Consider the following 277,868-nt stretch of genomic DNA (forward strand, 5'->3'; position numbering starts at 1 on the left):
CGCTTGAGCAGGAAGCTGGAGCTGTTGCGAACGATCATCCACTGCAGATGGGCCGACATCGCCCTGCGGGGACAGGGGCGTTAGCGGCGCGCGGGGGTCGCGACCTGGGGGGCGCGGGGGGATCCGGGGCGCGGGGCTGCGAGGCCGGGGGGGGGGGCGGGGTCCCGGGGGGGGTTTCGGGGGGTCCCACGTGGGGCCGGGCCCGGAGCTCCGGTCCATACCTGCTCTCGCGGCCGCTGCCGGAAACGGAAAGGGAGGAGCCTGGCGGCCGGGGCAGGAACGTCACATCCGGTGCGCGCGCCCCGCTCGGGAATCTCCAGCACGGCCCCTCGGGCGCGTTCGGCTCCGCTCGGGAATCTCCGGCACGACCCCTCGGGAGCGTTCGGCTCCGCTCGGGAATCTCCGGCACCGCCCCTCGGGGCTTCGGCTCCGCTCGGTAATCTCCGGAACGACCCCTCGGGCGCGTTCGGCTCCGCTCGGGAATCTCCGGCACGGCCCCTCGGGCGCCTTCGACTCCGCTCGGGAATCTCCGGCCCCGCCCCTCGGGGCTTCGGCTCCGCTCGGTAATCTCCGGCACGGCCCCTCGGGCGCGTTCGGCTCCGCTCGGGAATCTCCGGCACGGCCCCTCGGGCGCGTTCGGCTCCGCTCGGGAATCTCCGGCACCGCCTCTCGGGGCGTTCGGCTCCGCTCGGGCTCGTTCGGCTCCGCTCGGCTCTTTCCGTCACTAGCCCCCCTTTCCCCACCCCCCATCAAAGCGGAGTGCGTGTAAATCTTTCCTCGCCCCGGACGCGGGCCGCCCCAGGGCTCCCCATAGCGGCCCCTGCAGCCCAGGGACCATGCACCTGCCCCTCTCCCGGCAACGTCCCCCCAACTGGGGGGTGGTGGTGAGATTTTGACTCCCAATCTATCTCTCTATTAGGTGTATTACGGTAGCCCTGGGAGCTAGGCGCTGTTCATTGTTCATTCAGTGTATTATGGGAGCGCTCAGTCATGGCCCACTAGTGCACGGTGCTGTACATGACGGTAGCACCATGTGACATTTTTCCATTTCCCTGTGACTTTTTTCTTGTGGCTCATTAGCCGTCACTGAGGGGTTGCGGGTCGGGAGTGAGGGGCACCAGCAGGGCTCGGGTGGGGGGGAAGGGTTGGGCTAGCAGGGGCTGCAGGTCAGGAGTGAGGGGCACCGGCAGAGCTGTGGGGGGCCCAGGGCCAGGCTAGCAGGGGGCTGCAGGTCGGGAGTGAGGAGCACCCTTCACTGAGCGGGGTTCTGCGGGCTGGTAATTAACAAGCCCCGGGGGGGCGCATTGATCGGGGCTGGCGCGCAGGCCGGGGATCGATGGGACGCGGGGCTGGCTCCGGTGCTCAGTTGGGACGGGGCCGTGGGCGGGCGGGATGGGGCTGTGGGGGGCCCTGGTGCTGCTGGCCCTGCTGGGGGGCGGGGGGTGCCCCTTCGAGCTGCAGGAGGCCATCCGGGAGCTGCAGAGCGAGAACGCCCAGCTGCAGGGCCGGGTGCAGAACCTGAGCCAGGCCCTGGGCGAGCTGCGTCTGCTCGTCTGGAACCGCTCGCGGGGTGAGCCGGGGATGGGGATGGGGATGGGGCGGGACCCAGGGAGCAACACCACCCCCCCCGCCACCGGGTGCAGAGCCCCTCTCCTGTGACCCTGCCAGAAGCAGAGGCCCCACCCCCCCAGAGTTCAGAGCCCCCCTCCTGGGTTCAAAGCCCCCATCCTGTGACACTCCCCTGAGAGCATAGCACCGCCCTAGGTTCAGAGCTCCCCTGGGTTTAGACCCTCCCTCCTGGGACCCCCTGGCATCAGAGCCCCCCGCCTGGGACCCCCTAATAGCACAGCCAACCCCCCTCCCGGGGTACAGACCGCCCCCAATGCAGATCCCCCACAGGCCCGTCCCCTCCGAGAACAGAGCATCTGCACCATTGAGAGTAGCCCCCTCTGAGACCAGAAACCCCCTTTTCTGAAACAAGACCCCCAAAACCAGTGACCCAACCCCGGAACCCAGAGACCCCCCTTTGAGATCAGTGACCCCCCCCACCCACATCCCCTTCCTCCCAAGATTGGGACCCCCTTAGACCAGAGACACCCCCCTTCACTCCTTCTGTCCCTCTCCACCCCCCACACCCCAGCTCACACTCCGCCCAACTGGACACCAGCTCAGGGGACCCCAAACCTGGAGTGGGGTAGGGGGGCTCCAGCCCTCGACTTCTCTGCTTGGGGGGGGGCCTGTCCATGCCTGAGAGGGACCTGTTTGAGAACTAGTCTGAGGCCCCCAAAACTCATCACACATAAGTAGGCCTTAGGCCATGACTGACCTGGGCTGGGTTGGGAGACCAACTGGACCCTTGGCTCTAGGAGTGTGTGTGGGGGTGTCTAGTGGGTTAGAGTGGGGGTGGAGCTGGGAGCCAGGACACCTGGGTTCTTGCCCCAGCTCTGGGAGGGGAGTAGGGTCTAGTGGTTAGAGCAGGGGGTGGGGGCTGGGAGCCAGGACTCCTGGGTTCCATCCCTGGCTCGGGGGTGGGGGTGGGGGGCATGTTTAGAGCTCCTCTGATTCCCCTCTGTCCTGCCCCCCAGATTCAGGAGCCGCGCCCGAGCACCTACTCCATGACCACCTGCCCTGCCGGCCGGACCTGCCCCACGGCCGCGGCGTCGGCCCCCACCTCCACGCCCCCTGCCTGGGGCTGCTGGCGGCTGGCCTGACCCTGGGGGCGCTGGCCCTGCACGGCCCCCTCCCGCTGCTGGCGGGGGACTGAGACACCGCCCGCCCCCGGCTGCAGAGCCCCCCCGCCGCGTGCGTGAGGGGGACGGACTGACCCCCGCCTTGTTAGAAGGCTGAGGAGCAAAGAACAATGAGGGGAGGGGCTGGAATTGGGGCATATTTGGGGTGGGAAATCCCCCCTCCCCTCCCCTCCCTCAAGCAACCCTACAAAAATAAAGAGCCTGAGGCAACATGGATGAGGCTGGGCTCATGTTTTGTGGTGCCAGGTTCCCCGCTGCCCCCCCCTCCCCCCACATCCTCCTCCCCTGCAGCCTCCTCTCTGCCCTGACTGGAACAATGTCTGCCCCCCCTCCGGGGACACATCCACCCCGCAGCCCCTGTTTTCCTCAGCCCCATACCCAGCCCTAGATCTGTCCCCGCAGGCCCCACAGCTGCCCCCCACCTGCAACTCGCTCCATTCCCCCCCGCCCCCGAGCAGGACCTGGCTGCAGTGCTGGGAGAGAGAAGAAAACAGCTGGTGGGGGGGTGGGGGATAGTGGTTAGAGTGGGGGGGGGGCTGGGAGCCAGGACTCCTGGGTTCTCTCCCTGGCTCTGGGAGGCGAGGGGGGGTCTAGTGGTTAGAGCAGGGGGGCTGGGAGCCAGGACTCCTGGGTTCTATCCTGGCTCTGGGAGGGGAGTGGGGCTGCCCCACCCCCAGACTTTAGTGCCTCAGTCGTAAACCCTTCCCAACCCCAAAGGCCCCAGTTGACCTTCCAGCTCCCCTCGCCCAGTTCCATGGGAGCCCGATCCCCCTGGGGGAGCCGGGTTAGAGACGCGGGGGGTCCCCATGAATGGGGCAGCCTTAGCCTGGCTCAGGCCAACCTGCCCCCTGAGCTGCGTGGGGGTCGGCTGATTCCTGGGGGGTAGGAGGTGGACAGAGTTCGGCTCGGATCTGCCGCATCCGGGGCTGGGGGCAGTTCTGGGGGGGGTCAGGTAGGGGAGAAAGCGGGTGCTGGAGGTTCGCTTTGGACTCAGCAGCTTTTGGGGTGGGGGCAGGTTCAGCTCTCGGCCCCCATGGGCCAGGGGTGGAAGGAAAATAAGTCAGGGGGCAACACCTGGGAGTGAGGGGCACGGGCAGGGCTGGGGGGAGCCCAGGGCTGGGCTAGCAGGGGGCTGTGGGTCGGGAGTGAGGGGCACCGGCAGAGCTGTATTAGGACCCCCACTGGCCGGGGAGGAGGAGTCCAGCCCCTCCTCCCCTCCCCTTCAGTTGATTAGCAGCCGCTGTTAATTGTGTCATTAAGCAGCAGGGGCTGAGGCAGCTGTTGGTGACGTGGGGCTGCAGCTAATGTGGGTCACTCAATGGGCTTTTTCCATCCCGCCCCCCATTGCAGGCCCAGAACCCCCGGGGGCGCCCGGTGCTGAGCAGGGAATGGCAAGGAGCAAATTTGTAACTGCAACACATGGTACCACTGTGGGCCTGATCCTGGGAGCCTCCCAGAGCCGGGGAGAGAACCCAGGAGTCCTGGCTCCCAGCCCCCTCCACCCACTAGCCCCCACTCCCCTCCCAAAGCTGGGGAGAGAACCCAGCTCCCAGGTCCCCCCCTGCTCTAACCACTAGCCCACACTCCCCTCCCAGAGTGGGACTAGAACCCAGGAGTCCGGGCTCCCAGCCCCCCCACTTCCTGTCCCACTGCGTGGCCTCTCTCCTCTAATTACTTCCCTGTGTTTAAATCTCCGCTGGCCCCACGGGCTCTAGGGGAAATGCTCCGGCTCTGTGACATGTTGATCTTAATGAAAGGAACATGCCAGGCAGGGCTTTGCAGCTGGCCCTAATCCCCTGGGATTTCAGGCCTCAGCTCGTCCCGCGCTAACTCTGCCCTCCACGGCCCACCCTGGGTGGGAGCCGGCGCCCCGTCGAGGGGGAAGGCCCCGTGCCCCATTCCCTGCCCCTCCTGAGCCAGCCCATCTGCCTCTTTGTAACCCAGCTGGTTCCCCATATACCCCCGTATTCCTGCACTCCATGTCCCCTCCCCTGTCCTTGGGACACGGCGGTGGGGGGCTGTGTCTGGACCTCTCCCTCCACTGACCTCTGCTCCCCCCTTTGCAAGGGCCTGGATCCTGCTCCCCAGTGCAGAGGAGCCGGTCGGTCCCTCTCCATGCGTCGGGGGAGCCATGGGGCCCGATACGGACCCGAGCCAGGCTGGCAGGCAGCAACCCAGATACACCCCACCCCGCCCCGCCAGCAGGGGGCAGCGGGGAGCGTGCGCACGGATACACACACACAGATCCTGTATCAGGGATCATTTCTGTAATGTGTATCTGTCCATCGCTCCGCGTATCCCTCTTCTCTGTCTGTCTCCTGAGCATCGTCAATCGCTTTCTTCCATCCACTCACCTACCCCCCCGCTGAGACACCCCCTCTATCTATCTATCTATCTCCATTCACCCCCCTATCTATCTATCTATCTATCCCCACACACCCCACTATCTATCTATCCCCACACACCCCACTATCTATTTATCCCCATTCACCCCCCTATCTATCTATCTATCTATCTATCTATCACCACACACCCTATCTATCTATCTATCCCCACACACCCCACTATCTATCTATCCCCACACACCCCACTATCTATTTATCCCCATTCACTCCCCTATCTATCTATCTATCTATCTATCTATCTCCATTCACCCCCCTATCTATCTATCTATCTATCCCCACACACCCCACTATCTATCTATCCCCACACACCCCACTATCTATTTATCCCCATTCACCCCCCTATCTATCTATCTATCTATCTCCATTCACCCCTTCTATCTATCTATCTATCCCCACACACCCCACTATCTATCTATCCCCACACACCCCACTATCTATTTATCCCCATTCACTCCCCTATCTATCTATCTATCTATCTATCTATCTATCTCCATTCACCCCATCTATCTATCTATCTATCTATCTATCCCCACACACCCCACTATCTATCTATCCCCACACACCCCACTATCTATTTATCCCCATTCACTCCCCTATCTATCTATCTATCTATCTATCTATCTATCTATCTATCTATCTATCTCCATTCACCCCATCTATCTATCTATCTATCTATCTATCTATCTATCTATCTATCTATCTCCATTCACCCCATCTATCTATCTATCTATCTATCTATCTATCTATCTATCTATCTATCTATCTCCATTCACCCCATCTATCTATCTATCTATCTATCTATCTATCTATCTATCTATCTATCCCCACACACCCCACTATCTATCTATCCCCATTCACCCCCCATCTATCTATCTATTTATTTATCTATCTCCGCACACCCCCTCTATCTATCTATCTATCCTCATTCACCCCATCTATCTATCTATCCCTCCACCCCTACACTTCTCTCCCTCTCTCTACCCCCCGTTGAGACACCCCTTCTATCTATCTATCTATCTATCTATCTATCTATCTCCACACACCCCGTCTATCTATCTATCCCCATTCACCCCCTCTATCTATCTATCTATCCCTCCACCTCTACACTTCTCTCCCTCTCTCTTACCCCCCCCCCCCCGCTGACCCCTCCAGCTGTGCGGGGCTGAGGGGATCAAGCTGAGTATCAGCCCCCCCCGCCCCCGGCCCCATTGATTAGATGCTAATCCACAGCCCTCAGCACCAGGGTGCCTTTGCGCTAATGAAGAGCTTTTCAATCAGCGCGCAGCTTCCTCCCCAACCCGCCCCGCGGCTCGGGCCCGGGGGAAGCGATTCCCCCAGCCCGGCAGGCACAGGGGCCGTTCGGGGGGCTCACGGGACACAAGGGGCAGGAGACCCCGGATTTCATGAAGCCAGCCAGACTCAAGGCTGTGTCCTGTGAGTCTGGATCCCAGCGGAGGCGGGTCCGGTTTGAGACTGTTCCAATCCACGGAGCAATTCATCGCGGAGCCGCTTTTCCTTTGCATCCCCCAAGCTCAATAGCCAACATCACCTGGTCGAAGAGCCGCATCGGTTTTATTCAGCGACGCAAAATCCACCCCCTGCCGCCTCCCCAGCCCCGATCCCTGGGTCGAACAGCTGAGGTAAGCCGGATCTCAGAAACTGCTGGAGTTTTATTCCTTTGAAGGGAAAGGCCCAGCGCAAAGTGTCTTCAAAACAGCCCCTTTTGAGTCGCACTCCCTGATACACTCCCCAGATTGAGGACTCAGTCTGGGTTTTTTTTCGTTTGTCTGAACGGATTAAAACTTTGGGGACCAAACGAAGAACCGTCGTGAGCCCAAAACTTTGCGTCCCAAAATTCACCCGGTTCAAGACCGCATTAGAGCCAAAGACTCCAACCCGGCGTCTGGCTCCCTGATCTCAGCAACGGACAGTCACTGCATTTCAGACTCTCCTTGCAATTTTCTTCTTTGGGCTCCACCCAAGTAACTCAGCACCCATCTAAAGCTCTCACTGGCCCGGGTCTTCGCCGCTGATCCTGGCCCTGTGGCGGCGAATCGATCCAGTCAATCTCAGATTTTTTGGAGGTGGCCCAAACGCGGCTTCGTTTGCCGCCCTGATCTCTGCAACCGCTTGAGGATTCTGGAGTTTGTTCTTTTGAGCCAGCGCCGGTCTGAAGACGGTGTGACGCCCGGTCGGGGGGCGGGCAGGATCGAACCGGCCACCGCTGGAGCTAAATGCACGAGCCTCGGCTGCAGGAGCTAAAAGCCAACTGCTTGTATAGGAGACGCGTTAATCTCAGTGCCACTGGACGGGACACAGCACCACACCCAGGAGGTGTGCGGGTCACAAGGGCCCCAAGGTGCCTCCAACCCCGAACGGAGCAGCCGAGATCTTTTGCCCAGGAAAGCAGCGGGTTGCGGGGGGGAGGGAAGGGGGGAGCAGGAAGCTACATAATTCTCCGCAGCTTTGCAGGGAAGACAGAGACCCAGCACTGGATTAGCGCGGAGAAAAGATTTTGATTCCTGCCTCCAAGACGGGCTGGAAGCTAAGAGTGGATTAAACGATCAATCCGCAGAGCGTGGAGTGTCGTCCTGGCCCGTCCAATTCGGGGAGGGAGGGAGGGAGGGAAGGGGCCATATGGGAGCCGAAATCGCCGTCTGGAGTCCAAGAAACTTTCTCTCCCGGAGAGACTGAAGCCTTGGCAGCGAGTGGGAGGAAAAGGTGGGGGCGTGGGGGGAGACAGACATTAGGAAGGGAGCTGCCGGCCTGTGGCGACGGAGGCCGGGGCCCGGGACGATGATCAAGCTGAGCCGGAAGACGCGCTCGCTGCTGGCTCTGGCCTTGAACTCGCTGGCCCTCTGCTTGGCCGTGTCGGCCTTCGCCACCAGCTACTGGTGCGAGGGGACGCACAAGGTGGTCAAGCCGCCCTGCCTGTCGGCCATCAGGGAGGGCAACTGTGTGCCCGTCGGGGCCAATGAGACGGAGGCCGGGAACGCCACCCTGGACCCCAACGTGGTGCAGTACATCTGGGAGACGGGCGAGGACAAGTACGCCTTCCGCTACTTCCACACCGGCTTCTGGCTCTCCTGCGAGGAGCACCACGGAGGTAGGGACAGCCCCCGTGTCCCGCCCCAAAGTTGGTCGCATCTCGGTGCCAGGCGAGGGGTTCCCTTATACCCAACCCCTGCACCCCACCCCAGAGGGGCCGCATCAGCACTGGACAAGGGATCCCTGTGTACCCAGCCCCTGGGCCCCACCCCAGAAGTGGTTGCATCTTAGTAATGGGCGAGGGGTCCCTGTATATACAGCCCCTGGGCCCCACCCTAGAGGGGCCGCATCAGCACTGGGCAAGGGATCCCCGTATACCCAGCCCCTGCACCCCACCCCAGAGGTGGCCATGTCTCAGCCCACGGCCAAGGTAAACCCAATAAACATTTTTGGGGGAGGGTTGGACTGTGCCCCCTCCGTCCCGCTGACCTCACGCTCTGTCCTTTTCTCTCTCCCTCATCCTCCCGCCCCTAGACGAGATCTGTCGCAGTTTCATAGAGCTGCCCCCTGAGTCGGAGAAAGGTGAGCAGCCGGACAGATGGACAAAGCTGGGGCGGGACTTTCCCCCAGCTCAGCAGCTCCCCCATGGGCACCCCCAGGATGGGGGCTCCAGCTGGCAGACACCCCCCACCAACACCCCCCCCCCACCGACACGCAGACCCAGCAGCCCCCCCCAACGACACGCACACCCAGCGGTCCCCCGACACACCCACCCAGCAGTCCCCCCCAACACACCCACCCAGCGGTCCCCCCCAACACACCCACCCAGCGGCCCCCCAACACACCCACCCAGCGGTCCCCCCCGACACGCACACCCAGCGGCCCCCCTCCCCGACTGGGCAGAGTGGGGCTGGGAGGCGGGCGGGGGGGCAGGCCGGGGGCGGGATGGGGGGGCCGTGCTGACCATGGGGTGCCCCCCAGGGGTGCTGTGGCTGTCGGTGGCGTCGGAGTTCCTGTACATCGCCCTGCTCAGCGTCGGCTTCGTGCTCATGGGCCTGGACGCCACCTGCTACGCGGACTTCATCGCCGGGCTCAAGATTAACGCCTTCGCCGCGGTGATCACCGTGCTGTCGGGTACCGGCCCCCCTCTGCTCCCCCAGGCCTGTCTGCCCCCCGCCTGCCCCTCGTCCCCCTCTGCCCCCTGCCTGCCCCCCAACGCCTTCGCCGCGGTGATCACCGTGCTGTCGGGTACTGGCCCCCCTCTGCCGCCCCAGGCCTGTCTGCCCCCTGCCTGCCCCGATCCCCCTCTGCCCCCGCCTGCCCCTCGTCCCCCTCTGCCCCCTGCCTGTCCCCCAACGCCTTCGCCGCGGTGATCACCGTGCTGTCGGGTACCGGCCCCCCTCTGCCCCCCCAGGCCTGTCTGCCCCCCGCCTGCCCCTCGTCCCCCTCTGCCCCCTGCCTGCCCCCCAACGCCTTCGCCGCGGTGATCACCGTGCTGTCGGGTGCCGGCCCCCCTCTGCCCCTCCAGGCCTGTCTGCCCCCCGCCTGCCCCTGATCCCCCTCTGCCCCCGCCTGCCCCTGATCCCCCTCTGCCCCCACCTGCCCCCCAACGCCTTCGCTGCGGTGATCACCGTGCTGTCGGGTACTGGCCCCCCTCTGCTGCCCCAGGCCTGTCTGCCCCCCGCCTGCCCCCCAACGCCTTCGCCGCGGTGATCACCGTGCTGTCGGGTGCCGGCCCCCCTCTGCCCCTCCAGGCCTGTCTGCCCCCCGCCTGCCCCCGGTCCCCCTCTGCCCCCGCCTGCCCCCCAACGCCTTCGCCGCGGTGATCACCGTGCTGTCGGGTGCCAGCCCCCCTCTGCCCCTCCAGGCCTGTCTGCCCCCCGCCTGCCCCCGGTCCCCCTCTGCCCCCTGCCTGCCCCCCAACGCCTTTGCTGCGGTGATCACTGTTCACTGTTGGGTACTGGCCCCTAGCCTTCTGGCCCCCCGGCCCCCTGCCTGCCCCCCACCTGCCCTCCCAGCCCCCCAACGCCTTAGCCGTGGTGATCACCATGCTGTCGGGTACCGAGCTCCCCCTTCAGCTCCCGCAGCCTCCCGCCCTCTACGTTCATCACTGTGCTGCCGGGTGCCACCCCACCCAAACCCCCATGGCCCCCCAACATCACCCCCATTAACCCCATCAGTGCCACTGCCCTCCCTGATCCCCCCAACCCCCCGTGCTGCCCCTGCTCACTGGGCTCTCTGTCCCCAGGCCTCCTGGGCATGGTGGCCCATATGATGTACATGACGGTCTTCCAGGTGGCCGTCAACCTGGGGCCCAAGGACTGGAGGCCCCAGACCTGGTTCTACGGCTGGTCCTTCGGGTGAGTGACCCCGGGGACATGGCGCCTTTCCCCTCTAGGGGGCACCGGCTCCCATCCAGCCCCCAAGTGCCCTGCTGCTCCCCCTGTTCTGGGGACGCACAATGGAGTCCTTCCTGGCCCTTTGGAAGAGCCCCGGAGATGCTGGACTGGCGTGTGCATGGCTGGGGAGGGGCGGGCCTGGGGGATGGACGGGCTGAGGGACAGAGGGATGTGGAGCGGCTGGGCATAAGGGTGGGTGGGACATACATGGGTGGATGAGAGGGTGACTAGCTGGCTGGCTGGGGAAGGGAATGGCGGAACAGCTGCTGGGTGGGAAGATCGCTGAGCGGTGGATGGTGGGTGGGTGTGGGTGGGCGAGTAGATAGCTGAGTGGTGGATGGATGGATGGATGGATAGGGGAGTAGATAGCTGGGTGGGTGAGTGGATAGACGGGTGGGTGGGCGGGTGGGTAGGTCAGTGCGTGGACAGATGGATGGGTGGGTAGGTAGCTGGCTGGGTGGACAGATGGGTGGGTGGGTGGATGGATGGATGGGTGGATAGGTAGGTCAGTGGGTGGATGGTTGGGTGGGTAGGTAGGTCAGTGGGTGGATAGATGGATGGGTGGGTAGGTAGCTGGCTGGGTGAACGGATAGGCGTGTGGGTGAATACGTAGGTAGGTCAGTGGGTGGATGGATGGATGGGTGGATAGGTAGGTCAGTGGGTGGATGGTTGGGTGGGTAGGTAGGTCAGTGGGTGGATAGATGGATGGGTGGGTAGGTAGCTGGCTGGGTGAACGGATAGGTGTGTGGGTGGGTGGGTAGGTAGGTCAGTGGGTGGATGGGTGGGTGGGTGGGTAGGTAGGTCGGTGGGTGGGTGGGTGGGTAGGTAGCTGGGTGGGTTGGTGGATGGACGGACAGATGGAAGTTATGTGGAGAGGGCAGCGGGTACCTGGGTGTAGGGAAGAGGCTGGGGGTGGGTGGGAAGAGGTGGGGAGCACAGGGCTGGGTATTTGGGGAGAGTGGGGGGCTGTGGCTGGGGCTTACCGCTCCCTGGCCCGATCCCCCCTTCTTCCCCCGCCCACCCGCAGCATGGCCTGGCTCTCGTTCACGCTCTGCATGTCGGCCTCGGTGCTGACCCTCAACACCTACACCAAGACCCTGCTGGAGTTCCAATACCGACGCCGGACCCGCGAGCAGCAGAGCCAGCGGGGGCCGCGCTCGCCCGGCCTGGCGCCCGACCTCGAGCGCTTCCTGTGGGACAAGTACGTCTTCAGCGTCAGCGGCTCGCTGGGCTTCTCCCCTGGCCGCGCCCGCCCCGCCGCTGGGGGGTGCAAGGGCCGTGGCGGGGGCTACGCCGGCCTGGCCGGGGAGCGCTGCGGGGATGCCGGCGACCCAGACGATGGCGAGCCCTGCTAGGGGGTCGGGGGGGGGGGGGGAATCGACTGTCCCTGGCCCCCCTTATCTCCACAGTCCTACTCTCCCCCCACAATCAAACCTCCCTTCCCAGATCCCTTCCCCCATTCATGCCCCTTTCCCTTCCCCCTCCCCAATCCATGTCCCTTTCCCCTCCCCCCCGCCACAATTCCCTCCCCAATGGGGATGCGGGGCAGTGCAGGCTGGGGCAGCCCCAGGGTCCCTCTGAGGCCAGAGCCCCCTAGTGGGGACGCAGGGCAGTGCAGGCTGGGGCAGCCCCAGGGTCCCTCTGAGGCCAGAGCCCCCTTGTGGGGACGCTGGGCAGTGCAGGCTGGGGCAGCCCCAGGGTCCCTCTGAGGCCAGAGCCCCCTTGTGGGGACGCTGGGCAGTGCAGGCTGGGGCAGCCCCAGGGTCCCTCTGAGGCCAGAGCCCCCTTGTGGGGACACGGGGCAGTGCAGGCTGGGGCAGCCCCAGGGTCCCTCTGAGGCCAGAGCCCCCTAGTGGGGACGCAGGGCAGTGCAGGCTGGGGCAGCCCCAGGGTCCCTCTGAGGCCAGAGCCCCCTTGTGGGGACGCTGGGCAGTGCAGGCTGGGGCAGCCCCAGAGTCCCTCTGAGGCCAGAGCCCCCTAGTGGGGATGCAGGGCAGTGCAGGCTGGGGCAGCCCCAGGGTCCCTCTGAGGCCAGAGCCCCCTTGTGGGGACGCTGGGCAGTGCAGGCTGGGGCAGCCCCAGGGTCCCTCTGAGGCCAGAGCCCCCTTGTGGGGACGCTGGGCAGTGCAGGCTGGGGCAGCCCCAGGGTCCCTCTGAGGCCAGAGCCCCCTAGTGGGGCCGCCGGGCAGTGCAGGCTGGGGCAGCCCCAGGGTCCCTCTGAGGCCAGAGCCCCCTAGTGGGGACGCTGGGCAGTGCAGGCTGGGGCAGCCCCAGGGTCCCTCTGAGGCCAGAGCCCCCTAGTGGGGACGCTGGGCAGTGCAGGCTGGGGCAGCCCCAGGGTCCCTCTGGGCCCAGCAGCCTCAGTCCAGAACCGGGAGCGATCCCGGCCCCAGCCGCGGGCCCCAGAGCAGGAACCGAGCGGGAGCGACTCAGCCCGGTGGCAGCAGCGAGGGGCTCGCACAGGTGGCGGGGATGTAACAGCCAGAAGCTGGAGCTGGGGAGCGAGGCACCTGCAGGCCGCCCAGGGGCCATCACTGTGGGGGGCAGGTGGCTGGGTGTGTGACCGCTCCCAGGGCAGCAAGGGGGAGAAATGTCACCCTGAGTCCCGCTGGAAATTCCTCTGGGGTCCCCGTGACATCGAGTGGCCATGTGGGGAGCAGGGTGCCAATGCCCCTCGCTCCCGACCCGCAGCCCCCTGCTAGCCCAGCCCTGGTGCCTCTCAAGCCCCAAACACCCCCCCCTCCCCAGCTCTCCTGATGCGTGTGGCAGGGGTGTGTAATTGCTGTTTGGTTCTCATACGGCAGCTCCCATCTGGGGAGATCAGAGGTCGTACCACTCCGAGTGATTAAAGAAATTGAGAATTAAGTGGCGCCAGCCTGGTTCTTCTGGCGAGAGCGGAGGGGGGGGAGCGGGCACCGTGCCAGCCTGGCGGCGGGAGCTACGCGGCGGTTCTCAAAGGCGGCCACCAGGGCCTTTTCCAGCAGCCTGGCAGCCTCCTGGGGGCAAAGCATCGGCCCCTCACCCCCTGTAGCTCCTGGATGCATCGTCCTGCACAACCTCTGGAGACAGGTGGGGCCAAACGTTGCAGGAGCAAAGGGAGTTCTCACCCCACCTTGGTGCTGGGGGGCTCGGGCTTCAGTTCTGGGGTGGTTGAGTGGCAGGCTCCAGCCGTGGGGCACTGACCCACAGCTCTGGGCTCCGGCCACAAGCACTAGGCCCCGGGTCCCACCTTGCTCTCTGGCCCCTGGCTGCGTAGCGGTGGGACTCACCCCCCCCATTGCCCCAGGCCTCTGTTGCCTCCCCCAACCCCCATCGTCCCCACTGTCCCCCCTCCAACCACCCCCATCCACAGCTTAATTTGTCCTGGGGCTTGCTGAAAAATTAATATTAACAAAGATACAAATATCACTTTTCACAGCATTATTTTTACTATTGAGTCTGCAAAAAAACCAAAAAAAAAAAACCCCCCCCACCCCACCAAAACAACCCTCCTCCCCCACCCTACATAAACAAAGGACAAGGATTTGGACGGGTACATGTGCATATTTATTTGTTTTCCCTAAAGTTCAGTATTTTAGGGGAAAGGGTCAGTGCGACCCCCAGCAAGAGAACCCAGGAGTCCTGGCTCCCATCCCCCGCTGCTCGAACTACCGGCCCCCACTCCCCTCCCAGAGCCAGAGAGAGAACCCAGGAGTCCTGGCTCCCATCCCCCACTGCTCGACCCACCGGCCCCCACTCCCCTCCCAGAGCCAGCGAGAGAACCCAGGAGTCCTGGCTCCCATCCCCCACTGCTCGAACCACCGGCCCCCACTCCCCTCCCAGAGCCAGCGAGAGAACCCAGGAGTCCTGGCTCCCATCCCCCACTGCTCGAACCACCGGCCCCCACTCCCCTCCCAGAGCCAGCGAGAGAACCCAGGAGTCCTGGCTCCCATCCCCCGCTGCTCGAACCACCGGCCCCCACTCCCCTCCCAGAGCCCGCGAGAGAACCCAGGAGTCCGAGCGCGGGGGCCAGAGGGGGCAGCTCAGGGAGGAGGAGCGAGGGGTGGGGCAAGCGGAAACCGCTTCCTCTTTCAAAAGTCCCGTCGGCCAATGGGAGCGGCCGGGGCTCCCTGCCCCGATTTGGGATGGAACCAGGCGAAATCGGAAGCGCGCGGCTGGTTGGAGGATTCGGAGCTGGGCCCGGGCCAGACGCTGCGGGGATGGACCCCGAGAGGTCGGGCTCTGCGCCCCTGCCCTGCACCCTGCAGCCAGCGAGAGAGCCAGGTACAGGCCGGGTTCTGATCTCAGCCCGCTGGAGTCAATCCGGAGTCACCCCTGATTGCACTGGGGGCAGGGCCGGGTTCTGATCTCAGCCCACCTAGGATCAATCCGGAGTCAATCCGGTGCCTGGGGAGTTACACAGATACAGTTTAGGGTTAGTTGCTCTCTCTGGTCTGTTTTTAATGGCTCCTTACATAAAATAATTGTTTAGACTTTTTGGAGTTTAACTGTGTATCCTGGGGTGGGGGCAGGGCTGGGGATCAGGCCTTCTGCGTACTCTGGGTGGGGGGCAGAGCAGGGGGTGGGGATTGGGCCCCTTGTGTATCCCCCCCACTGCCTGAAGATGGGAAGAATCCTGCTGAAACCTTCAGGTTTGTTTCCTAAAAGACTGTCCCAAGATGTGGGAGGTATTGCTAGACCACACCTCCCCGGCCCCAGCTGGGGATAGAACCCAGGACTCCTGGCTCCCAGCCTCGCTCTAAGCACTAGATCCCACTCTCTTCCCAGAGCTGGGGATAGAACCCAGGAGTCCTGGCTCCTAGCCTCCCCCACTCCTCTCCCAGAGCCGCCTTGGGGCCAGCTCTGCCTGCCAGGGGAGAGCGCTCCCTGCTGAGCCCCCCAACCCTGCTTCCTCTAGCTCCAGGCCCCTTACTGCCATGCTGGACATGGGACATTGGGGTCAGCACTGAGTGCCAGGGGATATCGGAGAAACCCAGGAGTCCTGCGCTCAGCTCGGACAAGCTTTTGCCTTGTTCGGGTGGGGTGGGGTCCTCTCTGGGCTCACAGAGGTTTTTGCTTCTCACATGCAGGCTTCGTGCCCCTTCATTTCTTCCTTCGGCACGACTCCCCAGTGTCCTGGGACCTCTGCGACCCTCTCCCGGCTGCCGAGAGCCCGGGCTCGTGGGAGAGCAGCTTGCTGTGGGATGGAGGGTCTCTGGTCTTCGCCAATTCTTCCCAGGGGCAGCCGGGGACACCAGGGGGAGGTAAGGAGGGATTGAACTCCGGACCTTTGGCACCAAGAGCATAGGCCTCTGCCACTGGAGCTGAAGCAGGCCGTCCGGTGGCTGGTAGCAGTAGGAGGCCGTTATTCTGGCAGCAAAAAAGGCATGTGATACATTTGGTCACAGAAAGCACCGTTCACACCAATGACTAAGCTCAACCAGTTTCGAGCTTTAATTTGACCACGTTACGACGCTATGTTACGACTTTAATTACGCATAAAAGGTAAATAAAGCCGATGGAGGAGGGGGGCGTGACGAGGAAGTATCTAGCCTTTGGGCGCAGGTCACTGGTGCTGTTAGTGTTCGATTGATGCTGGTCCGATCAGATACAAGTCTTGCATTGTTTGAGCCCCCTTTGGTCAAACCCACAGGTTTTATCCCCCGTGTCTTGTGACGCGAGGCAGGTGCAGATCGCTGAAATGGCCATCTCTACCAACGTATTTTAAATATATTTCCATACATGCCAGTGTAAAATTCTTTGAACGGATGCATTTTTTCCCTTACATGACTAAAACGTTGCTTGGTACCTCTTTTATTTACTTCCACGATTACTATTCGTCTTAATGAGTGCTGGGTTTTCATTGCGTTCGTGTGTTTCCCTGCGTCTTACAACGGGTCATGCTGGCTTTTCCTCTTGGCGTTACTCTGTAGCCAGCACGATTCGCGCTCCCTCATCTGTTTTACGAGGGAGATATAGGTCTGGCTAGTGAATCACCCATTTGGCTTTTGCCCTGTTATCTCTGCAGCAAAACAACACAAACCAACTTTCTGATTTTTGTTTTTGTTACAAGCTTTGAAAGCTGCGTCGACAAGACGCACCGAAAGCCGAGAAATACCCTTTGGCGTTTTCTTAGAACGCTATGAACGAGAGAAGTTACATTTTTCACATTATTTAATAGACATTTAAGAGAGTTCACTACACAGATATTTTTAAGTCTCTTTTTTTCCTTCTTTCTCCTTCCCCCCCCCCCTTTGTTTTTTTGGGTCTTCCCTGATTTTTCTCCTCTTCCGCCCGCCCCCTTCTTTCTCTAACCTTCCCTCTTTTCGTTCCCCAACTGGCTCCATCTCCCCCCAGCCCCCTCTGGATCTCTCTGGGTTTCCTTTGGCCCAGCCCTGGGACAACCTTTTGCCGGAGCCCCCGCTGATGCAGCCCTTGATTTCCTTCACCCCCTGGTGATGGCTGTGTGACAGTGTGACACAGCAGGGAGCGGGGAGTGTTGACCTGGGAATGTGCCCTGGGGATGGGAGACCTGAGAGCCTGTAACCAGAGCCAGGAGGGGCAGGGGGCGGGGGAGGTGACACCTCTGCCCAGGAATGTGAACAGAGGCTGCAGGAGGGAGCCTGCTGGGGGGGTTTAGTTTTCATTTTGGGGCTGGGTGGGGAAAGCAGGGAACCCCAGGGCTGGGGTCTAAGCTCTCTGCTCCCCCAGAAGGACTTGACTGAGGGGTCCTGGTTGTACCCACAAGCTCTGTTTTGGACTGTGTTCCTGTTGTCCAATAAACCTTCTGTTTTACTGGCTGGCTGAGAGTCTCAGTGAATCCCAGGAAGAGGGGTGCAGGGCCTGGACTCTCCCACACTCCATGACAACTGGTGGTAGCGGTGGGATGTACTGCACCCCGTGAACGGCGCTTCCTGCAGTAAGTGACTGGGGAGCAGTAAAACGAAGGGGGATTGATGGGGACCAGGTGTGCTGAAGAGTCAGAGAGAGACGGTTTCAGGGGGCGGTTAACCCCTGGGAGTGTGTGACCAGAGAGAAGGACTTTCGCAGTAAAGGGTCCCCCGGGGGATTGCAGCGAGCGGTCCCAGGGGCAGAGGAGTCTGCAGCTCGACCCTGGCAAAGAGTCGGTGACCTCAAGAAGGACTGGCACTCTAGGGGTTTTTCCTGGAAACCGTGGAAAGCCGCCCGGCCTGCGAGTGGCCATCAGGGAGATGTACGCTAAACGCCTTAAGAGCGACCTGGTGGAGCTGTGCAGGCAGAGGGGGCTGCGCACTGGGAGGTCCACCAAGGAACAGCTGATTGCCCAGTTGGAGGAGAGGGATCGCTTGGATGACCCGATCCCTGTCCCAGAGGGAAGCCGCCCGGTGGACGCAGCGTGGGCCCTGGGGCCTGACCGGGCTGGGAAGGGTCAGACTGCTGCTGAGGACATCCCGAGACTCTTCCTACCTATGCCTGGGGGAGGGGTTGGGGGAAGCCCGGCGAATACCGAGGGCACCCTGACCCCGGCAGCCAGCAGGGAATCCTCCCGGCAGAGCTCCCCATCCCTGGAGCGGATGCGGCTGGAGTGGGAGAGGGAGATGAAAATGAGGGAGCTGGAGGATCATGAGAAACAATGTAAGCATGAGCAGGAGGAGAAGGAGAGGGAACGTCAGCATGAACTGGAGCTGGCCAGGCTGAGGAGCAGTGGGGCCCCAGCTGCGGTGAGTGCAGGGGGACCCAAGACTGCAAGGAACTTTGATAAGTGCTTCCTGGCCCAGCGGAAGGAGGGGGAGGACATAGATAGCTTCCTGACGGCCTTTGAGAATGCCTGCGAGATGCACAGGGTTGACCCTGCAGACAGGCTCCAGTTCCTCACCCCCTTACTGGACCCCAAAGCCATGGAGGTGTACAGCTGAATGACAGGGGCGGAGGCAGGGGACTATGAACTGTTCAAACAGGCCCTGCTCCGTGAGTTTGGGCTGACCCCCGAGATGTACCGGAGAAGGTTCCGGAATCAACGTAAAACGCCTGAGGTCACCTACCTACAACTGGTCAACCGGATGCAGGGATATGCCCGCAAGTGGACAGCTGGGGCCCAAGCTAGAGAGGACCTGCTTGGCCTAATCGTACTGGAGCAACTGTATGAACAGTGCCCTTCCGACCTGAGGCTGTGGCTGGTGGACAAAAAGCTCGAGAACCCCCAGCACGCAGGGCAGCTGGCCGACGAGTTTGTGAACAGTCGGTCAGGGGGTAACCGGGAGGAGTCCCAAAAGAACAGGCCCCCCCCGATGCAGAGAGAGAGTCACCATGGGGCCTCCCAGCGGGGAAATAGGGAGAACCCCCTCCCAAGGGGGACGCCTGGCGTCAGGCCCCTCTGACCTGCTTGAGGGGACCAACGTGACCTGAGCTGCTATCACTGTGGCCAGAGAGGCCACGTACAGACCCAGTGCCCCAGGCTCAGGGACAGACTGAGCAGACCCAACCTACCCAGGGCTAACTGGGTAGGGACCCAGCTGGATGAGGGGCAGACGGCTCAGGCAAGGGGGGCTGCCAGCTTACCACCTGCTCGGGAGGGAAGAGTACCCCAGGCCAGCTCCGCCAGAGGGCTGGAGGCTCCAGACTCAGGGTGCTCGGTTTACAGGGTGGGCGCGGGGTTGTCCCTCCGGAGAGAGTGCCTTGTTCCCCTGGAGGTGGATGGGAGGAAGGTCAATGGATACGGGCGCGGAGGTGACGCTGGCCCGGCCCGAGGTGGTGGCCCCAGATCGGGTGGTGCCCAACACCTACCTGACCCTGACAGGGGTGGGCAGAACCCCATTTAAGGTGCCCGTGGCAAGGGTACACCTGAAATGGGGGGCTAAGGAGGGCCCCAAGGATGTGGGGGTATACCACCATTTGCCCACTGAGGTTTTGATGGGGGGAGACCTAGAGGACTGGCCAAGCAAGCCCCAGACCGCCCTGGTTGTGACCCATAGCCAGAGCCGGCGAGGGGCACTGCACCCTGACCTTGGGGAGGGTACCACACCGGAGGCGCAGGACCCTGCCCTTGTGGGGAGGGAGCGCCGAGGGGCACGGCTTAGAGAGGCTCAGGCCTCAGACCCGGCCACTGAGGGGGAACCGGGCCCCATCCCTTCCCCAGCCGCTGAGTTCCAGGCCGAGTTGAGGAAAGATCCCTCCTTGTGGAAGCTCAGGGACCTGACCGACCTCAGTGTGGGACGAACCACGAGGAGAGGTTGCCAGGAGAGGTTCCTGTGGGAGAAGGGGTTCCTGTACCGAGAATGGGCTCCCACAAAGGAAGTAGAGTCCTGTGAGATCATGAGGCAGCTGGTGGTCCCCCAGAAGTATCGCCACAAGCTGCTGTACCTGGCCCATGACATCCCCCTCGCAGGGCACCAGGGAATCCGGCGCACCCGGCAGAGGTTGCTACAGAACTTTTACTGGCCCGGGGTCTTTACCACGGTCCGGCAGTATTGCCGATCCTGTGACCCTTGTCAGAGGGTGGGGAAGGCCCGGGACAAGGGGCAAGCGGCTTTGAGACCTTTGCCCATCGTAGAGGAGCCTTTCCAGAAGGTGGCCATGGACATTGTGGGGCTTCTCAGCAAGACAACCCGGTCGGGGAAGAAATACATTCTGGTGGTGGTAGATTTTGCCACCCGCTACCCCGAGGCAGTGCCCTTAGCTTCCACTGAAGCAGACACCGTGGCAGATGCGCTCCTGACCATTTTCAGCCGAGTGGGGTTCCCCAAGGAAGCCTTGACAGACCAAGGATCCAACTTCATGTCGGCCCTGCTCCTGTGCTTGTGGGAGAAATATGGGATCCGGCACAACTGGGCCTCAGCTTGTCACCCCCAGTCCAATGGGCTGGTGGAGAGGTTCAATGGGACGCTAAAGATGATGCTGAAAACCTTTATGAACCAGCACCCACAGGATTGGGAGAAGTACTTACCTCACCAGCTGTTCGCGTACAGGGAGGTGCCCCAGGAGTCTACCGGATTTTCGCCTTTCAAACTGTTATATGGAAGGAGGGTGAGGGCCCCCTGGACCTGATGAGAGACGAGTGGGAGGGGAAGGCCACTCCCGATGGAGAGTCAGTGGTGGAGTATGTCCTGATCTTCTGAGAGAGACTGGCTGAACTCATGGGCCTGGCCAGGGAGAATCTGGCCAGAGCCCAGAGGAAGCAGAAGGTCTGGTATGACCGCACGGCGCGGGCCCCTGCCTACGCCACCGGGGATCAGGTGATGGTTCTCATCCCTGTGAGAAAGAACAAACTACAGGCCGCCTGGGAGGGCCCTTTCAAGGTCGTCAAGCAGCTCAATGAGGTAAACTATGTGGTGGAGCTGTCGAACCGGGCACACCACCGCCGGGTGTACCATGTGAATATGATGAAGCCATATTATGCCAGGGGGAATGTGGTGTTGGCTGTGTGTGGACAGTGGGAGGAGCAGGCAGATGACCCTTTAGTAGATCTATTCCCTGGGACCAGAGCTGGTTCCCCCCTGGAAACAATTCCCCTCTCGGATCAGATAACCCCTGCCCAGCAAGCTGAGGTCAGGGGGGTGCTGCATCTGTACCGACAGCTGTTTTCCAACCAGCCTGGACGCACTAATCTGACTGTCCACCAGGTGTAGACACGGTCGCACCCACCGATAAGATGCTCCCCCTTCCGAGTGACAGGGAAAACTGCTCAGGACCTGGAAAGAGAGGTCCGGGACATGCTGGATTTGGGGGTGATCCAGCCATCTGCCAGCCCTTGGGCCTCACCCGTGGTGCTGGTCCCCAAAAAGGACGGGTTGGTCCGGTTCTGTGTGGACTATCGGAAGCTCAATGCCATCACTGTATCTGATGCCTACCCCGTGCCCAGGCCTGACGATTTCTTAGACAAGCTGGGAGGAGCTCGGTACCTTACCACCACGGACCTTACAAAGTGCTGCTGGCAAGTGCCGCTGGATGCAGATGCCCGGCTGAAATCGGCCTTTATCACCCCTCTGGGGCTCTATGAGTTCCTGACCCTGCCTTTTGGCCTCAAGGGAGCGCCGGCCACCTTCCAGCGCCTGGTGGACCAGCTCCTGAGGGGGATGGAGAGTTTTGCCGTGGCGTATATTGATGACATCTGTGTCTTTAGCCAGACCTGGGAGGACCACGTGTCCCAGGTTAGACAAGTGCTGGACCGACTCCAGGGGGCTGGGCTGACTGTAAAAGCGGAGAAGTGCAAGGTGGGGATGGCTGAAGTATCTTACCTGGGCCATCGGGTGGGGAGCGTCCGCCTAAAGCCAGAACCAGCCAATGTGGAGGTGATCAGAGACTGGCCCGCTCCCCGCACCAAAAAGCAGGTCCAAGCCTTTATTGGGATGGCAGGATACTACCGAAGATTTGTGCCTCACTTTAGCGCCATGGCCACCCCCATCACTGAGCTATGCAAGAAGGGGAAGCCAGACAAGGTGGTCTGGACCGAGCAGTGCCAGGAGGCTTTCCGGGCGCTGAAGGAGGCTCTGGTCAGTGGCCCAGTTCTGGCAAACCCAGACTTTGACAAGCCCTTTGTGGTGTTCACCGACGCCTCAGACACAGGACTGGGGGCAGTGTTAATGCAGGAGGATGAAAAGGGGGAGAGACACCCCATCGTGTATCTGAGCAAGAAGTTGCTACCCCGGGAGCAACGCTACGCGGCCGTCGAGAAGGAGTGCCTGGCCATGGTGTGGGCCCTCAAGAAACTAGAGCTCTATCTCTTCGGGCGACACTTCACCGTCTACACCGATCACTCTCCCCTGACCTGGGTGCACCAGATGAAAGGAGCCAACGTCAAGCTCCTGAGATGGAGCCTGCTCCTGCAGGATTACGACATGGACGTGGTCCACGTGAAGGGAAGTGCCAACATGATAGCGGACGCGCTGTCCCAGAGACTTCCCCAGGTCACTGGTCAGAGTGACCCCTCTCAGTTCATTCTCGAAGGGGGGAGAGATGTGACGCAGCAGGGAGGGGGGAGTGTTGACCTGGGAATGTGCCCTGGGGACGGGAGACCTGAGAGCCTGTCACCTGAGCCGGGAGGGGGAGGTGACAACTCTGCCCAGGAATGTGGAGACAGGCTGCAGGAGGGAGCCTGCTGCGGGTTTTAGTTTTCAGTTTGGTGCTGGGTGGAGGAACGCAGGGAACTCCAGGGCTGGGGTCTAAGCTCCCTGCTCCCCCAGAAGGACTTGACTGAGGGGTCCTGGTTCTACCCACAAGCCCTGTTTTGGACTGTGTTCCTGTTGTCCAATAAACCTTCTGTTTTACTGGCTGGCTGAGAGTCTCAGTGAATCCCAGGAAGAGGGGTGCAGGGCCTGGACTCCCCCACACTCCGTGACAGGCTGCCCACCTGGATCCCGGGGTGCCATGCTTGATGTCAAGGATAAATCCAGGTGACGTCTGGGGTGGGGGTCACCATGGTTGCCTGCCCTGGGGAATTGTGGGGAGCTGGGATCCTGTGTTTCGCTGTGTCTCGGCCTGGGCCGGATCACCTGAGCTCCCCACCCAGCTCCCCTCTAGGGAGGCAGATGGTGTCCCAGTGCATGCTGGGAAATTCTGGCCAACTGCACATCAGCCTTGTCCGTATCCTACTGCCCAGCCATGTCTGGCCAATGGCCTGTCCGTATTCTACCACCCAGCTGTCTGTGCCCCTGGGCATGCTGGGAAAACCTGGCCAATGGCCTGTCCATACCCTACCGCCCAGCCGTCACTGTCATGGAAGATTTGGACAGAAATGACTGGTTTGGGTCTTCTTCTCTTCGATAAAAGTAACTCGTTCTCATTTTTTACCAAAATGACTTTTTTTTGTTTTCTGAATAGCAGCCGTGTTAGTCTGTATCCGCAAAAAGGACAGGAGGACTTGTGGCACCTTATGCTTATGCTCAAATAAATTTGTTAGTCTCTAAGGTGCCACAAGTCTTCCTGTTTTTTTTTTTCTGCTGTTTTGTTGCCAAAATGACTCTTTTTACCTTCGAGTTTTCTCTTTTTTGTTGTTGTTTCCCTTCTCTTCTATCTTCTTCCTTCCTTCTGTTTCTTTCTTTCTTTATTTCTTTCTTTTTTTTTTTTTTTTTTTAACCACCTTCCCTCCTCTTCTTTTTCCAGCTTTTTCCCCCACTCCACCACCTCTGGATCCTGCTGGTTTTCCATTGCCTGAGCTCTGGACCGGGCCCCATATGGACGCCCCTCCTGCCGCAGCCCCCGATCCCACTCTGCCCCCCGTGGCTGCTGCCTGCCTGAATCCCACAGACGGACCCCCGACATCCAAGACAAATCTAGGTGAGGCTCTGGGAGAAGGTCGGTGCTGCCCACCTTGGAGGATCCTGGGTAGTCAGGATTGTGCATGTCGTGAGTTGCCGGTTCTCGGTCTGGTTGGAACAGGCTGAGCAGAGAGGCTGAGGGCTGGACTGGATCCAGAGGCTGCTCCCTCCATGCCCCTCCCTAAGGAGGCAGGCGCTGCCCCAGTGCATGCTGGGAAAACCTGGCCAGTGGCCTGTCCGTACCCTACCACCCAGCCCTCACTGCCCCGGTGCATGCTGGGAAAAGCTGGTCAATGGCCTGTCTGTATCCTGCTGCCCAGTATCTCTCATGGCATCTCTGTCTTGCCAGACATTGCGAGCCTCCTGCTGCTACTCTGCAGCACCCTGGACTCCTACCCCAATGGCCTGTGGGTCTTCAGCCTGAGGAAGGCCATGTGGCTGAGGCATGGGGTGAACCTGGAGTCATTCAGCCAGCAACAGGGATATCTGGGCACCCTGGACTATCTGACCAAGCTGCGTGGGATCAGGCTGCAAGGGCTGGAGAGAGGGGACAAGTGTCTCGTTAAGCTTCAGACAGATGAGGAGGGAAGGATGGGGTCCATGCGTCAGGGCTGAACTAGTCTTGGTTAAGGATGAGGGCAGGTTATCCCACTGCTCACACCAATGGGCATCCTGCACCTTCCTCTGAGGCTCACTAGAGTGTATGGCCTTGGGCTTTCTCTGACACTTTTCGGGCTTAACTGAGGTGTCCTGGGTGAATTGCTACCACCTGGTGGCAGCAGGAGGGACTCTTGTCTGTGATGTAGTTAGATCGACACGGTGTCAGTGTAGACGCTGGGTTGCTTACGTCATGTTACCGGCTTTCAGGAGCCGTCCCACAGAGCCCCACGCCGACGGTACAATGGACGCAAGCGCTCCTGGTGGGGACACGTACCGCTAACACATAACCTGCAGTAGCTGTGTGCCGACAGAATTTTGTCATAGAGACGTGGCCCTAGAATCAAACCAAATTGAAGTTTATTTAATGGAGCTTGAGACCGATTCAGAGAAGGGTTTGCAAACATAAAGTTGCAGGGAAAAGTAAAACATAACCCGTCATCTTCAGCTTCCAGTTTATTAACAAGTTCCTTCCCTGTCTACTGAGGTATTTCTCACCCAAAGGTCGGTCCGTACAAGGCTTGTCCAGCCTGGAGAGCTGGGATTTCATGAGGCACTCGCGCTGCCAAAATATCTCTTCCGTAACGATACCATCTTGTGCCCATTTGAAACTCTACAGTGCATCAGTGTAGACACTAGGGAGGTGCCTTCACACGTTTGTCTGCCTTCATAATCAAGGTGTTTCATTATCTTCAGCTCGGCCCAGAGGGTCCCCTGTTCAGAGTCTTTCCTTGGGGGGTTCTTTTCTTTGTAAACACCCAGGTGTTTACCTGCTTTAGCCTGTAAACGCAGCAGGGCTGGGTTGAAAGATACCTGATTGTTCTCATTCTCAACTGAGTTAGCCGAGACCTGCCCTGCCTCCGGGGGACATGCTTCATCTCTAGCTGTTTCGGAACATAATCTCCTACATTTTAGGTATTTCTTAAACTCCTTTCCTGTACAAACACCTCCTGCTAGCCACGAGGATCGGCCAGTTCTTAGCTTTCAGCTGCACGCCCCCTTTGGTGACGTCTCAGGAGGGTGGCCGGAGGCAGTTGTAATATACCCGTCTGGGCACGTCTGTGTCACGCTCCCCAGCACGGTCGCATCTCCCACAGTGCAGCCTCCTATCCCCAAGAGCGGGGACCCTGGGGTATTGTGGGAGATGCAGTCCGTCCAATCAGGGAGGCTCAGCCTTAGGGTAGAATCGGGGGCACATAATGCACCCTGGCGACTTTTCTGAATGGAAACATTTTGTTTTTTTCATGAAAACTTGAAATTTTCCATGGAAGATTTGGACAGGATTGACTGTTTTTTATCTTGGATAAAAGTGATTCATTCTCATTTTTTTACAAAAATGACTTTTTTCCTGTTGTTTTGTTGCCAAAATGAGTCTTTTTATCCTCGAGTTTTCTCTTTGTTGTTGTTGTTTCTCTTCTCTTTTATCTTCTTCCTTTCTTCTGTTTCTTTCTTTTCTTTTTTTTTTTTTTTTTTAAAAAAAAAACCTTCCCTCCTCTTCTCTTCCCAGCTGGATTTACCCCCACTCCACCACCTCTGGATCCTGCTGGTTTTCCGTTGCCCGAGCTCTGGACTGGGCCCCACATGGACGCCCCTCCTGCCGCAGCCCCTGATCCCACTCTGCCCCCTGTGGCTGCTGCCTGCCTGGATCCCACAGACGGACCCCCGACATCCAAGACAAAACCAGGTGAGGCCCCGGGGGAAGGTAGGTGCTGCCCACCCTGGGAGGATTCTGGGAAGTCAGGATTGTGCATGTCGTGAGTTGTTGGTTCTCGGTCCAGTTAGAACAGGCTGAACAGAGAGGCCGAGGGCTGGACTGGATCCAGAGGCTGCTCCCTCCATGCCCCTCCCTAAGTAGGCAGGTGCTGCCCCAGTGCATGCTGGGAAAACCGGGCCAATGGCCTATCCATATCCTACTGCCCAGCCGTCACTGCCCTGGTGCATGCTGGGAAAACCTGGCCAATGTCCATACACTGTCTCTCTGGGTGGTGGTCTCCAAGGGCACAGGTTTGGGGTCTCGTGGGCTGGAGGGGCTCCCTTTCCTGTTGTTCAGCCCTGCTGTCTCCCTCCCTCTATGCAGACTTGGGTGAAGTCTTGGCCTACGTCTCTCACACCCTAAGCTGCCACCGCAAGGGTATGAGGGTGAAACCGTTGATGAAGAGGCTGCTGAAGGAGCATGGGGTGGACCTGTTGGCATTCAGCCAGGACGGGGGGTACCAGGGAGTCGTGTCCTTCCTGCAGGAGGTGCCGGGTATCGAACTCTGGAACCCCGAGAAGGGAGAGAAGTGTCGTGTCCTGAGCTGTACCTTTAAGAAGAGTGAGTGAGGAGATGGTTTCTTGTAGGGCTGCCCCAGCCCGGCCCCCTTCTTGAGCGGGGAGAGAGCCCGTGGCCAATGGCACACTGGCCTCGCTGCACCCTGCTGTGTCTGCCCAGTGCATGCTGGGGAAATCCGGCCAATGGCTTCTGTGCAGCCAACTTTGTCTGCCCCAGAGCAGGCTGGGAAAACATGGCCAATGGCCTGTCTGTATCGTGCTGCTCAGTATCTCTCATGGTGTCTCTCTCTTGCCAGACATTGCAGACCCTCTGCCACTACTCTGCAGCACCCTGGGCTCCTACCCCAATGGCCTCCGGGTCTTCAGCCTGCGGAAGGCCATGTGGCAAAGGCACGGGGTGAACTTGGAGGAGTTCAGCCAGCAACAGGGATATCTGAACACCCTGGACTATCTGACCAGACTGTGTGGGATCAGGCTGCAGGGGCTGGAGAGAGGGGAAAAGTGTCTTGTCCAGCTTCAGAAGGGTGAGGAGAGAGGGATGGGGTCCAGGTGTCAGGGCTTAACTGGTCTTGCATAGGATGAGGGCAGGTTATCCTACTGCTGACACCAATGGGCATCCTGCACCTTCCTCTGAGGCCCAACGGACTATATGGCCCTTTGGGCTCCCTCCCCCATGAGATTTCATCTCCCATGATGCACTGTGCTGCTGCCATCATGCACCGCCTTCCCCCACCAAGACTAGAGGCCATGGTGCATTGTGGGAGATGTAGTCCGACCAGGAATCCTGGGTTGTAGAGGAGAATGGGAGCCACGAGGCATCTGAACTACAACTCCCATGAGGCACCGTGGTGACTTTTCTAAATTGAAGTAGCTCACTGAAAACTTGAAATTTTCTAGGGACAATCTGGACCTTTTTGCCTCATGTTTACTTGACAGGAGTGATTCTCTTCCCCCCTCCCCCCCCCCCTTTTTTTTTTTGGGGACAAAAATGACTTTTTTCCTCACTCTTTTTTTTGACGTCTGCCATTTTTTCTCTGATTTTTGACAAAAGCGAGGTTTTTCCTTCCATATTTTTTTGACAAAAATGACATTTTTCCATCTGTTTTCTTGACAAAAGTGACTTTTTTACCTCATGTTGTTTGGCAAAAGCGATTTTTTCCCCCCCCTCGCTCTGCTTTTTTGAGAAAAGCTGCTCCTTTTTTTCTCAGGTTGGCTTGATGAAAATGACTCCCCGCTCCTTCAAGTTTTTTGACACGTGCAACGGTTTTCTCTCAGATTATTAACAAAAGAAATGTTTTCCCGCAGCGTTTTTGGAGAAAAATGGCTCCTTTCTTCCTCCACTTTCTTCGCAAATGGCGACATTTAGTTCCCTCGGGCCTGGTCTACCCGTAAAACGTCGGTGGACGGAGCAATGACCTGCAGGGGTGTGAACAAGCCGCGCTCCGGAGCCCCGCAGCCTCGCCGCCCCGGCCCCGGTGTAGACTCGGCCAGGCGGAGGCTGAATGTGCCCGGGGCCGCCATTCCCATTATTCGGGGAGTGGAGGTCCTCCCGCAAACCCCCGTTCTGGGGCTGTAACTGGTGCGGCAGGGGTACAGCGCCACAGATACGGCCCCACGGCTGGGCTGCTCGGGCGCCCGTAGTGTAGACGTGGCCTCAGGGGTTTTCGGACAAACTCGAGTGGTTTTTTCTTTCACTCTGGTGTTTGATGAAAGCCTCCGTTCCCTGCAGTTTTCTTCACCCAAGGGACTCTGTTCACGCTTCTTGGGGGCACAAAAATGTCTTTTTCTTTTTCCTTTTTTCTGTTTCTTTTGACCAAAAAAGTGACAGGAAAGGAGGACGGCACAGCTGGGCCTGTGCCCAGTATGAGGGATAGCCGTGCCTGGTGGGGGGAGCTGGGGGAGGGGGCCGTGCCTGGTGGGGGGAGCTGGGGGAGGGGGCCGTGCCTGGTGGGGGGAGCTGGGGGAGGGGGATGTGCTTGGTGGGGGGAGCGGGGAGGGGAGGGGACATGCCCGGTGGGGGGGAGCTGGGGGAGGGGAAGGCGTCTTGTCCGGTGGGGATAGCTTTGGGGGGAGGGGGACGTGTGGGGGCCGGCTGTACTTGTCTTTTCACGCCCACTGTGGTGGTCTTGTTTCTTCTCCCCTCCTTTAGGTGCCGCTGTGAAGCCCCCTGCCCCCCAGCCCCCCCCCGCTCCCCCATCGGCCCGGCACAGCAGCAGCCCCCCGCCCGATGCCCCTGCCCCCCACTCGCAGTCTGCCGACCAGGGGCCGACGGGAGCCCCGGGGGAGACGCCCGGTGAGCAGCTTAGCCGGCTTCTCAGCAAGGCCGCTGCGTGTGGGGCGCGAGCCTGGGCGGGGAGACCTCAGCCCAAGCCAGGCCCCCCAACGCCACCCCTGCATCACCCTGCCGCCTGAACTCCCCTCTGCTCCTCCAGGGAAGGGCTCTGTGGGGCTTGGCGCCTGGGCTCTTTCCTTTGCCCATCTCAGGGGGCACGTTGGGGCAGGGCACGTTTGGGGGGAGATTGTGGGGGGGGTGGCTGTGTTGGTGGGGGCTAGGTGTGTGGCATCATTGCCATTTGTGGGAGGCATCTTCGGGGGGCTGTCGGGTTTATGTTGGTGGGGGGTGGGGATGGAGGGAGCAGGTTGGTGGGATGGGGGGTTGTGGGGGAGATGGGGGTGGGGGGATGTGCAGGGGGCTGGGGATGGAGGGAGCAGGTTGGGGGTTGTGGGGGCGATGGGGATGGAGGGAGCAGGTTGGAGGGGTGGGGGATGTGCAGGGGGCTGGGGATGGAGGGAGCAGGTTGGTGCCATGGGGGGGCTTTGGGGGGAAGCTGGGAATGGGGGAGGCTGTGGATGGAGGGAGCCCGTGGCAGGGGTACAGGGATTGGCTGGGGGGACATACTGGCAGCGAACTGTGAGGAACGGGGGGCAGCCTGTGGGGTGCCCTGCTGGGCCCTGCCCCTGCTCTGGGCATGCCCAAGGACTCAGGCCCGTGGGGCTGCCAAACTGCCCCTCACCCCCAGCGCCGGGTCTGCACCCACAGGGTGCCCCATGGCGGGGGGGCTCTCAGCTGGCGCGGGCTCTCACAACCCCCTCTTCCTCCCCCCCCCCCCCCGCCCCCCGGTCTGGTTGCAGACTTGGCCGAGGTCTTGGCCTGTGTGCGGGATGTGCTGGGCCGCTTCCCGCTGGGGCTGAAGGTGGGCAAGCTGAAGGAGGCGCTGCGGAGCGAGCGCGGGCTGGACCTGGAGGAGCTGAGCCGTCAGCGGGGCTGCGGGGACGCCCTGCACCTGCTCCGGGCTCTGCCCCACCTGTGGCTGGGGGACCTGGGCAAGGGCGACGCCTGCCTGGCCCGGCTGAGCACGGGTAGGGGGGCAAGCGGCCGGAGGGGTGGGGGGCAGTTGGGCCGTGGAAGGTGGGGGAGGACGTGTCTAAGGGGGAGCCCTGCTCCGTGGGAGAGGGGGCAGGGCATGGCTGGGCCTGTGCCCAGGGAGTGGGGGTTCCTGGGGTGTGGGGAGGCTGCTCCTGGTGTGGGAGGCATGGGTGGGCCTGCTGCAGGGCAGGGGGCCATGCCCAGTGGGGGGAACTCGCGGGGGGGGATGGAAATGTGGCCGGTGGCAAGAGGAGGGGGAGGGGGATGTGCTTGGTGGGGGGAGCGGGGAGGGGACATGCCCAGTGGGGGGAGCTGGGGGTGGGGATAGCTTTGGGGGGAGGGGGACGTGTGGGGGCCGGCTGTACTTGTCTTTTCACTCCCACTGAGGTGATCTTGTTTCTTCTCCCCTCCTTTAGGTGCCACTGTGAAGCCCCCTGCCCCACAGCCCCCCCCAGACCCTGCTGCCCCATCGGCCCGGCACGGCAGCAGCCCTCCGCCCGATGCCCCTGCACCCCCCTTGCAGCCTGCCGACGGGGAGCCCAGGGGAGCCCCGGGGGAGACGCCCGGTGAGCAGCTTAGCCGGCTTCTCAGCAAGGCCACTGCATGTGGGACATGGGCTTGGGTGGGGAAGCCTCAGCCCAAGCCAGGCCCCCCAACGCCACCCCTGCATCGCCCCAGAGCCTGAGCTCCTGTCTGCCACCCCGGGGAAGGGCTCTGTGGGGCTCAGCGGTTGGTCTCTTTCTCCAGGGTGGTCCAATAAAAGAGATTCCCTTGCCCATCTCGGGGAGGCTATGGGGCAGGGCACATTGGAGGGAGATTGTTTTGTGGGAGGGTTTGGGGCTTTGTTGGTTGGGCCAGATGTGTGGGTGCCATGGGCATTTGTGGGGGGCATCTTGGGGGGGGACTGTCTAGGGGGATCATTTTGGTGGATGGAGGGGCTGTAGAGGGGGCTGGGGATAGAGGGAGCAGGTTGGTGGGGTGGGGAGTTTGGGGGGATGGGAATGGAGGGAGCCCACGGCAGGGGTACAGGGGTTGACTGGGGGGACACAGTGGCAGCGGAGTGTGAGGAGGGGGGCCAGCCTGTGGGGTGCTCTCCTGGGCCCTGCCCCTGCTCTGGGCATGCCCGAGGACTCAGGCCTGTGGGGCTGCTGAACGGCTCCTCGCCCCCAGCGCCGGGTCTGCACCCACAGGCTGCCCCATGGCGGGGGGGCTCTCAGCTGGCGCGGGCTCTCACAACCTCTTCCCCCCCCGCCCCAATCTGGTTGCAGACTTGGCCGAGGTCTTGGCCTGTGTGCGGGATGTGCTGGGCCGCTTCCCGCTGGGGCTGAAGGTGGGCAAGCTGAAGGAGGCGCTGCGGAGCGAGCACGGGCTGGACCTGGAGGAGCTGAGCCGTCAGCGGGGCTGCGGGGACGCCCTGCACCTGCTCCGGGCTCTGCCCCACCTGTGGCTGGGGGACCCGGGCAAGGGTGATGCCTGCCTGGCCCGGCTCAGCGCCGGTAGGGGGGCAAGCAGCCGGGGCGGGGAGGCAGCTAGGCCTATAGCGGGAGATGCAGCTGGGGCCATGCACGGTGTGGAAGGTGGGGGAGGACACAGCTGTGGGGGGCTGTATTCTGTGGGGGGCGGGCAGCGCGTGGCTGGGCATGTGCCCGGAGGGTGGGGGTTGCAGGGCACAATTGAGGTTATGGGCTGTGAGGAGGCCATGCCTGGCAGGGGGAGGCATGGGTGGGCCTGCCCCAGGGTGGGGGGCCCTGTGCCTCACATGGGGGCCTCACGCTCTCACTCCATATAGGGGCTGTGTTATTTCTTTTCCCCTCCTCATCAGATGCTGCTGTTAATGCCCCTGCCCCCTCCCGGCCTGCTGAGGCGGGGGGGCTGGGCGCTGCAGGCCCAGCGAGGCAGAGGCGGGGCCAGCGGTGGGTGGCAAAGCCCGGTGCAATGGAGGCGTTGATCCGGGGCGCCCTGGCCCCCTGCCCCTTTGGTATGCGGGTGAAGAGCCTGAAGAAGCTGCTGGCGGGGAAGTATGGAGCCAAGCTGGAGGCCTTCAGCCAGGCCAGAGGCTACGGGGACGTGGTCTCCTTCCTGGGGGACGTCCCGGGACTCACGCTCCGGGACCCAGAGAGGGGCAACAACTGCATCGTGCAGCTCCAGAGAGGTAGGGAGTGCGGCCCGGAGCCAGGCTCACCAAAATGAATCCCCCGACAGTCCCCCCAAGATGCCCCCCACAAATGCCCATGGCACCCACACAAAATGTGACGCCAACCTGGGACCCTGACTTACTCCACTCTGCCCTGTTGTTACCTGCACGCATTAGGGCACCCCACCTTTTCCCAGGCCGTAAGGCTCCAGGTGAAAAGCATCTACCCGTATCCAATCCGTAGGGCTCCGGGTGTAACTAACCGGGTCAATTTAAGTACCCACACCCTTTCCCAATACGTAGGGCTCCGGGTGTAACTACTTCTGCAGGTGAAAGAGCTTTACCCAGGAATATCCTACGTAACCTCTATTAACAATCGCCAAAACCAGACGGCACACACTACTCATACAGTGCTCACCACGCTCAATACGACAGGGGAACTTTTCTTGATGGCTGGTCCGGATCAGGCCCATCGGGGGGGCTCCAGTTTCTGCCCGGTGTCATTGGCAGAGCGTTGAGGTCTGGCAGCTCGATCTCTGGGGCTGTGTCCTGGAGTTGGTTCCCAAAGAACTTCCTTTTGGACCCCAGTTTATACAGTGAAACTCGAGCCCTGCTTAGCTATATCTTAACCAATCGTTATACTGAAATCTATCTAACCAATCCTAACATAGTGTAACCAAATTCTCTAACCAATCCTACCCCACCACCTTAATTAATTTACACCTAGCAAAATTAATTATGTAGCAGAGAGAAACAATCAGAGAACCAGACAGACCACACAGACAAACAATAGGGAAGCGGGGACCATAATGACAGAACAATAACGAAATGAGGAGTTCACAACCACAGCTATTGAGAAGTGATTTCTTGCCAGACAGGACGCTGTCAAACTCCGTTTTCTTTAACCATCTCAAGATCTGTTTCTTTATCTGGCGACAGTGGGGGCCATTAGGCCGGGGTCTCCTTCTTAGAAGCCTGGTATGATATTGTTCGAATGTCCTGTAGATGGAAACTGAGGATTTGACTTCCTGCTTCTCAGCTAATGGCTGCTGCTCGGCTGCTCTTTTAATCTGGCGGCAGACGAAGGCCTTCTCCTTACACTCTCACCCCTTCACCTGTCCCCAAGACAACCCCTGGCAGGCCAGGGGTGTGGCTGGCATGTTAGGGTTCCGGGGGGCCAGTGAGGGCCCCATTCTGCCCTCTCCAGGGTCCCCGCATCCCCACGCAGCTTCCTGACCCGGGGAAGCAGCTGCCGGCATCCCCCCAGAGCGAGGGGTGGCCGTCAGCTGGGAGGCCGGGGAGCGGGACCCAGAACCTGCTGCCGTGCCGGAGAGAGGTAAGGTGATCAAATGTGGAAAATCAGGAGGTTTTTTTGGGGGGGGAGGGTAAAGCCCCTAATATTGGGATGTCTGGGCACCCTAGAGAGAAGTGAGGGGGCTGTGCTGGGTTGGGGCGGGGAGGAGTAGCCCAAAGGGCTGCGTTGCCTTTGTTATATTCACCTGCAACCTACAGGCCTGTATCCATAGAGAAATGGCCCCACACTTGCCCTTTGGTTTTGGGGACCTCAGACTCTAAACCGCCGTGGCAGGAACAGGGAGGTGGTAACCACAAAACCCGCTGGAGCCGGGGTGCGCTGATGAGTTAAAATGCTATCAGCCCTGTCCCTCCCCTTGCCAGATTTCACAGGCAAGGTCTGATTTCACGGTCCGTGACACGTTCTTCATGGCCATGAATTTGGTAGGGCCCTACCTATTGGATAAGTACACCCGATGAAAAGGGTGAGGAAGTTCGATTTTGGCCCAGAAGGCCGAGTACTCGAATGAATCATAGACCTGGAAGGGATCTCGAGAGGGCATCTTGTCCAGTCCCCTGCACGCATGGCAGGACTAAGGATTATCTAGACCATCCCTGACAGGGGTTTGTCCAACCTGCTCTTAAAAATCCCCAGTAATGAAGATTCCACAACCTCCCTGGGCAACTTATTCCAGTGTTTAGGATTCTGGTTTAACTTGGATTTAAACTTGGAGAGTGGTCAGTTTGGATGAGCTATTACCAGCAGGAGAGTGAGTTTGTGTGTGTATGGGGGTGGGTTTTTGGAGGGGGGTGAGGGAGTGAGAGAACCTGGATTTGTGCAGGAAATGGCCTAACTTGATTATCATGCACATTGTGTAAAGAGTTGTCACTTTGGATGGGCTATCACCAGCAGGAGAGTGAATTTGTGTGGGGGGGTGGAGGGTGAGAAAACCTGGATTTGTGCTGGAAATGGCCTAACCTGATGATTACTTTAGATAAGCTATTACCAGCAGGACAGTGGGGTGGGAGGAGGTATTTTTTCATATTCTCTGCGTATATATAAAGTCTGCTGCAGTTTCCACGGTATGCATCTGATGAAGTGAGCTGTAGCTCACGAAAGCTCATGCTCAAATAAATTGGTTAGTCTCTAAGGTGCCACAAGTACTCCTTTTCTTTTTCCTGTCAGTGGTTAATGTCCAGCCTAACCCCCACTTGCTGCAATTTAAGCCCATTGCTTCTGGTCCTATCCTCAGAGGTTAACAAGAATTTTCTCCCTCCTTCTTGTAACAACCTTTTATGGACTTGAAAACTGTTATCACGTCCCCTCTGACTTCTCTTCTCCAGACTAAACAAACCCGTGTTTTTTCAATCTTCTCTCGTAGCTCATGTTTTCTAGACCTTTCATCAGTTTTGTTGCTCTTCTTTGGACTTTGTCCAGTTCGTCCACATCTTTCCTGAAATGTGGCGCCCAGAACTGGACACCATGCTCCAGTTGAGGCCGAATCAGCGCGGAGCAGAGCGGAAGAATCACTTCTCGTGTCTTGCTTACGACACTCCCGATAATACAGCCCAGAAAGATGTTCGCTTTTTTTGCAACAATGTGACACTGTTGACTTGTATTTAGCTTGTGATCCATTCTGACCCCCAGACCCCTTCCCGCAGTACTCCTTCGTAGGCCGTCATTTCCCATTCTGTATGTGTGCAATTGATTGCTCTTCCTAAGTGGAGCACTTTGCATTTGTCCTTATTGAATTTCATCCTGTTTACTTCAGACCATTTCTCCTGTTTGTCCAGATCATTTTGAATTTTAATCCTGTCCCCCAAAGCACTCACAACCCCTCGAAGGGTTATTCATGATAGTGCTCGGGCCCTGTAATAGGGCCAACCACCGTGTGGAGGGGGCTAGCTAGCCGTCTCTTGGGCCTTCAGCTCTGATGTTATCTGCTGTCCTTCTTGAGCGTTGAGGAACCTGGACCATCAGACCTTTGTCTCTGCTCTCCATGCCCTTGAGGAAGGGTGTGAGCGTGCAGATCTAGGAGTATAATACTCCAGGTATCCCCAATAGTGTATTGTTCCTATCTCGTTATGAGCTTTTCTGGCTTTATTACCGATCTTAATCAAAATCGCCGTGGCTTTGCTTTTCCCCTGGTGCGAGTGTCCTTGCCAGACACTCCGAGGTTCCCGCCAAGGTATCAAACTCCGTGGTATTAGTCTGGTTCTGGGACAAGAACCTTATTCCCGCCGGATCAACTGGCCATCGGTACAAGTATTGTTAACGTTGAATAGGATCGGGCGACGCTCCCCACATGGGTGTGTATGGTGGGCCAAACCGATCACCCCAGATCCCAGCGATCGGGGTTGGAGAGGGGGTGCAGATCCGAATGGGCCAGAATCCAAGGAATAGCTATAGGCCAGTGAGAGGGTGTGTAGGGGCTGCCCCCTAGTGGAGGGTAGGGGAATTGTAGCCTGTGTGCTGGAAGCAGTGGGGTGTAGCTGGTTTCCCCCTCCTACCCTAGGACATGAGAAACTCGGATTCATCCCTTCCCGGTTCCCTGGAGCCAGCCAGTCCCTGCCCTTGCGCTGGATGGGAGCTGGCGCCCCCTAGAGGGGAAAAAGCCCCATTCCCCATCCCTGACCTTGGCGATCTCTCTTCTCTCGTCCTCTCTGCAGGCGTGACTGAGGTCCTGATGCTGCTCAGGTGCCTGCTAGGCCCATACAAGTCTGGCCTGCGGCTGCAGAAGGTGCAGGAGGTGCTGCTGGAGAGACACAGGCTGGATCTGAAGCGGTTTGTCAGCTCCCAGGGCGAGGAGGACGTGCTGGGATTCCTGCAGAGGCACTTGCCCACACTGCAGTACAGGCAGGCGGAGAAGGGGGAGAATTGTATCGTCTGGCTGGGGACAGGTACGACGGGACAATAAATCCCACTCAGAGCTGGGAACAGAACCCAGGAGTCCTGGCTCCCCGCCCCTCCCCTCCCTGCTCAAACCACTAGGCCTCCACTCGCCTCCCGGAGCCAGGGAGAGAACCCAGGAGTCCTGGCTCCCCCTGGACCAGCAGTCAGAACTCCATTCCACAGGCCAGAGCCCCGCCCCTAGCTCTCCATGGGGCCATCGGGGGTAGCTGAGACCTGGATTCCTTATTGTCTGTCTCCCCGGCTGTGGGGCAGGCTGCGGGGCTCCCCACACCCACCCATGGCGTATACCTGCCTTTGCTCCAGTGCATTGTGGGAAAAGTCCAGGCAGGTCCGGAGCGGGATGCAGGCAGAGCGGTAGCTGCCGTGCATGCTGGGGGATGCCATGTGCCTGTTACCCACCCTGACCTGATGGCACTTTTCCACCCCCCCCCCCCCCCAGGGCAGAAGAAAGGCTCTGGATCTTTGCCCCCTGACAGTGTCCGCCCTCTGCCCGGCTCCAAGAGGTGCCTCCTCCCAACGAACGCTGCAGTGCACCCAGCCCCACCCGCCACCGACTGCCTCAACCCTCGGCTGCCCAGTGCTACCACCAACCGGCCTCTGCTTCCCAGCCTGCCCTCAGGCCGGGAGCCCTTCCGCGCCCCAGCTGTCCTGGGCAAGCTGGGAAAATCCCCAAGGGCCAACCCCCGCCTCCCAGCCTGGTTACTGAGCCCACCCCGGCCCACCGGCGCCTGCTCAGGCCTGAGAGCAGAGGAGGGGACCCAGGAGTCTGGGGCCAGGCCTGCCAGCGCCCCCTTGGCCCTGCGAGCAGAGGAGGGGACCCAGGAGTCCGGGGCCAGGCCTGCCAGCGCCCCCTTGGCCCTGCGAGCAGAGGAGGGGACCCAGGAGTCCAAGGCCAGGCCTGCCAGCACCCCCTTGACCCTGCGAGCAGAGGAGGGGACCCAGGAGTCCAGAGCCAGGCCTGCCAGTGCCCCCTTGGCCCTGCGAGCAGAGGAGGGGACCCAGGAGTCCGGGGCCCAGCCCCCTGAGGACCTGAGGGAGCTGAAGCAGAAGGTGGGGGCCATCCTTGCCGGGCACCCCGGGGGCATGTCCCTCTTCCAGTTCCGTGCCGCATACAGCGCTGCCCACCAGCACCCGCTGCCCCTGGGCCGCACGGCCTCCACCAAGCAGCGGCTGGCGCAGATGCCCGACGTGGTGCGGATGCAGGGCTGCGGGGTGCAGATGCTGCTGCTGCCAGTGGACCCCAACGGATCCCCCAGGGGAGAGCCTGGTACGTAACGGGGGGGCAGCTGCCTTGCATGGTGCGGGGGGGATATTGAGGGGCTGGGCTGGGTCCCCCACAAGGGGTGTGTGATTGCCGGGGGGGGTCAGGCTGGGCCACTCTGTCATTTTGTGACTGGCTCAGCCAGTCCTCCTCCTTCTCAGCTCTCCCTGTGGCGGGACATCTCCCACAATGCCCTGCTGGTGCCGCTCACTGTGTGGCCCACCCCTGAGCAGCCCAGACCTTCCCAGAATGCACTGGGGCATAATGCACAGCAGGGCGGGACGTTTCCCAGCATGCATTGCTGGTGCTGCGCTGCATCCCACTGTCTGAGGCACGCTGGGCATTTCCCAGAATGCACTGCGCAGGCAGCGCATCGATGGCGGGGCAGGACTCTGTCCCCCACTGCTGGTTGGTCCGGCTCAGAGGATAAAAGCCTCCAACCGCTGCCGGTTGAGGGAGCTCCCCTGCCAGCCCAAGCACCGTCTAGCGCTGAGCTTGGCAGGCCCAAACCCTGCGGGCAGGGGCAGGGATGTGGTTCAGCCTTGGAGGTGGCACTGGGTCAGACCCGCTGGATTGGCTCTGCCCCACTGTCAGTGGGATTTAACTGGGTTTGTTTTTCAAGGTCTTGCCCTGTGGATCCCGCAAGAAGCTGCTGCCCTGGCTGGGGACCCCGACGACCCATCTGACCCCCGTCCTGCCCCTGCTGTTTCTGATCCAGCTGGGGACTCCCGTGTTCCTGCGAAGCCCTGTTCCACTGTGGCCAAGATCCCCCCAGCTCCCACCCTGACTGGGGACCCTGACACCCCAGCTAAGCCCCTTCCCACCCTGGCCGAGATCCCTCCGGTCCTCACAGGTCCTGACCGAGCTGGGGACCCCAAAGTCCCAGTCAAGCCCCCTCCCACCTTCATGGATCCAAGACCGGGGCCAAGCTCCCAGGCCCTTCAGCGCCCAGAAGCCGCCAGACCTGAAGCCAGCTGGGAGTTACCCAACTTGGTGCCCAGTGCCCCCGTGGTTCTCCCAGCATCGGGGCCGGGCAGCAGCTCGTGGTTCAAGGTTGGGGCAGAGTCTCCCCCCGCCCTGGGTGATCCCGGTGCTGCTGCTCAACCGGTCGTGTACCCTCCTCCCCAGGAGGTCCCCCCGGCCCCTACTGCAGGCCCAGAGCCGCCTTCCCTGTGCCCAGAGGCACTGGGGCCACCCCAGGCCCGGCTCAAGCGGGTCCAACTGGTGCCTCCCTTCCAAGACCACCCCTGGGCTGGGGATGCCCCTCGGGCACAGCCGGTCCTTAAAGCCCTGGGTCAGAACCAGGGCATGTCAGCAGCTGTGGGATCCCCTGTGGGCCCGATCCCTGCAGATCCATCCACAGGCCAGGCCATCTCCCCTGCTAAGCAGCTCCCAGTGGTGGCCCCGGATCCCCTCCCACCTCCAGATGCCAGTGTCTTAGCGACCCCCGAGCAGGGCTGGCCAGAGACCGGGCCAGGTGGAGATGTTGGCTCTCCTGTTGACCCCTTGCGGCGCTGCAGTCCGACACAGCTGGTCCCCTCTGCAGGGAGGACCCGGCTGGGCCCGTGGGGCGAGATCCCCTCCGCCCCACTGGCCCGCTCGCTGCCACGCAACACTGACACCTGCATTATCCTGTAGCCACCACTGGCAACTCAGGCTGGTGACTCTGGGGTGGAGCAGGTCGGCCTGCGGCCAACTCAGCACAGTGCCTGCAGGAGAGGTCGGGAAATGAACCCCTGTGATTTCCCCAGTGGGTGGCACTGGGGCATTTCTCCCCCCAGGACTTGATTGGGGAGTGACGATCTCTTTAGTGGGCTTGAAAACGTGGGCTCACAACTTTAAAGAAGTGGCCACTGACTATTTTGGCGGGGGAGGTGGCTTAACTTCAGGACTCTTAACTCTAGACCCGCCCTGAGACCACCCCCGCCCCCCGCCCCAGCTCCACCGAATCGCGAGTGCTCGGTGGTTCTGGAAACCAGTCGTGGCTTTTCAACCGCACGTTGCCCCAAACCGGTGGCCACTTCCTGAAAGCGGTGGCCAGCCACCGACGTCTCAGGGAAACCGCCCGTGGTCCCGCGTGCAGCATTTACATTTTATCCATTAAATTTTCTAAGAAGCGGCAGCCAAAGCTCCCGTGTGGTTTGGTTTCGCCGGCGTCTCTTGAAGTGGCTGGGGCCTGTAACTCTTCGCTTGCCACGGCTTAGCCCGGCCTCCGCCTTTGTTCCGGTGTCCGAATTACTTCCGCAGTGCCAGCGGGTGAGCGCAGGGGCGTTGTTTTGCCGCTCTGTGCCTTGGTTTCCCCAAGCTGCAGGATGGGATTAATGATCGTGACTGGCTGGGTAAGATGTACAGATTGTTTTGACGTGTGCTGATGAAAAGCCCTTCCCAAGCTGGATGGGTGGGGGTGAGGGGTGTTTCCAAAATCTCCAATGCACAGGGGGGGAGGCCTTGCAAAATCTCCCACAATGCACTGGAGGGACAGTGTGAAGGGGAATCAATTGTCCATCCCCCTCGCTCCCCCCCCCCCCCGCCAGGGGCCCTGCCCAAGACTGAGTATCCAGGCCCCGCCCCGTCCACTGTCCCCAAAGACAATGTCTGGCCCCCTCCAAGACAGTTCACCACTCCCAACACAGAAATATTGGTGTTTACGGCCCCCCATCCCTGGGGCATCTGTCCCATGCCCCCCAGCCCCTTTTCTCCCCCCTCTTTTTCTCCTAGGGCCCCCCATATTTCCATTGCACAACACCCCCCTCCCCCTCTGAGCATCTCAGCATCCTTCCCCCAAATCTACCCCCCCACCCATGGGCTCAGCTTGATTTAGCCACAGGGTACTCCAGGACTCATCTAGCTGCCCACCCCCAAGTTCCACTCTGGCAGAGATTCCCCCCCAGCTCCCCCAAGAGTCAGAGCTTGGGGGGGGGGGGGGGCTTTTCCTACCAACCATCTCTGCTAAGCCAGGGCAGCTCTGGCTGGGGGGAGGAGTCTGAAGATGGGGGGGGGGGGGAAGGGGAGGCAGTGCCCCCCCTCCCCCGTGGTCATGGGACAGGTTCAGGAGCTGGAAGTCTGAGGGGGGCAGCTGGGCTGCGGGGGGAGATAAGGGGGGAAGATGGGGTGGGGCTCTTTCCCATGGATCCATTGCCTCCCACCCCCACCTGTCGGCCATCTTTGCTGTGGGCAGCATGGTCTCAGATTTCCACCGTCCCCCTTTCAGGCAGTGGGTTCTAGAGATTCCCTTCTTGGCTCAGGGCATGGGCCTGTGAGTTGTTTCACTGGGGAACAGAAACAGATGGTCCAAATCTTGCATTTTCTGCCCCCTGGCGCCATCCTGTTTGCTTGCAAGGAGGGCGCGCCGAATCCCGTTTCCCTGGGCACAGCGCCTGTCTCCTTCCTCACCATGTCAAGTCCACCTTCCCCGTGGGTTCTGGGCCCACCACAAGCTCACTTTTTGCTGTCTTGCGCATGCCGCTTGCTAAACCAGCCTGTAGCCCGGGGTTAGTTATTGCTGCCTTGGGCGGTGGCTTCTTTTGTTTACAGTATCGCTGTGTAAAGATGGGATTTAATTGCTCCTTCTCTATAAGTCAAAGCCCAGCTTCATCGTGTCTAAACCCAGACGGGACCATTGGGATCACCTAGCCCGACGTAGGCCATAGGGTTGCCCCTGTGGAAACTAGAGCAGATCTTTTAGGGAAAGGGCCTGTCTTGATTTTAAAATGGCTACTGATGGCACTGGTCAGTCAGTGATTAATTGCCCTCCCTGGGAACAATTCACACCTTCTTCCCAGTCTGGATGGGTCTGGCTTGATTATCCCATTTCCCTTTCCCATGGGGGGGCCTATATATGGGACCAAGTCCCTCTAACTCCTCCATCTCTCTGCACAGCCAGGAGGCTGGACCCAGGCATGTGGAGCAGAGAATCTCTCGGGCAGGGGGGAGGCGAGCCACTGCGCCTTGGGAGCACAATACCCCCCCACCCCCGGCCCAAACACTCCTGCTAATGGCTGCACCCTGGGATTGAACCCCCAACCCTGCGAGTACCAGCTAGAGGAACTGCCCCTGAGCTGGGCGCATCAGGCTCCACGCAGAGCAGCCACTGGAGGGTGCTGGGGTATCGGGGGTGGGGGCTCGAGGGTGAGTTTGTGAGGGCAGGTTCAGGGGAGCAGGTCTGTGGGTGAGTTTAGGAAGAAGGTTTGGAGAAGGGGTCCCGAGGGTGAGTTTGGGGGGGCAGGCTCACAGGAGGGGGCCATGGGTGAGTTTGGGGGGGCAGGTTTGGGGGAAGGGGCCTGTGGGTGAGTTTGGGGGGGCAGGCTCAGGGGAGGAGGGGGCCGGACAGCACAGGAGCAGGCTCGGGGGAGGAGGGGGCCCAAGGGTGAGTTTGTGGGGGCAAGCTCGGGGGTGGCAGGATCCACCCGTGCCAGCCCGACCAGTCTGTCCAGTTCGTGTTACGTGGGTGCCGGGGCCCAGGGATTCCTGGTAATAACCACCTGGCTGCCTGGCCCTGCGCCCGGCCCCCGCCCAGATCCGGGACGCTGACGCTGCCGGCTCGGTGCCTGGGGCTGCCAGGCAGGTGCTGCCCCCCGCCCCAGGGGGTGACAGGGCTTTTAGCCCCAGAGCAAACCTCCAGATCCCGTGCTCCGGCCTGGAACACCCCTTGCCCCATAGATACACATGGGGGTGTGCGGCTGGGGTTAGGCCCTGCATCCCCAGCTCTGGGAGGGGAGTGGGAGCTCATGGGTAGAGTCGCGGGGGCTGGGAGTCAGGACTCCTAGGTTCCCTTTTGACTCTTTTCTGGCCTCCTTTGCACAGCCCTGGAGGGCCCCCCCCGCTGCCAACTCGGGGGTGATTATTCGGTGCCACCCCAAGGCAAAGCATCCCCGGCCCCATTTGTTACCCACCGCCCGGGTGCCATCCCTGCCCCCACCCTGTTCGCTCAGCGGGCAGGGTGAGGGCCCAGCTGCCTTCCCCTTTAACTGGCAGCTCTGCCCTTCCTGGGCCACTTCCCAGGAACTCCTGTGCCCAGCTCCAGGGCCTGCCTGGGGGGCGGGCGGGCCGGGGCGGGCCCTCCGGAGCCCGTGGGGAGGAGTGCAGCCTGCGGAATCATTAACAGGGACGGGACAGAGCACGGGAGGGAGGATATGAACCCGGATCCCTGGGGCAGGTAGGTGTGGGCTGCAATGGTTAGAGCAGGGAGGGTGGGAGCCAGGACTCCTGGGTTCTCTCCCTGGCTCTGGGAGGGAAGTAGGGGCTGGTGGTTAGAGCGGGGGGGTCTGGGAGCCAGGACTCCTGGGTTCTCTCCCCGGCTCTGGGAGGGGAATGGGGGCTAGTGGTTAGAGCAGGGGTGGGGTTGGGAGCCAGGAGTCCTGGGTTCTTTCCCTGGCTCTGATAGGGGAATTGGGGGCCTGGGCTCCATTTTGGCTCTTCCCTGTTTCTCAGTTTTACGAGATTAACCCCTGGCAGGTCCAGTTCTGTTTGTTTGCAGGAAGCGATGCCCTGGTGATTAGCTTGTTCCTTCTTGGGAGCCTGGGGAGGGAAGGGGAGAGTCTATGATAGAACCCAGGCGTCCTGGCTCCCAGCCCCTCAGCTCAAACCACCCATTTCCCTCTCAGAGCTGGGGAGAGAACCCAGGCTTCCTGGTTCCCAGCCCCCTCTTCCCCCCCCCCCCCCCCGTTCCAACCACCGGATCCCATTTCCCTCCCAGAGTTGGGGAGAGAACCCAGGCTTCCTGGTTCCCAGCCCCCTCCACCACCACCACCCCCCGGCTCTAGCCATTGCACCTCACCCCCTGTCCAGTCCTGAGACCTATAACTAATAAAATGGAGGTGGGGAACCGAAAACCCACCCCTTGAACCTAATCTTATTGTGCCTTCTGCTGCGGCACCCTGCCGTGAACAGGGCGGTGGGGTGTGTCTCACTTCCCCAGAGCTGGGATCCTGCGCTGAGGCCTTGTCTCCCTCCCTCTAGGGCCTTCGAGCGGCAGAGCCCCCCAGGGCAGGAACCCAATTGCTGAGGGCTGGGTCTCGGGGGCACTCGCAGCCGCTGATCGGCCCAGGAGAGGTCCGTGCCAGCTGCCAGCCCGACAGAGGCACCCGTCTGTTTTAGATACTCTTCACTGTGGTATCTGGGGAAACTGAGGCACAGAGAGACCAAGGCCATAGTGCAGCAGGACTTTGAACTCAGGTCTCCCCAGTCTGCAGCTGCACCTCTGACCCATAGGCGAGCCTGCCTTCTGCTCCCCAGGCCAGACGGGGTGGGATCCAGCTTTGAGGTGCCCCAGCACAGAGACACCCCCTGGTGTGGGGGTGTTTCCCTACAGATGTTGCTACCTCCTAGGACCGCACCGCCAGAGGTGCAGGGTGCTGAGTGTGGGGGCTTGCAGAGAACCAAATGGGGATTAGGCACCATGCTTTGGACAGGGGACAGGAAGGACAGACAACTGTGAGCTTTGTATCTGGGCAGCGCTCGGCGCAGAGAGAGAGAGAGAAAGGACCGACCGTCTGACCAGGTGGGCAGGGAGGTTGGCAGAGAGCAGAGTGTGTTGGGGAGGTGTCTGTGTCTGTGTGTGTGTGGGGGGTGCCCCCCAGCCCCACTTGTCACGGGGCCCATGGCGGCCTCCCAGCTGGACTGCCTGGAGGACACCCCCACAGGGAACCCAGTGAATGAATCCAGCCCCGAATTCTTCTACTCGGAGGGGCAGCGGTTGGCTGTGGAGGCCCTGCTGGCCGGAGGGCAGTTGGCCTACGCGCAGCGCCTGGCGCAGGACCGGCTGCGCCCCTTCCTGTCCGATGACGAGCTCCGGCACCTGGCCGAGGGGGCCCGGGACATCCCCGAGCCGGCAGGGGAGCAGGACGGGGACGCTGACGAGCTCAGCCTCAGCTACTGGCCCGGCTGCTCGGACGAGCCCATCCCTGAACTGGAGCTGGGCTGGCCCCTGGATGGGAACTGGAAGGGCACAACCTGTGTGGAGGTCTACACCCACCCGCCGGGGGACGGGGCCCCCAAGGTCAAGGAGCTGGTGCGCAGGAAAATTCAGCAGGCTGCCAAGGTAACGGGGAGCCAGGACGCCTGGATTCTTGCCCTGGCTCTGGGAGGGGAGTGGGGTCTAGTGGTCGGAGCCCAGGTGCTGGGGGCTAGGACGCCTGGGTTCTCTCCCCGGCTCTGGGAGGGGAGTGGTGTTAGACCTCTTGTTGGGAGTCCCAGGGGAATGATACCGAGGGCTGGGAGCCTAACGTACCCTGCTCAGTCTCCTGCCCCCGAGCCGGCCAGTCTCTGCCCTGGGGCCGGGTGGGAGTTGGTGCCCCCTGGAGGCGATGTGTGTAGCTCTTTGTGGGGTGTTCCCCAGGTGGTTGCCGTAGTGATGGACGTCTTCACGGACCCCGATATCCTGCTGGATCTGCACGAGGCCGGCATGCAGCGCGGGGTCCCCGTGTACCTGATCCTGGGGGAGCAGCACCTGGCCGCCTTCCTCAGCATGGCCGAGGGGGCCTGCCTCAATGTGTACTATATGGAGGTGAGGCCTGGCTCCTGCAGCCCAGCGCCCCCTAGTGCTGCACTGGGGCAGTGGGAAGAGCCCTGACTGCTAGGGGAGCGCGCTCCCTGCTGCCCCCCTGGAGGGGTAGGGACTGCAAGGGAGAAAAGCGGGGGTGGGGGGGGGGGGAATCTGTGGCTGGGATCCAGAGATCTGGGGGGCGTTTGGCTACGCTCAGGGACCCCAGTCCCCTCTGGCTGGGGTTACCTGCCCTGGGGGTGGGGATCCCACAAATGTTGCTGAGGCCCCAGCTCCTGATTTTGTGCATCCTCCCCGCTCCACTCCCCAGAACCTGCGGGTCCGGGTCATTGCGGGCTGCACCTTCTGGAGCCGAAAGCGCAAACAGGTCACTGGGACCCTGAAGGAGAAATTCCTGCTGATTGACGGGGACACAGTGATAACAGGGAGCTACAGGTGAGGCTGGGGGAGGGGTGGGGGGCATTAGGGATGAATGGGAGGGGAGAGCACCTCCGCCTGGGCCCCCCCGCTCCCTGCAGCACCAGGGGGTTTCCTTTAGCGTCTCCCGTCTTGTCCCAGCCCAGAGGGGCCTTTTCCACTCCAGGTGAGGGGTCCCTGTATAACCAGACCCTGCTCCCCACCCCAGAGGGGCCGCATCTCAGCGCCAGGCCTCTGTGTCTGCAATGGGGTGGGCGGTTGTGTGATGGGGATGGACCCGTTCCGGCTGGGCAGCGAGGCTAAGAATGTATTGAACTCAGTTCACGAGTGGTGAGAAAAGCTCTCGGTTTAAGCAGTGTGGGATGCATGGGGCAGTGTGGGTGCTGGTGGGTGTGTGTGTGAGATATGCCACCCCTTTGTGCTTTGCAGAAGGGAGAGCGCCCCCTGACAAGGGGTCAGCACCCCCATGCTGCAGAAGAAATCCTGCGGCAGAGTGTGGGGAAGGGACCAGACCCCCTAGATCCCGCAATGGGTTGGGGTGAGATGGAGATAGAACCCAGGAGTCCTGGCTCCCAGCCCCCCTCCTCCAACCACTAGACCCCCTCCCCTCCCAGAGCCAGGGAGAGAACCCAGGAGTCCTGGCTCCCAGACCCCTCCACCCTCCACTCTAACCACTAGACTCTCTTTAGCTGATGACTCTATCACTCCTCTCTCTGGGCTCCAGACCTCATGGTGACATCGCTCTTTGTGACATCATTCACTGTGACATCACCAGGCTCTGGCTGGAATGGGCCAATGAGAATCTTGCAGCCTTATTGTGAGGTCATCGCTGCTGGGCTACTCATTCTGGGCAGGGGGTCTCGGGGCAGCACTGAGCTCTCTGCAGTGGCCGCGGCCGGTAGCCCACAGCGACCCGGTTAGGGACAGGCACGTTCGGAGGGACTGGGAATCCGGACCCTCCAGCCAGACCCGCGTTCTGAACTCGCCGAGTCCTCGCGGCTCCCACCAGGTTCTGGAGTGACTGGAGCCGAGCAATTGGGATCCAGCTCGTTCCCTGGTTCTGACGTCCCTGGAGCCAGGGGATCTGGATCCAGACTCCGGTTCTGACGTCCCTGGAGCCAGGAGATCCGGATCCAGACCCTGGTTCTGCCATTCCCAGAGCAGCCCGGATCCAGACTCCGGTTCTGAAGTCGCTGAGTCAGGAGGGCCGGGATCTGGTCGTGACGTCCCCAGCGTGGCCCGGATCCAGACTCCGGTTCTGCCCTCCCCGTCTGTGCGATCACCCCGCTGCTCTCATGCTCCTCCTGCTGGCTCTGTCTCTCCTGTTGGCGCTGCCCGGCGCCAGCCCCAAGGAGTGCTTCTTCTGCGAGGTGACCTCCTCCCGCTACTGCCCCAGCACCCGGATGAGCTGCGCCCCGGACGAGGACTGCTTCGTGGGGCATGGTGCCGCCCTGGGGGTCTCCCTCATCCAGACCAAGGGCTGCACCCGGGCCATCCGCTGCGGCAAGGAGCACCCCGTCACCCACATGGGAGTGACCTACAGCCTGGTCACCCAGTGCTGCAAGGGCAGCCTGTGTAACGGGGCCGTCGCCCCCCCCCGAGGGCCCGGCCTGGGCCTGCAGCTGGTGCTGGGCACGGCCGTCCTGCTGGGGGCGCTGTGAGAGACTGGGGGGGTGGGGGAAGAGGCGTTGGAGGAATAAAGCCCTGGCACGGGGCAACGGCTGGTGTGGTTGTCTCGCGCCGAGCTGGGGCGGCGGGGGTCCAGGGTTGGGGTGGATCAAACAGGGCGGGGGGACAGGACAGCAGGAAGTGAGAACTGGGAATAGGACCCAGGCATCTGGGGGTGCATGCAGAGTCGTGGGGGATGGGAAGGGCAGCGGGGGGAATGGCAAACTGGGACTGGAACCCAGGCGTCCGGGGGTGAATGCAGAGCCATGGGGAGATGGGAAGGGGAGCGGGGGGGAATGGCAAACTGGGAGTAGAACCCAGGCATCCAGGGATATACTTCCCCTCCCCCGTTTGCTGTGACCCCCCACCCCATTGGCTCTTTGGGACAAGGACCGTCTTTGCGTTCGCACTACAGGAATCGGCCCCATGATCGGTGCCCACGAACCCCGGCGTCCGGGCCCAATCCCAGCTGGGCCTGTGGCCGTCCGCGTCCCTCAGTGCCCCCTGCCTCGGGGCCTCGGGGCGTAGGGACGGGGTGAGCGGTTGCTGTGCCCCACCCCCAGAGGGGACGCGTGTCCGCGCTGGGCAGGGGGTCCCGGTGTAACCAGCCCCCGGGCCCGCCCCAGAGGTGGTCGCCCCTCAGCACCGGGAGTCGGGTGCAGCGACGCCGCTGTTCACACTCCCCTGAGCAGACGCTCTCCTGTGGGGAAGGTGCCATTTGCCTCGGGGGGCAGGGTCCCCCCCATTTCCTAGCCTTTTATTTGCCTTGGGGACGTTTCCAATTGTGTTTGTTCAGAATGTTTAATTTTTCTCATTGTCTCCCCGTGTCCCCTGCACCCCACTTGCCCCTTCCCCATCCCCCTGCACCCCACTCACCCGGCCCCCACCCTGCTATCCTCTGGCCCCGCTCCCATCCCTCCTGCACCCTACTATCCCCCACTGGTCCCTCCTCCTGCACCCTGCTCCCCCCATTCACCCCTGCACCCTACTATCCCCCACTGGTCCCTCCTCCTGCACCCTGCTCCCCCCTATTCACCCCTGCACCCCCACTATCCCCCACTTGCCCCTCCCCCCACCCCCATGCACCCCACTCACCCTATCCTCTGGCCCCTCCCCCACCCATCCTGCACCCACTATCCCCTATTTGCCCCTGCACCCCACTATCCCCTCCCTCACCCCTCCTCCACCCCACTCTCCTCCCTTCCCTTGCACACCCTGCTATCTTCCTTCCCCTCCCCCACTCGCTCCTGCACCCCCCCATCCCTACACCACCCCGCAGCTTCACGTGGAGCGACGCCCGGCTGAGCCGCCAGCTGGTGACGCTGCTGACGGGCGAGATCGCCGGGGCCTTCGACCGCGAGTTCCGGACCCTCTACGCCGCCTCCCGCCCGCTGGCACCTGCCCGGGCCCCCCCCGCTCGGCCCCCCGGCCCCGCCCCGGGACGGCCGCCCCAACGGGCAGCCTGCCCCCTACCGCAGCGAGCTGGGCGGGCTGCAGCTCTCCAAGGGCGCCCACCGGGTGGCTGAGCGCCGCTCCGTGGCCCCCCAGCCTGTGGCCAAGAGCCGGGCTGGGGAGTGGGAGCTGGTGCGGGCCACCCGGGCCATGGCCGGTGACGAGCACCCGGCCCTGCCCCGGCGCCTGGGCCCCGAGGGCCACAGCGCCCTGAGCGACGTGGACCAGGGTGGCCAGCCGGGCCGGCTGGCAGGCGCCGTGGGGCAGAGACCCAGCAAGTCCCTCTGGGACCTGAGCCGCCTCTCCCAGCTCTCCGGTTCCAGCGACGGCCTCGAGCCGGGGGACGAGGCGAAGGTGAGCGGGCAGCGCCAGGCCAGGGGGGGGCCTGTGTATCCTGGGGCACAGGACTGGGGATTTGGGGGGGTTCACTATATCCTGGGGGTCAGGGCTGGGGGTCAGGGGGCCCTGTGTATCCTGGGGGGCAGGGCTGGGGATTGGAGCCTCTGTATCCTGGGGTGCAGGATTTGGGACTAGGGGGGTTCACTGTATATCCTGGGGGGCAGGGCTTGGGATTAGGGGTTCCATCTGTATCCCAGGGGGCAGGGCTTAGGTTGTGGGGGTCCCTATGTATCCTGGGGGCAGGCCTGGGGATTAGGGGGGTCCTGTGTATCCCAGGGGAACAGGGTTTGGGGATTAGAGGGGTTTGTGTATCTCAGGGTGGGGACACGGTTGGGGCCCATTTGTGTCTGGGTGGGGGCAGACCTGGGAGCCCAAGGCTGGAGATTGCCCCACCCCCCTTGCGTCCCAGGCAGGGCTGGGGGGTGGCATGATGCCTCCCCCGCATCTCCAGTCCTGGCTGCGCTCTGGGCCCTGCCTTAATGCAACATCTCCTCCGCCCTGGGTCAATATTGACCCAGGCGCCGCTCCCAGCTCTGCCCCATGGGGCCTTTGCCCTCCCTGGGCGAGCTGTGGGGCCGAGGGGGAGCAGCGCCTGTCCCCCAGCCCCTGACACCCCCTTAATTCCCATCTGCATCTCCCCTGCTCCAGTGTCTCCTCCTCTCCCTTTCCTCCTTCCCTCCCTCCCCCCTGGCTTTTCTCCATCCTCTCTTCTCCTTTGCTGCCCCTGCCCAAGGACCTGCCATTGGGGGCTGGGGTGGGGGGGCATACGAGGGGGGAAGGCACTGCGGGATCCTGCCCCCTGCCCCTCCGTGCTGGGGGACCCTGGGGTGGGGTGGAGAAATGCTGGGGGGCAGGGTGTGCCATGGCAGGGACCCACCAGAAAGATCTGGGGGGGGATTCAGGGATGGAGGGTATACAGGGACCCATTGGGTGGGAAGATAAGGGTAAAGGCTTAGAGGGATTTGGGGGGCACTGGGGGGGCAGATGGAGCTGCTGGAAGGGGCTGAGACATGGGCAGGAGTGCCCCAAGGGGGGCATAGCAGGGGGGAGAGGTTTGGGAGTCAGAGGGGCACTGGGGTGTTGCTGGGGCAGAGGGTGCTGGGCCAGGGGGACTGGGGTGCTCCCAGATGGCACTAACTCTCCCTTGGGGGGCTGCCCCCCTATTCCTTCCCCCCCCACAGGGCAAGCACAAGTGGGGCCTGCAGGACACGCCAGCCCGGGCGCTGATGAGGCGGAGGGGCGCCCCCCCGGCCGGTGAGGAGCCCCGCCCTGCCCCCCTCTTTCTGTCGCCCGCCTACATGCCCCCGCCGCAGGGCTTCCGGGCCTTGGGCCGGCTGCAGGGGCAGCTCTACCATGGGGCCTCGGCCCTGCCCCGGGTCTGGGGGGCCCCCCACGGCTACAGCAGGGAGCGTCGCTATTGACCAGGCAGCTACCGGTATCGGCCGGCCGGGGGGGCGCAGCTGAGAGAGACCCCCCCCCCCCCCACATCTCCCCAGGCTGCCCCCAACTGGGGTAGGCCCATCGGTTACCCTGGACCCAGCACGGGAGCAGGAAGGAGTTACACGGGGGGGAGTCGGGGCCGGCCTATGGGCCGGACTGGAACCCCCTGCATGCGCCGGGCCCCGTTTTCAGCCCGGGGCTGAACCGGTGAGGCTGGGAAGTCCCTGGAATCAAGCCGGCACTGGGAGCCACGGTCCTGGAGTCACTGGGAGGAACGGGCGGGCCTGGAGGGGGCCAGGGCTCGCTGTTCTGCAGCCCTGCGGGCGGGCGAGTACGGATTATACGGGGACACGAAAGCGGGAGGTGGAGGATGATTGGGGGCAGCTCAGCACCACACAGGGCATGCACCCCCTGGCACAGCTGGCATGACAGTGTGTATGGCGGGGGGGCGCTGATTAAACTGGCATTACCTGGGAGTGCAGATTTCCTCCCCTGCCTCCGGGTGAACTGGGCTCAGCCCTAGCAGCTACGGGGGTGCTGGAGCGTTAATGGGCTCAGCTGGGACGGGGCTAGGGGAAGCCCCTAGGGCATTTCCAGGCTCCACTGGGGGCTATACTGGGATGAACTGGGCTGTCCAGTGCCACACTGGAAGGCTGGGAAGCAACGCTCTGAAGGAGCCAGAGCCCAAGCAACTGGGTCAAGAACTGGGTTTTAATGGGGTCTAGTGGTTGGGGGCAGGGGAGTCTAGTGGTTAGAGCAGGGGGGACTGGGAAGCTGGGTTCTGTTGCCAGCTGGCACGCTGCTGAGGGATAATAATTATGTACAAACCACCACAACAAGGGGCTTTTCCAGTTGAAAGAGGGAGTTTTTGTTTCCTTGCGGCATTTACCCTGCACCTCCTGGTTTAGGACCCTGAAGCAGGGGCCCATCAGGGCTAAAGCCCCAGCTCCCAGAGTCATGAGACCTTTGTTGGGTCTCTACTGGCAATTAACAAGGCCCCTCTTGGCCTCTGGGGCTTGGGAAGAAAAGTGGCGGGGGAAGAAACATGACCAACCCTTGCCAGGGTCTGAGGGTGCTTTAGCCGACTACTCCCTGCTGGGAGACTTGCTCTAGGGGTGGGGCCTTCACTCCCAGCTCCACTGCTCTGGGCGAGAGAAGGGAAAAAGCCCCTCACATTCCCGCATCAGACAAATCGCAGGGCTGCCAATTGTAGGTGGGAGGAGACTGCCCCCCCTGCAGGGGTATCCCCTCAGCCCCTCCCCCCACACCAAGTGGCTCTGGCCCCACAAGGAGAGAGGCAGGGGTGGGAGCCTGGGGACCCTTGCCTCTGCATCAGACTCGCTGTGCCCGGCCTCTTGGCTCCCTCCAACACTCCCAGCTTGGGGGGCAGCACTCCCCCCAGTGGAAGGTCAGCAGGAGTTGGGGTCCATGGGGCTGCAGAGAAGAAAAACAGGGAGGTGGGCTCAGGGAGAGGCAGTGGGACCCTAAAAATGAGACCACAGGCCCCTCCAACATCCTCCCAGCCTCTCCCCACACCACTTCTGGGCTCTTACCACTTTATAAGCACCAGAGCCAACATCTACTTTCCACAGGGTAACAACCTACTACTGCTGCCAGCAGCAGCAGACACACACAGCCATTTGGGTCACACTCTGGGCTTGTTGAGAGAAGTGTGGGACCATGTTTGCTGAGGCCCTACCCATTTCACTCCCATTATAGGCAATTTGTGGGGGGTCCAAAGCCCTCGTTCCACTGTCCCCACTTTCATCATCCCTGGACACTCCCCCTCCCCCCAAGTTGGGTCACGAGCAGGAACTGACAACTAGAGCCAGAGGAGGTGGGTTTCCCAAATGGCAGGAAATGCCATGGCTTTGAAGTTGCACCTGTTCTGAAACATTTTGCACAATTTCCTCCAAATTTTTTCAAATACACAAACAAAGGGGGTCAAAACTCAGCTCTCCTCTGTTTGGATTTTTATCATAATCAAGGGTTTTGACGGACCAGGCCCTGGTCTTTTTAGAGTTTCCTTTCAGGTCAAAAATAGTTTGGAGGAAAAATTGCAGCCGGTGAGTTCCTCGTTTGACCTCTTTGGGGAAGAAAACAAAAAAACCCCAAAAGATTCTGTTCCCAAAGCACCAAGAAGTTTTTCCTCCCCACTAAACGAAATTTCATCCAAGTCAGATGCACGCGATTTCATTTTGGGGGACGGGGTGGGGGTCCAAAAACCCTTCTGATGAAAACCCAGCCGGCTTCACACCCCACCTCCAGGGCAAGAGGAACCAGATTCCCAGGCCAGATGGGAGCATGGTGATCATCTGGTCTGACCTCCTGCGTAACACAGGCTGCTACGAACTCCTTGAAATCGAGAGACAGGCACAGCTGACGCCTGCCTGAGTTTGCCGGGAGCCTGAGCCGGAGGAGGCGACAGTGTGTGGGTGGATCCAGAGGGCCACAGACTCAGTGTAGAAGGGAGAGGGGCAAAAATCTCTCCCCCCCCGCACCCACCTGCGTGGAGGTGCACGGTGTATGTGTGGCCTCTGGAGGACTTGTGCAGCCAGATCCCGGGCACCTGCCCCAGCAGCTCCAGGACGTCTTTATACCCTGCTTCCCGGCTCAGCGCCGCCAGGTCCAGGTCGTGGTCCCGCCACACGGCCTCCAGCAGCTTGGGCAGCCCCAGGCCCAGGGGGAAGGGGCGCAGGACGTTCCACAAAGAGGGGGCGAGGGTGGCAGCCACACCTGGGGACAGACACACCCAGAGATCAGAAGCAGAGGGGGAATTGGGACCCTGGAGATTGGAGCCAGCTCAAACCTTAAAACCTAGGGGGTCCTGCTCTAACCACTAGTCCCCACTTCCCTCCTGGTGCCAGGGATAGAACCCAGGAGTCCTGGCTCTCAGCCCCCTGCTCTAACCACTAGTCCCCACTCCCCTCCCGGTGCCAGGGATAGAACCCAGGAGTCCTGGCTCCCAGCCCCCCTGCTCTAACCACGAGCCCCCACTCCCCTCCTGGTGCCAGGGATTGAACCCAGGAGTCCTGGCTCCCAGCCCCCCTGCTCTAACCACGAGCCCCCACTCCCCTCCTGGTGCCAGGGATTGAACCCAGGAGTCCTGGCTCCCAACTCTGCACTTTAACCACCTCCGTCTCCCATGGATTTCCATCTCTTCGGCTGCTGGCGCACCAGGTCCCCTCTTCCGGGGCGGCAGGAGGCTGAGGACCCAGGATCCAAGCACGGGGCTGGCTGTGACTGGCTGCTGCCTGGGGCTGGACTGGGGGGGCCCCCCAGGGCTGCTGCAGCATCATCTGCCAATGCTAGAAAGGGGAGAAAAGTAACAATCTACAGCCAAAAATAATCCCTGACACTGACCAGAGATAAAGCAGCCACAGGGCCGTGGGGTGGGTCAGAGATCCCCAGGGGGAGATCAAGGTGGAATACAGCCGGTGTGCACCCACCCACTGCCCCCTCCTGCCTGCCAAACAGCCTCCTCAGGGTGGAGAATCTCAGCGCTCCTCAAAACGAAAAATGAAGCCTCTCGCCGTTCGGGCCGCCACAAACGGCTCAAAACCAGGAACCAGGCACAGCCGACGCCTGCCTGAGTTTGCCGGGAGCCTGAGCCGCGAGGAGGCGACAGTGGGTGGGTGGATCCAGAGGGCCACAGACTCAGTGTAGAAGGGAGAGGGGCAAAAATCTCCCTGCCGCACCCACCTGCGTGGAGGTGCACGGTGTATGTGCGGCCTCTGGAGGACTTGTGTAGCCAGATCCCGGGCACCTGCCCCAGCAGCTCCAGGACATCTTTATACCCTGCTTCCTGGCTCAGCGCCGCCAGGTCCAGGTCATGGTCCCGCCGCACGGCCTCCAGCAGCTTGGGCAGCCCCAGGCCCAGGGGGAAGGGGCGCAGGACATGCCCCAGAAAGGGGGCGAGGGTGGCAGCCACACCTGGGAACAGACACCCAGAGATCAGAAGCAGAGGGGGACTTGGGACCCTGGAGATTGGAGCCAGCTCAAACCTTAGAACCTAGGGGGTCCTGCTCTAACCACTGGACCCCACTCCCCTCCTGGTGCCAGGGATTGAACCCAGGAGTTCTGGCTCCCAACTCTGTGCTTCAACCACCTTTGTCTCCCATGGATTTCCGTCTCTTCGACTGAGCAGGCTTCTTCGGCTGCTGGTGCACCATGTCCCCTCTTCCGGGACGGCAGGAGGCAGAGGACCCAGGATCTGAGTGCAGGGCTGGCTGTGACTGGCTGCTGCATGGGGCTAGACTGGGGGGGTCCCCCGGGGCTGGTGCGTATTCATCTGCCAATGCTAGAAAGGGGAGAAAAGTAACAGAATCTACAGCAAAACTAAATAAATAAAATAAAAATCACTGACACGGACCAGAGATAAAGCAGACACAGGGCTGCGGAGCGGGTCAGAGACCGGGGGGGGGGGGGGGGGGGGAGAGATTAAGGCAGGATACAGCCAGTGTGCACCCACCCACTGCCCCCTCCTGCCTGCCAAACAGCCTCCTCAGGGTGCAGAACCTCAGCGCTCCTCAAAACGAAAAATGAAGCCTGTCGGTTCGGGCCGTGACCAACTGCTCAAAATGATGAAACAGGTACAGCCGATGCCTGCCTGAGTTTGCTGGGAGCCTGAGAGGGAGGAGGAGCCACCGAGTGTAAGCAGCTCAGCATCAGTTAAACTGGGGGCAGCTCCCACTCTCACACAACAACGAGCTCAGGCTCTGGGCAGACTCAGGCAGGCAGTTCGGAGCACGCTGTATAAGACACAGGGGGGAGGGTTGTCATGGAGTCCCTGGGCCATGCTCTGGATCTGCTCCCCATGAAGCCAGGCAGGACTCTGGGGAAGTCTCCTCTCTGGGAGCAGCCTGTCTGCAGGACACACAGCTCTCCCGGCTCCACCTTCCTGGGTCTGACCTCGGAGCATTCAGCCTCCTCTGCCCCTCCGTGCGCTTCCCACAGCGAGTCCGCTCAGGCGGGGTCCTGGGGAAGCCAGAGGGTCCTGCCCCCCAACTCTGCAGTCAGACGTGACTCTCAGCCAGCCTGTAAAACAGAGGTTTATTAGACGGCAGGAACATGGTCTAAAACAGAGTTTGCAGGTGCAGAGAACAGGACCCCTCAGCTGGGTCCATTTTGGGGGGCAGTGAGCCAGACAACCCCGTCTGCACTTCACTCCATGTCCCAGCCAGCCCCAAACTGCCTCCCCCTCCAGCCCCTCCTCCTCTGGGCTTTGTCCCTTTCCCAGGCCAGGAGGTCACCTGATTCCTTTGTTCTCCAACCCTTTAGCTCTCACCTTGCAGGGGGGAAGAGCCCAGGCCATCAGTGGCCAGGAAACAGGGTGTCGGCCATTCTCCATGTCCAGACCCCTGCACACACCTGCCCTCTAGGGCTCTGCAGTGATCATACACCCTTATCCCACTACCTAGATACTTAAGAACTGCCTAGGGGAAACTGAGGCACCCCCACACTATTCAGAGGAAACACTGAGAACAATCCCACTTTGTCACAGAGGGATAGCTCAGTGGTTTGAGCATTGGCCTGCTAAACCCAGGGTTGTGAGTTCAATCCTTGAGGGGGCCATTTAGGGATCTGGGGCAAAAATCGGGGATTGGCCCTGCTTTGAGCAGGGGGTTGGACTAGACACCTCCCGAGGTCCCTTCCAAGCCTGACAGTCTATGACACACACCTGCCCATGCGTAGAGGCAGAGCGCCCTCTGCTGGGCCACGAGAATGCAGCACCGGCTACTAGGCAGGGGAACACACCCCGGCAAGAGGGGTGGTAATATTGGGACTGCTGCCATGTTTTGGGGAGGCAGGGCAGGCCTGACGGGAAGGGGTAATTCACACGCCCACCAGCCCCTACCTCTCTCAAGCTGGATAAGGCACTGGGGGCCCCTCTCAGGGGTGCGTACCCGCAGCCCAGGCACCTGGACCAGCAGCTGCAGGATGTCCGGGGCACTCTCAGCCCGGCACAGAGCCTCCACGTCGACCCCGTGCTGGTTCCTCATGAGCTCCAGCAGCTTTGCCAGCCTCAGGCCCGAGGCGAAGGCCGACAGGATGCCCTGTACCAGCGGAACAATGGCCGCGAGGCCTGGGATGGACGGACAGACAGAGAGAGCACAGAGCTTGGGGTTAGGAGTCACTGCTGGAGATTGTAGTCAGCGGAAACCCTAGAACTGAGAAGTCCTGCTGTAACCACTAGACCCCACTCCCCTCCCAGAGTCAGGGCTGGAACCCAGGAGTCCTGGCTCCCAGCCCCCTGCTCTAACCACGAGCCCCCACCCCCAGGGTAGAACCCAGGAGTCCTGGCTCCCATCTCTCCCCTTGAACCACCTCTGTTTCCCATGGATTTCCAACTCTTCGACCGAGCAGGCTTTTTCGGCTGCTGGCGCGCCAGGTCCCTTGTTCCAGGGCAGGAGGCAGAGGGTCCGGGATCCGAGCGCGCTGCTGGATGTGACTGGCTGCTGCATGGGGCTAGACTGGGGAGACCCCCCGAGGCCGGTGCGGATTTATCTGCCAACTCTACAATGAAGGGGGGAGGGAAGGAAGAGAATAGACTGCAAAATAAAACTCACCGACACGGAGCAGAGATACCCAGCAACAGGGCCGCGGGGTGGGTCAGAGACTCCTGCGGGGAGATCAAGGCTGAGATGCACCCACCCACCGCTCCCCCCAGTCCACCGAGCCTGCCGAATCTCAGCGTTCCTCTGGATGAAAAACAGTCTCTTGCCGCCCCCCGCATCTAACCCATGGGACCTCACTTCCCTCCCAGAACTGGGGAGAGAACCCAGGAGTCCTGGCTCCCTGCTCTAATCACTCGACCCCACTCCCCTCCCAGAGCTGGGGATAGAACCCAGGAGTCCTGCTCCTTCCCCCCCATCCCCAGCCTCCTCACTTCTTGGCCCAGCCGGTTCCTTGGGCCACTCGTGAGCCGGGTCCCAGTGGTCGGTGGTCCAGTGGCTGGGGGAAATGGAGCATCGGGACCGGGAAGTGGAGCACGGCCAGCTGGGGGTACCCCATGTGAGGGGATCCCGACCTGAAGTGGGGAGAGAAGCCAACCCGCAGGAGATGGGAAGAGTCTGGGGGCAGAGAATATAGGGCTGGGGGCCCTAACTGTGCCCCCCATGGACCCCAACCCCATAGAGAAGATACAGAGTACAGGCCCTGGGCACGGGGGTGGGCAGTGAAGCCACCCAGGACAGGCAGAGGGTCCGTGACACCTGGGACAGAAACAGATCAGAACCACGGACGCACCAGGCCTATAGCTCCCCCTGACCCCCAACGCTCCCCCCTGCCTACAAAACCCCTCCACCCCCTCTCTTTGCCCCTAGCCCTCTCCATCCCAAACCCCATCTTTGTCCCCCTAAACTCTCCTCCCCCCATCACCTCCCACCCACACAGTCTTCTCCCACACCCCACCAGCAAGTCAAAGGGGTGCCCCCCCCACCATACCAGCTGGCTCCAGGGGCTCCCACTCCATGGGAGTCTCTGTCCAGGGTGGGGAGCAGCGAGGTCTCTTCCTAGCAGGGGAGCTCCCCTCCCCAGCCAACGTGTCCCTGTCTGAGCCCAGCTCCGGGGAACCAGCAGCCACCACCACCACCTCGAGCCAGGGCTCCATGGTGCCCAGCCGGGACCTCAGCCAGCCCCAGGCACAGCCCACCTGTGAGAGAAGAGCTTGTGAGCCAGAGACAGAACCCAGGAGTCCTGGCTCCCAGCTCCTCCCCTGCTCCAACCCACTAGACCCCATTCCCATCCCAGAGCCAGGAAAGGACCCAGGAGTCCTGGCTTCCAACCCCACCCCTGCTCTAACCCACTAGACTAGACCCCACCCTCCAAGCCAGGAAAGAACCCAGGAGCCCTGGCTCCCTTCAGAGAGATCCAGACAAATGAGCTACTACAACAGATACCAAAAACAGAAAGCAACTACCCATCTTCTAGGGGTCCCCTTTATACCTTAATCCCTTATGGGGCGGGATCCAAGGGAGCCAATCAGGAGACACCCTCTGGTCACTCAAGGTGGGACCTGTAGAGCAGGCCTTGCCATTGGCTGATGCTCAGAGCCAATCCCTTGTGCCTTCTCCGCGTTCCAGGCCCTCCCCATTTTCTAGGCCTTGGATGAGGGAGGGGTGCATTGCTGGTGGTGAGGGAGACACTGGGGGTCAGTTAAGATGTGAGGGGGCATTTTGGGGGGGTCACTGAGGGGGAGGTTTACAGGCCTCCTGTGTGGGGGAGGAGTCCCTCAGTGGGGACACTTTAGACGGGGGTATCAGGTATTTGGAGGTCAGGGAGTATGTGAACAGCTCCCCTGAAAGAGGGTGTGGGGGGGCCAAAGAGAACAGTGTTAGTCTCCTTGGCAGGGATCCTTTGAGGGGGACTGAGAGGGCATATGGGGGTGTCAGGGGCATTGGGGGCCCTGTGCTTCCAGAATAGCAACTATGCAGGGAGATGACAGGCATAGGGGGCTGGGGGTTGCCGCAGCAGGCCACAGTCCTGGCAGTGCCAGGGTAAAGGATGACTGCAGGCTGGGAACTGCAGGCAGAAGCAGAGTTAAGGCTGTAAAGGACGCCTTGCCCCAGGGGGATCCAGGCCAATCATATAATCTGGACTCAGAGACTGGCCTTCACAACTTGGAAAGGGGGAGGCAGTGGGCTGAGTGGGTGGGGCAGGATGTGGGGGGAGTGTCACAGAACAAGCCAAATATGCTGGGGAACAGGGGCAGAGCTGTGCCCCCAGCTGAGGCAATGTGGGTCGTGGGCCTATTTGGGGCACTGCTAGAAGGGAGCAGATCAAGTGGAGGGGGTGGCCTGGACTTTAACTCTCTGTGTCCCAGGCCCCAGAGGCTGCAGTTTAGGGAGCCATATCTGAAAGGCACTCTTGACGCGGTGTGAACCAAGTCTGGGGGTGGGGAGGACTATTCATGAGATGCCGAATGGGACAGAGATGGTCACTATACCCCCCAGCTCTGATCCTGCACTTTTCCATAGCAGATCCCCCAGGCTGCATTTTTCCAGATGGGGAAACTGAGGCACGGGAGAGGGCATGGGGAAGCAACTTGCCCAGGGTCCCGCAGCAGGACAAAGTCAGGAACACACACACACACACACACACACACAGTGCTCTAACCACTAGGCAACACTACTGCCTGTGGAACTACTGCACACTAGGAACAAGCTGGTCCAAAGTCAGAAATGCCATTTTATTTTTTGGGGGTGTGTGTGTGTGTGTGTGGCATTGTCCTGTTTCAAACGAAAAGGAGAAAATCCTAAATTCCTGGTGGCTCCCTGGAGCTGACCCAGCACAGCCCAGATTTCCAGCAGGCGAGTTGGCGAGTTGCCCTGCCCAGCCTCACAGCCCCCCTGAAGTCATTCCTGGTGGAAGCAGAGCCAATCTTTTCGCCAAACCAGCCCATCTTGATTTAAAAATGGCCAGCCACAGAGAATCCACCCCAGCTCCTGCTAAAGTGATCCACCAGTTCATTCCCCTCCCTGCTAAAAATGATCGTGACGGGGGTGGAGAAAGGGACCAGGGGAATGTTATTTACCCCTTCACATCACACACCACCCAGGGGCCAGCCCATGAAATGATCAGGGAAGGGATTCTTCATCCAACTCACAGACAGTCTCAGGGTGCTGGAACAGGGGGGCCCGGGGGGCCATAGTCCTCCCATTTTTTAAGGGTCAGTGACAGGGGGAGGGGTCAGAGAGGAGCGAATGGGGAGGGTGGAGTCTTGGGGGGAAGAGGTGGCACAGGGGCAGGGCCTCAGGAAAAGGGGCAGGGCCTTGGGGAGAAGGGGTGGTGTGGTGTGGTGGTGGGGCCACAGCTCTGGCACCTGAGGCCCCTCCCTCTTTTAGAGCACCCCCCCTGCTCCTAGTTAACCTGTGGAACTCACTGCCAGAGGATGCTGTGAAGGCCAATAGGATAACTGGGTTCAAAACAAGAATCTGAGCAGGTCATGGAGGATTTATCTGGCTTCAGCCCCCACCTTGTTGGGCCTTTGTCTGCCAAATCAAAGAGGCCTCTCTTGCGAAACGGCCAGGCCCTGTGTAGGCACTTACAGCCCTGGCTCAAGTCACCCGGTCGCCTTCTCTTTGTGAAGCCGGGCAGCTGGAGTCTCTCCCCAGTTGGCAGATTTTTAATTTTCCCTCCATTTCACTCCCCCCCCCCCCCCCCCACTCAGTTCACCTTCAGCCGGCCCCTTCCAAAGGAGCCAGAGCCCATCGGGAGTCCGGCAGGCGCTGAAAGCTGGGACAGACGGTTACGCCTTCCTAACGGGCAGATTTCACCCCCTCCTGCTTCCACAGCTACACCCAGCCCAGCTACGATGCTGCCTCAGAGGATCCTGCAGTGCCACTGTGCGTGGGTTTTCCCCCTTGCATTAAAGATGGAGAACAGCATTCAGGCCGTATACACAGACTGTCCAGGCCCCTGGCTGTTAATTAAAGAGCGGCTGGACAGAGTCATCGGTCCGTCCAAAAATCTGAACGGCCCGTGGACTGGACCCTCCCCCTTTCAAACAGATTAATACGAAACCTTCCCCTTCTGAACTTCACTCCAATTTCTGATTAGATCTGGGACAATGACCAGGGGAGAGTTATTTTTCTGATCTACCAGGGAACTAAGCAGAAAATTTTAGTTTAGGCCAAGTCACTTTCCAGGGCAGGGGGTTTTGACCTTTTTTTATTTGCCGCTCCCTAAAAAAAGGTAAAATGGAGAAGCAGACCCCTTGGGAAATCTTAGGCACAGTCTAGGACCTACCAGGGGTCTGCGGATCAGAGGTTGCAAACCACTTGTCTCAATCCCCTAAACCCGGGGCTGCTGCTCTAGAATTTTTAAGAGCAGGGGTTTTCCATCATGTCACGCATTCCCTGCCCCACTCCGTGATGAGAAAAAAAATTGATGCACCAGCAAACAAAAACAAACCCAGGCTGTGAGACTTGCAGCCGCTAGCTCTGTAGACGTCACCTTAGAGCAGTGCTGCGAGTGAGCTTGATGGAGCACGATCCCACTTCTGCCACCATTTCGCGCTCAACTGTCTCTGCACCAGCCGGCGTCTCCCTTGGTTGGGGAAGTTGCTCGAGGGAACTCGGCACCGAGCCAGCCTGGTCATCTCCCTGCAGCACATGCAGTCCCCATGGGTTATGTGAAGGAGCCTGCAGTGATGACTTAGCCTTGCTGGGTTCTAGGTTCTGCAAGCCAAGAGCCACTCTGCTCTAGCACCTTTAAGAGGGATTTCCCCCTCTGTGATGAAAAAAATGCCGCAGAAAGGAGCGGATCATTCAGGAAGCAAATTTTATTAGGAGAACAACTGGAGATTCATCAAATAAAATATGAGAAGATTCCCCCAGAGGGGTGGGAAAATAAATATTTAAATAATTGTTTCCTTTGCTCAGGGCCATGATATGGCTCTGGAGCAGCCACAGACCCTCTCCTGCCAGCCCCCCATAACACTGGCTATGTGGATCCTCCCACCAAAACAGATTGGGGGCTAGATTCCCAGAGAATGGAGGGGGTTCTAGAGTCCTCAACCCACAACAAAATGGAGCATGTTCCAGATTCTCCACCAGAATCAGTGCTACATTCCTCAGGACCCCACATAATCGAGGGGGTTATAGATTCAGCAAACTGGAACAGGTTCTAGATCCCACCATGTCCTGACAAAACAGAGTGCGTTCCAGATGCCCCGCACCAGAATCTAGCTGGTTCTAGATTTCCCTCCCTCCCCCACCAAGTGGAGCATGTTCTAGACCCCCTTTCCCAAACCAAGTGAGTTCTAGATTCAACAGATTTCCCCCGACCGGCGAAGGTTCCACCACACTAGGTTGGGTTCTAGACCTGCCCCAGCCCCTACTAGAAGAGGGTGGGTTCTGGATCCACCCCAGATGGCTGAATCCCAGACAGACCCCAGCTTTAAGGGTGATTCCACCTCCCACTCAGACCTGTGCTACTGGGGGAGGAACGGGCTGCCTCACTGGGACACAGCTGCCTTCCACCTCTAGGGGGCACTGGGGCCAATCCAGCCCCAGGCTGGGGCATTGCGAGAATAGGGGGCCATCCACGTACATTTAAACCAGCCTGCTGCCCATCATGAAGACTCCACCCAACCCCACATCAACCCCTGCCCCCTTCTCCCTTTCCCTGCCCACTCCAGATCCGCTCTCAGCTGGTGATGCAGGAGCCAGGGCAGAACCCAGCTCCCTCTCTCCTAGTAGGAGAGAAGCGTTTCTAACCCATGAGGGCGCTTGTCCTACAATCCCCCTCCTACCCAGCTGACCGAGCCCATTGTGTTGTCCCCCCCATGTCAATTTCGTGCCCCCCCCATTTCCACACAAATGCTGTCAACTTACAACACCCACCTCACAGAAGGACACAGAGGTCAGGTTTGCGCTTGAGTGGCTTCCTCTTACTCCCCATAGATGGGGGGCGGAGCGGGGGCAGATGGGACTCTGGCTTGATGGCTGCCCATGGTGCCCCCCTGTCCTCCCGATGTTTGTAGGGGGATGCCAAGCTGGGCTCACCCAGAGGCAGGGGCCTGAAGGGTGGTCTTTCCCTGGCAGAATCCACGGTGCCAGGGATGTCTTGGATGGGGGACCAGGCTGGCTCAGGGGAGACCACAGCCATCAGAGGATGGCCGCCAGACATGGGTCCTGGCAAAGTTGGGGAACAGGACGGCTCTGGGCTGGGACAGCTTGCAGAGCTGGGGGCAGGGTTAAGGCCGTAGAGGACGGCATCCGTGGCAGCCACATCGTCCAGGCTCAGCGCTGGGGTGGGACCCCAGGGGGAACCTGTGGGGGAGAGGGATACCGAAGATGCCAGATCCAATGGCAGGGGGAGCTCGGCCCCCAGTTCAGATGGCACAGAACCAGCAGCTGGTGTAGCAATGGTGACGCCCTCCATGACATCCTCCTCAGTGATGGGCCCCATGGCTCCATGCTCCCATCCCATCCCCAGTGACCAGGGGGCTGCTGAGGCAGCGGGGGATACAGGGATCTCAACTGAGGCCCCCAGTGCCACTCTGTGCCCTGGGGGAGGGCTGCAAGGAACAGGGGGCTGCTCTGGGCCTGCAGGAGCCAGGGTGGCCTCTGGGGAGCTGGCAGAGATGGAAGGCGATGGACAGACCACAGCTGGGGCAGCTGGCACCACATCGGGGCTGGCAAGAGCGGCGACGGCCTCTGGCAGAGATGGGGCGAGACCTAGACAGACACGAGAGAAGGGAATTCACTCAGTGACTGGGAAGTTTAGAGAGGGAGAGCATGCCCCCTACTGAGCCCCCGACCCACTGCTGAGCCCCCCGCTCCACTCCCTGCAGCACGGCACCCTCCGCTGAACCCTCCACCCCACACCCCGCCACACAGCTGAGGTGCCCTACCCTACTCCCTGCCACACGGCACCCCCTGCTGAGCCCCCCGCCCCACTCCTTTCAGCCTAGCGCCCCCTGCTGAGCCCCGCAGCCCAGGCCCCCTGGCCCTGCTTAGCTCCATCCCGCTCAAGCCCAGCCTGACCCACAGGCGAGGACTCCTCCCCGGACTCATAGCTCAAGCTTCAGAGGCCCTCGCTCCCCAGGTTCGATCCCTGGGATGGTCTTTCTCCCCCCACCCTGCCCAACTCCCAGCACGTACCAGTCTCCTCACTGGGGAGCTCCTGGGGGCGGACCGGGAAGAGCATCGTCTGCACCCCCCAGCCCTCCACCCTGACAACCCCCGGCATGGCCGCCAGCTGCTCCTTCACCGAGGCCGTGCTGTCCAGGGGGAAGGGGTGGCTGTAGGCGGCACCGTAGGCCTGGCGGAAGCGGAAGAGGGAGATGCCCCCGGGGTGGCCCCGCAGGACCCGTGCCACATTCTGCTCCAGCTCAGCCCGCTCGGCCATGGGAGGGTCCAGCTGGGGGCTGGCTGGGCGGGTGGGGCGGGGCAGCCGGCTGGGGGCCTGCGCGGGGCTATTCAGGGCTGCTCCCTGGTACGCTGCCAGACCCCGTGACTGGTTGGTGAAGATTAGCAGGGGCGGCTGCCGGGGGGCGGCCACAGGAAGGCGGGAGCTGGGGAAGTGGCTCAGCGAGACAGCTCGGGGCAGCCAGGTGCTGGCCTGGTGGCCGGGGGCCGATCCGGCCGGCGGATGGTCCGGGGGTGCAGCCAGGTGGTGGCAGGAGTTCCAAGGCCTGGGAGCTGGAGGGAGAGGAGAGAAGAGATGCCCGGTGAGATGCTGCCATCCCCGTTAGGATGCACGAGCCCCTCTAGGGGGCGCCAGTCGCACTGAGCCAGACCCCTTTGCAATGCACCCGCTCCGCATGGGAGCTGTTGTAAGCCAGGGGAGATTTTGCACCAAGCCGAGGCTCCCTCTAGGGGCGCTTGGGCCCCATAGCACAGGCCTGGGTCTTTCAGCTTCATCACTCGAGACTTGCGCAAAGAATCGGGGGCGGGGGTGGGAGAGGGGTCCAAGTTCACTCCCAACTTGGGTGGGGGCAACGTTCAATTTCCCACCAGCCTCGATTCCCCAGGCACAGTGTTGCTCCCTGGGACCTGGCGCCCGCATTCAAGGCAGAGATTCCCAGTGAGGGGGGTTTCCTGCTTCCCCTTTGCAGCCAGCTCTGTACCAGGCCTGTTTAAATGATGCCCCAGGGTACCCCCAGGCGCCCCATCATTGATTTCACCTGCCCCAAAGCAGAGGCAGGATCAGACGGTTTGCCTTGTTACAGCAAGTTGACACGCTCCACCCCAGAGACAGCGGCATTCTCAGGGCTGGACTGTGCCCTCCAGCCAGAGGGCATCAAAGCCAAAGCTGCGGTTAAGCTTTGCAATCTGTAGGCAAAAGTTATTCTGCCATTTTTGAGGGGGAGAGGGAGAGAATTTGCCCAAGGTAGATGGCAGAACTGGGACCAGAGCCTTGTTCTCATCACTAGACCCCCACTCCCCTCCCTGAGCCAGGGAGAGGACCCAGGAGTCCTGACACAGATCTACCCTGAAAATCACTGATGCACCTAGTAGTGTAGACAGCACCTGTAGTGCTACCCCCAACAAAGGGAAGGGCAAGGTGACACACAGCCACCACATGCAGTTCCCATTTCCCCCAGTAGGGGGCAGCCCGCCCACAACCCATGACCACACCTGCTTTAGGAGCCCTTGGGTGCTGCCGTTCGGGTGGCGCCTCCTTGTGGATCCGGGGGTGATGGCGGCGTCTCTTGGGGGGCTTGGCCTCTGGCAGCAGGTCGCAGGCTGCGTGCCGGCACCTGACCCACGGTTCCTTGCCCTCCTCGTCCAGGACCACCAGCTCCTTCAGGTCACCCAGCAGATGGCGCAGCGAGCGGTAGCCGTGCCGGGGCAGATCCAGGCGCCGGCCATGGTGCTGGTGGAAGAGCCTCCCCAAATCCCGCAGGGGGATGCCCCCCGGGTGGCTCAACAGCAGCCCCAGCACAGCCCCTTTGAGGGTCAGCTGCGAGCCAGGATCCAGCCACCCCCCAGCAACAGCTGGAAAGAGAAACAGCTGTTGGGGGGCTCAAAGGGCACCAGATGGGAGGACTTTACCCTTCACTGGCCACCCGGGGGACTCTCTCATAGCAGAGGTGTGGGCCTGGGCACAGCCGGGATACCAGGGGAGATGGGCCCCTGCTGCGAGTGGGAGAGAAATTCCCTGCCCACGGTGCGACTGCAGGTCAGAACTAAAAGAAAAGGAGGACTTGTGGCATCTTAGAGACTAACCAATTTAGTCTCTAAGGTGCCACAAGTCCTCCTTTTCTTTTTGCAAATTTACAGACTAACACGGCTGTTACTCTGACACCAGTCAGGACTAAGGCTCTCGTCAGCAGTGGGCAACTCAGGGAGGGGCAGCCCCCCTCCCCAGAGATACTAGGCCCCACTCCCCTCCCAGAGCAGGGGAACGGGACCCCGGCATCCTGGCTCCCAGGCCCCCTGCTCTAATCACTAGCTCCCACTCCCCTCCCAGAGCCAGGGAGAGAACCCAGGAGTCTTGCTGGCTCCCTGCCCTCCCCTCCCAGAGCCAGGAAGAGAACCCAGGAGTCCCAGCCCCCTCCCCTCCTCTAACCACTAGCCCCCACTCCCCTCCCAGAGCCAGGGAGAGAACCCAGGAGTCCCAGCCCCCTCCCCTCCCAGAGCCGGGGAGAGAACCCAGGTGTCCTGGCTCCCGCCCGGTCTTACCTGCCATAGCCTCCGGCTGGAAGCCCTCCGGGAGGGGAGGGGACAGGGCGCAGCTGAGCTCGCCCGTGGGGACCTTTGTAGCCAAGGTTCCTCGCCCCGCCCCCTCCCGGCTGAGGCTGGGCTCCTGTTAACCCTTTGGACGCTGTCACAAAACTGCGCAGTAGAGGCGGGGAGCCAGGACTCCTGGGCTCTCTCCCTGGCTCTGGGAGGGGAGTGGGGGCTAGTGGTTAGGGCAGACGGGGCTGGGAGTGAGGACGCCTGGATTATATCCCCAGCTCTGGGAGGGGAGTGGGGTCCAGTGGTTTTGGAGGTGGTGGTGGTGGGGCTGGGAGCCAGGACTCCTGGGTTCTATTCTCTGCCAGTGTTTTGGGCAAGTCATGTTACCTCTCTGCTAGCCCGCCTAGATGTAGGGCCCCCCAGTGAGCCTCCCGCCCTAGTCCCTACTGCATGGCGCCTCAACAGTCTTTTGTTCCTTATGGAGCGGGGGGCAGGACCATCCCCTCCAGTTTATTCCCCATCCTCGGGTAACCCAAGGTACCCCCTCGGCACCTAGATTGGTCCATCCATACCACAGTCTTTACTGGGGCAAGGGTAGACAAAGGTAGGAAACGAGCCCAGGTGGCTGGGCATGGCATTGCCCCGGGGCAGCCAGAGCCTCCCTGCTCCTCATCCAGCCTTTTCTTTCCTGTCCAGTTCAGGCACGGTGCGCCCCCCTCATACGCCCTCCCTGCCCCCAATAGATCCCTGTCCAGCCCCCTGCCACCCCCACCCATGCACTCCTTGTGCCCAGATTGCTGGGTCACACCCACCCACGCTGCCCTTCCCTGATCCCAGCCAGGATTGGCAAGTGCCTGGGTCCAAAGGTGCCCTGGGAGGCTGGAAACTAGCTGCTGAGAGGAAAAGGGGGGAGCAATGCCCAGCCTTCAAAATAGAACCCAGGAGTCCTGGGTCCCAGCCTCCCACTTGCTCTAATCACAAGACCCCAGTCCCCTCCCAGAGCCAGGGATAGAACCCAGGAGTCTTGGATCCCAGCCCACCTGTTCTAACCCATTAGGCCCCAATACTCCACTGCTGCACTAGGGGGTGCTATGCTGCAGGGGAAGGGGCTCAGTAGAGGGGCAGTCTCCCCTGGCCGTCACTGTTGGCCCTGATACACCATTGCACTGCTTGGGGGGCGCTGTGCTGCAGGGAGTGGGGGCAGAGGTCACTAGGGGGCTCTCCCCTGGCCGTCAGTGCCGGCCCCAGTGCTAAGTAAAGTCCTACAGAGAGAAATCCTACAAAACCCTGTGCAACAATTACAGCCGTGGCTTCTTCACATCCTCCCCGGTGTTCTCAGCTCCGATGGGCCTCTCAGTAGACAAGCGTCGCTAGCGGGATGGTTCCTGCTGGGGTTTCCCTTGGGTCTTCCCTCTTTGATATTGTAGCTCTGACTACACCTAACACATAAGAACGGCCACACTGGGTCAGACCAAAGGGCCATCTAGCCCAGTATCCTGTCTGCGACAGTGGCCAGTGCCAGGTGCCCCATTGGGAATGAACAGGCTAATAGCCATTCTCAGCACCGTCCAGCTGGGTCTGTCTCAGTCCAGGTGGGTCCAGACCCCTCTTTGTCCCCAGTCCAGAAGCAACTTCCTTCCCGCTGATCCCCCTATATCACCTTCCCCACAGCCCCTCCTCTGCCCTGCGTCTTCCTTCCGCACAAACAGATCACCGGGGCCCTCTCTCTTCCGTCCTTTGTCCTCCAACTGGTCAGAACTGGCCAGCTCCCAACACAGGCTGGGCCTCTGGGTCACCAGTTGCTGAGATCTATCATGTCCAGGCCATTGTCTGGGGTCCAGGCTGCTAGGTGAGATCACACCTGGCCCTCTGCCCCGGCAAACCCTCACTCCCACCACATTGTGACACACACGGCAGCACACAGGGGAAACTGAGGCACGCACAATACTCATGCACAACACTAAGAAAATCCCCCGCTTCGTCACAAGGCGTCAGCCTGCTTTCCCTTAGCTGCACTTCCACACCCCATGATTATTGGTCTGCCCCATTTTTCTTGGTTGTTTGTAGTTCCTTTTTGTCTCACGTGCAGCTATGCATGGCAGGTACCCTGCGGTCAGGACAGACATTTAAAGATGTTACAATCAGGCGGCAGTTGGTTTTGGACAATATTTTGTGTCTATTGCAATCCATTTTCCCATAACCTCACCTGTTGGCACAGCTTATGCAGTAACCTTTGGTCTTAGCGGTTATTGCTAGGTCACGCAATCATCTTAAGCCTCTGGCCTAGTCTGGCGAAGCTAAAATCGTACAGGTCTCAGCCTGTAGGCCTTGCTATTAACCGTGCTTTACTAATACCTAATACACACTCCTCACGCCTACTTATCTATCCTATACTGCGCTAATCCTGAAACTCCAGTCTAAGGAGCATCCGTTGATTGTATAGGAAATAGCACATCCATTGGCCGTACCATCACATAATACACTGAGAAACAGAGGATAAAAAGAAGGCTCCACACATAATTAGGGTGTAGTGAGCAGAGCGGCCTCCCTCTGGACTTGAGAGCGAGGGACCACTATGTTCCCCCCTGGTGGGTGGAGCCAAATGTGTCCCACCCCCTTCCCGGAAGTACCGGGGCGGGGCAGGAAGTATAAAGGGAGGGCCCTGCAGGGGAAGGAGGCAGATGTCTCTAGCCAGCTGCTGAATGCAGAGCTGACTCCGTGCCCCACCCCGCCCCGCTGGGGAAACCAACCCTGGAGACGTGGTGCCAGGACTGTTGTCCGCAGTGTACCCCACGGAGACAAAGGACCCCTGGACTGCGGAATCCCCCCCGGCTGTGGTAGGAAGTAGCCCAGGGACACCAGACTTTTGTCTGGTTTTGTTGCCGGAGCACAGGCTGGTGTGTTTGGGTAGGATCCCCACTGACCCAGTTGTCGCACTTCATATTCTTCATAGAGATATGCTTTTGATATGAATATGGCATTACTAAGTTGTATTTCTTGCAAGATGGGTCATGTAAGATATCATTGGAAAGATTATGATTTACTGATCATGATTATCCTGTTTGTATGCATGGATCATTTCTGTATCAGTCAATATTCCTAACTTTAATGTACCAATTACAAAAATGTTTGCACCTGAGGAACATCCACACACAAAACGCCATGAGTCTGGCTGGTTGGTCAATGAACCATTAGGGGGAACAATAGGATTTTGAAGATGCTAATCTCCCACCTTCCTCAGACGTTTCCTGGGATGCTCCAAACCACTTTTGACTCATGGCTGCTTTGACAAGGCAGGGTCGAGTGATAATATCACCTCGTACTGGACTCCATCTTGGACTGATAGTGGTTTTCCACTTGTAGGAGGTGGGGATCAAACTGGGAAACAAAGGATTCCCGCCTTATGTAAATCCTATTTAAGGCTGGGGAGTGAGATAATCAGGGTTGGTTCTTCACTGAATCCCTGCCCAAGCTGACTGCTGAAAACACCTAAAACTGATCTGGGGAAGAAAGGACTGAACCCAGGCTAGAAGGTGTCTGGCCTGTGAAAGGAATACCTGGAGCTTCAAGTTGCAAGCAAGAGGAGTTTGTCTTCAAGAAACTCTGCAACCTGCTGAAAACAATATTTAGGGTGAGAAATTACTGCTTGTCGCCAGTGTCTATCGTGTATTAAACTATAGTTTGCATGTTTGTTTTATTTGCTCAGTAATCTGCCTTTGATCTGTTTGCTATCCCTTATAATCACTTAAAATCTATCCTTTCTAGTTAATAAATTTGTTTTGTTGTCTCAAAACCCAGTTTGTAGCACTCATTACTGGTGGGTGGGGGGGACAAAGCTGTGCATATCTTCCTCCACATTGAGGGAGGAGGCAAATTTCAATTAGCTTACGCAGTACAGTTCTCTGTGCAGTGCAAGACAATGCAGTTTTGGATTTGCACCCTGAGAGGGTGTGCACCTGAGTGCAGGTCAATTCCTTAGCTGAAAGCTTTCCCATGCAGGGCTGGTTTCAGTGTCTGTGTCTTTCTGCAGCTGGGTGTGTCCCTACCTGTGTGTGTATGTGCTGGAGAAGGCTTGAGGGCCTGGCTCTGCAGGACAGGGTGAGAGAGCCCAGGCTGGTGGAACGGGTGGGCTCTGTGGTACCCCAATACATCAGGTGGCATCCCCAGAGTGGGGGACAACCTGTCACACCAATGTTGGAACCATTCACCGTTATTTACTCCTTGGGGAATTCGGTGCATCTGCGAATGCGCAGAATTAATCTGTCCCGCATAATCTTGATTTTTCCCGCAAAAAATATATTCTGGCCGAGAAGTGCTGCAGTTCTGCCTTTTGCCCCCCGCAGAGGCTGCTGTGGGGCCAGAGCAGCCGGCTGAGGCCGGGCGCTGCCAGCCCCTGGGGGAGTGGCTCTTGCTGGGCAGAGAAGGGGAGTCTGCCTGAGGCCGCTGGTGCGGAAGGAGACTTTGAATGGGGGAACACGCACGCCGTGACCTGGCCGCAGGGCCGAGTAACGAAGAGGCAGCAGAAGCAGCTGGAGCGAGAGAGAGAGAGAGAGGCGGAGGGACGGCAGGCAGCCGCGGGAAGGGGCGTTGAGCCGTTCCCCAGAACGGCCAGCAGGAGGCGCCAGCCGCGTGGCGAGTGGAGCACCCCGTCACCGAACTGTTCCAAAGCCGACAGAGGTGCTGCACGTAGGGAAGAAAAACCAAGCGCAGCAGGGCAGGGTGGGGGCGAACAGGCCTGGCAGCAGCACGGCAGAGACGGATCGGGGACTTGGGGTGGATCACGCCCTCAGCATGAGGCAGCCATGCGATGCCGTTGCAAAACCAAAAGCAAAGGCAGCTTTAGGCTGCATTAAGAGAGGGGCAGAGTGCGAGTCCCAGGCGGTGAGAGTCCTGCTCTGCTCGGCGCTGGGCAGGCCGGGAGTGCTGCGTCCAGCTCCGGTCACCGCTGTGCAGAAAGGATGTGGAGAAACTGGAAAAAGGATCCAGAGGCGAGCGACAACGATGATCAAAGGGCGGGAATGCAGCCACGTGAGCAAAGGCTGGAGGAACCGGGCAGGTTTAGTTTGGAAAAGAGGAGATTAAGTGGGGTTATGATCGTGGTCTTCAAATACTTGAAAGGCTGCCATAAAAAAAGATTGAGAAAAGTTGTTCCCTTGTGGGGGGGCTGTGCCTGCGGGCGAGAGCTGCGTGGAGCTGCTTGTTTGCCTCCGCATAGGAGCCGGACCTGCAGCTGGCCGCTTCCGGGGGGGCTGCGTGGTCTGCGGTGCCAGGAGAGGTAGGAAGCCTGCCTCAGCGCCCCTGCTGCACCGCTGACCGGGAGCCACACAAGGTAAGCCAGACCTGCTTCCTGCACCCTAAACCCCTCATCCCCAGCCCCACCCCAGAGCCTGCACTCCCAGCCCAGAGCCCTGACCCCCTCCCACACACCAACCCCTTGCTCCGGCCCAGAGCCCCCTCCCACACCCTGGACCCCTCATTCCCCGCTCACCCCACAGCCCTTGTCCGCGGGGAAGGGACCCCTTTGTAGCAGAAGCTTCGCCCAAGCATTGCAGCTGCTGCTTCCAGACCCAGGCTCCCTGCTCAAGTACGGCCTGGTCTAACCACTCGGGCTGGGGGGATTTCCAGCCCTGCCCACCAGGTCAGATGCCATTACCCACGCCCAGGGGGCATGGGGAACGCAGGGGGCTCAGCACCCACTGGACCCCATTCTCCTTTCAGGGCCAAGGATAGAACCCAGGAGTCCTGACTTCCACCCCTCCCTGCTCTAACCAGTAGACCCCACTCCCGTCTCAGAGCCAGGGATAGACCCCATGAGTCTTGACTCCCAGCCCCCCTGTTCTGCCCCCTGGACTCCAAGAAAACTCAGCCCTAGAGAGGAGAGGCCCCCTGCCCCATTTCCCGCCCCCCTGAGCCAGCCAGGCCCTGCCCTGGGGCTGGATGGGAGCCTGCGCCCCCTAGAGGGGAAAGGGTTCGTGCCCCATTCCCACCCCCCTGAGCCAGTCAGTCCCTGCTCTGGGGCCAGCAGACCCCCACCATATCACCTTCCCCTACAGCCGCTCCTCCACCCTTTGTCTTCTGACCCAGCTAAACAGGCCACCTGGGCCTCCTCTCTTCTGTCCTTTGTTCCCCACTGGCTGGAATCAGCTGGTCAGGCCCCCGGGGTCCTCCTTCCTTGGCCCTTTGTCCTCCCAGTGGCCAGAACTGGCTACTCCCGGTCACTAGTCACTGGGGTTCCCCATCTCCAGGCCGTTGTCCGGGGTCCAGGCTGCTAGGCGACATCACACCTGGTCCTCTCTCCAGTCCCGAGCCCCCCTGCTTCCCAGCTGGGCATCTGATATCACCAGCCCCAAGCCCCCGATCTGTCCATTGTCTTCTCTCCAGGTAAACAGGGTCGCCTAGGCCCCCTCTCCCCTCTTCTGTCCTCTGGCCCCTCTGGCTGGAACCGGCTGGTCCGGTCACTGGGGTCCTCTCTTCACAGCCCATTGTCCTCTCACTGGCCGGACCGGCTGTGACTCCTGAGCTGGGCCTCCCGGTCACCAGTCGCTGGGGTCTCTGATTGCCAGGCCATTGGCCGGGATCCCAAGTTCCCTCACGGGTCCCCTGTACCAACCAACTCCCTCTCCCATCACCTTGTGAAACCAATAACACCCAGGGAAACTGAGTCCCACCCCCTCTGCATGCAGCCATTGGAAAAAACCAAGAAAACCCCCCACTTTGTCAGATCTCTTCCCCCTTCAAGTCTGAACTGAGCGGGGTCACTTAGCCAGTCACCTGGGGAAGTTCAGGGCCCCCGCCCAGTGATAAAGCATTGGCTTAGATGTGCTGTGTGGAGGGATGCCAGGCCTGAGGCCTGGAGAGTTTCCTGTGCTGGATTCAGATGCTCAATAAACCCTCCTGTTTTACGCTGGCTGAGAGTCGCTCCGGGCTAGAGAACAGGGGGCATTATTCCCTCTGGGAGTGGGGACCCTGGGGGTCCAGAGCAAGGGGACTCCCTGCTGAGGCCCAGGGCAGAGACAGGCGTGCTAAGGCTCAGAGAGGTGTGGTTCCAGGAGGTGGAGGGCCCTAACCCCCGAGAGAGAGTGGACCCCTGAGAAGGGACTGAAGGGGGTTCCCCCCAGGGAGTGTATGGGGCCAAGAGTGGGCACGTCCTGTGAGTCCGTGACACACCCCAATTTTGGTCACGGATTTCTGCTCCCCCACTTCTCCCGTGTCCCAGGCGGGCCCCAGCCCGGCCCGTGGGTTCTGTCTGGCGGCCGCTCAGGTTGGACTAATCCCGTCTTTCTGTCTTGCCAACTTTCCCCCCAACGTTCATTCGTCCAGGTTCTCATGAAGCTGCTTGAACTTCTCACTCACCTTCGTCGGTTGAACCGACCACGAGGGGACATTGGGAGGCTCTGGTATCACAGCCTCCCCTGAGGTGGGGAGATTTGGGGGGCAGGAGAGAGGGAAGCTCTGGGGGTTTGTACAATAGAAATACAGGGCCAGGGAGGTCTAGGGAGAAAGAGGGAGAGAAAAGGGGCTGGGGGACCCCGCTACAGAGAGAGGAAGGGGACAGAGACCTGGGGGCAGGAAGTGCCATTATTCCATCACCAGGACCAGATGCAGCATCCCCACACGGAGGGGGCTAGGGGCTCTGTCTTAGGACGCCGGGTGGCCCGGCTCAGGGCTGAGCGATGAGCCCTGATAGGTACTACTGGGGGGATTTAGGGCCAAACGCACCCTGCCCAGTGCGGCCCTGGATGGGCGGGGAACGACCTAGATCCCCGAGGGGGAGGCTGTAACCGAGGGGTGGCTGGTTTAGAGTTGATGGGGACCCCTGGCAGGAGCTGGCTGCGAAGCGGCAGGTGGCAGATGGGTGGGGTGACCGTGGCTGTGAAATGCTGGGTACTGGCCCTAAGGAAAGGGAGCGGGCAGAGTGGGAAATCCAGCCGGGAAAGGGTTAGTTATCGAGTGCTTGGCCCCACAGTGCCCCGGGCTCCCCACAGACACAGGCGGTGCTCTCCCTGTGATGCTGTATGGAGTTTGGGGGACGTGTGAGGATATTATGAATACCAATATTGTAAAATTGCAATGAGTTATGATATGCCTTGTAAGGTATCTGCAAAAATGTTATAATTTGCCAGGTATGATAATCTCGTTTGTGTTTGTAGCACCTTTGTATTGTAAGCTATATTATAGTATGTCTGTAGTTCCAAACTTGTGTTGTGTATCTGGATGACACCCCCAGATAGCCTGGCATCAGCACTGCCTAGCCTGCTTGACGGCCCATCAAGGGCCATCAGCTATACAACTGACCCACTGAGAAAGAAGGCAAGGGATACACCTTATGACTCAGCAAGACATGCAGCAGGGATTTCCCTACACCCCCCCGTGAATTTCCCCAACACCTCCCCAGTTGTGAACTAGTTATGTGCAGTGTTGCCAATTTAATCACTGGTTGGAAATTTGAATTGAAATTGAAACATTAATACACACTTTGAAAGCCTATCCAGTATATGATAGAATCATAGAATATCAGGGTTGGAAGGGCGTCTGCTCTCACCGTCCTCTTCCTCGGTAAGTATCGGAGACAGCCAGGGCGTGTGTCTATGTGGGGGGTGGATCTGAGACCAGGGCATGTGCTCATGGAGGGGTGGATCTGAGATCAGGGTGTGTGCCCATGGCGGGGTGGGGTGGAAATGAGACCAGGGTGCGGGATCCAGTTGCTCTGGGATCTGGTCACTAACAAGCCATGTCCTCTCCAGGCTGCTGGCTAGCTGCGCACAGGGGACTGTGGAGAGGTGAGTATCAGTCTGGGGGGAGGACAGTAACATCAAGGAAGGAGGAGGGGAACTGAGTCCTGAACCTTACCCAAAACTCAACACAAACTCCCCCTGGGCGCTCAGACCCATCCCAGTTCTTCTCTGCCTCGCCCCACCAGGGACTAACGAGGAGCCGACCTTGGCTCCCGGGGTCTGACAAAGCAGATGGGAATCATCCACTGGTTCAGTGTCCTGCCCCCCAAGGCTGGGAAGATTGTGGGGGGTGGGGGGAATGTGGATTTATTTCAGCTCATACAAACGCTAACAGCGCCCATCCATGGGCTCTAGATCCCCTCGGGGTAACCAAAACGTTCACGGTCAGTGCAGCCCTGGGGGAGAACCCCCCCAGATCAGCCCCTGCCCCAACGCCTCCCTCCCCTGCACTCACAGCCGCCCACCCCGCGATCCCAAGGCCTGGGGAAAGGTGGGTCTCTGCGCTGATGGGACGCTCAGAGCCAGGCTCTGCCCTGAGCCCAGCAGAGGGGACAGAGTCACTGGGGGGTTCCCCAGCCTGGGGGAGAAGCAGCCACTGGACATTCAGGGCTGAGGGAGGGGGGATCCCTGCCCACAGAGAGGCTGCAGAACAGGGGGGCCTTTCCCAGGGGGATGTTCCCCCAGCTGACCCTGCTCTGGGGACACACAGAGGAGTCAGGGCTCAGAGGATGCCCAGCTGGCTCCTGCCCCAGCGCTGAATTCACTCCCCACCAACCTGGATAATTAAACCCATAACAAACGCCTGGTCATGGGGCGAGGGGCCCAGTCGCTGAGTCACCGTTTCAGCCTCTTCCCACCCGGGCCTGGGTGCTGGTTCCGTCCCTCCCCAGCCCCAGCCCACGCTCGATTTCATCCCACACCGAGCTGGGCCCCAGCAGCCGGATCCCCCCCCAACAGAGCCCGAGTGGGAAGGTGAGCCGGAGATATGGAACAATTCATCCCCCAGGGAACAGGGCTCCCCACTCCGACGCCCACAGGGCCAGTTGGGCTGTTTGGAGGGGGATGGTCCCTGCAGACAGAGCTGATGGGTTCATTTCTTCTATATAGAAGGTGATGGACAGATCCATGGGGATGGACAGCCACGGGTTGGTGGGAATATGGGTCCATGGAAAGTAGGGAGGTGGACAGATGGGAGCGTGTTTGGTGAGGGATAGAAAGATGGACTAAAACCTTGTCTACATGAAAACTGGACCTGAAATGACGAATCCCATGTGGTTCCCAACCGCCCCCCAACGGTGATCTCAGAGCAAGTCTGGGCTGTCGGATTAGCCAGCCCCCCCCCCCCCCGGGTTTGATACAGCCCCGTTTGGCAGATGAGCTCCCCTTTAGCTCTATAGACACAGGGACGTTCCTCCTCCCAAATAGGAACAGCCGCACCGAGACCGGCTCCACAGTGACTCCAGGTGTGAATGGCACCTCCTGGCATGCCTCTGCTACAGGCAAACAGGAGGAAGTGAGCGTCCCCCCCAGGGAGGGAACAGGGCGGGGGGGGGTCCCCATTCTCCACCAACTAAAATCCATCCCTCCTCTCCCTGGGACTGACAGTGAAGATCGATGCTGAGTCAGCAGCTGGGGGCAGATCGCTGCGTCGCTGTTTCTTCCCAGCCCCAGTCCCCTGGTGTACGCTGGTTCTATTCCCGCAGAGGGAACCGCCCTGATCCAGCCTGGAGCGGCGCCGGCTCCCACCCGCCCGAGCAGCGCAGGGCCAGGTACTAGGGCCGGGGCGGGAATCACCGTCCAGCCAGCCCTGGAAACAGCCTTGTGGTACCCAGGGGCTGGGGCTGGTTGCAGGGAATGACGGGGGAGTGAAGCTGGGTGGGTGAGGCCCAGACACCACAGGGAGGGGCTCATTGACATGGGGGAAAGGAGAAACAGACCCACTGCCCCTCGTCCACTGCCAGGCCCTCAGCTCCCCGGATGCCTGCTGCCCTGCAGGTCACTGCCTGGGAGCTGTGGGGGATCCCAGGGGAGGGATGGGGCTGTGGGGGCTGGGCCCTGCTGGGTGCACAGGGGCTGGGGCAATGAGCCCCCTCCCTGGGCCCCATGATCTCCCCCTGGCAATAGGGGTGACCATTATCCAGAATTCCCTCTGCTCTTGCTTGCCCTCCCCCACCCCCCACAGATGTTTTGCTGCCTCTGGCTGCTCCCTGGGCACCACAGGGTGGGGGGAGCAGCAGGTTACGTCCCAGCCTCCCCCAGTGCGCACTGCCTGGCTGTGTTTGTCAGCAGCCGAGATACCCCGGGGATGGGCTCACTGCATAGCAGACAGGCCGGGGCAGAGGCACCTGTGGGGGTGAACTGAGGGGGTCCTACGGGGACAGGGAGCTGGGGTGGTTCCCTGTCGTGGGGGGCCTGGGACCCTGCGTCTCTGACTGTCACAGTCCCCTGGCCAGGCCCTGGGGTGCCGGGTGGCTCAGGGGGGCAGTTCACCCACTCTCTTTGGCCCCCAGCTGCTGATCTCCCCATCTGAGCCGCCGAGTGACTCTCCCCTTCCCCCAGCAACAGCCCCCCGGGATGCCCAGATTTCACCCACGCAGACATCGCCCGCCTGGCGCTGAGCGCCATGGTCCTGCTCATCGTGGGGCTGATCCTGGCTGAGGCCCACTACAGCTGCCCGAGGCTGGTGTCCTAGGTGAGGTGACCCCCACTTCTGTGCCCCTTGCTGCCCCCAAGGGCTGGGTCTAGTGCGACACGGGCCCCTCTAACCTGCCATCTCTCTGCACCCCCAGGAGCCTGGATCCAGCCGTTCAGAGAAGAAAATCTCCCCGGAGGATGAGCTGATCCCCCTTGGGGGGCTGAAACGCCGGCACAAAACCTCCTGCTCCCAAACACCCCTGCCTCGGTGAATCCCCCCCTCAACAGCTCCTGACCTGACAGCAACACCCCAGGATTGAACCCCAAACCCCGCGAGCACCAGCCCCCGCAGCACCAGTTAGAGGAACTGCCCCTATGCTGGGCTCATTGGGCTCCCCGCAGAGCAACCCCTGGACAGCGCCTACCGGGCCAGTCTCTGCTCAGGGCTGTCAGTGGACAGCGGGGAGGCTGCATCTTGCGTGGCACTGGAATAATGGCACTTATTGCCCCCCCCCACGCTGTCCATCCCCCTCCTGTCTCTGCAGCGGGGTCCCCCAGCCTCTTTTCTCTCCCCCCTTTCTCCCTAGACCTCCCCTGCCCTGTATTTCTATTGTGCAAACCCTCAGAGTTTCCTGCTCCCCTGCCCCCCAAATCTCCCCACCCTGGGGGGGCTGTGATACTGGAGCCTCCCAATGTCCCCCCGTGGTGGGTTCAGCCGACGAAGGTGAGTGAGAAGTTCAGGCAGCCTCACGAGAACCTGGACGAATTAACTTTGTGGGGAAAGTCGGTGAGACACAAAGACGGGATTTGTCCAACCCAAGCGGCCACCAGACAGACCCCACGGGCTGGGCTGGGCTGGGGCCCGCCTGGGACATGGGAGAAGTTGGGGAGCAGAAATCTGTGACCCAAAATTGGGGTGTCAGAAACGAGGCCTCATTGGTGGATAAAATATTGCGGGGACGGGCTGTGCCACCCACCTCCCTTTGGGGCCTTAAAGAAAGAGACTCGCTTCACCCTCCTGGCTGCCACCCCCCGTTTCCTGGGCCCCCCGGGCCATCCTGACCCTGCTCCGTGGAGACGTCCTGAGCAGAGTGGCTGGAGAGAGGGACCCTGACACCATCGCTCCTCCCCTGGCTGAACCCCCAACCCAGGAGGAAATGGGGTTGGACTTTTCACAGCTCCACCATCTCCTCTGCCCCCAGGACAGTCGCTAGCGTCTCCAGGGCCAGCGGGGAGATGCCCAAACCCGGGGGATTTTCCGGCTAGAGACTCGCTCCAGCGAATGGGGCCGGAGCTGGAACAAACCCCTCATTTCACATGGCACCTGACACGGCTCCCTGGTTCCTGCTCTGCTGGGTCTGTCACAGCTGGTCCCAGGGGTCAATGGGGGGTTTGCTGTGGGGCTGAGCAGGCTGCGGTTTCTGGACCCCGCCCCGGCCCATGATTAACCCTGTTCAATGTGGGGCAGGAGCTGGGGCGTGTTGGCACCTCCAGCCCTTTATTGCATCTCCATGAACACAACAGGGCCCAGAGTGATTTAGCTGCCAGGCCTTCTGGGCCCACCCATGGCAGGTGTTTGGGGGGAGCCAGCTGGGGGGAGCCGGGAATTTGAGGGAAGTAGGTTGGGGATGTCGGGAGGGGGGTTGAGGGAAGAGGGGTCGGGATGGGTGCAGGAGTTTGAGGATAGACAGGCTCCCCGCAAAAGTCAGAGCCGGGGGCCAGGATTGTTTGGGGGTGTGAGGGGGGAGGAGACAGACAGTGCCCCCCAGGAGGGAGCTGCCATTTCCACCCCTCGGCAGCTTCCCCTTCTCACTACCCCCCTCCTACTCCCGCCCCCTCAGTCCTGGGTCCCTCACTTTCTTTCCCCTCAGTCTCCTGCCTCCACAACACCCTACACCCCCTCTGCCCCAGGGAGGGAGGTCGGGATGTATGAGGGGATAGGGGATGGGGATAGGGCAGAACGGGGGAGGGGACGGGGCGTGAGAGGACACAAGGGTGGTGAAGGGACATGGGACAGGGGGCAGAATTGGGGGGATGGGGACCTAATGGGGGGGACAGGGGATGGGACTGTCACGGAGACCCCGGGCGATGCTCTGGAACTGCTCCCTACGATGACAGGCAGGACTCTGGGGAAGTCTCCTCTCTGTGAGCAGCCTGTCTCCAGGGCAAGAAGCTCACACGGCTTCCACCTTCCTGGGCCTGACCTCGGAGCATTCAGCATCCCCTGCCCCTCTGTGCGCTTCCCACAGCGGGTCTGCCCAGGTGGGGTCCTGCCCCCCAACTTTGCAGTCAGACGTGACTCTCAGCCCTGGTCTACACTGGGAGCTGAGGTTGAATTTAGCAGCATTAAATCGATTTAACCCTGCACCTTTTTTTCGACTTAAAGGATTCTTAAAACCGATTTCTTTACTCCACCCCTGACAAGGGGATTAGTGCTGAAATCAGCCTTGCTGGGTTGATATTGGGGTAGTGTGGACGCAATTCGACAGTACTGGCCTCCAGGAGGTATCCCAGAGTGCTCCATTGTGACCGCTCTGGATAGCACTCTCAACTCAGATGCACTGGCCAGGTAGACAGGAAAAGACCCGCAAACTTTTGAGTCTCATTTCCTGTTTGGCCAGGATGGCAAGCTGCAGGTGAGTGCAGAGCTCATCAGCAGAGGTGACCATGATGGAGTCCCAGAATTGCAAAAGAGCTCCAGCATGGACCGAACGGGAGGTATGGGATCTGATCGCTGTATGGGGAGAGGAATCCGTGCTATCAGAACTCCGTTCCAGTTTTCAAAATGCCAAAACATTTGTCAAAATCTCCCAGGGCATGAAGGACAGAGGCCATAACGGGGACCCGAAGCAGTGCCGCATGAAACTTAAGGAGCTGAGGCAAGCCTACCAGAAAACCAGAGAGGCAAACGGCCGCTCCGGGTCAGAGCCCGAAACGTGCTGTTTCTATGACGAGCTTCATGCCATTTTAGGGGGTTCAGCCACCACTACCCCAACCGTGTGCTTTGACTCCGTCGATGGAGAGGGAGGCAACACGGAAGCAGGTTTTGGGGACGAGGAAGATGATGATGATGAGGTTGTAGATAGCTCACAGCAAGAAAGCAGAGAAACCGGTTTTCCCGACAGCCAGGAACTGTTTCTCACCCTGGACCTGGAGCCAGTACCCCCCGAACCCACTCAAGGCTGCCTCCCAGACCCGCCAGGCGGAGAAGGGACCTCTGGTGAGTGTACCTTTTTAAATAGTGTACATGGTTTAAAAGCAAGTGTGTTTAATGATTAATTTGCCCTAGCATTCACGGCCAGTACAGCTACTGGAAAAGTCTATTAACATGTCTGGGGATGGAGCGGAAATCCTCCAGGGACATCTCCATAAAGCGCTCCTGGATGTACTCCCAAGGCCTTTGCAAAAGGTTTCTGGGGAGGGCAGCCTTATTTCCTCCACCATGGTAGGACACTTTACCATGCCAGACCAGTAGCACGTTGTCGGGAATCATTGTAGAACAAAGCATTGCAGTGTATGTTTGCTGGCGTTCAAACAACATCCTTTCTTTATCTCTCTGTGTTATCCTGAGGAGAGTGATATCATTCAGGGTCACCTGGTTGAAATAGGGTGCTTTTCTTCAGGGGACATTCAGAGGTGGCCGTTCCTGCTGGGCTGTTTGCCTGTGGCTGAACAGAAATGTTCCCCGCTGTTAGCCATGCGGTGGGGAGAGGGGTTAGCCACATCGTGGGGAGAGGCAAAATGAGACCTTGTAACGAAAGCACACGTGCTATGTATGTAATGTTAACAGCAACCGTGAAAGAGTGGACCCATTGTTCTATAAAATGTGTCTTTTTAAATACCACTCTCCCTTTTTTTTCTCCACCAGCTGCATGTGTTTCAAGGATCACAGGATCTTCTCCTTCCCAGAGGTTAGTGAAGATTAGAAGGTGAAAAAAACGCACTTGCGATGAAATGTGTTCTCTGACCTCATGCTGTCCTCCCACACTGACAGAGCACAGACGAATGCATAGAGGCAGACAACGTTAGAGTGCAGGAAAGCACAAAATGATGGGGAGGAGAGGTGGCAGACTGAAGAGAGGGCTGAAGCTGAAAGATGGCGGCAGCGTGATTAGAGGAGGCAGGATTCAATGCTGAAGCTGCTGGAGGATCAAACTAATATGGAGCACAGACCACCGCTACAGCCCCTCTGAAACCAACCGCCCTCCTCCCCAAGTTCCATAGCCTCCTCACCCAGACATCCAAGAATGCGGTGGGGGGCCTCCGGCCACCCAGCCACTCCACCCCAGAGGATTGCCCAAGCAACAGAAGGCTGGTATTCAATAAGTTTTAAAGTGCTGTGTGGCCTTGACCTTCCCTCCTCCACCACCCGTCCCGGGTTATCTTGGCAGTTATCCCCCTGTTTGTCTTATGAATTAATAAAGAATGCATGAATGTGAAGGAACAATGACTTTATTGCCTCTGCAAGTGGTGATCGAAGGGGGAAGGGGAGGGTGGTTAGCTTACAGGGAAGTAGAGTGAACCAAAATGGGGGGCGGGTTTCATCAAGGAGAAACAAACAGAACTTTCACACCGTAGCCTGGCCAGTCATGAAACTGGTTTTCAAAGCTTCTCTGTTGTGCACGGCGCCCTCCTGTGCTCTTCTAACAGCCCTGGTGTCTGGCTGTGCGTAAGCAGCGGCCAGGCGATTTGCCTCAACCTCCCACCCCAGCATAAATGTCTCCCCCTTACTCTCAGAGATATTGTGAAGTGCACAGCAAGCAGTAATAACAGTGGGAATATTGGTTTCGCTGAGGTCTAACTGAGTCAGTAAACTGCACCAGTGTGCTTTTAAACGTCCAAATGCACATTCTACCACCATTCTGCACTTGCTCAGCCTGTAGTTGAACAGCTCCTGACTGCTGTCCAGGCTGCCTGTGTATGGCTTCATGAGTCATGGCATTAAGGGGTAGGCTGGGTCCCCAAGGAAAACTATAGGCATTTCAACATCCCCAAGGGTGTTTTTCTGGTCTGGGAAGAAAGTCCCTTCCTGCAGCTTTTGAAACAGACTAGAGTTCCTGAAGATGCGAGAGTCATGTGCCTCTCTTGGCCATCCCACGTTGATCTTGGTGAAACATCCCTTGTGATCCACCAGTGCTTGCAGCACTTTTGAAAAGTACCCCTTGCAGTTTATGTACTCACTGGCTTGGTGCTTCGGTGCCAAGATAGGGATATGGGTTCTGTCTATGGCCCCACCACAGGTAGGGAATCCCATTGCAGCAAAGCCATCCACTATGACCTGCACATTTCCCAGGGTCACTACCCTTGATATCAGCAGATCTTTGATTGCGTTGCCTACTTGCATCACAGCGGCCCCCACAGTAGATTTGCCTACTCCAAATTGATTCCCGACTGACCGGTAGCTGTCTGTGGTTGCAAGCTTCCACAGGGCTATTGCCACTCGCTTCTCAGCTGTGAGGGCTGCTCTCATCTTGGTATTCTTGCGCTTCAGGACAGGGGAAAGCAAGTCACAAAGTTCCATGAAAGTGCCCTTACGCATGTGAAAGTTTCACAGCCACCGGGAATCGTCCCAGACCTGCAACACTATGCGATCCCACCAGTCTGTGCTTGTTTCCCGGGCCCAGAATTGGCGTTCCACAGCATGAACCTGCCCCATTAGCACCATGATGCCCACATTGCCAGGGCCCGTGCTTTGAGAGAAGTCTGTGTCCACGTCCTCATCACTCTCGTCACTGCGCTGACGTCGCCTGCTCACCTGGTTTTGCTTTGGCAGGTTCTGGTGCTGCATATACTGCTGGATAATGCGTGCGGTGTTTAATGTGCTCCTAATTGCCAAAGTGATCTGAGCGGGCTCCATGCTTGCCGTGGTGTGGCATCTGCACGGAAAAAAGACGTTGTTGCCGGCACCCAGTGCCGAGAGGCAAAACAACAGCAGGGGTTCGTTACCCAGTATGCGTCACCCAATAATCACAACGGGGTGGAGAAGCAGAAAAGTTTATTTGCAGCTGCAAACTAGGTACAGGGAGAATAGAATCTCAAATCCTGCACACAGAGCAGGAAGTTACACAGGCTTTTATACATCCTTTCTTCAGCATACTTATCCTATAACAAGCTGCCCTAAGTATCCATATAGCCAGCCAATCCAGTTACCAGCTAGTTCCCTTGTTCTCTGTATCATTTGTTGAACCATACATAAAGCTGCTTTATTCAGCATTGTTCTTCCATATCTGCCCTGTTTGGCCTTGTTTAGTTTCAGGCAGTCAGACTCTGCAACATATTGTTGCAGATCCTCAGCATAACTGCTGTGAGTGCCTCCAGGCGGGGGGGCCAAGGACACTTGGGCCTAGTACGCAGAGCTGCTGCGAGTGCCTCCGGGGGGGGGCGGGGGGCAAGGACACCGGGGCCTAGTGCAAGGGGGCTTCATCGACACTCGTGGTCTTCCATCCCCTTGAGTTACCTAGTGGCCATGCCCCAGTGTCCCCAACAATGTGGAACCATTGTCTGCCGTTGCCCTGACGGAGGGAGGGGCGAGTGACGACATGGCTTACAGGGTTGGCTTACAGGGAATTAAAATCAACAAAGGGGGTGGCTTTACATCAAGGAGAAACAGAAACTACTGTCACACAGAATGGCCCCCTCAAGGATTGAACTCAAAACCCTGGGTTTAGCAGGCCAATGCTCAACCCACTGAGCTATCCCTCTCCCTGCTATTCCAGGCAGGACTGAATCTCCATTAAACTTTTCAAGGTGCCCCTGACAGACCTCACTGAAACTATCGTCGGCCGTTGATTTCATGGAGGGAGAGGGGAGCAAAAGAATACAAATCAAATCTGGTCTATTTCTTGTTTTGATCCACTCCATCTATCATTTACATTTTTGGCTGGCAGAAGACGGTACAATAGGACTGCTAGCCATCCACATCTCCCGGCTGCTCGGCAGAAGACGGTGCAATAGGACTGCTAGCCATCCTCATCTCCTGGCTGGTCGGCAGAAGACGGTGCAATAGGGCTGCCGGCAGGACTGAAGAGAATGACCTGCTCGAGTCACTCCTATTTCAGTCCTTGCAGCCATGTCTACCCAGGAGCTCCTGACCGACCTTACTGAGGCGGCCAAGAGCTCCTAGAACATGAGGACGATGGTTATCAGGCCTATGCACCGTCTGCTGCCACAAGGCAATGAGCTGCAGCTGTGTAGCAATGCAGTCCCGCGTCTGCCAGCACCCAGGAGACGTAGGGTGACAGTGAGCTGAGCAGGCTCCATGCTTGCCGTGGTATGGCGTCTGCACAGGTAACTCAGGAAAAAAGGCGCGAAACGATTGTCTGCCGTTGCTTTCATGGAGGGAGGGAGGGAAGGGGGGGCCTGAGGACATGTGCCCAGAACCACCCGCGACAATGTTTTTTGCCCCATCAGGCACTGGGATCTCAACCCAGAATTCCAGTGGGCGGCGGAGACTGTGGGAACCGTGGGATGGCTACCCACAGTGCAACGCTCCGGAAGTCGACGTGAACCTTGGTACTGTGGAAGCGCTCCGCCCAGTTAATGCACTTAATGCACTTAGAGCATTTTGTATGGGGACACACACAATTGGCTATATAAAAACGATTTCCAAAATCCAACTTCTATAAATTCGACCTAATTTCATAGTGTAGACATACCCTTAGCCGGCCAGTAAAACAGAGGTTTGTTAGATGACAGGAACATGGTCTAACACAGAGCTTGTAGGTGCAGAGAACCAGACCCCTCAGCCGGATCCATTTTGGGGGGCAGTGAGCCAGACAACCACGTCTGCCCTTCACTCCATGTCCCCAGCCAGCCCCAAACTGAAACTCCCTCAAGCCCCTCCTCCTCTGGGCTTTGTCCCTTTCCCGGGCCAGGAGGGCACCTGATTCCTTTGTTCTCCAACCCTTTATCTCTCACCTTGCAGGGGGGAAGGGCCCAGGCCATCACTTGCCAGGAGACAGAGTGTCGGCCATTTATGTACACTGGCCCTTTGCTCTGCAACAATTACACCCCCTTATCCCACCACCTAGAGACTGAAGAAATGCATAGGGGAAACTGAGGCTCCCCTACAGTATTCAGAGGAAACATTAAGAACAGTCCCACTTCGTCAGAGGGACACAGGCCAGGGGGCAGAAAGATGGGGACAGGCACATGAGGGGACACGGGATGGTGGGACATGTACGGGGGAGGAGATACAGGCCAGGGGGCTGAGGATCCCAATGCATGAATGTCGGGGGTGGGGAGTGAAGGGTAAACAAGCTGGGGAGCCAGAGCTTGGGCATCTGCCAGGGGTGGGGGAGGGGAGATTCTCTTGAGCTCTGTCCCTGTTAACTTGCCCCCCCCCCTTTCTGGGGGGCTGGTTGGCTCCCCCCAACCCCCGTGGCCCTTTTGTAGCATCCTGAGGTGAGCTCTGCCCTGGGCCCTGAGATGCGCAGACCCACTGGATCGGGAAGGGACACGGGGCCTTTCACCTCTAGGGAGTGGCTCAAATCTGCGTCCTTTTCTCTTAGCACTAGACCCCACCCCCCCAACCAGAGCCAGGAGAGAACCCAGGAGTCCTGGCTCCCAGCCACCCCCACCCCCCCAATCACTAGACCCCATCCCCCTCCCAAAGCCGGGGTATAGAACAGGGTAGGTGCCGGGCATCAAGTTTTCATAGAATTTCACTGGCAGTAGCAGAAACAGGAAGCGAGCACCGGCTCTGGACAGAGTTCCCCTTTCCCAGATTTATCCACTGCTCCTTTATCAACTCAGGATCTACATTTACCCCTCCCTCCCCTGCTCACGGGGACCAGAAACCACAACCCCCACCCCCCTCAAACCCCCCATCGTGTCTCTGTGCCACATCACTCAGCTAAGAAAGGCGTGTGCAGCGATGGTACCTGAGAAGGAGGTTGGCCAGGTCCCTCCACACTCATGCTCCAGGGCTGGGGCTGGGCCCAGCTGGGTCAGGAAGGAATCTCTGTCCTGCTCCTTGGGAGAGGGTTTCTTTGTGGGGGGCACTGTGTGTGGGGGGGTAGAAGCCCTCCTCTGCTCTGAGCTGCTGCTCCAGGGAGGCTAGACGGGCCTGTTGGAAAAGCTCAGGGCAGCCTGGGAACCTCGTGACACCTCCTGAGATTCCCCTGTTCCCAGCTGGTCCCCGGACTGGGTAGCTCCCATGTGGGGCTGGGGGTTATGGGGGGTGGCGTGGGACCAGGCAGCTGCAGGAGGGGATGTGGTTTGGTGGGTGTTGCAGGGAGCTGGCTTTGCTCTGACCGTGGTAGGTTTGGGCTAGAGATTGCAGAGAAACCAGCTGATGGGGAAGAAAGGGGCCGAGCGCATCACGGGCTTCCTGGGGCTGCAGCCCCCAGCGCAGTTCCTCATTCCGCTCGCACTCGGGCCTCAGCTCAGTGGAGCTCAGCACTGGGGTGTTGGTGGCAGCGCTGGGAGGCCCCCCACTGCCCCATCATGGCGTCTGCTCTCACCGTCCTCTTCCTCGGTAAGTATCGGAGACAGCCAGGGCGTGTGTCCATGTGGGGGGTGGATCTGAGACCAGGGCGTGTGCCCAAAGAGGGGGGATCTTAGACCAGGGCGTCTGCTCATGGAGGGGGGATCTGAGAGCAGGGCTTGTGCCCATGGCGGGGTGGGGTGGGGTGAAATGAGACCAGGGTGCGGGATCCAGTAGCTCTGGGATCTGGTCACTAACGAGCCGTCTCCTCTCCAGGCTGCTGGCTGGCCGGGCACAGCGGGGTGTGGGGAGGTGAGTATCAGTCTGGGGGGAGAACAGTAACATCAAGGACGGGGGAGGGGATCTGAGTCCTGAACCTTACCCAAAACTCAACACAAACTCCCCCTAGGTGCTCAGACCCGTCCCAGTTCTTCTCTGCCCCGCCCCACCAGGGAGTAGCTAGGAGCCGACTCTGGCTCCCGGGGTCTGACAAAGCAGATGGGAACCATCCACTGGTTCAGTGTCCTGCCCCCCCAGGCTGGGAAGATTGTGGGGGGCGGGGGGAATGTGGATTTATTTCAGCTCATACAAACCCTAACAGGGCCCACCCGTGGACTCTTCCCCTCGGGGTAACCGAAACGTTCACAGTCAGTGCAGCTGTGGGGGAGAACCCCCCCAGATCAGCCCCCGCCCCAACATCTCCCTCCCCTGCACTCACAGCCGCCCACCCCGCGATCCCAAGGCCTGGGGAAAGATGGGTCTCTGCACTGGTGGGACGCTCAGAGCCAGGCTCTGCCCTGAGCCCAGCAGAGGGGACAGAGTCCCTGGGGGGTTCCCCAGCCTGGGGGAGAAGCAGCCACTGGACATTCAGGGCTGAGAGAGGGGGGATCCCTGCCCCCAGCGGGAGCTGCAGAGCAGGGGGGCCTTTCCCAGGTAACACATCAGTTAGGGGGGGACGGGCGGAGCTGAAGGTTATAAACCTCAGTGGATAGGAGAGACTTGCACAGTCCCCTACAAGTCAGGGGTGGTGCTGTGTGTAAGCGGGGGAACGGTCCCGCTATTGTGGGGAACTTTCCTGGCTTATACCCACCCCGGTGGGACTGGCTGGCGAAAGGATCTGAGTCCTCGCTCCCACTCCCTTTACCCAGCGGCCTGCCTGATCTCGAGGGCTCCCCTTCCTCCCTCCCGTGTGGCAGAGTCCTCATGACCCCGGCAAGGCTGGGCCCCAGATTCCCGGGGGGCTCGACCCCCCAACCTTGTTGTGGTCACTTCAGGAAGGGGCGAGGGTGTCCCCTCTCCCGGGTGCTCTCTCTGTGCTGGACGCTTCCCTGACCCCCTGATCATTACAGACAATTTATTACACAACAATCAATTTTTAAAAATAAGGAAAAAAATGGGGAAGGTGAAAGGAAAACCCGTCACCCCGCTCTGTGGCCCGGGGACGTCACAGCCAGCGTCTCTGGGGCTCCGGTGGCTTCAGCTCCGCTCCCAGGACAGGGCTGCTCTGTGGGCTGCTGCTTTGACTCTGCTCCCAGCACGGACCTCCTCCCCGGGCTGCTGTTCTGGCCCCTCTGGCTGGCCCGGCTCTGGGTGCTCCCAGCTCAGCTCGGGCCCCTGCTTTCCCCTAGAGACTGGACTGGCCTGTCAGCCACTTGGGAGCAGAGCTTTGGGCCCCCAGGGGCTGGGGTTGCTCCGTGTCTCATGCTGTTAGCCCAGGGCTCAGAGGAAACTCTGGGCACCTGTGGAAAGGCATCCAGGAGCCCGTCCCCAGGGCCACCGGGTCTGAACCCCAACAGAGGCCGCGTGGTGAGGACGGGCCCCAGGACTGGGTGACGGGGCCTGCGTCTCACGGCCTGTCTGCTTCCCCCTGCAGAGCCCAGCTACCCCAAACCCAGCATCTCCCTGAGCCCCAGCTGGGGGGTCTCCCTGGGAGGAGCCGTGGCCGTCTGGTGTTGGGGGCAGCACCGGGGCATGCAATTCGTGCTGAATAAAGAGGGACGCCGTTTCCAAACTGTGGCTTCGAAGGGGTTGGAGGCTGTGTTTCCCATCAGCAACGTGCGCTGGGAGGACCGGGGGAGCTACAGCTGTTCCTATCAGAACAGATTGGAGCCGTTCGCCGTGTCGTCCCCCAGCGACCCTGTGGATCTGGCGGTGAGAGGTGAGGGGCCCGGCTCGGCGTCCCCGTTCCCAGCCCCACCCCCAGTCCGACCCTCACGGGAGCTCGGTGCTAATGGGATGCTCAGAGCCAGGCTCTGCCCTGAGCCCTGACCCCGCAGTGAGTCGCTATTTAATCCCGTGATCCCCTCCCCACTGTTCTCCTGGCGCGGCCACAGACTCTGTGTTGATGGGAGCACATCGCGGTTTTCAAAAGTGTCCTTCTTTGTCGGGGGGCCTCAATCTTGGGGGATCTCAGACCGACCGCCCACAAACAGAGATGCCCACAGTTAGGGGAGACCTCTGCAAACACTGGCCTCAATAGCACTGGATCCCTTGTGTTGGGGGAGCATGTAGGGCTCCTGCCATGGTCAGGACCCCTTTGTGCCTGGCGCTGCATAAACATAGAGTGAAGAGACCGTCGCTGCCCCTGGGAGCTCATGAAGGAAAGTGAATCTGACTGTGACTCAGTTTCCCCCTGTAGAATGGGGATAAAGATACCTCGCTGCCTCCCGGGGGGCTGACTTCCTTCCTGTTTGGGGCTCAGGCCTAATAGTGCCAGGCTCCAGAGAGCAGCCTCTGAGTCGCCCTGTGCTCAGGGGGATGCAGTGAATAAGGCAGGGGCCACACACGGCGTATGAGGACCCCAAGAACTAGGCAGCCACGGCTCCATGTGTGTGGGACTGGGAGCCCAGGTCACAGGGCTGGGATTCTGGGTCAGGGGGACTCTGGAATCTGGGGGAGAATCTCTGCCAGGGCGCCCCTGGATCCGCCCATGCCAGGACCAGACGGGGAATCATCGAAGATTAGGGTTGGAAGAGACCTCAGGAGGTCATCTTGTCCAACCCCCTGCTCAAAACAGGACCAACGCCAACTAAATCATCCCAGCCAGGGCTTTGTCAAGCCGGGCTTTAAAAACCTTAACTGAGAGCAGCTTACAGAAGTGTTCCTGTCTTTAACACTCAGATGCCCAACTCCCAGTCGGGTCTAAACCCTAAATAAATTTGTTTTACTCTGTATAAAGCTTATACAGGGTAAACTCATAAATTGTTCGCCCTCTATAACACTGATCGAGAGATATGCACAGCTGTTTGCCCCCCCGTCCCCCAGGTATTAATACATACTCTGGGTTAATTAATAAGTAAAAAGTGATTTTATTAAATACAGAAAGTAGGATTTAAGTGGTTCCAAGTAATAACAGACAGAACAAAGTGAATTACCAAGCAAAATAAAATAAAACACGCATGTCTATGTCTAATCAAACTGAATACAGATAAAAACCTCACCAGTTCCAGTAAGCTTCCTTTTACAGACAAATTTCCTTCTAGTCTGGGTCCAGCTATCACTTACATCCCCTGAAGTTACGGTCCTTTGTTCCAGTTTCTTTCAGGTATCTTTGGGGGTGGAGAGGCTCTCTCTTTAGCCAGCTGAAGACAAAATGGAGGGGTCTCCCATGAGCTTAAATAGACTTTCTCTTGTGGGTGGAGACCCCCTCCTCTGTCCTATGCAAAGTCCAGCTACAAAATGGAGTTTTGGAGTCACCTGGGCAAGTCACATGTCCACGCAGGACTGAGTTTCTTAACAGGCACGCCACATTCCTGGGAAAGCCCAGATGTGGACTGGCGTCTCCAAGTTCATTGTTGGCTTAAGGGCTTCTTGATTGGGCACTTACTGAGAACAGTCCTTTCTCAGGAAGCTGACCAACTGCTTCACTAAAACCTACTCAGAATCAAACAAGTACGCAGTACAAGTACTCACGAAAGCTCATGCTCAAATAAATTGGTTAGTCTCTAAGGTGCCACAAGTACTCCTTTTCTTTTTGCGAATACAGACTAACACGGCTGTTACTCTGAAACCTGTCAAGTACGCAGCCAATACTCATAACTTCGAATTCGATAAGGACACATGCATACAAATAGGATGAATAGATTCAGTAGGTGATAACCTTGACAGAGATATGTTCGCTGTGGGAAGCGCACGGAGGGGCAGAGGATGCTCTGGAACTGCTCCCCATGAAGCCAGTCAGGACTCTGGGGCAGTCGCCTTCCTGTGAGCAGCCTGTCTTCAGGACACACGGCTCCACACAGCTTCCACCTTCCTGGGTCTGACCTCGGAGAATTCAGCATCCTCTGCCCCTCCATGCGCTTCCCACAGCGAGTCCACCCAGGCGGGGTCCTGGGGAAGCCAGAGGTTTCTGCACCCCAACTTCGCAGTCAGACGGGACTCTCAGCCAGCCAGTAAAACAGAGGTTTATTAGATGACAAGAACATGGTCTAAAACAGATCTTGTAGGTGCAGAGAACCAGACCCCTCAGCTGGGTCCTTTTTGGGGGCAGTGAGCCAGACAACCACGTCTGCCCTTCACTCCATGTCTCCAGCAAGTCCCAAACTCAAACTCTCTCCAGCCCCTCCTCCTCTGGGCTTTGTCCCTTTCGGGGCCAGGAGGGCACCTGATTCCTTTCTTCTCCAACCCTTTAGCTCTCACCTTGCAGGGGGGAAGGGCCCAGGCCATCAGGTGCCAGGAAACAGGGTGTCGGCCATTCTCTGTGTCCAGAGCCCTGCACACACCTGCCCTCTAGGGCTCTGCAACGATTATACACCCTTATCCCACCCCCTAGATACTTAAGAACTGCCTAGGGGAAACTGAGGCACCCCCACACAATTCAGAGGAAAGATTAAGAACAGTCCCACTTCGTCACACATATATACATTGACAAGTATATTTTCATAAAGCCTTATGGGGCCACCGTCACAATAGTGTTTCCTAATATCCAAACGACACCTCCCCCACTGCAACCTGAGACCATCGCTCCTTGTTCTGTCATCTGCCCCCACTGAGAACAGCCCAGCTCCATCCTGTTTGGAGCCCCCCTTCAGGGAGTTGAAGGCTGCTATCAAATCCCCCCTCACTCTTCTCTTCTGCAGCTGGAGGCCGGGGCTGGGTGGGTGCCCGGGTCTGGCTCTCACAGCCTGTCTCCTGTGCGCAGATACCAGCTTACCCAGACCCTCCATCTCTCTGAGCCCCACTGGGGTCACCGCCCCAGGGGCAAACGTCACCATCCGTTGTTGGGGGCAGCGGCAGGACGTGAGGTTCTTCCTGCACAAGGCTGGAGACCTGAACCCGCCGCGACACACGGACCCTGCTGGGGACGGGGCCGAGTTCCGCATCCCCACCGTGGGCCGGCAGCACGGAGGGAACTACAGCTGCAGCTACCGGCCCCGATCAGATCCCTTCGTCTCCTCGCAGCCCAGCCACCCCGTGCAGCTGGTGGTAGCAGGTGAGGGGCCCGGCTCCACGTCCCCGCTCCCAGCCGGACCCTCAGACGGTCGGCACCCAGATGGGATGCTCAGAGCCAGGCTCTGCCCAGAGCCATAGGTCTCCCGTGGACAGGGAGCGCGGACAGTGTCACTGGGGGTTCCCCAGGCAGGGGGGAGCAGCAGCAGCAGCTCCTGGAGGTTCACACTTGAGGGAGGGGGGATCCCTGCCCCCAGGGGGAGCTGCAGAGCAGGGGCCTTTCCCAGGGGATGCTCCCCCGGCTGCCCCCGCACTGGGGTTGCACAGAGGAATCAGTGCCCAGGGGCTGCCCAGCCAGCTCCGTCCCCAGCCACAAACCCCCCTCCCCGGGACTGACAGTAACGATCGATGCTGAGTCACGCGCAGAGTTGGATTAAGGTTTCCTGGGGCCCTGGGCCAGAACAAGGGGGAGTCTCTCCCCACCTTTTCACCTGCCCTCCCTCTCCTGTCCCACCTCCTTGGCCTGCAGCCCCACCCACAGCCCCACCCCTTTCTGCCCCTTCCCCAGTCCCGCCCCATTCCGTCCCCCCACTGCAGCCCCGCAACCCATTTAGTACTTTCTGCCCCCCCCCAAACTACGGCCCCAAGACCCGAGAACTCTGTCCCCCTACCCCGGCCCAGGGGTGCGGCGGGGAGTCAGAGTCCAGTGTGGGACAAGGGGAGAATCTCTTGAGTCACAGATTATGGGGCAGCTTCCCCCAGTGGTTGCCCAGGGGGAGGGATGGAGGCTGTTCTCAGGGGCAGAAACTCCCCCCCTCGCCAACGGATTTGGGAGGGGAGAGAAGCCTCCTGCTCAGACACGAACCCTCCCCGCTAACAGGGCAGTCGGAGGCCTCCTCTGGGGGCAGCTGGGCCCATCAGTGGCCATGGGGGTGGTTCCCTGGAGGTTCCTGTGAGGCTGCCAGGGTCAGCCATCATGGGAGGCGGGATACCAGGCTAGATGGGCCCGTTGGCCTGAGTCAGTGTAGCCATGAGGAAGGGGGTGAAATGCCTTAGAAATGACGGCTAGGCTGGATCAGACAGCTCCCCTAGTGCCGTGCTGGGGCAATGGGCCCAGCTCTGACCGATGGGGTGAACGCCCCCTACTGAGCCCCCCGCCCACTGCAGCCCAGTGCCCCCTAGCACTACAAATCCCCCAAATCTTGCTTGATCTGACCCCACTTGATACCCTAGGGCCCCCCCAACATCCTCCCCATAGAATTTTCTCCTGGCTGTGCCCTGCGGTGTCCCAGCCCCTTGGGTGTTGCCTGGGGTGGGAGGGGCCGGGGGGGAACAGACCAGCCCCTCCCAGCACTCACGGCCTGCTGCTGTTTCCCAGGCGAATCGGGATCTCTGGCACTACGGTGTCTGACCAGCCACATCATCGCCGGGGCGAGCGCGGCAGCCGCCGGCCTCCTCCTCCTCCTCCTGGTGGCCTTCCTCTGCTTCCGAAAAACCCGAGCCAGTAAGTGCCCCACCCAGCGAGGAAAGGGTTAAACCTGCCGCTAAGCAGGGTGGAATGGCATTACAGCTTGGATGCGGGACTGTGCCAGGAAAGCCAAGGAGTGGGGTGGGGGCTCAGCAGGGGGTTCTACTGCATGGGTTATCCCTGTACACACACACCTGTCCCACCCCAGAGGGACCGCATCTCAGCACAGGCTGAGGGGTCCCCATATAACCAGTCCCCTTGCCCCACCCCAGAGGTGGCCGCATCTCAGCACCGGGCGAGGGGTCCCTTTATAAAGAGCCACCGACACCGTGCCTCTCTGGTACATGGGGTGCCAGGGGAGCCGACCTATGGATCAGGTTTGTTATAGCGAGTCACTAAGGAGGGAGGATTAGGGACAGGAAAAGCCCCCCAAAGTTAATCTGCCCCGCTCCGGCCCATGCTACAGTGTTGTGCTGCCCCGTGTTGGGACCGGGGGATCCCGATCTGCTCATGGGGGATTCTGGTTTGTGTCCCTCTGCAGGAAAAGGAGCTGCACCGAGACCCAGCAGGTAGGAACCCGGCTCCTCCCTCTCCCAATCGACCTGCCGGGGTCACAGGGCTCCTGGGTTCTCTCCTTCGTCTGGGAGGGGAGTGGGGGGTCTAGTGGTTACAGCAGGGAGGTGTGGGTGTGTGTGTTGGGGGGGTGACCAGGAGTCCTGGGTTCTAGGGAACTGGGTTCAGTGTGAGGCAGGGTGGGGGGCTGTCTGGGTGTGTTGGGGAATCTCTCCACGGTGGGGGGATATGACATTTACAAGGGGATTTTCTCTTTTAGCACCAGCTCTATGGGGGCATTAAAGGCATCGGCTCAGCAAGACCCCGTCTGTGAGTAAAACACTCAAGGGGGTACCAGGGCGGGGCAGGACCCCAGGGAGGGACGGGGCTTGTGGGGGCTCCACCCATATGGGGCAGGGTCCGATTTACAGCTGCTGCTGGGCAGGACTAAGGAGGGGGTCCCAGAGGTAGCTGGTGTCAGCTGAGAGTGTTGGACTCCCAGGAGCTCCCTGGGGCCACCCTCCCTTCCCGCTCTAGTTCCCCCTCCACTCCTGGCTCCCAGCCCCCTGCTCTAACCACTAGCTAGACCCCACTCTCCTCCTGAGCCAGGGCGAGAACCGAGGCCTTCTGACTCCCAGCCCCCCACCCCTGCTGTAACCCCCTCGACATCTTTGTGACTCAGTTTTCCTCTCTGTAACACTGGGCTAATGACCCTGGCCCATGGTGTGGGGCAGGGAGGGGGTGGCTATGCCAGTCTCTGATCCCCCCGGGATGGATGTGGGGGGGGTTGGAGCTGGGTGTGGGGTCCTGCTCTGGGCCAGCCGGGGGTGCAGCTCAGCGAGTGTCTCTGTTCTGCAGGCACCTCTATCGACGAGGGAAAAGAGCCACAGACCCTGGTAAGTGTCCCCTGTTCCCCCATGGGGCCTGACCCCCCAACCTTGCCCCACATGGGCCCCAGCAGCCCCCTCACAGCCCCCCCCCCACAAATACAACTTTCCTGGCACACCTAGTGGCTTGGGGTGGGGGTCAGGCTGGTAGGAGAGTGGTGGGCTTGTGTGTGTGTGTGTGTACCCTGTGCTGTGTGTGTGTTGGGGTGTTGGTAGATTCACACACACACACCCCAGTGACTCTCTCCCCTCCCTGCCCCAGGAGCCCGACCCCAGTGCCCAGGGACTCACCTACGCCGAGCTGGACGTCCAGGTGCTGCAGGCCAAGCGGGGTGTCAAAGTCAGATTCAGGACTCACATAGTTTGTCAGACCACTCTGTTTATTAGCAAAGCGCTTTACTAATGCGCCCAGCTGTGAGCCCCTCTTTGAGGCTCAAGGTAACTTATTCATACAGCTAAGCCAAAGCCAATTTAACATAAGGGACAAAAGGAAGCAGAAACTGACAAATATACATACATCTCTTATTTGCATACTAACGTTTACCAATCTCCTAGCTCAGTAGGAGCTCTAAGTTAATTAGTTTGAGGACCCATTGTCTCACGCTCCTTAATGTTTCTCTTCCTGACAACTATATTTCAAAAAACCCTTGAAGTAGCATTTCTTTAATGAATTATAATTTCAGTATAATTCATTCTACTTTCACAGGGGGAAAGCTGCCCCTGAGTCTGCCCAGCCCAGCGTGTACGCCGCGATCAACATGCCCCGGGGGGCCCCGCAGTGAGAGCCCCCTGCAGCCATGGGGCACCTGGCCCCAGGGGGGGGACAGACTCCCCCCCCAGAGTGCCAGTCCCAGAGAACTCTGCTTCTAAGAAGCTTTAGGGGAGATGCTGCCCTCCTCCCGCTACTGCCCCCTCCCATCGAGCTGCTGGCCCCCTGCCCCGTCCAGACCCACATGTATGGCCGGTGTGGGGGGCTTAGCACCGGGAGGGGGAGAGGATGTGCCGAGGCTGTCTATGTTATTTTGCATCCTGTTAATCTCCAGCTTTGTAATAAACACAGAGCCACAAACCAGCCCCCCTGGGCCCCTGCTGTGAATGTGTGTAACACCTGGGCAAGATGGGGTGAGGTCTTCACTAACAAGGTGAGCTCCCAGACTGCTGCGCTGGGCATCACAACATGGGGAATAGATGGCCAGCCCTCTGTGGAGAAAGAGGTGGTTAGGGACTATTTAGAAAAGCTGGACGTGCACAAGTCCATGGGGCCGGACGAGTTGCATCCGAGAGTGCTAAAGGAACTGGCGGCTGTGATTGCAGAGCCATTGGCCATTATCTTTGAAAACTCGTGGAGAACGGGGGAGGTCCTGGATGACTGGAAGAAGGCTAATGTAGTGCCAATCTTTAAAAAAGGGGAGAAGGAGGATCCTGGGAACTACAGGCCAGTGAGCCTCACTTCAGTCCCCGGAAAAATCAAGGAGCAGGTCCTCAAAGAATCAATCCTGAAGCACTTGCATGAGAGGAAAGTGATCAGGAACAGTCAGCATGGATTCACCAAGGGAAGGTCATGCCTGACTAATCTAATCGCCTTCTATGATGAGATTACTGGTTCTGTGGATGAAGGGAAAGCAGTGGATGTATTGTATCTTGACTTTAGCAAAGCTTTTGACACGGTCTCCCACAGTATTCTTGTCAGCAAGTTAAGGAAGTACGGGCTGGATGAATGCACTATAAGGTGGGTAGAAAGCTGGCTAGATTGTCGGGCTCAACGGGTAATGATCAATGGCTCCATGTCTAGCTGGCAGCCGACATCAAGTGGAGTGCCCCAAGGGTCAGTCCTGGGGCCGGTTTTGTTCAATATCTTCATAAATGATCTGGAGGATGGTGTGGATTGCACTCTCAGCAAATTTGCGGATGATACTAAACTGGGAGGAGTGGTAGATACGCTGGAGGGCAGGGATAGGATACAGGGGGACCTAGACAAATTGAAGGATTGGGCCAAAAGAAATCTGATGAGGTTCAACAAGGATAAGTGCAGAGTCCTGCACTTAGGACGGAAGAACCCAATGCACAGCTACAGACTAGGGACCGAATGGCTAGGCAGCAGTTCTGCGGAAAAGGACCTAGGGGTGACAGTGGACGAGAAGCTGGATATGAGTCAGCAGTGTGCCCTTGTTTCCAAGAAGGCCAATGGGATTTTGGGATGTATAAGTAGGGGCATAGCGAGCAGATCGAGGGACGTGATCGTCCCCCTCTATTCGACATTGGTGAAGCCTCATCTGGAGTACTGTGTCCAGTTTTGGGCCCCACACTACAAGAAGGATGTGGATAAATTGGAAAGAGTCCAGCGAAGGGCAACAAAAATGATTAGGTTTCAGAGTAACAGCCGTGTTAGTCTGTATTCGCAAAAAGAAAAGGAGTCCTTGTGGCACCTTAGAGACTAACCAATTTATTTGAGCATGAGCTTAGGGGTCTGGAACACATGACTTATGAGGAGAGGCTGAGGGAACTGGGATTGTTTAGTCTGCAGAAGAGAAGAATGAGGGGGGATTTGATAGCTGCTTTCAACTACCTGAGAGGTGGTTCCAGAGAGGATGGTTCTAGACTATTTTCAGTGGTGGAAGAGGACAGAACAAGGAGTAATGGTCTCAAGTTGCAGTGGGGGAGGTTTGGGTTGGATATTAGGAAAAACTTTTTCACTAGGAGGGTGGTGAAACACTGGAATGCGTTGCCTAGGGAGGTGGTGGAATCTCCTTCCTTAGAAGTTTTTAAGGTCAGGCTTGACAAAGCCCTGGCTGGGATGATTTAATTGGGGATTGGACCTTCTTTTGAGCAGGGGGTTGGACTAGATGACCTCCTGAGGTCCCTTCCAACCCTGATATTCTATGATTCTATGAGGTGCGTGGGCTGGTTATACAGGGACCCCTCGTCGCAGAGGTGACCATGATGGAGTCCCAGAATTGCAAAAGAGCTCCAGCATGGACCGAACGGGAGGTACGGGATCTGATGGCTGTATGGGGAGAGGAATCCGTACTATCAGAACTCCGTTCCAGTTTTTGAAATGCCAAAACATTTGTCAAAATCTCCCAGGGCATGAAGGACAGAGGCCATAACAGGGACCCGAAGCAGTGCCGCGTGAAACTTAAGGAGCTGAGGCAAGCCTACCAGAAAACCAGAAAGGCAAATGGCCGCTCCGGGTCAGAGCCCCAAACGTGCCGTTTCTATGATGAGCTTCATGCCATTTTAGGGGGTTCAGCCACCACTATCCCAACCATGTGCTTTGACTCCGTCAATGGAGAGAGAGGCAACGCGGAAGCAGGTTTTGGGGATGGGGAAGATGATGATGATGAGGTTGTAGATAGCGCACAGCAAGAAAGCAGAGAAACCAGTTTTCCTGACAGCCAGGAACTGTTTCTCACCTTGGACCTGGAGCCAGTACCCCCCGAACTCACTCAAGGCTGCCTCCTGGACCTGCCAGGTGGAGAAGGGATCTCTGCTGCTTTGGCTGCTTTTCCAAACAGTTTATATGCCCTTAAGGGGGCATCCTATCCTCCTGATTGGGTACAAGTGGGGGCGTTTCTAATTGTGCCGTTCAAATTACACTCGCCATAGGGACCACTACAAACCCACCATTGGCTTGCTACATTGGAGATATTAACTGGACGACAAGTTACTACCAAACCTTTCTTTTGTGGTAAGATTATTTGTAAGAGTTTCCCTAAAAGGGGAGGAACCATTACACCCACACCGCTGGCCTCCCCTCTTGGTCTTTATACAATACCCATCAGCCCACTGTGTAATAACACAGGAGCTCTTTCCCACAGGACGCCCATCGTGATCAGATTGTTTTCGGGTAAAACATAACACTCCCTCAGTGAGTACTGCAACCGAATACTCCTGGTCCTGATAGGTGGCTTGCTGTAAAGAGGTCTTGTTCCAGAACGGCAAGTCCGTTCTTTCCTGCTCTTTGGTGGCGGCCAATTCTGCTAGGGTCAGGGTCAGCATGTCAAGGGGCATTCCCGTTTTGGGGGACAGTGGAGTTGGAGCCCATACCCAGCAATCAGTCTGGTTTGTTAAAGTGGCGACATGGTGCGCAAGCGAAACAAAGGAGTTATGCTCCCAAATGCACGGTTTGGAAATACCAATACAGAGAATAACAATGTTACCCAATTATTTATCACCAGAGTCTTCCCAACCCAGGGTCTCCAGTACCTGGGTGGGCCCATTTTAGCATTAAGGTGCCCGCTATTTGTGTCTTTTAAACAGTAGCTTTAGCCCGAGATCGTCACTAGATGAGGAGTCAGCAGGTTGGACGGTCCACTGTTCTGCTGACGAGGGGGCGGGTACTGCCTTCAGACGAGAGGGATGGATCCAGTTCTTGTGTCCCTCGATCTTTGCCGCTGTATGGGAGATCAGCAGGACGGTATAGGGTCCTTTCCACTTTTCCTGGAGAGGCTTGTCTTTCCAGGTACGAACAAACACAGAGTCACGGGGCTGTAAGGAGTGGACGGGAGAGTCCAAGGGGAGAGGCTGGGGATCCTTGGTATACCTGTGAAGAGACAAGAGAACAGCAGACAGGGAACTCATATACTGTGACAAAAAACCATTACCCAGCTCCCATTCATAGGCCATGCCCTTCCAAACATAATTTCAAAGGGACTAAGCCCTAATCTACCCTTAGGGAGAAGGTGGATACGAAGTAGGACAAGGGGCAAAGCATCAGGCCATCGCAGTGAGGCTTCTTGGCACACTTTTGAGAGATGCCGTTTAAGGGTCTGGGGAGGAGAGACAGCTAATTGACAAACTCGGTCTCCGGGAAAAGGAGGGATGGCTCCATTCCCCAGAAGGGAAGGTCCTCTTACCAAAGGGCCTAATCCCGCCAGTGCTGCAGAAACTACATGAAACCACTCATGCTGGCAGGGAAGCACTTATCCAGCTAATGGGAAAATACTTTATCACCTCCGGACTCCGACCCCTGGCTGCCCAGGTACAAGCGGGCTGCTTAGTCTGCCAAAAGAATAACCCCCGACCGGGACATCCTGTGCCACCAGCTGCCCTAGAACCCACTCCGGGCCCCGGACAAGTGTGGCAAATAGACTTTACTGAGTTTCCCCGGACCCAAGGGTTCAAATATCTCCTTGTTATCGTGGATCGGTTCAGCGGACGGCCAGAAGCCTTCCCATGCCGTAACTGCACTGCCAGAACAGTGGCCCTCAAGTTTGTTAAGGAGATCGTTCCTCGCTTTGGACTCCCCCTGTGGATGGAATCTGACAACGGGACACATTTCACGTCAAAAATCATTCAAAGCATCTCATATGCCTTACAGATCCCCTGGAAACTCCATACACCCTGAAGACTGCAAGCCAGTGGGGTAGTGGAGCGCACCAATCAGACTCTTAAATGGCAACCCTGCTGTTGTTTTGCCTCTCGGCACTGGGTGCCAGCAAGAACGTGGAACTATTGTCTGCCGTTTCCCTGACGGAGGGAGGGGCGAGTGACGACATGGCTTACAGGGTTGGCTTACAGGGAATTAAAATCAACAAAGGGGGTGGCTTTACATCAAGGAGAAACAAAAACAACTGTCACACAGAATGGCCCCCTCAAGAATTGAACTCAAAACCCTGGATTTAGCAGGCCAATGCTCAACACACTAAGCTATCCCTCCCCCTGCTATTCCAGGCAGGACTGAATCTCCATTAAACTTTTCCAGGTGCCCCTGACAGAGCTCACTGAAAAGATCGTCGGCCGTTGATTTCACGGAGGGAGCGGGGAGCAAAAGAATACAAAACAAATCTGGTCTATTTCTTGTTTTGATCCACTCCATCTATCTTTTACATCTTTGGCTGGCAGAAGACGGTGCAATAGAACTGCTAGCCATCCTCATCTCCTGGCTGGTCGGCAGAAGACGGTGCAATAGGACTGCTAGCCATCCTCATCTCCTGGCTGCTCGTCAGAAGACGGTGCAATAGGGCTGCCGGCAGGACTGAAGAGAATGACCTACTCGAGTCACTCCTATTTCAGTCCCTGCGGCCATGTCTGCCCAGGAGCTCCTGACCGACCTTACCGAGGCGGCCAAGAGCTCCTAGAACATGAGGACGATGGTTATCAGGCCTATGCACCGTCTGCTGCCACAAGGCAATGAGCTGCAGCTGTGTGGCAATGCAGTCCCGCATCTGCCAGCACTCAGGAGACGTAGGGTGACAGTGAGCTGAGCAGGCTCCATGCTTGCCATGGTATGGTGTCTGCACAGGTAACTCAGGAAAAAAGGCGCGAAACGATTGTCTGCCGTTTCTTTCACGGAGGGAGGGAGGGAAGGGGGGGCCTGACGACATGTGCCCAGAACCACCCGCGACAATGTTTTTTGCCCCATCAGGCACTGGGATCTTGTCACGGAGTGTGGGGGAGTCCAGGCCCTGCACCCCTCTTCCTGGGATTCACTGAGACTCTCAGCCAGCCAGTAAAACAGAAGGCTTATTGGACAACAGGAACACAGTCCAAAACAGAGCTTGTGGGTACACCCAGGACCCCTCAGTCAAGTCCTTCTGGGGGAGCAGGGAGCTTAGACCCCAGCCCTGGGGTTCCCTGCGTTCCTCCACCCAGCCCCAAACTGAAACTAAACCCCCCCCAGCAGGTTCCCTCCTGCAGCCTCCGTCCACATTCCTGGCTCTGGTGACAGGCTCTCAGGTCTCCCATCCCCAGGGCACATTCCCAGGTCAACACTCCCCGCTCCCTGCTGCGTCACATCCTCACAGATCTCAACCCAGAATTCCAGTGGGCGGCGGAGACTGCGGGAACTGTGGGATGGCTTCCCACAGTGCAACGCTCCGGAAGTCGACGTGAGCCTTGGTACTGTGGAAGCGCTCCGCCCAGTTAATGCACTTAGAGCATTTTGTGTGGGGACACACACACTCGACTATATAAAAATGATTTCCAAAATCCAACTTCTATAAATTCGACCTAATTTCATAGTGTAGACATACCCTTAGCCAGCCAGTAAAACAGAGGTTTATTAGACAACAGAAACATGGTCCAAAACAGAGCTTGTACGTGCAGAGAAACGGACCCCTCAGCCGGGTCCATTTTGGGGGGCAGTGAGCCAGACAACCACGTCTGCACTTCACTCCATGTCCCCAGCCAGCCCCAAACGCAAACTCTCTCCAGCCCCTCCTCCTCTGGGTTTTGTCCCTTTCCCGGGCCAGGAGGGCACCTGATTCCTTTGTTCTCCAATCCTTTATCTCTCACCTTGCACGGGGGAAGGGCCCAGGCCATCAGTTGCCAGGAAACAGGGTGTCGGCCATTTATGTACACTGGTGTCAGCCATTTATGTACACAGAGTGTCGGCCATTTATGTACCTTTGCTCTGCAACAATTACACCCCCTTATCCCAGCACCTAGAGACTGAAGAAATGCATAGGGGAAACTGAGGCATCCCTATAGTATTCAGAGGAAACATTAAGAACAGTCCCATTTCATCACAGAGACATAGGGCAGAGGGCAGAAAGAGGGGGACAGGGACATGAGGGGACATAGGATGGTGGGACATGTATGGGGGAGGGGATATAGGCCAGGGGGCTGAGGATCCCAATGCATGAATGTTGGGGGTGGGGAGTGAAAGCTAAACAAGCTGGGGAGCCAGAGCTTGGGCATCTGCCGCGGGTGTGGGGGGAGTTTCTCTTGAGCTCTGTCCCCGTGATCTTGCCCTCTCCCCTTTGTGGGGGGGCTGGTTGGCTCCCCCCACCCCCCGTGGCCCTTTTGCAGCATCCTGAGGTGAGCTCTGCCCTGGGCCCTGAGATGCGCAGACCCACTGCCCCGGGTGTGGGATCGGGAAGGGACTCGGGGCCTTTCAGCTCTAGGGGGCTGGCTCGAATCTGTGTCCTTTTCTCTTAGCACTAGACCCCACCCCCCAACCAGAGCCAGGATTGAACCCAGAAGTCCTGGCTCCCAGCCACCCCCACCCCCCAATCACTAGACCCCATTCCCCTCCCAGAGCCTGGGTATATAACAGGGTAGGTGCCAGGCATCAGGTTTACACAGAATTTCACTGGCAGTAGAAGAAACAGGAAGCGAGCGCCGGCTCTGGCCAGACTTCCCCTTTCCTGGATTTATCCACTGCTCCTTTATCAACTCAGGATCTACATTTACCCCTCCCTCCCCTGCTCACGGGGACCAGAAACCTCAACTCCCACCCCCCTCAAACCCCCCTGTCGTGTCTCTGTGCCACATCACTCAGCTAAGAACGGCGTGTGCAGCCATGGTACCTGAGAAGGAGGTTGGCCAGGTCCCTCCACCCTCATGCTCCAGGGCTGGGCCTGGGCCCAGCTGGGTCAGGAAGGAATCTCTGTCCCGCTCCTTGGGAGAGGGTTTCTTTGTGGGGGGCACTGTGTGTGGGGGGGTAGAAGCCCTCCTCTGCTCTGAGCTGCTGCTCCAGGGAGGCTAGATGGGCCTGTTGGAAAAGCTCAGGGCAGCCTGGACACCTCTTGACACCTCCTGAGATTCCCCTGTTCCCAGCTGGTCCCCGGACTGGGCAACTCCCATGTGGGGCTGGGGGGTGATGCGGGGTGGCGTGGGACCAGGGAGCTGCAGGAGGGGATGTGGTTTGCTGGGTGTTTCAGGGAGCCTGCTTTGCTCTGACTGTGGTAGATTTGGGCTGGAGATTGCAGAGAAACCAGCTGATGGGGAAGAAAGGGGCCGAGCGCATCACGGGCTTCCTGGGGCTGCAGCCCCCAGCGCAGTTCCTCATTCCGCTCGCACTCGGGCCTCAGCTCAGTGGAGCTCAGCACTGGGGTGTTGGTGGCAGCACTGAGGGGCCCCCCACTGCCCCATCATGGCGTCTGCTCTCACCGTCCTCTTCCTCGGTAAGTATCAAACAGAGCCAGGGCATGTGTCCATGGAGGGGTGGATCTGAGACCAGGGCGTGTGCCCATGGCGGGGGGATCTTAGACCAGGGCGTGTGTCCATGGAGGGGTGGATCTGAGACCAGGGCGTCTGCTCATGGAGGGGGGATCTTAGACCAGGGCTTGTGCCCATGGCGGGGTGGGGTGGGGTGAAATGAGACCAGGGTGCGGGATCCAGTTGTTCTGGGAACTGGTCACTAAAGAGCCGTCTCCTCTCCAGGCTGCTGGCTGGCTGGTCACAGCGGGGCGTGGGGAGGTGAGTATCAGTCTGGGGGGAAAACAGTAACATCAAAGATGGGGGAGGGAATCTGAGTCCTGAACGTTACCCAAAACTCAACACAAACTCCCCCTGGGCGCTCAGACCCGTCCCAGATCCTCTCTGCCCCGCCCCACCAGGGAGTAAGGAGGAGCCGACCTTCGCTCCCGGGGTCTGACAAAGTGGATGGGAACCATCCACTGGTTTAGTGTCCTGCCCCCCCAGGCTGGGAAGATTGCGGGGTGGGGGGAATGTGGATTTATTTCAGCTCATACAAACGCTAACAGGGCCCATCCGTGGGCTCTAGATCCCCTCGGGGTAACCAAAATGTTCACGGTCAGTGCAGCCATGGGGGACAAGCCCCCCAGATCAGCCCCCGCCCCAACACCTCCCTCCCCTGCACTCACAGCCGCCCACCCCGCGATCCCAAGGCCTGGGGAAAGGTGGGTCTCTGCACTGTTGGACGCTCAGAGCCAGGCTCTGCCCTGAGCCCAGCAGAGGGGACAGAGTCACTGGGGGGTTTATCAGCCTGGGGAAGAAGCAGCCACTGGACATTCAGGGCTGAGGGAGGGGGATTCCTGTCCCCAGCCGGAGCTGCAGAGCAGGGGGGCCTTTCCCAGGTAACACATCAGTTAGGGGGTGACGGGCGGAGCTGAAGGTTATAAACCTCAGTGGATAGGAGAGACTTGCACAGTCCCCTACAAGTCAGGGGTGGTGCTGTGTGTAAGCGGGGGAACGGTCCCCCTATTGTGGGGAACTTTCCTGGCTTATACCCGCCCCGGTGGGATTGGCTAGCGAAAGGATCTGAGTCCTCGCTCCCACTCCCTTTACCCAGCGGCCTGCCTGACCTCGAGGGCTCCCCTTCCTCCCCCCAGTGTGGCAGAGTCCTCGTAACCCCGGCAAGGCTGGGCCCCAGATTCCCGGGGGGCTCGACCCCCCAACCTTGTTGTGGTCACTTCAGGAAGGGGTGAGGGTGTCCCCTCTCCCGGGTGCTCTCTCTGCACTGGACGCTTCCCTGACCCCCTGATCATTACAGACAATTTATTACACAAGAATCAATTTTTAAAAATAAGGAAAAAAATGGGAAGGTGAAAGGAAAACCCGTCACCCCGCTCTGTGGCCCGGGGACGTCACAGCCAGCGTCTCTGGGCTCCGGTGGCTTCAGCTCCGCTCCCAGGACAGGGCTGCTCTGTGGGCTGCTGCGTTGACTCTGCTCCCAGCACGGACCTCCTCCCCGGGCTGCTGTTCTGGCCCCTCTGGCTGGCCCGGCTCTGGGTGCTCCCAGCTCACCTCGGGCCCCTGCTTTCTCCTTAGCTCGGCCCCGCTCTGTCTGCCCCAGGCGATTCCAGCTCACCCAGAGGACGGGACCCCCTGGATTCGTGACTAGCCCGCTGGCCCTGGCAATCAGGCTCACCTGGAGCGTTGGCCTCTCCCCATCGTTCCTGGGACTGTCGGTCTCAGGGTCCTGGATTCCCATCGACCCTTCCCCTTGGTGCTGGGAGCTAGCAACCAAAACACCCCGAGTGAATGTCAGTAAGGGGACAACAGTCCCGTTACATGTGCACAGAACCCAGGAGTCCTGGCCCCCAACCTCCCTGCTCTCCCCACTAGACCCCTCTCCCCTCCCAGAGCCAGGGACGGAACCCAGGAGTCCTGGCTCCAAGTCCCCTCCCAGCAGAGAAGCCAGGGCGTGAATGGACCCCTAGAGACTGGACTGGTGTGTCACCCACTTGGGAGCAGAGCTTTGGGCCCCCAGGGGCTGGGGTTGCTCCGTGTCTCATGCTGTTAGCCCAGGGCTCAGAGGATACTCTGGGCACCTGTGGAAAGGCATCCAGGAGCCCGTCCCCAGGGCCGCCGGGTCTGACCCCCACGGAGGCCGCGTGGTGAGGACGGGCTCCAGGACTGGGTGACGGGGCCTGCGTCTCACGGCCTGTCTGCTTCCCCCTGCAGAGCCCAGCTACCCCAAACCCAGCATCTCCCTGAGCCCCAGCTGGGGGGTCTCCCTGGGGGAAGCTGTGGCCGTCTGGTGTCGGGGGCAGCACCGGGGCGTGCGGTTCGTGCTGAATAAAGAGGGACGCCATTTCCAAACTGTGGCTTCGAAGGGGTTGGAGGCTGTGTTTCCCATCAGCAACGTGCGCCGGGAGGACCGGGGGAGCTACAGCTGCTCCTATCAGAACAGATTGGAGCCGTTCGCCGTGTCGTCCCCCAGCGACCCCGTGGATCTGGCGGTGAGAGGTGAGGGGCCCGGCTCGGCGTCCCCGTTCCCAGCCCCACCCCCAGCCCGACCCTCACGGGGGCTCGGTGCTAATGGGACGCTTAGAGCCAGGCTCTGCCCTGAGCCCTGAGCCCGCAGTGGGGACGCCCAGCCGGGGAGTGGGGACTTTAACGCTGCCCCTTGTGTGTAGGAACCGTGAGTCGCTATTTAATCCCGTGATCCCCTCCCCTCTGTTCTCCTGGCGCGGCCACAGACTCTGTGTGATGGGAGCACATGACGGTTTTCAAAAGTGTCCTTCTTTGTCGGGGGGCCTCAATCTTGGGGGATCTCAGACCGACCGCCCACAAACCGAGATGCCCACAGTTAGGGGAGACCTCTGCAAGCACTGGCCTCAATAGCACTGGATCCCTCGTGTTCGGGGAGCATGTAGGGCCCCTGCCATGGTCAGGACCCTTTTGAGCCGGGCGCTGCATAAACACAGAGTGAAGAGACCGTCGCTGCCCCTGGGAGCTCACGAAGGAAAGTGAATCTGACTGTGACTCAGGTTCCCCCTGTAGAATGGGGACAAAGACTCCTCACTGCCTCCCGGGGGCTGACTTCCTTCCTGTGTGGGGCTCAGGCCCTATAGTGCCAGGCTCCAGAGAGCAGCCTCTGAGTTGCCCTGTGCTCGTGGGGGGGCGGATGCAGTGAATGAGGCAGGGGCCACACACGGCGTATGAGGACCCCAAGAACTAGGCAGCCGCGGCTCCATGTGTGTGGGACTGGGAGCCCAGGTCACAGGGCCAGGTTTCTGGGTCAGAGGGACTCTGGAATCTGGGAGAGAATCTCTGCCAGGGGGCCCCTGGATCCGCCCATGCCAGGGCCAGACGGGGAATCATCAAAGATTAGGGTTGGAAGAGACCTCAGGAGGTCATCTTGTCCAACCCCCTGCTCAAAGCAGGACCAACGCCAACCAAATCATCCCAGCCAGGGCTTTGTCAAGCCGGGCCCTAAAAACCTCTAAGGAGGGAGATTCCACCACCTCCCTAGGGAGCCCATTCCAGTGCCTCACCACTCTGCTAGTGAAATAGTTGTTACGGGTTGGATCACAGAAACCTCCTTGGGGCTCCCAACTGATGTGCCAAGACTACTTCTGCCCCTGCCCTCCTTGCCAGCTTGGCACTCCAGAATCCTGCCTGGCTGCGCCAGACGTGCTTGCCGGGCCAGAAACACAGACCCAGGTCTGAACCACGTCCCACAAGCTACAAGCTTAACTGAGAGCAGCTTACAGAAGTGTTCCTGTCTTTAACACTCAGATGCCCAACTCCCAGTCCGGTCTAAACCCCAAATCAGTTGGTTTTACTCTGTATAAAGCTTACACAGGGTAAACTCATAAATTGTTCACCCTCTATAACACTGATCGAGAGATATGCACAGCTGTTTGCCCCCCCGCCCCCCAGGTATTAATACATACTCTGGGTCAATTAATAAGTAAAAAGTGATTTTATTAAATACAGAAAGTAGGATTTAAGTGGTTCCAAGTAGTAACAGACAGAACAAAGTGAATTACCAAGCAAAATAAAATAAAACACACATGTCTATGTCTAATCAAACTGAAAACAGATAAAAACCTCACCAGTTCCAGTAAGTTTCCTTTTACAGACAAATCTCCTTCTAGTCTGGGTCCAGCTATCACTGCCATCCCCTGTAGTTACTGTCCTTTGTTCTTTGTCCTTTTTTCCTTTATGATCAGCCACGCCACATTCCTGGGAAAGCCCAGATGTGGACTGGCATCTTCAAGTTCATTGTTGGCTTAAGGGCTTCTTGATTGGGCACTTACTGAGAATAGTCCTTTCTCAGGAAGCTGACCAACTGCTTCACTAAAACCTACTCAGAATCAAACAAGTACGCAGCCAATACTCATAACTTCGAATACGATAATGACACATGCATACAAATAGGATGAATAGATTCAGTAGGTGATAACCTTGACAGAGATATGTTCGCTGTGGGAAGCGCACGGAGGGGCAGAGGATGCTCTGGAACTGCTCCCCATGAAGCCATTCAGGACTCTGGGGCAGTCGCCTTCCCGTGAGCAGCCTGTCTTCAAGACACAAAGCTCACACAGCTTCCACCTTCCTGGGTCTGACCTTGGAGCGTTCAGCATCCTCTGCCCCTCCATGCGCTTCCCACAGCGAGTCCGCCCAGGCAGGGTCCTGGGGAAGCCAGAGGGTCCTGCACCCCAACTTTGCAGTCAGACGTGACTCTCAGCCAGCCAGTAAAACAGAGGTTTATTAGACGACAGGAACATGGTCTAACACAGAGCTTTTGGCTGCAGAGAACCGGACCCCTCAGCTGGGTCCATTTTGGGGGCAGTGAGCCAGACAACCACGTCTGCCCTTCACTCCATTTCTCCAACCAGCCCCAAAGTTAAACTCTCTCCAGCCCCTCCTCCTTTGGGCTTTGTCCCGTTCTGGGGCCAGGAGGTCACCTGATTCCTTTGTTCTCCAGCCCTTTAGCTCTCACCTTGCAGGGGGGAAGGGCCAGGCCATCAGTTGCCAGGAAACAGGGTGTCAGCCATTCTCTGTGTCCAGACCCCTCCACACACCTGCCCTCTAGGGCTCTGCAATGATCATACACCCTTATCCCACCCCCTAGATACTTTAGAACTGCCTAGGGGAAACTGAGGCACCCCCACACAATTCAGAGGAAACATTAAGAACAGTCCCACCTTGTCACACATATATACATTGACAAGTATATTTTCATAAAGCCTTATGGGGGCACAGTCACAATAGTGTTTCCTAATATCCAAACGAGACCTCCCCCACTGCAACCTGAGACCATCGCTCCTTGTTCTGTCATCTGCCGCCACTGAGAACAGCCCAGCTCTATCTTCTTTGGAGCCCCCCTTCAGGGAGTTGAAGGCTGCTATCAAATCCCCCCTCACTCTTCTCTTCTGCAGCTGGAGGCCGGGGCTGGGTGGGTGCCCGGGTCTGGCTCTCACAGCCTGTTTCCTGTGCGCAGATCCCAGCTTACCCAGACCCTCCATCTCTCTGAGCCCCACTGGGGTCACCGCCGCAGGGGCAGACGTCACCATCCGGTGTTGGGGGCAGCGGCGGGACGTGAGGTTCTTCCTGCACAAGGCTGGAGACCTGAACCCGCCGCGACACATGGACCCTGCTGGGGACGGGGCCGAGTTCCGCATCCCCACCGTGGGCCGGCAGCACGGAGGGAGCTACAGCTGCAGCTACCGGCCCCCATCAGATCCCTTCAACTCCTCTGAGCCCAGCCACCCCGTGCAGCTGGTGGTAGCAGGTGAGGGGCCCGGCTCCACGTCCCCGCTCCCAGCCGGACCCTCAGACAGTCGGCACCCAGATGGGATGCTCAGAGCCAGGCTTTGCCCAGAGCCCTGGGACTCCCGTGGACAGGGATCGGGGACAGTGTCACTGGGGGTTCCCCAGGCAGGGGGGAGCAGCAGTTCCTGGAGTTTCCGGGCTGAGGGAGGGGGGATCCCTGCCCCCAGGGGGAGCTGCAGAGCAGGGGCCTTTCCCAGGGGATGCTCCCCCGGCTGCCCCCGCACTGGGGATGCACAGAGGAATCAGGGCCCAGGGGCTGCCCAGCCAGCTGCATTCCCAGCCACAAACCCCCCTCCCCGGGACTGACAGTAACGAGTGATGTTAAGTCACGGGCAGAGTTGGATTAAGGTTTCCTGGGGCCCTGGGCCAGAGCAAGGGGGAGTCTCTCCCCACCTTTTCACCTGCCCTCCCTCTCCTGTCCTGCCTCCTTGGCCTGGGGCCCCGCCCACAGCTCCACCCCTTTCTGCCCCTTCCCTGGTCCCGCCCCATTCCGTCCCCCCACTGCAGCCCCGCAACCCATTTGCTACTCTCTGCCCCCACCCACTGTAGGCCCAAGACCGGAGAACCTCTGTCCCCCCACCCAGCCCCACACCCAGCTGGATTCTCCGGGGCTTTGCACTGATGGGACGCTCAGAACCAGGGTCTGCTCTGAGCCCTGGGCCCAGCAGAGGGGACACCCGGCCTGGCAGCCGGGACGGAGTCACTTGGGGGTTCCCCAGCCGGGGGTGAGCAGGAGCCACTGGAAGATCAGGGCAGAGGGCGGGGGCATCCCTTCCCCCAAGGGGAGCTGCAGAGAAGGGGGCTTTTCCCAGGGGGATGTTCCCCTGCGTTGCTCCTGTTCTTGGGAGCCATAGAGGAGTTTGGGTCTGGGGCGGTGGGTAATTACTGTGGAAACAGGTCATGGTGCCCAGGGGTGGGTGGGGCTGAGACATCACGGGGAGGGACAGCCCCGGATCCAGAGCTCCCCCGATGCCTCCTGCTCTGCAGGCCACTGCCTGGAATTTGCTGGGGGATGCCAGGGGAAGGACAGGCTCTGGGGGGCTGGGCTGTGAAATTGGGCCCGGCTGGTGCCAGAGTCCTGGGGAAATAACCCCCCATTATTGGGCCACATGAGATCCCCCTGGCAATAGGAGAGAGGATTACCCAGAATTCCCTTGGTTCTTGCTTCCCCTCCCCCCACTGGGGGTCTATAGTACCCCTTGACCCTCCCCCAATAGATTTTCTGCCCCCTCTGGCTGCGCCCTGGTCCCCAGGGCCCTGGGCACCACCCGAGTGTGGAGGGCAGCGTGTGATGTTCCAGCCTCCCCCCGTGTGCACTGCCTGGCTGTGTGTGTCAGCAGCCGAGATACCCCGGGGATGGGCTCACTGCACAGCAGACAGGCTGGGGCAGAGGCACGTGTGGGGATGGACAGAGTGGTCCTATGGGGACAGGGAGCTGGGGTGGTTCCCTGTTGTGGGGGCTAAGACCCTGAGGCTCTGATTGTTCCTATCCCCTGGCCTGGTCCTGGGGTGCCAGGTGTCTCGGGGGCAGTTCGTCCACCTGGGAGCCCCCTTCACTGGGGAAACTGAGGCTCAGGGTCCCTGGGGCATCAGCACATGGCCTCCCCTTGGGGGTCCGGCCCCAGGGAGTCTCCAAAGCCATGGCGCCTAGGAAACCCACAGAGGGGGGCTGGGCTGGTCCTGCTGGACGGGGTGTTGGGGGCTCTAATCCTGGAGCAGCCAATGTCCCCATCCGAGCTGCCAAGTGACTCTTCCCTTCCCCCCTCATCAGCCCCCCTAGGGTGCCCTGATTTCTCCAACGCGAACATCGCCCGCCTGGTGCTGGGCGCCGTGGTCCTGCTTGTCCTGGGGCTGATCCTCGCTGAAGCCTATTACAGCCGCCCGAGGGAGGTGCCCTAGGTGAGGTGATCCCCCCTTCTGAGGCCCTTGCTCCCCCCAGGGCCTGGGCCCAGGGTGACACAGGCCCCTCTAACCCGCTGTCTCTCTGTGCCCCCAGGAGTCTAGATCCGGCCATGCTGGGAAGAGAATCTCCCCGGGGGACGAGCCGCTTCCCCTCGGGGGACTGAGATGCCAGCACAAACCTTCCTGCCTCGAAATACCCCTGCCTCAGAGAATCCCCCCGGCCAAAAAAGCTTCCGACCTGACAGCAGCTCCCCAGGATTGACCCCCCGATGCCGTGTGTGACAATTTACTGTAGATGGTTTATTTACCTGCAAGCCTTCTTGTGGACGTGGGGACCCGGCTGTGGGTAATGAAGAAGGAGATCTCACAGGGACATGTGACCATGTCACCTGATACTGGAATCTATCTTAAGCCTGGTGCTTTTCCATTTAGAAGGAGGGGTGGGAACCCAGAGAGAGACAAAGGAGTCCCGCCTTTGGCCAAAGCTATAAAAGGGGGTGGAACAGAACAAAGGGGGCTGCCAGACATGAGGAATCGCCTAGTTACCACCTGAGCTAAAACTAACAAGGACTGTACCAGGGGAAAGGATTGGGCCCAGACTAGGAAGGAGTCTAGTCTGGGAAAGAAGCTTCTTGGAACATCTCTAAGGGGGAGATTTACCTGTATTCAGTTTCTTAATGCATTAGGATTAGACTTGCGTGTTTTGTTTTATTTTGCTTGGTAACTTACTGTTATTACTTGAAACCACTTAAATCCTACTTTTAATACCTAATAATATCACTTTTGTTTATTAATTAAGCCAGAGTAAGTGATTAATACCTGGGGGAGCAAACAGCTGTGCATATCTCTCTGTCAGTGTTATGGAGGGTGGATAATTTATGAGTTTACCCTGTTTAAGCTTTTTACAGAGTAAAATGGGTTTATTTGAGGTTTGGATCCCATTGGACGCTGGGTGTCTGGGTGCTGGAGATAGGTGTCCTGCTGAGTGGGGTTTGGTTAAAGCCTCCAGCTTTGGGGGTGTGGACCAGACCTGGGTCTGTGTTTGGAGCAGACTAGTGTGTCTGTCTCAACAAGGCAGGGTTCTGGAGTCTCAAGGTGGCAGTGGAAAATGGCTCAGAGGTAATCTCAGTACGTCAGGTGGCAGTCCGAAGGGTGTCTCTCTGACTGAACCCGTCACACCGTGAGCACGAGCCCCTGCAGTACCAGCTAGAGGAGTTGCCCCTGGGCTGGGCACATTGGCCTCCCTACGGAGCAGCCCCTGGAGGGTGATGGGGTCCCACTCACTGGCCCAGCCAGGCTGGTTCTGCCCAGGGCTGCCAGTGGGGAGCAGGGATGAAGCAGGACTCAGCACGGGGAAGGCACCACCTGCATCTGTGGGGAGCCCAGAGCACTGGGGGGCCAGGCACTCAATAACTAGCCCCTTTGCGGCTGTATTCCCAGCACCACCCGCTCTGCCCACTCCCTTTCCTTGGGGCTGGGCACCTGGAATTTCACAGCCACGGTCACTCCACCCGCCTGCCACCTGCCGCTTCGCAGGAGCTCCTGCCTGCGGGTCCCCATCGAGTCTAAACTGGCCACCCCCAGTTATGGTCTCCCTCTCAGACACCCGCCATCATCCCCTGTCCAGCCAGGACCTCACTGGGCAGGGTGCGTTAGGCCCTAGCACTTTCCCAACCCGCAGCTGGGTAGTTAAATCCCCCAGCACCACCAGGGCTCATCGCCCAGCCCCGAGCTGGGCCTCTCCCCCCATCCCACAAAATCCCATTCCCCCCAGCATCCCTAGACAGAGCTCCCATCCCCCTGTGTGTGGGGAGGCTGCGTCTGGCCCTGGCGCTGGAATAACGGCACTTACTGCACCCCCAGTGTCTGTCCCCCTCCTCTTTCTATAGCGGGGTCCCCCAGACCCTTTTCTGTCTCTCCTTTCTCCCTAGAACTCCCCCTCCCTGTATTTCTATTGTAGAACCCCCCCCAGAATTCCTGCCCCCCAAATCTCCCCACCGCAGGGGGCGGCTGTGATACCTGAGCCTCCAAATGTCGCAGCCAATGAAGATGAGTGAGAAGTTCCGGCAGCGTCATGAGAACCTGGACGAATGAACGTTGGGGGGAAAGTTGGCGAGACAGAAAGATGGGATTAGTTCAACCCGAGTGGCCGCCGGACAGACCCCACGGGCCGGGCTGGGGCCCACCTGGACACGGGAAAAGGGTGGGAGGAGAAATGCGTGACCCAAAATTGGGGTGTTGGAAACGAGGCCTCATTGGTAGATAAAATATTGCGGGGACAGGCTGTGCCACCCACCACCCTTTGGGGGCCGTAAAGAAAGAGACTCGCTTCACCCTCCTGGCTGCCAGGCCCCCTCTCCTGGTCCCCCCGGGCCGTCTGGGCCCTGATCTGCGGAGACATCCTGAGCATAGCGGCCGGAGAGAGGGACCCTGACGCCACCGCCTCTCCCCTGGCTGAACCCCCAACCCGGGAGGAAATGAGGTCGGTGTGACATTGCACTCCATATTTTTATAAAAATATTTGTATATGAGTGGATATGATGTAACTGGAATATGCTTTATGCAAAAGTTTTCTTGTCAGGTATCATTACAAAACTTATAATCAACTGAGTGTGGTCATCCTATTTGTAGGAATGTATCATTCTTGTATCTGAAACTAGGAATATGAAATATAACTCCGAGGTCCTCTTGTAATTATGCAAAGTGTGGGCCATTAATGGTGGTTTGGAATCTTGATGGCTCCCATTCACCAGGACAATTGGTTGTAAACGGCTCTGTTTACTTGTGAGACTTCCTGTATACCTGTGTGCCAGCAAGCGGGTAATGAAGTCTCACAGGATATGTGATCATGTCACCTGAACGGAAATCACTGGGGCTGGGCTGTGGGGACGGGGTGCAGTGACCGTGCCGGGGTCTGTGTCTCACGGCCTGTCTCCTCCTGCCTGCAGAGCCCAGCTACCCCAAACCCAACATCTCCCTGCACCCAAGTGGGGGGTCGCCCCGGGGGGAGCCGTGACCGTCCGGTGTGAGTGTCGGTGTCGGGGAGCGAGGGTCCTCCTGTATAAAGCTGGACACCCAGAAGCACGGCAGGGCAAAGACCCCCCAGAGGATGTGGCTCAATTTTTCATCCACAACGTGAGCCAGAGACATGCAGGGAGCTACAGCTGCCGATATAGCATCAAATCCGACCTGTCCGTCTGGTCAGAGCCCAGCGACTCCATGGAGCTGGTAGTAGCAGGTGAGGGGCCCGGCTCAGGATCCCCGCTCCCAGCCCCACACCCAGCTGGATACTCAGAAGGGCTCAGCCCCAATGGGGAGCTCAGAGCCAGGCTCTGCCCTGAGCTGTGGATCCAGCAGAGGGGACACCTGGCTGGGGAGCGGGGATGGAGTCACTGCGGGGTTCCCCAGCCAGGGGGAGCAGAAGCTGCTGGAGATTCAGGGCAGAGGAAGGGGGATCCCTGCCCCCAGGGGGGCTGCAGAACAGGGGGCCTTTCCCAGGGGGATGTTCCCCTAGCTGACCCCACTCTGAGGATGCCCAGCTGGCTCCGGCCCCAGCGCTGAATTCACTCCCCACCAGCCTGGACAATTAAACCCATAACAAACGCCTGGTCATGGGGTGAGGGGCCCAGTCGCTGAGTCACCGTTTCAGCCTCTTCCCACCCGGGTCTGGGTGCTGGTTCCATCCCTCCCCAGCCCCAGCCCACGCTCGATTTCATCCCACACCATCACCCCTCCCCTGGCTGAACCCCCAACCCAGGAGGAAATGGGCTTGGACTTTTCACAGCTCCGCCATCTCCTCTGCCCCCCAGGACAGTTGCTAGTGTCTCCGGGGCCAGCGGGGAGAGGTCCAAACCCGGGGGATTTTCCGGCTAGAGACTCGCTCCAGCGAATGGGGCCGGAGCTGGAACAAACCCCTCGTTTCACATGGCGCCTGCCACGGCTCCCTGGTTCCTGCTCTGCTGGGTCTGTCACAGCCGGTCCCAGGGGTCAATGGGGGGTTTGCCATGGGGCTGAGCAGGCTGCGGGTTCTGGACTGTGCCCCAGCCTGTGATTAACCCTGTTCAATGTGGGGCAGGAGCTCGGGCGTGTTCGCACTTCCAGCCCTTTATTGCGTCTCCATGAACACAACAGGGCCCAGAATGATTTAGCTGCCAGGCCTTCTGGGCCCCCCATGGCGGGCATTTGGGGGAAGCCAGCTGGGGGGAGCCGGGAGTTTGAGGGAAGTAGGTTGGGGATGTCGGGAAGGGGATTGAGGGGAGAGGGGTCGGGATGGGTGCAGGAGTTTGGGGGCAGACAGGCTCCCCGCAAAGGTAAGAGCCGGGGGCCAGGATTGTTTGAGGGTGTAAGGGGGGAGGGGGCAGACAGTGCCCCCAGGAGGGAGCTGCAATTTCCACCCCTCAGCATCTTTCTGTCTCACTACCACCATCCTACTCCTTCCCCCTCAGTCCTGGGTCCCTCACTTTCTTTCCCCTCAGTCTCCTGCCCCCACAACACCCTACACCCCTCTCTGCCCCAGGGAGGGAGGTTGGGGTGTGTGAGGGGATAGGGGATGGGGATAGGGCAGAACGGGGAGGGGACAGGGGTGTGAGAGGACACAAGGGTGGTGAAGGGACATGGGACAGGGGGCAGAATTGGGGGGATGGAGACCTAATGGGGGGGACAGGGGATGGGACTGTCACGGAGTCCCCGGGCGATGCTCTGGAACTGCTCCCCATGAAGCCAGGCAGGACTCTGGGGAAGTCTCCTCTCTGTGAGCAGCCTGTCTCCAGGGCAAGAAGCTAACATGGCTTCCACCTTCCTGGGCCTGACCTCAGAGCATTCAGCATCCTCTGCCCCTCCGTGCGCTTCCCACAATGGGTCTGCCCAGGCGGGGTCCTGCCCCGCAACTTTCAGTCAGACGTGACTCTCAGCCCTGGTCTACACTAGGAGCTGAGGTTGAATTTAGTAGCATTAAATCGATTTAACTCTGCACCCGTCCACACAACGAAGCCCTTTTTTTCGACTTAAAGGATTCTTAAAACCGATTTCTTTACTCCACCCCTGACAAGGGGATTAGAGCTGAAATCGGCCTTGCTGGGTCGATATTGGGGTAGTGTGGACGCAATTCGACAGTATTGGCCTCCAGGAGGTATCCCAGAGTGCTCCATTGTGACCGCTCTGGATAGCACTCTCAACTCAGATGCACTGGCCAGGTAGACAGGAAAAGACCCGCAAACTTTTGAGTCTCATTTCCTGTTTGGCCAGCGTGGCAAGCTGCAGGTGAGTGCAGAGCTCATCAGCAGAGGTGACCATGATGAAGTCCCAGAACTGCAAAAGAGCTCCAGCATGGACCGAACGGGAGGTACGGGATCTGATGGCTGTATGGGGAGAGGAATCCGTGCTATCAGAACTCCGTTCCAGTTTTCGAAATGCCAAAACATTTGTCAAAATCTCCCAGAGCATGAAGGACAGAGGCCATAACAGGGACCCGAAGCAGTGCCACGTGAAACTTAAGGAGCTGAGGCAAACCTACCAGAAAACGAGAAAAGCAAATGGCCGCTCTGGGTCAGAGCCCCAAACTTGCCGTTTCTATGATGAGCTTCATGCCATTTTAGGGGGTTCAGCCACCACTACCCCAACCGTGTGCTTTGACTCCATCAATGGAGAGAGAGGCAACACGGAAGCAGGTTTTGGGGACGAGGAAGATGATGATGATGAGGTTGTAGATAGCTCACAGCAAGAAAGCAGAGAAACCGGTTTTCCCGACAGCCAGGAACTGTTTCTCACCCTGGACCTGGAGCCAGTACCCCCCGAACCCACTCAAGGCTGCCTCCCAGACCCGCCAGGCGGAGAAGGGACCTCTGGTGAGTGTACCTTTTTAAATAGTGTACATGGTTTAAAAGCAAGTGTGTTTAATGATTAATTTGCCCTAGCATTCACGGCCAGTACAGCTACTGGAAAAGTCTATTAACATGTCTGGGGATGGAACGGAAATCCTCCAGGGACATCTCCATAAAGCGCTCCTGGATGTACTCCCAAAGCCCTTGCAAAAGGTTTCTGGGGAGGGCAGCCTTATTTCCTCCACCATGGTAGGACACTTTACCATGCCATACCAGTAGCACGTAGTCGGGAATCATTGTAGAACAAAGCATTGCAGTGTATGTTTGCTGGTGTTCAAACAACATCCTTTCTTTATCTCTCTGTGTTATCCTGAGGAGAGTGATATCATTCATGGTCACCTGGTTGAAATAGGGTGCTTTTCTTCAGGGGACATTCAGAGGTGGCCGTTCCTGCTGGGCTGTTTGCCTGTGGCTGAACAGAAATGTTCCCCGCTGTTAGCCATGCGGTGGGGAGAGGGGTTAGCCACACGGTCGGGGGAGGCAAAATGTGACCTTGTAACGAAAGCACATGTGCTATGTATGTAATGTTAACAGCAACTGTGAAAGAGTGTACCCATTGTTCTATAAAATGTGTCTTTTTAAATACCACTCTCCCTTTTTTTTCTCCACCAGCTGCATGTGTTTCAAAGATCACAGGATCTTCTCCTTCCCAGAGGCTAGTGAAGATTAGAAGTCGAAAAGAATGCACTCGCGATGAAATGTTCTCTGACATCATGCTGTCCTCCCACACTGACAGAGCACAGATGAATGCATGGAGTCAGAAAATGTCAGAGTGCAGGAAAGCACAAAATGACGGGGAGGAGAGGTGGCGGGCTGAAGAGAGGGCTGAAGCTGAAAGGTTGTGGCAGCGTGATGAGAGGAGGCAGGATTCAATGCTGAAGCTGCTGGAAGATCAAACTAATACGGAGCACAGACCACCGCTACAGCCCCTGTGTAACCAACCGCCCTCCTCCCCAAGTTCCATAGCCTCCTCACCCAGACGCCCAGGAATGTGGTGGTGGGGCCTCCGGCCACCCAGCCACTCCACCCCAGAGGATTGCCCAAGCAACAGAAGGCTGGCATTAAATAAGTTTTAAAGTGCTGTGTGGCCTTGTCCTTCCCTCCTCCACCACCCGTCCCGGGTTATCTTGGCAGTTATCCCCCTATTTGTCTTATGAATTAATAAAGGAATGCATGAATCTGAAGCAACAATGACTTTATTGCCTCTGCAAGCGGTGATCGAAGGGGAAGGGGAGGGTGGTTAGCTTACAGGGAAGTAGAGTGAACCAAAAGGGGGGGGCAGGTTTCATCAAGGAGAAACAAACAGAACTTTCACACCGTAGCCTGGCCAGTCATGAAACTGGTTTTCAAAGCTTCTCTGTTGTGCACGGCGCCCTCCTATGCTCTTCTAACAGCCCTGGTGTCTGGCTGTGCGTAAGCAGCGGCCAGGCGATTTGCCTCAACCTCCCACCCCAGCATAAATGTCTCCCCCTTACTCTCAGAGATATTGTGGAGTGCACAGCAAGCAGTAATAACAGTGGGAATATTGGTTTCACTGAGGTCTAACTGAGTCAGTAAACTGCACCAGCGTGCTTTTAAACATCCAGATGCACATTCTACCACCATTCTGCACTTGCTCAGCCCGTAGTTGAACAGCTCCTGACTGCTGTCCAGGCTGCCTGTGTATGGCTTCATGAGTCATGGCATTAAGGGGTAGGCTGGGTCCCCAAGGATAACTATAGGCATTTCAACATCCCCAAGGGTTATTTTCTGGTCTGGGAAGAAAGTCCCTTCCTGCAGCTTTTGAAACAGACCAGAGTTCCTGAAGATGCGAAAGTCATGTACCTTTCCTGGCCATCCCACGTTGATCTTGGTGAAACATCCCTTGTGATCCACCAGTGCTTGCAGCACTATTGAAAAGTACCCCTTGCAGTTTATGTACTCACTGGCTTGGTGCTTTGGTGCCAAGATAGGGATATGGGTTCTGTCTATGGCCCCACCACAGGTAGGGAATCCCATTGCAGCAAAGCCATCCACTATGACCTGCACATTTCCCAGGGTCACTACCCTTGATATCAGCAGATCTTTGATTGCGTTGCCTACTTGCATCACAGCGGCCCCCACAGTAGATTTGCCTACTCCAAATTGATTCCCGACTGACCGGTAGCTGTCTGCGGTTGCAAGCTTCCACAGGGCTATTGCCACTCGCTTCTCAGCTGTGAGGGCTGCTCTCATCTTGGAATTCTTGCACTTCAGGGCAGGGGAAAGCAAGTCACAAAGTTCCATGAAAGTGCCCTTACGCATGTGAAAGTTTCACAGCCACCGGGAATCGTCCCAGACCTGCAACACTATGCGATCCCACCAGTCTGTGCTTGTTTTCCAGGCCCAGAATCGGCGTTCCACAGCATGAACCTGCCCCATTAGCACCATGATGTCCACATTGCCAAGGCCCATGCTTTGAGAGAAGTCTGTGTCCACATCCTCATCACTCTCGTCACTGTGCTGACGTCGCCTGCTCACCTGGTTTCGCTTTGGCAGGTTCTGGTGCTGCATATACTGCTGGATAATGCGCGTGGTGTTTAATGTGTTCTTTATTGCCAAAGTGATCTGAGCGGGCTCCATGCTTGCCGTGGTGTGGCATCTGCACGGAAAAAGGACGTTGTTGCTGGCACCCAATGCCGAGAGGCAAAACAACAGCTGGGGTTCGTTACCCGGTGTGCATCACCCAATAATCGCAATGGGGTGGAGAAGCAGAAAAGTTTATTTGCAGCTGCAAACAAGGTACAGGGAGAATAAAATCTCAAATCCTGCACCCAGAGCAGGAAGTTACACATCCTTTCTTCAGCATACTTATCCAATAGTAAGCTGCCCTAAGTATCCATATAGCCAGCCAATCCAGTTACCAGCTAGTTCCCTTGTTCTCTGTACCATCTGTTAAAGCACACATAAAGCTGCTTTATTCAGCATTTTTCTTCCATATCTGCCCTGTTTGGCCTTGTTTAGTTTCAGGCAGTCTGATTCTGCAACATATTGTTTCAGATCCTCAGCATAACTGTGCGAGTGCCTCCAGGCGGAGGGGCCAAGGACACCTGGGCCGAGTACGAGGGGGCTTCATCGATACGAGGGGGCTTCATCGATACTCGTGGTCTTCCATCCTCTCGAGTTACCTAGTGGCCATGCCCCAGTGTTCCCAACAACTCCCTCCTTTGAGAACACTCAACCTTGGCTGAGAGAGCCTTGGCTCTGAGTTTTCTCACTTGGGCTACTTATTTCTTTACAATAGGACTTTGCATAAGCACTTTGTCATAGCCCTGAAGAGAATGACTTATTAACTTTTGCAAAAGGGCCCTAACACATGATACTGCACAGCATAATACCAATAATACAAGCAATACAGGAAAGAGAAGTTTCAATAACAGGCTAAATAAACCACCAAGCCAAGATGACAAACCCCAGCCTGAAAACAAGGTTTGCAACCAATCGCTCTCGGGGGCAGTATAGGCAACCTGTGCTCCAGCTCGGGCAAGGGCCTCAGCCTGTACCACCTTTTCATAGATCTCATAACTGCTATCATTTACATATACACACCATCGGGGCACGACGAGGGCAGAAACCCCTCCTTGGGATGCCAAGAGGTAGTCCAAAGCCAGCCTGTTTTGGAGGGAAAACGTCCTGAGCTGCTGTACCTCTTTATTTAATGTTTTTACTGCTGACCCTAAATCACTAACCGAGTCCTCTAACTCTAAGGCAACTTTCTCAAGTACCATTTGCAGCCTTACAGTATAGCGGCCTATGTGTGCCATGGCTGGCCCGGTAAACAGTATTCCCAGTACAGAGCACCCTACAAGCTTCTCGGTTGTGAGGGAATTCTTCATATTGCCCTCCAATGCCGTAGTCAGTCGCTGCAGGGTCTTTTCTTGTGACTCAACAGAGGTGTCTCGGGCATTTCTAATCTTTCCTTTGGGCAGTGCGGCAGTTATTGACAGATGAGGAACTCCATGAGCTATATAACAGCTACCTGACCAGTGAGCCTTTCGGCCACATACAAAATAGTGACCCTGTAGGGCCCAGGAAGGACTGTTTCTTAAGGGGATTCCTGGGATCTTTAAGGCTGCTTTGGATGCTTTTCCAAACAGTTCATATGCCCCTAAAGGGGCATCCCATCCTCCTGACTGGGTACAAGTGGGGGCGTTTCTAATTGTGCCGTTCAAATTACACTCACCATAGGGACCACTACAAACCCACCATTGGCTTGCTACATTGGAGATATTAACTGGACGGCAAGTTATATTTCCAAACCTTTCTTTTGTGGAAAGATTATTTGTAAGAATTTCCCTAAAAGGGGAGGAACCATTACACCCACACTGCTGGCCTCCCCTTTTGGTCTATATCCAATACCCATCAGCCCACTGTGTAATAACACAGGAGCTTTTTCCCACAGGACGCCCATCGTGATCCGATTGGTTTCGGGTAAAACATAACACTCCCTCAGTGAGTACTGCAACCGAATACTCCTGGTCCTGATAGGTGGCTTGCTGTAAAGAGGTCTTGTTCCAGAACGGCGAGTCCGTTCTTTCCTGCTCTTTGGTGGTGGCCAATTCTGCTAGGGTCAGGGTCAGCATGTCAAGGGGCATTCCTGTTTTGGGGGACAGTGGAGTCAGAGCACATACCCAGCAATCAGTCTAGTTTGTTAAAGTGGTGACATGGTGCGCAAGCGAAACAAAGGAGTTATGCTCCCGATATGCACGGTTTGGAAATACCAATACAGAGAATAACAATGTTACCCAATTAATTATCACCAGAGTCTTCCCAACCCAGGGTCTCCAGTACCTGGGTGGGCCCATTTTAGCATTAAGGTGCCCGCTATTTGTGTCTTTTAAACAGTAGCTTTAGCCCGAGAGCGTCACTAGATGAGGAGTCAGCAGGCTGGACGGTCCACTGTTCTGCTGACGAGGGGGCGGGTACTGCCTTCAGACGAGAGTGATGGATCCAGTTCTTGTGTCCCTCGATCTTTGCCGCTGTATGGGAGATCAGCAGGACGGTATAGGTTCCTTTCCACTTTTCCTGGAGAGGCTCGTCCTTCAGCTTCCACAGTGTCATAGACGGTCACAACAGCATAACCCGCCCTCCTTTGTCCATCTATTACAGTACTGCTACCATCAGCGTACCACTCATAATCTGCATTTGGGAGGGGTACATCCTTTAAATCTGGACAGCTGGAGTACTGGACATGATCTCTAAACAGTCATGTTTCTGTTCCTCTGTTTCTGGCAAGATGGTTGCTGGGTTAAGGGAGGGGCAAGGCTGTAAGGTGATGTCAGAGTTCTCCAACAGCTTAGCCTTATACGAGCAATCCGAGCCTGGGTGAGCCAAAGCCCTCCCTTTGCATCCAATAAGGCTCAGACCATATGGGGAGTATAGATTTGCATAACCCCTCCCAATGTTAGCTTCTCGGCTTCCTCAAGCACTAGGGCAGTAGCTGCGACAGCCCGTAAACATGCCGGCCAACCCTTTGCAACCTGATCCAGTTGCTTAGAAAAATAAGCCACAGGACGTCTCCATGCTCCTAACAGCTGTGTGAGCACTCCTAGGGCCACCCCCTTTCGTTCATGTACATACAACTGAAATGGCTTAGAGAGATCTGGCAAGCCCAGACCTGGGGCTTCCATCAACTTCCTTTTCAGGATTTTAAATGCCCTGTCAGCCTCTGGGATCCAATAGAAGGTGTCATGATCTGCTCCTTTTACACAGTCGTACAGGGGTTTAGCCCACAGTCCAAACTCTGAGATCCATATCCTGTAAAAGCCTGCCATACCCAGAAATGCCCTGAGCTGCTAACGATTACTTGGGGTAGGAACTTGACAGATAGCTTCCTTTCTTTTTTTTTTTCTTTGCTTGAAAGCTGACGCTCCCCTTGCCTTAGCTGTAACCTGATTCTGCTCTACCTCAGACAACAGGGTTCTCAGGAGAATATTACAGTCATAGAATCATAGAATCATAGAATATCAGGGTTGGAAGGGACCTCAGGAGGTCATCTAGTCCAACCCCCTGCTCAAAGCAGGACCGATCCCCGACTAAATCATCCCAGCCAGGGCTTTGTCAAGCCTGACCTTAAAAACTTCTAGGGAAGGAGATTCCACCACCTCCCTAGGTAACGCATTCCAGTGTTTCACCACCCTCCTAGTGAAAAAGTTTTTCCTAATATCCAACCTAAATCTCCCCCACTGCAACTTGAAACCATTACTCCTTGTTCTGTCATCTGCTACCACTGAGAACAGTCTAGAGCCATCCTCTTTGGAACCCCCTTTGAGGTAGTTGAAAGCAGCTATCAAATCCCCCCTCATTCTTCTCTTCTGAAGACTAAACATCCCCAGTTCCCTCAGCCTCCCCTCATAAGTCATGTGTTCCAGTCCCCTCGTCATTTTTCTTGCCCTCCGCTGGACTCTTTCCAATTTTTCCACATCCTTCTTGTAGTGTGGGGCTCAAAACTGGACACAGTACTCCAGATGAGGCCTCACCAATGTCCAATAGAGGGGAATGATCACGTCCCTCGATCTGCTGGCAATGCCCCTACTTATACATCCCAAAATGCCATTGGCCTTCTTGGCAACAAGGGCACACTGTTGACTCATATCCAGCTTCTCGTCCACTGTAACCCCTAGGTCCTTTTCTGCAGAACTGCTGCCGAGCCATTCAGTCCCTAGTCTGTAGCGGTGCATGGGATTCTTCCTTGCTAAGTGCAGGACTCTGCACTTGTCCTTGTTGAACCTCATCAGATTTCTTTTGGCCCAATCCTCTAATTTGTCTAGGTCCCTCTGTATCCTATCCCTACCCTCCAGCGTATCTACCTCTCCTCCCAGTTTAGTGTCATCTGCAAACTTGCTGAGGGTGCAATCCACACCATCCTCCAGATCATTTATGAAGATATTGAACAAAACCAGCCCCAGGACCGACCCCTGGGGCACTCCACTTGATACCGGCTGCCAACTAGACATGGAGCCATTGATCACTATCCATTGAGCCCGACAATCTAGCCGGCTTTCTATCCACCTTATAGTCCATTCATCCAGCCCATACTTCTTTAACTTGCTGGGAAGAATACTGTGGGAGACTGTGTCAAAAGTTTTGCTGAAGTCAAGGAACAACACGTCCACTGCTTTCCCTTCATCCACAGAGCCAGTTATCTCGTCATAAAAGGCAATTAGATGAGTCAGGCATGACTTGCTCTTGGTGAATCCATGCTGACTGTTCCTGATCACTTTCCTCTCCTCTAAGTGCTTCAGAATTGATTCCTTGAGGACCTGCTCCATGATTTTTCCAGGGACTGAGGTGAGGCTGTGACTACTGAGGCACCCCTCAAAGACTGAAATAAACTGGCTTGGGTTCATGGAGAATTCCCCAGCCTGTGTTTTCAAAGCAGCCAAATCCACAGGATTAAAGGGCACATGAGTATAAACCTCCATAGTCATGGCCGGACGCCTGTCCGATCCAGATCGGGCGACTTTAGTTTCGGTGATTAAGGGGTATAGGCCAACCATTGGGGACTTACAAGGTGTGGGTGTAGGGGCCGAAGGGGACACCGGCTCTGCCATTACAGTGGGGGTGGGGGTCTGGGGACTAACATTAGCTGCTACCGAACCAGTCGGAGTCAGATTACAGCGCTGTAAAATATCTGGTCGAGTACATAAAGTCAGAAACAAATGCGCACACATAAGTTCATTCCAGTTCCTTATAAGGGTAGGATGCCTCGGGTTACAGAGATTGCCCCCTCGGTGGGACTCTATCCTTTGCTTACTGAGACTCTTGTGGCTTGCCCAGGGGCAGACGGACGTCAGGCTACCACTATGCAGTTTACACCCATGTGCAATTCAATCCTATAAACTTAGCAGCTTTTAAAACACAGGCACAAGCCGGATTGAGATGACTGTAATATCCCCCTGAGAACCCTGTTGCCTGAGGTGGAGAGGGATCAGGTTACAGCTAAGGCAAGGGGAGCGTCAGCTTTCAAGCAAAAAAAAAGAAAAGAAAAGAAGGAAGGAAGCTATCTGTCAAGTTCCTACCCCAAGTAATCGTAAGCGGCTCAGGGCATTTCTGGGTATGGCAGGCTTTTGCAGGATATGGATCCCAGAGTTTGGACTGTGGGCTAAACCCCTGTACGACTGTGTAAAAGGAGAAGATCATGATCCCTTCTATTGGACCCCAGAGGCTGACAGGGCATTTAAAATCCTGAAAAGGAAGTTGATGGAAGCCCCGGCTCTGGGCCTGCTGGATCTCTCTAAGCCATTTCAGTTGTATGTACATGAACGAAAGGGGGTGGCCCTAGGAGTGCTCACACAGCTGTTAGGAGCATGGAGACGTCCCGTGGCTTATTTGTCTAAGCAACTGGATCAGATTGCAAAGGGTTGGCTGGCATGTTTATGAGCGGTCGCAGCTACTGCCCTAGGGCTTGAGGAAGCCGAGAAGCTAACATTGGGAGGGGTTATGCAAATCTATACTCCCCATATGGTCTGAGCCTTATTGGATGCAAAGGGAGGGCTTTGGCTCACCCAGGCTCGGATTGCTCGTATCAGGCTAAGCTGTTGGAGAACTCTGACGTCACCTTACAGCCTTGCCCCTCCCTTAACCCAGCCACCCTCTTGCCAGAAACAGAGGAACAGAACATGACTGTTCAGAGAACATAGATGTCCAGTACTCCAGCTGTCCGGATTTAAAGGATGTACCCCTCCCAAATGCAGATTATGAGTGGTACGCTGATGGTAGCAGTACTGTAATAGATGGACAAAGGAGGGCGGGTTATGCTGTTGTGACCCTCCATGACACTGTGGAAGCTGAAGGTTTGCCTGCTGGGACCTCTGCCCAGCTTGCCGAACTAATAGCCCTGACCCGTGCACTTGAACTGTCAAAAGGAAAGCGGGTCAAGATTTTTACCGATTCAAAGTATGCTTTTGGTGTGCTGCGTGCTCATGCTGGCCTATGGAAGCAAAGGGGAATGCTGACAGCCCAAGGCTCCCCAGTCAAGTACGGGCCCCAAATCCTCCAGCTCCTAGAAGCCGTACAACTCCCCTCGGAAGTGGCGGTGGTACACTGTAAAGCCCATCAAAGGGAGGATCAAGATGTGGCCAGAGGTAACGCCCGGGCAGATAGAGAGGCTAAGCATGCTGCCACCCTGCCATCCCCTCAGACTGAGAACGCCCATATGCATGCCCTTGTCCCATCAGTAGGGGAGCTTCCAACCCCTCAGTACTCTGGGGAGGAGAGACAGCTAACTGACAAACTCGGTCTCCGGGAAAAGGAGGGATGGCTCCATTCCCCGGAAGGGAAGGTCCTCTTACCAAAGGGCCTAATCCGGCCAGTGCTGCAGAAACTACATCAAACCACTCATGCTGGCAGGGAAGCACTTATCCAACTAATGGGAAAATACTTTATCACCTCCGGACTCCGACCCCTGGCTGCCCAGGTACAAGCGGACTGCTTAGTCTGCCAAAAGAATAACCCCCGACCGGGACATCCTGTGCCACCAGCTGCCCTAGAACCCACTCTGGGCTCTGGACAAGTGTGGCAAATAGACTTTACTGAGTTTCCCCGGACCCAAGGGTTCAAATATCTCCTTGTCATAGTGGATCGGTTCAGAGGACGGCCAGAAGCCTTCCAATGCCGTAACTGCACTGCCAGAACAGTGGCCCTCAAGTTTGTTAAGGAGATCATTCCTCGCTTTGGGCTCCCCCTGTGGATGGAATCTGACAACGGGACACATTTCACGTCACAAATCATTCAAAGCATCTCACATGCCTTACAGGTCCCCTGGAAACTCCATACACCCTGGAGACCCCAAGCCAGTGGTGTAGTGGAGCGTACCAATCAGACCCTTAAACGGCATCTCTCAAAAGTGTGCCAAGAAGCCTCACTGCAATGGCCTGATGCTTTGCCCCTCGTCCTACTCCGTATCCGCGTTCTCCCAAAGGGTAGATTAGGGCTTAGTCCCTTTGAAATTATGTTTGGATATGTATGGACACAGTATATGTGTTCCCCGTCTGCTGTTCTCTTGTCTCTTCACAGGTATACCAAGGATTCCCAGCCTCTCCCCTTGGACACTCCCGTCCACTCCTTACAGTCCTGTGACTCTGTGTTTGTTCGTACCTGGAAAGACGAGCCTCTCCAGGAAAAGTGGAAAGGACCCTATACCATCCTGCTGATCTCCCATACAGCGGCAAAGATCGAGGGACACAAGAACTGGATCCATCCCTCTCGTCTGAAGGCAGTACCCGTCCCCTCGTCAGCAGAACAGTGGACCATCCAACCTGCTGACTCCTCATTTAGTGACGAGGGGAGCAAAAGAATAAAAAACAAATCTGGTCTATTTCTTGTTTTGATCCACTCCATCTATCTTTTACATCTTTGGCTGGCAGAAGACGGTGCAATAGGACTGCTCGCCATCCTCAGCTCCTGGCTGCTCGGCAGAAGACGGTGCAATAGGACTGCTAGCCATCCTCATCTCCTGGCTGGTCGGCAGAAGATGGTGCAATAGGGCTGCCGGCAGGACTGAAGAGAATGACCTGCTCGAGTCACTCCTATTTCAGTCCCTGCGGCCATGTCTGCACAGGAGCTCCTGACCGACCTTACTGAGGCGGCCAAGAGCTCCTAGGACATGAGGACGATGGTTATCAGGCCTATGCACCGTCTGCTGCCACAAGGCAATGAGCTGCAGCTGTGTAGCAATGGAATCCTGTGTCTGCCAGCACCCAGGAGACGCAGGGTGACAGTGAGCTGAGCGGGCTCCATGCTTGCCGTGGTATGGCGTCTGCACAGGTAACTCAGGAAAAAAGGCGCGAAACTATTGTCTGCCGTTGCTTTCATGGAGGGAGGGAGGGAAGGGGGGGCCTGAGGACATGTGCCCAGAACCACCCTCGACAATGTTTTTTGCCCCATCAGGCACTGGGATCTCAACCCAGAATTCCAGTGGGCGGCGGAGACTGTGGGAACTGTGGGATGGCTTCCCACAGTGCAACGCTCCGGAAGTCGACGTGAGCCTTGGTACTGTGGAAGCGCTCCGCCCAGTTAATGCACTTAATGCACTTAGAGCATTTTGTGTGGGGGGACACACTCGACTATATAAAAACGATTTCTAAAAACCAACTTCTATAAATTTGACCTAATTTCATAGTGTAGATATACCCTTAGCCGGCTAAAACAGAGGTTTGTTAGATGACAGGAACATGGTCTAAAACAGAGCTTGTAGGTGCAGAGAACCAGACCCCTCAGCCGGGTCCATTTTGGGGGGCAGTGAGCCAGACAACCACATCTGCACTTCACTCCACGTCCCCAGCCAGCCCCAAACTGAAACTCCCTCCAGCCCCTCCTCCTCTGGGTTTTGTCCCTTTCCCGGGCCAGGAGGGCACCTGATTCCTTTGTTCTCCAACCCTTTATATCTCACCTTGCAGGGGGGAAGGGCCCAGGCCATCACTTGCCAGGAGACAGAGTGTCAGCCATTTATGTACACTGGCCCTTTGCTCTGCAACAATTACATCCCCTTATCCCACCACCTAGAGACTGAAGAAATGCATAGGGGAAACTGAGGCACCCCTATAGTATTCAGAGGAAACATTAAGAACAGTCCCACTTCGTCACAGGGCCTTTCACCTCTAGGGGGCTGGCTCAAATCTGCGTCCTTTTCTCTTAGCAGTAGACCCCACCCCCCAACCAGAGCCAGGAGAGAACCCAGGAGTCCTGGCTCCCAGCCACCCCCACCCCCCAATCACTAGACCCCATTCCCCTCCCAGAGCTGGGGTATAGAACAGGCTAGGTGTCGGGCATCAGGTTTTCACAGAATTTCACTGGCAGTAGCAGAAACAGGAAGCGAGCGCCGGCTCTGGCCAGACTTCCCCTTTCCCAGATTTATTCACTGCTCCTTTATCAACTCAGGATCTACATTTACCCCTCCTTCCCCTGCTCACGGGGACCAGAAACCTCAACTCCCACCCCCCTCAGACCCCCCTGTCACGTCTCTGTGCCACATCACTCAGCTAAGAACGGCGTGTGCAGCGATGGTACCTGAGAAGGAGGTTGGCCAGGTCCCTCCACCCTCATGCTCCAGGGCTGGGCCTGGGCCCAGCTTGGTCAGGAAGGAATCTCTGTCCCGCTCCTTGGGAGAGGGTTTCTTTGTGGGGGGCACTGTGTGTGGGAGGGGGGTAGAAGCCCTCCTCTACTCTGAGCTGCTGCTCCAGGGAGGCTAGACGGGCCTGTTGGAAAAGCTCAGGGCAGCCTGGACACCTCTTGACACCTCCTGAGATTCCCCTGTTCCCAGCTGGTCCCCGGACTGGGCAGCTCCCATGTGGGGCTGGGTTGTGATGGGGGGTGGCGTGGGACCAGGCAAGTGCAGGAGGGGATGTGGTTTGGCGGGTGTTGCAGGGAGCTGGCTTTGCTCTGACCGTGGTAGGTTTGGGCTAGAGATTGCAGAGAAACCAGCTGATGGGGAAGAAAGGGGCCGAGCACATCACGGGCTTCCTGGGGCTGCAGCCCCCGGCACAGTTCCTCATTCCGCTCGCACTCGGGCCTCAGGCTCAGTGGAGCTCAGCAGTGGGCTGTTGGTGGCAGCACTGAGGGGCCCCCCTGTCACGGAGTGTGGAGGAGTCCAGGCCCTGCACCCCTCTTCCTGGGATTCACTGAGACTCTCAGCCAGCCAGTAAAACAGAAGGCTTATTGGACAACAGGAACACAGTCCAAAACAGAGCTTGTGGGTACACCCAGGACCCCTCAGTCAAGTCCTTCTGGGGGAGCAGGGAGCTTAGACCCCAGCCCTGGGGTTCCCTGTGTTCCTCCACCCAGCCCCAAACTGAAACTAAACCGCCCCAGCAGGCTCCCTTCTGCAGCCTCTGTTCACATTCCTGGGCAGAGGTCTTATCTCCCCCTCACCCTCCTGGCTCTGGTTACAGGCTCTCAGGTCTCCCATCCCCAGGGCACATTCCCAGGTCAACACTCCCAGCTCCCTGCCATCATTCCCAGGTCAACACTCCCCGCTCCCTGCTGCGTCACATCCTCACACCCCCACTGTCCCATCATGGCGTCTGCTCTCACTGTCCTCTTCCTCGGTAAGTATCGGAGACAGCCAGGGCGTGTGTCCATGTGGGGGGTGGATCTGAGACCAGGGCTTGTGCCCAAGGTGGGGGGATCTTAGACCAGGGCATGTTCTCATGGAGGGGTGGATCTGAGACCAGGGCCTGTGCTCATGGACGGTGGATCTGAGACCAGGGCGTGTGCCCATGGAGGGGTGGATCTGAGACCAGGGCATGTGCCCAAGGAGGGGGGATCTGAGACCTGGGCGTGTGCTCACGGAGGGGGGATCTGAGACCAGGGCGTGTGCCCATGGCGGGGTGGGGTGGGGTGGGGTGGAAATGAGACCAGGGTGAGGGATCCAGTTGCTCTGGGATCTGGTCACTAACGAGCCGTCTCCTCTCCAGGCTGCTGGCTGGCCGGTCACAGCGGGGCGTGGGGAGGTGAGTATCAGTCTGGGGGGAGAACAGTAACATCAAGGATGGGGGAGGGGATCTGAGTCCTGAACCTTACCCAAAACTCAACACAAACTCTCCCTGGGCGCTCAGACCCGTCCCAGTTCTTCTCTGCCCCGCCCCACCAGGGAGTAACGAGGAGCCGACCTTGGCTCCCGGGGTCTGACAAAGCGGATGGGAACCATCCACTGGTTCAGTGTCCTGCCCCCCCCAGGCTGGGAAGATTGCGGGGGGCGGGGGGGAATGTGGATTTATTTCAGCTCATACAAACGCTAATAGGGGCCATCCGTGGGCTCTAGATCCCCTTGGGGTAACCAAAACGTTCACGGTCAGTGCAGCCGTGGGGAAGACCCCGCCCAGATCAGCCCCCGCCCCAACACCTCCCTCCCCTGCACTCACAGTCGCCCACCCCGCGATCCCAAGGCCTGGGGAAAGGTGGGTCTCTGCACTGTTGGACGCTCAGAGTCAGGCTCTGCCCTGAGCCCAGCAGAGGGGACAGAGTCACTGGGGGGTTTATCAGCCGGGGGAAGAAGCAGCCACTGGACATTCAGGGCTGAGGGAGGGGGGATTCCTGCCCCCAGCGGGAGCTGCTGAGCAGGGGGGCCTTTCCCAGGTAACACATCAGTTAGGGGGTGACGGGCGGAGCTGAAGGTTATAAACCTCAGTGGATAGGAGAGACTTGCACAGTCCCCTACAAGTCAGGGGTGGTGCTGCGTGTAAGCGGGGGAACGGTCCCGCTATTGTGGGGAACTTTCCTGGCTTATACCCACCCCGGCGGGATTGGCTGGCGAAAGGATCTGAGTCCTCGCTCCCACTCCCTTTACCCAGCGGCCTGCCTGACCTCGAGGGCTCCCCTTCCTCCCCCCAGTGTGGCAGAGTCCTCATGACCCCGGCAAGGCTGGGCCCCAGATTCCCAGGGGGCTCGACCCCCAACCTTGTTGTGGTCACTTCAGGAAGGGGTGAGGGTGTCCCCTCTCCCGGGTGCTCTCTCTGTGCTGGACGCTTCCCTGACCCCCTGATCATTACAGACAATTTATTACACAAGAATCAATTTTTAAAAATAAGGAAAAAAATGGGGAAGGTGAAAGGAAAACCCGTCACCCCGCTCTGTGGCCTGGGGACGTCACAGCCAGCGTCTCTGGGCTCCGGTGGCTGCAGCTCCGCTCCCAGGACAGGGCTGCTCTGTGGGCTGCTGCTTTGACTCTGCTCCCAGCACGGACCTCCTCCCCGGGCTGCTGTTCTGGCCCCTCTGGCTGGCCCGGCTCTGGGTGCTCCCAGCTCACCTCGGGCCCCTGCTTTCTCCTTAGCTCGGCCCCCCTCTGTCTGCCCCAGGCGATTCCAGCTCACCCAGAGGACGGGACCCCCTGGATTCCTGACTAGCCCGCTGGCCCTGGCAATCAGGCTCACCTGGAGCGTTGGCCTCTCCCCATCGTTCCTGGGACTGTCGGTCTCAGGGTCCTGGATTCCCATCGACCCTTCCCCTTGGTGCTGGGAGCTAGCAACCAAAACACCCGGAGTGAATGTCAGTAAGGGGACAACAGTCCCGTTACATGTGCACAGAACCCAGGAGTCCTGGCCCCCATCCTCCCTGCTCTCCCCACTAGACCCCACTCCCCTCCCAGAGCCAGGGACAGAACCCGGAGTCCTGGCCCACATCCTCCTGCTCTCCAGCCTAGACCCCAAGCCCCTCCCAGAGCCAGGGACAGAACCCAGGAGTCCTGGCTCCCAGCCCCCTCCCAGCACAGAAGCCAGGTCGTGAATGGACCCCTAGAGACTGGACTGGTGTGTCACCCACTTGGGAGCAGAGCTTTGGGCCCCCAGGGGCTGGGGTTGCTCCATGTCTCATGCTGTTAGCCCAGGGCTCAGAGGAAACTCTGGGCCCCTGTGGAAAGGCATCCAGGAGCCCGTCCCCAGGGCCACCGGGTCTGACCCCCCACGGAGGCCGCGTGGTGAGGACGGGCCCCAGGACTGGGTGACGGGGCCTGCGTCTCACGGCCTGTCTGCTTCCCCCTGCAGAGCCCAGCTACCCCAAACCCAGCATCTCCCTGAGCCCCAGCGGGGGGGTCTCCCTGGGGGGAGCCGTGGCCGTCTGGTGTCAAGGGCAGCACCGAGGCGTGCGGTTCGTGCTGAATAAAGAGGGACGCCGTTTCCAAACTGTGGCTTCGAAGGGGTTGGAGGCTGTGTTTCCCATCAGCAACGTGCGCCGGGAGGACCGGGGGAGCTACAGCTGCTCCTATCAGAACAGATTGGAGCCGTTCGCTATGTCGTCCCCCAGCGACCCCGGGGAGCTGGTGGTGAGAGGTGAGGGGCTCAGCTCGGTGTCCCCGTTCCCAGCCCCACACCCAGCCCGACCCTTACGGGGCCTCGGTGCTAGTGGGACGCTCAGAGCCAGGCTCTGCCCTGAGCCCTGAGCCCGCAGTGGGGACGCCCAGCCGGGGAGCGGGGACAGAGTCACTGGTGGGTTCCACAGCCAGGGGGGAGCAGCAGCCCCTGGGGACTCGGGGCAGGGAGGTGACTTTAACGCTGCCCCTTGTACGTAGGAACCGTGAGTCGCTATTTAATCCCGTGATCCCCTCCCCACTGTTCTCCTGGCGCGGCCACAGACTCTGTGTGATGGGAGCCCATCGTGGTTTTCAAAAGTGTCCTTCTTTGTCGGGGGGCCTCAATCTTGGGGGATCTCAGACCGACCGCCCACAAACGGAGACGCCCACAGTTAGTGGAGACCTCTGCAAACACTGGCCTCAATAGCACTGGATCCCTTGTGTTGGGGGAGCATGTAGGGCCCCTGCCATGGTCAGGACCCCTTTGTGCCCGGTGCTGCATAAACACAGAGTGAAGAGACTGTCCCTGCCCCTGGGAGCTCACGAAGGAAAGTGAATCTGACTGTGACTCAGGTTCCCCCTGTAGAATGGGGATAAAGACACCTCGCTGCCTCCCGGGGGGCTGACTTCCTTCCTGTGTGGGGCTCAGGCCCTATAGTGCCAGGCTCCAGAGAGCAGCCTCTGAGTCGCCCTGTGCTCCGGGGGATGCATTGAATGAGGCAGGGGCCACACACGGCGTACGAGGACCCCAAGAACTAGGCAGCCGCGGCTCCATGTGTGTGGGACTGGGAGCCCAGGTCACAGGGCCAGGTTTCTGGGTCAGGGGGACTCTGGGATCTGGGAGAGAATCTCTGCCATGGATCTGCCCATGCCAGGGCCAGACGGGGAATCATCGAAGATTAGGGTTGGAGGGGACCTCAGGAGGTCATCTTGTCCAACCCCCTGGTCAAAGCAGGACCAAGGCCAACCAAATCATCCCAGCCAGGGCTTTGTCAAGCCAGGCCTTAAAAACGTCTAAGGATGGAGATTCCACCACCTCCCTAGGGAGCCCATTCCAGTGCCTCACCACCCTGCTAGTGAAATAGTTGTTACAGGTTGGATCACAGAAACCCCCTTGGGGCTCCCAACTGATGTGCCAAGACTACTTCTGCCCCTGCCCTCCTTGCCAGCTTGGCACTCCAGAATCCTGCCTGGCTGCGCCAGACGCGCTTGCCGGCCAGAAACACAGACCCAGGTCTGAACCACATCCCACAAGCTACAAGCTTAACTGAGAGCAGCTTACAGAAGTGTTCCTGTCTTTAACACTCTGATGCCCAACTCCCAATCGGGTCTAAACCCCAAATAAGTTGGTTTTACTCTGTATAAAGCTTATACAGGGTAAACTCATAAATTGTTCGCCCTCTATAACACTGATCGAGAGATATGCACAGCTGTTTGCCCCCCGCCCACCAGGTATTAATACATACTCTGGGTTAATTAATAAGTAAAAAGTGATTTTACTAACTACAGAAAGTAGGATTTAAGTGGTTCCAAGTAATAACAGACAGAACAAAGTGAATTACCAAGCAAAATAAAATAAAACACGCATGTCTATGTCTAATCAAACTGAATAGAGATAAAAACCTCACCAGTTCCAGTAAGCTTCCTTTTACTGACAAATCCCCTTCTTGTCTGGGTCCAGCTATCACTCACATCCCCTGAAGTTACTGTCCTTTGTTCCAGTTTCTTTCAGGTATCTTTGGGGGTGGAGAGGCTCTCTCTTTAGCCAGCTGAAGATAAAAATGGAGGGGTCTTCCAGAGGTTTAAATAGACTTTCTCTTGTGATCATGGGATCCAGGACCACCAGCTCCTTCAGGTCACCCAGCAGATGGCGCAGCGAGCGGTAGCCGTGCCGGGGCAGATCCAGCACCTGCCATGGTGCTGGTGGAAGAGCCTCCCCAAATCCCGCAGCGGGATGCCCCCCGGCTGGCTCAACAGCAGCCCCAGCACAGCCCCATTGAGGGTCAGCTGCGAGCCGGGATCCAGCCGCCCCCCGGCAAAAGCTGGAAGGAGAAACAGCTGTTGGGGGGCTCAAAGGGCACCAGATGGGAGGACTTTACCCTTCACTGGTCACCCGGGGGACTCTCTCATAGCAGAGGGGTGGGCCTGGGCAGAGCCGGGATACCAGGGGAGATGGGCCCCTGCTGCGAGTGGGAGAGAAATTCCCTGCCCACGGTGGGACTGCAGGTCAGGACTAAAAGAAAACGAGGACTTGTGGCACCTTAGAGACTAAATTGGTTAATTTATTAACACGGCTGTTACTCTGATACCGGGCAGGACTAAGGCTCTCGTCAGTAGGGGGCAACTCGGGGCGGGGGCAGCCCCCTCTCCAGAGACACTAGGCCCCACTCCCCTCCCAGAGCAGGGGAACGGGACCCAGGCATCCTGGCTCCCAGGCCCCCTGCTCTAACCACTAGCCCCCACTTCCCTCCCAGAGCCAGGGAGAGAACCCAGGAGTCCTGCTGGCTCCCTGCCCTCCCGTCCCAGAGCTGGGAAGAGAACCCAGGAGTCCTGGCTCCCAGCCCGCTGCCCCCTGCTCTAACCACTAGCCCCCAGCCCCCTCCCAGAGCCAGGGAGAGAACCCAGGAGTCCCAGCCCCCAGCCCCCTCCCCCCTCCTCTAACCGCTAGCCCCCACTCCCCTCCCAGAGCCAGGGAGAGAACCCAGGAGTCCTGGCTCCCAGCCTCCCACTCGCTCTAGTCACAAGACCCCAGTCCCCTCCCAGAGCCAGGGATAGCACCCAGGAGTCCTGGCTCCCAGCCCCCCTGCTCTAACCACTAAACCCCACTCCCCTCCCGGAGCCAGGGACAGAATCCAGGAGTCCTGGCTCCCAGCCCACCTGTTCTAACCCATTAGGCCCCAATACTCCACTGCTGCACTAGGGGGTGCTTTGCTGCAGGGGAAGGGGCTCAGTAGAGAAGCAGTCTCCCCTGGCGGTCACTGCTGGCCCTGTTACCCCAGTGCACTGCTTGGGGGGCGCTGTGCTGCAGGGAGTGGGGGCAGAGGTCACTAGGGGGCTCTCCCCTGGCCGTCAGTGCCGGCCCCAGTGCTAAGTAAAGTCCTACAGAGAGAAATCCTACAAAACCCTGTGCAACAATTACAGCCGTGGCTTCTTCACATCCTCCCCGGTGTTCTCAGCTCCGATGGGCCTCTCAGTAGACAAGCGTCGCTAGCGGGATGGTTCCTGCTGGGGTTTCCCTTGGGTCTTCCCTCTTTGATATTGTAGCTCTGACTACACCTAACACATAAGAACGGCCACACTGGGTCAGACGAAAGGGCCATATAGCCCAGTATCCTGTCTGCGACAGTGGCCAGTGCCAGGTGCCCCATTGGGAATGAACAGAACAGGAAATCAGAAAGTGATCCGTCCCCTGTCGTCCTCTCAGCAAACAGAGGCTCGGGACACCATCCCTGCCCATCCTGGCTAATAGCCATTGATGGACCTATCCTCATGAACTTATCTAGTTCTTTTTCGAACCCTGTTATAATCTTGGCTTTCACAACATCCTGTGGCAAGGAGTTCCACAGGCTGACTGTGCGTTGCCTGAGGTTTCAGAGTAACAGCCGTGTTAGTCTGTATTCACAAAAAGAAAAGGAGTACTTGTGGCACCTTAGAGACAAACCAATTTATTTGAGCATGAGCTTTCGTGAGCTACAGCTCACTTCATCAGATGCATACCGTGGAAACTGCAGCAGACTTTATATATACACAGAGAATATGAAACAATACCTCCTCCCACCCCACTGTCCTGCTGGTAATAGCTTATCTAAAGTAATCTTCAGGTTAGGCCATTGCCTGAGGAAATACTTCCTCTTGTGTGTTTTAAACCTGCTGACTATTCATTTCATTGGGTGACCCCTAGCTCTTGTATTATGAAAAGGAGTAACCAACACTTCCTGATTTACTTTCTCCGCACCAGTCATGGTTTTACAGACCTTCATCATATCCCCCCGAGTTGTCTCTTTTCCAAGCTGAAAAGTTTTAATCTCTCCTCATACAGAAACCGTTCCAGACCCCTCATCATTTTTGTTTCCCTTTTCTGAACCTTTTCCTATTCCAGTCTATCTTTTTTGAGATGGGGCGACCACATCTGCACGCAGTATTCAAGGTGTGCACGTACCATGGATTTTGTCACAGAGTGTGGGTCCCAGGTCACCACTCCCCCTCCCTGCTGCGTCACAGATTTATATAGAGGCAACATGATATTTTATGTCTTGTTATCTCTCCCTTTCTTAATGATGCCCATCCTTCTGCTGGCTTTTTTGACTGTCGCTGCACACTGAGTGGAAGTTTTCAGAGAACTCTCCACACTGACTCCCAGATCTCTCTCCTGCGTGGTAACAGCTAATTGAGGCCCCATCATGGTATATGTAGAGCTGGGATGATGCTTTCCAACGTGCATCACTTTGCATTGATCAACACTGAATTTCATCTGCCAGTTTGTTGCCCAGTCACCCACTTTCTGGAGATCCCTTTGTAGCTCTTGGCAGTCTGCCTGCGACTTAACTAACTTGAGTAGTTTTGTATCATCTGCAAATTTTGCCACCTCACCGTTTATGCATGAAGGTGTGTCACGGACTCACAGGCCCCTGCATGCTCTCTCGGCTCTGAAGGATCCCCGGGAAGAACTCCCCTCCGTCTGACAGCCCTTCTCGGGGTTCACTCTCTGTTGGGGGCTAAGCCCTGGGTTCCACCGTCTCCTGGAACTGCACCTCTCAGAGCCTCCAGCCCGCCTGGGTCCCTTCGTGAGCCCCCTTGGGGGGTCCCCTTGCTCTGGCTACCTGGGGCCACCCCCACCAGATGGAGCGATGCTCCCTGATCTCCAGCCTGCAGGGACTCTCAGCCGGCGTAAAACAGGAGGGTTTATTGTACGGCCGAACCCAGCCTCGGCAGTTCTCAGGGGCCTCGGGCCTGGCCAGTCTCAGCACCATCCAGCTGGGTCTGTCTCAGTCCAGGTGGGTCCAGACCCCTCTTTGTCCCCAGTCCAGAAGCAACTTCCTTCCAGCTGATCCCCCTATATCACCTTCCCCACAGCCCCTCCTCCGCCCTGCGTCTTCCTTCCGCACAAACAGATCACCGGGGCCCTCTCTCTTCCGTCCTTTGTCCTCCCACTGGCCAGAACTGGCCGGCTCCCAACATAGGCTGGGCCTCTGGGTCACCAGTTGCTAAGATCTATCATGTCCAGGCCATTGTCTGGGGTCCAGGCTGCTAGGTGAGATCACACCTGGCCCTCTGCGCCGGCAAACCCTCACTCCCACCACCTCGTGACACACACGGCAGCGCACAGGGGAAACTGAGGCACGCACAGTACTCATGCACAACACTAACAAAATCCCCCGCTTCATCACAAGGCGTCAGCCTGCTTTTCCTTAGCTGCACTTCCACGCCCCATGATTATTGGTCTGCCCTGTTTTTCATAGGTTGTTTGTAGTTCCTTTTCGTCTCACGTGCAGCTACGCATGGCAAGTACCCTGCGGTCAGGACAGACATTTAAAGATGTTACAATCAGGCGGCAGTTGGTTTTGGACAATACGTTGTGTCTATTGCAATCCATTTTCCCATAACCTCACCTGTTGGCACATCTTATGAAGTAACCTTTGGTCTTAGCGGTTATTGCTAGGTCACGCAATCATCTTAAGCCTCTGGCCTAGTCTGGCGAAGCTAAAATCGTACAGGTCTCAGCCTGTAGGCCTTGCTATTAACCGTGCTTTACTAATACCTAATACACACCCCTCACGCCTACTTATCTATCCTATACTGCGCTAATCCTACAACTCCAGTCTAAGGAGCATCCGTTGATTGTATAGCAAATAGCACATCCATTGGCTGTACCATCACATAATACGCTGAGAAACGGAGGATAAAATGAAGGCTCCACACATGTCAAGGTTCCTCCCCTACTATGAACTCTAGGGTACAGATGTGGGGACCTGCATGAAAACCTCCTAAGCTTACTTTTACCAGCTTAGGTTAAAACTTCCCCGAGGTACAAATTAATTTTATCTTTGGAATAACCACTGCCACCACCAAACTCTAACTGGATTTACTGGGAAACGTAGTTTGGACACGTCTTTCCCCCCAAAATCTTCCCAACTCTTGCACCCCACTTCCTGGGAAAGGTTTGGTAAAAATCCTCACCAATTTGCATCGGTGACCACAGACCCAAACCCTTGGATCTGAGAACAACGAAGAAGCATTCAGTTTTCTTACAAGAAGACTTTTAATAGAAATAGAAGTAAATAGGAGTAAAGGAATCACCCCTGTAAAGTCAGGATGGTAGGTACCTTACAGGGTAATTAGATTCAAAACATAGAGAATCCCTCTAGGCAAAACCTTAAGTTACAAAAAAGATACACAGACAGAAATAGTTATTCTATTCAGGACAATTCTTTTCTCAGCCATTTAAAGAAATCAGAAGCTAACGCATACCTAGCTAGATTACTTATTAAAAGTTCTAAGACTCCATTCCTGTTCTGTCCCCGGCAAAAGCAGCATACCAACAGACACAGACCCTTTGTTTCTCTCCCTCCTCCCAGCTTTTGAAAGTATCTTGTCTCCTCATTGGTCATTTTGGTCAGGTGCCAGCGAGGTTATCCTAGCTTCTTAACCCTTTACAGGGGAGAGGAGTTTTCCTCTGGCCAGGAGGGATTTTAAAGGGGTTTACCCTCCCCTTTATATTTATGACAACACATAATCAGGGTGTAGTGAGCAGAGCGGTCTCCCTCTGGACTTGAGAGCAAGGGACCACTATGTTCTCCCCTGGTGGGTCGAGGCAAATATGCCCCGCCCCCTTCCTGGAAGTACCGGGGTGGGGCAGGAAGTATAAAGGGAGGGCCCTGCAGGGGAAGGAGGCAGATGTCTCTAGCCTGCTGCTGAATGCAGAGCTGGCTCCCTGCCCTGCCCTGCCCTGCCCTGCCCTGCCCTGCCCTGCCCTGCCCCCGGGGGAAACCAACCCTGGAGACGTGGTGCCAGGACTGTCGTCCGTAGTGTACCCCATGGAGACAAAGGACCCCTGGACTGCGGTACCCCCCCTCCCCCTAGGCTGTGGTAGGAAGTAGCCCAGGGACACCAGACTTTCGTCCGGTTTTGTCGCTGGAGCACAGGCTGGTGTGTTTGGGTAGGATCCCCACTGACCCAGTTGTGGCACTTCATATTCTCCATCGGGATATGCTTTTGATATGAATATGGCATTACTAATTTGTATTTTATGCAAGATGGGTCATGTAAGATATCATTGGAAAGGTTATGATTTACTGAACATGATTATCCTGTTTGTATGCATGGATCATTTCTGTATCAGTCAATATTCCTAACTTTAATGTACCAATTACAAAAATGTTTACACCTGAGGAACGCCCACACACAAAACGCCATGAGTCTGGCTGGTTGGTCAATGAACCATTAGGGGGAACAATAGGATTTTGAAGGTGCTAATCTCCCACCTTCCTCAGATGTTTCCTGGGATGCTCCAAACCACCTTTGACTCATGGCTGCTTTGACACGGCAGGGTCATGTGATAATATCACCTGGTACTGGACTCCATCTTGGACTGATAGTAGTTTTCCACTTGTAGGAGGTGGGGATCAAACTGGGAAACAAAGGATTCCCCCCTTATGTAAATCCTATTTAAGGCTGGGGAGTGAGATAATCAGGGTTGGTTCTTCGTTGAATCCCTGCCCAAGCTGACTGCTGAAAACACCTAAAACTGATCTGGGGAAGAAAGGACTGAACCCAGGCTAGAAGGTGTCTGGCCTGTGAAAGGAATACCCGGAGCTTCAAGTTGCAAGCAAGAGGAGTTTGTCTTCAAGAAACTCTGCAACCTGCTGAAAACAACATTGAGGGTGAGAAATTACTGCTTGTAGCCAGTTTCTATCGTGTATTAAACTATAGTTTGCATGTTTGTTTTATTTGCTCAGTAATCTGCCTTTGATCTCTTTGCTATCCCTTATAATCACTTAAAATCTATCCTTTGTAGTTAATAAACTTGTTTTGTTGTCTCAAAACCCAGTTTGTGGAACTCATTACTGGTGGGTGGGGGGACAAAGCTGTGCATATCTTCCTCCACATTGAGGGAGGAGGCAAATTTCAATTAGCTTACGCAGTACAGTTCTCTGTGCAGTGCAAGACAATGCAGTTTTGGATTTGCACCCTGAGAGGGTGTGCACCTGAGTGCAGGTCAATTCCTCAGCTGAAAGCTTTCCCATGCAGGGCTGGTTTCAGTGTCTGTCTTTCTGCAGCTAGGTGTGTCCCTACCTGTGTGTGTATGTGCTGGAGAAGGCTTGAGGGCCTGGCTCAGCAGGACAGGGTGCGGGAGCCCAGGCTGGTGGAACGGGTGGGCTCAGTGGTACCCCAATACATCAGGTGGCATCCCCAGAGTGGGAGGCAACCTGTCACACCAGTGTTGGAACCATTCACCGTTATTTACTCCTCGGGGAATTCGGTGCATCTGCGAATGCGCAGAATTAATCTGTCCCGCATAATCTTGATTTTTCCCGCAAAAAATATATTCTGGCCGAGAAGTGCTGCAGTTCCGCCTTTTGTCCCCCGCAGAGGCTGCTGTGGGGCCAGAGCAGCCGGCTTCAGCCCGGCGCTGCCAGCCCCTGGGGGAGTGGCTCTCGCTGGGCAGAGAAGGGGAGTCTGCCTGAGGCCGCTGGTGCGGAAGGAGACTTTGAATGGGGGAACACGCACTCTGTGACCTGGCCGCAGGGCCGAGTAACGAAGAGGCAGCAGAAGCAGCTGGAGCGAGAGAGAGAGAGAGAGGCTGAGGGACGGCAGGCAGCCGCGGGAAGGGGCGTTGAGCCGTTCCCCAGAACGGCCAGCAGGAGGCGCCAGCTGCGTGGCGAGTGGAGCACCCCGTCACCGAACTGTTCCAAAGCCTACAGAGGTGCTGCACGTAGGGAAGAAAAACCAAGCGCAGCAGGGCAGGGTGGGGGCGAACGGGCCTGGCAACAGCTTGGTGGAGACGGATCAGGGAGTTGGGGTGGATCATGCCCTCAGCATGAGGCAGCCATGCGATGCCGTTGCAAAACCAAAAGCAAAGGCAGCTTTAGGATGCATTAAGAGAGGGGCAGCGTGCGAATCACGGGCGGTGAAAGTCCCGCTCTGCTAGGCCCTGGGCAGGCCGGGAGTGCTGCGTCTAGCTCTGGTCACCGCTGTGCAGAAAGGATGTGGAGAAACTGGAAAAAGGATCCAGAGGCGAGCGACAACGATGATCAAAGGGCGGGAATGCAGCCACGTGAGCAAAGTCTGGAGGAACCAGGCATGTTTAGTTTGGAAAAGAGGAGATTAAGTGGGGTTATGATCGTGGTCTTCAAATACTTGAAAGGCTGCCATAAAAAAGATTGAGGAAAACTTGTTCTCTTGTGGGGGGCTGTGCCTGCGGGCGAGAGCTGCGTGGAGCCGCTTGTTTGCCTCCGCATAGGAGCCGGACCTGCTGCTGGCTGCTTCCGGGGGGGCTGCGTGGTCTGCGGTGCCAGGAGAGGTTCCTCCTCCTCCTCCTGCCCATGCCTATGTTGCCTCTCCTTCTCCTGACGTTCCCGCTCCTTCTCCTCCTGCTCATGTTGACGTTGTTTCTCCTCATGTTGACGTTGTTTTTCATGAACCTCCAGCTCCCTCATTTTCATCTCCCTCTCCCATTCCAGCCGCATCCGCTCCAGGGATGGGGAGCTCCGCCGGGAGGATCCCCTGCTGGCTGCTGGGGTCAGGGTGCCCTCAGTATTCGCTGGGCTTCCCCCAACCCCTTCTCCAGGCCTAGGTAGGAAGGGTCTCGGGATGTCTTCAGCAGCAGTCTGACCCCTTCCAGCCCGGTCAGGCCCCAGGGCCCACGCTGCGTCAGCCGGGCGGCTTCCCTCAGGGACAGGGATCGGGTCATCCAAGCGATCCCTCTCCTCCAACTGGGCAATCAGCTGTTCCTTGGTGGACCTCCCAATGCGCAGCCCCCTCTGCCTGCACAGCTCCAGCAGGTCGCTCTTGAGGTGTTTAGCGTACATCTCCCTGCTGGCCACTCGCAGGCCGGGCAGCTTTCTACGGTTTCCAGGGAAGACCCCCGAGGGTGCCAGTCCTTCTTGAGGTCACCACCTCTTTGCCAGGGTCGAGCTGCAGACTCCTCCGCCCCTGGGACCGCTCGCTGCAATCCCCAGGGGGACCCTGTTACTGCAAAAGTCCTTCTCTCTGGTCACACACTCCCAGGGGTTAACCGCCCCCTGAAACCGTCTCTCTCTGAATCCTCAGCAGAGCTGGTGCCCGTCAATCCCCCTTCGTTTTACTGCTCCCCAGTCACTTACTGCAGGAAGCGCCGTTCATGGGGTGCAGTACATCCCACCGCTGACACCAGTTGTCACGGAGTGTGGGGGGAATCCAGGCCCTGCACCCCTCTTCCACTGAGACTCTCAGCCAGCCAGTAAAAAGGAAGGTTTATTGGACCACAGGAAAACAGTCTCAAACAGAGGTTGTGGGTACAACCAGGACCCCTCAGTCAAGTCCTTCTGGGGGAGCAGGGAGCTCAGACCCCAGCCCTGGGGTTCCCTGCATTCCTCCACCCAGCCCCAAGCTGAAACTAAACCCCCCCCAGCAGGCTCCCTCCTGCGGCCTCTGTCCACATTCCTGGGCAGAGGTGTTACCTCCCCCTCCCCCTCCCCCTCCCCCTCCCCCTCCCCCTCCTGGCTCAGGTGACAGGCTCTCAGGTCTCCCATCCCCAGGGCACATTCCCAGGTCAACACTCCCCCCTCCCTGCTGCGTCACATCCTCACAAGGAGCCTTTCCAGAAGGTGGCCATGGACATCCTGGGGCCTCTCAGCAAGACAACCCGGTCGGGGAAGAAATACATTCTGGTGGTGGTAGATTTCGCCACCCGCTACCCCGAGGCAGTGCCCTTAGCTTCCATTGAAGCAGACACCGTGGCCGATGCGCTCCTGACCATTTTCAGCCGAGTGGGGTTCCCCAAGGAAGTCTTGACAGACCAAGGATCCAACTTCATGTCGGCCCTGCTCCGGTGCTTGTGGGAGAAATGTGGGGTCCGGCACAACTGGGCCTCAGCTTATCACCCCCAGTCCAATGGGCTGGTGGAGAGGTTCAACGGGACGCTAAAGATGATGCTGAAAACCTTTATGAACCAGCACCCGCAGGATTGGGACAAGTACTTACCTCACCAGCTGTTCGCGTACAGGGAGGTGCCCCAGGAGTCTACCGGATTTTCGCCTTTCGAACTGTTATATGGAAGGAGGGTGAGGGGCCCCCTGGACCTGATGAGAGACGAGTGGGAGGGGAAGGCCACTCCCGATGGAGAGTCAGTGGTGGAGTATGTCCTGATCTTCCGAGAGAGACTGGCTGAACTCATGGGCCTGGCCAGGGAGAATCTGGCCAGAGCCCAGAGGAAGCAGAAGGTCTGGTATGACTGCACGGCGCGGGCCCCTGCCTACGCCACTGGGGATCAGGTGACGGTTCTCATCCCCATGAGAAAGAACAAACTACAGGCCGCCTGGGAGGGCCCTTTCAAGGTCATCAAGCAGCTAAACGAGGTAAACTATGTGGTGGAGCTGTCGAACCGGGCGCACCACCGCCGGGTGTACCATGTGAATATGATGAAGCCATATTATGCCAGGGGGAATGTGGTGTTGGCCATGTGTGGACAGTGGGAGGAGGAGGGAGATGACCCTTTAGTAGATCTATTCCCTGGGACCAGAGCTGGTTCCCCCCTGGGAACAATTTCCCTCTCGGATCAGCTAACCCCTGCCCCTCAAGCTGAGGTCAGGGGGGTGCTGCATCCGTACCGACAGCTGTTTTCCAAGCAGCCTGGACGCACTAATCTGACTGTCCACCGGGTGCAGACGGGGTCGCACCTGCCGATAAGATGCTCCCCCTTCCGAGTCACAAAGAAAACTGCTCAGGACCTGGAAAGAGAGGTCAGGGATATGCTGGTTTTGGGGGTGATCCAGCCATCTGCCAGCCCTTGGGCCTCACCGGTGGTGCTGGTCCCCAAAAAGGACGGGTCGGTCCGGTTCTGTGTGGACTATCGGAAGCTCAATGCCATCACTGTATCGGATGATGTCACGGAGTGTGGGGGAGTCCAGGCCCTGCACCCCTCTTCCAGGGATTCACTGAGACTCTCAGCCAGCCAGTAAAACAGAAGGTTTATTGGACAACAGGAACACAGTCCAAAACAGAGCTTGTGGGTACACCCAGGACCCCTCAGTCAAGTCCTTCTGGGGGAGCAGGGAGCTTAGACCCCAGCCCTGGGGTTCCCTGTGTTCCTCCACCCAGCCCCAAACTGAAAACTAACCCCCCCAGCAGGCTCTCTCCTGCAGCCTGTCTCCACATTCCTGGGCAGAGGTGTTACCTCCCCCGCCCGCTCCTGGCTCACGTGACAGCCTCTCAGGTCTCCCATCCCCAGGGCACATTCCCAGGTCAACACTCCCCCCTCCCTGCTGCATCACATTGTCAAACATGCCTACCCCATGCCCAGGCCTGACGAGCTCCTAAACAAGCTGGGAGGAGCTCGGTACCTTACAAAGGGCTACTGGCAAGTGCTGCTGGATGCAGATGCCCGGCTGAAATCGGCCTTTATCACCCCTCTGAGGCTCTATGAGTTCCTGACCCTGCCTTTCGGCCTCAAGGGAGCACCGGCCACCTTCCAGCGCCTAGTGGACCAGCTCCTGAGGGGGATGGAGAGTTTTGCCGTGGCGTATATTGATGACCTCTGTGTCTTTAGCCAGACCTGGGAGGACCATGTGTCCCAGGTTAGACAAGTGCTGGACCGACTCCAGGGGGCTGGGCTGACTATAAAAGCGGAGAAGTGCAAGGTGGGGATGGCTGAAGTATCTGACCTGGGCCATCAGGTGGGGAGCGGCCGCCTAAAGCCGGAACCAGCCAAGCTGGAGGTGATCAGAGACTGGCCCGCTCCCCACACCAAAAAGCAGGTCCAAGTCTTTATTGGGATGGCAGGATACTACCGAAGATTTGTGCCCCCCTTTAGCGCAATAGCCACCCCCATCACTGAGCTATGCAAGAAGGGGAAGCCAGACAAGGTGATCTGGACCGAGCAGTGCCAGGAGGCTTTCCGGGCGCTGAATGAGGCTCTGGTCAGTGGCCCAGTTCTGGCAAACCCAGACTTTGACAAGCCCTTTGTGGTGTTCACCGACGCCTCAGACACGGGACTGGGAGCGGTGTTAATGCAGGAGGATGAAAAGGGGGAGAGACACCCCATCGTGTATCTGAGCAAGAAGTTGCTACCCTGGGAGCAACACTACGCGGCCATCGAGAAGGAGTGCCTGGCCATGGTGTGGGCCCTCAAGAAACTAGAGCCCTATCTCTTCGGGCGACACTTCACCATCTACACCGACCACTCTCCTCTGACCTGGCTGCACCAGATGAAAGGAGCCAACGCCAAACTCCTGAGGTGGAGCCTGCTCCTGCAGGATTACGACCTGGACGTGGTCCATGTGAAGGGAAGTGCCAACATGACAGCGGACGCGTTGTCCCGGAGAGGGGGCCGTGAACTTCCCCAGGTCACTGGTCACAGTGACCCCTCTCAGTTCAGTCTCGAAGGAGGGAGAGATGTGACAATGTGATGCAGCAGGGAGGGGGGAGTGTTGACCTGGGAATGTGCCCTGGGGATGGGAGACCTGAGAGCCTGTCACCTGAGCCAGGAGCGGGATGGGGAGGTAACACATCTGCCCAGGAATGTGAACAGAGGCTGCAAGAGGGAGCCTGCTGGGGGGTTTAGTTTTCAGTTTGGTGCTGGATGGAGGAACGCAGGGAACTCCAGGGCTGGGGTCTAAGCTCCCTGCTCCCCTAGAAGGACTTGACTGAGGGGTCCTGGGTGTACCCACAAGCTCTGTTTTGGACTGTGTTCCTGTTGTCCAATAAACCTTCTGTTTTACTGGCTGGCTGAGAGTCTCAGTGAATCCCTGGAAGAGGGGTGCAGGGCCTGGACTCCCCCACACTCCGTGACACCTGGCTACCACTCGAGCTGCTCCCAGATCCTGCTATAGCCCCATTTGGGGTCAGGAATCTGTTCCTTAGAGCGGTCATCCTCCTCCAGCTGCACGATTAACTGTGCTTTGGTGAACTTTCCAATGCTCAACCCTCTCTTTTTGCACAGGGTTACAATGTCCTTCTTCAGGAGACAGTGACAGGCCGTCACTCCGCTCTTCTGAAGTTGTTGTGGACTCACAGGCCTGTGTGCTCTCAGCTCCCCATGGTTTCCAGGGAGAACCCCTCGTGTGCCAGCCCTTCTCGAGGTCACCACCGCTTTCCAGGGTCGAGCTGCAGACTCCTCCGCCCCTGAGACCGCTCGCTGCAATCCCCAGGGGAACCCTGTTACTGCAAAAGTCCTTCTCTCTCCCAGGGCCAAGCTGCAGACTCCTCTGCACCTGAGACTGCTCACTGCAGTCCCCTGGGGAACCCCATTACTGCACAGTCCTTCTCGCTGGTCACACACTCCCAGGGGTTAACCGCCCCCCCAAAACCGCTCCTCTCTGAGCCTTCAGCACGCCTGGTCCTCGTCAATCCCCCTTCGTTTTACTGTTCCCCCGTTACTTACTGCAGGAAGCGCCATCCGCGGGGTGCAGTAGATCCCACCTCTGCCACCAGTTGTCACGGAATTCCCGGGGGAGACTCTGGATCTGCTCCCCATGAAGCCAGTCAGGACTCTGGGGAAGTCTCCTTTCTGTGAGCAGCCTGTCTGCAGGGCAAACAGCTCACCCGGCTCCACCTTCCTGGGTCTGACCTTGGAGCATTCAGCATCCTCTGCCCCTCCGTGCGGTTCCCACAGCGAGTCCGCCCAGGCGGGGTCTTGGGGAAGCCAGAGGGTCCTGCCCCACAACTTCGCAGTCAGACGTGACTCTCAGCCAGCCAGTAAAACAGAGGTTTATTAGATGACAGGAACATGGATTCCTTTGTTCTCCAATCCTTTATCTCTCACCTTGCAGAGTTGAAGGGCCCAGGCCATCACTTGCCAGGAGACAGAGTGTCAGCCATTTATGTACACTGGCCCTTTGCTCTGCAACAATTACACCCCCTTATCCCACCACCTAGAGACTGAAGAAATGCATAGGGGAAACTGAGGCACCCCTACAGTATTCAGACGAAACAGTCCCACTTCGTCACAGGGACACAGGCCAGGGGGCAGAAAGACGGGGACAGGCACATGAGGGGACACGGGATGGTGGGACATGTACGGGGGAGGAGATATAGGCCAGGGGGCTGAGGATCCCAATGCATGCATGTCGGGGGTGGGGGGTGAAGGGTAAACAAGCTGGGGAGCCGGAGCTTGGGCATCTGCCGCGGGTGGGGGAGGGGAGATTCTCTTGAGCTCTGTCCCTGTTAACTTGCCCCCTCCCATTTCTGGGGGGCTGGTTGGCTCCCCCCACCCCCCGTGTCTCTTTTGCAGTATCCTGAGGTGAGCTCTGCCCTGGGCCCTGAGATGCGCAGACCCACTGCCCCGGGTATGGGATCGGGAAGGGACTCGGGGCCTTTCACCTCTAGGGGGCTGGCTCAAATCTGCATCCTTTTCTGTTAGCACTAGACCCCACCCCCCCAACCAGAGGCAGGAGAGAACCCAGGAGTCCTGGCTCCCAGCCACCCCCACCCCCCAATCACTAGACCCCATTCCCCTCCCAGAGCCGGGGTATAGAACAGGGTAGGTGCCGGGCATCAGGTTTTCACAGAATTTCACTGGCAGTAGAAGAAACAGGAAACGAGCGCCGGCTCTGGCCAGACTTCCCCTTTCCCAGATTTATCCACTGCTCCTTTATCAACTCAGGATCTAGATTTACCCCTCCCTCTCCTGCTTACGGTGATCAGAAACCACAACCCCCACCCCCCTCAAACCCCCCGTCGTGTCTCTGTGCCACATCACTCAGCTAAGAACGGCGTGTGCAGCGATGGTACCTGAGAAGGAGGTTGGCCCGTTCCCTCCACCCTCATGCTCCAGGGCTGGGCCCAGCTGGGTCAGGAAGGAATCTCTGTCCCGCTCCTTGGGAGAGGGTTTCTTTGTGGGGGGCACTGTGTGTGGGGGGGGTAGAAGCCCTCCTCTGCTCTGAGCTGCTGCTCCAGGGAGGCTAGATGGGCCTGTTGGAAAAGCTCAGGGCAGCCTGGACAGCTCTTGACACCTCCTGAGATTCCCCTGTTCCCAGCTGGTCCCCGGACTGGGCAACTCCCATGTGGGGCTGGGGGGTGATGGGGGGTGGCGTGGGACCAGGCAGCTGCAGGAGAGGATGTGGTTTGGCGGGCGTTGCAGGGAGCTGGCTTTGCTCTGACCGCTTTAGATTTGGGCTGGAGATTGCAGAGAAACCAGCTGATGGGGAAGAAAGGGGCCGAGCGCATCACGGGCTTCCTGGGGCTGCAGCCCCTGGCGCAGTTCCTCATTCTGCTCGCACTCGGGCCTCAGCTCAGTGGAGCTCAGCACTGGGGTGTTGGTGGCAGCGCTGAAGGGCCCCCCTGTCACGGAGTGTGGGGGAGTCCAGGCCCTGCACCCCTCTTCCTGGGATTCACTGAGACTCTCAGCCAGCCAGTAAAACAGAAGGTTTATTGGACAACAGGAACACAGTCCAAAACAGAGTTTGCGGGTACAACCAGGACCCCTCAATCATGTCCTTCTGGGGGAGCAGGGAGCTTAGACCCCAGCCCTGCGGTTCCCTGCGTTCCTCCACCCAGCCCCAAACTGAAACTAAACCCCCCCCAGCAGGCTCCCTCCTGCAGCCTGTCTCCACATTCCTGGGCAGAGGTCTTATCTCCCCCTCACCCTCCTGGCTCAGGTGACAGGCTCTCAGGTCTCCCATCCCCAGGGCACATTCCCAGGTCAACACTCCCAGCTCCCTGCGGTATTTCCCAGGTCAACACTCCCCGCTCCCTGCGGTCATTCCCAGGTCAACACTCCCCGCTCCCTGCTGCGTCACATCCTCACACCCCCACTGTCCCATCATGGCGTCTGCTCTCACCCTCTTCCTCGGTAAGTATCAGAGACAGCCAGGGCGTGTGTCCATGTGGGGGGTGGATCTGAGACCAGGGCTTGTGCCCAAGAAAGGGGGATCTTAGACCAGGGCATGTTCTCATGGACGGTGGATCTGAGACCAGGGCCTGTGCTCATGGACGGCGGATCTGAGACCAGGGCTTGTGCCCATGGAGTGGTGGATCTGAGACCAGGGCATGTGCCCAAGGAGGGGGGATCTGAGACCAGGGCGTGTGCTCATGGACGGCGGATCTGAGACCAGGGCATGTGCCCATGGCAGGGTGGGGTGGGGTGGAAATGAGACCAGGGTGCGGGATCGAGTTTCTCTGGGATCTGGTCACTAACAAGCCGTCTCCTCTCCAGGCTGCTGGCTGGCCGGTCACAGCGGGGTGTGGGGAGGTGAGTATCAGTCTTGGGGGAGAACAGTAACATCAAGGATGGGGGAGGGGATCTGAGTCCTGAACCTTACCCAAAACTCAACACAAACTCCCCCTGGGCGCTCAGACCCGTCCCAGTTCTTCTCTGCCCCGCCCCACCAGGGAGTAACGAGGAGCCGACCTTGGCTCCCGGGCTCTGACAAAGCAGATGGGAACCATCCACTGGTTCAGTGTCCTGCCCCCCCAGGCTGGGAAGATTGTGGGGTGCGGGGGGAATGTGGATTTGTTTCAGCTCATACAAACGCTAATAAGGGCCATCCGTGGGCTCTAGATCCCCTCGGGGTAACCGAAACGTTCACGGTCAGTGCAGCCGTGGGGAAGAACCCCCCCAGATCAGCCCCCGCCCCAACACCTCCCTCCCCTGCACTCACAGCCGCCCACCCCACGATCCCAAGGCCTGCGGAAAGGTGGGTCTCTGCACTGATGGGACGCTCAGAGCCAGGCTCTGCCCTGAGCCCAGCAGAGGGGACAGAGTCATTAGGGGGTTCCCCAGCCGGGGGAGGAAGCAGCCACTGGACATTCAGGGCTGAGAGAGGGGGGATCCCTGCCCCCAGCGGGAGCTGCAGAGCAGGGGGGCCTTTCCCAGGTAACACATCAGTTAGGGGGTGACGGGCGGAGCTGAAGGTTATAAACCTCAGTGGATAGGAGAGACTTGCACAGTCCCCTACAAGTCAGGGGTGGTGCTGCGTGTAAGCGGGGGAATGGTCCCGCTATTGTGGGGAACTTTCCTGGCTTATACCCGCCCCGGTGGGATCGGCTAGTGAAAGGATCTGAGTCCTCGCTCCCACTCCCTTTACCCAGCGGCCTGCCTGACCTCGAGGGCTCCCCTTCCTCCCCCCAGTGTGGCAGAGTCCTCGTAACCCCGGCAAGGCTGGGCCCCAGATTCCCGGGGGACTCGACCCCCAACCTTGTTGTGGTCACTTCAGAAAGGGGTGAGGGTGTCCCCTCTCCCGGGTGCTCTCTCTGCGCTGGACGCTTCCCTGACCCCCTGATCATTACAGACAATTTATTACACAAGAATCAATTTTTAAAAATAAGGAAAAAAATGGGGAAGGTGAAAGGAAAACCCGTCACCCCGCTCTGTGGCCCGGGGACGTCACAGCCAGCGTCTCTGGGGCTCCGGTGGCTTCAGCTCCGCTCCCAGGACAGGGCTGCTCTGTGGGCTGCTGCGCTGACTCTGCTCCCAGCACGGACCTCCTCCCCGGGCTGCTGTTCTGGCCCCTCTGGCTGGCCCGGCTCTGGGTGCTCCCAGCTCAGCTCGGGCCCCTGCTTTCTCCTTAGCTCGGCCCCCCTCTGTCTGCCCCAGGCGATTCCAGCTCACCCAGAGGACGGGACCTCCTGGATTCGTGACTAGCCCGCTGGCCCTGGCAATCAGGCTCACCTGGAGCGTTGGCCTCTCCCCATTGTTCCTGGGACTGTCGGTCTCAGGGTCCTGGATTCCCATCGACCCTTCCCCTTGGTGCTGGGAGCTAGCAACCAAAACACCCCGAGTGAATGTCAGTAAGGGGACAACAGTCCCGTTACATGTGCACAGAACCTAGGAGTCCTGGCCCACATCCTCCTGCTCTCCTGCTTGGACCCCAAGCCCCTCCCAGAGCCAGGGACAGAACCCAGGAGTCCTGGCTCCCAGCCCCCTCCCAGCAGAGAAGCCAGGGCGTGAATGGACCCCTAGAGACTGGACTGGCCTGTCACCCGCTAGGGAGCAGAGCTTTGAGCCCCCAGGGGTTGCTCCGTGTCTCATGCTGTTAATGCAGGGCTCAGAGGAAACTGTGGGCCCCTGTGGAAAGGCACCCAGGAAACCGTCCCCAGGGCCACCGGGTCTGACCCCCCATGGAGGCCGCGTGGTGAGGACGGGCCCCAGGACTGGGTGACGGGGCCTGCGTCTCACGGCCTGTCTGCTTCCCCCTGCAGAGCCCAGCTACCCCAAACCCAGCATCTCCCTGAGCCCCAGCTGGGGGGTCTCCCTGGGGGGAGCCGTGGCCGTCTGGTGTCGGGGGCAGCACCGAGGCGTGCGGTTCGTGCTGAATAAAGAGGGACGCCGTTTCCAAACTGTGGCTTCGAAGGGGTTGGAGGCTGTGTTTCCCATCAGCAACGTGCGCCGGGAGGACCGGGGGAGCTACAGCTGCTCCTATCAGAACAGATTGGAGCCGTTCGCCGTGTCGTCCCCCAGCGACCCTGTGGATCTGGCGGTGAGAGGTGAGGGGCCCTGCTCGGCATCCCCGTTCCCAGCCCCACACCCAGCCCGACCCTCACGTGGACTCGGTGCTAATGGGACGCTTAAAGCCAGGCTCTGCCCTGAGCCCTGACCCCGCAGTGGGGACGCCCGGCCGGGGAGCGGGGACGGAGTCACTGGGGGGTTCCCCAGCTAGGGGGGAGCAGCAGCCCCTGGGGACTCGGGGCAGGGAGGTGACTTTAATGCTGCCCCTTGTGCGTAGGAATCGTGAGTCGCTATTTAATCCCGTTATCCCCTCCCCTCTGTTCTCCTGGCGCGGCCACAGACTCTGTCTGATGGGAGCACATCGCGGTTTTCAAAAGTGTCCTTCTTTGTCGGGGGGCTTCAATCTTGGGGGATCTCAGACTGACCGCCCACAAACGGAGACGCCCACAGTTAGGGGAGACCTCTGCAAACACTGGCCTCAATAGCACTGGATCCCTTGTGTTGCGGGAGCATGTAGGGCCCCTGCCATGGTCAGGACCCCTTTGTGCCCGGCGCTGCATAAACACAGAGTGAAGAAACCGTCCCTGCCCCTGGGAGCTCACGAAGGAAAGTGAATCTGACTGGGACTCAGGTTTCCCCTGCAAAATGGGGATAAAGACACCTCGCTGCCTCCCAGGGGCTGACTTCCTTCCTGTGTGGGCCTCAGGCCCTATAGTGCCAGGCTCCAGAGAGCAGCCTCTGAGTCGCCCTGTGTTCGGGGGGGTGGGGGGGCAGATGCAGTGAATGAGGCAGGGGCCACACGGCGTATGAGGACCCCAAGAACTAGGCAGCCGCGGCTCCATGTGTGTGGGACTGGGAGCCCAGGTCACAGGGCCAGGTTTCTGGGTCAAGGGGACTCTGGGATCTGGGTGAGAATCTCTGCCAGGGGGCCCCTGGATCTGCCCATGCTAGGGCCAGACGGGAATCATCGAAGATTAGGGTTGGAAGAGACCTCAGGAGGTCATCTTGTCCAACCCCCTGCTCAAAGCAGGACCAACGCCAACTAAATCATCCCCGCCAGGGCTTTGTCAAGCCGGGTCTTAAAAACCTCTAAGGATGGAGATTCCACCACCTCCCTAGGGAGCCCATTCCAGTGCCTCACCACCCTCCCAGTGAAATAGTTGTTATGGGTTGGATCACAGAAACCCCCTTGGGGCTCCCAACTGATGTGCCAAGACTACTTCTGCCCCTGCCCTCCTTGCCAGCTTGGCACTCCAGAATCCTGCCTGGCTGCACCAGACGCGCTTGCCGGCCAGAAACACAGACCCAGGTCTGAACCACGTCCCACAAGCTACAAGCTTAACCGAGAGCAGCTTACAGAAGTGTTCCTGTCTTTAACACGCAGATGCCCAACTCCCAATCGGGTCTAAACCCCAAATAAGTTGGTTTTACTCTGTATAAAGCTTACACAGGGTAAACTCATAAATTGTTCACCCTCTATAACACTGATCGAGAGATATGCACAGCTGTTTGCTCCCCCTCCCCCCAGGTATTAATACATACTCTGGGTCAATTAATAAGTAAAAAGTGATTTTATTAACTACAGAAAGTAGGATTTAAGTGGTTCCAAGTAATAACAGACAGAACAAAGTTAATTACCAAGCAAAATAAAATAAAACACACATGTCTATGTCTAATCAAACTGAATAGAGATAAAAACCTCACCAGTTCCAGTAAGCTTCCTTTTACAGACAAATCTCCTTCTAGTCTGGGTCCAGCTATCACTCCCATCCCCTGTAGTTACTGTCCTTTGTTCCAGTTTCTTTCAGGTATCTTTGGGGGTGGAGAGGCTCTCTCTTTAGCCAGCTGAAGATAAAATGGAGGGGTCTTCCAGAGGTTTAAATACACTTTCTTTTGTGGGTGGAGACCCCCTCCTCTCTCCTATGCAAAGTCCAGCTACAAAATGGAGTTTTGGGGTCACCTGGGCAATTCACATGTCCACGCGTGACTGAGTTCCTTACCAGCCACGCCACATTCCTGGGAAAGCCCAGATGTGGACTGGCGTCTCCAAGTTCATTGTTGGCTTAAGGGCTTCTTGATTGGGCACTTACTGAGAACAGTCCTTTCTCAGGAAGCTGATCAACTGCTTCACTGAAAGCTACTCAGAATCAAACAAGTACGCAGCCAATACTCAGAACTTTGAATACGATAAGGACACATGCATTCAAATAGGATGAATAGATTCAGTAGGTGATAACCTTGACAGAGATATGTTACGTGGCATATGTAGCATAAAACACATTCTAGTCATGTCACGTGACTGTTACGTGGCATACCTCCCCCAGTGCAACCTGAGACCATCGCTCCTTGTTCTGTCATCTGCCCCCACTGAGAACAGCCCAGCTCCATCCTCTTTGGAGCCCCCCTTCAGGGAGTTGCAGGCTGCTATCAAATCCCCCCTCACTCTTCTCTTCTGCAGCTGGAGGCCGGGGCTGGGTGGGTGCCCGAGTCTGGCTCTCACAGCCTGTCTCCTGTGCGCAGATCCCAGCTTACCCAGACCCTCCATCTCTCTGAGCCCCACCGCGGTCACCGCCCCAGGGGCAGACGTCACCATCCGGTGTCAGGGGCAGAGCCGGGACGTGAGGTTCTTCCTGCACAAGGCTGGAGACCTGAACCCGCCGCGACACATGGACCCTGCTGGGGACGGGGCCGAGTTCCACATCCCCACCGTGGGCCAGCAGCACGGAGGGAGCTACAGCTGCAGCTACCGGCCCCGATCAGATCCCTTCGTCTCCTCGCAGCCCAGCCACCCCGTGCAGCTGGTGGTAGCAGGTGAGGGGCCCGGCTCCACGTCCCCGCTCCCAGCCGGACCCTCAGACGGTCGGCACCCAGATGGGATGCTCAGAGCCAGGCTCTGCCCAGAGCCATAGGTCTCCCGTGGACAGGGATCGGGGACAGTGTCACTGGGGGTTCCCCAGGCAGGGGGGAGCAGCAGCAGCAGCTCCTGGAGGTTCACACTTGAGGGAGGGGGGATCCCTGCCCCCAGGGGTAGCTGCAGAGCAGGGGCCTTTCCAAGGGGATGCTCCCCTGGCTGCCCCCGCACTGGGGTTGCACATTGGAATCAGGGCCTAGGGGCTGCCTAGCCAGCTCCGTCCCCAGCCACAAACCCCCCTCCCCGGGACTGACAGTAACGATCGATGCTGAGTCACGGGCAGAGTTGGATTAAGGTTTCCTGGGGCCCTGGGCCAGAGCAAGGGGGAGTCTCTCCCCACCTTTTCACCTGCCCTCCCTCTCCTGTCCCGCCTCCTCGGCCTGCAGCCCCGCCCCACAATCCCACCCCTTTCTGCCCCTTCCCCGGTCCCGCCCCATTCCGTCCCCCCACTGCAGCCCCGCAACCCATTTACTACTTTCTGTTCCCCCCGAACTACGGCCCCAAGACCCGAGAACTCTGTCCCCCGACCCCAGCCCAGGGGTGCAGCGGGGAGTCAGAGTCCAGTGTGGGACCAGGGGAGAATCTCTTGAGTCACAGATTATGGGGCAGCTTCCCCCAGTGGTTGCCCAGGGGGAGGGATGGAGGCTGTTCTCAGGAGCAGTGACTCACCCCCCCCACCCGCCGATGGATTTGGGAGGGGAGCGAAGCCTCCTGCTCAGACACGAATGTGCCCCGCTAACAGGGCAGCCGGAGGCCCCCTCTGGGGGCAGCTGGGCCCATCAGTGGCCATGGGGGTGGTGCCCTGGAGGTCCCTGTGAGGCTGCCAGGGGCAGCCAGCATGGGAGGCGGGATACCAGGCTAGATGGGCCCGTTGGCCTGAGTCAGTGTGGCCATGAGGAAGGGGGTGAAATGCCTTAGAAATGACGGCCAGGCTGGATCAGACAGCTCCCCTAGTGCCGTGCTGGGGCAATGGGGCCAGCTCTGACCGATGGGGTGAACGCCCCCTACTGAGCCCCCAGCCCACGGCAGCCCAGTGCCCCCAGCACTACAAATCCCCCAAATCTTGCTTGATCTGACCCCACTTGATACCCTAGGGCCCCCTCAACATCCTCCCCATAGAATTTTCTCCTGGCTGTGCCCTGCGGTGTCCCAGCCCCTTGGGTGCTGCCTGGGGTGGGAGAGGCTGGGGGGGAACAGACCAGCCCCTCCCAGCACTCACGGCCTGCTGCTGTTTCCCAGGCGAACCGGGACCTCTGGCACCTCCATGTCTGACCAGCCACATCATCGCCGGGGCGAGCGCGGCAGCCGCCGGCCTCCTCCTCCTCCTGGTGGCCTTCCTCTGCTTCCAAAAAACCCGAGCCAGTAAGTGCCCCACCCAGCGAGGAAAGGGTTAAACCTGCCGCTAAGCAGGGCGGGATGGCATTACAGCTTGGATGGGGGACGGTGCCGTGAAAGCCAAGGAGTGGGGTGGGGGCTCAGCAGGGGGTTCTACTGCATGGGTTATCCCTGTACACACACACCTGTCCCACCCCAGAGGGACCGCATCTCAGTGCAGGCTGAGGGGTCCCCATATAACCAGTCCCCTTGCCCCACCCCAGAGGTGGCCGCATCTCAGCGCCGGGCGAGGGGTCCCTTTATTAAGAGCCACCGACTCCATGCCTGGTACATGGGGTGCCAGGGGAGCCGACCTATGGATCAGGTTTGTTATAGCGAGTCACTAAGGAGGGAGGATTAGGGACAGGAAAAGCCCCCTCGAGTTAATCTGCCCCGCCCCTGCTGCATGCTACAGTGTTGTGCTGCCCCCCACCCCTGCTGCCCTGTGCGGGGTGCGTGGCTGGGCTCTGGGACCGGGGGATCCCGATCTGCTCATTGGGGATTCTGGTTTGTGTCCCTCTGCAGGAAAAGGAGCTGCATCGAGACCCAGCAGGTAGGAACCCGGCTCCTCCCCCTCCCAATCGACCTGCCGGGGTCACAGGGCTCCTGGGTTCTCTCCTTCGTCTGGGAGGGAAGTGGGGGTCTAGTGGTTACAGCAGGGAGGTGTGGGTGTGTGTGCTGGGCTGTGACCAGGAGTCCTGGGTTCTAGGGAACTGGGTTCAGTGTGAGGCAGGGTGGAGGGCTCTCTGGGTGTGTTGGGGAATCTCTCCGCAGTGGGGGGATATGACATTTACAAGGGGATTTTCTCTTTTAGCACCAGCCCTATGGGGGCATTAAAGGCATCGGCTCAGCAAGACCCCGTCTGTGAGTAACACACCCAAGGGGGTACCAGGGTGGGGCAGGACCCCAGGGAGGGACGGGGCTTGTGGGGGCTCCACCCATATAGGGCAGAGTCTGATTTACAGCTGCTGCTGGGCGGGACTAAGGAGGGGGTCCCAGAGGTAGCTGGTGTCAGCTGAGAGTGTTGGACTGCCAGGAGCTCCCTGGGGCCACCCTCCCTTGCCACTCTAGTTCCCCCTCCACTCCTGGCTCCCAGCCCCCTGCTCTAACCACTAGTCTAGACCCCACTCTCCTCCTGAGCCCCCCACCTCCGCTGTAACCCCCTTGACATCTTTGTGACTCAGTTTTCCTCTCTGTAACTCGGGGCTAATGACCCTGGCCCATGGTGTGGGGCGGGGAGGGGGTGGCTATGCCAGTCTCTGATCCCCCCGGGATGGATGTGGGGGGGGTTGGAGCTGGGTGTGGGGTCCTGCTCTGGGCCAGCCGGGGGTGCAGCTCAGCGAGTGTCTCTGTTCCGCAGACACCTCTATCGACGAGGGAAAAGAGACACAGACCCTGGTAAGTGTCCCCTGTTCCCCCATGGGGCCTGACCCCCCAACCTTGCCCCACATGGGCCCCAGCAGCCCCCTCACAGCCCCCCCCCCCCACAAATACAACTTTCCTGGCACACTCAGTGGCTTGGGGTGGGGGTCAGGCTGGTAGGAGAGTGGTGGGCTTGTGTGTGTGTGTGTACCCTGTGCTGTGTGTGTGTTGGGTAGTTGGTAGATTCACACACACACACCCCAGTGACTCTCTCCCCTCCCTGCCCCAGGAGCCCGACCCCGGTGTCCAGGGACTCACCTACGCTGATCTGGACGTCCAGGTGCTGCAGGCCAAGCGGGGTGTCAAAGTCAGATTCAGGACTCACATAGTTTGTCAGACCACTCTGTTTATTAGCAAAGCGCTTTGCTAATGCACCCAGGTGTGACCTTGAGCCTCAGAGAGGGGCTAACTTATTCATACAGCTAAGCCAAAGCCAATTTAACATAAGGGACAAAAGGAAGCAGAAACTGACAAATATACATACATCTCTTATTTGCATACTAACGTTTACCAATCTCCTAGCTCAGTAGGAGCTCTAAGTTAATTAGTTTGAGGACCCATTGTCTCAGACTCCTTAATGTTTCTCTTCCTGACAACTATATTTCAACAAACCCTTCAAGTAGCATTTCTTTAATGAATTATAATTTCAATATAATTCATTCTACTTTCACAGGGGGAAAGCTGTCCCTGAGTCTGCCCAGCCCAGCCGCGATCAACATGCCCCGGGGGGCCCCGCAGTGAGAGCCCCCTGCAGCCATGGGGCACCTGGCCCCAGGGGGTGACAGACTCACCCCCCCCTGCAACGCCAGTCCCAGAGAACTCTGCTTCGAAGAAGCTTCAGGGGAGACGCTGCCCTCCCCCCACTGCTGCCCTGTCCCATCGAGCTGCTGGCCCCCTGCCCCGTCCAGACCCACATGTAGGGCCGGTGTGGGGGGCTTAGCACCGGGAGGGGGAGAGGATGTGCTGAGGCTGTCTATGTTATTTTGCATCCTGTTAATCTCCAGCTTTGTAATAAACACAGAACCACAAACCAGCCCCCCTGCGCCCCTGCTGTGAATGTGTGTAACACCTGGGTGAGATGGGGTGGGGTGCGTGGGCTGGTTATACAGGGACCCCTCGTCCAACGCAGGGACGCAGCACCATCTGGGGTGGGGTGCTGGTTATACAGGGACCCCTCGCCTGGCGCTGGGTTGCACCTCCTCTGGGGAAGGTCGTCCGTTGGGCAGGATGCCGGGGTTCACACCCTGACTCTGGGCGAAGCTGCAGAAGGGTCTGTGATGCTGTACAGAACTCCAGAATTTGCTAAGCAATAAAAAAGGCATAGTCAGCCAGTTATTTCAGATATTTTAAGTTGACGTAAGACAAATTTGAAAATAAAATTTTAGAATAAAATAAGGAAAACTATATTTTCAAATTATACAAATAGATGGTCTCAAATTACTTCGGCTACAAATAAGGTAACTTTGAATGGAAGTGTGACACAGCCATGTGCAATGTTGCACTCTAGGTGTGTACTACAAGGTCTGGATTCATCAACCCGTATCTTAGCACTCAGGTGGGCAGTCTTTTTATTATCTTGGGGAAATGAGAAGCCCAAGCCCACAGATAGATAGATGCAGAATAAGGAAAATAGAAAGTCCTTTTCCACCATGAATATTGATTGATAAAAATCTCCTTCCTTAGAAGTTTTTAAGGTCAGGCTTGACAAAGCCCTGGCTGGGATGATTTAGTTGGGGATTGGTCCTGCTTTGAGCAGGGGGTTGGACTAGATGACCTCCTGAGGTCCCTTTCAACCCTGCACCCTCTGCTGACCCTCCCACCCCACTCCCTGCCACACGGCACCCCCTGCTGAGCCCCCCGCCCCACTCCTTTCAGCCTAGCGCCCCCTGCTGAGCCCCCCGCTCCCCGCAGCCCAGGCCCCTTGGCCCTGCTTAGCTCCATCCCGCTCAAGCCCAGCCTGACCCACAGGCGAGGACTCCTCCCCGGACTCATAGCTCAAGCTGCAGAGGCCCTCGCTCCCCAGGTTCGATCCCTGGGATGGTCTTTCTCCCCCCACCCTGCCCGACTCCCAGCACGTACCAGTCTCCTCGCTGGGGAGCTCCTGGGGGCAGACCGGGAAAAGCATCGTCTGCACCCCCCAGCCCTCCACCCTGACAACCCCCGGCATGGCCGCCAGCTGCTCCTTCACCGAGGCCGTGCTGCCCAGGGGGAAGGGGTGGCTGTAGGCGGCACCGTAGGCCTGGCGGAAGCGGAAGAGGGAGATGCCCCCGGGGTGGCCCCGCGGGACCCGCGCCGCATTCTGCTCCAGCTCAGCCCGCTCGGCCATGGGAGGGTCCAGCTGGGGGCTGGCTGGGCGGGTGGGGCGGGGCAGCCGGCTGGGGGCCTGCGCGGGGCGATTCAGGGCTGCTCCCTGGTACGCTGCCAGACCCCGTGACTGGTTGGTGAAGATTAGCAGGGGCGGCTGCCGGGGGGCAGCCACAGGAAGGCGGGAGCTGGGGAAGTGGCTCAGCGAGACAGCTCGGGGCAGCCAGGTGCTGGCCTGGTGGCCGGGAGCAGATCCGGCCGGCGGATGGTCCGGGGGTGCAGCCAGGTGGTGGCAGGAGTTCCAAGGCCTGGGAGCTGGAGGGAGAGGAGAGAAGAGATGCCCGGTGAGATGCTGCCATCCCAGTTAGGATGCACGAGCCCCTCTAGGGTCGCCAGTCGCACTGAGCCGGACCCCTTTGCAATGGAGCTGTTGTAAGCCAGGGGAGATTTTGCACCGAGCCGAGGCTCCCTCTAGGGGCGCTTGGGCCCCATAGCACAGGCCTGGGTCTTTCAGCTTCATCACTTGAGACTTGCGCAAAGAATCGTGGGGCTGGGGGTGGGAGAGGGGTCCAAGTTCACTCCCAACTTGGGTGGGGACAGCGTTCAATTTCCCACCAGCCTCGATTCCCCAGGCACAGTGTCGCTCCCTGGGACCTGGCATCACCACTCCCCCTCCCTGCTGCGTCACAGATTTATATAGAGGCAACATGATATTTTATGTCTTATTATCTCTCCCTTTCTTAATGATGCCCAACCGTCTGCTGGCTTTTTTGACTGTCGCTGCACACTGAGTGGAAGTTTTCAGAAAACTCTCCACACTGACTCCCAGATCTCTCTCCTGCGTGGTAACAGCTAATTGAGGCCCCATCATGGTATATGTAGAGCTGGGATGATGCTTTCCAACATGCATCACTTTACATTGATCAACATTGAATTTCATCTGCCAGTTTGTTGCCCAGTCACCCACTTTTGGGAGATCCCTTTGTAGCTCTTGGCAGTCTGCCTGCGACTTAACTAACTGGAGTAGTTTTGTATCATCTGCAAATTTTGCCACCTCACCGTTTATGCATGAAGGTGTGTCACGGTCTCACAGGCCCCCGCATGCTCTCTCGGCTCTGAAGGATCCCCGGGAAGAACTCCCCTCCGTCAGACAGCCCTTCTCGGGGTCCACTCTCTGTTGGGGGCTAAGCCCTGGGTTCCACCGTCTCCTGGAACTGCACCTCTCAGAGCCTCTAGCCCGCCTGGCTCCCTTCGTGAGCCCCCTTGGGGGGTCCCCTTGCTCTGGCTACCTGGGGCCACCCCCACCAGATGGAGCGACGCCCCCCGATCTCCAGCCTGCAGGGACTCTCAGCCAGCGTAAAACAGGAGGGTTTATTGTACGGCTGAACCCAGCCTAGGCAGTACTCAGGGGCCTCGGGCCTGGCCAGTCTCAACACTGTCCAGCTGGGTCTGTCTCAGTCCAGGTGGGTCCAGACCCCTCTTTGTCCCCAGTCCAGAAGCAACTTCCTTCCCGCTGATCCCCGTATATCACCTTCCCCACAGCCCCTCCTCCGCCCTGCATCTTCCTTCCGCACAAACAGATCACCGGGGCCCTCTCTCTTCCGTCCTTTGTCCTCCCACTGGCCAGAACTGCCCGGCTCCCAACACAGGCTGGGCCTCTGGGTCACCAGTTGCTGAGATCTATCATGTTCAGGCCGTTGTCTGCGGTCCAGGCTGCTAGGTGAGATCACACCTGGCTCTCTGCGCCGGCAGACCCTCACTCCCACCACCTCGTGACACACACGGCAGCACAGAGGGGAAACTGAGGCACGCACAGTACTCATGCACAACACTAAGAAAATCCCCCGCTTCATCACAAGGTGTCAGCCTTCTTTCCCTTAGCTGCACTTCCACACCCCATGATTATTGGTCTGCCCCGTTTTTCATAGGTTGTTTGTAGTTCCTTTTCGTCTCACGTGCAGCTACGCATGGCAGGTACCCTGCGGTCAGGACAGACATTTAAAGATGTTACAATCAGGCGGCAGGTGGTTTTGGACAATATTTTGTGTCTATTGCAATCCATTTTCCCATAACCTCACCTGTTGGCACATCTTATGCAGTAACCTTTGGTCTTAGCGGTTATTGCTGGGTCACGCAATCATCTTAAGCCTCTGGCCTAGTCTGGCGAAGCTAAAATCGTACAGGTCTCAGCCTGTAGGCCTTGCTATTAACCGTGCTTTACTAATACCTAATACACACTCCTCACGCCTACTTATCTATCCTATACTGCGCTAATCCTGCAACTCCAGTCGAAGGAGCATCCGTTGATTGTATAGGAAATGCACATCCATTGGCCGTACCATCACATAATACACTGAGAAACGGAGGATAAAATGAAGGCTCCACACATAATCGCGGTGTAGTGAGCAGAGCGTCCTCCCTCTGGACTTGAGAGCGAGGGACCACTATGTTCCCCCCTGGTGGGTGGAGCCAAATGTGTCCCACCCCCTTCCCGGAAGTACCAGGGCGGAGCAGGAAGTATAAAGGGAGGGCCCTGCAGGGGAAGGAGGCAGATGTCTCCAGCCTGCTGCTGAATGCAGAGATGACTCTGTGCTGTGGAGTGCCCTGCCTCTGGGGGAAACCAGTCCTGGAGACGTGGTGCCAGGACTGTCGTCCGCAAAGGACCCCTGGACTGCGGAACCTCCCCCCCACCCAGGCTGTGGTAGGAAGTAGCCCAAGGACACCAGACTTTCATCCGGTTTTGTCGCCGGAGCACAGGCTGGTGTGTTTGGGTAGGATCCCCACTGACCCAGTTGTGGCACTTCATATTCTCCATAGGGATATGCTTTTGATATGAATATGGCATCACTAAGTTGTATTTTACGCAAGATGGGTCATGTAAGATATCATTGGAAAGGTTATGATTTACTGAACGTGATTATCCTGTTTGTATGCATGGATCATTTCTGTATCAGTCAATATTCCTAACTTTAATGTATATGAATTACAAAAATGTTTGCACCTGAGGAACGCCCACACACAAAACGCCATTAGTCTGGCTGGTTGGTCAATGAACCATTAGGGGGAACAATAGGATTTTGAAGATGCTAATTTCCCACCTTCCTCAGATGTTTCCTGGGATGCTCCAAACCATCTTTGACTCATGGCTGCTTTGACACAGCAGGGTCGAGTGATAATATCACCTGGTACTGGACTCCATCTTGAACTGATAGTAGTTTTCCACTTGTAGGAGGTGGGGATCAAACTGGGAAACAAAGGATTCCCCCCTTATGTAAATCCTATTTAAGGCTGGGGAGTGAGATAATCAGGGTTGGTTCTTCACTGAATCCCTGCCCAAGCTGACTGCTGAAAACACCTAAAACTGATCTGGGGAAGAAAGGACTGAACCCAGGCTAGAAGTTGTCTGGCCTGTGAAAGGAATACCTGGAGCTTCAAGTTGCAAGCAAGAGGAGTTTGTCTTCAAGAAACTCTGCAACCTGCTGAAAACAATATTTAGGGTGAGAAATTACTGCTTGTAGCCAGTTTCTATCGTGTATTAAACTATAGTTTGCATGTTTGTTTTATTTGCTCAGTAATCTGCCTTTGATCTGTTTGCTATCCCTTATAATCACTTAGAATCTATCCTTTGTAGTTAATAAACTTGTTTTGTTTTCTCAAAACCCAGTTTGTGGAACTCATTACTGGTGGGTGGGGGGACAAAACTGTGCATATCTTCCTCCACATTGAGGGATGAGGCAAATTTCAATTAGCTTACGCAGTACAGTTCTCTGTGCAGTGCAAGACAATACAGTTTTGGGTTTGCACCCTGAGAGGGTGTGCACCTGAGTGCAGGTCAATTCCTTAGCTGAAAGCTTTCCCATGCAGGGCTGGTTTCAGTGTCTGTCTTTCTGCAGCTGGGTGTGTCCCTACCTGTGTGTGTATGTGCTGGAGAAGGCTTGAGGGCCTAGCTCAGCAGGACAGGGTGCGGGAGCACAGGCTGGTGGAACGGGTGGGCTCTGTGGTACCCCAATACATCAGGTGGCATCCCCGGAGTGGGAGGCAACCTGTCACACCAGTGTTGGAACCATTCACCGTTATTTACTCCTTAGGGAATTCTGTGCATCTGCGAATGCGCAGAATTAATCTGTCCCGCATAATCTTGATTTTTCCCGCAAAAAATATATTCTGGCCGAGAAGTGCTGCAGTTCCGCCTTTTGCCCCCCGCCCCCCCCCCCCCAGAGGCTGCTGTGGGGCCAGAGCCGCTGGCTGCGGCCGGGCGCTGCCAGCCCCTGGGGGAGTGGCTCTCGCTGGGCAGAGAAGGGGAGTCTGCCTGAGGCCGCTGGCGCGGAGGGAGACTTTGAACAGGGGAACACGCGCGCCGTGACGTGGCCGCAGGGCCAAGTCACAAAGAGGCAGCAGAAGCTACTGGAGCAAGAGAGAGAGAGAGAGAGAGGCGGAGGGACGGCAGGCAGCCGTGAGAAGGGGCGTTGAGCCGTTCCCCAGAACGGCCAGCAGGAGGCGCCAGCCGCGTGGCACGTGGAGCACCCCGTCACCGAACTGTTCGACAGAGGTGCTGCACGTAGGGAAGAAAAACCAAGCGCAGCAGGGCAGGGTGGGGGCGAACGGGCCTGGCAGCAGCTCGGGGGGCTCGACCCCCAACCTGGTTCTGGTGACTTCAGGAAGGGGTCAGGGTGTCCCCGCTCCCAGGTGCTCTCTCTGCGCTGGATGCTTCCCTGACCCACTGATCATTACATTGCTTCCCCCTGCAGAGCCCAGCTACCCCAAACCCAGCATCTCGCTGAGCCCCAGCGGAGGGGTCTCCCTGGGGGGAGCCGTGGCCGTCTGGTGTCGGGGGCAGCACCGGGGCGTGCGGTTCGTGCTGAATAAAGAGGGACGCCGTTTCCAAACTGTGGCTTCGAAGGGGTTGGAGGCTGTGTTTCCCATCAGCAACGTGCGCTGGGAGGACCGGGGGAGCTACAGCTGCTCCTATCAGAACAGATTGGAGCCGTTCGCCGTGTCGTCCCCCAGCGACCCTGTGGATCTGGCGGTGAGAGGTGAGGGGCCTGGCTCGTCGTCCCCATTCCCAGCCCCGCCCCCAGCCCGACCCTCACGGGGCCTCGGTGCTAATGGGACGCTTAGAGCCAGGCTCTGCCCTGAGCCCTGACCCCGCAGTGGGGATGCCCAGCCGGGGAGCAGGGACGGAGTCACTGGGGGGTTCCCCAGCAGGGGGGAGCAGCAGCCCCTGGGGACTTGGGGCAGGGAGGTGACTTTAACGTTGCCCCTTGTGCGTAGGAATCGTGAGTCGCTATTTGATCCTGTGATCGACTCCCCTCTGTTCTCCTGGCGCGGCCACAGACTCTGTGTCCTTCTTGTCGGGGGGCTTCAATCTTGGGGGATCTCAGACTGACCACCCACAAACTGAGATGCCCACAGTTAGTGGAGCCCTCTGTAAACACTGGCCTCAGTAGCGCTGGATCCCTTGTGTTTTTGGGAGCATGTAGGGCCCCTGCCATGGTCAGGACCCCGTTGTGCTGCATAAACACAGAGTGAAGAAACTGTCCCAGCCCCGGGAGGTCACGAAGTAAATGAATCTGTCTGTGCCACAGTTGCCCCCTGTAAAAGGGGTATAAAGGTGCATCGCTGCCTCCCAGGGGGCTGACTTCCTTCCTGTGTGGGGCTCAGGCCCTATAGTGCCAGGCTCCAGAGAGCAGCCTCTGAGTCGCCCTGTGCTCAGGGGGAGCGGGGGATGCAGTGAATGAGGCAGGGGCCACACACGGCGTATGAGGACCCCAAGAACTAGGCAGCCGCGGCTCCATGTGTGTGGGACTGGGAGCCCAGGTCACAGGGCCAGGTTTCTGGGTCAGGGGGACTCTGGAATCTGGGAGAGAATCTCTGCCAGGGGGCCCCTGGATCTGCCCATGCCAGGGCCAGACGGGGAATCATCGAAGATTAGGGTTGGAAGAGACCTCAGGAGGTCATCTTGTCCAACCCCCTGTATGCATATGTAGCATACAACACATTCTAGTTATGTCATATATACATTGACAAGTATATTTTCATAAAGCCTTATGGGGGCACCCTCACAATAGAGTTTTCTAATATCTAAACGACACCTCCCCCACTGCAACCTAAGACCATCGCTCCTTGTTCTGTCATCTGCCCCCACCCAGGGGCAAATGTCACCATCTGGTGTCAGGGGCAGAGCCGGGATGTGAGGTTCTTCCTGCACAAGGCTGGAGACCTGAACCCGCCGCGACACATGGACCCTGCTGGTGACGGGGCCGAGTTCCACATCCCCACCGTGGGCCGGCAGCACGGAGGGAACTACAGCTGCAGCTACCGGCCCCGATCAGAGCCCTTCGTCTCCTCGCAGCCCAGCGACCCCGTGCAGCTGGTGGTAGCAGGTGAGGGGCCCGGCTCCACGTCCCCGCTCCCAGCCGGACCCTCAGACAGTCGGCACCCAGATGGGATACTCAGAGCCAGGCTCTGCCCAGAGCCCTGGGACTCGCCTGGACAGGGAGCGGGGACAGTGTCACTGGGGGGTTCCCCAGGCAGGGGGGAGCAGCAGCTCCTGGAGTTTCCGGGCTGAGGGAGGGGGGATCCCTGCCCCCAGGGGGAGCTGCAGAGCAGGGGCCTTTCCCAGGGGATGCTCCCCCGGCTGCCCCAGCACTGGGGTTGCACAGAGGAGTCAGGGCCCAGGGGCTGCCCAGCCAGCTCCGTCCCCAGCCACAAACCCCCCTCCCCGGGACTCACAGTAACGATCGATGCTGAGTCACGGGCAGAGTTGGATTAAGGTTTCCTGGGGCCCTGGGCCAGAGCAAGGGGGAGTCTCTCCCCACCTTTTCACCTGCCCTCCCTCTCCTGTCCCGCCTCCTTAGCCTGTGGCCCCGCCCACAGCTCCACCCCTTTCTGCCCCTTCCCTGGTCCCGCCCCATTCCGTCCCCCCACTGCAGCCCCGCAACCCATTTGCTTCTTTCTGCTCCCGCCCACTGTGAGCCCAAGACCGGAGAAGCTCTGTCCCCCCACCCAGCCCCACACCCAGCTGGATCCTCCGGGGCTTTGCACTGATGGGATGCTCAGAACCAGGGTCTGCTCTGAGCCCTGGGCCCAGCAGAGGGGACACCCGGCCTGGCAGCCGGGACGGAGTCACTTGGGGGCTCCCCAGCCGGGGGTGAGCAGGAGCCATTGGAAGATCAGGGCAGAGGGCGGGGGCATCCCTTCCCCCAAGGGGAGCTGCAGAGAAGGGGGCTTTTCCCAGGGGGATGTTCCCCTGCGTTGCTCCTGTTCTTGGGAGCCATAGAGGAGTTTGGGTCTGGGGTGGTGGGTAATTACTGTGGAAACAGGTCGTGGTGCCCAGGAGTGGGTGGGGCTGAGACATCACGGGGAGGGACAGCCCCGGATCCAGAGCTCCCCCGATGCCTCCTGCTCTGCAGGTCACTGCCTGGAGTTTGCTGGGGGATGCCAGGGGAGGGACAGGCTTTGGGGGGCTGGGCTGTGAAATTGGGCCCAGCTGGTGCCAGAGTCCTGGGGAAATAACCCCCCATTATCGGGCCACATGACATCCTCCTGGCAATAGGAGTGAGGATTACCCAGAATTCCCTTGGTTCTTGCTTCCCCTCCCCCCACTGGGGGTCTATGGTACCCCCTGACACTCCCCCAGTAGATTTTCTGCCGCCTCTGGCTGCGCCCTGGTCCCCAGGGCCCCGGGCACCACCCGAGTGTGGAGGGCAGCGTGTGATGTTCCAGCCTCCCCCCGTGTGCACTGACTGGCTGTGTGTGTCAGCAGCCGAGATACCCCGGGGATGGGCTCACCGCACAGCAGACAGGCCGGGGCAGAGTCACGTGTGGGGGTGGACAGAGGGGTCCTATGGGGACAGGGAGCTGGGGTGGTTCCCTGTTGTGGGGGGCTAAGACCCTGAGGTTCTGATTTTTCCTATCCCCTGGCCTGGTCCTGGGGTGCCGGGTGTCTCGGGGGCAGTTCGTCCACCTGGGAGCCCCCTTCACCGGGGAAACTGAGGCTCAGGGCCCCTGGGGCAGCAGCACATGGCCTCCCCTTGGGGGTCCAGCCCCAGGGAGGCTCCAAAGCCGTGGCGCCTGGGAAACGCCCAGAGGGGGGCTGGGCCGGTCCTGCTGGACGGGGTGTTGGGGGCTCTAATCCCGGAGCAGCCAATGTCCCCATCCGAGCTGCCAAGTGACTCTTCCCTTCCCCCCTCATCAGCCCCTGCAGGGCGCCCTGATTTCATCAGCGCCAACATCGCCCGCCTGGCGCTGGGCGCCGTGGTCCTGCTCATCCTGGGGCTGATCCTGGCCGAAGCCTATTACAGCCGCCCGAGGGAGGTGCCCTTGGTGAGGTGATCCCCCCTTCTGAGCCCCTTGCTCCCCCCAGGGCCTGGGCCCAGGGTGACACGGGTCCCTCTAACCCGCCGTCTCTCTGTGCCCCCAGGAGTCTAGATCTGGCCATGCTGGAAAGAGAATCTCCCCGGGGGACAAGCTGCTTCCCCTCGGGGGACTGAGATGCCAGCAAATCCCCCCTGCCTCCAAATACCCCTGCCTCAGAGAATCCCCCCCAAACAGCTCCCGACCTGACAGCAGCTCCCCAGGATTGACCCCCCGATGCCATGTGTGACAATTTACTGTAGATGATTTATTTACCTGCAAGACTTCTTGTGGACATGGAGACCAGCCTGTGGGTAATGAAGAAGGAGGTCTCACAGGGACATGTGACCATGTCACCTGAGACTGGAATCTATCTTAAGCCTGGTGCTTTTCCATTTAGAAGGAGGGGTGGGAACCCAGAGAGAGACAAGGGAGTCCCGCCTTTGGCCAAAGCTATAAAAGGGGGTGGAACAGAACAAAGGGGGCTGCCAGACATGAGGAATCGCCTAGTTACCACCTGAGCTAAAACTAACAAGGGCTGTACCAGGGGAAAGGATTGGGCCCAGACTAGGAAGGAGTCTACTTTTAATACCTAATAATATCACTTTTGTTTATTAATTAAGCCAGACTAAGTGATTAATACCTGGGGGAGCAAAGAGATGTGCATTCTCTCTATCAGTGTTATAGATGGCGGATAATTTATGAGTTTACCCTGTTTAAGCTTTTTACAGAGTAAAATGGGTTTATTTGAGGTTTGGATCCTATTGGATGCTGGGTGTCTGGGTGCTGGAGATAGGTGACCTGCTGAGTGGGGTTTGGTTAAAGCCTCCAGCTTTGGGGGTGTGGACCAGACCTGGGTCTGTGTTTGGAGCCGACTAGTGTGTCTGTCTCAACAAGGCAGGGTTCTGGAGTCTCAAGGTGGCAGTGGAAAGTGGCTCAGAGGTAATCTCAGCACGTCAGGTGGCAGTCCGAAGGGTGTCTCTCTGACTGAACCCGTCACACCATGAGCACGAGCCCCTGCAGTACCAGCTAGAGGAGTTGCCCCTGGGCTGGGCACATTGGCCTCCCTACGGAGCAGCCCCTGGAGGGTGATGGGGTCCCACTCACTGGCCCAGCCAGGCTGGTTCTGCCCAGGGCTGCCAGTGGGGAGCAGGGACGAAGCAGGACTCAGCACGGGGAAGGCACCACCTGCATCTGTGGGGAGCCCAGAGCACTGGGGGGGCCAGGCACTCGATAACTAGCCCCTTTGCGGCTGTATTCCCAGCACCACCCGCTCTGCCCACTCCCTTTCCTTGGGGCTGGGCACCCGTCATTTCACAGCCACGGTCACTCCACCCGCCTGCCGCTTTGCAGCCAGCTCCTGCCTGGGGGTCCCCATCGAGTCTAAACTGGCCACCCCCAGTTTTGGCCTCCTTCTCAGACACCCGCTGTCGTCCCCCGTCCATCCAGGACCTCACTGGGCGGGCGCGTTTGGCCCCAGCGCTTTCCCAACTGGTGGCTGGGTAGTTAAATCCCACAGCACCGCCAGGGCTCATCGCCCAGCCCCAAGCTGGGCCTCTTCCCCCATCCCAGAAAATCCCATTCCCCCCAGCATCCCTAGACAGAGCCCCCATCCCCCTGTGTGTGGGGAGGCTGCGTCTGGCCCTGGCGCTGGAATAACGGCACTTACTATAACCCAGTGTCTGTCCCCCTCCTCTTTCTATAGCAGGGTCCCCCAGATCCTTTTCTGTCCTTCCTTTCTCCCTAGATCTCCCCCTCCCTGTATATCTATTGTACAACCTCCCACCAGAGCTTCCTGCTCTCCTGCCCCCCAAATCTCCCCACCGCAGGGGGCAGCTGTGATACCTGAGCCTCCAAATGTCCCCAAATGTCGCAGCCAATGAAGATGAGTGAGAAGTTCTGGCAGCGTCACGAGAACCTGGACAAATGAACGTTGGGGGGAACGTTGGCGAGACAGAAAGACGGGATTTGTCCAACCCAAGCGGCTGCCGGACAGACCCCACAGGCCGGGCTGGGACCCACCTGGGCCACAGGAGAAGGGTGGGAGCAAAAATGCATGACCCAAGATTGGGGTTTTGGAAACAAGTCCTCATTGGTAGATAAAATATTGCGGGGACAGGCTGTGCCGCCCACCACCCTTTGGGGGCCTTAAAGAAAGAGACTCGCTTCACCCTCCTGGCTGCCAGCCCCCATCTCCTGGTCCCCCCGGGCCGTGTGGGCCCTGATCTGCGGAGACGTCCTGAGCAGAGCGGCCGGAGAGAGGGACCCTGACGCCATCACCTCTCCCCTGGCTGAACCCCCAACCCGGGAGGAAACGGGGTCGGTGTGACTTTCAACTCCATATCTTTATAAAAATATTTGTATATGTGTGGATATGATGTAACTGGAATATGCTTTATGCAAAAGTTTTCTTGTCAGGTATCATTACAAAGCTTATAATGATAATATAATCTACTGAGTGTGGTCATCCTATTTGTAGGAATGTATCATTCTTGTATCTGAAACTAGGAATATGAAATATAACTCCGAGGTCCTCTTGTAATTATGCAAAGTGTGGGCCATTAATGGTGGTATGGAATCTTGATAGCTCCCATTCACCAGGACAATTGGTTGTAAACGGCTCTGTTTACTTGTAAGACTTCCTGTATACTGTGTGCCAGCAAGCGGGTAATGAAGTCTCACAGGATATGTGATCATGTCACCTGAACGGAAATCCATCTTCAACCGGATGCTTTTCCATTTTGAAGGAGACAAAGGATTCCTGCCTTCTGCCAAAGCTATTAAAGGAACAGAACAAAGTGGGTCTCAGTCATGTTGAATCCCCTGCTTTTCACCTAAGATATCTGCTGGAATTAACAAGGACTGTACCAGGGAAAGGATTGGGCCCAGACTAGGAAGGAGTCAAGTCTGGGAAAGAAGCTTATTGGAACATTTCTGAGGGTGAGATTTACCTGTATTCAGTTTCTTAAATGTATTAGGCTTTGACTTGCGTGTTTTCTTTTATTTTGCTTGGTAACTTACTTTGTTCTGTCTGTTATTACTTGAAACCACTTAAATCCAACTTTTTATACTTAATAAAATCACTTTTGTGTATTAATTGACCCAGAGTAAGTGATTACTACCTGGGGGAGGAAAGAGCTGTGCATATCTATGAGTGTTATAGATGGTGGGCAATTTATGAGTTTACCCTGTATAAGCTTTATACAGAGTAAAACAGGTTCATTTGGGTTTTGGATCCCATTGGGAGCTAGATGTCTGGGAGACAGGAATACTTGCTGAGTGCGGGTTTTCAATTAAAGCCTGCAGCTTTGGGGGTGTGGTTCAGACCCTGGGTCTATGTTTGTAGCAGCCTAGCGGGTCTGGCTCAAACCAGACAGGGCACTGAAGTCCTAGGCTAGCAGGGAAAAGAGACTCAGAGTTAGTTAAAGCACATCAGCAGACAGGCTCCCCCAAGAAGGTCAGAGTTGGAGGAGCGGGGGGTAGGATTGCTGGGCATGTGAGGAGCGAGGGGGGAGCAGCACCCCCCAGTACTCCCTGGGCTGCCACTTCTTCCCCCAGAAGCCTCCCCTCTCACTGCCACCCCTCCACATCCCTCCGCAGCTCCAGCCCCCTCAACCTCAGTGTCTCCCCTTTTCATTTTAGTCCCCCTGTGTCATGGAGTGTGGGGGAGTCCAGGCCCTGCACACCTCTTCCTGGGATTCACTGAGACTCTCAGCCGGCCAGTAAAACAGAAGGCTTATTGGACAACAGGAACACAGTCCAAAACAGAGCTTGTGGGTACAACCAGGACCCCTCAGTCAAGTCCTTCTGGGGAGCAGGGAGTGTGCTTGTGTGTGTGTGTATGTGAGTGTGAGTGTAATATATATCATATGCGTATGATACAGTGTTAATTGATATATGTATTACCAATAAATGTGGCATTTTGTCTTATTCCCCCTGAACAGATCCTGTGCAGTTCTTTAAGTACAACACTCCCCGGGGTGGGGGAGAGGTAGGCGGGGAGCAGTCCCAGGCTGGGGGAGTCAGGGGAGCAGGGCACACCCCTCCTGGCTGGTGGGTTGCTCTGGGTAGCCCAGTTCCAGGGGGCCGGGATACAGGAGCTCGGTGCAGCCTGTGGGATCCCAGCGGGGGGAAGCTGTGAGACCCCAGGGAGTGGGCCGGGTTCGGTGTCTCACCCTCTGTCTCCTTCGGAGTGCAAAGATGTACCCCAAAGCCGCCATCTCCCTGAGCCCCAGCAGGGTGACTACCCTGGGGCAGGATGTCACCGTTCGGGGTCGGGCTGGTCGCCGGGACGCCAGCTTCTCTCTGTTTAAGGTCAGGGATTGGACCCCGCTGGGACATGCGGAGCCTGCTGGGGCTGGGGGGCAATTGCTCATCCGCAGCGTGAGATGGGGAGACGGAGGGAGCTACACCTGCTATTATCACTATGCAACAGATCCCTTCCCCTGGTCAGAGCCCAGCGACCCCGAGGAACTGGTGGTAGCAGGTGAGGGGTCTGGCTTGGTGTCCAGAGCCCCACACTTAGCCACAGCCTCAGGGGGACTCTGCACTCATGGGACGCTCAGCGCCAGGCTCTGCCCTGGGCCCAGCAGAGGAGACGCCTGGCCAGGGAGTTGGGACAGAGTCACTGCGGGGGTTCCCCAGCCGGGGAGGAGCAGCAGCCGCTGGAGGTTCGGGGATAAGGGAAGGGGATCCCTGCCCCCGGGGGAGCTGCAGAGCAGGGGCCTTTCCCAGGGGGATGCTCCCCGAGGCTGCCCCCGTTAAGGGGACGCAGAGAGGAGTCAGGGCCCAGGGGCTGCCCAGCCGGCTCCATCCCAGCCACATAAGTCCCCACACACACACCCAGGAAGGACCCTGATGGTTGATGCTGAGTCACCGGAGGGGAGGGGGAGGGGATCGCTGACGGACGCTGGTTCTATTCCCACAGGGGGACCCGACCCAGCCTGGAACGGCGCCGGCTCCCACCAACCAGGGCAGCCCAGGCCTGGTACCGGGGCCTGGGGGAATCTACTAAGTCACAGCTTATGGGGCAGTTCCCCAGGCACTGGTTGCCCAGGGAGAGGGATGGAGGCTGTTCTCAGGGGCAGTGACTCCCCCTGAAACTCACCAAGGGATTTGGGAGGGGAGAGAAGCCTCCTGCTTCAGACACGAACCTGCTGCTAACGAGGTGGCCCCATTTTTGGTTTTTGTCCCTTCAGTTTCCCCCCTCACAGCCCCTCTGCCCCACATTCCCTGCCCTATAATGGCCCCAACCCCACAGTCACCTCTCTCCCTGCCCCTGCCAAGGGGGGCAACAAGCTGGGATATGGGGGTGGGGGTCAGGCGGGGGGGTCAGGTGGCGGGGGGAATGACCCTGCTTCACAATGAATCTGCTGCTCGTCTCCCTCCTGCTCCAGGGGCCAGGGGCGAAGCGTCCCAGGGGGCTGGTGAGCAGGGGGGCCGGGGCCCTGGGACGAGGGAGCTGATTGAAGGAGACTCATTGGGACCCTTCGGCCGGGCAGCTGATGCACCTTTAATGCCGTCCCGGCCAAGCCCAGCGCTGTGTGCGAGCCCCGGAGGGGCGACACCGCGATGGTGACACCAGGAGTCCTGGCCCCAGCTCCACCCCCCGGCTCTAACCACTAGTCCCCACTCCCCTGCCAGAGCCGAGAACTGAGTCAAACCTTCCTGACCCCCAGCTTTCTGCTGCCACTAGCCAATGGCGTATAAACAAAGCCTGTGTCACGTCCCACTCTAGGGGCCTGGCCACATAACCACTGACAGTGTCTCCTCCAGCTCGGGGGACAGGGTCTCTGCAGGGGCATTAGAAGGACTCTGGGTCTCTCCCAGTTGGTGACCCGTTGGGGGCCTGGGATAGAATTTTTTTTTCTCTGATTTTCTTTTGAACCTGGTTGAATAATGAACTTGGAGACGCCAGTCCACATCTGGGCTTTCCCAGGAATGTGGCGTGCCTGGTAAGGAACTCAGTCATGCGTGGACATGTGACTTGCCCAGGTGACTCCAAAACTCCATTTTCTAGCTGGACTTTGCATAGGAGAGAGGAGGGGGTCTCCACCCACAAGAGAAAGTCTATTTAAGCTCATGGGAGACCCCTCCATTTTGTCTTCAGCTGGCTAAAGAGAGAGCCTCTCCACTCCCAAAGATACCTGAAAGAAACTGGAACAAAGGACAGTAACTACAGGGGATGTGAGTGATAGCTGGACCCAGACTAGAAGGGGATTTGTCAGTAAAAAGAAGCTTACTGGAACTGGTGAGGTTTTTATCTGTATTCAGTTTGGATAGACATAGACATGCGTGTTTTATTTTATTTTGCTTGGTAATTCATTTGTTCTGTCTGTTACTACCTGGAACCACTTAAATCCTACTTTCTGTATTTAATAAAATCACCTTTTACTTATTAATTAACCCAGAGAATGTATTAATACCTGGGGGGAGGGGGGCAAACAGCTGTGCATATCTCTCGATCAGTGTTATAGAGGGCGAACAATTTATCAGTTTACCGTGTATAAGCTTTATACAGAGTAAAACAAATATATTTGGGGTTTAGACCCGATTGGGAGTTGGGCATCTGAGTGTTAAAGACAGGAACACTTCTGTAAGCTGCTCTCAGTTAAGCTTGTAGCTTGTGGGACGTGGTTCAGACCTGGGTCTGTGTTTCTGGCCGGCAAGCGCGTCTGGCGCAGCCAGGCAGGATTCTGGAGTGCCAAGCTGGCAAGGAGGGCAGGGGCAGAAGTAGTCTTGGCACATCAGTTGGGAGCCCCAAGGGGGTTTCTGTGATCCAACCCGTAACAACTATTTCACGACCAGGGTGGTGAGGCACTGGAATGGGCTACCTAGGGAGGTGGTGGAATCTCCATCCTTAGAGGTTTTTAAGGCCCGGCTTGACAATTGGATGGGATGATTTAGTTGGCATTGGTCCTGCTTTGATCAGGGGGTTGGACAGGATGACCTCCTGAGGTCTCTTCCAACTCTAATCTTCGATGATTCCCCGCCTGGCCCTGGCATGGGCAGATCCAGGGGCCCCCTGGCAGAGATTCTCTCCCAGATTCCAGAGTCCCCCTGACCCAGAAACCTGGCCCTGTGACCTGGGCTCCCAGTCCCACACACATGGAGCCATGGCTGCCTAGTTCTTGGGGTCCTCATACGCCGTGTGTGGCCCCTGCCTTATTCACTGCATCCCCCCCGTCCCCCTGAGCACAGGGCGACTCAGAGGCTGCTCTCTGGAGCCTGGCACTATAGGAAGGAAGTCAGCCCACCGGGAGGCATCAAGGTGTCTTTATCCCCATTCTACAGGGGGAACCTGAGTCCCAGTCAGATTCACTTTCCTTTGTGAGCTCCCAGGGGCAGGGACAGTTTCTTCACTCTGTGTTTATGCAGCGCTGGGCACAAAGGGGTCCTGACCATGGCAGGGGCCCTACATGCTCCCCCAACACAAGGGATCCAGTGCTATTGAGGCCAGTGTTTGCAGAGGTCTCCACTAACTGTGGGCATCTCGGTTTGTGGGCGGTTGGTCTGAGATCCCCCAAGATTGAGGCCCCCCGACAAAGAAGGACACTTTTGAAAACCGCGGTGTGCTCCCATCACACAGAGTCTGTGGCCGCGCCAGGAGAACAGAGGGGAGGGGATCACAGGATTAAATAGCGACTCACCGTTCCTACGCACAAGAGGCAGCATTAAAGTCACCTCCCTGCGCCAAGTCCCTAGGGGCTGCTGTTCCCCCCTGGCTGGGGACCCCCCAGTGACTCCGTCCCCGCTCCCCGGCTGGGCGTCCCCTCTGCGGGGTCAGGGCTCAGGGCAGAGCCTGGCTCTAAGCGTCCCAATAGCACCGAGCCCCTGTGAGGGTCGGGCTGGGGGTGGGACTGGGAACGGGGATGCCGAGCAGGGCCCCTCACCTCTCACCGCCAGATCCACAGGGTCGCTGGGGGACGACATGGCGAACGGCTCCAATCTGTTCTGATAGGAGCAGCTGTAGCTCCCCCGGTCCTCCCAGCGCACGTTGCTGATGGGAAACACAGCCTCCAACCCCTTCGAAGCCACAGTTTGGAAATGGCGTCCCTCTTTATTCAGCACGAACCGCACGCCCCGGTGCTGCCCCCGACACCAGACGGCCACGGCTCCCCCCAGGGAGACCCCCCAGCTGGGGCTCAGGGAGATGCTGGGTTTGGGGTAGCTGGGCTCTGCAGGGGGAAGCAGACAGGCCGTGAGACGCAGGCCCCGTCACCCAGTCCTGGAGCCTGTCCTCACCACGCAGGATCCGTGGGGGGTCAGACCCGGCAGCCCTGGGGACGGGATCCTGGATGCCTTTCCACAGGTGCCCAGAGTTTCCCCTGAGCCCTGGGCTAACAGCATGAGACACGGAGCAACCCCAGCCCCTGGGGGCCCAAAGCTCTGCTCCCAAGTGGGTGACAGGCCAGTCCAGTCTCTAGGGGTCCATTCACGCCCTGGCTTCTGTGCTGGGAGGGGGCTGGGAGCCAGGACTCCTGGGTTCCGTCCCTGGCTCTGGGACGGGAGTGGGGTTTAGTGGGGAGAGCAGGGAGGATGGGGGCCAGGACTCCTGGGTTCTGTGCACATGTAAAGGGACTATTGTCCCCTTACTGACATTCACTCAGGGTGTTTTGTTTGCTAGCTCCCAGCACCAAGGGGAAGGGTCGATGGGAATCCAGGACCCTGAGACCGACAGTCCCAGGAACAATGGGGAGAGGCCAACGCTCCAGGTGAGCCTGATTGCCAGGGCCAGCGGGCTAGTCAGGAATCCTGGGGGTCCCGTCCTCTGGGTGAGCTGGAATCGCCTGGGGCAGACAGAGGGGGGCCGAGCTAAGGAGAAAGCAGGGGCCCGAGCTGAGCTGGGAGCACCCAGAGCCGGGCCAGCCAGAGGGGCCAGAACAGCAGCCCGGGGAGGAGGTCCGTGCTGGGAGCAGAGTCAACGCAGCAGCCCACAGAGCAGCCCTGTCCTGGGAGCGGAGCTGAAGCCACCGGAGCCCCAGAGACGCTGGCTGTGACGTCCCCGGGCCACAGAGCGGGGTGACGGGTTTTCCTTTCACCTTCCCATTTTTTTCCTTATTTTTAAAAATTGATTGTTGTGTAATAAATTGTCTGTAATGATCAGGGGGTCAGGGAAGCGTCCAGCGCAGAGAGAGCACCCGGGAGAGGGGACACCCTCGCCCCCTCCAGAAGTGACCACAACAAGGTTGGGGGTCGAGTCCCCCGGGAATCTGGGGCCCAGCCTTGCCGGGGTTACGAGGACTCTGCCACACGGGAGGGAGGAAGGGGAGCCCTCGAGGTCAGGCAGGCCGCTGGGTAAAGGGAGTGGGAGCGAGGACTCAGATCCTTTCACCAGCCAATCCCAATGGGACGGGTATAAGCCAGGAAAGTTCCCCACAATAGCGGGACCGTTCCCCCGCTTACACGCAGCACCACCCCTGACTTGTAGGGGACTGTGCAAGTCTCTCCTATCCACTGAGGTTTATAACCTTCAGCTCCGCCCGTCACCCCCTAACTGATGTGTTACCTGGGAAAGGCCCCCCTGCTCTGCAGCTCCCGCTGGGGGCAGGGATCCCCCCTCCCTCAGCCCTGAATGTCCAGTGGCTGCTTCTCCCCCCGGCTGGGGAACCCCCTAATGACTCTGTCCCCTCTGCTGGGCTCAGGGCAGAGCCTGGCTCTGAGCGTCCCATCAGCGCAGAGACCCACCTTTCCCCAGGCCTTGGGATCGCGGGGTGGACGGCTGTGAGTGCAGGGGAGGGAGGTGTTGGGGCGGGGGCTGATCTGGGGGGGGTTCAGCCGTGAACGTTTCGGTAACCCCGAGGGGATCTAAGGCCCACGGATGGGCGCTGTTAGCGTTTGTATGAGCTGAAATAAATCCACATTCCCCCCGCCCCTGCAATCTTCCCAGCCTTGGGGGGCAGGACACTGAACCAGTGGATGATACTGTGACGAAGTGGGACTGTTCTTGATGTTTCCTCCGAGTGGTGTGGGGGTGCCTCGGTTTCCCCTGGGCAGTTCTTGGGTGTCTAGGTGGTGGGGTAAGGGTGTATGGTTTGAGGTGGGTGGGGGTTGTGGTTTCTGGTCCCCGTGAGCAGGGGAGGGAGGGGTAAATGTAGATCCTGAGTTGATAAAGGAGAGGTGGATAAATCCGGGAAAGGGGAAGTCTGCCCAGAGCCGGCGCTCACTTCCTGTTTCTGCTACTGCCAGTGAAATTCTGTATAAACCTGATGCCCAGCACCTACCCCGGCTCTGGGAGGGGAATGGGGTCTTGTGATTGGGCGGTGGGGGTGGCTGGGAGCCAGGACTCCTGGGTTCTTTCCTGGCTCTGGTTGGGGGGTGGGGTCTAGTGCTAAGAGAAAAGGACACAGATTTGAGCCAGCCCCCTAGAGCTGAAAGGCCCGTGTCCTTTCCCGATCCCATACCCGGGGCAGTGGGTCTGCGCATCTCAGGGCCCAGGGCAAAGCTCACCTCAGGATGCTGCAAAAAGGACACGGAGGGTGGGGGGAGCCAACTAGCCCCCCAGAAAGGGGAGAGGGCAAGATTATGGGGACAGAGCTCAAGAGAAACTCCCCCCACACCCGCAGCAGATGCCCAAGCTCTGGCTCCCCAGCTTGTTTAGCCTTCACCCCCCACCCCCAACATTCACGCATTGGGACCCTCAACCCCCTGGCATATATCCCCGCCCCCATACATGTCCCACCATCTCATGTCCCTGTCCCCCTCTTTCTGCCCCCTGCCCTATGTCCCTGTGATGAAATGGGACTGTTCTTAATGTTTCCTCTGAATACTGTAGGGGTGCCTCAGTTTCCCCTATGCATTTCTCAAGGCTCCAGGTGGTGGGATAAGGGAGTGTAATTATTGCAGAGCAAAGGGCCAGTGTACATAAATGACCAACACTCTGTCTCCTGGCAACTTATGGCCTGGGCCCTTCCCCCATGCAAGGAGAGAGCTAAAGGGTTGGAGAACAAAGGAATCAGGTGACCTCCTGGCCCAGAAAAGGGACAAAGCCCAGAGGAGGAGGGGCTGGAGGGAGTTTCAGTTTGGGGCTGGCTGGGGACATTGAGTGAAGTGCAGACGAGTTTGTCTGGCTCACTGCCCCCCAAAATGGAGCCGGCCGAGGGGTCCTGTTCTCTACATCTACAAGCTCTGTGTTAGACCATGTTCCTGTCGTCTAATAAACCTCTGTTTTACTGGCTGGCTGAGAGTCACGTCTGACTGCGAAGTTGTGGGGCAGGACCCTCTGGCTTCCTCAAGACCCCCCCTGGGCAGACTCGCTGTGGAAAGCGCACGGAGGGGCAGAGGATGCTGAATGCTCCGAGGTCAGACCCAGGAAGGTGGAAGCTGTGTGAGCTGTTTGCCCTGCAGACAGCCTGCTCCCAGAAAGGAGACTTCCCCAGAGTCCTGACTGGCTTCGTAGGGAGCAGTTCCAGAGCATCGCCCAGGGATTCCGTGACACCTGGTGGCAGAGGTGGGATCTACTGCACCCCGCGGCTGGCGCTTCCTGCAGTAAGTGATGGGGGAACAATAAAATGAAGGGGGATTGATGAGGACCAGGCGTGCGGAAGGCTCAGAGAGGAGTGGTTTTGGGGGGCGGTTAACCCTGGGACTTTATGACCAGCGAGAAGGACTGTGCAGTAATGGGGTCCCCCGGGGGACTGCGGTGAGCAGTCTGAGGGGCGGAGGAATCTTCAGCTTGGCCCTGGGAGAGAGAAGGACTTTTGCAGTAACAAGGTTCCCTTGGGGATTGCAGCGAGCGGTCCCAGGGCGTAGGAGTCTGCAGCTCGACCCTGAGGACCTCGAGGTGGTGACCTCGAGAAGGGCTGGCTCATGAGGGGTTCTCCCTGGAAACCGTGGGGAGCTGAGAGCACACAGGCCTGTGAGTCCACAACAACTTGGGAAGAGCGGAGTGATGGCCTGTCACTGTCTCCTTAAGGAGGACATTGTAACCCTGTGCAAAAAGAGAGGGTTGAGTATTGGAAAGTTCACCAAAGCACAGTTAATCGTGCAGCTGGAGGAGGATGACCGCTCTAAGGAGCAGATTCCTGACCCCAAATGGGGCTATAGCAGGATCTGGGAGCAGCTGGAGTGGTAGCCAGGTTTCATGGAGTGTGGGGGAGTCCAGGCCCTGCACCCCTCTTCCAGGGATTCACTGAGACTCTCAGCTAGCCAGTAAAACAGAAGGTTTATTGGACAACAGGAACACAGTCCAAAACAGGGCTTGTGGGTACACCCAGGACCCCTCAGTCAAGTCCTTCTGGGGGAGCAGGGAGCTTAGACCCCAGCCCTGGGGTTCCCTGCGTTCCTCCACCCAGCCCCAAACTGAACCTATACCCCTCAAGCAGGCTCTCTCCTGCAGCCTGTCTCCACATTCCTGGGCAGAGGTGTTACCTCCCCCGCCCGCTCCTGGCTCAGGTGACAGGCTCTCAGGTCTCCCATCCCCAGGGCACATTCCCAGGTCATCTCTCCCCCCTTCGAGACTGAACTGAGTGGGGTCACTCTGACCAGTGACCTGGGGAAGTTCGGGGCCCCCTCTCCGGGACAGCGCATCCGCTATCATGTTGGCACTTCCCTTCACGTGGACCACGTCCACGTCATAATCCTGCAGGAGCAGGCTCCACCTCAGGAGCTTGGCGTTGGCTCCTTTCATCTGGTGCAGCCAGGTCGGGGGAGAGTGGTCGGTGTAGACGGTGAAGTGTCGCCCGAAGAGATAGGGCTCTAGTTTCTTGAGGGGCCACACCATGGCCAGGCACTCCTTCTCGACGGCTGCGTAGTGTTGCTCCCGGGGTAGCAATCTCTTGCTCAGGTATACGATGGGGTGTCTCTCCCCCTTTTCATCCTCCTGCATTTAAACCGCCCCCAGTCCTGTGTCTGAGGTGTCAGTGAAAACCACAAAGGGCTTGTCAAAGTCTGGGTTTGCCAGAACTGGGCCACTGATCAGAGCCTCCTTCAGCGGCCGGAAAGCCTCCTGGCACTGCTCGGTCCAGACGACCTTGTCTGGCTTCCCCTTCTTGCATAGCGCAGTGATGGGGGTGGCTATGGCGCTAAAGTGGGGCACAAATCTTCGGTAGTATCCTGCCATCCCAATAAAGGCTTGGACCTGCTTTTTGGTGTGGGGAGCGGGCCAGTCTCTGATCACCTCCACCTTGGCTGGTTCCGGCTTTAGGCAGCTGCTCCCCACCCGATGGCCCAGGTAAGATACTTCAGCCATCCCCACCTTGCACTTCTCTGCTTTTACAGTCAGCCCAGCCCCCTGGAGTCGGTCCAGCACTTCTCTAACCTGGGACACGTGGTCCTTCCAGGTCTGGCTAAAGACACAGATGTCATCAATATACGCCACGGCAAAACTCTCCATCCCCCTCAGTAGCTGGTCCACTAGGTGCTGGAAGGTGGCTGGCGCTCCCTTGAGGCCAAAAGGCAGGGTCAGGAACTCATAGAGCCCCAGAGGGGTGATAAAGGCCGATTTCAGCCTGGCATCTGCATCCAGCGGCACTTGCCAGTAGCCCTTTTTAAGGTCCGTGGTGGTGAGGTACCGAGCTCCTCCCAGCTTGTCTAGGAGCTCGTCCGGCCTGGGCATGGGGTAGGCATCAGACACAGTGATGGCATTGAGCTTCCGATAGTCCACCCAGAACCGGACCGACCCGTCCTTTTTGGGGACCAGCACCACCGGCGATGCCCAAGGGCTGGCAGATGGCTGGATAACCTCCAAAGCCAGCAAGACCCAGACCTCTCTTTCCAGGTCCTGAGCAGTTTTCCCTGTGACTCGGAAGGGGGAGCATCTTATCGGTGGGTGCGACCCTGTCTGCACCCGGTGGACAGTCAGATTAGTGCGTCCAGGCTGCTTGGAAAACAGCTGTCGTTACGGATGCAGCACCCCCCTGACCTCAGCTTGAGGGGCAGGGGTTAGCTGATCCGAGAGGGGAATTGTTTCCAGGGGGGAACCAGCTCTGGTCCCAGGGAATAGATCTACTTAAGGGTCATCTCCCTGCTCCTCCCAATGTCCACACACGGTCAACACCACATTCCCCCTGGCATAATATGGCTTCATCATATTCACATGGTACACCCGGCGGTGGTGCGCCCGGTTCGACAGCTCCACCACATAGTTTACCTCGTTTAGCTGCTTGATGACCTTGAAAGGGCCCTCCCAGGCGGCCTGTAGTTTGTTCTTTCTCACGGGGATGAGAACCGTCACCTGATCCCCGGTGGCGTAGGCACGGGCCCGCGCCGTGCGGTCATACCAGACCTTCTGCTTCCTCTGGGCTCTGGCCAGATTCTCCCTGGCCAGGCCCATGAGTTCAGCCAGTCTCTCTCGGAAGATCAGGCCATACTCCACCACTGACTCTCCATCGGGAGTGGCCTTCCCCTCCCACTCGTCTCTCATCAGGTCCAGGGGACCCCTCACCCTCCTTCCATATAACAGTTCGAAAGGCGAAAATCCGGTAGACTCCTGGGGTAGCTCCCTGTACACGAACAGCAGGTTAGGTAAGTACTTGTCCCAATCCTGCGGGTGCTGGTTCATAAAGGTTTTCAGCATCATCTTTAGTGTCCCATTGAACCTCTCCACCAGCCCATTGGACTGGGGGTGATAAGCTGAGGCGCAGTTGTGCCGGACCCCACATTTCTCCCACAAGCACCGGAGCAGGGCCGACATGAAATTGGATCCTTGGTCTGTCAAGACTTCCTTGGGGAACCCCACTCGGCTGAAAATGGTCAGGAGTGCATCGGCCACGGTGTCTGCTTCAGTGGAAGCTAAGGGCACTGCCTCGGGGTAGCGGGTGGCAAAATCTACCACCACCAGAATGTATTTCTTCCCCGACCGGGTTGTCTTGCTGAGAGGCCCCACGATGTCCATGGCCACCTTCTGGAAAGGCTCCTTGTGACGATGTGACGCAGCAGGGAGGGGCAAGTGTTGACCTGGGAATGTGCCCTGGGGATGGGAGACCTGAGAGCTTTTGACACAGTCTCCCACAGTATTCCCTGTCCCACAGTATTCCCAGGGTTAACTGGGTAGGGACTCAGGTGGATGAGGGGCAGACGACCCAGGCAAGGGGGGCTACCAGCTTACCACCTGCTCCCGAGGGAAGAGTACCCCAGGCCAGCCCCGCCAGAGGGCTGGAGGCTCTGAGCTCAGGGTTCTCGGTTTACAGGGTGGGCGCGGGGCTGTCCCTCCGGAGAGAGTGCCTTGTTCCCCTGGAGGTGGATGGGAGGACGGTCAATGGATACTGGGATATGGGCGCGGAGGTGACGCTGGCCCGGCCCGAGGTGGTGGCCCCAGATCTTCATAAATGATCTTCATAAATGATCTGGAGGATGGTGTGGATTGCACCCTCAGCAAGTTCGCGGATGACACTAAACTGGGAAGAGTGGTAGATATGCTGGAGGGTAGGGATAGGATACAGAGCGACCTAGACAAATTAGAGGATTGGGCCAAAAGAAATCTGATGAGGTTCAACAAGGACAAGTGCAGAATCCTGCATTTAGGAGGGAAGAATCCCATGCACCGCTACAGACTAGGGGCCGAATGGCTCGGCAGCAGTTCTGCAGAAAAGGACCTAGGGGTTACAGTGGACAAGAAGCTGGATATGAGTCAATAGTGTGCCCTTGTTGCCAAGAAGGCCAATGGCATTTTGGGATGTATATGTAGGGGCATTGCCAGCAGATCGAGGGACGTGATCGTTCCCCTCTACTCGATATTGGTGAGGCCTCGTCTGGAGTACTGTGTCCAGTTTTGAGCCCCACACTACAAGAAGGATGTGGCAAAATTGGAAAGCGTCCAGCGGAGGGCAACAAAAATGATTAGGGGACTGGAACACATGACTTATGAGGAGAGGCTGAGGGAACTGGGATTGTTTAGTCTGCGGAAGAGAAGAATGAGGGGGGATTTTGATAGCTGCTTTCAACTACCTGAAAGGGGGTTCCAAAGAGGATGGCTCTAGACTGTTCTCAGTGGTAGCAGATGACAGAACAAGGAGTAATCGTCTCAAGTTGCAGTGGGGGAAATTTAGTTTGGATATTAGGAAAAGCTTTTTCACGAGGAGGGTGGTGAAACACTGGAATGCGTTACCTATGGAGGTGGTGGAATCTCCTTCCCTAGAAGTTTTTAAGGTCAGGCTTGACAAAGCCCTGGCTGGGATGATTTAGTCGGGGATCGGTCCTGCTTTGAGCAGGGGGTTGGACTAGATGACCTCCTGAGGTCCCTTCCAACCCTGATATTCTATGATTCTATCATATACTGGATAGGCTTTCAGAGTGTGTATTAATGTTTCAATTTCAATTCAAATTTCCAACCAGTGAAAATTGGCAACACTGCACATAACTAGTTCACAACTGGGGAGGTGTTGGGGAAATTCACAGGGGGTGTAGGGAAATCCCTGCTGCATGCCTTGCTGAGTCATAAGGTGTATCCCTTGCCTTCTCTCAGTGGGTCAGTTGGATAGCTGATGGCCCTTGATGGGCCGTCAAGCAGGCTAGGCAGTGCTGATGCCAGGCTGTCTGGGGGGGTCATCCAGATACACAACACAAGTTTGGAACTACAGACATACTATAATATAGCTTACAATACAAAGGTGATACAAACACAGAAATGAGATTATCATACCTGGCAAATTATAACATTTTTGCAGATACCTTACAAGGCATATCATAACTCATTGCAATTTTACAATATTGGTATTCATAATATCCTCACACGTCCCCCAAACTCCATACAGCATCACAGGGAGAGCACCGCCTCTGTCTGTGGGGAGCCCGGGGCACTGTGGGGCCAAGCACTTGATAACTAACCCTTTCCCGGCTGGATTTCCCACTCTGCCTGCTCCCTTTCCTTAGGGCCAGTACCCAGCATTTCACAGCCACGGTCACCCCACCCATCTGCCACCTGCCCCTTCGCAGCCAGCTCCTGCCAGGGGGTCCCCATCAACTCTAAACCAGCCACCCCTCGGTTACAGCCTCCCCGTCGGGGATCCAGGTCGCTCCCCGCCCATCCAGGGCCGCACTGGGCAGGGTGCATTTGGCCCTAAACCCCCACAGTAGTGCCTATCAGGGCTCATCGCCCAGCCCTGAGCCGGGCCCCCCTAGACCTCCCTAGACCTCCCCGGCCCCGTATTTCTATTGTACAAACCCCCAGAGCTTCCTTCTCCCCTGACCCACAAATCTCCCCACCTCAGGGGAGGCTGTGATACCGGAGCCTCCCAATGTCCCCCCGTGGTGGGTTCAGCTGACGAAGGTGAGTGAGAAGTTCAAGCAGCTTCACGAGAACCTGGACGAATGACCGTTGGGGGGAAAGTTGGCGAGACAGAAAGACGGGATTAGTCCAACCCGAGTGGCCGCCAGACAGAACCCACGGGCCGGGCTGGGGCCCGCCTGGGACACGGGAGAAGTGGGGGAGCAGAAATCCGTGACCAAAATTGGGATGTGTCACGGACTCACAGGACGTGCCCACTCTTGGCCCCATACACTCCCTGGGGGGAACCCCCTTCAGTGCCTTCTCAGGGGTCCACTCTCTCTCGGGGGTTAGGCCCCTCCACCTCCTGGAACTGCACCTCTCTGAGCCTTAGCACGCCTGTCTCTGCTGTGGGTCCCTGCAGGGAGTTCCCTCGCTCTGACCCCCGGGGCCCCCATGCCCAGAGGGAATAGTGCACCCCTGTTCTCTAGCCTGGAGCGACTCTCAGCCAGCGTAAAACAGGAGGGTTTATTGAGCAACTGAACCCAGCACAGGAAACTCTCCAGGCCCCAGGCCTGGCACCCCTGCACACAGCACATCTAAGCTAATGCTTTATCACGGGGTGGGGGTCCTGAATTTCCCCAGGTGACTGGCTAAGTGACCCCGCTCAGTTCAGACTTGAAGGGGGAAGAGATGTAACGAAGTGAGGGGTTTTTTTTGGTTTTTTCAATGGCTGCATGCGGAGGGGTTGGGATTCAGTTTCCCTGGGCGTTATTGGTTTCACAAGGTGATGGGAGAGGGAGTTGGTTGGTACAGGGGACCCGCGAGGGAACTTGGGACCCCGGCCAATGGCCTGGAGATCAGAGACCCCAGCGACTGGTGACCGGGAGGCCCAGCTCAGGAGTCACAGCCAGTCCGGCCCGTGGGAGGACAATGGGCTGTGAAGAGAGGACCCCGGTGACCGGACCAACCGGTTCCAGCCAGAGGGAGCAGAGGACAGAAGAGGGGAGAGGGGGCCCGGGAGACCCTGTTCCCCTGGAGAGAAGACAATGGACAGATCGGGGGCTTGGGGCCGGTGATATCAGATGCCCAGCTGGGAAGCAGGGGGGCTCGGGACTGGAGAGAGGACCAGGTGTGACCTTGCCTAGCAGCCTGGACCCCGGACAACGGCCTGGAGATGGGGAACCCCAGTGACTAGTGACCGGGAGTAGCCAGTTCTGGCCAGTGGGAGGACAAAGGGCCAAGGAAGGAGGACCCCGGGGGCCTGACCAGCCGGTTCCAGCCAGTGAGGAACAAAGGACAGAAGAGAGGAGGCCCAGGTGGCCTGTTTAGCTGGCTCAGAAGACAAAGGGCGGAGGAGGGGCTGTAGGGGAAGGTGATATGTGGGGGTCGGCTGGCCCCAGAGCAGGGACTGACTGGTTCAGGGGGGTGGGGAATGGGGCACGAAGCCTTTCCCCTCAAGGGGGCGCAGGCTCCCATCCAGCCCCAGGGCAGGGCCTGGCTGGCTCAGGGGGGCGGGAAATGGGGCACAGGGCCTCTCCTCTCTAGGGCTGAGTTTTCTTGGAGTCCAGGGGGCAGAACAGGGGGGCTGGGAGTCAAGACTCATGGGGTCTATCCCTGGCTCTGGGAGGGGAGTGGGGTCTACTGGTTAGAGTGGGGAGGGGTGGAAGTCAGGCCTCCTGGGTTCTATCCTTGGCCCTGGAAGGAGAATGGGGTCCAGTGGGTGCTGAGCCCCCTGTGTTCCCCATGCCCCCTGAGCGTGGGTAATGGCATCTGACCTGGTGGGCAGGGCTGGAAATCCCCCCAGCCCCGGGCCGAGCGGTTAGACCAGGCCGTACTTGAGCAGGGAGCCTGGGTCCAGAAGCGGCAGCTGCAATGCTTGGGCGAAGCTTCTGCTACAAAGGGGTCCCTTCCCCGTGGACAAGGGCTGTGGGGTGAGCGGGGAATGAGGGGTCCAGGGTGTGGGAGGGGGCTCTGGGCTGGAGCAAGGGGTTGGTGTGTGGGAGGGGGTCAGGGCTCTGGGCTGGGAGTGCAGGCTCTGGGGTGGGGCTGGGGATGAGGGGTTTAGGGTGCAGGAAGCAGGTCTGGCTTACCTTGTGTGGCTCCCGGTCAGCGGTGCAGCAGGGGCGCTGAGGCAGGCTTCCTACCTCTCCTGGCACCGCAGACCATGCAGCCCCCCCGGAAGCGGCCAGCTGCAGGTCCGGCTCCTATGCGGAGGCAAACAAGCAGCTCCACGCAGCTCTCGCCCGCAGGCACAGCCCCCCCACAAGGGAACAACTTTTCTCAATCTTTTTTATGGCAGCCTTTCAAGTATTTGAAGACCACGATCATAACCCCACTTAATCTCCTCTTTTCCAAACTAAACATGCCCGGTTCTTCCAGCCTTTGCTCACGTGGCTGCATTCCCGCCCTTTGATCATCGTTGTTGCTCATCTCTGGATCCTTTTTCCAGTTTCTCCACATCCTTTCTGCACAGCGGTGACCGGAGCTGGACGCAGCACTCCCGGCCTGCCCAGCGCCGAGCAGAGCGGGACTCTCACCGCCCGGGACTCACACGCTGCCCCTCTCTTAATGCAGCCTACTATCAGTCCAAGATGGAGTCCAGTACCAGGTGATATTATCACATGACCCTGCCGTGTCAAAGCAGCCATGAGTCAAAGGTTGTTTGGAGCATCCCAGGAAACGTCTGAGGAAGGTGGGAGATTAGCATCTTCAAAATCCTGTTGTTCCCCCTAATGGTTCATTGACCAACCAGCCAGACTCATGGCGTTTTGTGTGTGGGCGTTCCTCAGGTGTAAACATTTTTGTAATTGGTACATTAAAGTTAGGAATATTGACTGATACAGAAATGATCCATGCATACAAACAGGATAATCATGTTCAGTAAATCATAACCTTTCCAATGATATCTTACATGACCCATCTTGCGTAAAATACAACTTAGTGATGCCATATTCATATCAAAAGCATATCCCGATGGAGAATATGAAGTGCCACAACTGGGTCAGTGGGGATCCTACCCAAACACACCAGCCTGTGCTCCGGCGACAAAACCGGACGAAAATCTGGTATCCCTGGACTGCTTCCTACCACAGTCTGGGGGGCAGGGGTGTTCCACAGTCCAGGGGTCCTTTGTCTCCGTGGGGTACACTGCGGACGACAGTCCTGGCACCACGTCTCCAGGACTGGTTTCCCCCAGAGGCAGGGCACTCCACAGCACAGAGTCATCTCTGCATTCAGCAGCAGGCTGGAGACATCTGCCTCCTTCCCCTGCAGGGCCCTCCCTTTATACTTCCTGCTCCGCCCCGGTACTTCCAGGAAGGGGGCGGAGCACATTTGGCTCCACCCACCAGGGGGGAACATAGTGGTCCCTCGCTCTCAAGTCCAGAGGGAGGCCGCTCTGCTCACTACACCCCGATTATGTGTGGAGCCTTCATATCCTCCGTTTCTCAGTGTATTATGTGATGGTACGGCCAATGGATGTGCTATTTCCTATACAATCAACGGATGCTCCTTAGACTGGAGTTGCAGGATTAGCGCAGTATAGGATAGATAAGTAGGCGTGAGGAGTGTGTATTAGGTATTAGTAAAGCACGGTTAATAGCAAGGCCTACAGGCTGAGACCTGTTCGATTTTAGCTTCGCCAGACTAGGCCAGAGGCTTAAGATGATTGCGTGACCTAGCAATAACCGCTAAGACCAAAGGTTACTGCATAAGATGTGCCAACAGGTGAGGTTATGGGAAAATGGATTGCAATAGACACAACGTATTGTCCAAAACCAACTGCCGCCTGATTGTAACATCTTTAAATGTCTGTCCTGACCGCAGGTTACCTGCCATGCGTAGCTGCACATGAGACAAAAAGGAACTACAAACAACCTATGAAAAACGGGGCAGACCAATAATCATGGGACGTGGAAGTGCAGCTCAGGGAAAGCGGGTTGACACCTTGTGACGAAGCAGGGGATTTTCTTCGTGTTGTGCATGAGTACTGTGCGTGCCTCAGTTTCCCCTGTGCGCTGCCGTGTGTGTCACGAGGTGGTGGGAGTGAGGGTTTGCCGGCGCAGAGGGCCAGGTGTGATCTCACCTAGCAGCCTGGACCCCAGACAACGGCCTGGACATGATAGATCTCAGCAACTGGTGACCCAGAGGCCCAGCCTGTGTTGGGAGCCGGGCAGTTCTGGCCAGTGGGAGGATAAAGGACGGAAGAGAGAGGGCCCCGGTGATCTGTTTGTGCGGAAGGAAGACGCAGGGCGGAGGAGGGGCTGTGGGGAAGGTGATATAGGGGGATCAGCTGGAAGGAAGTTGCTTCTGGACTGGGGACAAAGAGGGGTCTGGCTGCACCTGGACTGGGACAGACACACCTGGACTGGGACAGACCAGCTGGAAGGTGCTGAGACTGGCCAGGCCCGAGGCCCCTGAGTACTGCCTAGGCTGGGTTCGGCCATACAATAAACCCTCCTGTTTTACGCTGGCTGAGAGTCCCTGCAGACTGGAGATCGGGGGGCATCGCTCCATCTGGTGGGGGTGGCCCCAGGTAGCCAGAGCAAGGGGACCCCCCAAGGGGGCTCACGAAGGGAGCCAGGCGGGCTGGAGGCTCTGAGAGGTGCAGTTCCAGGAGACGGTGGAACCCAGGGCTTAGCCCCCAACAGAGAGTGAACCCCGAGAAGGGCTGTCAGACGGAGGGGAGTTCCTCCTGGGGATCCTACAGAGCCGAGAGAGCTTGCAGGGGCCCCTGAGAACTGCCTAGGCTGGGTTTGACCGTACAATAAACCCTCCTGTTTTACGCCGGCTGAGAGTCCCTGCAGGCTGGAGATCGGGGGGCATCGCTCCATCTGGTGGGGGTGGCCCCCCAAGGGGGCTCACGAAGGGAGGCAGGCGGGCTGGAGGCTCTGAGAGGTGCAGTTCCAGGAGACGGTGGAACCCAGGGCTTAGCCCCCAAGAGACAGTGGACCCCGAGAAGGGCTGTCAGACGGAGGGGAGTTCCTCCCAGGATCCTACAGAGCCAAGAGAGCTTGCAGGGGCCTGTGAGTCCGTGACACACCTTCATGCATAAATGGTGAGGTGGCAAAATTTGCAGATGATACAAAACTACTCAAGTTAGTTAAGTCGCAGGCAGACTGCCAAGAGCTACAAAGGGATCTCCCGAAAGTGGGTGACTGGGCAACAAACTGGCAGATGAAATTCAGTGTTGATCAATGCAAAGTGATGCACGTTGGAAAGCATCATCCCAGCTCTACATATACCATGATGGGGCCTCAATTAGCTGTTACCAGGCAGGAGAGAGATCTGGGAGTCAGTGTGGAGAGTTCTCTGAAAACTTCCACTCAGTGTGCAGCGACAGTCAAAAAAGCCAGCAGAAGGTTGGGCATCATTAAGAAAGGGAGAGATAACAAGACATAAAATATCATGTTGCCTCTATATAAATCTGTGACGCAGCAGGGAGGGGGAGTGGTGACCTGGGACCCACACTCTGTGACAAAATCCATGGTACGTGCACACCTTGAATACTGCGTGCAGATGTGGTCGCCCCATCTCAAAAAAATTAGACTGGAATTGGAAAAGGTTCAGAAAAGGGAAACAAAAATGATGAGGGGTCTGGAACGGCTTCTGTATGAGGAGAGACTAAAACTTTTCAGCTTGGAAAAGAGACAACTCAGGGGGGATATGATGGAGGTCTGTAAAACCATGACTGGTGTGGAGAAAGTAAATCAGGAAGTGTTGGTTACTCCTTTTCATAATGCAAGAGCTAGGGGTCACCCAATGAAATGAATAGTCAGCAGGTTGAAAACAAACAAGAGGAAGTATTTCTTCACGCAACGCACACCCAGCCTGTGGAACTCCTTGCCACAGGATGTTGTGAAAGCCAAGATTATAACAGGGTTCGAAAAAGAACTAGATAAGTTCATGAGGATAGGTCCATGAATGGCTATTAGCCAGGATGGGCAGGGATGGTGTCCCGAGCCTCTGTTTGCTGGGAGGAGGACAGAGGATGTATCACATGATGGTTCCGTGTTCTGTTCATTCCCAATGGGGCACCTGGCACTGGCCACTGTCGCAGACAGGATACTGGGCTAGATGGCTCTTTGGTCTCACCCAGTGTGGCCGTTCTTATGTGTTAGGTGTAGTCAGAGCTACAATATCAAAGAGGGAAGACCCAAGGGAAACTCCAGCAGGAACCATCCCGCTAGCGACGCTTGTCTACTGAGAGGCCCATCGGAGCTGAGAACACTGGGGAGGATGTGAAGATGGCCACGGCTGTAATTGTTGCACAGGGTTTTGTAGGATTTCTCTCTGCAGGACTTTACTTATCACTGGGGCCGGCGCTGACGGCCAGGGGAGAGCCCCCTAGTGACCTCTGCCCCCACTCCCTGCAGCACAGCGCCCCCAAGCAGTGCACTGGTGTATCAGGGCCAGCAGTGACCGCCAGGGGAGAACGCCCCTCTACTGAGCCCCTTCCCCTGCAGCATAGCACCCCCTAGTGCAGCAGTGGAGTATTGGGGCCTAATGGGTTAGAATAGGTGGGCTGGGATCCAGGACTCCTGGGTTCTGTCCCTGACTCCGGGAGGGGAGTGGGGTTTAGTGGTTAGAGCAGGGGGGCTGGGAGCCAGGACTCCTGGGTTCTATCCCTGGCTCTGGGAGGGGACTGGGGTCTTGTGACTAGAGCGAGTGGGAGGCTGGGAGCCAGGACTCCTGGGTTCTATTTTGAAGGCTGGGCATTGCTCCCCCCTTTTCCTCTCAGCAGCTAGTTCCCAGACTCCCAGGGCACCTTTGGACCCGGGCACTTGCCAATCCTGGCTGGGATCAGGGAGGGGCAGCAAGGGTGGGTGTGACCCAGCAATCTGGGCACAAGAAGTGCATGGGTGGGGGTGGCAGGGAGCTGGACAGGGATCTATTGGGGGCAGGGAGGGTGTATGGGGGGGCGCACCGTGCCAGAACTGGACAGGAAAGAAAAGGCAGGGAGGCTCTGGCTGCCCCAGGGGCAACGCCATGCCCAGCCACCTGGGCTCGTTTCCTACCTTTGTCTACCCTTGCCCCAGTAAAGACTGTGGTACGGATGGACCAATCTAGGTGCCAAGGGGGTACCTTGGGTTACCCGAGGATGGGGAATAAACTGGAGGGGATGGTCCTGCCCCCCGCTCCATAAGGGACAATAGACTGTTGAGGTGCCGTGCAGTAGGGACCAGGGCGGGGGGCGCACTGGGGGCCCTACATCTAGGCAGGCTAGCAGAGAGGTAACATGACTTGCCCAAAACACTGGCGGAGAATAGAACCCAGGAGTCCTGGCTCCCGGCCCCACCACCACCACCTCCAAAACCACTGGACCCCACTCCCCTCCCAGAGCTGGGGATATAATCCAGGCTTCCTGACTCCAGCCCACTCTGCCCTAACCACTAGCCCCCACTCCCTTCCCAGAGCCGGGGACAAAGTCCTGGCTCCCAGCCCCCCCTCCTCTGACCACTAGCCCCCACTCCCCTCCCAGAGCTGGGGACGGAGTCCTGGCTCCCAGCCCCCCTCCTCTGACCACTAGCCCCCACTCCCCTCCCAGAGCCGGGGAGAGAACCCAGGAGTCCTCTCTCCCCTCCCCGACTGCGCAGTTTTGTGACAGCGTCCAAAGGGTTAACAGGAGCCCAGCCTCAGCCGGGAGGGGGCGGGGCGAGGAACCTTGGCTACAAAGGTCCCCAGGGGCGAGTTCAGCTGCGCCCTGTCCGCTCCTCTCCCGGAGGGCTTCCAGCCGGAGGCTATGGTAGGTGAGACCGGGCGGGAGCCAGGACGCCTGGGTTCTCTTCCTGGCTCTGGCAGGGGAGTGGGGGCTAGTGGTTAGAGCAGGGAGGAGGGCCCTGGGACTCCTGGGTTCTCTTCCCTGCTATGGGAGGGGAGTAGGGGCTACTAGTGGTTAGAGCAGGGGGCTGGGAGCCAGGGCACCTGGGTTCTCTTCCCAGCTCTGGGAGGGGAGAGCAGGGAGCCAGCAGGACTCCTGGGTCCTCTCACTGGCTTTAGGAGGTGAGTGGGGGCTAGTGGTTAGAGCTGGGAGCCAGGATGCCTGGGTCCTGTTCCCCTGCTCTGGGAGGGGAGTGGAGCCTAGTGTCTCTGGGGAGGGGGGCTGCTCCCGCCCTGAGTTGCCCACTATTGACAAGAGCCTTAGTCCTGCCTGGTATCAGAGTAGCAGCCGTGTTAGTCTGTATTCGCAAAAAGAAAAGGAGGACTTGTGGCACCTTAGAGACTAAATTAACCAATTTAGTCTCTAAGGTGCCACAAGTCCTCCTTTTCTTGTAGTCCTGACCTGCAGTCCCACTGTGGGCAGGGAATTTCTCTCCCACTCGGTGCAGGGGCCCATCTCCCCTGGCATCCTGGCTGTGCCCAGGCCCACCCCTCTGCTATGAGAGAGTCCCCCGGGTGGCCAATGAAGGGTAAAGTCCTCTCATCTGGTGCCCTTTGAGCCCCCCAACAGCTGTTTCTCCTTCCAGCTGTTGCCGGGGGGCGGCTGGATCCCGGCTCTCAGCTGACCCTCAAAGGGGCTGTGCTGGGGCTGCTGTTGAGCCACCCGGGGGGCATCCCCCTGCGGGATTTGGGGAGGCTCTTCCACCAGCACCATGGCCGGCGCCTGGATCTGCCCCGGCACGGCTACCGCTCGCTGCGCCATCTGCTGGGTGACCTGAAGGAGCTGGTGGTCCTGGACGAGGAGGGCAAGGAACCGTGGGTCAGGTGCCCACACGCAGCCTGCGACCTGCTGCCGGAGGCCAAGACCCCCAAGAGACGCTGCCATCACCCCGGATCCACAAGGAGGCGCCACCCGAACGGCAGCACCCAGGGGCTCCTAAAGCAGGTGTGGTCATGGGTTGTGGGCGGGCTGCCCCCTACTGGGGGGAGTGGGAACTGCATGTGGTGACTGTGTGTCACCTTGCCCTTCCCTTTGTTGGGGGTAGCATTACAGGTGCTGTCTACACTACTAGGTGCATCAGTGACTTTCAGGGTAGATCTGTGTCAGGACTCTTGGGTCCTCTCCCTGGCTCAGGGAGGGGAGTGGGGGTCTAGTGATCAGAACAAGGCTCTGGTCCCAGTTCCGCCATCTACCTTGGGCAAATTCTCTCCCTCTCCCCCTCAAAAATGGCAGAATAACTTTTGCCTACAGATTGCAAAGCTTAACCGCAGCTCTGGCTTGGATGCCCTCTGGCTGGAGGGCACATTCCAGCCCTGAGAATGCCGCTGTCTCTGGGGTGGAGCATGTCAACTTGCTGTAACAAGGCAAACCCTGTGGTCCTGCTTCTGCTTTGATTTCACCTGCTCCAATGACGGGGCGTCTGGGGGTACCCTGAATGACCGACGGGCATCGTTTAAACAGGCCTGGTACAGAGCTGGCTGCAAAGGGGATGCAGGAAACCCCCCGCCCCCACTGGGAATCTCTGCCTTGAATGCAGGCGCCAGGTCCCAGGGAGCGACACTGTGCCTGGGGAATCAAGGCTGGTGGGAAATTGAACGCTGCCCCCACCCAAGTTGGGAGTGAACTTGGACCCCTCTCCCACCCCCGCCCCCCCGATTCTTTGCACAAGTCTCCAGTGATGAAGCTGAAAGACCCAGGCCTGTGCTATGGGGCCCAAGCGCCCCTAGAGGGAGCCTCGGCTTGGTGCAAAATCTGTCCTGGCTTACAACAGCTCCATTGCAAAGGGGTCCGGCTCAGTGCGACTGGCGCTCCCTAGAGGGGCTCGTGCATCTTAACTGGGATGGTAGCATGTCACTGGGCATCTCTCTCCCCTCCCTCCAGCTCCCAGGCCTTGGAACTCCTGCCACCACCTGGCTGCACCCCCGACCATCCGCCGGCCGGATCTGCCCCCGGCCACCAGGCCAGCACCTGGCTGCGCCGAGGTGTCTCGCTGAGCCACTTCCCCAGCTCCCGCCTTCCTGTGGCTGCCCCCTGGCAGCCGCCCCTGCTAATCTTCACCAACCAGTCATGGGGTCTGGCAGCGTACCAGAAGACAGCCCTGAATAGCCCCGCGCAGGCCCCCAGCCGGCTGCCCTGCCCCACCCACCCGCGCAGCCAGCCCCCAGCTGGACCCTCTCATGGCCGAGCGGGCTGAGCTGGAGCAGAATGTGGCACGAGTCCTGCGGGGCCACCCTGGGGATGTTTCTCTCTTCCGCTTCCACCAGGCCTACGGTGCCGCCTACAGCCACCCCTTCCCCCTGGACAGCACGGCCTCGGCGAAGGAGCAGCTGGCGGCCATGCCGGGGGTTGTCAGGATGGAGGGCTGGGGGGTGCAGACGATGCTCTTCCCGGTCTGCCCCCAGGAGCTCCACAGCGAGGAGATTGGTACGTGCTGGGAATCGGGCGGGGTGGGGGGAGAAGGACCATCCCAGGGATTGAACCTGGGGAGCGAGGGCCTCTGCAGCTTGAGCTATGAGTCCGGGGAGGAGTCCTCGCCTGTGGGTCAGGCTGGGCTTGAGCGGGATGGAGCTGAGCAGGGCCGGGGGCCTGGGCTGCTGTAGCCAGACAGCCAGCCCCCCCGCTCTCAGACCAGCATTGCTGGAAACACAGGAGGAAGCCGGAACAGGGCACTTAACATATATTCCAGCACAGCCTTTGAAGCTGTGAAAGCACAGGTGTGCTGCTACAATGTGCCTCTGGGAGCAGATACAACGATTAAGCTCACAGCAGGCAGAGGCCCTGTGACAGACATGGCTCTTCTTAGCCCCTACTAACTAGCGTGATGCACACACACCAACATCCTAGTTGGGAAAATATTTACCCTGATAAAAGAAACGTCCAGTAATCAACACTTATTGTTTCTCTCCCTTGCAAGTGTAAACTACTCTTGCGAAAGCTGGCGTCACCCAGACAGACCAGCCTCAATTTGGCATAAGAAAGGAGAAAGAGAATAAAGGAGTACAGAGGTATAAGTAGGGGACCTACAGCACCATGATTTTTGAGTGCTTTTCACTATCTATCTGCTGGTCAGATAAGTGACAGCCTCCCAAGGCTTCTGCAGCTAAGAGGGTCCCTACGCCTTGTCCCTTATTCGTCTTTCCGCGGAATTGAGTGACCGATCCTGGCTTGGCACCGCTGGAATCGAGAGATGCAAGGAGGGTAAGAAGCACCCACACCTGATCTCCTATCTTTAGTGTACACATATTTTGAAATAGAGCTCTATACTTTGTTTTCTTTCTTTGGGATTGTGGCTTCAGTTTTGTAACTTGTTTGTGCGTGTAACATCTCTACATTTAAATAAGTAGGCACTAGATTAGAATCTAGCTTAATAAATTTTGGTAACCATTTGTGCATAAGCCTGACTTGTTTTCTCTGGTTTACTGTAAAGCAGCCAACACAATTAAAGAACCTCAGCCGTTTTGGCTCTAAAGCCTGGCCGTTAGGTGAGAGTACTAAGAGCCTAGTGTTGAGTTGTGCCGCCTCCACGGGGCAAACTCTTGGGGCACCTGTCAGTCAATCCTGGCTGCCCGCTGCGAAGGAGCTGTGAGCTCTAGCAGTTAAAGTCACGGGTGTGGAGAGGCTCTTAGTGCTGCCATTGGGGCACCTGTCAGTCAGTATTGACTGCCCGCTGCGAAGGAGCTCTGAGCTCTAGCAGTTAAAATCACGGGTGGTTAGGACCTTGGGGCATCCGTCAGCCTAGCCCAGGCTGCCCGCCACGAAGGGACAGTGCGTCCTAGCGGTTAAAGTCACGGATGGTATAAACGGGCATAGCTGGCACCTCACCAAACATCCTTGGCCGTCGGCTAACAGCTGCGAGGAGCGGGGGGGCTCAGCAGGGGGGGCTAGGCTGACAGGAGTTGGGCGGGGGGCTCAGCAGGGGGTGCTGTGTGGCAGGGAGGAGGGCAGGGGGCGCTGTGTGGCAGGGAGTGGGGTGGGAGGGTCAGCAGAGGGTGCAGGGTTGGAAGGGACCTCAGGAGGTCATCTAGTCCAATGCCCTGCTCAAAGCAGGACCGATGCCCAACTAAATCATCCCAGCCAGGGCTTTGTCAAGCCTGACCTTAAAAACTTCTAGGGAAGGAGATTTTTATCAATCAATATTCATGGTGGAATAGGAGTTTCTATTTTCCTTATTCTGCATCTATCTGTGGGCTTGGGCTTCTCATTTCCCCAAGATAATAAAAAAAGCACCCACCTGAGTGCTAAGATACGGGTTGATGACTCCAGACCTTGTAGTACACACCTAGAGTGCAACATTGCACAGGGCTGTGTCACACTTCCATTCAAAGTTACCTTATTTGTAGCCGAAGTAATTTGAGACCATCTATTTGTATAATTTGAAAATATAGTTTTCCTTCTTTTATTCTAAAATTTTATTTTAAAATTTGTCTTACGTCAACTTAAAATATCTGAAATAACTGGCTGACTATGCCTTTTTTATTGCTTAGCAAATTCTGGAGTTCTGTACAGCATCACAGACCCTTCTGCAGCTTTGCCCCAAATCAAGGTGTGAACCCCGGCATCCTGCCCAACGGACGACCTTCCCCAGAGGAGGTGCAACCCAGCGCCAGGCGAGGGGTCCCTGTATAACCAGCACCCCACCCCAGATGGTGCTGCGTCCCTGCGTTGGACGAGGGGTCCCTGTATAACCAGCCCACACACCCCACCCCATCTCGCCCAGGTGTTACACACATTCACAGCAGGGGCGCAGTGGGGCTGGTTTGTGGTTCTGTGTTTATTACAAAGCTGGAGATTAACAGGATGCAAAATAACATAGACAGCCTCAGCACATCCTCTCCCCCTCCCGGTGCTAAGCCCCCCACACTGGCCCTACATGTGGGTCTGGACGGGGCAGGGGACCAGCAGCTCGATGGGACGGGGCAGCAGTGGGGGGAGGGCAGCATCTCCCCTAAATCATCTTAGAAGCAGAGTTCTCTGGGACTGGCGCTGCAGGAGGGTGAGTCTGTCCCCCCCTGGGGCCAGGTGCCCCATGGCTGCAGGGGGCTCTCACTGTGGGGCATGTTGATCGCGGCATACACGCTGGGCTGGGCAGACTCAGGGGCAGCTTTCCCCCTGTGAAAGTAGAATGAATTATATTGAAATTATAATTCATTAAAGAAATGCTACTTGAAGGGTTTGTTGAAATATAGTTGTCAGGAAGAGAAACATTAAGGAGTCTGAGACAATGGGTCCTCAAACTAATTAACTTAGAGCTCCTACTGAGCTAGGAGATTGGTAAACGTTAGTATGCAAATAAGAGATGTATGTATATTTGTCAGTTTCTGCTTCCTTTTGTCCCTTATGTTAAATTGGCTTTGGCTTAGCTGTATGAATAAGTTAGCCCCTCTCTGAGGCTCAAGGTCACACCTGGGTGCATTAGCAAAGCGCTTTGCTAATAAACAGAGTGGTCTGACAAACTATGTGAGTCCTGAATCTGACTTTGACACCCCGCTTGGCCTGCAGCACCTGGACGTCCAGCTCGGCGTAGGTGAGTCCCTGGGCACTGGGGTCGGGCTCCTGGGGCAGGGAGGGGAGAGAGTCACTGGGGTGTGTGTGTGTGAATCTACCAACTACCCAACACACACACAGCACAGGGTACACACACACACACAAGCCCACCACTCTCCTACCAGCCTGACCCCCACCCCAAGCCACTGAGTGTGCCAGGAAAGGTGTATTTGTGGGGGGGGGAGGGGGGCTGTGAGGGAGCTACTGGGGCCCATGTGGGGCAAGGTTGGGGGGTCAGGCCCCATGGGGGAACAGGGGACACTTACCAGGGTCTGTGGCTCTTTTCCCTCGTCGATAGAGGCATCTGCGGAACAGAGACACTCGCTGAGCTGCACCCCCGGCTGGCCCAGAGCAGCACCCCACACCCAGCTCCGACCCCCCCCACATCCATCCCAGGGGTCAGAGCCTGGCAGAGCCACCCCCTCCCCACCCCACACCATGGGCCAGAGTCATTAGCCCAGTGTTACAGAGAGGAAAACTGAGTGACAAAAATGTCAAGGGGGTTACAGCAGGGGCAGGGAGTCAGAAGGCCTGGGTTCTCGCCCTGGCTCAGGAGGAGAGTGGGGTCTAGACTAGTGGTTAGAGCAGGGGGCTGGGAGCCAGGAGTGGAGGGGGAACTAGAGCGGGAAGGGAGGGTGGCCCCAGGGAGCTCCTGGCAGTCCAACACTCTCAGCTGACACCAGCTACCTCTGGGACCCCCTCCTTAGTCCTGCCCAGCAGCAGCTGTAAATCGGACCCTGCCCCATATGGGTGGAGCCCCCACAAGCCCCGTCCCTCCCTGGGGTCCTGCCCCACCCTGGTACCCCCTTGGGTGTGTTACTCACATACGGGGTCTTGCTTAGCCGATGCCTTTAATGCCCCCATAGGGCTGGTGCTAAAAGAGAAAATCCCCTTGTAAATGTCATATTTCCCCACCGCAGAGAGATTCCCCAACACACCCAGAGAGCCCCCCACCCTGCCTCACACTGAACCCAGTTCCCTAGAACCCAGGACTCCTGGTCACCCCCCCAACACACACACCCACACCTCCCTGCTGTAACCACTAGACCCCCACTCCCCTCCCAGACGAAGGAGAGAACCCAGGAGCCCTGTGACCCCGGCAGGTTGATTGGGAGGGGGAGGAGCCGGGTTCCTACCTGCTGGGTCTCGGTGCAGCTCCTTTTCCTGCAGAGGGACACAAACCAGAATCCCCCATGAGCAGATCGGGATCCCCCGGTCCCAACACGGGGCAGCACAACACTGTAGCATGGGCCGGAGCGGGGCAGATTAACTTTGGGGGGCTTTTCCTGTCCCTAATCCTCCCTCCTTAGTGACTCGCTATAACAAACCTGATCCATAGGTCGGCTCCCCTGGCACCCCATGTACCAGGCATGGTGTCGGTGGCTCTTAAAGGGACCCCTCGCCCGGCACTGAGATGCGGCCACCTCTGGGGTGGGGCAAGAGGACTGGTTATATGGGGACCCCTCAGCCTGTGCTGAGATGTGACCCCTCTGGGGTGGGACAGGTGTGTGTGTGTGTGTACAGGGATAACGCATGCAGCAGAACCCCCTGCTGAGCCCCCACCCCACTCCTTGGCTTTTCCAGCACCGCCCCCCATCCAAGCCGTAAGGCCATCCCGCCCTGCTTAGTGGTAGGTTTAACCCTTTCCTCTCTGGGTGGGGCACTTACTGGCTCGGGTTTTTCGGAAGCAGAGGAAGGCCACCAGGAGGAGGAGGAGGCCGGCGGCTGCCGCGCTCGCCCCGGCGATGATGTGGCTGGTCAGACACGGAGGTGCCAGAGGTCCCGATTCGCCTGGGAAACAGCAGCAGGCCATGAGTGCCGGGAGGGGCTGGTCTGTTCCCCCCCGGCACCTCCCACCCCAGGCAGCATCCAAGGGGCTGGGACACCGCAGGGCACAACCAGGAAAAAATTCTATGGGGAGGATGTTGCGGGGGCCCCAGGGTATCAAGTGGGGTCAGATCAAGCAAGATTTGGGGGATTTGTAGTGCTAGGGGGCACTGGGTTGCAGTGGGCGGGGGGCTCACTAGGGGGCGTTCACCCCATCGGTCAGAGCTGGCCCCATTGCCCCAGCACGGCACTGGGGGAGCTGTCTGATCCAGCCTGGCTGTCATTTCTAAGGCATTTCACCTCATGGCCACACTGACTCAGGCCAACGGGCCCATCTAGCCTGGTATCCCGCCTCCCATGCTGGCTGCCCCTGGCAGCCTCACAGGGACCTCCAGGGCACCACCCCCATGGCCACTGATGGGCCCAGCTGCCCCCAGAGGGGGCCTCCGGCTGCCCTGTTAGCGGGGTGGGTTCGTGTCTGAGCAGGAGGCTTCGCTCCCCTCCCAAATCCATCGGCGGGGGGGGGAGGGGAGTCACTGCTCCTGAGAACAGCCTCCATCCGTCCCCCTGGGCAACCGCTGGAGGAAGCTGCCCCATAATCTGTGACTCAAGAGATTCTCCCCTGGTCCCACACTGGACTCTCACTCCCCGCCGCAACCCTGGGCCGGGGTCGGGGGACAGAGTTCTCGTGGCCGCAGTTTGGGGGGGCAGAAAGTAGCAAATGGGTTGCGGGGCTGCAGTGGGGGGACAGAATGGGTCGGGACCTAGGAAGGGACAGAAAGGGTTGGGGCTGTGGGCGGGACCGCAGGCCGAGGAGGCAGTATAGGAGAGGGAGGGCAGGTGAAAAGGTGGGGAGAGACTCCCCCTTGCTCTGGCCCAGGGCCCCAGGAAACCTTAATCCAACTCTGCCCGTGACTTAGCATCACTCGTTACTGTCAGTCCCAGGGAGGGGGGTTTGTGGCTGGGGATGGAGCTGGCTGGGCAGCCCCTGGGCCCTGATTCCTCTGTGCATCCCCAGTGCGGGGGCAGCTGGGGGAGCATCCCCTGGGAAAGGCCCCGGCTCTGCAGCTCCCCCTGGGGAAAGGGATCCCCCTCCCTCAGCTGTGAACCTCCAGCAGCTGCTGCTGCTCCCCCCTGCCTGGGGAACCCCCCAGTGACACTGTCCGCGCTCCCTGTCCACGGGAGTCCCAGAGCCAGGCTCTGCCCAAAGCTCTGAGCATCCCCTCTGGGTGCCGACCGTCTGAGGGTCCGGCTGGGAGCGGGGACGTGGAGCCGGGCCCCTCACCTGCTACCACCAGCTGCACGGGGTCGCTGGGCTGCGAGGAGACGAAGGGATCTGATCGGGGCCGGTAGCTGCAGCTGTAGTTCCCTCCGTTCTGCTGGCCCACGGTGGGGATGTGGAACTCGGCCCCGGCCCCAGCAGGGTCCATGTGTCGCGGCGGGTTCAGGTCTCCAGCCTTGTGCAGGAAGAACCTCACGTCCCGGCTCTGCTCCTGACACCGGATGGTGACGTTTGCCCTTGGGGCGGTGACCCCAATGGGGCTCAGAGAGATGGAGGGTCTGGGTAAGCTGGGATCTGCGCACAGGAGACAGGCTGTGAGAGCCAGACCCGGGCACCCACCCAGCCCCGGCCTCCAGCTGCAGAAGAGAAGAGTGAGGGGGGATTTGATAGCAGCCTTCAACTCCCTGAAGGGGGGCTCCAAAGAGGATGGAGCTGGGCTGTTCTCAGTGGGGGCAGATGACAGAACAAGGAGCGATGGTCTCAGGTTGCAGTGGGGGAGGTCTCGTTTGGATATTAGGAAACACTATTGTGAGGGTGCCCCCATAAGGCTTTATGAAAATATACTTGTCAATGTATATATGACATAACTAGAATGTGTTGTATGCTACATATGCCACGTAATGTATCTCTGTCAAGGTTATGACCTACTGAATCTATTCATCCTATTTGTATGCATGTGTCCTTATCGAATTCGAAGTTACGAGTATTGGCTGCATACTTGTTTGATTCTGAGTAGGTTTTAGTGAAGCAGTTGGTCAGCTTCCTGAGAAAGGACTGGTTTCAGAGTAACAGCGATGTTAGTCTGTCTTTGCGAAAAGAAAAGGAGTACTTGTGGCACCTTAGAGACTAACCAATTTATTTGAGCACGATTTATTATTATCACTTTGGATAAGCTATTACCAGCAGGAGATTGAGTTTGTGTGTGTATGGGGTTGGGGGTGAGAACCTGGATTTGTGCTGAAAATGGCCCACCTTGATTATCATGCACATTGTAGGGAGAGTGGTCACTTTGGATGGGCTATTACCAGCAGGAGAGTGAGTTTGTGTGGGGGGGGGGGCGCGGAGGGTGAGAGAACCTGGATTTGTGCTGGAAATGGCTCAACTTGATGATCACTTTAGATAAGCTATTACCAGCAGGACAGTGGGGAGGGAGGGGGTATTGTTTCATGGTCTCTGTGTGTATATAATGTCTAATGCAGTTTCCACGGTATGCATCCGATGAAGTGAGCTGTAGCTCACGAAAGCTCATGCTCAAATAAATTAGTTAATCTCTAAGGTGCCACAAGTACTCCTTTTCTTTTTGAGAAAGGACTGTTCTCAGTAAGTGCCCAATCAAGAAGCCCTTAAGCCAACAATGAACTTGGAGATGCCAGTCCACATCTGGGCTTTCCCAGGAATGTGGCGTGGCTGGTAAGGAACTCAGTCACGTGTGGACATGTGACTTGCCCAGGTGACCCCAAAACTCCATTTTGTAGCTGGACTTTGCATAGGAGAGAGGAGAGGGTCTCCACCCACAAGAGAAAGTCTATTTAAACCTCTGGAAGACCCCTCCATTTTGTCTTCAGCTGGCTAAAGAGAGAGCCTCTCCACCCCCAAAGATACCTGAAAGAAACTGGAACAAAGGACAGTAACTACAGGGGATGGCAGTGATAGCTGGACCCAGACTAGAAGGAGATTTGTCTGTAAAAGGAAGCTTCCTGGAACTGGTGAGGTTTTTATCTGTCTTCAGTTTGATTAGACATAGACATGCGTGTTTTATTTTATTTTGCTTGGTAATTCACTTTGTTCTGTCTGTTACTACTTGGAACCACTTAAATCCTACTTTCTGTAGTTAATAAAATCACTTTTTACTTATTAATTGACCCAGAGTATGTATTAATACCTGGGGGGAGGGGGAGCAAACAGCTGTGCATATCTCTCGATCAGTGTTATAGAGGGTGAACAATTTATGAGTTTACCCTGTGTAAGCTTTATACAGAGTAAAACCAACTTATTTGGGGTTTAGACCAGACTGGGAGTTGGGCATCTGCGTGTTAAAGACAGGAACACTTCTGTAAGCTGCTCTCGGTTAAGCTTGTAGCTTTTGGGACGTGGTTCAGACCTGGGTCTGTGTTTCTGGCCCGGCAAGCGTGTCTGGCGCAGCCAGGCAGGATTCTGGAGTGCCAAGCTGGCAAGGAGGGCAGGGGCAGAAGTAGTCTTGGCACATCAGTTGGGAGCCCCAAGGGGGTTTCTGTGATCCAACCCGTAACAACTATTTCACTAGCAGAGTGGTGAGGCACTGGAATGGGCTCCCTAGGGAGGTGGTGGAATCTCCATCCTTAGAGGTTTTTAGGGCCCGGCTTGACAAAGCCCTGGCTGGGATGATTTGGTTGGCCTTGGTCCTGCTTTGAGCAGGGGGTTGGACAAGATGACCTCCTGAGGTCTCTTCCAACCCTAATCTTTGATGATTCCCCGTCTGGCCCTGGCATGGGCGGATCCAGGGGCCCCCGGCAGAGATTCTCTCCCAGATCCCAGAGTCCCCCTGACCCAGAAACCTGGCCCTGTGACCTGGGCTCCCAGTCCCACACACATGGAGCCGCGGCTGCCTAGTTCTTGGGGTCCTCATACGCCATGTGGCCCCTGCCTCATTCACTGCATCCCCCCCTACCATGAGCACAGGGCGACTCAGAGGCTGCTCGCTGGAGCCTGGCACTATAGGGCCTGAGCCCCACACAGGAAGGAAGTCAGCCTCTGGGAGGCATCAAGGCATCTTTATCCCCATTCTACAGGGGGAAACTGAGTCACAGTCAGATTCACTTTCCTTCGTGAGCTCCCAGGGGCAGGGACAGTCTCTTCACTCTGTGTTTATGCAGTGCTGGGCACAAAGGGGTCCTGACCATGGCAGGGGCCCTACATGCTCCCCCAACACAAGGGATCCAGTGCTATTGAGGCCAGTGTTTGCAGAGGTCTCCCCTAACTGTGGGCATCTCGGTTTGTGGGCAGTTGGTCTGAGATCCCCCAAGATTGAGGCCCCCCGACAAAGAAGGACACTTTTGAAAACCGCGATGTGCTCCCATCAACACAGAGTCTGTGGCCGCGCCAGGAGAACAGTGGGGAGGGGATCACGGGATTAAATAGCGACTCACTGCGGGGTCAGGGCTCAGGGCAGAGCTTGGCTCTGAGCATCCCATTAGCACCGAGCTCCCGTGAGGGTCGGACTGGGGGTGGGGCTGGGAACGGGGACGCCGAGCCGGGCCCCTCACCTCTCACCGCCAGATCCACAGGGTCGCTGGGGGACGACACGGCGAACGGCTCCAATCTGTTCTGATAGGAGCAGCTGTAGCTCCCCCGGTCCTCCCGGCGCACGTTGCTGATGGGAAACACAGCCTCCAACCCCTTCGAAGCCACAGTTTGGAAACGGCGTCCCTCTTTATTCAGCACGAACCGCACGCCCCGGTGCTGCCCCCGACACCAGACGGCCACGGCTCCCCCCAGGGAGACCCCCCAGCTGGGGCTCAGGGAGATGCTGGGTTTGGGGTAGCTGGGCTCTGCAGGGGGAAGCAGACAGGCCGTGAGACGCAGGCCCCGTCACCCAGTCCTGGGGCCCGTCCTCACCACGTGGCCTCCATGGGTGGTGAGACCCGGCAGCCCTGGGGACGGTTTCCTGGATGCCTTTCCACAGGGGCCCACAGTTTCCTCTGAGCCCTGCATTAACAGCATGAGACATGGAGCAACCCCTGGGGGCTCAAAGCTCTGCTCCCTAGCGGGTGACAGGCCAGTCCAGTCTCTAGGGGTCCATTCACGCCCTGGCTTCTCTGCTGGGAGGGGGCTGGGAGCCAGGACTCCTGGGTTCTGTCCCTGGCTCTGGGAGGGGCTTGGGGTCCAAGCAGGAGAGCAGGAGGATGTGGGCCAGGACTCCTGGGTTCTGTGCACATGTAACGGGACTGTTGTCCCCTTACTGACATTCACTCGGGGTGTTTTGGTTGCTAGCTCCCAGCACCAAGGGGAAGGGTCGATGGGAATCCAGGACCCTGAGACCGACAGTCCCAGGAACAATGGGGAGAGGCCAACGCTCCAGGTGAGCCTGATTGCCAGGGCCAGCGGGCTAGTCAGGAATCCTGGGGGTCCCGTCCTCTGGGTGAGCTGGAATCGCCTGGGGCAGACAGAGGGGGGCCGAGCTAAGGAGAAAGCAGGGGCCCGAGCTGAGCTGGGAGCACCCAGAGCCGGGCCAGCCAGAGGGGCCAGAACAGCAGCCCGGGGAGGAGGTCCGTGCTGGGAGCAGAGTCAACGCAGCAGCCCACAGAGCAGCCCTGTCCTGGGAGCGGAGCTGAAGCCACCGGAGCCCAGAGACGCTGGCTGTGACGTCCCCGGGCCACAGAGCGGGGTGACGGGTTTTCCTTTCACCTTCCCCATTTTTTTCCTTATTTTTAAAAATTGATTCTTGTGTAATAAATTGTCTGTAATGATCAGGGGGTCAGGGAAGCGTCCAGCACAGAGAGAGCACCTGGGAGAGGGGACACCCTCACCCCTTCCTGAAGTGACCACAACAAGGTTGGGGGTTGAGCCCCCCGGGAATCTGGGGCCCAGCCTTGCTGGGGTTACGAGGACTCTGCCACACTGGGGGGAGGAAGGGGAGCCCTTGAGATCAGGCAGGCCGCTGGGTAAAGGGAGTGGGAGCGAGGACTCAGATCCTTTCTCTAGCCAATCCCACCGGGGCGGGTATAACCCAGGAAATAGGGGGACCATTCCCCCGCTTACACACAGCACCACCCCTGACTTGTAGGGGACTGTGCAAGTCTCTCCTATCCACTGAGGTTTATAACCTTCAGCTCCAACCGTCACCCCCTAACTGATGTGTTACCTGGGAAAGGCCCCCCTGCTCTGCAGCTCCCGCTGGGGGCAGGGATCCCCCCTCCCTCAGCCCTGAATGTCCAGTGGCTGCTTCTTCCCCCGGCTGGGAACCCCCCAGTGACTCTGTCCCCTCTGCTGGGCTCAGGGCAGATCCTGGCTCTGAGCGTCCCAACAGTGCAGAGACCCATCTTTCCCCAGGCCTTGGGATCGCGGGGTGGGCGGCTGTGAGTGCAGGGGAGGGACGTGTTGGGGCGGGGGCTGATCTGGGGGGGTTCTCCCCCAGGGCTGCACTGACCGTGAACGTTTCGGTTACCCCGAGGGGATCTGGCAGGGCAGGACACTGAACCAGTGGATGGTTCCCATCTGCTTTGTCAGACCCCGGGAGCCAAGGTCGGCTCCTCGTTACTCCCTGGTGGGGCGGGGCAGAGAAGAACTGGGACGGGTCTGAGCGCCCAGGGGGAGTTTGTGTTGAGTTTTGGGTAAGGTTCAGGACTCAGATCCCCTCCCCCATCCTTGATGTTACTGTTCTCCCCCCAGACTGATACTCACCTCCCCACGCCCCGCTGTGACCGGCCAGCCAGCAGCCTGGAGAGGAGACAGTTCGTTAGTGACCAGATCCCAGAGCGACTGGATCCCAAACCCTGGTCTCATTTCCACCCCACCCCACCCCGCCATGGGCACACGCCCTGGTCTCAGATCTCCCCTCCATGAGCACACGCCCTGGTCTCAGATCCACCCCCCACATGGACACACGCCCTGGCTGTCTCCGATACTCACCGAGGAAGAGGACGGTGAGAGCAGACGCCATGTTGGGGGCAGTGGGGGGCCCCTCAGTGCTGCCACCAACACCCCAGTGCTGAGCTCCACTGAGCTGAGGCCCGAGTGCGAGCGGAATTTGGAACTGCGCCGGGGGCTGCAGCCCCAGGAAGCCCGTGATGCGCTCGGCCCCTTTCTTCCCATCAGGTGGTTTCTCTGCAATCTCCAGCCCAAATCTACCGCAGTCAGAGCAAAGCCAGCTCCCCGCAACACCTAGGAAACCACATCCCCTCCTGCAGCTGCCTGGTCCCACACCACCCCTCATCAGAACCCAGCCCCACATGGGAGTTGCCCAGTCCGGGGACCAGCTGGGAACAGGGGAATCTCAGGAGGTGTCAAGAGGTGTCCAGGCTGCCCTGAGCTTTTCCAACAGGCCCGTCTAGCCTCCCTGGAGCAGCAGCTCAGAGCAGAGGAGGGCTTCTACCCCCCCCCCGCACACAGTGCCCCCCACAAAGAAACCTTCTCCCAAGGAGCAGGACAGAGATTCCTTCCTGACCCAGCTGGGCCCAGGCCCAGCCCTGGAGCATGAGGGTGGAGGGACCGGGCCAACCTCCTTCTCAGGTACCATCGCTGCACACGCCGTTCTTAGCTGAGTGATGTGGCACAGAGACATGACGGGGGGTTTGAGGGGGGTGGGGGGTTGTGGTTTCTGGTCCCCGTGAGCAGGGGAGGGAGGAGTAAATGTGGATCCTGAGTTGATAAAGGAGCAGTGGATAAATCCGGGAAAGGGGAAGTCGGGCCAGAGCCGGCGCTCGCTTCCTGTTTCTGCTACTGCCAGTGAAATTCTGTGTAAACCTGATGCCCGGCACCTACCCTGTTCTATACCCCGGCTCTGGGAGGGGAATGGGGTCTTGTGATTGGGGGGTGGGGATGGCTGGGAGCCAGGACTCCTGGGTTCTCTCCTGGCTCTGGTTGGGGGGTGGGGTCTAGTGCTAAGAGAAAAGGACACAGATTTGAGCCAGCCCCCTAGAGGTGAAAGGCCCCATGTCCCTTCCCGATCCCATACGCGGGGCAGTGGGTCTGCGCATCTCAGGGCCCAGGGCAGAGCTCACCTCAGGATGCTGCAAAAGGGACACTGGGGTGGAGGGTAGCCAACCAGCACCCCAGAATGGGGAGAGGGAAAGATCACGGGGACAGAGCTCAAGAGAAACTCCCCCCACACCCGCAGCAGATGCCCAAGCTCTGGCTCCCCAGCTTGTTTAGCCTTCACCCCCAACCCCCAACATTCACGCATTGGGACCGTCAGCTACCTGGCCTATATCTCCTGCCCCATACATGTCCCACCATCCCATGTCCCCTCATGTCCCTGTCCCCCTCTTTCTGCCCCCTTCCCTATGTCCCTGTGATGAAATGGGACTGTTCTTAATGTTTCCTCTGAACACTGTAGGGGTGCCTCAGTTTTCCCTATGCATTTCTCTGGTCTCCAGGTGGTGGGATAAGGGGGTATAATTATTGCAGAACAAAGGGCCAGTGTACATAAATGGCTGACACTCTGTCTCCTGGCAAGTGATGGCCTGGGCCCTTTCCCCCTGCAAGGTGAGAGATAAAGGGCTGGAGAACAAAGGAATGAGATGCCCTCCTGGCCCGGGAAAGGGACAAAGCCCAGAGGAGGAGGGGTTGGAGGGAGTTTCAGTTTGGGGCTGGCTGGGGACATGGAGTCAAGGGCAGACGTTGTTATCTGGCTCACTGCCCCCCAGAATGGACCCGGCTGAGGGGTCCTGTTCTCTGCACCTACAAGCTCTGTTTTAGACCATGTGTCACGGAGTCCCTGGGTGATGCTCTGGAACTGCTCCCCATGAAGCCAGGCAGGACTCTGGGGAAGTCTCCTTTCTGTGAGCAGCCTGTCTTCAGGATATAAAGCTCACACGGCTCCACCTCCCTGGGTCTGACCTTGGAGCATTCAGCGTCCTCTGCCCCTCCGTGCGCTTCCCACAGCGAGTCCGCTCAGGCGGGGCTCCTGGGGAAGCCAGAGGGTCCTGCACCCCAACTTCGCAGTCAGACGTGACTCTCAGCCAGCCAGTAAAACAGAGGTTTATTAGACGACAGGAACATGGTCTAACACAGAGCTTGTAGGTGCAGAGAACAGGACCCCTCAGCTGGGTCCATTTTGGGGGGCAGTGAGCCAGACAACCACGTCTGCCCTTGACTCCATGTCCCCAGCCAGCCCCAAACTGAAACTCCCTCCAGCCCCTCCTCCTCTGGGCTTTGTCCCTTTTCCGGGCCAGGAGGTCACCTGATTCCTTTGTTCTCCAATCCTTTAGCTCTCACCTTGCAAGGGGGAAGGGCCCAGGCCACCAGTTGCCAGGAAACAGGGTGTTGGCCATTCTCTGTGTCCAGACCCCTGCACACACCTGCCCTCTAGGGCTCTGCAGTGATTGTACACCCTTGTCCCACCACCTAGATACTTAAGAACTGCATAGGGGAAACTGAGGCACCCCCACAATATTCAGAGGAAACATTAAGAACAGTCCCACTTCGTCACACCATGTTCCTGTCGCCTAATAAACCTCTGTTTTACTGGCTGGCTGAGAGTCACGTCTGACTGCGAAGTTGTGGGGCAGGACCCTCTGGCTTCCCCAAGACCCCACCTGGGCGGACTCTCTGTGTGAAGTGCACAGAGGGGCAGAGGATGCTGAATGCTCCGAGGTCAGACTCAGGAAGGTGGAAGCCGGGTGAGCTGTGTGTCCTGAAGACAGGCTGCTCACAGAAACGAGACTGTCCCAGAGTCCTGACTGGCTTCATAGGGAGCAGTTCCAGAGCATGGCCTGGGGACTCCGTGACAACTGGTGGCAGCGGCGGGATGTACTGTACCCCGCGGATGGCGCTTCCTACAGTAAGTGACTGGGGAGCAGTAAAACGAAGGGGGATTGATGAGGACCAGGCGTGCTGAAGGCTCAGAGAGGAGCGGTTTCGGGGGGCGGTTAACCCCTGGGAGTGTGTGACCAGCGAGAAGGACTGTGCAGTAATGGGGTCCCTCTGGGGACTGCGATGAGCAGTCCCAGGGGCGGAGGAGTCTGCAGCTCGACCCTGGCAAAGAGGTGGTGACCTTGAGAAGGGCTGGCACACGAGCAGTTCTCCCTGGAAACCGTGGGGAGCTGAGAGCACACTGGCCTGTGAGTCCACAACAATTTGGGAAGAGCGGAGTGATGGCCTGTCACCGTCTCCTTAAGAAGGACATTGTAACCCTGTGCAAAAAGAGAGGGTTGCACATTGGAAAGTTCACCAAAGCACAGTTAATCGTGCAGCTGGAGGAGGATGACCGCTCTAAGGAACAGATTCCTGACCCCAAATGGGGCTATAGCAGGATCTGGGAGCAGCTGGAGTGGGAGCCAGGCATCCCCAAGACTCCTGTCCCCAACCAGTTGGGGGTCTTCACGATCGGGTTCCCCATCGGGGGATCGGAGACGGACGGGATTGGAGCTGAGTCCGAGAGAGCAAGAGGACTGTGAGAGACAGCGAGAGCCCGAGAAAGAGCTGCAGAAGCAGCAGCAGCATGAACTGGCAGTGGTGGAGCGGAGAGGCCTAGGGGACCCCCCAGGGGTGAGTGGGGATAGACCCCGGGGGGCCAGAACCTCGAGACTAAATTGCTGCCCCTGGTTAAGGAGGGGGGGATGTGGATGCCACCGCACTGCCTTTGAGCAGGCTGGAGATTTGAACCAGGGAGACCCTGTGGAAAAGCCCCGGTGTCTTTAGAAAAGGGAAGAAGGAGGATCCTGGGAACTACAGACCAGTCAGCCTCACCTCAGTCCCTGGAAAAATCATGGAGCAGGTCCTCAAGGAATCAATTCTGAAGCACTTAGAGGAGAGGAAAGTGATCAGGAACAGTCAGCATGGATTCACCAAGGGCAAGTCGTGCCTGACTAATCTAATCGCCTTCTATGACAAGATAACTGGCTCTGTGGATGAGGGGAAAGTGGTGGATGTGTTGTTACTTGACTTTAGCAAAGCTTTTGACATGGTCTCCCACAGTATTCTTGCCAGCAAGTTAAAGAATTATGGGCTGGATGAATGGACTATAAGGTGGATAGAAAGTTGGCTAGATTGTTGGGCTCCACGGGTAGTGATCAATGGCTCCATGTCTAGTTGGCAGCCGGTATCAAGTGGAGTGCCCCAAGGGTCGGTCCTGGGGCCGGTTTTGTTCAATATATTCATTAATGATCTGGAGGATGGTGTGGATTGTACCCTCAGCAAGTTTGCAGATGACACTAATCTGGGAGGAGAGGTAGATATGCTGGAGGGTAGGGATAGGATACAGAGGGCCCTAGACAAATTAGAGGATTGGGACAAAAGAAATCTGATGAGGTTCAACAAGGACAAGTGCAGAGTCCTGCACTTAGCAAGGAAGAATCCCATGCACCGCTACAGACTAGGGACTGAATGGCTCGGCAGCAGTTCTGCAGAAAAGGACCTAGGAGTTACAGTGGACGAGAAGCTGGATATGAGTCAACAGTGTGCCCTTGTTGCCAAGAAGACCAATGGCATTTTGGGATGTATATGTAGGGGCATTGCCAGCAGATCGAGGGATGTGATCGTTCCCCTCTATTCGACATTGGTGAGGCCTCATCTGGAGTACTGTGTCCAGTTTTGGGCCCCACACTACAAGAAGGATGTGGAAAAATTGGAAAGAGTCCAGCGGAGGGCAACAAAAATGATTAGGGACAGAACAAAAAAGACAGAACAAGGAGTAATGGTCTCAAGTTACAGTGGGGGAGGTTTAGGTTGGATATTAGGAAAAGCTTTTTCACTAGGAGGGTGGTGAACTACTGGAATGCGTTACCTAGGGAGGTGGTGGAATCTCCTTCCTTAGATATTTTTAAGGTCAGGCTTGACAAAGCCCTGGCTGGGATGATGTAGTTGGGGATTGGTCCTGCTTTGAGCAGGGGTTGGACTAGATGACCTCCTGAGGTCCCTTCCAACCCTGATATTCTATGATTCTATGACCTGGGTGAGGTTAATAAATTTGTTTGTTTATTCTATCTGAAGCCGTGCATTTGGTTTGAAGCCTGTCAGAGACTCCCGTTGGGATAACAAGCCTGGTACATATCAATTTCTTTGTTAAATGGATGAACTCGTAAAAGCTTGCAGCGTCCAGCAGGCATAACTGGACACTGCAAGATGGAGGTTCCTAGGGTTATGTCTGGGACCGGAGATATTGGCTAGTGTCATTCGGTTGCACAATCCAAGCAGCGGCTGGCCAAAAGTGCTCACTCCCGTAGCTGGGAGCAGCTCACATGCCAGAGGCTGTGCGGGAACAGCCCAGGAGTGGGGGTTCTCACCATGGAGGAGGGCAAGGCTGGCTCCCAGAGTCGAGGATTGGAGTGACCTAGCAGATCACCAGTCCAGATAACACCAGGGGAACGTCACACACCCCTGGCTCTGGGAGGGGAGTGGGGTATTCCCTTGTTCCAGGGCCGGCTCAGGGGGGTGGGCAATGGGACACGGGGTCTCTCCCTCTGGGGGGGCACTGGCTCCGATCCAGCCCCAAGGCAGGGGCACAAGAAGACTCAACTATCCTTTCACCGGAGGGTGGGGGTCCCGTATCCCTTTGTCCCTCCTAACCCATATCACTCCAGTGTTTTCCCCAGGAATTGAAGTTGGCGGGGGGTGTTTGAATTTATACGGGGGGTCGGTCAGGGCCGATGAGGGCAAAGGGGGGCTGTATGGCACCATAGTAAAAACTGAAAAATGTTTCATGACCATTTTATTAGATTTAACACGTTTTAATATCATCACAAATTAAAGTTGGCTACTCAAGCCTTCCATGGAGCACTATGTCTACATCCTTCTTGGTTTCTTGTTATAATTTTGCACGACTCTGTTAACGAACTTCTTGAATGCAATGCGTTCATCTTCGGTGGCTTCTTGTGTGTCCAGTACTTCCATTCCTTCAGCTGATATGCTCATTAGTTCCTTCACATGATCAGGCGGAAGTATCTTTCAGAACACAAAATACTATTCAGTGATGAAAAAGAACGTTCCACTGTAGCTGTTGTGACGGGGAGTAGCAAGAGATGAATTCCTACTTCTCTCAGCCCAGGAAACGTAGCACAAAGATCGGGTCGAGCCACGAGTGAGGATAAAAAAGAAGTTGAAGACAAATCTTCATTCATTTGTCGTACGATATTCCACTCTGTTTTCAAATTCTCTATTCTGTCCTGAGCACACGGCAGCCCCATTGCTGGTCGTGCCTCACTCCACTCAATGGTCGGTGTTTTATAGGACAGGGATCTGTAAAAGCTACGTAGAGGTTGAGTCGAATCTAGAAGTCACTGTTGTAGATTTGTAAGAATCGAGCCTGTGTACTTTTTCAGCAGGCTTAACAGACACTTCTTTTCCTCTTCATTTAAGGAATCAATATAAGTGCCTTCATCAGTCAATTTCTGAAGTCTTTGCTTCTTCCAGTACATTTTCAATGCATCTCTCTCGGATTGATCCAAGGGTAGCTTCTATTGCTGGACAAAGATCTACTACTGTTGTAGCAGATGCCTGGATGACATTGTTTAATGACCCAAGTGGTTTCAACAGTCGAGTTACAAGAGAGAGAATGGCAATAGTCTTCTCTGAATGTAGTAGCAAAAGTAGTCCACCAGCCTCACCACTTAGATCCATCCCATCTTGGTAGATACTTTCCAAAGCCAGTAATAACGTCTGGAGTAATTTCAAGACAACAGCCAAGGATGGCTCATGAGAAAACCAGGGGGGTTTTCCAGGTTGGACTAATATGAACTTCAGTCCCACTGTATCTTCTATATTTTCCAAGACATTCAGTCTTTTTGGACTCTTGCTGAAAAAAGAATATAATGAAGACCTTAAATGTATAGCTTTTTTAATGTTTGAAGATTCTGCAGCTCGTACTAGCGCTGGTTGAAGTAGATGGCCTCTGCAGTGTGTACAGGAGAGATTAGGGTTACACTTTTCTCTAAGCAAAGCTTGTTCTCCACCATGTCTTCCTGAGAAGTTTCAAATGTACAAGCAGCCATCTGTTTGGGGTCCAATTGACAAGCATTTAACTCTTCTGAGATGTGGGTTGTCACAGATGCAGCAGATGTGTCTTCTATAACTTGAACATCTAGAAATGAATCTACTGGCTTACCACTGACATCAAGATAACATACACAATGACTTAATACTTGATGCCCACTTGCATCGGTGCATTCATCAGCCATGTATGCAAATTTTTTGAATGTGGCGAGAGAGTTCTTCACTTTTTCAACTTTTTAGTCTTTCTCTGTTGCACCGCATGCTTCTAACCAGTCAGCGGAGTTTCTTGCAGAAAGATAGTGAGCATCTGCCCGTCCATCACTGTTCAACTGACAGTGCACTTAACACTGGCCTCCAGTTTGTAGTGTGTGGTATCTCTTGCTTAAATAAAAAGTAGGATGCCACAGCCATGTTTGTTCGCATGAACTGTGTTGTGTCTCCAGCATTCTTAACAGCCTCATTAAGTACTTCTAAAAATTGGCTTTGAAAGTGGGCTTATAAGGCTTTCTACATGTTGATGCACTCCAGAGTCCTGGTGTTTTGCAGCCTTTTCACATAGTTTGTCAGCATTGGCTTTGCTGATTGGTCTGGCAAACCCAGCTCCTCCACTTTTACCAGTTATAGCATTGGGAAGCTTTCCTTCTTTGTAAGCTTTTTTGGAAGAGGTGCGCCAGTCGCCATCTTTTGTAACTTCAATAAATGGGAACACTCTGACCGACAAACATTGGGAGCTGCCTTTAGGTTTTGGAGACTCTGTTTCTTTAGTAGGTAGCTGTATCTGTGCTGGTCAGATGTAGATACACCACTGGAAGCTTCAGATGACATGTTGATATTTTCGTGGTGTGTTCTTCACCTTGGTTGGTTTTTGAGGCCTTTGAGTGGATTGTTTTTTCTCTTTTCATTTTCACTTTGACCTGCAACATATAGAAGAGATCTGAATAAATTAAATGTTTCGCTAGGATAATGCAAATTTAACATAAGGATCATGAAAATTACACCAAAACACAGAACAGTTCTAGATTTCTAAAACAAATATACTTTTTTTATTTTAATTATTTAAATTGACTTTTAAAAAGTAAGCCATCAAGGGATAAGAGGGAAGGTCCTCTCATGGATCAGTAACCGGTTAAAAGATGGGAAACAAAGGGTAGGAATAAATGATCAGTTTTCAGAATGGAGAGAGATAGTGGTGTCCTGGAGAGGTCGGTACTGGGACCAGTCCTATTCAGCGTATTCATACATAATCTGGTAAACAGTGAGGTGGCAAAATTTACAGATGATACAATTCAAGATAGTTAAAGTCCAAAGTCAACTGTGAAGAGTTACAAAGGGATCTCACCAAACTGGGTGACTGGGCAACAAAATGGCAGATGAAATTCAATGTTGATAAATGCAAAGTAATGCACATTGGAAAACATAATCTCAACTATACATACATAATGATGGGGTCTAAATTAGCTGTTACCACTCAAGAAAGAGATCTTGGAGTCATTGTGGATGGTTCTCTGATGCGATGGTTCACATCCCCTCAGTGCGCAGCGGCAGTCAAAAAGCAAACAGAACGTTCAGAACCATTTGGAAAGGGATAGATAACAAGACAGAAAATATCATAGAGCCACTAAATAAATCCATGGTACCCGCACACCTTGAATACTGCATGCAGATCTGGTCACCCCATCGCAGAAAAGGGATATTGGAATTGGAAAAGGTAGAGAGATGGGCCACTAAAATGATTAGGGGTATGAAACAGGAGGAGAGATTAAAATGACAGGGACTTTTCAGCTTAGAAAAGAGACGACTAAGGGGGGATATGATAGAGGTCTATAAAATCGTGACTGGTGTGAAGAAGGTCAATAAGGAAATGTTATCTACTCCTTCACATAAGACAAGAACTAGCAGTCACTCAATTAAATTAATAGGCAGCAGGTTTAAAAAAAACAAAAGCAAGTACTTCTTCACACAACATACAGTCAAGTGGAACTCTTTGCCAGGGGATGCTATGAAGGCCAAAACTATAACAGGATTAAAAAAAGAACTAGATAAGTGCATGAAGGTTACGTCCATCAGTGTCTATTAGCCCGGACCAGGAGGGATGCAACACCAGGCTCTGAGTGTCCCTAGCCTGTTTGCCAGAAGCTGGGAATGAGCAACAGGGGATGGATCACTTGATGGTTCCCTGTTCTGTTCATTCCCTCTGGGGCACCTGACATTGGCCACTGTCGGCAGACAGGATACTGGGCTAGATGGACCTTTGGTCTGACCCAGTCTGGCCGTTCTTATGTAAAAAATAATTATAATAATAAAAAAATGTTTAATACAGAAACTCCCTGACATAATGGCCTCTCAAGATAGCAACGAGGTGAGACAACAACCGTGGCAAATAATGCCTTTTAAAGATCTTGGCCTACTAGGAAACTTATTTATATTTATATTCCCAGTCACAAATCTAGCATTCAGGAGCAAAGTCACTGAAATTAGTCCAACAAACAAATGTACATTTAACGGGCCCCTCACTTTTCCCTCCACCGCACCCCACTCACCGGTGTTGTCCTTCGTCTGTGGACACTCAGAGTTCAGAGGTGCTTTTACGTGAGTTCACTTCCTAGGTGGGGGTCAAGAAGGTACCTTGCTCGTTCCTCCAGCTGCTCACCGTTCGCTCTGGCCCCTGTTGTTCGTTGTGCCACCGTTCACTCCATCGCTCTGTGGCCAGGGCCCTGCGCCGTCACCTTCTGCTGCCACCTGCCACCGTGACCTCTGCGAGTGGGTCTCTTGAGGTTCCACCAGCTCTCAGTGATTTCAGCTGAGCTCTCAGTGGGGGAACCTCGCTGCTCGTGCGGGCTGGGCCGTCTCTTCCACAGAAACACTGTCCCACAGCAGGTCTAAGCACTTAGACCTGATTCTCAGTGATTTCAGCTGCAGTGGTCACTTAAGAAAACAAAAGACTCTCTATGGAGCCTACTCAGCTCTGTCTCTAAAGAGTGGAGAGGGGCAGGTCAAATCGTACTTGGGACTCAGGCAGATCATCAAGCAAAACACCTGTCCCCACCCTCTCTCTTGATGCCCTCAGTCAGCACAGGCCAAGTACAGTTCTACTACCCTTTAGTCATACAATCAAAACAACAACATTTCATTACATACACACACCCCGCCGCATTCAAGTGATTTATAACCCAACCCCAGCCAGAATCCATCACTTGGGCAACGCAGCTCTGTTTGCTGGATACCTAGGTAGATGAGGTATGAATGTAAATATAATCTGGTCCTGAAGCCTTTCCCCCCAGCCCCCAGCTCATCACTAGCAGTCAGGGAGAGCTCATTTAGACTTTGCTTACAAATCATAATTTGAAATTATTAGGTTGGCCACCATCGCTGAAACGAATGAACCAACATTGTCATAAAAAACAACAGCTGTATAAGAAAGCTAGTCTTTGTTCATACTTTCCAAATCTATTACACTTTTTCAGATACACGTATTATATCATATACTGTATAGGCTTTCAAAGTGTGTATTAATGTTTCAATTTCAATTCAAATTTCCAATCAGTGATTAAACTGGCAACACTGCACGTAACTAGTTCACAACTGGGGAGGTGTTGGGGAAATTCACAGGGGGTGTAGGGAAATCCCTGCTGCATGCCTTGCTGAGTCATAAGGTGTATCCCTTGCCTTCTCTCAGTGGGTCAGTTGGATAGCTGATGGCCCTTGATGGGCCGTCAAGCAGGCTAGGCAGTGCTGATGCCAGGCTATCTGGGGGTGTCATCCAGATACACAACACAAGTTTGGAACTACAGACATACTATAATATAGCTTACAATGCAAAGGTGATACAAACACAGAAACGAGATTATCATACCTGGCAAATTATAACATTTTTGCAGATACCTTACAAGGCATATCATAACTCATTGCAATTTTACAATATTGGTATTCATAATATCCTCACACGTCCCCCAAACTCCATACAGCATCACAGGGAGAGCACCGCCTGTGTCTGTGGGGAGCCCGGGGCACTGTGGGGCCAAGCACTCGATAACTAACCCTTTCCCGGCTGGATTTCCCACTCTGCCCGCTCCCTTTCCTTAGGGCCAGTACCCAGCATTTCACAGCCACGGTCACCCCACCCATCTGCCACCTGCCCCTTCGCAGCCAGCTCCTGCCAGGGGGTCCCCATCAACTCTAAACCAGCCACCCCTCGGTTACAGCCTCCCCGTCGGGGATCCAGGTCGCTCCCCGCCCATCCAGGGCCGCACTGGGCAGGGTGCATTTGGCCCTAAATCCCCCCAGCAGTACCTATCAGGGCTCATCGCCCAGCCCTGAGCCGGGCCACCCGGCGTCCTAAGACAGAGCCCCTAGCCCCCTCTGTGTGGGGATGCTGCATCTGGTCCTGTGATGGAATAACGGCACTTCCTGCCCCCCAGGTCTCTGTCCCCCTCCTCTCTCTGCAGCGGGGTTCCCCAGCCCCTTTTCTCTCCCTCTTTCTCCCTAGACCTCCCCGGCCCTGTATTTCTATTGTACAACCCCCCAGAGCTTCCCTCTCCCCTGCCCCCCAAATCTCCCCACCCCAGGGGAGGCTGTGATATCAGAGCCTCCCAATGTCCCCTCGTGGTGGGTTCAACCAACGAAGGTGAGTGAGAAGTTCAGGCAGCCTCACGAGAACCTGGACGAATGAACGTTGAGGGGAAAGTTGGCGAGACAGAAAGATGGGATTAGTCCAACCCGAGCGGCCGCCAGACAGAACCCACGGGCCGGGCTGGGGCCCGCTTGGGACATGGGAGAAACTGGGGAGCAGAAATCTGTGACCAAAATTGGGGTGTGTCACGGACTCACAGGACGTGCCCATTCTTGGATCCACTCCCTGGGGGGAACCCCCTTCAGTGCGTTCTCTCGGGGGTTAGGCCCCTCCACCTTGCTGGGGCCCAGCCTTGCCGGGGTTACGAGGACTCTGCCACACAGGGGGGAGGAAGGGGAGCCCTCGAGGTCAGGCAGGCCACTGGGTAAAGGGAGTGGGAGCGAGGACTCAGATCCTTTCGCTAGCCAATCCCATCGGGGTGGGTATAAGCCAGGAAAGTTCCCCACAATAGCGGGACCATTCCCCCGCTTACACACAGCACCACCCCTGACTTGTAGGGGACTGTGCAAGTCTCTCCTATCCACTGAGGTTTATAACCTTGAGCTCCGCCCCTCACCCTCTAACTGATGTGTTACCTGGGAAAGGCCCCCCCGCCGATAAGATGCTCCCCCTTCTGAGTCACAGGGAAAACTGCTCAGGACCTGGAAAGAGAGGTCCGGGACATGCTGGCTTTGGGGGTGATCCAGCCATCTGCCAGCCCTTGGGCCTCACCAGTGGTGCTGGTCCCCAAAAAGGACGGGTCGGTCTGGTGCTGTGTAGACTATTGGAAGCTCAATGCCATCACTGTATCTGATGCCTACCCCATGCCCAGGCCGGACGAGCTCCTGGACAAGCTGGGAGGAGTTTGGTACCTCACCACCATGGACCTTACAAAGGGCTACTGGCAAGTGCCGCTGGATGCAGATGCCCGGCTGAAATCGGCCTTTATCACCCCTCTGGGGCTCTATGAGTTCCTGACCCTGCCTTTTGGCCTCAAGGGAGCACCGGCCACCTTCCAGCGCCTAGTGGACCAGCTCCTGAGGGGGATGGAGAGTTTTGCCGTGGCTTATATTGATGACATCTGTGTCTTTAGCCAGACCTGGGAGGACACGTGTCCCAGGTTAGACAAGTGCTGGACCGACTCCAGGGGGCTGGGCTGACTGTAAAAGCGGAGAAGTGCAAGGTGGGGATGGCTGAAGTATCTTACCTGGGCCATCGGGTGGGGAGCGGCCGCCTAAGCCGGAACCAGCCAAGGTGGAGGTGATCAGAGATTGGCCCGCTCCCCACACCAAAAAGCAGGTCCAAGCCTTTATTGGGATGGGAGGATACTACCGAAGATTTGTGCCCCACTTTAGTGCCATAGCCACCCCCATCACTGAGCTATGCAAGAAGGGGAAGCCAGACAAGGTGGTCTGGACCGAGCAGTGCCAGGAGGCTTTCTGGGCACTGAAGGAGGCTCTGGTCAGTGGCCCAGTTCTGGCAAACCCAGACTTTAACAAGCCCTTTGTGGTGTTCACCGACGCCTCAGACATGGGACTGGGGGCGGTGTTAATGCAGGAGGATGAAAAGGGGGAGAGACACCCCATCGTGTACCTGAGCAAGAAGTTGCTACCCCGGGAACAACACTACGCGGCCATCGAGAAGGAGTGCCTGGCCATGGTGTGGGCCCTCAAGAAACTAGAGCCCTATTTCTTCGGGCGACACTTCACTGTCTACATCGACCACTCTCCCCTGACCTGGCTGCACCAGATGAAAGGAGCCAACACCAAGCTCCTGAGGTGGAGCCTGCTCCTGCAGGATTACGACATGGACATGGTCCATGTGAAGGGAAGTGCCAACCTGATAGCGGATGCGCTGTCCTGGAGAGGGGGCCCCGAACTTCCCCAGGTCACTGGTCACAGTGACCTCGCTCAGTTCATTCTCGAAGGGGGGAGAGATGTGACGATGTGACACAGCAGGGAGAGGGGAGTGTTGACCTGGGAATGTGCCCTGGGGATGGGAGACCTGAGAGCCTGTCACCTGAGCCAGGAGTAGGACGGGGAGGTAACACATCTGCCCAGGAATGTGAACAGAGGCTGCAGGACAGAGCCTGCTGGGGGGGTTTAGTTTCAGTTTGGGGCTGGGTGGAGGAATGCAGGGAACCGCAGGGCTGGGGTCTAAGCTCCCTGCTCCCCCAGAAGGACTTGACTGAGGGGTCCTGGGTGTACCCACAAGCCCTGTTTTGGACTGTGTTCCTGTTGTCCAATAAACCTTCTATTTTACTGGCTAGCTGAGAGTCTCAGTGAATCCCAGGAAGAGGGGTGCAGGGCCTGGATTCCCCCACACTCCATGACACCTGGCTACCACTCCAGCTGCTCCCAGATCCTGCTATAGCCCCATTTGGGGGTCAGGAATCTGTTCCTTAGAGCGGTCATCCTCCTCCAGCTGCATGATTAACTGTGCTTTGGTGAACTTTCCAAGGCTCAACTCTCTCTTTCTGCACAGGGTTACAATGTCCTTCTTTCAGAGGAACAGCCGTGTTAGTCTGTATTCGCAAAAAGAAAAGGAGTACTTATGGCACCTTAGAGACTAACCAATTTATTTGAGCATGAGCTTTCGTGAGCTACAGCTCACTTCATCAGATGCATACCGTGGAAACTGCAGCAGACTTTATATATACACAGAGAATATGAAACAATACCTCCTCCCACCCCACTGTCCTGCTGGTAATAGCTTATCTAAAGTAATCATCAGGTTAGGCCATTTCCAGCACAAATCCAGGTTTTCTCACCCTCCACCCCCCCACACAAATTCACTCTCCTGCTGGTGATAGCCCATCCAAAGTGACAACTCTTTACACAATGTGCATGATAATCAAGTTAGGCCATTTCCTGCACCTGGATTTGTATACGTAGGGGCATAGCGAGCAGATCGAGGGACGTGATCGTCCCCCTCTATTCGACATTGGTGAGGCCTCATCTGGAGTACTGTGTCCAGTTTTGGGCCCCACACTACAAGAAGGATGTGGATAAATTGGAGAGAGTCCAGCGAAGGGCAACAAAAATGATTAGGGGTCTAGAACACATGACTTATGAGGAGAGGCTGAGGGAGCTGGGATTGTTTAGCCTGCAGAAGAGAAGAATGAGGGGGGATTTGATAGCTGCTTTCAACTACCTGAAAGGGGGTTCCAAAGAGGATGGCTCTAGACTGTTCTCAATGGTAGCAGATGACAGAACGAGGAGTAATGGCCTCAAGTTGCAGTGGGGGAGGTTTAGATTGGATATTAGGAAAAACTTTTTCACTAAGAGGGTGGTGAAACACTGGAATGCGTTGCCTAGGGAGGTGGTGGAATCTCCTTCCTTGGAAGTTTTTAAGGTCAGGCTTGACAAAGCCCTGGCTGGGATGATTTAACTGGGAATTGGTCCTGCTTCGAGCAGGGGGTTGGACTAGATGACCTTCAGGGGTCCCTTCCAACCCTGATATTCTATGATTCTATGATTCTATGATTCCGCCCCTGAGACTGCTCAAACCCGTTACTGCATAGTCCTTCTCGCTGGTCACACACTCCCAGGGGTTAACCGCCCCCCAAAACCGCTCCTCTCTGAGCCTTCAGCACGCCTGGTCCTCGTCAATCCCCCTTCGTTTTATTGTTCCCCCATCACTTACTGCAGGAAGCGCCTTCTGCGAGGTGCAGTACATCCCACCACTACCACCAGTTGTCACGGAGTCCCTGGGCGATGCTCTGGACCTGCTCCCCATGAAGCCAGACAGGACTCTGGGGAAGTCTCCTTTCTGTGAGCAGCCTGTCTGCAGGGCAAACAGCTCACCCGGCTTCCACCTTCCTGGGTCTGACCTCGGAGCATTCAGCCTCCTCTGCCCCTCCGTGTGCTTCCCACAGCGAGTCTGCCCAGGCGGTGTCTTGGGGAAGCCAGAGGGTCCTGCCCCACAACTTCGCAGTCAGATGTGACTCTCAGCCAGCCTGTAAAACAGAGGTTTATTCGACGACAGGAACATGGTCTAACACAGAGCTTGTAGGTGTAGAGAACAGGACCCCTCGGCCGGCTCCATTTTGTGGAGCAGTGAGCCAGACAACCCCTGCACTTCACTCCATGTCCCCAGCCAGCCCCAAACTGAAACTCCCTCCAGCCCCTACTCCTCTGGGCTTTGTCCCTTTCCCGGGCCAGGAGGGCACCTGATTCCTTTGTTCCCCAACCCTTTAGCTGTCACCTTGCAGGGGGGAAGGGCCGAGGCCATCAGTTGCCAGGAGACAGAGTGTCGGCCATTTATGTACACTGGCCCTTTGCTCTGTAATAATTACACCCCCTTATCTCACCACCTGGAGACTTGAGAAATGCATAGGGGAAACTGATGCACCCCTACAGTATTCAGAGGAAACATTAAGAACAGTCCCATTTCATCGCAGGGACATAGGGCAGGGGGCAGAAAGAGGGGGACAGGGACATGAGGGGACATGGGATGGTGGGACATGTATGGGGGAGGGGATATAGTCCAGGGGCCTGAGGGCCCCAATGTATGAATGTTGGGGGTGGGGGGTGAAGGCTAAACAAGCTGGGGAGCCAGAGCTTGGGCATCTGCCGCGGGTGTGGAGGAGGGGAGTTTCTCTTGAGCTCTGTCCCCGTGATCTTGCCCTCTCCCCTTTCTGGAGGGCTGGTTGGCTCCCCCCCACTCCCCATGTCCCTTTTCCAGCATCCTGAGGTGAGCTCTGCCCTGGGCCCTGAGATGCGCAGACCCACTGCCCCGCGTATGGGATCGGGAAGGGACATGGGGCCTTTCACCTCTAGGGGGCTGGCTCAAATCTGTGTCCTTTTCTCTTAGCACCTGAGGTCTAGCCCTGCCCCCCAACCAGAGCCAGGAGAGAACCCAGGAGTCCTGGCTCCCAGCCACCCCCACCCCCCAATCACTAGACCCCATTCCCCTCCCAGAGCCGGGGTATATAACAGGCTAGGTGCCGGGCATCAGGTTTTCACAGAATTTCACTGGCAGTAGCAGAAACAGGAAGCGAGCACCGGCTCTGGCCAGACTTCCCCTTTCCCAGATTTATCCACTGCTCCTTTATCAACTCAGGATCTACATTTACCCCTCCCTCCCCTGCTCACGGGGACCAGAAACCACAACCCCCACCCCCCTCAGACCCCCCGTCGTGTCTCTGTGCCACATCACTCAGCTAAGAACAGCGTGTGCAGCGATGGTACCTGAGAAGGAGGTTGGCCAGGTCCCTCCACCCTCATGCTCCAGGGCTGGGGCTGGGCCCAGCTGGGTCAGGAAGGAATCTCTGTCCCGCTCCTTGGGAGAGGGTTTCTTTGTGGGGGGCACTGTGTGTGTGGGGGGTAGAAGCCCTCCTCTGCTCTGAGCTGCTGCTCCAGGGAGGCTAGACGGGCCTGTTGGAAAAGCTCAGGGCAGCCTGGACACCTCTTGACACCTCCTGAGATTGCCCCGTTCCCAGCTGGTCCCCGGACTGGGTAGCTCCCATGTGGGGTTGGGTTGTGATGGGCGGTGGCGTGGGACCAGGCAGCTGCAGGAGGGGATGTGGTTTCTGGGTGTTGCAGGGAGCCTGCTTTGCTCTGACTGTGGTAGATTTGGGCTGGAGATTGCAGAGAAACCACCTGATGGGAAGAAAGGGGCCGAGCGCATCACGGGCTTCCTGGGGCTGCAGCCCCCAGCGCAGTTCCTCATTCAGCTCGCACTCGGGCCTCAGGCTCAGTGGAGCTCGGCACTGGGGTGTTGGTGGCAGCGCTGAGGGGCCCCCCACTGCCCCGTCATGGCGTCTGCTCTCACCGTCCTCTTCCTCGGTGAGTATCGGAGACAGCCAGGGCGTGTGTCCATGTGGGGGGTGGATCTGAGACCAGGGCGTGTGCCCATGGTGGGGTGGGGTGGGGTGGAAATGAGACCAGGGTGAGGGATCCAGTTGCTCTGGGAACTGGTCACTAACGAACTGTCTCCTCTCCAGGCTGCTGGCTGGCCGGTCACAGCGGGGCGTGGGGAGGTGAGTATCAGTCTGCGGGGAGAACAGTAACATCAAGGACGGGGGAGGGGATCTGAGTCCTGAACCTTACCCAAAACTCAACACAAACTCCCCCTGGGCGCTCAGACCCGTCCCAGTTCTTCTCTGCCCTGCCCCACCAGGGAGTAACGAGGAGCCGACCTTGGCTCCCGCGGTCTGACAAAACAGATGGGGACCATCCACCGGTTCAGTGTCCTGCCCCCCCAGGCTGGGAAGATTGCGGGGAGGGAGGGGGGAATGTGGATTTATTTCAACTCATACAAACCTTATCAGGGCCCACCCGTGGGCTCTAGATCCCCTCGGGATAACCAAAATGTTCACGGTCAGTGCAGCCGTGGGGCAGAACCCCCCCAGATCAGCCCCCGCCCCAACACCTCCCCCCCAGCACTCACAGCCGCCCACCCCGCCAAGGCCTGGGGAAAGATGGGTCTCTGCGCTGGTGGGACGCTCAGAGTCAGGCTCTGCCCTGAGCCCAGCAGAGGGGACAGAGTCACTGGGGGGTTTATCAGCCGGGGGAAGAAGCAGCCACTGGACATTCAGGGCTGAGGGAGGGGGGGGATCCCTGCCCCCAGCGGGAGCTGCAGAGCAGGGGGGCCTTTCCCAGGTAACACATCAGTTAGGGGGTGACGGGCGGAGCTGAAGGTTATAAACCTCAGTGGATAGGAGAGACTTGCACAGTCCCCTACAAGTCAAGGGTGGTGCTGTGTGTATGCGGGGGAATGGTCCCGCTATTGTGGGGAACTTTCCTGGCTTATACCCACCCCGGCGGGATTGGCTAGAGAAAGGATCTGAGTCCTCGCTCCCACTCCCTTTACCCAGCAGCCTGCCTGACCTCGAGGGCTCCCCTTCCTCCCTCCCGTGTGGCAGAGTCCTCGTAACACCGGCAAGGCTGGACCCCAGATTCCTGCTCGACCCCCAACCTTGTTGTGGTCACTTCAGGAAGGGGCGAGGGTGTCCCCTCTCCGAGGTGCTCTCTCTGCGCTGGACGCTTCCCTGACCCACTGATCATTACATTGCTTCCCCCTGCAGAGCCCAGCTACCCCAAACCCAGCATCTCGCTGAGCCCCAGCGGAGGGGTCTCCCTGGGGGGAGCAGTGGCCGTCTGGTGTCGGGGGTAGCACCGCGGCATGCGGTTCGTGCTGAATAAAGAGGGACGCCATTTCCAAACTGTGGCTTCGAAGGGGTTGGAGGCTGTGTTTCCCATCAGCAACGTGCGCCGGGAGGACCGGGGGAGCTACAGCTGCTCCTATCAGAACAGATTGGAGCCGTTCGCCGTGTCGTCCCCCAGCGACCCTGTGGATCTGGTGGTGAGAGGTGAGGGGCTCAGCTCGGTGTCCCCGTTCCCAGCCCCACCCCCAGTCTGACCCTCACGTGGACTCGGTGCTAATGGGACGCTTAAAGCCAGGCTCTGCCCTGAGCCCTGACCCCGCAGTGGGGACGCCCAGCCGGGGAGCGGGGACGGAGTCACTGGGTGGTTCCCCAACCAGGGGGGAGCAGCAGCCCCTGGGGACTTGGGGCAGGGAGGTGACTTTAACGCTGCCCCTTGTGCGTAGGAACCGTGAGTCGCTATTTAATCCCGTGATCCCCTCCCCACTGTTCTCCTGGCGCGGCCACAGACTCTGTGTCCTTGTTTGTCGGGGGGCTTCAATCTTGGGGGATCTCAGACCGACCACCCACAAACTGAGATGCCCACAGTTAGTGGAGACCTCTGTAAACACTGGTCTCAGTAGCGCTGGATCCCTTGTGTTGGGGGAGCATGTAGGGCCCCTGCCATGGTCAGGACCCCGTTGTGCCAGGCGCTTCATAAACACAGAGTGAAGAAACTGTCCCTCTCCCTGGGAGCTCACGAAGGAAAGTGAATCTGTCTGTGCCACAGTTGCCCCCTGTAAAAGGGGTATAAAGGTGCATCGCTGCCTCCCATGGGGCTGACTTCCTTCCTGTGTGGGGCTCAGGCCCTATAGTGCCAGGCTCCAGAGAGCAGCCTCTCAGTTGCCCTGTGCTCGGGAGAGGGGCGGATGCAGTGAATGAGGCAGGGGCCACACACGGCGTATGAGGACCCCAAGAACTAGGCAGCCGCGGCTCCATGTGTGTGGGACTGGGAGCCCAGGTCACAGGGCCAGGTTTCTGGGTCAGGGGGACTCTGGAATCTGGGAGAGAATCTCTGCCAGGGGGCCCCTGGATCTGCCCATGCCAGGGCCAGACGGGGAATCATCAAAGATTAGGGTTGGAAGGGACCTCAGGAGGTCATCTTGTCCAACCCCTGCTCAAAGCAGGACCAACGCCAACTAAATCATCCCAGCCAGGGCTTTGTCAAGCCGGGCCCTAAAAACCTCTAAGGATGGAGATTCCATCACCTCCCTAGGGAGCCCATTCCAGTGCCTCACCACCCTCCTAGTGAAATAGTTGTTACGGGTTAGATCACAGAAACCCCCTTGGGGCTCCTTCTAGTCTGGGTCCAGCTATCACTCACATCCCCTGAAGTTACTGTCCTTTGTTCCAGTTTCTTTCAGGTATCTTTGGGGGTGGAGAGGCTCTCTCTTTAGCCAGCTGAAGATAAAATGGAGGGGTCTTCCAGAGGTTTAAATAGATTTTCTCTTGTGGGTGGAGACCCCGTCCTCTGTCCTATGCAAAGTCCAGTTACAAAATGGAGTTTTGGAGTCACTTGGGCAAGTCACATGTCCACACATGACTGAGTTCCTTACCAGCCAGGCCACATTCCTGGGAAAGCCCAGATGTGGACTGGCTTCTCCAAGTTCATTGTTGGCTTAAGGGCTTCTTGATTGGGCACTTACTGAGAACAGTCCTTTCTCAGGAAGCTGACCAACTGCTTCACTAAAACCTACTCAGAATCAAACAAGTATGCAGCCAATACTCGTAACTTCGAATTCGATAAGGACACATGCATACAAATAGGACGAATAGATTCAGTAGGTCATAACCTTGACAGAGAAATGTTACGTGGCATATGTAGCATACAACACATTCTAGTTATGTCATATATACATTGACAAGTATATTTTCATAAAGCCTTATGGGGGCACCCTCACAATAGTGTTTCCTAATATCTAAACGACACCTCCTCCACTGCAACCTGAGACCATCGCTCCTTGTTCTGTCATCTGCCCCCACTGAGAACAGCCCAGCTCCATCCTCTTTGGAGCCCCCCTTCAGGGAGTTGAAGGCTGCTATCAAATCCCCCCTCACTCTTCTCTTCTGCACCTGGAGGCCAGGGCTGGGTGGGTGCCCTGGTCTGGCTCTCACAGCCTGTCTCCTGTGCGCAGATACCAGCTTACCCAGACCCTCCATCTCTCTGAGCCCCACTGGGGTCACCGCCCCAGGGGCAGACGTCACCATCCGGTGTCAGGGGCAGAGCCGGGACGTGAGGTTCTTCCTGCACAAGGCTGGAGACCTGAACCCGCCGCGACACATGGACCCTGCTGGGGACGGGGCCGAGTTCCACATCCCCACCGTGGGCCGGCAGAACGGAGGGAACTACAGCTGCAGCTACCGGCCCCGATCAGATCCCTTCGTCTCCTCGCAGCCCAGCCACCCCGTGCAGCTGGTGGTAGCAGGGGAGGGGCCCGGCTCCACGTCCCCGCTCCCAGCCGGACCCTCAGAAGGTCGGAACCCAGATGGGATGCTCAGAGGCAGGCTCTGCCCAGAGCCATAGGTCTCCCGTGGACAGGGTTGGGGGACAGTGTCACTGGGGGGTTCCCCAGGCAGGGGGGAGCAGCAGCAGCTCCTGGAGTTTCCGGGCTGAGGGAGGGGGGATCCCTGCCCCCAGGGGGAGCTGCAGAGCAGGGGCCTTTCCCAGGGGATGCTCCCCCGGCTGCCCCAGCACTGGGGATGCACAGAGGAATCAGGGCCCAAGGGCTGCCTAGCCAGCTCCGTCCCCAGCCACAAACCCCCAACCCCGGGACTCACAGTAACGATCGATGCTGAGTCACGGGCAGAGTTGGATTAAGGTTTCCTGGGGCCCTGGGCCAGAGCAAGGGGGAGTCGCTCCCCACCTTTTCACCTGCCCTCCCTCTCCTGTCCCGCCTCCTTGGCCTGGGGCCCCGCCCACAGCCCCACCCCTTTCTGCCCCTTCCCCGGTCCCGCCCCATTCCGTCCCCCCACTGCAGCCCCGCAACCCATTTGCTTCTTTCTGCTCCCGCCCACTGTGAGCCCAAGACCGGAGAAGCTCTGTCCCCCCACCCAGCCCCACACCCAGCTGGATCCTCCGGGGCTTTGCACTGATGGGACGCTCAGAACCAGGGTCTGCTCTGAGCCCTGGGCCCAGCAGAGGGGACACCCGGCCTGGCAGCCGGGACGGAGTCACTTGGGGGCTCCCCAGCCGGGGGTGAGCAGGAGCCACTGGAAGATCAGGGCAGAGGGCGGGGGCATCCCTTCCCCCAAGGGGAGCTGCAGAGAAGGGGGCTTTTCCCAGGGGGATGTTCCCCTGCGTTGCTCCCATTCTTGGGAGCCATAGAGGAGTTTGGGTCTGGGGTGGTAGGTAATTACTGTGGAAACAGGTCGTGGTGCCCAGGAGTGGGTGGGGCTGAGACGTCATGGGGAGGGTCAGCCCCGGACCCAGAGCTCCCCCGATACCTACTGCTCTGCAGGTCACTGCCTGGAGTTTGCTGGGGGATGTCAGGGGAAGGACAGGCTCTGGTGGGCTGAGCTGTGAAATTGGGCCCAGCTGGTGCCAGAGTCCTGCGGAAATACCCCCCCCTTATCAGGCCACATGACATCCCCCTGGCAATAGGAGTGAGGATTACCCAGAATTCCCTTGGTTCTTCCTTCCCCTCCCCCCACTGGGGGTCTATGGTACCCCCTGACCTTCCCCCAATAGATTTTCTGCCGCCTCTGGCTGCGCCCTGGTCCCCAGGGCCCTTTACACCGCCCGAGTGTGGGGGGCAGCGTGCGATGTTCCAGCCCCCCCCGGTGGGCACTGCCTGGCTGTGTGTGTCAGCAGCCGAGATACCCCGGGGATGGGCTCACCGCACAGCAGATAGGCCGGGGCAGAGGCACGTGTGGGGGTGGACAGGGGGTCCTATGGGGACAGGGAGCTGGGGTGGTTCCCAGTTGTGGGGAGCTAAGACCCTGAGACTCTGATTGTTCCTATCCCCTGGCCTGGTTCTGGGGTGCCGGGTGTCTCAGGGGCAGTTCGTCCACTTGGGAGCCCCCTTCACCAGGGAAACTGAGGCTCAGGGCCCCTGGGGCAGCAGGATGTGGCCTCCCCTTGGGGGTCCAGCCCCAGGGAGGCTCCAAAGCCGCGGCGCCTGGGAAACCCCCAGTGGGGGGCTGGGCCGGTCCTGCTGGATGGGGTGTTGGGGGGCTCCAATCCCAGAGAAGCCGATGTCCCCATCCGAGCTGCCAAGTGACTCTTCCCTTCCCCCTTCATTATCCCCCCTAGGGCGCCCTGATTTCACCAACGCCAACATCGCCCGCCTGGAGCTGGGCGCCGTGGTCCTGCTCGTCCTGGGGCTGATCCTGACCGAAGCCTATTACAGCCGCCCGAGGGAGGTGCCCTAGGTGAGGTGATCCCCCCTTCTGAGCCCCTTGCTCCCCCTAGGGCCTGGGCCCAGGGTGATACGGGCCCCTCTAACCCGCCGTCTCTCTGTGCCCCCAGGAGTCTAGATCCGGCCATGCTGGGAAGAGAATCTCCCCGAAGGACGAGCCGCTTCCCCTCGGGGGACTGAGATGCCAGCACAAATCCCCCTGCCTCCAAATACCCCTGCCTCAGAGAATCCCCCCCGCAAAACAGCTCCCAACCTGACAGCAGCTCCCCAGGATTGACCCCCCGACGCCGTGTGTGACAATTGACTGTAGATGGTTTATTTACCTGCAAGCCTTCTTGTGGATGTGGGGACCAGGCTGTGGGTAATGAAGAAGGAGGTCTCACAGGGACATGTGACCATGTCACCTGAGACTGGAATCTATCTTAAGCCTGGTGCTTTTCCATTTAGAAGGAGGGGTGGGAACCCAGAGAGAGACAAAGGAGTCCCGCCTTTGGCCAAAGCTATAAAAGGGGGTGGAACAGAACAAAGGGGGCTGCCAGACATGAGGAATCGCCTAGTTACCACCTGAGCTAAAACTAACAAGGGCTGTACCAGGGGAAAGGATTGGGCCCAGACTAGGAAGGAGTCTAGTCTGGGAAAGAAGCTTCTTGGAACATCTCTAAGGGGGAGATTTACCTGTATTCAGTTTCTTAATGCATTAGGATTAGACTTGCGTGTTTTGTTTTATTTTGCTTGGTAACTTACTGTTATTACTTGAAACCACTTAAATCCTACTTTTAATACCTAATAATATCACTTTTGTTTATTAATTAACCCAGAGTAAGTGATTAATACCTGGGGGAGCAAACAGCTGTGCATATCTCTCTATCAGTGTTATGGAGGGCGGATAATTTATGAGTTTACCCTGTTTAAGCTTTTTAGAGAGTAAAACGGGTTTATTTGAGGTTTGGATCCCATTGGATGCTGGGTGTCTGGGTGCTGGAGATAGGTGACCCGCTGAGTGGGGTTTGGTCAAAGCCTGCAGCTTTGGGGGTGTGGACCAGACCTGGGTCTGTGTTTGCAGCAGACTAGTGTGTCTGGCTCAACAAGGCAGGGTTCTGGAGTCTCAAGGTGGCAGTGGAAAGTGGCTCAGAGGTAATCTCAGCACGTCAGGTGGCAGTCCGAAGGGTGTCTCTCTGACTGAACCCGTCACACCGTGAGCACGAGCCCCTGCAGTACCAGCTAGAGGAGTTGCCCCTGGGCAGGGCACATTGGCCTCCCTACGGAGCAGCCCCTGGAGGGTGATGGGGTCCCACTCATTGGCCCAGCCAGGCTGGTTCTGCCCAGGGCTGCCAGTGGGGAGCAGGGACGAAGCAGGGCTCAGCATGGGGAAGGCACCACCTGCATTAGGTTGGATATTAGGAAAAACTTTTTCACTAGGAGGGTGGTGAAACACTGGAATGCGTTCCCTAGGGAGGTGGTAGAATCTCCTTCCTTAGAAGTTTTTAAGGTCAGGCTTGACAAAGCCTTGGCTGGGATGATTTAATTGGGGATTGGTCCTGCTTTGAGCAGGGGGTTGGACTAGATGACCTCCTGAGGTCCCTTCCAACCCTGATATTCTATGATTCTATGATTCTATGATCTGCGGGGAGCCCAGAGCTCTGGGGAGCCAGGCACTCGATAACTAGCCCCTTCCCAGCTGGATTCCCAGCACTGCCCACTCTGCCCACTCCCTTTCCTTGGGGCTGGGCACCCAGCATTTCTCAGCCACGGTCACCCCACCCGCCTGCCGCTTCGCAGCCAGCTCCTGCCTGGGGGTCCCCATCAAGTCAGCAGTGTGCCCTTGTTGCTGAGTCAGCAGTGTGCCCTTGTTGCCAAGAAGGCCAATGGCATTTTGGGATGTATAAGTAGGGGCATAGCGAGCAGATCGAGGGACGTGATCGTTCCCCTCTATTCGACATTGGCGAGGCCTCATCTGGAGTACTGTGTCCAGTTTTGGGCCCCACACTACAAGAAGGATGTGGATAAATTGGAGAGAGTCCAGCGAAGGGCAACAAAAATGATTAGGGGTCTAGAACACATGACTTATGAGGAGAGGCTGAGGGAGCTGGGATTGTTTAGCCTGCAGAAGAGAAGAATGAGGGGGGATTTGAAAGCTGCTTTCAACTACCTGAAAGGGGGTTCCAAAGAGGATGGCTCTAGACTGTTCTCAACGGTAGCAGATGACAGAACGAGGAGTAATGGTCTCAAGTTGAAGTGGGGGAGGTTTAGATTGGATATTAGGAAAAACTTTTTCACTAAGAGGGTGGTGAAACACTGGAATGCGTTACCTAGGGAGATGGTGGAATCTCCTTCCTTAGAGGTTTTTAAGGTCAGGCTTGACAAAGCCCTGGCTGGGATGATTTAACTGGGAATTGGTCCTGCTTCGAGCAGGGGGTTGGACTAGATGACCTTCAGGGGTCCCTTCCAACCCTGATATTCTATGATTCTATGAAAAGAAAAGGAGTACTTGTGGCACCTTCGAGACTAACCAGTTTATTTGAGCATGAGCTTTCGTGAGCTACAGCTCACTTCATCGGATGCATACTGTGGAAACTGCAGCAGACTTTATATATACACAGAGAATATGAAACAATACCTCCTCCCACCCCACTGTCCTGCTGGTAATAGCTTATCTAAAGTGATCATCAGGTTAGGCCATTTCCAGCACAAATCCAGGTTTTCTCACCCTCCACCCCCCCACACAAATTCACTCTCCTGCTGGTGATAGCCCATCCAAAGTGACAACTCTTTACACAATGTGCATGATAATCAAATTGGGCCATTTCCTGCACAAATCCAGGTTCTCTCACTCCCTCACCCCCCTCCAAAAACCCACCCCCATACACACACAAACTCACTCTCCTGCTGGTAATAGCTCATCCAAACTGACCACTCTCCAAGTTTAAATCCAAGTTAAACCAGAACATCTGGGGGGGGGGGGGTTAGGAAAAAACAAGAGGAAATAGGCTACCTTGCATAATGACTTAGCCACTCCCAGTCTCTATTTAAGCCTAAATTAATAGTATCCAATTTGCAAATGAATTCCAATTCAGCAGTTTATAACATTCATAAACCAGTCGGAGAACACTTCAATCTCTCTGGTCACGCAATCACAGACATGAAGGTCGCTATCTTAAAACAAAAAAACTTCAAATCCAGACTCCAGCGAGAAACTGCTGAATTCTCTGTGTATATATAAAGTCTGCTGCAGTTTCCACAGTATGCATCCGATGAAGTGAGCTGTAGCTCACGAAAGCTCATGCTCAAATAAATTGGTTAGTCTCTAAGGTGCCACAAGTACTCCTTTTCTTTTTGCGAATACAGACTAACACGGCTGTTACTCTGAAACCTATGATTCTATGAAGTCTAAACTGGCCACCCCCAGTTATGGCCTCCTTCTCAGACACCCGCCGTCGTCCCCCGTCCATCCAGGACCTCACTGGGCGTGGCGCATTTGGCCCCAGCGCTTTCCCAACCGGTGGCTGGGTAGTTAAATCCCCCAGGACCACCAGGGCTCATCGCCCAGCCCTGAGCTGGGCCTCTCCCCCCATCCCGCAAAATCGCATTTCCCCAGCATCCCTAGACAGAGCCCCCGTCCCTCTGTGTGTGGGGAGGATGCGTCTGGCCCTGGTGCTGGAATAACGGCACTTACTGCACCCCCAGTGTCTGTCCCCCTCCTCTTTCTATAGCGGGGTCCCCCAGACCCTTTTCTGTCCCCCCTTTCTCTCTAGAACTCCCCTCCCTGTATTTCTATTGTAGAACCCCCCCAGAAATTCCTGCCCCCCAAATTTTCCCACCGCAGAGGGCGGCTGTGATAACTGAGCCTCCAAATGTCGCAGCCAATGAAGATGAGTGAGAAGTTCCGGCAGCGTCACGAGAACCTGGACAAATGAACGTTGGGGGGAACGTTGGCGAGAAAGAAAGACGGGATTTGTCCAACCCGAGTGGCCGCCGGACAGACCCCACGGGTCGGGCTGGGGCCTGCCTGGGACACGGGAGAAGGGGGGGGAGCAGAAATGCGTGACCCAAAATTGGGGTGTTGGAAACGAGGCCTCACTGGTAGATAAAATATTGCGGGGACGGGCTGTGCCGCCCACCACCCTTTGGGGGCCATAAAGAAAGAGACTCGCTTCACCCTCCTGGCTGCCAGCCCCCGTCTCCTGGTCCCCCTGGGCTGTCTGGGCCCTGATCTGCGGAGACGTCCTGAGCAGAGCGGTCGGAGAGAGGGACCCTGACGCCATCGCCTCTCCCCGGCTGAACCCCCAACCCGGGAGGAAATGAGGTCGGTGTGACATTGCACTCCATATTTTTATAAAAATATTTGTATATGTGTGGATATGATGTAACTGGAATATGCTTTATGCAAAAGTTTTCTTGTCAGGTATCATTACAAAGCTTATAATCTACTGAGTGTGGTCATCCTATTTGTAGGAATGTATCATTCTTGTATCTGAAACTAGGAATATGAAATATAACTCCAAGGTCCTCTTGTAATTATGCAAAGTGTGGGCCATTAATGGTGGTTTGGAATCTTGATGGCTCCCATTCACCAGGACAATTGGTTGTAAACGGCTCTGTTTACTTGTGAGACTTCCTGTATACTTAGTGCCAGCAAGCGGGTAATGAAGTCTCACAGGATATGTGATCATGTCACCTGAACGGAAATCTATCTTTAACAGGATGCTTTTCCATTTTGAAGGAGACAAAGGATTCCTGCCTTCTGCCAAAGCTATTAAAGGAACAGAACAAAGTGGGTCTCAGTCATATTGAATCCCCTGCTTTTCACCTAAGATAGCTGCTGGAATTAACAAGGACTGTACCAGGGAAAGGATTGGGCCCAGACTAGGAAGGAGTCAAGTCTGGGAAAGAAGCTTATTGGAACATCTCTGAGGGTGAGATTTACCTGTATTCAGTTTCTGAAATATATTAGGCTTTGACTTGCGTGTTTTGTTTTATTTTGCTTGGTAACTTACTTTGTTCTGTCTGTTATTACTTGAAACCACTTAAATCTGACTTTTTATACTTAATAAAATCACTTTTGTGTATTAATTGACCCAGAGTAAGTGATTACTACCTGGGGGAGGAAAGAGCTGTGCGTATCTCTCTATCAGTGTTATAGATGGTGGGTAATTTATGAGTTTACCCTGTATAAGCTTTATACAGAGTAAAACAGGTTCATTTGGGGTTTGGATCCCATTGGGAGCTAGGTATCTGGGTGCTGGAGACAGGAATACTTGCTGAGTGGTTCTGAATTAAAGCCTGCAGCTTTGGGGGTGCGGTTCAGACCCTGGGTCTACGTTTGTAGAAGGCTGGCGGGTCTGGGTCAAACCGGACAGGGCACTGAAGTCCTAAGCTGGCAGGGAAAAGAGACTCAGAGTTAGTTAAAGCACATCAGCAGACAGGCTCCCCCAAGAAGGTCAGAGTTGGAGGAGCGGGGGGTAGGATTGCTGGGCATGTGAGGAGCGAGGGGGGAGCGGCACCCCCCAGTACTCCCTGGGCTGCCACTTCTTCTCCCAGAAGCCTCCCCTCTCACTGCCCTCCCTCCACATCCCTCCGCAGTTCCAGCCCCCTCAGCCTCAGGGTTCCCCATTTTCATTTTAGTCCCCTCAGTCTCCCCTCACAGCCCCTGTGTCATGGAGTGTGGGGGAGTCCAGGCCCTGCACCCCTCGTCCTGGGATTCACTGAGGCTCTCAGCCAGCCAGTAAAACAGAAGGTTTATTGAACAATAGGAACACAGTCTCAAACAGAGCTTGTGGGTACAACCAGGACCCCTCAGTCAAGTCCTTCTGGGGGAACAGGGAGCTTAGACCCCAGCCCTGCGGTTCCCTGTGTTCCTCCACCCAGCACCAAACTGAAACTAAACCCCCCCAGCAGGCTCCCTCCTGCAGCCTCTGTTCACATTCCTGGGCAGAGGTGTTTCCTCCCCCTCCCCGTCCTGGCTCAGGTGACAGGCTCTCAGGTCTCCCATTGAAACTCCCCTGCCACATTCCCAGGTCAACACTCCCCCCACCCTGCTGCCTCACACCCTGTGCTGCAAATTCCCTGCCTGATAAGGGCCCCAACCCCACAGTCACCTCTCTCCTTGCCCCTGCCAAGGAGGGCAGCAAGCTGGGGGATTGTGGGAGGTAAGGCAGTGGGGTCAGGTTGGGGGGGAAATGTCCCTGCTTCACAATGAACCTGCTGCTCATCTCCCTCCTGCTCTGGGGGCCGGGGGCAAGAGCTCCCAGGGGGGCTGGTTAGCAGGGGGGTCGGGGTCCTGGCACGAGGGTGCTGATTGAAGGAGGCTCATTGGGACCCTTCGGCAGGGCAGCTGATGTACCTTGAATGCAGCCCTGGCCCGGCCCAGCGCTGTGTGCGAGCCCCGGAGGGGCGACACTGTGATGGTGCCACCAGGAGTCCTGGCCCCAGCTCCCGCCCCAGCTCTAACCACTAGTCCCCACTCCCCTGCCAGAGCCTGGAACAGATGGAAATATTCGCAATCGTCAACCAAAGGTTGAAGATCAGACTCTGTGGTCTCCTAGCACCTTCCCCAAGGCTGCAGGGTACATCGAAGGTGATCTTTCCCCCCTCCCCACAGAGACACAGACAAGCTGTGAACTACGTGACACTTCGCCAGGCTGACAGCTCCTGGGTTTCCTGGATGTTGCAGTGAGCTCAGCTTATTTTGACCGCACTAGATTTAGCCGGCAGATTAGAGACAAGCTCTGAGGTACTCAGGAAGACATGAGCCATCCCCGGCTTCCTGCGTCTGCAGCCTCCAGCTCAGCGCCTCATTTGGGGCTCAGTGGAGCTGGGCTCCAGGGCATTGGTGGCAGTGCTGAGGGGCCCCTCACTGCCTCATCATGGCATCTGCTCTCGCTATCCAAGACAGCCAGGGCGTGTGTCCATGGGGGAGATTTGAGACCAGGGTGTGTGTCCATGGCAGGTGGATCTGAGACCAGGGCGTGTGTCCATGGGGGATCTGAGACCCGGGTGTGTGCCCTTGGGGGGTGGATCTGAGACCAGGGCATGTGTCCATGGGGGGATCTGAGACCCGGGTGTGTGCCCATGGGGGGTGGATCTGAGACCAGGGTGTGTGTCCATGGGGGGTGGATCTGAGACCAGGGCATGTGTCCATGGCGGGGGGAGGAGGATCTGAGACCAGGGCATGTGTCCATGGGGGGATCTGAGACCCGGGTGTGTGTCCATGGCGGGTGGATCTGAGACCAGGGTGTGTGCCCATGGGGGAGGGATCTGAGACCAGGGAATGTGTCCATGGTGGGGGCGGGGCGGGGGGTCACAGACCAGAGTGTGTGTCCATGGGGGTGGGATCTGAGACCAGGGCATCATTCCCAGCGCTGTGTCGGGTACATCAACTGATCAGTCCTTACGGGTACTTATGGGTCATGTTGGTCTCTGATTTGGGTCATGGTTCTGTTTGGACAGCAGTGGTGTGATGTCACCCCTAGGGCAGTGGGTGGGGAGAGTTCAGCGCTCCTGTAGGTAAACCGCTGCATTAAGCATCTTCACATAACTTTCATATGGCTTTGTATTATGCCTCTATTTTCCTACAACTCTGTATCAGATCCTTATATAGAAAACTTTGTATTGAGCCTTGGTATAATGTTAAACAAATGTCTTTTTGCTAGGAGTAGAATAAGATCTCCCCCCCGCCCCCGCTTTTAATCAGTTGCCCTGTTGAATGAACGACATGTGAATGAGTAAGATGTGGAAGGCAGCACCTCCAGGCAGCTGCAACAGTTGGAGAGGGGATGAAAGGCAGACCCAAGAACAATAAAACTTGTCAGCTGGGCTCACTAAAGAAGAGCAGACGTATCGATGGCCTTGGGGGTTAGAAGCGAGCACCCTCTTTTGAAAACACCCTCTTTGTAGCAGCAAGACAACACCCAGAAGGAAGCGGGGGACGCAGACACAGATTTTATATCTGGGATAGATTTGCACGAGAGGGAAGCGGCTGTAAATGTGAAGTCTCTTGCAGAGGACCCCGGGTCTCGTCTTGTCAACATCGGAGCATCGATCCGGATCGGCAGAAGCCCGGCTCCACTTCTCCCCCAACTAACTCACCTGGCTAGTGAAGTTAAAAGGAGCAACTAGTTGGTAACAACAACAAGACGGAGTGTGCTTGTGTGTGTGTGTATGTGAGTGTGAGTGTAATATATATCATATGCGTATGATACAGTGTTAATTGATATATGTATTACCAATAAACGTGGCAATTTGCCTTATTCCCCCTGAACAGATCCTGTGCAGTACTTTAAGTACAACACTCCCCGGGGCGGGTGAGAGGTAGGCGGGGAGCAGTCCCAGGCTGGGGGAGTCAGGGGAGCAGGGCACACCCCTCCTGGCTGGTGGGTTGCTCTGGGTAGCCCAATTCCAGGGGGCCGGGATACAGGAGCTCGGTGCAGCCTGTGGGATCCCAGCGGGGGGAAGCTGTGAGACCCCAGGGAGTGGGCCGGGTTCGGTGTCTCACCCTCTGTCTCCTTCGGAGTGCAAAGATGTACCCCAAAGCCGCCATCTCCCTGAGCCCCAGCAGGGTGACCACCCTGGGGCAGGATGTCACCGTTCGGGGTCGGGCTGGTCGCCGAGACGCCAGCTTCTCTCTGTTTAAGGTCGGGGATCGGACCCCGCTGGGACATGCGGAGCCTGCTGGGGCTGGGGGGCAATTTCTCATCCGCAGCGTGAGATGGGGAGACGGAGGGAGCTACACCTGCTATTATCACTATGCAACAGATCCCTTCCCCTGGTCAGAGCCCAGCGACCCCGAGGAACTGGTGGTAGCAGGTGAGGGGTCTGGCTTGGTGTCCAGAGCCCCACACTTAGCCACAGCCTCAGGGGGACTCTGCACTCATGGGACGCTCAGCGCCAGGCTCTGCCCTGGGCCCAGCAGAGGAGACGCCTGGCCAGGGAGTTGGGACAGAGTCACTGCGGGGGTTCCCCAGCCGGGGAGGAGCAGCAGCCGCTGGAGGTTCGGGGATAAGGGAAGGGGATCCCTGCCCCCGGGGGAGCTGCAGAGCAGGGGCCTTTCCCAGGGGGATGCTCCCCGAGGCTGCCCCCGTTAAGGGGACGCAGAGAGGAGTCAGGGCCCAGGGGCTGCCCAGCCGGCTCCGTCCCAGCCACATAAGTCCCCACACACACACCCAGGAAGGACCCTGATGGTTGATGCTGAGTCACCGGAGGGGAGGGGGAGGGGATCGCTGACGGACGCTGGTTCTATTCCCACAGGGGGACCCGACCCAGCCTGGAACGGCGCCGGCTCCCACCAACCAGGGCAGCCCAGGCCTGGTACCGGGGCCTGGGGGAATCTACTAAGTCACAGCTTATGGGGCAGTTCCCCAGGCACTGGTTGCCCAGGGAGAGGGATGGAGGCTGTTCTCAGGGGCAGTGACTCCCCCTGAAACTCACCAAGGGATTTGGGAGGGGAGAGAAGCCTCCTGCTTCAGACACGAACCTGCTGCTAACGAGGTGGCCCCATTTTTGGTTTTTGTCCCTTCAGTTTCCCCCCTCACAGCCCCTCTGCCCCACATTCCCTGCCCTATAATGGCCCCAACCCCACAGTCACCTCTCTCCCTGCCCCTGCCAAGGGGGGCAACAAGCTGGGATATGGGGGTGGGGGTCAGGCGGGGGGGTCAGGTGGCGGGGGGAATGACCCTGCTTCACAATGAAACTGCTGCTCGTCTCCCTCCTGCTCCAGGGGCCGGGGGCGAAGCGTCCCAGGGGGCTGGTGAGCAGGGGGGCCGGGGCCCTGGGACGAGGGAGCTGATTGAAGGAGACTCATTGGGACCCTTCGGCCGGGCAGCTGATGCACCTTTAATGCCGTCCCGGCCGAGCCCAGCACTGTGTGCGAGCCCCGGAGGGGCGACACCGCGATGGTGACACCAGGAGTCCTGGCCCCAGCTCCACCCCCCGGCTCTAACCACTAGTCCCCACTCCCCTGCCAGAGCCCAGAACTGAGTCAAACCTTCCTGACCCCCAGCTTTCTGCTGCCACTAGCCAATGGCGTATAAACAAAGCCTGTGTCACGTCCCACTCTAGGGGCCTGGCCACATAACCACTGACAGTGTCTCCTCCAGCTCGGAGGACAGGGTTTCTGCAGGGGCATTAGAAGGTCCCTGGGTCTCTCCCAGTTGGTGACCCGCTGGGGGCCTGGGATAGAATTACTCTTTCTCTGATTTTCTTTTGAACCTGGTTTATTTAATTCACATGCTGAGAAAAGCCCCTTAGAACCAGGCATTACAGTGTAAACCCATCATCACCGCTCAGCTAAGGCACAAGGGGCAGAAAACCCAGGCCTTCCCTATTGTGCCCGCTCTTAAAACGGTGCTACGGCTTGTATTGCAGGTGGGCAGGTTGGCAGACTGAGCGGGAAGGCTGCAGTCAAACCCTCCAGTATCAGGGAATGCCACAAAGTTTCCCAAACACCCTTAACTCTGCCCCCTTGTGCACATGCATTACGGCGCCATCCTTTAATTTTGTGATCACATATTAATTTTATCTTCATGGGCCATGTTAAGGTTCCTTCCCTACTCTGAACTCTGGGGTACAGAAGTGGGGACCTGCATGAAAGACCCCCTAAGAACATTTCTACCAGCTTAGGTTAAAAACTTCCCCAAGGCACAAAATCTCTATTTGTTCTTGGATGAGGAATGCTGCCACCACCAAGCACTTTAACCAAGAACCAGGGAAAAGGACCACTTGGAGTTCCTCTTCCCCCAACAATCCCCCTGAGCCCTCACACCCCCTTTCCTGGGCAGGCTTGAGAATAAACAAGTTGAGCACAGACCATCTTGGATTTCTTAGGACCCTAAAAATCCAGTCAGATTCTTAAAAAACAGAACTTTATTAGAAGAACAAAACAAAGAAGAAAGAAACACTCTGTAAGATTAGAATGGAAGATAATCTCACAGGCAGTCAGATTCAAAACACAGAGAATCCCTCTAGGGAAAACCTTAAATTACAAAAAGACACATAAACAGGATGTGAGGATGTGACACAGCAGGGAGGGGGGAGTGTTGACCTGGGAATATGCCCTGGGGATGGGAGACCTGAGAGCCTGTCACCTGAGCCAGGAGCGGGAGGGGGAGGTGACACCTCTGCCCAGGAATGTGAACAGAGGCTGCAGGAGGGAGCCTGCTGGGGGGAGTTTAGTTTCAGTTTGGGGCTGGGTGGAGGAACACAGGGAACCCCAGGGCTGGGGTCTAAGCTCCCTGCTCCCCCAGAAGGACTTGACTGAGGGGTCCTGGGTGTACCCACAAGCTCTGTTTTGGACTGTGTTCCTGTTGTCCAATAAACCTTCTGTTTTACTGGCTGGCTGAGAGTCTCAGTGAATCCCAGGAAGAGGGGTGCAGGGCCTGGACTCCCCCACACTCCGTGACACAGGAATACACATTCCCTCCAGCACAGCGAATTTACAAGCCAAAACAAAGAAAACCGAATGTATTTTCTAGCTAGATTACTTACTAACTTTACAGGAGTGGAGGGCTTGCACCCTTGATCTGTTCCTGGCAAAGGTATCACACAGACAGACAAAAGCCTTTTCTGCCCCCTCGAGGTCTGAAAGTATCTTGCCCCCTCTTTGGTCTTTTTGGGTCAGGTGCCAGCGAGGTTACCTGAGCTTCTTAACCCTTTACAGGTGAAAGGGTTTTGCCTCTGGCCAGGAGGGATTTTATAGCACTGTGTACAGAAAAGTGGGTACCCTTCCCTTGATATTTAGGACAGGCCACCACCCATGTTTGAACCCAGAATGTAAGAAAGGACGGGTGTGGGGGAATCTGCATGGAAATCATGGTCAGTGGCAGATTGAAGACCAGACCCCGTGCTCTCCTGGCTCCCAGCCTGGTGCACCTTCCCCAAGGCTGCAGGGAACATGGAGGGAGAACTGTCCCCCCTCCCCACAGAGACACAGACAAGCTGGGAGCTGCATGACACTTGGCCAGGCCGATGGGCCCAGGCTTGGGTTTTGCAGGCGCCTCTGCTTACTTTGACCGCACTAGATTTCCCCTGTAGATTAGAGACAACGTGTGATGCACACAGGAAGAGACGAGACATCGTCGGCTTCCTGTAGCTGGAGACACCAGCTGAGTTTGTTATTTGGGGCTCGGTGGAGCTGGGCTCTGGAGCGTTGGTGGCAGTGCTGAGGGGCCTCTCGCTGCCTCCGTCATGCCATCTGCTCTCACCGTCCTCTTCCTCGGTGAGTGTCAGAGAAAGCCAGTGCACGTGCCCACTGAACTGATTTCTCCTTCCCCAGCTGATGGAGATAAAACGCAATTGGCCTCTAGGTCGCCTCGGCCTCTCCTTGCCCTGCCCCAGCCACCCCTCCATGGGCTCCTGGCAGATGGAGCCGCGCCGTTGCCCTGCTGAGGGGTGGGGGACCCCCGAGTCTCTTGTGTCGCTAGCCCAGCTCTCTCGCTCTTGGATTTGGGGAAAAAGCATCCAGGAGACTCTCTCCCTGCAGCCCCCTGTCTCGGCCTCGTCACTGGGGCCGGGCTGTGGGGACGGGGAACAGTGACCGTGCCGGGGTCTGTGTCTCACGGCCTGTCTCCTCCTGCCTGCAGAGCTCAGCTACCCCAAACCCAACATCTCCCTGCACCCAAGTGGGGGGTCGCCCCGGGGGGAGCCGTGACCGTCCGGTGTGAGTGTGAGTGTCGGGGAGCGAGGGTCCTTCTGTATAAAGCTGGAGACCCAGAAGCACGGCAGGACAAAGACCCCCAGAGGATGTGGCTCAATTTTCCATCCACAACGTGAGCCAGAGAGATGCAGGGAGCTACAGCTGCCGATATAGCATCAAATCCGACCTGTCCTGTCCTGGTCAGAGCCCAGCGATGCCATGGAGCTGGTAGTAGCAGGGGAGGGGCCGGGCTCAGCATCTCCGCTCCCAGCCCCACATCCAGCTGGATACTCAGAGGGGCTTAGCCCCAATGGGATGCTCAGAGCCAGGCTCTGCCCTGAGCCCTGGATCCAGCAGAGGGGACACCCGGCTGGGGAGCGGGGACGGAGTCACTGCGGGGTTCCCCAGCCAGGGGGAGCAGAAGCTGCTGGAGATTCAGGGCAGAGGAAGGGGGGATCCCAGCCCCCAGGGGAGCTACAGAATAGGGGGCCTTTCCCAGGGGGATGTCCCCCAGCTGACCCCGCTCTGGGGACACACAGAGGAGTCAGGGCCCAGAGGATGCCCAGCTGGCTCCTGCCCCAGCGCTGAATTCACTCCCCACCAGCCTGGACAATTAAACCCACAACAAACGCCTGGTCATGGGGTGAGGGGCCCAGTCGCTGAGTCACCGTTTCAGCCTCTTCCCACCCGGGCCTGGGTGCTGGTTCCATCCCTCCCCAGCCCCAGCCCACGCTCGATTTCATCCCACAGAGGGAACCGACCCAGCTGGGCCCCAGCAGCCGGATCCCGCCATGACGGAGCCGGAGGGAGAAGGTGAGCTGGAGAAATGGAACAATTCATCCTCCAGGGAACAGGGCTCCCCGCTCCGACATCCACGGGGCCAGTCGGGCTGTTTGGAGGGTGATGGTCCCTGCAGACAGAGCTGATGGGTTCATTTCTTCTACATAGAGGGTGATGGACAGATCCATGGGGACGGACAGCCACGGGTCAGTGAGACTATGGGTCCATGGGAAAGTAGGGAGGTGGACAGATGGGAGCGTGTTTGGTGAGGGATAGAAAGATGGACTAAAACCTTGTCTACATGAAAACTGGACCTGAAATGACGAATCCCATGTGGTTCCCAACCGGCCACCCACAGTGATCTCAGAGCAAGTCTGGGCTGTCGGATTAGCCGCCCCCCCCCCTCCCATGTGGTTCCCAACCGGCCACCCACAGTGATCTCAGAGCAAGTCTGGGCTGTCGGATTAGCCGCCCCCCCCCCCCCGGTTTGATACAGCCCCGTTTGGCAGACGAGCTCCCCTTTAGCTCTCTAGACACAGGGACGTTCCTCCTCCCAAATAGGAACAGCCGCACCGAGACTGACTCCGCAGTGACTCCAGGTGTGAATGGCACCTCCTGGCATGCCTCTGCTACAGACAAACAGGAGGAAGTGAGTGTCCCCCCAGGGAGGGAACGGGGCCGGGGGGGGTCCCCATTCTCCACCAACTAAAATCCATCCCTCCTCTCCCTGGGACTGACAGTGAAGATCGATGCTGAGTCAGCAGCTGGGGGGAGATCGCTGAGTCGCTGTTTCTTCCCCTCCCCAGGCCCTGGTGTACGCTGGTTCTATTCTCACAGAGGGAACCGCCCTGATCCAGCCTGGAGCGGCGCCGGCTCCCACCCACCCAAGCAGAGCAGGGCCAGGTACCAGGGCCGGGGCGGGAATCACCGTCCAGCCAGCCCTGGAAACAGCCTTGTGGTGCCCAGGGGCTGGGGCTGGTTGCAGGGAATGACGGGGGAGTGAAGCTGGGTGGGTGAGGCCCAGACTCCACAGGGAGGGGCTCATTGACATGGGGGGAAGGAGAAACAGACCCACTGCCCCTCGTCCACTGCCAGGCCCTCAGCTCCCCGGACGCCTGCTACCCTGCAGGTCACTGCCTGGGAACTGTGGGGGGATCCCAGGGGAGGGACGGGGCTGTGGGGGCTGGGCCCTGCTGGGTGCACAGGGGCTGGGGCAATGAGCCCCCTCCCTGGGCCCCATGATCTCCCCCTGGCAATAGGGATGATCATTATCCAGAATTCCCTCTGCTCTTGCTTGCCCTCCCCCACCCCCCACAGATGTTTTGCTGCCTCTGGCTGCTCCCTGGGCACCACAGGGTGGGGGGAGCAGCAGGTTACGTCCCAGCCTCCCCCAGTGCGCACTGCGTGGCTGTGTTTGGCAGCAGCTGAGATACCCCGGGGATGGGCTCACTGCGCAGCAGACAGGCCGGGGCAGAGGCACCTGTGGGGGTGGACTGAGGGGGTCCTACGGGGACAGGGAGCTGGGGTGGTTCCCTGTCCTGGAGGGCCTGGGACCCTGCATCTCTGACTGTCACAGTCCCCTGGCCAGGCCCTGGGATGCCGGGTGGCTCAGAAGGGCAGTTCACCCACTCTCTTTGGCCCCCAGCTGCTGATCTCCCCGTCTGAGCCGCCGAGTGACTCTCCCCTTCCCCCAGCAGCAGCCCCCCTGGGATGCCCAGATTTCACCCACGCCGACATCGCCCGCCTGGCGCTGAGCGCCATGGTCCTGCTCATCGTGGGGCTGATCCTGGCTGAGGCCCACTACAGCCGCCCGAGGGTGGTGTCCTAGGTGAGGTGACCCCCACTTCTGTGCCCCTTGCTGCCCCCAAGGGCTGGGTCTAGTGCGACACGGGCCCCTCTAACCTGCCATCTCTCTGCACCCCCAGGAGCCTGGATCCAGCCGTGCAGAGAAGAAAATCTCCCCGGGGGATGAGCTGCTCCCCCTTGGGGGGCTGAAACGCCGGCACAAAACCTCCTGCTCCCAAACACCCCTGCCTCAGTGAATCCCCCACCACAACAGCTCCCGACCTGACAGCAACACCCCAGGATTGAACCCCGAACCCCGCGATCACCAGCCCCTGCAGCACCAGTTAGAGGAACTGCCCCTGTGCTGGGCTCATTGGGCTCCCAGTGGAGCAGCCCCTGGACAGCGCCAGGTCCTACTCCCTGGCCCTACCGGACCTGTCTCTGCCCAGGGCTGCCAGTGGGCAGCGGGGAGCCTGCGACTTGCGTGGCACTGGAATAATGGCACTTATTGCCCCCCCCACGCTGTCCATCCCCCTTCTCTCTCTGCAGCGGGGTCCCCCTGCCTCAGCCAGGTCCATTTCGGGGGGCAGTAAGCCAGACAACCACCTCTGCCATTCACTCCAGGTCCCCAGCCAGCCCCAAACTGAAACTCCCTCCAGCCCCTCCTCCTCTGGGCTTTGTCCCTTTCCCCGGGCCAGGAGGGCACCTGATTCCTTTGGTCTCCAACCCTTTAGCTGTCACCTTGTAGGGGGGAAGAGCCCAGGCCATCACTTGCCAGGAGACAGAGTGCTGGCCATTTATGTACACTGGCCCTTTGCTCTGCAACAATTACACCCCTTTATCCCATCACGTAGAGACTGAAGAAATGCATAGGGGAAACTGAGGCACCCCTACAGTATTCAGAGGAAACATTAAGAACAGTCCCACTTCGTCACAGGGACCCAGGCTAGGGGGCAGAAAGATGGGGACAGGGACATGAGGGGACACGGTATGGTGGGACATGTACGGTTGAGGGGATACAGGCCAGGGGGCTGAGGATCCCAAGGCATGAATGTCGGGGGTGGGGGGTGAAGGGTAAACAAGCTGGGAAGCCAGAGCTTGGGCATCTGCTGGGGATGGGGGAGGGGAGATTCTCTTGAGCTCTGTCCCTGTTAACTTGCCCTCTCCCCTTTCTCGGGGGCTGGTTGGCTCCCCCCACCCCCCGTGGCCCTTTTGCAGCATCCTGAGGTGAGCTCTGCCCTGGGCCCTGAGATGCGCAGACCCACTGCCCCGGGTATGGGATCGGGAAGGGACATGGGGCCTTTCACCTCTAGGGGGCTGGCTCAAATCTGTGTCCTTTTCTGTTAGCACTAGACCCCACCCCCGCAACCAGAGCCAGGAGAGAACCCAGGAGTCCTGGCTCCCAGCCACCCCCACCCCCCCAATCACTAGACCCCATTCTCCTCAAAGAGCTGGGATATATAACAGGGTAGGTGCCGGGCATCAGGTTTCAACAGAATTTCACTGGCAGTAGAAGAAACAGGAAGCGAGCACCGGCTCTGGGCAGACTTCCCCTTTCCCAGATTTATCCACTGCTCCTTTATCAACTCAGGATCTAGATTTACCCCTCCCTCCCCTGCTTACGGTGATCAGAAACCACAACCCCCACCCCCCTCAGACCCCCCGTCGTGTCTCTGTGCCACATCACTCAGCTAAGAATGGCGTGTGCAGCGATGGTACCTGAGAAGGAGGTTGGCCAGGTCCCTCCACCCTCATGCTCCAGGGCTGGGCCTGGGCCCAGCTGGGTCAGGAAGGAATCTCTGTCCCGCTCCTTGGGAGAGGGTTTCTTTGTGGGGGGCACTGTGTGTGGGGGGGTAGAAGCCCTCCTCTGCTCTGAGCTGCTCCTCCAGGGAGGCTAGACGGGCCTGTTGGAAAAGCTCAGGGCAGCCTGGACACCTCTTGACACCTCCTGAGATTGCCCCGTTCCCAGCTGGTCCCCGGACTGGGCAGCTCCCATGTGGGGCTGGGGGTTATGGGGGGTGGCGTGGGACCAGGCAGCTGCAGGAGGGGATGTGGTTTGCTCGGTGTTGCAGGGAGCTGGCTTTGCTCTGTGGTAGATTTGGGCTGGAGATTGCAGAGAAACCACCTGATGGGGAAGAAAGGGGCCGAGCGCATCACGGGCTTCCTGGGGCTGCAGCCCCCAGCGCAGTTTCTCATTCCGCTTGCACTCGGGCCTCAGGCTCAGTGGAGCTCAGCACTGGGGTGTTGCTGGCAGCACTGAGGGGCCCCCCACTGCCCCATCATGGCGTCTGCTCTCACCCTCCTCTTCTTCGCTAGGTATTGGAGACAGCCGGGGAGTGTGTCCATGTGGGGGGTGGATCAGAGACCAGGGCATGTGCCCAAGGAGGGGGGATTTGAGACCAGGGCGTGTGCTCATGGAGGGGGGATCTGAGACCAGGGCGTGTGCCCAAGGAGGGGGGATTTTAGAGCAGGGCTTGTGCCCAAGGAGGGGGGAACTTAGACCAGGGCGTGTGCCCATGGAGGGGTGGATCTGAGACCAGGGCGTGTGCCCATGGTGGGGTGGGGTGGGGTGAAATGAGACCAGGGTGTGGGATCCAGTTGCTCTGGGATCTGGTCACTAACGATGTGTCTCCTCTCCAGGCTGCTGGCTGGCCGGTCACAGCGGGGCGTGTGGAGGTGAGTATCAGTCTCGGGGGGAGGACAGTCACATCAAGGATGGGGGAGGGGATCTGAGTCCTGAACCTTACCCAAAACTCAACACAAACTCTCCCTGGGCTCTCAGACCCGTCCCAGTTCTTCTCTGCCCCGCCCCACCACGGAGTAACGAGGAGCCAACCTTGGCTCCCGGGGTCTGACAAAGCAGATGGGAACCATCCACTGGTTCAGTGTCCTGCCCCTCCAGGCTGGGAAGATTGCGGGGGGGGGGGGGCGGGGGCAGGGGAATGTGGATTTATTTCAGCTCATACAAATGCTAACAGGGCCCATCCGTGGGCTCTAGATCCCCTCGGGGTAACCAAAACGTTCACGGTCACGTGGGGAAGAACCCCCCCAGATCAGCCCCCGCCCCAACACCTCCCTCCCCTGCACTCACAGCCGCCCACCCCGCGCTCCCAAGGCCTGGGGAAAGGTGGGTCTCTGCACTGGTGGGACGCTCAGAGCCAGGCTCTGCCCTGAGCCCAGCAGAGGGGACAGAGTCATTAGGGGGTTCCCCAGCCGGGGGAAGAAGCAGCCACTGGACATTCAGGGCTGAGGGAGGGGGGATTCCTGCCCCCAGCGGGAGCTGCAGAGCAGGGGGCCCTTTCCCAGGTAACACATCAGTTAGGGGGTGACGGGCGGAGCTGAAGGTTATAAACCTCAGTGGATAGGAGAGACTTGCACAGTCCCCTACAAGTCAGGGGTGGTGCTGCGTGTAAGCGGGGGAATGGTCCCGCTATTGTGGGGAACTTTCCTGGCTTATACCCGTCCCATTGGGATTGGCTGGCGAAAGGATCTGAGTCCTCGCTCCCACTCCCTTTACCCAGTGGCCTGCCTGACCTCGAGGGCTCCCCTTCCTCCCCCCAGTGTGGCAGAGTCCTCGTAACCCCGGCAAGGCTGGCCCCCAGATTCCCAGGGGGCTCAACCCCCAACCTTGTTGTGGTCATTTCAGGAAGGGGCGAGGGTGTCCCCTCTCCCGGGTGCTCTCTCTGTGCTGGACGCTTCCCTGACCCCCTGATCATTACAGACAATTTATTACACAAGAATCAATTTTTAAAAATAAGGAAAAAAATGGGGAAGGTGAAAGGAAAACCCGTCACCCCGCTCTGTGGCCTGGGGACGTCACAGCCAGCGTCTCTGGGGCTCCGGTGGCTTCAGCTCCGCTCCCAGGACAGGGCTGCTCTGTGAGCTGCTGCGTTGACTCTGCTCCCAGCACGGACCTCCTCCCCGGGCTGCTGTTCTGGCCCCTCTGGCTGGCCCGGCTCTGGATGCTCCCAGCTCACCTCGGGCCCCTGCTTTCTCCTTAGCTCGGCCCCCCTCTGTCTGCCCCAGGCGATTCCAGCTCACCCAGAGGACGGGACCCCCAGGACTCCTGACTAGCCCGCTGGCCCTGGCAATCAGGCTCACCTGGAGCGTTGGCCTCTCCCCATCGTTCCTGGGACTGTAGGTCTCAGGGTCCTGGATTCCCATCGACCCTTCCCCTTGGTGCTGGGAGCTAGCAAACAAAACACCCCGAGTGAATGTCAGTAAGGGGACAACAGTCCCGTTACATGTGCACAGAACCCAGGGGTCCTGGCCCCCATCCTCCCTGCTCTCCCCACTAGACCCCACTCCCAACCCAGAGCCAGGGACAGAACCCGGAGTCCTGGCCCACATCCTCGTGCTCTCCTGCCTAGACCCCAAGCCCCTCCAGGAGCCAGGGACAGAACCCAGGAGTCCTGGCTCCCAGCCTCCTCCCAGCAAAGAAGCCAGGGCGTGAATAGACCCCTAGAGACTGGACTGGCCTCTCAACTGCTAGGGAGCAGAGCTTTGGGCCCCCAGGGGCTGGGGTTGCTCCATGTCTCATGCTGTTAGCCCAGGGCTCAGAGGAAACTCTGGGCACCTGTGGAAAGGCATCCAGGAGCCCGTCCCCAGGGCCACCGGGTCTGACCCCCCATGGAGGCCGTGTGGTGAGGACGGGTCCCAGGACTGGGTGACGGGGCCTGCGTCTCACGGCCTGTCTGCTTCCCCCTGCAGAGCCCAGCTACCCCAAACCCAGCATCTCCCTGAGCCCCAGCTGGGGGGTCTCCCTGGGGGGAGCAGTGGCCGTCTGGTGTTGGGGGCAGCACCGGGGCGTGCGGTTCGTGCTGAATAAAGAGGGACGCCGTTTCCAAACTGTGGCTTCGAAGGGGTTGGAGGCTGTGTTTCCCATCAGCAACGTGCGCCGGGAGGACCGGGGGAGCTACAGCTGCTCCTATCAGAACAGATTGGAGCCGTTCGCCGTGTCGTCCCCCAGCGACCCTGTGGAGCTGGCGGTGAGAGGTGAGGGGCTCAGCTCGGTGTCCCCGTTCCCAGCCCCACACCCAGCCCGACCCTCACGGGGGCTCGGTGCTAATGGGACGCTCAGAGCCAGGCTCTGCCCTGAGCCCTGACCCCGCAGTGGGGATGCCCAGCCGGGGAGCGGGGATGGAGTCACTGGGGGGTTCCCCAACTGGGGGGGAGCAGCAGCCCCTGGGGACTTGGGGCAGGGAGGTGACTTTAACGCTGCCCCTTGTGCGTAGGAACCGTGAGTCACTATTTAATCCCGTGATCCCCTCCCCACTGTTCTCCTGGCGCGGCCACAGACTCTGTGTGATGGGAGCACATCGCGGTTTTCAAAAGTGTCCTTCTTTGTCAGGGGGCTTCAATCTTGGGGGATCTCAGACCGACCGCCCACTAACCAAGATGCCCACAGTTAGTGGAGACCTCTGCAAACACTGGCCTCAATAGCACTGGATCCCTTGTGTTCGGGGAGCATGTAGGGCCCCTGCCATGGTCAGGACCCCTTTGTGCCCAGCGCTGCATAAACACAGAGTGAAGAAACTGTCCCTGCCCCTGGGAGCTCACAAAGGAAAGTGAATCTGACTATGACTCAGGTTCCCCCTGTAGAATGGGGATAAAGACACCTCGATGCCTCCCAGGGGGCTGACTTCTTTCCTGTGTGGGGCTCAGGCCCTATAGTGCCAGGCTCCAGAGAGCAGCCTCTGAGTCGCCCTGTGCTCGGCAGCGGCGGCGGGGTGGGGGGGGGGGGCAGGGGGTTGCAGTGAATAAGGCAGAGGCCACAGTATGAGGACCCTAAGAACTAGGCAGTCATGGCTGCATGTGTGTGGGACTGGGAGCCCAGGTCACAGGGTGGATTCTGGGTCAGGGGGACTCTGGGATCTGGGAGAGAATCTCTGCCAGGGGGCCTCTGGATCTGCCCATGCCAGGGCCAGATGGGGAATCATCGAAGGTTAGGGTTGGAAGAGACCTCAGGAGGTCATCTTGTCCAACCCCCTGCTCAAAGCAGGACCAAGGGCAACTAAATCATCCCAGCCAGGGCTTTGTCAAGCCGGGCCTTAAAAACCTCTAAGGATGGAGATTCCACCACTTCCCTAGGGCGCCCATTCCAGTGCCTCACCACCCTGCTAGTGAAATAGTTGTTATGGGTTGGATCACAGAAACCCCCTTGGGGCTCCCAACTGATGTGCCAAGACTACTTCTGCCCCTGCCCTCCTTGCCAGCTTGGCACTCCAGAATCCTGCCTGGCTGCGCCAGACGCACTTGCCGGCCAGAAACACAGACCCAGGTCTGAACCACGTCCCACAAGCTACAAGCTTAACTGAGAGCAGCTTACAGAAGTGTTCCTGTCTTTAACACTCAGATGCCCAACTCCCAGTCCGGTCTAAACCCCAAATAACTTGGTTTTACTCTGTATAACGCTTATACAGGGTAAACTCATAAATTGTTCGCCCTCTAAAACACTGATCGAGAGATATGCACAGCTGTTTGCCCCCCGCCCCCCAGGTATTAATACATACTCTGGGTTAATTAAAAAGTAAAAAGTGATTTTATTAACTACAGAAAGTAGGATTTAAGTGGTTCCAAGTAATAACAGACAGAACAAAGTGAATTACCAAGCAAAATAAAATAAAACACGCATGTCTATGTCTAATCAAACTGAATACAGATAAAAACCTCACCAGTTCCAGTAAGCTTCCTTTTACAGACAAATCTCCTTCTAGTCTGGGTCCAGCTATCACTCACATCCCCTGTAGTTCACTGCCCTTTGTTCCAGTTTCTTTCAGGTGTCTTTGAGGGTAGAGAGGCTCTCTCTTTAGCCAGCTGACGATAAAATGGAGGGGTCTTCCAGAGGTTTAAATAGACTTTCTCTTGTGGGTGGAGACCCCCTCCTCCTCTCTCCTATGCAAAGTCCAGCTATAAAATGGAGTTTTGGCATCACCTGGTGTCAAGGTTCCTCCCCCACTCTGAACTCTAGGGTACAGATGTGGGGACCTGCATGAAAAACCTCCTAAGCTTATCTTTACTAGCTTAGGTCAAAACTTCCCCAAGGTACAAAATATTCCACCCGTTGTCCTTGGATTGGCCGCTACCACCACCAAACTAATACTGGTTACTGGGGAAGAGCTGTTTGGACGCGTCTTTCCCCCCAAAATACTTCCCAAAACTTTGCACCCCACTTCCTGGACAAGGTTTGGTAAAAAGCCTCACCAATTTGCCTAGGTGACCACAGACCCAAACCCTTGGATCTGAGAACAATGAAAAAGCATTCAGTTTCTTACAAGAAGACTTTTAATAAAAATAGAAGTAAATAGAAATAAAGAAATCTCCCCTGTAAAATCAGGATGGTACATATCTTACAGGGTAATTAGATTCAAAAACATAGAGAACCCCTCTAGGCAAAACCTTAAGTTACAAAAAAGATACACAGACAGAAATAGTTATTCTATTCAGCACAATTCTTTTCTCAGCCATTTAAAGAAATCATAATCTAACACATACCTAGCTAGATTACTTACTAAAAGTTCTGAGACTCCATTCCTGGTCTATCCCTGGCAGAAACCAGCATATAGACACACAGACCCTTTGTTTCTCTCCCTCCTCCCAGCTTTTGAAAGTATCTTGTCTCCTCATTGGTCATTTTGGTCAGGTGCCAGCGAGGTTACCTTTAGCTTCTTAACCCTTTACAGGTGAGAGGAGCTTTCCCCTGGCCAGGAGGGATTTCAAAGGGGTTTACCCTTCCCTTTATATTTATGACACCTGGGCAAGTCACATGTCCACCCATGACTGAGTTCCTTACCAGCCATGCCACATTCCTGGGAAAGCCCAGATGTGGACTGGCATCTCCAAGTCCATTGTTGGCTTAAGGGCTTCTTGATTGGGCACTTACTGAGAACAGTCCTTTCTCAGGAAGCTGACCAACTGCTTCACTAAAACCTACTCAGAATCAAACAAGTACGCAGCCAATACTCGTAACTTCGAATTCGATAAAGACACATGCATACAAATAGGATGAATAGATTCAGTAGGTCATAACCTTGACAGAGAAATGTTACGTGGCATATGTAGCATAAAACACCTTCTCGTTATGTCATATATACATTGACAAGTATATTTTCATAAAGCCTTATGGGGGCACCGTCACAATAGTGTTTCCTAATATCCAAAGGAGACCTCCCCCACTGCAACCTGAGACCATCGCTCCTTGTTCTGTCATCTGCCCCCACTGAGAACAGCCCAGCTCCATCCTGTTTGGAGCCCCCCTTCAGGGAGTTGCAGGCTGCTATCAAATCCCCCCTCACTCTTCTCTTCTGCAGCTGGAGGCCAGGGCTGGGTGGGTGCCCGGGTCTGGCTCTCACAGCCTGTCTCCTGTGCGCAGATCCCAGCTTACCCAGACCCTCCGTCTCTCTGAGCCCCACTGGGGTCACCGCCCCAGGGGCAGACGTCACCATCCGGTGTTGGGGGCAGCGGCAGGACGTGAGGTTCTTCCTGCACAAGGCTGGAGACCTGAACCCGCCGCGACACATGGACCCTGCTGGGGACGGGGCCGAGTTCCGCATCCCCACCGTGGGCCGGCAGCACGGAGGGAGCTACAGCTGCAGCTACCGGCCCCCATCAGAGCCCTTCGTCTCCTCGCAGCCCAGCCACCCCGTGCAGCTGGTGGTAGCAGGGGAGGGGCCCGGCTCCACGTCCCCGCTCTGGGGGCAGCAGGGCCCATCAGTGGCCGTGGGGGTGGTGCCCTGGAGGTCCCTGTGAGGCTGCCAGGGGCAGCCATCATGGGAGGCAGGATACCAGGTTAGATGGGCCCCTTGGCCTGAGTCAGTGTGGCCATGAGGAAGGGGGTGAAATGCCTTAGAAATGACGGCCAGGCTGGATCAGACAGCGCCCCCAGTGCTGTGCTGGGGCAATGGGGCCAGCTCTGACCAATGGGGTGAACGCCCCCTACTGAACCCCCCGCCCCCTGCAGCCCAGCGCCCTCTAGCGCTACTAATCCCTCAAATCTTGCTTGATCTGACCCCACTTGATACCCTGGGGCCCCCCCAACATCCTCCCCATAGAATTTTCTCCTGGTTGTGCCCTGCAGTGTCCCAGCCCCTTGGGTGCTGCCTGGGGTGGGAGGGGCCAGGGGGAACACACCAGCCCCTCCCAGCACTCACGGCCTGCTGCTGTTTCCCAGGTGAATTGGGACCTCTGGCACCTCCGTGTCTGACCAGCCACATCATCGCCGGGGCGAGCGCGGCAGCCCTCCTCCTCCTCCTGGTGGCCTTCCTCTGCTTCTGAAAAACCCGAGCCAGTAAGTGCCCCACCCAGTGAAGAAAGGGTTAAACCTGCCGCTAAGCAGGGCGGGATGGGGTCATGGCTTGGATGGGGGGAGGTGCCAGGAAAGCCAAGGAGTGGGGTGGGGGCTCAGCAGGGTGTTCTAATGCATGGGTTATCCCTGTACACACACATCTGTCCCACCCCAGAGGGGCCGCATTTCAGCACAGGCTGAGGGGTCCCCATATAACCAGTCCCCTTGCCCCATCCCAGAGGTGGCCGCATCTTCATTTATAACGAGCCACCAACACCGTGCCTCTCTGGTACATGGGGTGCCAGGGGAGCTGACCTATGGATCAGGTTTGTTATAGCGAGTCACTAAGGAGGGAGGATTAGGGACAGGAAAAGCCCCCCGAGTTAATCTGCCCCACCCCTGGCGCATGCTACAGTGTTGTGCTGGTCCCCACACCCCTGCTGCCCTGTGCTGGGACCGGGGGATCCCGATCTGCTCATGGGGGATTCTGGTTTGTGTCCCTCTGCAGGAAAAGGAGCCGCACCGAGACCCAGCAGGTAGGAACCCGGCTCCTCCCCCTCCCAATCAACCTGCCGGGGTCACAGGGCTCCTGGGTTCTCTCCTTTGTCTGGGAGGGGAGTGGGGGTCTAGTGGTTACAGCAGGGAGGTGTGGGTGTGTGTGTTGGGGGGTGACCAGGAGTCCTGGGTTCTAGGGAACTGGGTTCAGTGTGAGGCAGGATGGGGGGCTCTCTGGGTGTGTTGGGGAATCTCTCCACAGTGGGGGGATATGACATTTACAAGGGGATTTTCTCTTTTAGCACCAGCCCTATGGGGGCATTAAAGGCATCGGCTCAGCAAGACCCCGTCTGTGAGTAACACACCCAAGGGGGTACCAGGGTGGGGCAGGACCCCAGGGAGGGACGGGGCTTGTGGGGGCTCCACCCACATGGGGCAGAGTCTGATTTACAGCTGCTGCTGGGCGGGACTAAGGAGGGGGTCCCAGAGGTAGCCGGTGTCAGCTGAGAGTGTTGGACTCCCAGGAGCTCCCTGGGGCCACCCTCCCTTCCCGCTCTAGTTCTCCGTCCACTCCTGGCTCCCAGCCCCCTGCTCATGCTACTTTCACAGGGGGAAGCTGCCCCTGAGTCTGCCCAGCCCAGCATGTACACCGCGATCAACATGCCCCGGGGGGCCCCACAGTGAGAGCCCCCTGCAGCCATGGGGCACCTGGCCCCAGGGGGTGACGGACTCACCCCCCCCGCAGCGCCAGTCCCAGAGAACTCTGCTTTGAAGAAGCTTTAGGGGAGATGCTGCCCTCTTCCCGCTGCTGGCCCATCGAGCTGCTGGCCCCCTGCCCCGTCCAGACCCACATGTAGGGCCGGTGTGGGGGGCTTAGCACCGGGAGGGGGAGAGGATGTGCCGAGGCTGTCTATGTTATTTTGCATCCTGTTAATCTCCAGCTTTGTAATAAACACAGAACCACAAACCAGCCCCCCTGGGCCCCTGCTGTGAATGTGTGTAACACCTGGGCGAGATGGGGTGGGGTGCGTGGGCTGGTTATACAGGGACCTCTCGTCCAACACAGGGATGCAGCCCCATCTGGGGTGGGGTGCTGGTTATACAGGGACCCCTCGCCTGGCGCTGGGTTGCAGCTCCTCTGGGGAAGGTCATCCGTTGGGCAGGATGCCGGGGTTCACACCCTGACTCGGGGCGAAGCTGCAGAAGCGTCTGTGATGCTGTACAGAACTCCAGAATTTGCTAAGCAATAAAAAAGGCATAGTCAGCCAGTTATTTCAGATATTTTAAGTTGACTTAAGACAAATTTGAAAATAAAATTTTAAAATAAAAGAAGGAAAACTATATTTTCAAATTATACAAATAGATGGTCTCAGATTACTTCGGCTACAAATAAGGTAACTTTCAATGGAAGTGTGACAAAGCCATGTGCAATGTTGCACTCTAGGTGTGTACTACAAGGTCTGGATTCATCAACCCGTATCTTAGTACTCAGGTGGGCAGTCTTTTTATTATCTTGGGGAAATGAGAAGCCCAAGCCCACAGATAGATGCAGAATAAGGAAAATAGAAACTCCTATTCCACCATGAATATTGATTGACAAAAATCTCCTTCCTTAGAAGTTTTTAAGGTCAGGCTTGACAAAGCCCTGGCTAGGATGATTTAGTTGGGGATTGGTTGTGCTTTGAGCAGGGCGTTGGACTAGATGACCTCCTGAGGTCCCTTCCAACCCTGCACCCTCTGCTGACCCTCCCACCCCACTCCCTGCCACATAGCGCCCCCTGCTGAACCCCTGCCCTACTCCCTGCCAAGCCCCCCGCCCCACTCCTTTCAGCCTAGCGCCCCCTGCTGAGCCCCCTGCTCCCCGCAGCCCAGGCCCTCTGTCCCTGCTTAGCTCAATCCTGCTCAAGCCCAGCCTGACCCACAGGTGAGGACTCCTGCCCGGGCTCATAGCTCAAGCTGCAGAGGCCCTCGCTCCCCAGGTTCGATCCCTGGGATGGTCCTTCTCCCCCCACCCCGCCCGACTCCCAGCACATACCATTCTCCTCACTGGGGAGCTCCTGGGGGCAGACCAGGAAGAGCATCGTCTGCACCCCCCAGCCCTCCACCCTGACAACCCCCGGCATGGCCGCCAGCTGCTCCTTCACCGAAGCCGTGCTGCCCAGGGGGAAGGGGTGGCTGTAGGCGGCGCTGTAGGCCTGGTGGAAGCGGAAGAGAGAAATGTCCCCGGGGTGGCCCCACAGGGCCCGTGCCACATTCTGCTCCAGCTCAGCCCGCTCGGCCATGGGAGGGTCCAGCTGGGGGCTGGCTGGGTGGGTGGGTGGGGCAGGGCAGCCGGCTGGGGGCCTGCGCGGGGCTATTCAGGGCTGTCTTCTGGTACGCTGCCAGACCCAGTGACTGGTTGGTGAAGATTAGCAGGGGCGGCTGCCGGGGGGCGGCCACAGGAAGGCGGGAGCTGGGGAAGCGGCTCAGCGAGACACCTCGGGGCAGCCAGGTGCTGGCTTGGTGGCCGGGGGCAGATCCAGCCGGCGGATGCAGCCAGGTGGTGGCAGGAGTTCCAAGGCCTAGAAGCTGGAGGGAGAGGAGAGAAGAGATGCTCGGTGACATGCTGCCATCCCCGTTAGGATGCACGAGCCCCTCTAGGGAGCGCCAGTCGCACTGAGCCGGACCCCTTTGCAATGGAGCTGTTGTAAGCTAGGGCAGATTTTGCACCGAGCCGAGGCTCCCTCTAGGGGCGCTTGGGCCCCATAGCACAGGCCTGGGTCTTTCAGCTTCATCACTTGAGACTTGTGCAAAGAATCGGGGGGCGGGGGTGGGAGAGGGATCCAAGTTCACTCCCAACTTGGGTGGGGCAGCGTTCAATTTCCCACCAGCCTCGATTCCCCAGGCACAGTGTCGCTCCCTGGGACCTGGCGCCCGCATTCAAGGCAGAGAGTCTCAGTGAGGGGGGTTTTGTGCGTCCCCTTTGCAGCCAGCTCTGTACCAGGCCTGTTTAAACGAAGCCCGTCGGTCATTCAGGGTACCCCCAGGCGCCCCATCATTGATTTCACCTGCCCCAAAGCAGAGGCAGGACCAGACAGTTTGCCTTGTTACAGCAAGTTGACACGCTCCACCCCAGAGACAGCGGCACTCTCAGGGCTGGACTGTGCCCTCCAGCCAGAGGGCATCAAAGCCAGAGCTGCGGTTAAGCTTTGCAATCTGCAGGCAAAAGTTATTCTGCCATTTTTGAGGGGGAGAGGGAGAGAATTTGCCCAAGGTAGATGGCAGAACTGGGACCAGAGCCTTGTTCTGATCACTAGACCCCCACTCCCCTCCCTGAGCCAGGGAGAGGACCCAGGAGTCCTGACACAGATCTACCCTGAAAATCACTGATGCACCTAGTAGTGTAGACAGCACCTGTAGTGCTACCCCCAACAAAGGGAAGGGCAAGGTGACACACAGTCACCACATGCAGTTCCCATTCCCCCCAGTAGGGGGCAGCCCGCCCACAACCCATGACCACACCTGCTTTAGGAGCCCCCGGGTGCTGCCGTTCGGGTGGCGCCTCCTTGTGGATCCAGGGTGATGGCAGCGTCTCTTGGGGGGCTTGGTCTCCGGCAGCAGGTCGCAGGCTGCGTGTGGGCACCTGACCCACGGTTCCTTGCCCTCCTCGTCCAGGACCACCAGCTCCTTCCTGTCACCCAGCAGGTGGTGCAGCGAGCGGTAGCCGTGCCGGGGCAGATCCAGCACCGGCCATGGTGCTGGTGGAAGAGCCTCCCCAAATCCCGCAGGGGGATGCCCCCCGGGTGGCTCAACAGCAGCCCCAGCACAGCCCCTTTGAGGGTCAGCTGCGAGCCGGGATCCAGCCGCCCCCCCCCAGCAACAGCTGGAAGGAGAAACAGCTGTTGGGGGGCTCAAAGGGCACCAGATGGGAGGACTTTACCCTTCACTGGCCACCCAGGGGTCTCTCTCATAGCACAGGTGTGGGCCTGGGCACAGCCAGGATACCAGGGGAGATGGGCCCCTGCTCCGAGTGGGAGAGAAATTCCCTGCCCACGGTGGGACTGCAGGTCAGGACTAAAAGAAAAGGAGGACTTGTGGCATCTTAGAGACTAACCAATTTAGTCTCTAAGGTGCCACAAGTCCTCCTTTTCTTTTTGCAAATACAGACTAACACGGCTGTTACTCTGACACCGGTCAGGACTAAGGCTCTCGTCAGCAGTGGGCAACTCGGGGCAGGGGCAGCCCCCTTCCCCAGAGACACTAGGCCCCACTCCCCTCCCAGAGCAGGGGAATGGGACCCAGGCATCCTGGCTCCCAGGCCCCCTGCTCTAACCACTAGCCCCCACTCACCTCCCAGAGCCAGGAAGAGAACCCAGGAGTCCCAGCCCCCTCCCCCTGTTCTAACCACTAGCCCCCACTCCCCTCCCAGAGCCAGGGAGAGAACCCAGGAGTCCTAGCCCCCTCCCCCCACTCTAACCACTGGCCCCCACTCCCCTCCCGGAGCCGGGGAGAGAACCCAGGCGTCTCACCTGCCATAGCCTCCGGCTGGAAGCCCTCCGGGAGGGGAGGGGACAGGGCGCAGCTGAGCTCGCCCGTGGGGACCTTTGTAGCCAAGGTTCCTCGCCCCGCCCCCTCCCGGCTGAGGCTGGGCTCCTGTTAACCCTTTGGACGCTGTCACAAAACTGCGCAGTAGGGGCGGGGAGCCAGGACTCCTGGGCTCTCTCCCCGGCTCTGGGAGGGGAGTGGGGGCTAGTGTTTAGGGCAGAGGGGGCTGGGAGTGAGGACTCCGTCCCCGGGTCTGGGAGGGGAGTGGGGTCTAGTGGTTAGGGCAGAGGGGGCTGGGAGTGAGGACTCCGTCCCCAGCTCTGGGAGAGGAGTGGGGTCCAGTGGTTTTGGAGGTGGTGGTGGTGGGGCTGGGAGCCAGGACTCCTGGGTTCTATTCTCTGCCAGTGTTTTGGGCAAGTCATGTTACCTCTCTGCTAGCCCGCCTAGATGTAGGGTCCCCAGTGAGCCCCCCGCCCTGGTCCCTACTGCACGGCACCTCAACAGTCTATTGTCCCTTATGGAGCGGGGGGCAGGACCATCCCCTCCAGGTTATTCCCCATCCTTGGGTAACCCAAGGTACCCCCTTGGCACCTAGATTGGTCCATCCATACCACAGTCTTTACTGGGGCAAGGGTAGACAAAGGTAGGAAAGGAGCCCAGGCGGCCGGGCATGGCGTTGCCCCAGGGCAGCCAGAGCCTCCCTGCTCCTCATCCAGCCTTTTCTTTCCTGTCCAGTTCAGGCACGGTGCGCCCCCCACATACGCCCTCCCTGCCCCCAATAGATCCCTGTCCAGCTCCCTGCCACCCCCTCCCCATGCACTCCTTGTGCCCAGATTGCTGGGTCACACCCACCCACACTGCCCTTCCCTGATCCCAGCCAGGATTGGCAAGTGCCCGGGTCCAAAGGTGCCCTGGGAGGCTGGGAACTAGCTGCTGAGAGGAAAAGGGGGGAGCAATGCCCAGCCTTCAAAATAGAACCCAGGAGTCCTGGGTCCCAGCCTCCCACTCGCTCTAGTCACAAGACCCCAGTCCCCTCCCAGAGCCAGGGATAGAACCCAGGAGTCCTGGCTCCCAGCCCCCCTACTCTAACCACTAAACTCCACTCTGCTCCCTGAGCCAGGGATAGAACCCAGGAGTCCTGGATCCCAGCCCACCTGTTCTAACCCATTAGGCCGCAATACTCCACTGCTGCACTAGGGGGTGCTATGCTGCAGGGGAAGAGGCTCAGTAGAGGGGCGTTCTCCCCTGGCGGTCACTGCTGGCCCTGTTACCCCAGTGCACTGCTTGGAGGCGCTGTGCTGCAGGGAATGGGGGCAGAGGTCACTAGGGGGCTCTCCCCTGGCCGTCAGCGCCGGCCCCAGTGCTAAGTAAAGTCCTGCAGAGAGAAATCCTACAAAACCCTGTGCAACAATTACAGCCGTGGCCATCTTCACATCCTCCCCGGTGTTCTCGGCTCCGATGGGCCTCTCAGTAGACAAGCGTCGCTTGCGGGATGGTTCCTGCTGGGGTTTCCCTTGGGTCTTCCCTCTTTGATATTGTAGCTCTGACTACACCTGACACATAAGAACGGCCACACTGGGTCAGACCAAAGGGCCATCTCGCCCAGTATCCTGTCTGCGACAGTGGCCAGTGCCAGGTGTCCCATTGGGAATGAACAGAACAGGGAATCAGAAAGTGATCCGTCCCTTGTAGTTCTCCCAGCAAACAGAGGCTCGGGACACCATCCCTGCCCATCCTGGCTAATAGCCATTGATGGACCTATCCTCATGAACTTATCTAGTTCTTTTTCAAACCCTGCTATAATCTTGGCTTTCACAACATCCTGTGGCAAGGAGTTCCACAGGCTGAGTGTGCATTGCGTGAAGAAATACTTCCTCTTGTGTGTTTTAAACCTGCTGACTATTCATTTCATTGGGTGACCCCTAGCTCCTGCATTATGAAAAGCAGTAACCAACACTTCCTGATTTACTTTCTCCACACCAGTCATGGTTTTACAGACCTCCATCATATCCCCCCTGAGTTGTCTCTTTTCCAAGCTGAAAAGTTGTAATCTCTCCTCATACAGACGCCGTTCCAGACCCCTCATCATTTTTGTTTCCCTTTTCTGAACCTTTTCCTATTCCAGTCTATCTTTTTTGAGATGGGGCGACCACATCTGCACGCAGTATTCAAGGTGTGCACATACCATGGATTTTGTCACAGAGTGTGGGTCCCAGGTCACCACTCCCCCTCCCTGCTGCGTCACAGATTTATATAGAAGCAACATGATATTTTATGTCTTATTATCTCTCCCTTTCTTAATGATGCCCAACCTTCTGCTGGCTTTTTTGACTGTCGCTGCACACTGAGTGGAAGTTTTCAGAGAACTCTCCACACTGACTCCCAGATCTCTCTCCTGCCTGGTAACAGCTAATTGAGGCCCCATCGTTGTATATGTAGAGCTGGGATGATGCTTTCCAACGTGCATCACTTTTCATTCATCAACATTGAATTTCATCTGCCAGTTTGTTGCCCAGTCACCCACTTTTGGGAGATCCCTTTGTAGCTCTTGGCAGTCTGCCTGCGACTTAACTAACTGGAGTAGTTTTGTATCATCTGCAAATTTTGCCACCTCACCGTTTATGCATGAAGGTGTGTCACGGACTCACAGGCACCTGCAAGCTCTCTCGGCTCTGTAGGATTCCCGGGAGGAATTCCCCTCCGTCTGACAGCCCTTCTCGGGGTTCACTCTCTGTTGGGGGCTAAGCCCTGGGTTCCACCGTCTCCTGGAACTGCACCTCTCAGAGCCTCCAGCCCGCCTGCCTCCCTTCGTGAGCCCCCTTGGGGGGTCCCCTTGCTCTGGCTACCTGGGGCCACCCCCACCAGATGGAGTGATGCCCCCCGATCTCCAGTCTGCAGGGACTCTCAGCCAGCTTAAAACAGGAGGGTTTATTGTATGGCCGAACCCAGCCTAGGCAGTACTCAGGGGCCTCGGGCCTGGCCAGTCTCAGCACCTTCCAGCTGGTCTGTCCCAGTCCAGGTGTGTCTGTCCCAGTCCAGGTGCAGCCAGACCCCTCTTTGTCCCCAGTCCAGAAGCAACTTCCTTCCAGCTGATCCCCCTATATCACCTTCCCCACAGCCCCTCCTCCGCCCTGCGTCTTCCTTCCGCACAAACAGATCACTGGGGCCCTCTCTCTTCCGTCCTTTGTCCTCGCACTGGCCAGAACTGCTCGGCTCCCAGCACAGGCTGGGCCTCTGGGTCACCAGTTGCTGAGATCTATCATGTCCAGGCCGTTGTCTGGGGTCCAGGCTGCTAGGTGAGATCACACCTGGCCCTCTGCCCCGGCAAACCCTCACTCCCACCACCTCGTGACACACACGGCAGCGCACAGGGGAAACTGAGGCACGCACAGTACTCATGCACAACACGAAGAAAATCCCCCGCTTCATCACAAGGCGTCAACCCACTTTTCCTTAGCTGCACTTCCACACCCCATGATTATTGGTCTGCCCCGTTTTTCATAGGTTATTTGTAGTTCCTTTTCGTCTCACGTGTAGCTACGCATGGCAGGTACCTGCGGTCAGGACAGACATTTAAAGATGTTACAATCAGGCGGCAGTTGGTTTTGGACAATATCGTGTGTCTATTGCAATCCATTTTCCCATAACCTCACCTGTTGGCACAGCTGTAACCTTTGGTCTTAGCGGTTATTGCTAGGTCACGCAATCATCTTAAGCCTCTGGCCTAGTCTGGCGAAGCTAAAATCGTACAGGTCTCAGCCTGTAGGCCTTGCTATTAACCGTGCTTTACTAATACCTAATACACACTCCTCACGCCTACTTATCTATCCTATACTGCGCTAATCCTACAACTCCAGTCTAAGGAGCATCCATTGATTGTATAGGAAATAACAAATCCATTGGCCGTACCATCACATAATACACTGAGAAACGGAGGATATGAAGGCTCCACACATAATCGGGGTGTAGTGAGCAGAGCGGCCTCCCTCTGGACTTGAGAGCAAGGGACCACTATGTTTCCCCTGGTAGGAGGAGCCAAATGTGCCCCGCCCCCTTCCCGGAAGTACCGGGGCGGGGCAGGAAGTATAAAGGGAGGGCCCTGCAAGGGAAGGAGGCAGATGTCTCCAGCCTGCTGCTGAATGCAGAGCTGACTCTGTGCTGTGCCCTTCCCCCGGGGGAAATGAACCCTGGAGATGTGGTGCCAGGATTGTCGTCTGCAGTGTACCCCACGGAGACAAAGGACCCCTGGACTGCGGAACCCGCCCCCCTCCCCAGGCTGTGGTAGGAAGTAGCCCAAGGACACCAGACTTTTGCCCGGTTTTGTTGCCGGAGTACAGACTGGTGTGTTTGGGTAGGATCCCCACTGACCCAGTTGTGGCACTTCATATTCTTTAGTGAGATATGCTTTTGATATGAATATGGCATTACTAATTTGTATTTTATGCAAGATGGGTCATGTAAGATATCATTGGAAAGATTATGATTTACTGAACGTGATTATCCTGTTTGTATGCATGGATCATTTCTGTATCAGTCAATATTCCTAACTTTAATGTACCAATTACAAAAATGTTTGCACCTGAGGAATGCCCACACACAAAATGCCATGAGTCTGACTGGTTGGCCAATGATCCGTTAGGGGGAACAATAGGATTCTGAAGATGCTAATTTCCCACCTTCCTCAGATATTTCCTGGGATGCTGCAAACAACCTTTGACTTATGGCGGCTTTGACACGGCAGGGTCATGTGATAATATCACCTGGTACTGGACTCCATCTTGAACTGATAGTAGTTTTCCACTTGTAGGAGGTGGGGATCAAACTGATTCCCCCCTTATGTAAATCCTATTTAAGGCTGGGGAGTGAGATAATCAAGGTTGGTTCTTCACTGAATCCCTGCCCAAGCTGACTGCTGAAAACACCTAAAACTGATCTGGGGAAGAAAGGACTGAACCCAGGCTAGAAGGTGTCTGGCCTGTGAAAGGAATACCTGGAGCTTCAAGTTGCAAGCAAGAGGAATTTGTCTTCAAGAAACTCTGCAACCTGCTGAAAACAATATTTAGGGTGAGAAATTACTGCTTGTAGCCAGTTTCTATTGTGTATTAAACTATAGTTTGCATGTTTGTTTTATTTGCTCAGTAATCTGCCTTTGATCTATTTGCTATCCCTTAAAATCTATCCTTTGTAGTTAATAAACTTGTTTTGTTGTCTCAAAACCCAGTTTGTGGAAGTCATTACTGGGGGGTGGGGGGACAACGCTGTGCATATCTTCCTCCACATTGAGGGAGGAGGCAAATTTCAATTAGCTTATGCAGTACAGTTCTCTGTGCAGTGCAAGACAATACAGTTTTGGGTTTGCACCCTGAGAGGGTGTGCACCTGAGTGCAGGTCAATTCCTCAGCTGAAAGCTTTCCCATGCAGGGCTGGTTTCAGTGTCTGTGTCTTTCTGCAGCTGGGTGAGTCCCTACCTGTGTTTGTATGTGCTGGAGAAGACTTGAGGGCCTGGCTCTGCAGGACAGGGTGAGGGATCCCAGGCTGGTGTAACGGGTGAGCTCTGTGGTACCCCAATACATCAGGTGGCATCCCCAGAGTGGGGGACAACCTATCACACCAATGTTGGAACCATTCACCGTTATTTACTCCTCGGGGAATTCTGTGCATCTGCGAATGCGCAGAATTCATCTGTCCCGCATAATCTTTATTTTTCCAGCAAAAAATATATTCTGGCCGAGAAGTGCTGCAGTTCTGCCTTTTGCCCCCCGCAGAGGCTGCTGTGGGGCCAGAGCAGCCGGCTGCGGCCGGGCGCTGCCAGCCCCTGGGGGAGTGGCTCTCGCTGGGCAGAGAAGGGGAGTCTGCCTGAGGCCGCTGGTACGGAAGGAGACTTTGAATGGGGGAACATGCGGCCCGTGACCTGGCCGCAGGGCCGAGTAACGAAGAGGCAGCAGAAGCTGCTGGAGCAAGAGAGCGAGAGAGGTGGAGGGACGGCAGGCAGCCGCGGGAAGGGGCGTCGAGCCGTTCCCCAGAACGACCAGCAGGAGGCGCCAGCTGCGTGGCGCGTGGAGCACCCCGTCACCGAACTGTTCCAAAGCCGACAGAGGTGCTGCACGTAGGGAAGAAAAACCAAGCGCAGCAGGGCAGGGTGGGGGCGAACGGGCCTGGCAGCAGCACGGCGGAGACGGATCAGGGAGTTGGGGTGGATCACGCCCTCAGCATGAGGCAGCCATGCGATGCCGTTGCAAAACCAAAAGCAAATGCAGCCTAAAGCTGCCTTTGCAAGAGAGGGGCAGAGTGCGAGTCCCGGGCGGTGAGAGTCCCGCTCTGCTCGGCGCTGGGCAGGCCGGGAGTGCTGCATCCAGCTCCGGTCACCGCTGTGCAGAAAGGATGTGGAGAAACTGGAAAAAGGATCCAGAGGTGAGCGACAACGATGATCAAAGGGCGGGAATGCAGCCACGTGAGCAAAGGCTGGAAGAACCGGGCATGTTTAGTTTGGAAAAGAGGAGATTAAGTGGGGTTATGATCGTGGTCTTCAAATACTTGAAAGGCTGCCATAAAAAAAGATTGAGAAAAGTTGTTCCCTTGTGGGGGGGCTGTGCCTGCGGGCGAGAGCTGCGTGGAGCCGCTTGTTTGCCTCCGCATAGGAGCCGGACCTGCAGCTGGCCGCTTCCGGGGGGGCTGCATGGTCTGCGGTGCCAGGAGAGGTAGGAAGCCTGCCTCAGCGCCCCTGCTGCACCGCTGACCGGGAGCCACACGAGGTAAGCCAGACCTGCTTCCTGCACCCTAAACCCCTCATCCCCAGCCCCACCCCAAAGCCTGCACTCCCAGCCCAGAGCCCTGACCCCCTCCCGCACACGAACCCCTTGCTGCTGCCCAGAGCCCCCTCCCACACCCTGGACCCCTCATTCCCCGCTCACCCCACAGCCCTTGTCCGCGGGGAAGGGACCCCTTTGTAGCAGAAGCTTCGCCCAAGCATTGCAGCTGCTGCTTCTGGACCCAGGCTCCCTGCTCAAGTACGGCCTGGTCTAACCGCTCGGCCCGGGGCTGGGGGGATTTCCAGCCCTGCCCACCAGGTCAGACGCCATTACCCACGCTCAGGGGGCATGGGGAACACAGGGGGCTCAGCACCCACTGGACCCCATTCTCCTTCCAGGGCCAAGGATAGAACCCAGGAGTCCTGACTTCCACCCCTCCCCGCTCTAACCAGTAGACCCCACTCCCCTCCCAGAGCCAGGGATAGACCCCATGAGACTTGACTCCCAGCCCCCCTGTTCTGCCCCCTGGACTCCAAGAAAACTCAGCCCTAGAGAGGAGAGGCCCCCTGCCCCATTTCCCGCCCCCCTGAGCCAGCCAGGCCCTGCCCCGGGGCTGGATGGGAGCCTGCGCCCCCTAGAGGGGAAAGGGTTCGTGCCCCATTCCCACCCCCCTGAGCCAGTCAGTCCCTGCTCTGGGGCCAGCAGACCCCCCCCATATCACCTTCCCCTACAGCCCCTCCTCCGCCCTTTGTCTTCTGAGCCAGCTAAACAGGCCACCTGGGCCTCCTCTCTTCTGTCCTTTGTTCCTCACTGGCTGGAACCGGCTGGTCAGGCCCCCGGGGTCCTCCTTCCTTGGCCCTTTGTCCTCCCACTGGCCAGAACTGGCTACTCCCGGTCACTAGTCACTGGGGTTCCCCATCTCCAGGCCGTTGTCCGGGGTCCAGGCTGCTAGGCGACGTCACACCTGGTCCTCTCTCCAGTCCCGAGCCCCCCTGCTTCCCAGCTGGGCATCTGATATCACCGGCCCCAAGCCCCCGATCTGTCCATTGTCTTCTCTCCAGGGGAACAGGGTCTCCTGGGCCCCCTCTCCCCTCTTCTGTCCTCTGGTCCCTCTGGCTGGAACCGGCTGGTCCGGTCACCAGGGTCCTCTCTTCACAGCCCATTATCCTCCCACTGGCTGGACCGGCTGTGACTCCTGAGCTGGGCCTCCCGGTCACCAGTCGCTGGGGTCTCCGATCTCCAGGCCATTGGCCGGGGTCCCAAGTTCCCTCGCGGGTCCCCTGTACCAACCAACTCCCTCTCCCATCACCTCGTGAAACCAATAACACCCTGGGAAATTGAGTCCCACCCCCTCTGCATGCAGCCATTGAAAAAACCAAGAAAACCCCCCACTTTGTCAGATCTCTTCCCCCTTCAAGTCTGAACTGAGCGGGGTCACTTAGCCAGTCACCTGGGGAAGTTCAGGGCCCCCGCCCCGTGATAAAGCATTGGCTTAGATGTGCTGTGCGGAGGGATGCCAGGCCTGAGGCCTGGAGAGTTTCCTGTGCTGGGTTCAGATGCTCAATAAACCCTCCTGTTTTACGCTGGCTGAGAGTCGCTCCAGGCTAGAGAACAGGGGTGCACTATTCCCTCTGGGCGTGGGGGCCCCGGGGGTCAGAGCGAGGGGACTCCCTGCGGGGACCCACAGCAGAGACAGGCGTGCTAAGGCTCAGAGAGGTGCAGTTCCAGGAGGTGGAGGGGCCTAACCCCCGAGAGAGAGTAGACCCCTGAGAAGGCACTGAAGGGGGTTCCCCCCAGGGAATGTATGGGGCCAAGAGTGGGCACGTCCTGTGAGTCCGTGACACACCCCAATTTTCGTCACAGATTTCTGCTCCCCAGTTTCTCCCGTGTCCCAGGCGGGCCCCAGCCCGGCCCGTGGGTTCTGTCTGGCGGCCGCTCGGGTTGGACTAATCCCGTCTTTGTGTCTTGCCAACTTTCCCCCCAACGTTCATTCGTCCAGGTTCTCATGAAGCTGCTTGAACTTCTCACTCACCTTCGTCAGTTGAACCCACCACGAGGGGACATTGGGAGGCTCTGATATCACAGCCTCCCCTGAGGTGGGGAGATTTGGGGGGCAGGAGAGAGGGAAGCTCTGGGGGTTTGTACAATAGAAATACAGGGCCAGGGAGGTCTAGGGAGAAAGAGGGAGAGAAAAGGGGCTCCGCTACAGAGAGAGGAGGGGGACAGAGACCTGGGGGGCAGGAAGTGCCGTTATTCCATCACAGGACCAGATGCAGCATCCCCACACAGAGGGGGCTAGGGGCTCTGTCTTAGGACGCCGGGTGGCCCGGCTCAGGGCTGAGCGATGAGCCCTGATAGGTACTACTGGGGGGATTTAGGGCCAAACGCACCCTGCCCAGTGCGGCCCTGGATGGGCGGGGAACGACCTAGATCCCCGAGGGGGAAGCTGTAACCGAGGGGTGGCTGGTTTAGAGTTGATGGGGACCCCCTGGCAGGAGCTGGCTGCGAAGGGGCAGGTGGCAGATGGGTGAGGTGACCGTGGCTGTGAAATGCTGGGTACTGGCCCTAAGGAAAGGGAGCAGGCAGAGTGGGAAATCCAGCCGGGAAAGGGTTAGTTATCGAGTGGTTGGCCCCACAGTGCCCCGGGCTCCCCACAGACACAGGCGGTGCTCTCCTTGTGATGCTGTATGGAGTTTGGGGGACGTGTGAGGATATTATGAATACCAATATTGTAAAATTGCAATGAGTTATGATATGCCTTGTAAGGTATCTGCAAAAATGTTATAATTTGCCAGGTATGATAATCTCGTTTGTGTTTGTAGCACCTTTGTATTGTAAGCTATATTATAGTATGTCTGTAGTTCCAAACTTGTGTTGTGTATCTGGATGACACCCCCAGATAGCCTGGCATCAGCACTGCCTAGCCTGCTTGACGGCCCATCAAGTGCCATCAGCTATACAACTGACCCACTGAGAAAGAAGGCAAAGGATACAACTTATGACTCAGCAAGGCATGCAGCAGGGATTTCCCTACACCCCCTGTGAATTTCCCCAACACCTCCCCAGTTGTGAACTAGTTATGTGCAGTGTTGCCAATTTAATCACTGGTTGGAAATTTGAATTGAAATTGAAACATTAATACACACTTTGAAAGCCTATCCAGTATATGATAGAATCATAGAATATCAGGGTTGGAAGGGACCTCAGGAGGTCATCTAGTCCAACCCCCTGCTGAAAGCAGGACCGATCCCCCACTAAATCTTCCCAGCCAGGGCTTTGTCAAGCCTGACCTTAAAAACTTCTAGGGAAGGAGATTCCACCACCTCCCTAGGTAACGCATTCCAGTGTTTCACCACCCTCCTCGTGAAAAAGTTTTTCTTAATATCCAACCTACATCTCCCCCACTGCAACTTGAGACCATTACTCCTTGTTGTGTCATCTGCTTCCACTGAGAACAGTCTACAGCCATCCTCTTTGGAACCCCCTTTCAGGTAGTTGAAAGCAGCTATCAAATCCCCTCTCATTCTTCTCTTCCGCAGACTAAACAATCCCAGTTCCCTCAGCTTCTCCTCATAAGTCATGTGTTCCAGTCCCCTAATCATTTTTGTTGCCCTCCGCTGGACTCTTTCCAATTTTGCCACATCCTTCTTGTAGTGTGGGGCCCAAAACTGGACACAGTACTCCAGATGAGGCCTCACCAATGTCCAATAGAGGGGAATGATCACGTCCCTCGATCTGCTGGCAATGCCCCTACATATACATCCCAAAATGCCATTGGCCTTCTTGGCAACAAGGGCACACTGGTGACCCATATCCAACTTCTCATCCACTGTCACCCCTAGGTCCTTTTCTGCAGAACTGCTGCCGAGCCATTCGGTCCCTAGTCTGTAGCGGTGCATGGGATTCTTCCTTGCTAAGTGCAGGACTCTGCCCTTGTCCTTGTTGAACCTCATCAGATTTCTTTTGTCCCAATCCTCTAATTTGTCTAGGTCCCTCTGTATCCTATCCCTACCCTCCAGCGTATCTACCTCTCCTCCCAGATTAGTGTCATCTGCAAACTTGCTGAGGGTACAATCCACACCATCCTCCAGATCATTAATGAATATATTGAACAAAACCGGCCCCAGGACCGACCCTTGGGGCACTCCACTTGATACCGGCTGCCAACTAGACATGGATCACTACCCGTTGAGTCCGACAATCTAGCCAACTTTCTATCCATCTTATAGTCCATTCATCCAGCTCATACTTCTTTAACTTGCTGGCAAGAATAGCAAAGCTTTTGACATGGTCTCCCACAATAAAGTCAAGTAACAACACGTACACCGCTTTCCCCTCATCCATAGAGCCAGTTATCTTGTCATAGAAGGCAATTAGATGAGTCAGGCATGACTTGCCCTTGGTGAATCCATGCTGACTGTTCCTGATCACTTTCCTCTCCTCTAAGTGCTTCAGAATTGATTCCTTGAGGACCTGCTCCATGAGACAGAGTGTCGGCCATTTATTTACACTGGCCCTTTGCTCTGCAATAATTACACCCCCTCCCGCCACCTGGAGACTTGAGAAATGCATAGGGGAAACTGAGGCACCCCTACAGTATTCAGAGGAAACATTAAGAAGAGTACCATTTCATCACAGGGACACAGGGCAGGGGGCAGAAAGAGGGGGACAGGGACATGAGGGGACATGGGATGGTGGGACATGTATGGGGGAGGGGAAATAGTCCAGGGGGCTGAGGATCCCAATGCGTGAATGTTGGGGGTGGGGGGTGAAGGCTAAACAAGCTGGGGAGCCAGAGCTTGGGCATCTGCCGCGGGTGTGGGGGAGGGGAGTTTCTCTTGAGCTCTGTCCCCGTGATCTTGCCCTCTCCGCTTTCTGGGGGCTGGTTGGTTTCCCCCACCCCCCATGGCCCTGAGCTGCCGAGTGACTCTCCCCTTCCCCCCGCAGTGCCTCTGCCCCGGCCTGTCTGCTGTGCAGTGAGCCCATCCCCGGGATACTGAGTCTGCCCTGGCCTGTCTGCTGTGCAGTGAGCCCATCCCCCCGGACAGTGCCTCTGACCCGGCGCTGTCCAGGGGCTGCTCCACTGGGAGTCCAATGAGCCCAGCACAGGGGCAGTTCCAAAGAGGATGGCTCTAGACTGTTCTCAATGGTAGCAGATGACAGAACGAGGAGTAATGGCCTCAAGTTGCAGTGGGGGAGGTTTAGGTTGGATATTAGGAAAAACTTTTTCACTAAGAGGGTGGTGAAACACTGGAATGCGTTGCCTAGGGGCGTGGTGGAATCTCCTTCCTTGGAAGTTTTTAAGGTCAGGCTTGACAAAGCCCTGGCTGGGATGATTTAACTGGGAATTGGTCCTGCTTCGAGCAGGGGGTTGGACTAGATGACCTTCAGGGGTCCCTTCCAACCCTGATATTCTATGATTCTCTAACTGGTGCTGCAGGGGCTGGTGATCGCAGGGTTCGGGGTTCAATCCTGGGGTGTTGCTGTCAGGTCGGGAGCTGTTGTGGTGGGGGATTCACTGAGGCAGGGGTGTTTGGGAGCAGGAGGTTTTGTGCCGGCGTTTCAGCCCCCCAAGGGGGATCAGCTCGTCCCCCGGGGAGATTTTCTTCTCTGCACGGCTGGATCCAGGCTCCTGGGGGTGCAGAGAGATGGCAGGTTAGAGGGGCCCGTGTCACACTAGGCCCAGCCCCTGGGGGCAGCAAGAGGCACGAAAGTGGGGGTCATCTCACCTAGGACACCACCCTCGGGCGGCTGTAGTGGGCCTCAGCCAGGATCAGCCCCACGATGAGCAGGACCATGGCGCTCAGCGCCAGGCGGGCAATGTCGGCGTGGGTGAAATCTGGGCATCCCAGGGGGGCTGCTGCTGGGGGAAGGGGAGAGTCACTCGGCGGCTCAGACGGGGAGATCAGCAGCTGGGGGCCAAAGAGAGTGGGTGAACTGTCCTTCTGAGCCACCCGGCATCCCAGGGCCTGGCCAGGGGACTGTGACAGTCAGAGATGCAGGGTCCCAGGCCCTCCAGGACAGGGAACCACCCCAGCTCCCTGTCCCCGTAGGACCCCTCAGTCCACCCCCACAGGTGCCTCTGCCCCGGCCTGTCTGCTGCGCAGTGAGCCCATCCCCGGGGTATCTCGGCTGCTGCCAAACACAGCCAGGCAGTGCGCACAGGGGGAGGCTGGGACGTAACCCGCTGCTCCCCCGACCCCGTGGTGCCCAGGGAGCAGCCAGAGGCAGCAAAACATCTGTGGGGGATGGGTCGGGGTCCCCTGGGAATCCCGTGGGGGGAGGGCAAGCAAGAGCAGAGGGAATTCTGGATAATGATCACCCCTATTGCCAGGGGGAGATCCTGGGGCCCAGGGAGGGGGCTCATTGCCCCAGCCCCTGTGCACCCAGCAGGGCCCAGCCCCCACAGCCCCGTCCCTCCCCTGGGATCCCCCCACAGCTCCCAGGCAGTGACCTGCAGGGTAGCAGGCGTCCAGGGAGCTGAGGGCCTGGCAGTGGGCGAGGGGCAGTGGGTCTGTTTCTCCTTCCCCCTATGTCAATGAGCCCCTCCCTGTGGAGTCTGGGCCTCACCCACCCAGCTTCACTCCCCCGTCATTCCCTGCAACCAGCCCCAGCCCCTGGGTACCACAAGGCTGTTTCCAGGGCTGGCTGGATGGTGATTCCCGTCCCGGCCCTGGTACCTGGCCCTGCTCTGCTCGGGCGGGTGGGAGCCGGCGCCGCTCCAGGCTGGATCAGGGCGGTTCCCTCTGTGGGAATAGAACCAGCGTACACCAGGGCCTGGGGAGGGGAAGAAACAGCGACGCAGCGATCTGCCCCCAGCTGCTGACTCAGCATCGATCTTCACTGTCAGTCCCAGGGAGAGGAGGGATGGATTTTAGTTGGTGGAGAATGGGGACCCCCCCCCCGCCCTGTTCCCTCCCTGGTGGGGACGCTCACTTCCTCCTGTTTGCCTGTAGCAGAGGCATGCCAGGAGGTGCCATTCACACCTGGAGTCACTGCGGAGCCGGTCTCCATGCGGCTGTTCCTATTTGGGGGAGGAACATCCTTGTGTCTAGAGAGCTAAAGGGGAGCTCGTCTGCCAAATGGGGCTGTATCAAACCGTGGGGAGGCGGGGGGGCGGCTAATCTGACAGCCCAGACTTGCTCTGAGATCACCGTTGGGAGGCGGTTGGGAACCACATGGGATTCGTCATTTCAGGTCCAGTTTTCATGTAGACAAGGCTTTAGTCCATCTTTCTATCCCTCACCAAACACGATCCCATCTCTCCACCTCCCTAGTTTCCATGGACCCATATTCCCACCGACCCGTGGCCGTCCGTCCCCATGGATCTGTCCATCACCCTCTATATAGAAGAAATGAACCCATCAGCTCAGTCTGCAGGGACCATCCCCCTTCAAACAGCCTGACTGGCCCCGTGGGCGTCAGAGCGGGGAGCCCTGTTCCCTGGGGGATGAATTGTTCCATTTCTCCGGCTCACCTTCTCCCTCCGGCTCTGTTGGTGGGGGATCCGGCTGCTGGGGCCCAGCTGGGTCGGTTCCCTCTGTGGGATGAAATCGAGCGTGGGCTGGGGCTGGGGAGGAACAGAACCAGCACCCAGGCCAAGGTGAGAAGAGGCTGAAATGGTGACTCAGCGACTGGGCCCCTCACCCCATGACCAGGCGTTTGTTATGGGTTTAAATATCCAGGTTGGTGGGGAGTGAATTCAGCACTGGGGCAGGAGCCAGCTGGGCATCCTCTGGGCCCTGACTCCTCTGTGTGTCCCCAGAGCGGGGTCAGCTGGGGGAACATCCCGCTGGGAAAGTCCCTCTGTTCTGCAGCCTCTCTGGGGGCAGGGATCCCCCCTCCCTCAGCCCTGTCCAGTGGCTGCTTCTCCCCCTGGCTGGGGAACCCCCCAGTGACTCTGTCCCCTCTGCTGGGCTCAGGGCAGAGCCTGGCTCTGAGCATCCCATCAGTGCAGAGACCCACCTTTCCCCAGGCCTTGGGATCGCGGGGTGAGCGGCTGTGAGTGCAGGGGAGGGAGGTGTTGGGGCGGGGGCTGATCTGGGGGGGTTCTCCCCCACGGCTTCACTGACCGTGAACGTTTCGGTTACCCCGAGGGGATCTAGAGCCCACGGATGGGCCCTGTTAGCGTTTGTATGAGCTGAAATAAATCCACATTCCCCCCTCCCTCCCCGCAATCTTCCCAGTCTGCGGGGGCAGGACACTGAACCAGTGGATGGTTCCCATCTGCTTTGTCAGACCCCGGGAGCCAAGGTCGGCTCCTGGTTACTCCCTGGTGGGGCAGGGCAGAGAAGAACTGGGATGGGTCTGAGCGCCCAGGGGGAGTTTGTGTTGAGTTTTGGGTAACGTTCAGGACTCAGTTCCCCTCCCCCATCCTTGATGTTACTGTTCTCCCCCCAGACTGATACTCACCTCCCCATAGCCCGCTGTGCCCAGCTAGACAGCAGCCTGGAGAGGAGATGGCTCCTTAGTGACCAGATCCCAGAGCAACTGGATCCCGCACCCTGGTCTCATTTCCACCCCACCCCACCCTGCCATGGGCACACACCCTGGTCTCAGATCCACCCCTCCTTGGGCACATGCCCTGGTCTCAGGTCCCCCCTCCATGGGCACATGCCCTGGTCTCAGATCCACCCCCCACATGGACTTACGCCCTGGCTGTCTCCGATACTTACCGAGGAAGAGGACGGTGAGAGCAGACGCCATGATGGGGCAGTGGGGGGCCCCTCAGTGCTGCCACCAACACCCTAGTGCTGAGCTCCACTGAGCTGAGGCCCGAGTGCGAGCGGAATGAGGAACTGCGCCAGGGGCTGCAGCCCCAGGAAGCCCGTGATGCGCTCGGCCCCTTTCTTCCCCATCAGCTGGTTTCTCTACAATCTCCAGCACAAATCTACCACGGTCAGAGCAAAGTCAGCTCCCTGCAATGCCCAGCAAACCACATCCCCTCCTGCAGCTGCCTGGTCCCACACCACCCCCCATAACCCCGAGCACCACATGGGAGCTGCCCAGTCCAGGGACCAGCTGGGAACAGGGAATCTCAGGAGGTGTCAAGAGGTGTCCAGGTTGCCCTGAGCTTTTCCAACAGGCCCGTCTAGCCTCCCTGGAGCAGCAGCTCAGAGCAGAGGAGGGCTTCTACCCCACACACACACAGTGCCCCCCACAAAGAAACCCTCTCCCAAGGAGCGGGACAGAGATTCCTTCCTGACCCACCTGGGCCCAGCCCCAGCCC

The 277,868-nt window shown here is 57.8% G+C and overlaps 13 protein-coding genes across 14 annotated transcripts in view; 9 read left to right on the forward strand and 4 right to left on the reverse strand.

Annotated features, from left to right (window-relative positions):
* RPL28 (ribosomal protein L28) overlaps positions 1-301 on the reverse strand; it is a 2,529-nt gene extending 2,228 nt beyond the window's left edge. Inside the window, exons 1-2 of the mRNA XM_077840502.1 lie at positions 222-301; positions 1-63 (exon numbers count right to left, since the gene is read on the reverse strand). The exon at positions 1-63 is cut by the window's left edge and continues 22 nt beyond it. Coding sequence (XP_077696628.1) covers positions 1-59 — 59 coding nt within the window. The 5' untranslated portion in view covers positions 60-63; positions 222-301. The remainder of the gene's footprint in view (positions 64-221) is intronic.
* Positions 302-7,951: 7,650 nt separating this feature from the next.
* Positions 7,952-11,994, forward strand: LOC144279035 (germ cell-specific gene 1-like protein). The gene is made up of 5 exons (XM_077840466.1): positions 7,952-8,261; positions 8,678-8,725; positions 9,125-9,277; positions 10,392-10,503; positions 11,570-11,994. The coding sequence occupies exons 1-5, from the start codon at positions 7,952-7,954 to the stop codon at positions 11,895-11,897; spliced, it is 951 nt and encodes a 316-aa protein (XP_077696592.1). The 3' UTR covers positions 11,898-11,994.
* Positions 11,995-14,674: 2,680 nt separating this feature from the next.
* Positions 14,675-39,758, forward strand: LOC144279328 (uncharacterized). The gene is made up of 13 exons (XM_077840799.1): positions 14,675-14,805; positions 23,599-23,772; positions 25,918-26,094; positions 26,488-26,724; positions 26,978-27,205; positions 28,831-28,974; positions 29,814-30,041; positions 30,465-30,614; positions 31,317-31,544; positions 31,871-32,200; positions 36,146-36,376; positions 36,829-37,656; positions 38,273-39,758. Exons 1-13 carry the CDS (start codon positions 14,742-14,744, stop codon positions 39,286-39,288), a joined length of 4,035 nt encoding a protein of 1,344 aa, XP_077696925.1. The 5' UTR covers positions 14,675-14,741; the 3' UTR covers positions 39,289-39,758.
* Positions 39,759-42,753: 2,995 nt separating this feature from the next.
* FAM83E (family with sequence similarity 83 member E) lies at positions 42,754-51,624 on the forward strand. The gene is given in 7 exon segments (XM_077840433.1): positions 42,754-42,805; positions 43,609-44,689; positions 44,987-45,154; positions 45,462-45,586; positions 48,516-48,645; positions 48,647-49,042; positions 50,269-51,624. Coding segments are annotated over 6 exon segments (1,500 nt in total). The 5' UTR covers positions 42,754-42,805; positions 43,609-44,248; the 3' UTR covers positions 50,509-51,624.
* Positions 46,390-47,229, forward strand: LOC144279065 (sperm acrosome membrane-associated protein 4-like). The gene has a single exon (XM_077840505.1). The coding sequence runs from the start codon at positions 46,864-46,866 to the stop codon at positions 47,227-47,229; it is 366 nt and encodes a 121-aa protein (XP_077696631.1). The 5' UTR covers positions 46,390-46,863.
* A 9,864-nt stretch (positions 51,625-61,488) lies between the features above and the next one.
* Positions 61,489-66,670, reverse strand: LOC144279330 (uncharacterized). The gene is made up of 5 exons (XM_077840800.1): positions 66,664-66,670; positions 65,617-65,976; positions 64,138-64,677; positions 62,875-63,711; positions 61,489-61,632 (listed from the first exon to the last, which is right to left on the reverse strand). The coding sequence occupies exons 1-4, from the start codon at positions 66,668-66,670 to the stop codon at positions 62,876-62,878; spliced, it is 1,743 nt and encodes a 580-aa protein (XP_077696926.1). The 3' UTR covers positions 61,489-61,632; position 62,875.
* Positions 66,671-89,427: 22,757 nt separating this feature from the next.
* On the forward strand, positions 89,428-96,154 carry LOC144279331 (alpha-1B-glycoprotein-like). Its single transcript, XM_077840801.1, has 7 exons — positions 89,428-89,614; positions 92,597-92,887; positions 94,223-94,348; positions 94,854-94,881; positions 95,145-95,194; positions 95,723-95,760; positions 96,014-96,154. The coding sequence occupies exons 1-7, from the start codon at positions 89,428-89,430 to the stop codon at positions 96,152-96,154; spliced, it is 861 nt and encodes a 286-aa protein (XP_077696927.1).
* Positions 96,155-104,569: 8,415 nt separating this feature from the next.
* On the forward strand, positions 104,570-113,360 carry LOC144279332 (alpha-1B-glycoprotein-like). The gene is made up of 4 exons (XM_077840802.1): positions 104,570-104,600; positions 106,846-107,130; positions 110,117-110,407; positions 112,445-113,360. The coding sequence occupies exons 1-4, from the start codon at positions 104,570-104,572 to the stop codon at positions 112,450-112,452; spliced, it is 615 nt and encodes a 204-aa protein (XP_077696928.1). The 3' UTR covers positions 112,453-113,360.
* A 1,021-nt stretch (positions 113,361-114,381) lies between these two features.
* On the forward strand, positions 114,382-233,349 carry LOC144279333 (alpha-1B-glycoprotein-like). Its single transcript, XM_077840805.1, is given in 11 exon segments — positions 114,382-114,403; positions 115,250-115,588; positions 133,727-134,011; positions 153,367-153,651; positions 156,134-156,424; positions 166,373-166,657; positions 167,774-168,007; positions 227,924-228,208; positions 230,176-230,514; positions 232,293-232,411; positions 232,509-233,349. Coding segments are annotated over 10 exon segments (2,484 nt in total). The 3' UTR covers positions 232,509-233,349.
* LOC144279236 (uncharacterized) lies at positions 174,180-200,457 on the forward strand. The gene is made up of 5 exons (XM_077840725.1): positions 174,180-174,465; positions 194,732-194,869; positions 195,591-195,949; positions 197,269-198,202; positions 199,489-200,457. The coding sequence occupies exons 1-4, from the start codon at positions 174,180-174,182 to the stop codon at positions 197,602-197,604; spliced, it is 1,119 nt and encodes a 372-aa protein (XP_077696851.1). The 3' UTR covers positions 197,605-198,202; positions 199,489-200,457.
* On the reverse strand, positions 201,681-209,300 carry LOC144279237 (alpha-1B-glycoprotein-like). Its single transcript, XM_077840727.1, has 5 exons — positions 209,265-209,300; positions 209,037-209,072; positions 206,900-207,184; positions 202,217-202,339; positions 201,681-201,712 (listed from the first exon to the last, which is right to left on the reverse strand). The coding sequence occupies exons 1-5, from the start codon at positions 209,293-209,295 to the stop codon at positions 201,681-201,683; spliced, it is 507 nt and encodes a 168-aa protein (XP_077696853.1). The 5' UTR covers positions 209,296-209,300.
* Positions 233,350-252,119: 18,770 nt separating the features above from the next.
* LOC144279334 (alpha-1B-glycoprotein-like) overlaps positions 252,120-277,868 on the forward strand; it is a 937,253-nt gene continuing 911,504 nt past the window's right edge. Inside the window, exons 1-4 of the mRNA XM_077840806.1 lie at positions 252,120-252,231; positions 252,299-252,583; positions 255,960-256,243; positions 257,856-257,862. Coding sequence (XP_077696932.1) covers positions 252,120-252,231; positions 252,299-252,583; positions 255,960-256,243; positions 257,856-257,862 — 688 coding nt within the window. The remainder of the gene's footprint in view (positions 252,232-252,298; positions 252,584-255,959; positions 256,244-257,855; positions 257,863-277,868) is intronic.
* On the reverse strand, positions 274,059-277,392 carry LOC144279066 (uncharacterized). Of its 2 annotated transcripts, none has more exons than XM_077840506.1 (5): positions 277,315-277,392; positions 276,117-276,209; positions 275,320-275,385; positions 274,369-274,499; positions 274,059-274,271 (listed from the first exon to the last, which is right to left on the reverse strand). In XM_077840506.1, exons 1-4 carry the CDS (start codon positions 277,343-277,345, stop codon positions 274,369-274,371), a joined length of 321 nt encoding a protein of 106 aa, XP_077696632.1. In that variant the 5' UTR covers positions 277,346-277,392; the 3' UTR covers positions 274,059-274,271. The 2 variants fall into 2 exon arrangements, with proteins under 2 accessions (XP_077696632.1, XP_077696633.1); XM_077840507.1 differs by having other exon boundaries at positions 276,117-276,179; positions 277,315-277,390.

This window comes from Eretmochelys imbricata, chromosome 23, assembly GCF_965152235.1.
Source record: "Eretmochelys imbricata isolate rEreImb1 chromosome 23, rEreImb1.hap1, whole genome shotgun sequence".
Classification (NCBI taxonomy): Eukaryota; Metazoa; Chordata; order Testudines; family Cheloniidae; genus Eretmochelys; species Eretmochelys imbricata.

Coding starts and splice junctions, on each gene's coding strand:
- LOC144279035 (XM_077840466.1), top strand. CDS start 7,952: ATGATCAAGCTGAGCCGGAAGACGCGCTCGCTGCTGGCTCTGGCCTTG. Junction 8,262..8,677: donor CTGCGAGGAGCACCACGGAG/GTAGGGACAGCC, acceptor TCCCGCCCCTAG/ACGAGATCTGTCGCAGTTTC. Junction 9,278..10,391: donor GGTGATCACCGTGCTGTCGG/GTACCGGCCCCC, acceptor CTCTGTCCCCAG/GCCTCCTGGGCATGGTGGCC.
- LOC144279328 (XM_077840799.1), top strand. CDS start 14,742: ATGGACCCCGAGAGGTCGGGCTCTGCGCCCCTGCCCTGCACCCTGCAG. Junction 14,806..23,598: donor GCAGCCAGCGAGAGAGCCAG/GTACAGGCCGGG, acceptor TTCTTTTTCCAG/CTTTTTCCCCCACTCCACCA. Junction 31,545..31,870: donor CCTGGCCCGGCTCAGCGCCG/GTAGGGGGGCAA, acceptor CCTCCTCATCAG/ATGCTGCTGTTAATGCCCCT.
- LOC144279065 (XM_077840505.1), top strand. CDS start 46,864: ATGCTCCTCCTGCTGGCTCTGTCTCTCCTGTTGGCGCTGCCCGGCGCC.
- LOC144279330 (XM_077840800.1), bottom strand. Junction 64,678..65,616: donor CCCAAGGGCTCCTAAAGCAG/GTGTGGTCATGG, acceptor CTCTCCCTCCAG/CTCCCAGGCCTTGGAACTCC. Junction 63,712..64,137: donor GCTCCCCAGTGAGGAGACTG/GTACGTGCTGGG, acceptor GTGTCTGTCTAG/GTCTCGCCCCATCTCTGCCA.
- LOC144279331 (XM_077840801.1), top strand. CDS start 89,428: ATGCAATTCGTGCTGAATAAAGAGGGACGCCGTTTCCAAACTGTGGCT. Junction 92,888..94,222: donor CGTGCAGCTGGTGGTAGCAG/GTGAGGGGCCCG, acceptor GCTGTTTCCCAG/GCGAATCGGGATCTCTGGCA. Junction 95,195..95,722: donor GGCTCAGCAAGACCCCGTCT/GTGAGTAAAACA, acceptor TCTGTTCTGCAG/GCACCTCTATCGACGAGGGA.
- LOC144279332 (XM_077840802.1), top strand. CDS start 104,570: ATGGCGTCTGCTCTCACCGTCCTCTTCCTCG. Junction 104,601..106,845: donor TCTCACCGTCCTCTTCCTCG/GTAAGTATCAAA, acceptor TTCCCCCTGCAG/AGCCCAGCTACCCCAAACCC. Junction 107,131..110,116: donor CGTGGATCTGGCGGTGAGAG/GTGAGGGGCCCG, acceptor TCCTGTGCGCAG/ATCCCAGCTTACCCAGACCC.
- LOC144279236 (XM_077840725.1), top strand. CDS start 174,180: ATGTACCCCAAAGCCGCCATCTCCCTGAGCCCCAGCAGGGTGACTACC. Junction 194,870..195,590: donor GCTTCCAGCCGGAGGCTATG/GTAGGTGAGACC, acceptor TTCTCCTTCCAG/CTGTTGCCGGGGGGCGGCTG. Junction 195,950..197,268: donor CCCAGGGGCTCCTAAAGCAG/GTGTGGTCATGG, acceptor CGCTTCCACCAG/GCCTACGGTGCCGCCTACAG.
- LOC144279237 (XM_077840727.1), bottom strand. CDS start 209,295: ATGGCGTCTGCTCTCACCGTCCTCTTCCTCG. Junction 209,073..209,264: donor TCTCACCGTCCTCTTCCTCG/GTGAGTATCGGA, acceptor TCTCCTCTCCAG/GCTGCTGGCTGGCCGGTCAC. Junction 207,185..209,036: donor TCACAGCGGGGCGTGGGGAG/GTGAGTATCAGT, acceptor TTCCCCCTGCAG/AGCCCAGCTACCCCAAACCC.
- LOC144279066 (XM_077840506.1), bottom strand. CDS start 277,345: ATGGCGTCTGCTCTCACCGTCCTCTTCCTCG. Junction 276,210..277,314: donor TCTCACCGTCCTCTTCCTCG/GTAAGTATCGGA, acceptor GTTCCTCCCCAG/CCCCAGCCCACGCTCGATTT. Junction 275,386..276,116: donor AACAGAGCCGGAGGGAGAAG/GTGAGCCGGAGA, acceptor CTATTCCCACAG/AGGGAACCGCCCTGATCCAG.